We start from the raw sequence: 243,255 nt of genomic DNA, 5'->3' as shown, positions 1-243,255 counted from the left end.
GTCTGGACGCTCACAACCCTGCCAAGTGCAGGGCAGCCCCCAGGAGCCCCCGCCTCAGGTCGCCATGCCACTGTGGTGCTGAAATGCTTTGAGCACCTGGAAAGTTCCCAAAGGGTGGGGGTCAAGGCACTCAATTCAAAGGTGCCAACTTGGGAGCTGGCTTTTCTGGCAGTGGCTGGAGCCAGACGTGTCCTGGATCCTGGAAGTCTCAGCAACTCCTGCTCTGATAGGCTGCCGTTCTGTGCATCCACTGGCCACCTTTGCACAGCCGGTAGCTGGTTTTCAGGGCTTTCTTCTATGTATGGTCTCTTCCCAGGGGCTGCTGGGTCATAGACTGAATTGTGTCCCCACATTCAACTGTTGAAGTCCTAACCTCCGTATCTCAGAATGTGACTGTATTTGATAGACCTTTAAAGAGGTGATTAAGATGAATGATTTCACTATGAAAGTGAAAGTGTTAGTTGCTCAGTCATCTCTGACTCTTGGCAATCCAAGGGCTGTAGCCTGTCAGGCTCCTCTGTCCATGGGATTTCCCAGGCAAGAATACTGGCGTGGGTTGCCATTCCCCAAATGGGGATAGAACCCATGTCTCATGCATTGGCAAGTGGTTCTTTACTGATGAGCTACCTGGGAAGCCCAATGCAAGTTAACTAGATTTACTGTGGTGGTCATGACACAATATATACAAATACTATGTTATATACCTAAAACTAATATGTCAATTATATCGCAAATTTAAAAAAATTTAAATCTCTGCCCTAGAATTTATAAAACACATTTAAAATAATCTGAGTCTTCCTTCAAATAATATACTATTTCACAAGTATTGTAAGGATTTTATAATAGTATATTTTCAATTCTTCCCTCTCATCTCTGTGCCGTTGTTATCATAAATTATACTTTTACATATGCTACAAACACATATTTCATTGTTATTGTATTTGCTTTGAATAGTTATCTTTGGAGCAAATAAAAATAAAGGATTTTACTTAACCTTCATTTATTTATGATACTCTTTTGACCTTTATCATATTCTTTCTGCCTAAAGAACTTCCTTTCCACCACTCTTATGGCAGAAAGTGAAGAGGAACTAAAAAGCCTCTTGATGAAAGTGAAAGAGGACAGTGAAAAAATTGGCTTAAAGCTCAACATTCAGAAAAGAAGATTATGGAATCTGGTCCCATCACTTCATGGGAAATAGATGGGGAAACAGTGGAAACAGTGTCAGACTTTATTTTTGGGGGCTCCAAAATCACTGCAGATGGTGATTGCAGCCGTGAAATTAAAAGACACTTACTCCTTGGAAGGAAAGTTATGACCAACCTAGATAGCATTTTGAAAAGCAGAGACATTACTTTGCCAACAGAGGTCCATCTAGTCAAGGCTATGGTTTTTCCAGTGGTCATGTATGGGTGTGAGAGTTGGACTGTGAAGAAAGCTGAGCGCCGAAGAATTGATGCTTTTGAACTGTGGTGTTGGAGAAGACTCTTGAGAGTCCCTTGGACTGCAAGGAGATCCAACCAGTCCATCCTAAAGGAGATCAGTCCTGGGTGTTCATTGGAAGGACTGATGCTGAAGCTGAAACTCCAATACTTTGGCCACCTCATGCGAAGAGTTGACTCACTGGAAAAGACCCTGATGCTGGGAGGGATTGGGTGCAGGAGGAGAAGGGGATGACAGAGGGTGAGATGACTGGACGGCATCACTGACTCAATGGACATGAATCTGAGTGAACTCTGGGAGTTGGTGATGGACAGGGAGGCCTGGCGTTCTGCGATTCATGGGGTTGCAAAGAGTCGGACACGACTGAGCTACTGAACTGAACTGAACTGAAAGAATTCCTTTAACATTTATGGCAGGGTAGGTTTGCTGGCAATGAATTCCTCAATTTTCTGTCTGAGAAAGTTTTGAATTTCATTATCATTCATTTTTTAAGGCTATTTTAACTAGGTATAGAATTTTGTATTGTGAGATTTTTTTCTCCTAGAACTTTAAAGATCCTAATCCACTGTCTTCTGGCTGGCACGGTTTCTGACAAGAAGTTCTCTGTTGTGGTTCTTACCCTTGTCCTATATAAACTTACTTTTTTGACTGCCTTTAAGATTTTCCCTTTGTCTTTGGTTTGTAGTAGTTTGTATATGATACACTTAGGTATGTTTGTTTTTGGTACTTATCTTGTTTTTCTCTAATGTTCTTGGATCTGTGCTTTTGTGTCTGTTGTTAATTTTGGACAGTTCTCAGCCTTGTTTTCCCCCCAGGTTATATCTTCTGCCCATTTTCTCTTTTTTCTCCTGTGATTTCAATTATGCTTATGTTAGAACTGAATGATCTGTTCTTCTGCTTGCTTGTTTTCTCTCTTTTCCCCCTTTGGTTTCAATTTAGGTAATATCTATTGAATTTCTTCAAGTTCATTCCTTATTCAATTCAATAAGTTCTAATGAACCCATCAAAAGTGCTCTTCATCTCTGTTACTATGGGTTTGTGTGTGTGTTTAAAAAATTTTTAGCATCTCCATTTAGCAATCTCTACTGAGATTACCTATTTGGTATTGGATGCTATCTACTTTTTCCTTTGGGTCTTTTAAAATATTGATCACAATTAATGTCTGATCTTCACCTTGTGAGTCTGGTTCTCATGATTGCTTCATCTTTACAGACTATGTTTTTTCTTGCCTTTTTGGGTGCATATAATTTTTTATTAGAAATTGGAAATGCTGAATAAGACAATAGATATTAAGGTAAGTGTTTTGTTTTTTTTTGTTTTTTTTTTTTTTTGATATTCGAAGATAGACCTACTTTTCCTTTGCCTAAGGCTTTAGTATGGTGAGTTGTGTTAATCTAGTCAGGAAGTGGGCTGATTTGAAGTTTCTGTTTGATTTAGCTTCCTTCATTGCACTAGAGGCTTTAAGTCTTCTAGCTATATTTATGGTGTGGGTTAATTTGCCAGTGAGTTTTTCTGAATTCTTGTTCTCCATTTCGTTTTGGGTCTTCCTCTACTCCCCAGAGAGAAGCTATCTCAAGTAGCTTTCCCTACTGTTGTCGTGGTTCAGTAACCAAGTCCTGTCCGACTCTGCAACCCCGTGGACTGCAGCACAACAGGCTTGCCTGTCCCTCACCTGCCTGCTGTTCAGTTCCGTCGCTCAGTCATGTCTGACTCTTTGCAACCCCATGGACCACAGCATGCCAGGCCTCCCTGTCTAAACTCCTGGAGTTTACCCAAACTCATGTCCATTGAGTCAGTGATGCCATCCAACCATCTCATCCTCTGTCATCCCCTTCTCCTCCTGCCCTCAATCTTTCCCAGCATCAGGGTCTTTTCCAATGAGTCAGTTCTTCACATCAGGTGGCCAAAGTATTGGAGTTTCACCTTCAACATCAGTCCTTCCAATGAACACCCAGGACTGATCTCCTTTAGAATGGACTGGTTGGATCTCCTTGCAGTCCAAGGGACTCTCAAGAGTCTTCTCCAACACCACAGTTCAAAAGCATCAATTCTTCGACATTCAGCTTTCTTCACAGTCCAAGTCTCACATCCATACATGACTAACTGGAAAAACCATAGCCTTGACTAGATGGACCTTTGTTGGCAAAGTAATGTCTCTGCTTTTTAATATGCTATCTAGGTTGGTTACAACTTTCCTTCCAAGGAGTAAGCATCTTTTAATTTCATGGCTACAGTCACCATCTGCAATGATTTTTATTGTGCCATTATTTTTATTGGATGCTTGCTAGCATGTGTGATGCTTAAGAGGGTAGATGGCTCATTCTCTGATATTCTGATTAAGCCTCAGTCTTAGGAAACACTGTAAACCTGGGTCTCAGAGGTATAACCTTCACGAGTATTCCTGTCCCTCCTCCATGGGTAAAGGTTTTGTTTTCTGTTCTTCCCTAGCTGAAGCATGTTTCCACTAGTGATCTTAGGGTGCAGGTTTTGTCACACTTTCCTCTGCATATTAAGGCTTTTCTTCTCTAGGGAAGATTTGGGATGTGAGTCTGCCAAGTGTGTCAATGGCTAATGGTCCCCTCTCTCAGCCAGTAATATAGGAAAGTTTTCTCAGAAATATCTTCTAATCCTGTCTACCAGCACCTGGTGGAATTCCCAGGAGGAAATCCTGCAAGAGAAGCCTCTCTTATATTATCCTCCTCTCGGCTGTTAGCAATTTGTTAGGAATTTCTAGCTGAATCATCATATTGACCTATACACTGTTTAGTGCCTTCTGTTCTAGATAAACAAATGCTTGGGTCCTGTTCTCCCAGCAAACATCTGTCTCCAGATTTCAGGTAAATTGTTTGTCTTGCAACCTCAGTTCTCTCGTGGCTCCAAGATAAGTCATTAATTTGTAGTCTGCCATGGTATTTGCTTAATGTGATTGCAGTAACAACTCGATTCCAAGCTGTCTTGAAACTGAGCTGAAACTGGAGCCCTACTCTGGCATTTTAATGAACACAATACCCTGGGAAGAAAACAAGCAAATCTGATTTGTTTTTCCTGTTGCTTCCATGAATCAAAAGCCAGAAACTGGAAGAAAAAAAAGTTCTGTCCGAGTAAAAGCACCTCCAGGGCGTCCCTGCTGGCTGAGTGGTAAAGAATCCTCCTGCCAATGCAGGTTCAATTCCTAGGTCAGGAGGATCCCCTGGAGAAGGAAAGGGCAACCCACTCCAGTATTCTTGCCTGGGAAATCCCACGGACAGGGGAGCCTGGCCAGCAGCAGTCCATGGGGTCACAAAGAGTCAGACACGACTTAGTCACTAAACAACAGCAACAAAGGCATCTCAACATAGAGTTAATGCCTCCAAGATGGTTATTTTTCCATTTATATCTTCATTATGACTATGGTGTAGTGAATTGTTTTATCACAGCAAACAAGTGTCAGTCAGTAAGTTGTTAATACTGGAGGCGCTTTTCAGCCTCTTGTAAACATTCCTACCCTATGTCCTTAATCTACTGGGTTCTAACGGTATTTATGATTTGGTTGCTGGATAGTAGTGTCTTATTTACAACCCCTATGTTCTTAATTTCTCTCACTTGTACTTCCTTTGATTTAAAAAGACTTTTTATAAGATTGTGATGAGGAATGAATCAAAACCTGATTTTCTAAAGACCTTCTGGAAAACTGGGCTTTTTGTTGGGAAAAAAAAAATAAGCAAACAGCTGACCAGACTCCTGTTTCTGCATCTTCTCATGGCTTCCATGGTAAGTAATCCATTTTCAAGACCACATGCATTGTGATTACAGACAATGTAATTTAAGAATAAAAAGATTTTTGCTGTTTCTTTTCCCATTAACAAGACACCATTCCTCTTGATCATCCCCTTGCTTATACTCCTCCCCAACTACTCTAAGTTTCAATGTGACTTACAATACCCTTGTTATAATGTTTGCATTCACTTTGTAAATTAATTATATCTTTGGTGCTCCATGAGAAGTTGAGTCTAAAAATTGCAAACTAAGAAATAGCATTTGTAACATTTTAACTATGTATTAATCAATGTCAATCACTATGGGACCAAGTAGTACGATTGGAGAAATAAATATAATCCTCTGGGACTAAATCCATCTCTGCGATGTTCCCAGCATCAAAGCCATGTGAATTTTTTGTTGTTGTTGTTATACGCTAACAAATACTGAAAATCCTACTGTTATTTAGTTTGCAGTCTTATCCTGAAAATCCTATCATTAATCTTCAAGAAGTCTTGTTCCCTGCTCCTTTTTCAGATTAACCTATTCTAGTTTCATGGGGAAAACGTCACGCAGAGTTCCGAGACTTATATTTCTTTCTTTTTTAAATTAATTTTTATTGAAGTATAGTTGATGTGCAATATTATATAAACTATACTTCAATAAAAAATTAATTTAAAAAAGAAAGAAATATAAGTCTCAGAACTCTGTGTGACATTTTCCCCATGAAACCGTAACAGGTATACAGTATAATGATTCATAATTTTTAAAGGTTATACTTGATAATATAAAATTTATATTTTGAAGGCAAAACAAGAAAAAAATTGAACATTAAATTCTCTCCCCACAATGTGCAGAGTGTATCTGCATTATATGTTAACCAGAGCTCCCCAAAGATGGGTGTGCCTATTCAACCATAAAGACAATTTTTTGTTTTCTTTCTTCTGAGGCTAGAAATGTAACTTCTTAAAATAGCCTTTTTTCCCAACTCTGTAGGGGTTCATGGTGACTTGCTACTCACTTTATATGTGTTTATCTGGATTATGTATTGTCCGTGACCTTTATGTAAAGTATCAGTATATCATACTGATAAACAACTAAGCCTTTGACTTCTAACAGGCAGGAACAGTGCTCAGGGCTGTCTGAGAATCTGCTTTCCAGATTGTAATTCTCAGTTTGGCTCAAATTGAATTCTCTTTTTTCTTCTTAACTTGATAGTAATTGAGTTTTCATTGACATACTACATGTGCATGCGTGCTATATCGCTTCTGTTGTGTCTGACCCTTTTATGACCCCATGGACCATACCCCACCAGGCTCCTCTGTCCATAGGATTCTCCAGGCAAGAATACTAGAATGGGTTGCCATGCCCTCCTCCAGGGGATCTTGCCAACCCAGGGATCAAACCCACATCTCTTACGTCTCCTGCATTGGCAGGTGGGTTCTTTACCACTAATGCCACCTGGGAAGCCCATATTCTATTTATGGTGGTGGTTTAATCACTCAGTTGTGTCCAACTCTTGCTTCCCCATGGGCTGTAGCCCACCAGGCTCCTCTGTCCATGGGATTCTCCAGGCAAGAATACTGGAGTGGGTTGCCATTTCCTTCTCTGGGGGATCTTCCTGACCTGGGAATCGAACCTGAGTCTCCTGCATTGCAGGTGGATTCTTCACCAACTGAACAGCTATTATAAAAGATTGGCTGGCTTCCCCATGTTGTACAATGTATCCTTGTAGCTTAGTTTATACATGGCGGTCTGTAGGTTGCTCCCTGTATCTGTGAGTCTGCTTCTTTTTCGTTATATTCTTTGGTTTCTTGTGCTTTTTAGAGTCCACATTCAAGTGATATAATACAACATTTGTCTTTTTCTGACTTGTTTCACTTAGCACAATACCTCCAAGTCCATCCATGATGCTGCAAAGGAGAAATTTTCCTTATTCTTTTATGACTTGAGTAGTATTCCATCATCTATCTATCTATTTATATATATATATATATTTCACATGTTTTGTATCCATTCATCTTTTGATAGCTACTCAGGTTGCTCCCATATCCTGGCTATTATAAATAATGCTGCCATGAATGTTGCGATGCATGTATCGGTGTTTTATTTTCTTCAGAGATATACTCAGGAGTGCGACTGCTGTATCACACTGTAGTTCTGTTTTAGTTATTTCTCACAGTGGCTGCACCAATTTACATTCCCACCCACAGTGCACAAGGGTTCCCTTTTCTCCACATCTTCGCCAACATTTGTATGTGTATCCTTTTTGATGAAAGCCATTCTGACAGGTGCGAGGTGATATTCTAATTTTGATTTGCATTTCCCTGATGACGAGTGATGTTGATCATCTTTTCATGTGTCTTTTGGCCATCTGCATTTACTCTTTGGAAAAGTGTCTGATCAGTTCTTCTGCCCATTTTTTAATTGGGTTCTTTGCTTTTTGATGTTGAGTTGTATGAGGTGTTTGTATATGTTGGATATTAACCTCGAATTGGTCATATCATTAGAATGTTTTCTCCCAATCAGTAGGTTGTCTTTGTGTTTTGCTGAAGGTTTTCTTTGCTGTGCAAAAGCTTTTAAGTTTAATTAGATCTCATTTGTTTACTTCTTATTGTATTTAAACTTCAGGAGACAGATAAAAAAATATTGCTACAATATATATCAAAGAGTGTTCTGCCTGTTTTCCTTTAGGAGTTTTTCCGGTTTCTGGTGTTACATTTAGGTCTTTAATCCATTTTGAGTTTATTTTTGTATTTAAAAAATATACAAAATATACATTAGAGAGTGTTCTAATTTCATTTTTTTACATGTAGCTGTCCAGTTTTCCCAGCACCATTTATTGATAAGTCTGTCTTTTCTCCATTGTATCTCTCCTCCTTTGTGAGGCTAGCTGACCATAAGTGCATGGATTTATTGCAGGTTCTCTACTGTCTTCCACTGATCTACGTCCTGATCTATGTAGTTCCATTTCTTGAACTCTCTCCCCTTCCCCTGGGATCCATCCTCAGGTTCCTCATCTCGGTCCCCTTCTTTGAAGCTGCTGGCTTTCCTCAAAGCTATCTTGGGTGTCCATTGCATCTGTGGATGAAAACCGGACTGGTTGATCTAGGAGGATGTGCATTGTGGACACGTCTGTACATGCAAAACCCTTTCCTCCCCAAACTCTCCTCCCAGAACAGGAAGACCAAGTCCATGGACAGGGAGATTCAACTGATAGGTTCAATTTTAGGAAGCATGCTCAGGAAGCAGACGCTTGATCCCTCCCACCTGCACAAAGTCCTACACAAGGAGGACTTTCCTCAGGAGTGGGGTGCCAACATCCACACTGGGGCCTAACCCTAACCACCCCCCACCCCGACACACACACACACCACGTCATTCTCAGAGAGCAGCTCTGCTGACTTAGCCGGAATAATATCCGGAGTTGGAACTGTGAGGGGACTGCCCAGAGGGGCTGTAGTTCTTCAGAGACTTTTATAGAACTTACTTCTTGGAAGGAAAGCCAGTAGAGTATTAAAAAGCAGAGACATCACCTTGCCGAAAAAGGTCCATATAGTCAAAGCTATGGTTTTTCCCGTGGTCATGTATGGAGGTGAGAGTTGGACCATTAAGAAGGCTGAGCACTGAAGAATTCATGCTTTCAAGTGGTGGTGCCATAGAAGACTCTTGAAAGTCCCTTGGACTGCAAGGAAATCAAACCAGTCCATCCTAAAGGAAATCAGTCCTGAATATTCACTGGAAGGACTGATGCTGAAACTGAAGCTCCAGTACTTTGGCCACCTGATGTAAAGAGTTGACTCGTTGGAAAAGACCCTGATGCTACAAAAGATTGAAGGCAAAAGAAGGGGGAGGCCGAGGATGAGATGGTTGGATGTCATCAAGGACTCAATGGACATGAGTTTGAGCAAACTGGGAGATATTGAAGGACAAGGAAACCTGATGTGCTGCAGCCCATGGGGTCACAAAGAGTCGGACATGACTTAGCGACTGCACAGACAATAGAACCAGTTTAATTTCAGCCCCTCTTTTCACCGGTGTGGATTGTGTCTGTGAAATTGGAACCTCAACGTCTTTGGGAGCAAAGCTGAGGGCTCTGTTTCCAGGCCATTTTCTCTGATGCATCTTTTGAGCTGTGGCTCACTCTGCTGTGGGTAACTCAGTAGTGTCAGCTCATGCCCTCTCCACCTTCCAGAAGTATATCAAAATCTAATCTGCCACTGGGTACCACTCTCAGCTCTCTCATGGAATTATTCCATTTTCAATTCCAATTCATAACATTCTCAGTGGAACTGTGGGAAGGAGGCAACCCAGAAACCCTGAAGCCAGAAAGTACATTTTTCCACTGGATGAAATACACAAGGTCAATTTACCTTTGGCAAAATTTTAAACTAGATAATTCCTACAAATAGACAATATGGATAATCTTATAAAACAGAAATAGTTTTCCATTGGTTGAATATAAGACATAGTACTTCTTTTTTTATATAATTTTATTTATTTACTTTTTGCTGTTCTGGGTCTTTGTTGCTACATGGGCTTTTCTCTAGTTGCAGCAAGAGGGGACTACTCCTGCTTGCAGTGTGCAGGCTTCCTCTTATTGCAGAACACAGGCTCTAGGGTTGTGGGCTTCAGCAGTTGCGGCTCTCAGACTCCAGAGCACAGGCTCAGTAGTCGTGGTGCAAGGGACTAAGTTGCTCCGCAGCATGTGGGATCTTCCCAGATCAGGGATCGAAGCCATGTCTTCTGCATTGGCAGGTGGGTTTACCACTGAGCCAACTGGAATAGTACGTCTAAAAAGGAGATTTGCCAATTTGGAGAGGTCTCCAAGACAGAATTTTAACCTAGGTTAAAGAGTGATTCTTCATTTTCTAGGGGTGTTTGAAAGAATATTATTCATCCATTAGGTAGAACTGGTTTTTCCTCCCTTCCCTGTCTGTGGATATTATTGATCATTTTATGAGCCCGGAAAGCTGCAACTGAAGTCAACAGCCTCAGTGGCACTGAATAAGTGTCCCTTAAAAGGTGCTGAAGGGGTTAATCCCTTGACCTTCTGAGTTGGAGAAAACTAGGTTCAAGGGGCTGAACAGGATGCACAAAAATATAAGATGTGAGTCACTGGTTCCGGGAACTGTATGTTCTCAATGAAAATCCATCTGAGCAGCCACCTCTAATGAAGCATCTTTAGATGAATTGGATCGCTTCATAAATCCAAAGGATAAATTAAATAAATGAACTGTGTGAGGGCAGTTGATTTGTTGTTCACTTTTCTTCTGGAAAGGCTCGACTACAGATTTATGACTGCATTTCTGAAGCCACTTGATTTAGTGGTGACATCTTTTGGAGCTTTTGATATCTGCCACAATGATTGAGATGTTGGAAGGTATGCAAATGTGTTTTCCACAATATTTATTTATGTCCCCTGCTCAAAAACCATAAACATGTTGCCGAGAATGTTACTTAAAATAAGAAAGAAACCAAAGTTGTTGGTTTTTTTTTTCCTATAATGCACCACTTGGACTGCAAGGAGATGAAACCACTCAATCCTAAAGGAAAGCCCTGAATATTCATTGGAAGGACTTATCCAATATTTTGGATACGTGATATGAAGACGTGTATACCTGTGGCGGATTCATGTTGATATATGGCAAAACCAATACAATATTGTAAAGTCAAAAAATAAAATTAAATTAAAAAAAAAGAAAAAACTGACGCTGGGAAACATTGAGGGCAGGAGGAGAAGGGGATGACAGAGGGCATCACCAACTCAATGGACATGAGTTTGAGCAAGTTCCACGAGATAGTGAAGGACAGAAGAGCCTGGTGTGCTGCAGTCCATGGAGCTGCAGAGTCGGACACAACTTAGTGACCGAACAACAGAAACAATGCACCACTTAAAGAGCAGCTGTGAGCTATCACTGCTTGGCTTGCCCGTTTATTACTTTTGGGGCTGGTGTCATGAAAGGCAGGGACACACCCGGCTAGGAAACTGGTTTCAAAACTACCAAAGCATGTGTGTGTTCACTGGTTTGCGTTTCATAACAGTGTAAAGTGGACACAGTCTAACCTTTATTTCAGCCACTTTGAGGGAGAAAAGAACACCACGTCCTCCCGGAAGAGTGGATTTTATGTGTCAGTTTGATTGGATCACACAATGCCTGGTTAAATGTTATTTCTGGGCGTGTCTATGAAGATGTTTCCAGAAGAGATTCACATCTGTTTTGAAGACCTGACCCCTGGTTTGGGGAACGTGACAAGTTCTGTTCTGCTCTGCACTTAGCACAGCCCTGGACTGTAAATCTGGAATAAAGGGATGTTCTTTCCTGTAACCATGGTTGTAACTCTCCCGAGGGGATCCTTGAGTTACTCCAGAAGGGCCTCATGTATATGCACACGTGCTAAGTCTCTTCAGTCCTGTCTAACTCTTTGTGACCCATGGACTGTAGCCGGTCAGGCTCCTCTGTCCATGGGATTCTCCAGGCAAGAATACTGCAGTGGGCTGCCATGCCCTCCTCCAAGGGATCTTCCTAACCCAGGGATCAAACCTATGTCTCTTAAGTCTCTTCATTGGCAGGCAGGTTCTTTACCACCAGCGCCACCTGGGAAGCCCAGAAGGCCTCGTGCCAACATCTAAATCCCAAGGTCACTTCCTCGTCTCTCTGCCCAAGAAGTTCAGTCACTCCCGTGAAGAGGCGCTTTGCTGTATGCAACCAAGCCATAAATGGATACACAATATAAAAATACTACTAAATTAGAGCCCGTGCTCCAAAGACAATCCCAGGAGAGTATTGGCAAGCGCGGGGCTGTAGCAGCTGCGTATTTATCCAGGGTGGGGCTGAGGAAGGTCTCACTGAGGGGTCGGGCTTTTGGGACATGTTTGAAATGGGGCCAGAGAAAGGGAGGCTGCCATCGAGGAAACAAGCAGGTCCATTTCCTGGCATCCCTGGGAGCCTGGCATCTCTGAACGCCCTCCTGTCTCCTGAGTACACAGTTCTTAGCATCCAGGAGAGACTGGCCAGACTCCAGGGACCAGATGTTTCCAATACCAGCAACACTGGGATTTTCATTCTTTGGGGCTGGTTCCCAAGCCTCAGGAAGCTCATTTCATAATATCTTCTTTTGACAGATATTTTACTGATCATCCACCAGGAGCTGAGCACTGGTACACAGAGGGGTGGGGAGGGGGATACTCAGGGAGGGAGTCGGGTCCCGTGGCCTCTTGTGTGGTGACTCAATGTGACAAGTGCTGTGGGAAGATCCCCTGGAGGAGGGCATGGCAACCCACTCCAGTATTCTTGCCTGGAGAATCCCAAGGACAGAGGAGCCTGGAGGGCTACAGTCCATGAGGAGGCTAAGAGTCAGATGCAACAAGAGCCGGACACAACTGAAACCATACATTTACAAGTTACGTTTGGACCACCAGGAAAGCCCTCTGAAAAGCTTTTGTTTTAATCTATATGACATGGCCACCGTCCACATGCTGACAGCTTTGTCCCTGCATCCCAGGCCGCTGCTGTGGCCCCATCAACCTCCTCAGCATCTCTGGACTCCCAGTAGAGTCAGCACCTGCAGCTCTAGACCACATCCCTGCACAGATCTGCTCTTCCTGCTATCGTCCCTGAAAGACCGTGATATAGTAAGAAATAGGTGGATTTGGTCTTTGTACTGTTTCTGGCACAAGAGCTGCTGAAACCCTTGCAAGTTCCGGGTAGGGTAAGAGGAACCGCTATCGTTGTTCAGAACAAGCCCTACTTCAAAGCTCGTGCTGATAAAGTGACTCTTGGAGGTTTGGGGCTGGTTTGCCAGAGGAATGAACCTTGAGATTCAAGACTGGAGCTTTCAGGACTTCCCTAGTGGTCCAGTGGTTAAGACTCCGCAATTCCAATGCAGGGAATGGGGCGGCGCAAGTCCAATCCCTGGTTGGGTGAGGGAACTAACGTGCTGCCTGGGATGCAGCCAAAAAAAAAAAGATTGGAGCTTTCAACCTCATCCCCACACTGCCAGGGAGAGGAGGGTGTGGAGGTTGCATTCAGTCACCAATAGTCAGTGATTTAATCAAACATGGAATGTCCGTAAAACCCTAAGAACAGGTTTTGGAGGCTGTCAGGTTGGGGAACACACCAACGGAAGGGTGGGATTCAAGAGAAGGCAGGAGAGATCTGTGTGCCCCCTCCCATGCCTCCCCTCACCACTCTACATACACCCTTTCCAGGAATCTCTTCCATCTGGTTGTGAGTTGTATCCTTTATAGGAAACTGGCAAATATATGGAAACTGTTTCCCTGAGATCTGCGAGTCAGTCTAGCACTCTGTTGACCCTGAGGAGGCAGTCGTGGGAACCCCTGATTGATGGCTAGTACGTCGGAAGCGCAGCAGGCCTGTGACTGGTAACTGGAGTCTAGTTGGAGGCAGTCTTGAGGAGTTGAGCCCTGAACTTGAGGGCTGTGACTCTAGCTCCAGGGAGATAGTGATAGGATCGAAGTGAATTCTAGAATACCCAGACTGTGTCCAGAAAGTCGGAGCGTAGATTGCATGCTGCATGTTCAGTTGCTCAGTCGTGTCCAACTCTTTGCAACCCCATGGACTATAGCCCACCAGGCTCCTCTGTCCACGGGATTCTCCTGGACAGATTCTGGAGTAGGCTACCATTTCCTTCTACAGGGACTCTTCCCAGCCCAGGATCCCCCATCTCCTGTACTGGCAGGCAGATTCTTTACTCTGAGCCACTAGGAAGTCACTATGTTCATAGGCTGAGAATAACACGGATGACACCTTTCTGTGCATCTCTTCCATCTCTGCATTTAGAGATAGCAAGCTGGGAGCTTGAAGCTGGCCGTGATGGGAGTATTGACACCACAGAAATCAGGGACCTCTACACATCAGAGCTTTCAATAGCCCCAGAGAGCCAGTTGTTAGACACCTTCCGGCACATTGTGGAGAAAGAGGATGATGTCATCTTGGCAGACAGAAAGGAGGAAAGGACAGCAAACTCAGGTAGATTTGTGGGCTTCATGGTGAGACCATGAGGCTTTTTTTTTCCTGTTGACTTCCACTTTTCTCTGAAGTCAGCTGCTTGCATGAAGAAGCCGAACAGGACAGAAGCCTAGCGCCATGGATCCAAACCAGCTCGGCATAGAAACCGAAGTGCTGGGAGGTGCAGAGCAGAGCAAGGGGATGCAAGGCTCGCAGGGATGGATAAATAGGAACAGCTGAGAAGGCAGGGGAGGACGCATACCACCTGGGCAGGGCGGAAAGGTGCGGAGACGGATTTGCGCGTGGGCGTTCAGAGCGCTATGTTTTGACAGGATCTGATGCGCGGGCCCTGCGCTGCAGACCGTGGCGATGGAGATGGGCTTGGACCTTGTTGTCCTGCATTCTGGTGAGGAAGACAGGCGGGGTGGGGGGGGGGGGTGGGCGGTGGTGAGCGGCTAAGCGGGTAATGCGAGCAGATGAGGAGCGATGGAAAGGGACTGACAAGCCACAGACCAGGGGCTGGCGGCCCGGCTCTAGAGGAAATAAAAGGAAATGCTGGTGCCAGGTCACAGGGGGGTTACGAACTGGAAGCCTGTCCTATGGTGCTTTTGTTTTATTACCAGTCTGGATTCTTGGACTCTCCCTAAGTTTTAGTTGCTCAGTGGCGTCCGACTCTTTTGGGACCCCATGGACTGTAGGCCGCCAGACTCTTCTGTCCACGGGGAGTCTCCAGGCAAGAATACTGGACTGGGTTGCCATTCTCTTCTCCAGGGGATCTTCCCAACCCAGGAATTGAACCCAGTCTCCCACATTGCCTTAGATTCTTTAATCAATAGAAATGGATAAGTGGGCCCCTAGAGGAATTCAGGCAAGGCTTTATTGAGGCTCAGGGCTACAGTACAAGGTAGCAAAACAAGTAACAGGTGCCCTTGCTTGCTGCCTGAGTGGGGGTGGGCTGTCCCTTAAATGGGGTGCGCGTGGCTGTGGCTCAGTGGGTCCAGCTGGAGGGGTGGCTGAGAGGCTCTGCCCGCGCCCTGGGTGGTGCGGTGTGCAGGGGGGCATGCCCAGGATCCTGCTTTTGCTCAGAGTTGGCAGCTCGTTTGTGGCCTTTTTGTATCTTATGGTTCATAATTGCCCTGACTCTGCTAAGTTATTTTTAGTTCCTTATAGTTTCTTTGTATTCTGTTGCTCAAGGAAATGAGTGTTTGTCCAGGTGCAAACATTTCAATTAGGGCTTCTCCGGTGGCTCAGCATTAAAGAATCCACCTGCTAATGCCAGAGATGTGGATTTGATCCCTGGGTTGGGAAGATCCCCTGAAGAAGGAAATGGCAACCCACTCCAGTATTCTTGCCTGGAAAATCCCACGGACAGAGGAGCCTGGCAGCCTACAATGCATGGGGTTGCAGAGTCAGACACGACTGAGCGACTGATAACTTCACTTCAGAGAAAACAGCAGCAGAGCCAAGAGACCGCCAGCATCACCAACACTAGAGCCTCCAAGTAGGAAAGGCTGGGCAGGTGACCACATGGACTGGAGCCCACCGGGCTCCTCTGTCCATGGGATTTCCCAGGCAAGAATACTGGAGTGGGGTGCTGTTTCTTCAGGGGATCTTCCTGACCCAGGAATCAAACCCAGGTCTCCTGCATTGCAGGCAGATTCTTTACCACTGAGTCCCAGGGAAGCCCCAAGCAGTCAAAGCATTTCCATTTTATCTTTTTTTTTATAAATGGAATTTTGTTTTTAATTGTACAAGTTTTAAAAGAACACTTATTTGGCTGCGTTGGGTCTTAGTTGCAGTGCGTGGGATCGTCGTTGCCTCGTGCAGAATCTCCTGTTCCGACACATGCACTCTCTAGGTGCAACAGGCAGGCACAGTGGCTCTATGGAATGTGGGATCTCAGTTATCCGACCAGGGATCAATCCTGCATCTCCTGCATTGCGGAGTGGATTCTTAACCACTGGACCCCCAGGGAAGTCCCTGGAATTGTTTTAAAAGAGGGGAAGGGCAGGAAGGTGGGTGAGGACCACACACGGAAGGCGTCTCCTTGATTTTGGTGAGACTAGTCCAGCCGGTGTCAAGTCACAGCTGCCCACTGGGCACCTGCTGAAAGGGTAAAGCCAGGCCTGCAGGTCACACGTCCCTGCAGGCGACAGAGCTGGCGCTGGACACCAGCCCCGTCCTGTCCCGTTCCCATTCTTCACGTGGGCCTATTACTCTAATCATCTATTCATGTGTACCAGATGATCATTTTCTTCTAATTTGTTTATTACTTTTTTCTTGATTTACATAGTTGCATTAGAGTTTTGCACATGGGAGCCTGCAGGGGCATCTTTGTTTATTACTTTATAACCTAAAATGGAGGCAGAAAAGCTCTTAACCCAGTTTTATCTTAATGCTAAAATTTTATTATCTTCTAATTCTTGAGCTTTGAGCACCGTGGAAAAACAATCCTTGAGGAACAAGTGTTATAAATTATTAATAACTGTTAAATTAGCATGGAGTTCAGTTCTCCCTAAGCGTGTTTCATAACTGTGGGGCAGGGAGAGGCCCTCGTGGGTCTCCCTCTCATACAAAACTGAACAGCTCATTAACATAACAAAAGACACGACACCTTCAGTCTCAACACTCAGCTCTGTGCTCCCAGGGACAAGACCAATTATTTACTTCTTATAAATCACAATATGACACTTCCTTCCAGGATAGTGAGGATCCGATGAGTTAGTAGATGATTTGCACACATTGTAAGAGTGTTTAGTGGCCTTGTTGTAATGATTAGCTGTGCGAGTCTTGGTTTCCTCATCTGTGACTTAGAACTATTGTTATAAGTAGCAAATGAGATACTGAACGGCAAGCACTTTTGTTGTTGTTCAGTCACTAAATCGTGTCCTACTCTTTATGACCCCATGGACTGCAGCACACCAGGCTACTCTGTCCTCCACTATCTCCCGGAGTTTGCTCAGATTTATGTGCATTGAGTCAGTGATGCTATCTAACCATCTCATCCTCTGCCTACCCGCTTCTCCTTTTGCCCTCCATCTTTCCCAACATCAGGGTCTTTCCCAGTCTCTTGTTTGCATCAGGTGGCCAAAGTATTGGAGCTTCAGCTTCAACATCAGTCCTTCCAATGAGTATTCAGGACTGATTTCCTTTAGGATGGACTCCTTTGCTCTCCCTGAAGTCTAAGGGACTCTCAAGAGTCTTCTCTAGCACCACAATTCAAAAGCATCAATTCTTCAGCACTCAGCCTTCTTTATGGGCCAACTTTCACATTCTTACATAACTACTGGAAAAACCATAGCTTTGACCATACAGACCTGTGTCAGCCAAGTGAGGTCTCTGCTTTTTAATACACTGTCTAGGTTTGCCATAGCTTTCCTTCCAAGGAGCAGGCTTCTTTTCATTTCATGGCTGCAGTCATTGTCTGTAGTGATTTTGGAGCCCAGGAAAATAAAATCTGTCATTGCTTCCACTTTTTCCCCATCTCTTTGCCATGAAGTGATGGGACTGTGTGCCATGATCTTAGGTTTTTTGTGTTTGTTTTTAATGTTGAGTTTTAAGCCTTGGCATATAGTAAATGCTCAGCTACTGTTTATTGCTTTCCCTCTTCTTCTGTTTAAGGGAAGCTGGTAATTTAGCAACACCTCACTTGGCAGGAACATCTGCGGACATCCGTGTCCTTACCCATCTAAACACAACCAAGTGGCCAAAATAAGTACCAGCGAGGCCATGTTCTGAGGACTCTGGCTTCCTCCGTGATGACATTTTCCTTAGATCCTGTCCGCTCTCTTCTTCCCAAGCAACCTTCTGAGCTTTACCTCATTTAAGCCTCAAAACAACTCTTTGAAATAGATATTACCCCAATCTTAAGAAACGGGCTTAGAGAGGGTACCAAATGTGTCCAATATCACAGTGATGGTGACACAACCCTTCCTGAAACCCAGGTCTTTCTGACTCCTGAGCCTGGCTTTGAACAACTCTGCAGTTTCCAGAACCAGAGCCAATAGGAAATATCTGATTCCATGGAACTGTCTCAGGCAGGCACAGGGACAGGAAGGCAAGGAGACAGGAGATGGTGCCCAGCAGGATCTCAGGGGGCAAAGGATGCTTCAGAGAGGAGGGGGATCTTAGCATGGCTGGCTCCTCCCCCAGCCCCCCTCCCCACCCTACCCTCCCACCCTCCTCAGCCTTGTTCAGATGTTGTCTTTTTCTCTCCTCAGAACATTGCCAAGCTGTTTTTTTTTTTTTTTTAAGTACAGCTTTGTCAAGATGTGCTTCACATACAATATTGTGTATTAATGCATGTAGGTGAAATCTAGAAAAATTGTACGGTGAATGTAGTTCCAGGGCAGGAATAGAGACACAGATGTAGAGAATGGGTGTGTGGATACCCCCCTGGGGGAGGGGGAGGAGAGGATGGAATGAGTTGGGAGATTAGGATTGACATGCATACACTACCAGCTGTGAAATAGCTGCTAGTGGGAAGCTCGTGGGAGCACAGGGAGCTCAGCTCAGCGCTCTGGGATGACCTAGAGGGGTGGGGTAGCGGGGGAGGGAGGTCCAAGAGGGAGGGGACACATGTATACGTATAGCTATTTCACTTAGTTGTACAGCAGAAACGAACACAACATTGTAAAGCAATTATACTACAATATAAAATATAATTAGTTATTTCTTTCATCAGCATCTTATAGTTTTCAGAGTACAGGTTGTTTGTCTCCTTAGGTATATTTATTTTGATGTGATGGTAAATGGGATTGTTTCTTTAATTTCTCTTTCTGATCTTTCATTGTTAGTGTATAGAAATGCAAGAGATTTCTGTGTAGTAACTTTGTATCCTGTAAGTTTACCAGATTCATTGATGAGCTCTAATAGTTTCCTGGTAGCATCTTTAGGATTTTCTACGTATTAGGATTTTTCTGTGTATAGTATCATGTCATCTGCAAACAATGACATTTTTACTTGTTCTTTTCCCACTTGAATTCCTTTTATTTCTTTTTCATCTCCTATTGCTGTGGCTAGGACTTCCAAAACTATGTGTTTTTTAAAAAATATATTTCTTTATTTGGCTGTGTTGGGTCTTGGTTGCAGCATGCAGGATCTTTCATTGCAGCAAGTGGGCTCCAGAGTGCACAGGCTCAGTAATTGCTGCTCTGTGGACTTAGTTGCTCCGTGGCATGTGGGAATCTTAGCTTCCCAACCAGGGATCAAACCCACATCCTCTGATTGCAAGGTGGATTCTTAACCACTGGACCACCAGGGACGTTCCCAAAACTATGTTGAATAAAGGTGGAAAGCTTGTCATTAGTCTCCAGCAGACTCTTGGTGTGGTTGTACCGCAGACCCAGTCCCTCCTTCTCATAGCTTTTCCTGCCCTGAGCTCCTCTCCTGGCTCCTCCGGCCCCCAGGCCCTTGTCTTCCAGCTGCGCCCCCCAGCCTGGTTTTCTGTTTTTCCGGGCTGCTCTGTTTCTAGCTGATTACAGCTGGCATACAGCCAGAAGCCTCATCCGCTGAGGGCGGAAGTCGTCTAGAGCAAACGTGTTCCCCTTAGAGAATTTGAACCCACCCAGCATCTTGCCATTTGTATGGACCTTCCTCATTCTTAGTACAATACTATATTTGATCCCAGAGCTGACGAGTGCTTCCCATTCTCAGTGAAGTTCTCATCTCTGGAAACTACCTGGCCCACTCTCAGTTTTCTGAGCCCTGCATCCCAATTACAAAAGTTGGGAAATCATATATCGAGCCTCAGAGAAAGCTAGAACTCCTATACGTACCTACAACCCATCCATTCACAATCTATTGCTTTCAAATTGGAGTTGATCATTTGGGTCTGGAGCCAGATGGTGCAAGAATGATCTTTCGCCCAAGGGAGAGCCATTGTCAGTTACATCCTTTCAGAGGGTGATTAGTGATGTGTCTGCTGCTGCTGCTGCTGCTTCTCAATTGCTCAGTCACGTCTGGCTCTTTGTGACCCCAAGACTGTAGTCTTCCAGGCTCCTCTGTCCATGGGATTTTCCCAGCAAGAAGACTGGAGAACCACCAGGGGAGCCCAGTAATGTGTCAGGGCCTCTTAAAAGCCCTTAGAATTTTTCATTCCACTCCTAGGAATTTATCCTAAAGACATCAACAGATGTGCACCCAAATTTGTGTGCAAGAATATCATGCAGACTTTCTATACTGAAAATCTTGGAGACAGCCTACTTTTCCAAAAATAGGGCTAAATAAAATATGGTGCACCCAATAGTGAAATATTATGTAACTATTAAGTCATTTCTCACACAATATTTTTAAAATAAGAGAAATTCCAAAATTTTTAAGAATTTTTTAAAAATAAAAGTATACAAGTGAAAATTGGGCTATAACATTTTTTGTAATATTCCAGTTTTGTACAAAGAAATAAAAATGTTTGCATGTAGGCATGCTTATGAGAGAACCAAAAGTATTAACAGTATATATCTCTGGGTGGTGGTAGAATTACTGGTCATTTAAAAAATACATGTTTCTGTATTTTCTAAGTATCCAACAATCAATGTGTTACTTTCCTAATCAGAGAAACAATTAGTTCTTTTTATTCAAAGAAATTAAGCCACAAAAAGGCAAAAGCACTCAAAATCGCCAAAGTCTTTGCCTTTTTTTCTTAGCTGTTTCACCTCATCTATTCTCAGTAATATAGATAAAAGAGCGAGCTTTATATATATAGCTTTAATGGAGATAAAAGAGGAGCTAACATTTATCATGCTAAGAGTCTAACTTCACCCCTTATCTCTGGAAGGTATATATTTTTCCCATTTTAAAAGTAAGGAAACAAAGTTACGGTGAAAAAGGTGGGAAAACCAAGACGTGAGGGAATTTGTTTGGTCCAAAGGCAAGTTCTCCTCACTTCTGTGCAATTTCTTCTTGTGATAATTTAAAAAGAGTTTTTTTTTTGGCTTGCACCAAGTGGCGTGTGGGATTTTAGTTCCCTGACCAGGGACCAAACCCAGGCCCCCTCTACTGGAGGCACAGTCCTAACCGCTGGGCCGCCAGAAAAGTCCCTTCTTGTGATAATTTTAAGTTGCATCTTATTCTGTACCTTAGCAACCTGATTTTATCAGAATAAACTTCCCCTTTGGTTAACAAAGATATTCTGCTTTTCATAAATTCTTGTCCTAGTTAACTTTCTCTAGCTAAGATTTTGCATTGTGTGCTGTGCTGAGATGCTTCAGTCATGTCCGACTCTTTACGACCCCATGGCCTGTAGCCCGCCAGGCTCCTCTGTCTATGGGGATTCTCCAGGCAAGAACACGGGAGTGGGCTGCCGTGCCCTCCTCCAGGGGATCTTCCCGACCCAGGATCGAAGCCACGTCCCTTACATGTCCTGCATTGGCAGGTGGTTTCTCACCGCCAGCACCACCTGGGAAGCCCGAGATTTTGGCTAACTAGCATCAATTCTTTGAATACTCTTATTAGAAATTCAGCCTGATTGGTCTGAATAAAACAGGAAAGCTGTTCAAGCAGCCTGCCTGCAGCATTTTTGCACACTCCTTCTTGCTTTGGCAAGTCATCATCGTCAACAAATATCGACACACGAATCTCAGAGAAGTTACAGTGTCCTGTGATGAGGTTAAAGCAGATTGTCATCTCCCCAGTGTCTCATAGAAAATGCTTATGGCCGGCGGTGACAGTACCGTCCTGTCCGGGTAAAGGCCAGTTGACAGTTGTTGGAAGCCCCCTGGGGCACCGAGGGGTGGAGGGCTGATCAGGCTTCAAATGCTCTTAGGCGTGACCCACTGTTCACATGTTGTGAAAACTGCCTTTCACAAACTGTGGCACCTAAGTTTCAGATACGACTGGGAATTACGTCACATAAGTCATTTTGCCATTTGTCTGCACCTGTGCTTTCCCTGTCTCTCTGACACAATGACCACTGTGTCCTGCTCATCTGTTGTCATAAAACCAGGAGGGACTGAGCATACAGGTGCGAGCTGGGCAAAGTCCAACTACTCTCCTTCAGGCTTTATGATAAGGGAACAGGAAGCCCGAAACATTAAGCAATTTGCCCAAGGTCGGGCAGCTTTGAGTGCACCCTCCTGCCCAGGACTGTACTGTTGCATAAAGAGTTCCATGCTGCTGCACACGTGGCTTTTAAGCGCTTTTCCTGTGGCCAGTCCACACTGAAAGGTACCCTAAATGTGAGCTCCATCTTGAACTTCAAAGAGTTAATCTGAAAAAATAAAGCGAAATATCCCAGTCATAATTTTTCACACTGACTATATATTTAAAGGGACTTCCCAGGTGGTGCTAGTGGTAAAGAACCTGCCTCCTAATACAAGAAATGTAAGAAACACGGGTTCCCTCCCTGGGTTGGGAAGATCCCCTGGAGAAGGGCATGGCAACCCCCTCCAGTATTCTTGCCTGGGAAATTCCATGGACAGAGGAGCCTGGAGGGCTGATAGTCCATGGGGTTGCAAAGAGTTGGACACAACTGAAATGACTTAGCATGTGCATATTTAAATGAATTATTTTGGAGTTTTGAGTGAAATAAAATATATCATCAAAACTCATTTTACTTTTGTTTTTACCTTTTGAATACGTGCTTACTGGAAAAAAAATTATATTTTATGCTGTGGTGTAGTTGATTTACAATGTTGTGTTAGTTTCAGGTGTACAGTGAGATGACTTGGTTATACATACGTGTGTATTCATTCTTTTTGAGATTATTTTCCCATGTAGCTCATTACAGAGTAGGTCCTTGTTGTGGAAAATCTGAAGTTGCAAATGTGATGCACATTCTATTTTTAGGGATTCACGTTGGAGGAACCTGTTTCTTCATCTGTAAAATGCTATCAATCAGTTCAGTCACTCAGTCGTGTCTGACTCTTTGCGACCACATGGACTGCAGCACGCCAGGCTTCCCTGTCCATCACTACTATAAAGTGCTATAAGCAATGAAAACACATGTAACGTGCCCAAGTCAGAGAATGTTCTTGAAATGTTTGCTTTCCTCCCACTGAACCCCCCACCCCACGTTCTCCCACCAGAATACCCAGGTCTCCTGATCCCCACATGCACACATGTTCAGAAAAGCTAAAAGAACCACTGTTTCTCCACTTCCATCCAGACTCCTCTTTAGCAGAGGCAGTTTTAAAGTCATGTGTTATTAGAAATCTTATAATGTACAGCTTGTAAACAGCAAGTCAGAAATTGGAAGCTCAGGCCAGGATCCTGAGACTGCCTGTCCGACAGCAGAAGCATCAGAGAATGCACTCATTCATAAGCTCGCCAGAGACACGAGGTGGAAAAGAAACTGATGTATAGACAGGAAGTGCACACAAGGCTAATTCGTTGCCACTGAAGCTTGCTGAGCGTGGTCTGGCTGTGACGTCAATTATTCATGCATTCCCCATGGCACCCTTGTGTTGAAGGCTGATGTCAGGACAGGATCCCGACTTCCTGTTCTGCCCCCCCGGAGCTGAGCAGCGGTGTACAGGGTCGACACACCATCCATCCTAAAATCCACTCTGTCCTCCAAGGGGGCCCCCAGTGCAAGGCTGGCCACTGCAACTAGGCTTCCTTGTCCAACTGCCAGAGACAGATGGATTCATTCAGCAGCCAGCCCGATAGCCCCTGATAATGGTGATAATGTATGGAATTGATTTATGGCGCTCCTCTTGCCATGAGAACGCAGGGAGGCTGGACTGCATAAGTGGCCTTTTGTTGCAGGTACAGAATCATCCTCTAATTGTTCATCTAATGTTTCAGATGTCCTAGTCAGGAATAACAAATTCATGTGCTATAGGGGCCCAGAAGTCACAGTGGTAAAGAGTAAGATGAGAGATTTGCCTGGTGGTCCAGTGGTTAAGAATCTGCCTGCCAATGCAAGGGACATGGGTTCAATCCCTGGTCAGGGAAGATTCCACATGTCACAGAGCAACTAAGCCCATGTGCCACAGCTACTGAGCCCTCGTTCCTAGAGCCCATTCTCTACAACAAAAGAAGCCACCACCACGAGAAGCCTGTGCATCGCAATGAAGAGCCAGCACAGCCATAAGTAAATAAATTTTATTTTTTAAAAAGGAGTAAGATGATAGGGAGTGCTGGGGAATGTCCGAGAGGAGATTGCCTGTCCCATCCTTCCGGATGGCTCCTTGCAGACCAAGCACGGATTATTGCCCTCTGAGGACGCATGTCTTGGGTTATTGCATCTTCTGATTTTTCACAAGAAGCTGGATTCCCAGATTTTAATGTGGAAATCTCCCAGTTTTTAAATTTAAGTGCTGAATGAATCCTTCCATTGGTCCAGTTCAACTAGACCGTTTATAATCTCTGATCTTATTTGTTTCCCTATGTAAAGGTAGCCTTTCACAGGAAGGGACATCACTGTTTCTCCCATATTCTCTTTTGTCCTCTCTTACACCTCATCATTCTTTGCATAACGTGTAGCATTTATATCAATTATGATCTTCAACCTTAGTCACCAATTTACTGCTCTGGTATCCCAGACTCTGTGTTCCAGGTTCTTTTTCTTCTTCATTATTGCTTTCTGTGTCCTCTCCTCGTTTCTCAAAGGCCTCCAGACACCTAGAAAGGAAAGGCAGCGCGAACAGGAGTCAGTAATGACTGTCTACCGACCTCACGCCTTCATCTCTAAGACAGCATTTTCTCTCTTTCGAAGCCAGGTCGTTGCCAAGATGGCAGGAGTTTAGCGGAGAAAAAGGGAGGAATTCCAGGGTAGAGTCCAGAAGGCCTCTCCTTCAGTGTAAGGTGGCACTAAACAGTTAATGCACGTCTGACTCGCCTCCTAGCATCCTCCGCCCCTCCTGCTCCCAGGTCCCACCATCTGTGGGAACGTTCTCCCTTTTCTGGGATTTGTTCTGTGGTGGGGGCCCACTGCTCCCTCACGCTCTCCCCGACTCAGCCCAGTACTTTGTGTTTGATGACAGATCCCATGGGTCTGAAGAACCCTCAAGTAACCAGAAGCTTCAAGTAGAATTCAGTGACATCCCTGGCTCTTTTGAGTCTAACAGGCCATTTATTTTTTACTTATTTGTTTCTGTAGTATTGATAAAGTCACAAATTGACTTACTGTCCATAGAGAGCAGATCCAGACCATTTCTTTATTGACGAAGTCAACATTTTGAGAACTACAAGACAGCTGGAGAAGATACTGAAGCACTTGTAGGACTTCCCTGGTGGTCCAGGGGCAAAGACTCCACACTCCCAGTACAGGGGACCTGGGTTCGATCACTGGTCAGGAATCTACGTCCCGTATGGCACAACCACAAGTTCACAGGGCACAGCTAAAGATCCTGCGCGTCACAGCGAAGACTGAAGGTGCTGTGTGCTGCAGCTGAGACCAGTGCAGTCAGATGCATAAATATAAATACATATTTTTAAAAAGATACTAAAGCACTTTTTAAGGAACTGGAAGAAGACAGCTGTCTTTTCAGGAAATGAACTGAGAAACGCTGGGTGAAGCAACATTAGTGTCTACTCATGTGGAAACCCAGGCAGGCGGCAGCTTGTCCACCAGGTCTGTGCTCGCTGGGGTCGCACCAGGAGCACTGGTAACCGTGCTGATGGCAAGGATCAGACTGGGCTCTGCCACAGTGTGTCTACTGGTAGCAACACAGGAAGAACAATTTCCTGTAAAATACTCCTACTTGGTAGAAGAAACATGATACAAAGTGTAAAGTTACACTGCTGTCCACTGAGATCCAGCATGCACAGAATCTGTTGTTAAAGAGTTTTTCATATACATACAGCTGATTTTGCTTCCCAGGGGGCTCAGTGGTAAAGAACCCGCCTGCCAATGCCAGAGATGTGGGTCTGATTCCTGGGTTGGGAAGATCCCCTGGAGAAGGAAATGACAACCCAATCCAGTATTCTCTGGGAAATCCCCTGGACAGGAGAGCCTGGCGTCCTACAGTCCACGGGGTCACAAAGAGAAAGACACAACTTAGTCAATAACAGCATTAGGTCCTACTGTACAAGGAAGTATATTCAATATGATAAACCATAAAGGAAAATAATATAAAAATCAATTATGCATACATATAATGGAATCACTTTGCTATACAGTGGCAACCAACACAACATTGCAAATACATCAATAAAAATAAATGCCCTCATAATATAAGTTTTTAAAAAAGTTTTATCTACCCAGTCTTGAAGCCTGTGGGATTTTCTGAGATTTCTGCAGCTAATAATGCCAACATAAAGATTTCAAAATTCTCTGTAAGGAACAGAGGAGCAGCCGGATCCCCACTGTTGAGGATGCAGGACATTCAGAGACTGTGTCTCACGTCTGCAGGCACACATTTTTGCCTTCCTGTTCTGTGTTGAGCGACATACACTGGCTTGCCTTTGGTGTTTGGGGACACTTTTGCTGCCCCACTCTTTGTAACTGGGCTTCATCTCGCACTTGTTGAGTTCTGCCTTAGGGTGCACTGCATGATCCATGTGTTCTGATGCCAGGCATATCTTGACGTCTTGACATTTTGTTTCTGGGCACTCGTAGCTTCCCATGGTTTGAGGGTCAGTGTATAGCCTATGGTGTGTGATAGCCTCCTGTTTGAGGCATCCCAGGCTCTTTGTGGGTAAACCTCCAAGGGTACAGTGGCTGGGGGCTGTGGCTGCTGTTCTTCTAACTCTAGTCCCCAGAGAGGCTGCACTGGAGAGAGGGTCCTACAGAGCAACACAATCCTATACCTTGGTGTTTAATAAGAAAATCTAAATTCCCCTAAAGTGAATGTGGCCCCGTCACCAGGGGCTCCCTGTTCTTGCCCCTCACGCCCATCCTATCCCCACCATAACTCAGGAGCGGGTCTTTTCAAAACCTGCCTCCCAGCCGCCAACAAATGGACAGCAGTGGACACCCGGCCAGAGGGGAGTCATGACCCCTCCCTTTCTGGAATTTTGAAACTGGAAATCAGAAAGAATGAGTGTCTTTCCCAGTGGAGGAAATTGTAACCTAGGACTCTAGTTGGCGGCAGGTGTGTCGTTAGCAGGAAGACAGAGTTGCATTTGGGGAGATGAGGAGCCAGCAGGGAGGGCATCCTGGGGGTGTTTGTGTCTTGCTGTTTCTGAGGCTCATCTCCCACAGCTTGTGACCTAGCAGTCTCCCCGCAAACCCCCCTTTTTGCTAAATTTTCTTCTAATTGGGTTCTACCTGTTGCTGTGTTTAGTCGCTCAGTCATGTCCGACTCTTTGCAACCCTATGGACTGTAGCCCACCAGGCTCCTCTGTCCATGGGATTCTCCAGGCAAAAATACTGGAGTGGGTTGCCATGCCCTCCTCCAGGGGATCTTCCTAACCCAGGGATCGAACCCAGGTCTCCCGCATTGCAGGTAGATTCTTTACCATCTGAGCCACCAGGGAAGCTGGGTTCTATCACTTGCAATGAAATTGTCCTAATGATTATAGTGAAGTTGGGTCACATGCTGCCCATAGGAGCAAGGACAACAGAATTGCATTTGATGTTGGGAATGTGTTCCTAAAGACCTTTTATGATTTATACTGGATGGTATTTCCAGTTTCCAACCAAGATGGAACTGCAGAGTACCATTACTGTAAACAGAGTGTACAATTTCTTTGGCTCTACAGATTTTACTTATGTCAAAGTTTGCAGAATGTGTCCTCCTCCTTCCATCCCTTCCCTCCCTCCCTCCTTTCTTTCTTTCCTTCCTTCGTGTCTTCCTTCCTTCCTTTTTTAGTATTGAGAATTTAGGGGTGAGGAGGGGAATTTTGGGCCCTTACTGAAGACATTCAAAAATTCTTTCACATTTCTCCCTTCAAAAGATTTAAGACTTGGCTTTTTCTTTTTTGGATGATGTCAAACAGTTTTCCAAAGTATTGGTGTTAATTATCCCAGCAGTGTGGAGAGTATGGAGTAACTGGAGTTATTCCATATTTTCAGCAACATTTGATATTGTCAGTCTTATTCATTTCAGTCATTTTACACCATTATACAGTGAGTAGAGAGGGGCCTCTCATTATGGTCTTACTTTGCATCTTCCCAATGACCAAGGAGATTGAGCACCTTTGCATAAGTTTATGGCCATTTGGATATTGTATTTCATGAAGTGCCTGTTCAGGTCTTTAGCCCATTTTCTTCCTTTCTTTTTTACCCATTTTCCTGTTGGGCCATTCCTCTTGCTGACTGATGGATTGAGGTCCGTTGTATATCCTGAATATCAGGGCTAGTGCAAATATCTCCTCCCACACTTGGTTTTCCTGTTCAATCGCTCAGTATCTTTTGGTGAACAGGAGTTTTTAATTTTAATGAAAGTAAAATGAAAATAGAAATCTCTTGATTGTTTCCTTTAGGGCTAGTGCTTTTTATATTTTATTGAAGACATCTTTGCCCCCAAGGTCATGAAGTTATTCTCTTTATTTTGTCCTCTCACAGTTTTATTGTTTTATTGGCCCGGTCAGCTTGTGCAACCACTGCCTTTTTCTGTTCTAGGTACTATCTTGTGTGTCCACATCCACAGCACCCAATTGTCATTCTAACTAGAAACACACTGGGAGTCTGAGGGCAGGCAGTTCCCTAGTGAAATAAGCTGGTATCTGTGGGCTATTGAATTTGTAATAAAACAACAAAATTTAAAACCAGCAAGAACATAGCATTAAACAAAGCAGGGCACCATTTGCTGCACACTAGAATCATCTGAAAGCTTTAAAGTTGTTTTTTGTTTGCTTTAAACTGTATGCCTGGACTACACTGCATATCAGTTACATCAGAATCTTTTGAAGTGAGATCCAGGCAGCAATAATTTTTTAATCTCTGGTGAGTGCAAAGGGCAGCCCTTTGGGAACCACTGAATAGGGGTGGTTTATTGGGTTCATTTCTTTTAAATGATATAAAATCTGAAAATTCAAGCGAGATGTGGCAGCTTCACCAAGTACTTGGGACCCCAGGCTCCACCTTGCCTTCAGCTCTCCTATCTCTGTGGGTGAGGCCTATGTCCTCAGAGTCAAAAATAGCAAAAAATAAAGCTCCATTCCACACAACAGGAGGGAGGAAGAGTCAAAGGTAAAAGCCTTACCTGACGATTTCTGCTTGACTGTCAATGGCAGGAAACTCATCATATTGTCATCTGGTTTGTCAGGGAGATTGGGGAATGTATTCATTTAGTTGGGCACATCATCATTCCCAATAAAATTGAGGTCCCATTAGCAAAGCAGAATGGAGGACATAGAATAGGCAACTGTGTGTTTCTTCCCCAAGAGTTCTTGTTAAACAAAACAAGAACTGCTGCCCATTAGAGAGAATTCCTTCATTCCTAGGGTCCATTCAGTCTGTAGTGGGAGAAACCTCTATGCCATATAGTCTAATTATAAACCAAAGCATGCTTTCTAGAAAGATTCGGATATATTGTCTCATTTTTACATCTGTCTTATTGAAAAAGAGGTCTTCAACTTAAAGAGATATATTTTTGTTATCAAACCTGACTTGGGTCCATTTGCCCCGGTGGTAGTAAAGCCAATCTGCTGATATCAGGTTGTGATGAAGGAAAGTGACAGAGTTTATTGCAGGCGCCAAACAAGGAGTCCAGGCAGCTGGCGCTTGAAAGATCTGAACTCCCTGATGCTTTTAGAGAATAGATTTTAAAGACAGGGGTGGAGTTGACCAATACCAACCGATTGGTTGGTGATGAGATAACCAGTAGTTAACATTATCAACCTTCTGGTTCAACCGGTCTGGGGTGTATGTGCTTGTGGAATCATAGGGTTAACTTCCACCCTGTGGGGTTTTAGTATTTGCAAAACAGTTCAAAGGACATGGCTCAGAATATTATCTATAGTCCTTGAGGAGGAAACAAAGGTCCTTGACTTTGTTTAATGGCTAAACTACTACTGTTTCGTCTTGATTGTTTTCCTTTCTTTCTGCATTTTCTCACTTCTCTGATTAAGATTATTCTTCACAACTCTAGGAAGACCTGGGAGTCTAAAGTTTTCCTACAGACAAGAGGCAGACAGAGGACATTGGGGGTGAGGGAGGGGTCCAAGAAGACCCTATACGGCCCTGCTTGGTTACATTTTTTTTTTTTTTGAGACATTTTTACTGCATTAGATCCCTGTTAAACAATAAAAATTCAACTGAGTAAATTTAAAGATCAAGTTGGCTTTATTAAATAATTCACGAATTGGACAACATCCCACCTGGCAATATAGGAAGGCATTCAGGTGAGCTGTAGAAACGGGAAGTTTTTAAAGGCATAAATGGGGCATAAAAAGCAAATTATTAGCAAAGAATGCATTGTTTCAGGCAAGGTTTCCTAAGGAAAATGGAAGGGCCTTTCAGGTGGATTGCCTCACCAGTGCTGACCAGTTAAGTCCAAATGGATTGGTTAAAGTTTATATTCCTGAGTGGTTGACACTGCAGTTAGCCTGGGTGTTGAGTCTTATATTGTTGACTTGGGGTTTAGCGCAGTGACTCCATTTCGGGCCTGCTGTTTCCTTTTAACAATTCCCCTCTTTGGTTTCCCAGGTGGCCCAGTGACAAAGACAGCAGCTGCCAATGCAGGAGACAGAGTTTGGTCCCTGGGTTGGGAAGATGCCCTGGAGGAGGAAATGGCAACCCGCTCCAGTATTCTTGCCTGGAGAATTCCATGGACAGAGGAACCTGGTGGGCTACAGTCCATGGTGTCGCAAAAACAGTGGGACACGACTGAGTGGCTAAACAATGACCATCTTCTCTTTCTTTCAGACACTCAGCTTAGCTGAGTGATGGAATCAAAGTTTAAAGCTTCAGCAGCATTCTTGTCTGTTGCTTTATAGTTCTCACAGGTTTTGTTGATCCTCTGTGTGTATTCGTAGACCTGGCCCTTTTTCTTCTGAGTCCCTGTGATATTTACAGGCCATGGCTTCAGGTTTACATGTTGAAGCTGGTCACTGTCTTCGTTCATTTTCTGATGTTCCAGTCTTAGGGAGGTCACTGCTTGGTGCTTGGCAGCTGCAAACATGCATTTAAAGGTTTTGAGAGACTGGTGGACCAGAGGTTGCTATAGTTATTATAAGCAGAAGAATTTCCAGTGTCTGGAGTGCACTTCAGAGCCATGGTCCTTAAGACCCAAACTGATCAAAGTCACATAAGTCAAAGAAAGACTCGAATGAAAGTCACCTTTAAAGCCAAGGGGCTTGCTTGGTGATCTTATGTTGAGTTTCAACTCAGTTGAGTTTCAAGGTCCCCAGAAATGTTAATCCAGGTGGAGAAAGTGGTGTTGGTCATGCCAGGAGGAGTCAGGCATGGACAGAGAAGCCTGGCGGGCTATTGTCCAAAGGATCACAGAGAGTCAGACACGAGTGAAGCAACTTAGCACCACACATGGGGCACAGTTAGAGAACCTCAAGGTCATTGCCTGACCGTGCGCAGCGTCTGGACATTCATAGGTTCAAGGAGAGTGATAATCACCACACACAAGATAAATCCTGTCAGGGCACAAACCACTTCTGCTCAGGTGACACTGAATGCAGTCACCCAGGGATTATTGCATTTTCCCTTTCAAGTCACAGTTCAGTTTGGTTTTCTTCTGGCCTGAAATCAAACGTTGTTCTAACTTCTGGAGGTTCTGCCCCCCCCACTGGCAGTGGTCTGGGAGATACAGGTAGTGTTATCTTCCTAAGCCAATGCCAGTGTAAAGGGAGAAAAGAGAAGAATAAATGGTTTCACGTTTAAATAATGAAGTCTGGATTCAGCATCTTGGGAGGAAGCAGTCTACATGGGTGCCCGTTATTTCTCTTCCCCATCCATTTGATTCAGAGATCTCTAGGGTCTGCACAGACAGAAGTCAAAATGTGTATCCGAAGTTCAAATCCCTGAAGTTTGGCTGCAATCGGAATGAGGGGGACCTGGTCTAGTCTCTTCCAAGGAAAGCCATGGGCCATCTTTGTTCGTGTGTGTGCGTGCTAAGTCGCTTCAGTTGTGTCTGACTCTCTGTGACCCCATGGACTGTAACATGGCAGGCTCCTCTGTCCACGGAATTTTCCAGGGGTGGGTTGCTATACCCTTCTCTAGGGGAACTTCCCAACTCAGGGATCAAACCTGTGTCTCATATTTCCTGCATTGGCGGGTTCTTTACCACTAGCGCCACCTGGGAAGCCCATCTTTGTTCTTACTGATTCCAAATCAAGAGTGGGAGAAGACTGAAAAAGTTAATTTGGAGAGTCCTGGCTAGATATTTGAAGAAACTGGAATTTAGGATCCATTCCAATTTACAGGTATATATCAAAACCTCAAAGAAAGTTATCAGGCCTAGAATTTAATGTAGACAAAGGTACGAGTACAATTTTTCTCTTTACAATTACCCCCATTTCTTTATCAGAGATAATCACCATAAAACCAATTTGTTTGTGTTAAACTTGGTCTGAATACATAAGTGTGGCAAGAAAAGCGACTGGCCATATAGATTCTCTTTATGATTGCTTTCCCAGAACCTTGTATGCAAGGTATCAGGTCAGTTTTTCCAAGGGTTCTTATTAGCTCCATAAAGTCAATCTTAGTTTCTTAAAGGTCATATCTGAGTCTCTGTGTATCTTTCTCAAATATGACAGTTCTGTGAAAGCCTTGGTAATATAACCAGTATTTCCAATTGTGTCCTGTTACAAGGAGAACAGATTTTTTAATTGAATTTATGCAAATAATTATGTTGCCAGGAAAAGGATATTTAAGAGCTTCCAAATTCTGAAGGTGTCAGGGAGGGACGAAGGTAACTGTTTCAGCTTTGCTTACAAAGGTATGGGCTTCCCTGATGGCTGAGATGGTATAGAATCTGCCTACAATGCAGGAGACCCATGTTTGATCCCTGGGTTGGAAAGATCCCCTGGAGAAGGGAATGACTACACACTCCAGTATTCTTGCCTGGAGAATTCCATGGACAGGGGAGCCTGGTGGGCTACAGTCCATGGGATCGCAAAACGTTGAACATGACTGAGTGATTTTCACTTTACAAAGATATATTTTATCAAATTTTTGTAAATTATAGATAGCGTGAGAGAAGAACTTTCCTTAAATCCAGAAAAGCAAAACATTAAGGAACCAGTAATATATTAAAACAAAGAGTCATACAAGTTGTAGTCTATTCCTCAGTTCATTCAGTTCCATGTTACCAGTTTTTGTTCTGCTTGAATCCAGTTTGTCTATTAGTTCTGGAAATTCTTACCCAGTTCAGTTTTATGATCTTCCATTTATGAGAAACCTGTAGCTGTCAAAAAAGTTCTTACCATGAATCCTCATGAAGATGAAGCACTTTTGCAAAAACATCAGAGTAAAGCAATAACTCTTTATAAATGACTAAAGACTTCTTAAAAATGGCCATTGTTAAAGATTTGATGAAAGTTCATTGTAGTGGAATTGACAGGGAAAATTTGGTTATTTCTGTAGCACAGCATTTTAAGATAATAACTGGAATTATGACTAATAGCATTATACGAGGACATACCAGAATTTTAGAAATTTCATATAATTTCTGTAACATTTATATTAATAAAATCAGTTCAGTTCAGTCCAGTCGCTCAGTTGTGTCCGACTCTTTGCAACTCCATGAATTGCAGCACACCAGGCCTCCCTGTCCATCACCAACTCCCAGCGTTCACTCAGACTCATGTCCATTGAGTCGGTGATGCCATCCAGCTATCTCATCCTCTGTCGTCCCCTTCTCCTCCTGCCCCCAATCCCTCCCAGCATCAGGGTCTTTTCCAATGAGTCAACTCTTTGCATGAGGTGGCCAAAGTATTGGAGTTTCAGCTTCAGCATCATTCCTTCCAAAGAAATCCCAGGGCTGATCTCCTTTAGAATGGACTGGTTGGATCTCTTTGCAGTCCAAGGGACTCTCAAGAGTCTTCTCCAACACCACAGTTCAAAAGCATCAATTCTTCAGTGCTCAGCTTTCTTCACAGTCCAACTCTCACATCCATACATGACCACAGGAAAAACCATAGCCTTGACTAGATGGACCTTTGTTGGCAAAGTAATGTCTCTGCTTTTGAATATGCTATCTAGGTTGGTCATAACTTTCCTTCCAAGGAGTGATAGAAGCAAGGTCCAATGCTGTAAAGAGCAATATTGCATATGAACCTGGAATGTCAGGTCCATGAATCAAGGCAAATTGGAAGTGGTCAAACAAGAGATGGCAAGAGTGAATGTCGACATTCTAGGAATCAGCTAACTAAAATGGACTGGAATGGGTGAATTTAACTCAGATGACCATTATATCTACTACTGCGGGCAGGAATCCCTCAGAAGAAATGGAGTAGCCATCATGGTCAACAAAAGAGTCCGAAATGCAGTACTTGGATGCAATCTCAAAAACGACAGAATGATCTCTGTTCGTTTCCAAGGCAAACCATTCATTCAATATCACAGTAATCCAAGTCTATGCCCCAACCAGTAATACTGAAGAAGCTGAAGTTGAATGGTTCTATGAAGACCTACAAGACCTTTTAGAACTAACACCCAAAAAAGATGTCCTTTTCATTATAGGGGACTGGAATGCAAAAGTAGGAAGTCAAGAAACACCTGGAGTAACAGGTAAATTTGGCCTTGGAATACAGAATGAAGCAGGGCAAAGACTGATAGAGTTTTGCCAAGAAAATGCACTGGTCATAGCGAACACTCTCTTCCAACAACATGTGAAGACTCTACACATGGACATCACCAGATGGTCAACACCGAAATCAGATTGATTATATTTCTTTGCAGCCAAAGATGGAGGAGCTCTATACAGTCAGCAAAAACAAGACCAGGAGCTGACTGTGGCTCAGATCATGAACTCCTTATTGCCAAATTCAGGCTTAAATTGAAGAAAGTAGGGAAAACCACTAGACCATTCAGGTATGACCTAAATCAAATCCCTTATGATTATACAGTGGAAGTGAGAAATAGGTTTAAGGGCCTAGATCTGATAGATAGAGTGCCTGATGAACTATGGAATGAGGTTCGTGACATTGTACAGGAGACAGGGATCAAGACCATCCCCATGGAAAAGAAATGCAAAAAAGCAAAATGGCTGTCTGGGGGAGGCCTTACAAATAGTTGTGAAAAGAAGAGAAGCGAAAAGCAAAGGAGAAAAGGAAAGATATAAGCATCTGAATGCAGAATTCCAAAGACTAGCAAGAAGAGATAAGACAGCCTTCCTCAGCGATCAATGCAAAGAAATAGAGGAAAACAATAGAATGGGAAAGACTAGAGATCTCTTCAAGAAAATTAGAGATACCAAGAGAACATTTCATGCAAATAAAAAAGTAAACAATTTTAAACTGTTTCTGACCTTTAGCATTCTGACTTGGCAAATTCAGAAATAGTTTTTAAAATTTCTACAAATACATCTCTTCATAGTACAATTTTTATAGAACATGCTTACTAATAATCCCAAATGGCTTTAATTTTTCTATAAAAGGGAGCCAAAAATGAATAAACCTGTGTTCAGTAATTAATATTTCATTACTTTATCTTACTTGGAAATAATCCAAGTATTCAGTGAATTTCCATCATTTAACTCTGAAAACTCTAATGGTGTAAGTTACCAAAGAGATTTGGGAAATTATGTAAATAGACATATGAAACAATTATCACTAAAGAGTTCATCTAAAAACTTTTATGTCATCTATATCTATTGTTCTTAGCGAGCATACTTAGATTACTCATGAAATTTTCATGAGACTTTCAAGCAGTTAACCATCATTCCAAGTTATATGCATTTTTTTCTGAAAAATTTTGTAACAGAGATAACATGGGCTTATTTGACTTTTAGTAAACCTAGGTAGGCAGGAGGAAAGGGGGAAGACAGAGGATGAGATGGCTGGATGGCATCACTGACTCGATGGACATGAATTTGAGTGAACTCCAGGAGTTGGTGATGGAGAGGGAGGCCTGGCGTGCTGCCATTCATGGGGTCACAAAGAATCGGACATGACTGAGTGACTGAACTGAACTGAAACCTAGGTAGAATAAAATCATTATACTTAATGCTGATAACTCCAAAGACATGTCTGTATTAATTAAACCAACAAATATAAACTTGTTTTTATGTACTGAAAATCATACTGGATCATGTGAACTTGAAAAATATTTGGATTTGTTTCTATTATATTTTTGAAAGTTTTTATGAATCAGATCAGATCAGCCAATCAGTTGTGTCTGACTCTTTGTGACCCCATGAATCGCAGCACGCCAGGCCTCCCTCTCCATCACCAACTCCTGGAGTTCACTCAGACTCACGTCCATCGAGTCAGTGATGCCATCCAGCCATCTCATCCTCTGTCGTCCCCTTCTCCTCCTGCCTCCAATCCCTCCCAGCATCACAGTCTTTTCCAATGAGTCAACTCTTTGCATGAGGTGGCCAAAGTAGTGGAATTTCAGCTTCAGCATCATTCCTTCCAAAGAAATCCCAGGGCTGATCTCCTTCATAATGGACTGGTTGGATCTCCTTGCAGTCCAAGGGACTCTCAAGAGTCTTCTCCAACACCACAGTTCAAAAGCATCAATTCTTCGGCGCTCAGCCTTCTTCACAGTCCAACTCTCACATCCATACATGACCACAGGAAAAACCATAGCCTTGACTAGACGAACCTTTGTTGGCAAAGTAATGTCTCTGCTTTTGAATATGCTATCTAGGTTGGTCATAACTTTCCTTCCAAGGAGTAAGCGTCTTTGAATTTCATGGCTGCAATCACCACCTGCAGTGATTTTGGAGCCCAGAAAAATAAAGTCTGACAATGTTTCCACTGTTTCCCCATCTATTTCCCATGAAGTGATGGGACCGGATGCCATCATCTTCGTTTTCTGAATGTTGAGCTTTAAGCCAACTTTTTCACTCTCCACTTTCACCTTCATCAAGAGGCTTTTGAGTTCCTCTTCACTTTCTGCCATAAGGGTGGTGTCATCTGCATATCTGAGGTTATTGATATTTCTCCTGGCAATCTTAATTCCAGCTTGTGTTTCTTCCAGTCCAGCGTTTCTCATGATGTACTCTGCATATAAGTTAAATAAACAGGGTGACAATATACAGCCTTGACGAGCTCCTTTTCCTATTTGGAACCAGTCTGTTGTTCCATGTCCAGTTCTAACTGTTGCTTCCTGACCTGCATACAGGTTTCTCAAGAGGCAGATCAGATGTTCTGGTATTCCCATCTCTTGAAGAATTTTCCACAGTTTCTTGTGATCCACACAGTCAAAGGCTTTGGCATAGTCAATAAAGCAGAAATAGGTGTTTTTCTGGAACTCTCTTGCTTTTTCCATGATCCAGCACATGTTGGCAATTTGATCTCTGGTTCCTCTGCCTTTTCTAAAACCAGCTTGAACATCTGGAAGTTCACGGTTCACATATTGCTGAAGCCTGGCTTGGAGAATTTTGAGCACTACTTTATTAGCATGTGAGATGAGTGCAATTGTGTGGTAGTTTGAGCATTCTTTGGCATTGCCTTTCTTTGGGATTGGAATGAAAACTGACCTTTTCCAGTCCTGTGGCCACTGCTGAGTTTTCCAAATTTGCTGGCATGTTGAGTGCAGCACTTTCACAGCATCATCTTTCAGGATCTGGAATAGCTCAACTGGAATTCCATCACCTCCACTAGCTTTGTTCGTAGTGATGCTTTCTAAGGCCCACTTGACTTCACATTCCAGGATGTCTGGCTCTAGGTCAGTGATCACACCATCGTGATTATCTGGGTTGTGAAGATCTTTTTTGTACAGTTCTTCTGGGTATTCTTGCCACCTCTTCTTAATATCTTCTGCTTGTGTTAGGTCCATACCATTTCTGTCCTTTATCGAGCTCATCTTTGCATGAAATGTTCCTTTGGTATCTCTGATTTTCTTGAAGAGATCCCTAGTCTTTCCCATTCTGTTGTTTTCCTCTATTTCTTTGCATTGATCGCTGAGGAAGGCTGTCTTATCTCTCCTTGCTAGTCTTTGGAACTCTGCATTCAGATGTTTGTATCTTTCCTTTTCTCCTTTGCTTTTCGCTTCTCTTCTTTTCACAGCTATTTGTAAGGCCTCCCCAGACAGCCATTTTGCTTTCTTGCATTTCTTTTCCATGGGGATGGTCTTGATCCCTGTCTCCTGTACAATGTCACGAACCTCATTCCATAGTTCATCAGGCACTCTATCTATCAGATCTAGGCCCTTAAACCTATTTCTCACTTCCACTGTATAATCATAAGGGATTTGATTTAGGTCATACCTGAATGGTCTAGTGGTTTTCCCTACTTTCTTCAATTTAAGCCTGAATTTGGCAATAAGGAGTTCATGATCTGAGCCACAGTCAGCTCCTGGTCTTGTTTTTGCTGACTGTATAGAGCTTCTCCATCTTTGGCTGCAAAGAATATAATCAATCTGATTTCGGTGTTGACCATCTGGTGATGTCCATGTGTAGAGTCTTCTCTTGTGTTGTTGGAAGAGGGTGTTTGTTATGACCAGTGCATTTTCTTGGCAAAACTCTATTAGTCTTTGCCCTGCTTCATTGCGTATTCCAAGGCCAAATTTGCCTGTTACTCCAGGTGTTTCTTGACTTCCTACTTTTGCATTCCAGTCCCCTATAATGAAAAGGACATCTTTTTTGGGTGTTAGTTCTAAAAGGTCTTGTAGGTCTTCATAGAACCATTCAACTTCAGCTTCTTCAGTATTACTGGTTGGGGCATAGACTTGGATTACTGTGATATTGAATGAATGGTTTGCCTTGGAAACGAACAGAGATCATTCTGTCGTTTTTGAGATTGCATCCAAGTACTGCATTTCGGACTCTTTTGTTGACCATGATGGCTACTCCATTTCTTCTGAGGGATTCCTGCCGGCAGTAGTAGATATAATGATTATCTTAGTTAAATTCACCCATTCCAGTCCATTTCAGTTCGCTGATTCCTAGAATGTCGACATTCACATTGAAAATCATCCTGGATCATGTGAACTTGAAAAATATTTGGATTTGTTTCTATTATATTTTTGAAAGTTTTTATGAATAGTAAATTTATATAGGTGCTTGCTTGTTTAAGCCAATTAAGTAGAGCTCTTTTACAAATTAATTGTAGTAACCATTCAGAAGTAGAAAAATATCATATTGAAAACATTTGTTGTTACTCAGTTGCTAAGTTGTGACCAGCTCTTTGCAACCCTATGAACAGCTGCACGCCAAGGGTACCCTGTCCTTCACTATCTCCCAGAGTTTGCTCAGATTCATGTCCATTGAGTCTGTGATACTATTTAACCATCTCATCCACTGCTTCCCCCTTCTCCTTTTGCCTTCAATCTTTCCCAGCATCAGGTCTTTTCCAATGAGTCCCCTCTTTCACATCAGGTGGCCAGAGTATTGGAGTTTCAGCATCAGTCCTTCCAATAAATATTCAGGGCTCATTGCCTTTAGAACTGACTGGTTTGATCTCCTTGCAGTCAAAGGAACTCTCAAGAGTCTTCTCCAGCACCACAGTTTGAAAGAATCAGTTCTTCAGTGCTCAGCTTTCTTTATGGTCTGCATCTCACATCCGTACATGACTACTGGAAAAACCATTGAAAAACATACATCATAAATGTACAGAGATCTTATAATGCTCATGGCTCAAATTTTAGCCATGAATCAAGTATAACAATGAAAAAACTCACTGGTTTATAAATAGCAGTTGGAATCAGCTACGTTTATCCACTCAGATGGCTAACGTTTTTTGCTGTTTGTGGAGAAGACTTAAGATATCTGTTTGCTGTGGACAAGTCATCTTATGGAGGATGTGGCAAGGGAGCATTTACAGCAGTTGGTATTTTTAAAATGCCTCTTTCCCTTTTTATTTTTCCTTCAGGCTCCAGAGATCATGGACTGTGTTTACATTTCAAAGACATTATGAGATTTACAAGTTCAGGGAACAAAGAAAGAATGCAAGTTTTTTCCCTCAGAGTTTTGGAGTATATATATATATCATCAGAAATCTAGGATAATTTTAGTTAACATTTTTCTTCATTTTCATAAGTACAGAACTATTTTGTTTCCAATATCCTGATCTTTTATAATGTCTACGGTCATTTTGAGAAGAATAGATGAGGTTTGGTGGATTGTAAAGATAAATGGGCTGTGAATAGCTTCTAGAGTTGCATTTATGGTTTTGTAGAGCTTTGCAAGACAGTTGCTTCTAATGCCTCATGGAATTGGATTGTAACTTAAATGATACCATAAATGATCTACTGGCCTAATTACATTAACCCCAGTTAGTTTCTTTCCCTCTGGGTGGATTGTTTTATTTTAGCTTAGAAAAAGGCCTGAAAACAAAAATTCCTGTCAGGAATTTTTTAGTTTAATTTATTAGTTCAGCCAGCTCAGTGGCCTGCCTTCCATCTTACTGTATTTAAAAAAAATCTATCCATTAATCTCAGGAAGTAATCCATTTACAAATACTTTTAAAGATCCCGCCTGAGTTGAAGAAATTTTTAAACTCTGGCCCTTGGTTTGGCCTTTGACCAAGGAGTAAAAGATGAAGAAGAGAATGTTCTGTAGCTTCAGGTGGTGGTATTTTAAAGGGAGGGGACACGTGTACACATATGGCCGATTCATGTTGATGTTTGTCAAAAAACCACCACAATATTATAAAATAGTTATCCTCCAGTTAAAAAGTAAATAAAATTTAAACATAAATAAAGGTAACTCTTTAAATAGACAACTCCTGGTGGAAAGGCAGTTTAGACCAGGATTACTATGAATAGAATGAGTGTGAAAAGTAGGAGGCTAGCAGGGAACAGGAGAAATTACTTCAGTCTTACAGTCTTTCTTTTTAGGTGTCTCATATACCTTGAATTTATCAACAGCTTTTTTTTCCCCCGTAGAAATTAGGAACTGGGTTTTATTATTTATTTATTTTATTTTAAAACTTTTGGCGGTGCTGGGTCTCTAGTCAGTGTTCCCAACCAGGGATTGAACCTGCGTCCCCTGCACTGGAAGGGAGATTCTTTTTTGTTTTTAATTTTATTTATTTTGGGCTGTGCTGGGTCTTCACGGCTGCACACAGGCTTGCTCCAGTTGTGGAGAGTGGGGTCTACTCTCTGGCTGTGGTGGCAGGCTTTCATTGCAGTGACTTCTCTTGCTGTGGAGCCAGGGCTCTGGGCGCACAGGCCTCAGTAGTTGCCATACATGAGCTCAGTAGCAGCCTCGGGGCTCGAGCACAGACTCAGTAGTTGTGAAGCAAGGGGTGAGTGGTTCTGCAGCATGTGGGATCTTTGGAGACCAGGGATGAAACTCATGTCTCCTGCATTGGCAGGCAGATTCTTTATCACTGAGCCACCAGGGAAGTCCCATTCAGCCTTTTACAGTGAATCTCTCAGTGCAGCTATTTTGGAATCTTGAAGCCTTTTGGAAGCTTTTGGGTACCAATTAAAATAGGTAGCTCATTCTATTCATTTAATTCGGAATCTCTTACTTTTGAATGCACTTCTTAAATGATCTCACCTAATTGGCACATTCCTCCTGATGGCCATTGTAATTCTAGGGTGTAATTCCCCTGAGAGCTGGTAGTAGCTTCTTAGGACCCTTAGCCACAAATGGGGTGCGACCCACATCTCTGTCCGGTCATAATTTGGGGCCCCCAAACTGACAGTTACCAAGCTAAGTTCTCGACACAAAATTCTAGATTGTCTTTAGTAAGTGTGGGGCCATTTTTGAAGCTGTTTGTAGCTTCTGGAACTGTCGGGAGCCGCGTTAGGCAATACTGACAAAATGGAGGCACGGCCCCAGACCCCTCTCCTCGTTTCGCAGCGTCGGATCCTGGGATGAAGGAGTTAGGCCTTGTAATTCTGACTTGTCTTTTCCTCTCCTCAGCTGAGTTGACTGAAAAGGAATATTAAGGTGCTTATTGGTCTTGAGAAGAGCATGAGAAGGCACAAAGCATTCTGCAGCATTGCTCAGAAAATAATTCATAAAGTTAATCACTGACATTTGTTCAAGGACCTTTACAAAAGAGTGCTCCAGGATGAGCACATAGGCCGTAGCTTGAGGCCATGGGAGGGATTGATATCTGAAGCCTATTTGTGAGGAGAATGTTTATGGCAAAGGAGTTTACTGAATTTAGGGTTTAGAAATAATTAAAATAGTTAGAAGTTAAAGATTTAAGAAATGTTGTAAATAGCATATTTTACTATAGCTTATAGAAGTTAGGAATTTTTAGAGACACTATAGCTAGAAGCCTTGTTAAGAGATAGTGAGCTCAGGATGTTAGGGGCAAACAGGACTTAGGAAGATAAGTAGTAAACTGAGGAATGTAGCATGAGCTACAAAGTAATCACAAGTTAACTATAGGACACATTAGAGGAGGTAGATAATAGATGATAAGGCTGATTCCCAGAGAATCACTGAAGCAGGAACTCTGTTTGAAGAGCAACAGTGATTTATGGAGATAATAAATCCGGGACAGGGGGAACTGAAAAATGTCAAACCTCTGGCCTACTGTTTTTGTAACAGTATAAAAGAGAATCTTAAACTTGGAATAAACAGGCAGTCCATAGAGAAATGAGAGGCTGTCTCATTGGCCGACACCGTCATCTCTTCAGGTTGAATCAATCCCTGGTTGCTGGAGTGGGACTCCGGCATGGAACCACAGATTTTAGACATAAAATAAGAAGGAGTGCCAGAAGCGGGGGTGCCTGAGGATCCCATTAACTAAGTCTTTGGGTTATTCAGAGAGAAACTAATCCCTCAAAGGGCTGTGTGACCAGGGGATGGTGTGGTGTTTCACAGCACACACCATCACACACACACTTTCTTGAGGGTGGCAGGTGACCCAGTGTCTAACCTGTTCTGTGAACAGCCTATCCTGACACAGACGTCTTTGGGCTGCGTGTCAGACTCTCCAACAGCTTTGAAGTGTTTGATCCATGCCCATCGATGTTTGCAGCTTTCTGGCCTCTGAGATCCTTCTTAACACGACAAACTAGTGTTTACCTCAGAGGTAAAGAATTTGCCTGCAATGCAGGAGACACGGAAGATGTGGGTTTGATCCCTGTGTCAGGCAGATTCCCTGGAAAAGGAAATGGCAATCCACTCCAGGATTCTTGCCTGGGAAATCCCATGGATGGAGGAACCTGGCCGGCTACAGTGCATGGGGTCGCAAAGAGTTGGACACGACTGAGCACATGAACATGCGTTCTTATTAGTGATAGCCTTTATCTACACAAAACAAGACAAATGTGCACTTTAACACACCAGCAGTAACCACAAGATGTTACTACAGCCTGGCCAAGAGAAGGCCAGGCCCATCCCCAGTAATTCCCAGCGTGGACTAACCCAGGAGACTCTAGTAAGCAGGCTAGAGCTGGGGAAAGAGATGGCAAACGCATGGGGAATTGCAGACTGAACCACGGCTAGCAACTGGGTCCCAGATGGAACTCGCTGCTACCTCCAGCTGACCTGCTAAGCCCTGGGCTGGAAAACCAATTAGATAGGAGAGCTTGATGCAAAAGGAGCAGAGCTCAGAATGGAGAGGGAGGTTAACCGTGGCCCCGGAAACAGTGAGAGAGAGAGTGAACCCAGAAGGGGTGTGTTTCTCTCTGTGCTTCTTATTGTCCCCAAAGCCCTTGGAAATCTTCTTTGGTCCCGCTGCTGCCACCAGATCTGCTAAAGAACAGAACTTCAACGGAGTAAATTTAAATTTATCAAATTGGATTGGGTATATTTGGTGTGTGTGTACATGTACCTGTATGTATATAAATGCGGTACTGGGTCTTCATTGCAGCGTGCAGGCTTTCTGTGGTTGCAGAGCACAGGGTCTGGAGTGTCTGGCCTCAGTATTTGTGGCACATGGGCTTAGTTGCCCCACGGTGTGTGGGGATCTTCCTGGACCAGGGATTGAACCCTTGTTCCCTGCTTTGGAAGGTGGATTCTTAACCACTGGACCACCAGGGAAGTCCTTGGATTTTTAAATAATTTGTGCATCAGGCAGCATCCCATTTGAAAACAGAAAGGAACTCCATCAAACACTGGAAAAGGAAAGGTTTTCAAAGGTAGAAAGAGGGCAGAAAAAAGAAATCGTTATCGAAGAATGCATTGTTTCCGGCAAGGTCTGCATCCTTTGGGGACCAAAGAGCCTACTGGGCAGATTATCTCAGTAGTACTTATCAGGTAACTCCAGGTGGACTGGTTAAAGGTTATATTCCTAGGGGAGTTGAGACTGCAGTTAGTTATTAAGTTTGCTGACATGGGGCTTTGAACAAGTGACTCCATTTGGGGCCTGCTCTCTCTTGTTAACACCTCTTATGATTTAAAATCATAATTTTCTGAATAGTATGAGGAAGGAGAAGCAGGAATGCTCATGATATGTGTTTTTTAAAACAATATTTACTTTTTTACTTGACTGTTCCAGGCCTTCATTGCAGCATGTGGGACCTTTTGTTGTGGTGTGCGGGCTTCTCTCTAGCTGCGGTGCATGGGCTTGATATCCCTGAGCCATGTGTGATCTTAGCTCCCCAGCCAGGGATGGAACCCACATCCTCTGCATTGGAAGGCAGATTCTTAACCACTGCACTCCCAGGGAAGTCCCTGTTCATGGTGCTTTTGAGGGAAACTACCATGAGGTGATGCAGGTGAGGCAGGAGGCTGCAGATCGGGGGCCGGGGAGAGGGCCAGGTTGCGAATTTGGGGCTCACCCCTTCCAGTAGATGGAGCCCCCCACACGCCCTCCGCTCCCCAGGCCTCCTCTCCTATAAAGACTAATTCCTTATTTCTGGATGCACCTCGGTTTTCGGTTCTAGTTCTTGGTTTCAATCCCTCACAAAGCCCAGATATTGCCCTCTTTTTACATTTATGTTCGGTTGCAGAGGTTTCTGTAACGCTTTGCCAGAGGCTGAGGTCACCAGGGCTGGTCCTAATGAGGAGACAGGAGAAACGAGACAAAACACTTGGAGAGTTTGTGAAAGGCGGACAGATAGGAGTAGGCAGCAGACCCCAAGTGCAGGGGAGATATGGGGAGGGGGGAGGGACCATGGCTGAGTCTGAGATTCCAGCCTCAGGCCCTGGGAGCAGGAGGGTACCATCTCCTCCACAAGCCCCGCCATCAATGGAGACATAGGAGGAGGAGATGTATTTTGGAGAAAGATGATGAGCTCGGTTTGAGAAAGGCCAAGGACAGGAACCAGTTTGTAACACGTACAGAGAGCCCTGGTGTACAGTCAGGGGACAATCAGGTGAAGACACGGCCAGCTGGCCCAAGTCAGGGTCCCGGCTCACCAGGCGCTCTGCGGGGGACAGAAACACAGATGGAGGAGGCGCTGGCAGAAAGGCTGAGGGCGCTCAGGGAGGCGGGGAGGGGGCGGCCGAGGGCCGAGGACCAGACCTTGCATCCCTTGACATGACAGGGCAGGAGGAAGATATAGAGTCAAGAGGAGACAAGGAAGGGCGACAGGCTCAGAGGAGGAAAGGCGCAGAATCATGAGATGCTGTGCGGAGCGGAGGGTTTGCAAAGGGCCAGGCAGAGCTGAAGGCTGCTGAGAGGGACCGGAAATCACAGTGGCAAGACCTGTCAGACTTGGGAGTCTGTGGTCCTGGGGAAAACTGTCCATTCGGCAAACATAAAGATAAAAGTGGGAACATTCCCCTCCACACTTCAGTGTATTCCACAGAGGATGGTTTTCAGATTTGTGCACATATGTATACCCTTTCTTTCTTTTTTTTAAATAGAGCATTATATATGTGTGTGTGTATATACATATATATATGGACTTACCTGTTGGCTCAGACAGTAAAGGTCCACCTGCAATGTGGGAGACCTGGGTTCGATCCCTAGGTTGGGAAGATCCCCTGGAGGAAGGCATGGCAACCCACTCCAGGATTTTTGCCCTGAGAATCCCAAGGATGGAGGAGCCTGGTGAGCTACAGTCCATGGGGTCACAGAGAGTCAGACATGACTGAGTGACATAGTGCTATATATATATTTGTAATATATATAGAATACATAAAACATATCCTAATATGTAACATGCACATTATTAAAATATATACCACAAATTCATGTATAACACATATACTGAATGGAAACCCTAAGTCCAAAGAGCACATCCACTGGTTCACATCATGGCAATGGTGACCGAGAGGGTGTCACAGAGGTTGGAAGCCAAGGCCCACAAACCAGATGTGGCTAGAAAACGTGTCTTGTCTGGTCCTCCTGCTAGTTTAAAATAGGATCATTTACATGAGAATCAGAATTTCAGCTTCCTGTGAAAAGGTGAGTCCCCAGGAGACAACAAGTGACCAGATTGTGCGGTGACCGCCCCTTGAGACACCCTGGGTGCCCTCCTGTCTGCGCCGCCCCATCACTCGCCCCTGCCTCTCTGCATCAGGGACTGAGACCAGCTGTCACTCAGAATGGTGACTGAGCGGGAAGCGTTCTCAGCTCAGCTCCTGTCACTTGTTTTGATGCCTGTCTGGGTCCACAGACCTATGTTAGTCTTGGTGTAAGGCAGGGTCCTTGCTAGGATCATTCACTTTAAAAGAACAAACAAAAACTTTATTGAGGAATGATTGACAAGTATAATTGTATACATTTAAAGTGTATAGGGACTTCCCTGGCAGTCCAGTGGTTAAAGCTCTGAGCTTCCAGTGCCAGGGTCACAGGTTTGATCCCTGGTCAGGGAGCTAACAACCCACATGCTATGCAGCACGACCAAAAAACCTCCCAAATAAACAGTTTAAAAGAAAATCCAGTTTAAGCAAATATAAAAATACAATGTATAACATGATTTTACACATAGACATTGTAGAATGATTATCATTGTAGAATGATTGTAGAAGACCAAGATAACAAACAAAGGGAAAAATCTTAAACTGAGTGATATGCCATAACAAAGTACTAATCACCAAGAAAAGTATCTTTGTCCCCCAGTGTCCATAAAATCAAGCCCATATAAATAAGGGCCTATTCTATAGAGTCTTAAATTCAAGCTGGAAACAAATGACATTTTTGTAATGTGTTTCTTTTATATTTGTAAATGTGTTTTTTAAAATATTTTCTATCAGTCATTCTATAAGTCATTTAATTTAATTTAATTTAGTCATACAGAAGAGTGGCCTCAACATAGAACCCGTCTCCAAGCTGAATGCCAAAGATGATCTTGAGTAGTGATAACTTCTCCCTCTCCTGCCTCAGATTTGACATCACCCAAAAAGCTGGACCAGTTTGCGGAGAGGCCGTTATTTTGCAAAATGTGCTTTTTGTTTCTCAGTCTGTGGGTGGGGCCATTTAGGGAACAGCCATATTTGCACAGTCAGGTTTTGGGTGGAAAGCTGTTTTTGCAAGAGACACTCATTTCGTGTATTCGCAGTACTGCTTCCCTGTTGGCAGCAAGAGGAAATGCCATTAGAAGGTGAGAGTTAGCATCTGCAGCTCAGATACTCAGAGCCTCAATGTTGGAAAGAAGTAGACAAATCCTAAAGAGAACCAGGACCAACATGACACAGCTCAGGTCACGTGTTTTTGTGTGACTGTGTGTTTCTGTCCTGTTGGATCCAAGAGGATTCTGCAGAGGTTACTTTCTTGCTTCCCTGGTGGATCTAGAGGAGACCCATGAAATGACTTTTCCTGTGCATGTTTCTCCTCTGATTGTTCACTTATCTATAGATCAGTTAAATAATATTTATATTGAAGTATAATTGATTTACGAGGTATTGGTTTTTGAGGTACAGCAAAGCGATTCAGTTTTATCTGTGTATATTCTTTTTTTCATGGGCTTCCCTCGTGGCTCAGCAGTAAAGAATCCACCTGCCAATGCAGGAGACTTGGGTTCAATTCCTGGGTTGGGAAGATTCCCTCGAGAAGGAAATGGCAACCAACTCCAGTATTCTTGTCTGGAGAATCCCATGTACAGAGGAACCTGGTGGGCTACAGTCCATGGAGCCACAAAAGAGCTGGACACACTTAACAACTAAACAACAGCAATTCTTTCTCAGTGTAGTTTATGAGAAAATATTGATACAGTTCCCTGTGCTGTACAGTAGGTCCTTGTTGTATATTTAATATATAATAGTATGTATCTGTTAATCTCAACTCATCATCCCTCCCCCACTCCCTTTACCCTTTGGTAATCGTAAGTTTGATTTCTATGTGAGTCTATTTCTGTTTTATAAATAAGTTCATTTGTATCATATTTTAGATTCCACATATAAGTGATATCATAATGGTATTTGTCTTTGTCTGGGTTATTTCACTTCCTATGATAATCTCTAAGTCCATCCATGTTGCTGCAAATGGCATTATTTCATTCTTTTTTGTGCCTGAGTAATATTACATTGTATATGTGCACCACAGCTTCTTTATCCAATCATCTTTCAGTAAATGCTTAGGTTGCTTCCATGCCTAGGCTATTGTACATAGTACTACTGTGAACATAGAGGTGCATGTTTCATTAATTAACTAATTTAAAGTCGGTCTTAAAGCATTCATGTGCTGGGGCCTCACCAATCTGTGGGTGCAGATCGTGGGATCCAGAGGTAGGGAGTGGAAGTGGGACTGGGGGTGGGAGTTGGAAAGACAGCAAGAAAAGGAGTCAGGCCAAAGGGCTGAAAGGAACATGCAGACTTGAGGAAAGGCCTGCGTGGACAGGTCAGTACCCGCCACCCTCACTCTGAGCTGGGTTCTGGGGTGCAGATTTGCTGCACTACCTGCCACTTCCTCCTCTCTCACCGAACCCCTCTCCCCATCTCCCCCACTTAATCTCCTCTGGGTGCAATGGAAAGACTCAGAATATGGAGATCCAGTCCTATTTGGCCCTTAGCGGTATATGACCTCGACCCAGCTGCTCTGGATGGTGGTTTCTTTTTATGTACAAGTAAAAAGAATGATCAAAGGGGACTTGGGGCTCCTCCTAGTTCCAAGAGCCTTCAGTTCTGGGTTATAATATTGGTATATTTTTCAGTTTACCTACATAGCTGTTTGCCCCCAAACAAGTGGTGCCAAACTTAGCCTGTGTCATTTGCTAAGATAAACAAGATGACAAAATGTTTTCTACAGTTGTGTTTAGTTTTTGCAAAATTCCTAGGACTCCTTTAAGTGGTTTTGCAGTGGCTGGTGGAGGCCAGCATCATGATCAAGGGCGCAGATGCCTGCGGGTTGTCAGGACTGAATCCAGGCCCAGTTCCTTCCCATTGTTGTTGTTTAGTCGCTAAGTTGTGTCTGACTCTTTTGAACCCATGGACTGTAGCCCTCCAGGCTCCTCCGTCTATGGGATTTCCCAGGCAAGAATACTGGAGCAGGTTGCCATTCCTTTTCCAGGGTATCTTCCCAACCCAGGAATCAAGCATGTGTCTCCTGCATTGGCAGGTGGATTCTTTACCACTGAGTCACCAGGGAAGCCCCCTTACTTCCTAGTTTTGTGAATTTAAGCAACTTATTTAAAATCTCTTGCCTCAGTTTCCTCCTGTGTAAAGAAGTAAAATCAGGGTCTCAACCTTTTAGGGTCGTCATGAAGATTGAATTAATTAATATGTATGAATCTCTTTTTGGGATGCCTGACAGAACGTGAATGTTCCGGGAGTGCTAGCTATATTTACTATTATTTTAATCTTATTTGCAATTATAGAAAAATAGCAGAGGCCTGGAGAATGGTTTAAAGACACTGGGCCGGCAAATCCAGAAGGGGATCTTCAGTAGGAGGTAGCCTGTGATGGGGGGCGATCGTGGTTTACCATTTAGATCCCCTTCTTGCTCTCCAGATGTTTCTGATCTTAGAAATAAAACCAGAATTACTTCACACCATGCTGCAAAACACAATCCAGACTGTCTTCACTTCCTTACCACCCACTCATCCTTGGCAAATGGCCATGTCGCCTTTGCTGACGCCACTCCTCTAAAATGTCCCTTGTGAAGGCGGCTGGTAAACCCCAATAGCTTCTACTCACCCCTCATCCCTCCTGATCTTGCTGACGTCACCTGATCTTTCTCTTATATTCTAACATTTGTGTCCCCTTCCTGCCATAGAGCATGACCTCTGTGTCTCTTAACAAGTCCCATCCAGTAGGGTCAAATCATCTTCCTCCTAAATATCTCCTTCCCTGGGATCTCTGCTTTGGTTTGGAGAGCTGCTCTCAGCCTGATCTCTGACCTCAAAATCTCAGTGCAACTTTTGCCTTCCCCCACTCACCTCTCCCTGTGTGTGTATGCTAAGTTGCTTCAGTCGTGTCCGAATCTTTGTGACCCTGTGGACTGTAGCCCACCAGGCTCCTCAGTCCATGGGGTTCTCCAGGCAAGGATACTAGAGTGGGTTGCCACGCCCTCCTCCAGGGGATCTTCCCCACCCAGGGATCGAACCCAGGTCTCCTGCATTGCCAGCACATTCTTTTCCCATCTGAGCCACCAGGGAAGCCCCACCTGTCCCTGTAACAGCCTGAAATTGGGACCAATTAGTTCTCACTTGGAGGATCCACCCTCCGTCCCCTGCCACCCCCTGCCCTGGCTGCCACCAGGAAGATCTCCTGACCCTTAGCTCTGACCAGTCATTCTCAAAAATGTCCACATTATCTACTGAAATAAGTCCAAACTCCTTATTTAAAAATTTTTAAAAATGTTTTTAATTGGAAGATCATCGCTTTACAATGTTGTGTTGGTTTCTGTGGTACAACAGCTCAAGTCAACCATAAGTATTTATATAAATACCCTCTTGATCCTCCCTCCCACCCCCATCCTAAGCTCCTTATGCAAGCACTGAATCTCCCCCCCGGGATCCCCCTGCAAAAAAGGGGACCCCAAAGCACAGTCTTTCTATGCAGTTTCGTTTCTTGTTCTAGCCCCTCACCCCAGTTCAGTCTGGGCCACATGGTGCTTGGTGCCAGAACACAGTAAGCCCTCCGCAAATATTTGTCCAACAGGAAGGAAATACGATACATTGTCAGATAGCAGCTATGGCAAATGCCAAAATTCACGAGGAGGGAGCTTCCTAAATATTTGTTCTTTTCTGTTGAGGCCAAGATGATGATAACTTTTTCCCCTGGAGCTTGGAAGAGGAAGAAACTGGCACGTACTTTCCCCGCTAAGTTGAGGCTTTCACTTTAAAGGAGAAATTATTTCAGGTTTCTGGGCAGAAGCTACCTTCATAATTACAATAACATTTGACAGACACTCAAATGTAATGTGCCTTTATAGGAGGGCAATGAAATGGTGAATTATAAGGACCATTAGATGATGGGAAGGGAGTTTTTTTCCTCCCTCTTTATCAGATTTTTCTAATCAAGACTCAATTCTCATTTGAGGCAAATTCTTTTGGGCACTTTCCCAATACAATTCCAATTTATTTTTCCATTATCTGGGAGCAGTTCTTTGATTTTTTTTTTTCATTAGAAACCTGCAGTGCCACATCCTGCTAGAAGTGTCAGGGTTTCATTCTCCAACACTGCCGAGCGCCACTCTCCCTGGCTCTGTTGTTGCTGAATGGCAACGTAAATGTGGCCAGTGAGATAGGATTCAGGGTGGGAAATTAGGAAACTGATATATATATATATATATATATATATATATATATATATATATATGGAGTTCTATAAATGCTGAAATGCAAGAGGATTTATCCAGGTAATCTCATGTCCTGGGTTTGGGGAAGATTAACAGAATGGGGAAACTGTGATCATCATGATTAGAATAGGTCATTTTTGTCCTCTTTAAGATGGTTTAAGACATGTATACCTGTAAGTCACGCATTGATTGAAACTTTACCTTTTTTGCATCTTGGGCCACCTTGATGAGGTTTGGCATCTTGGTCTTTTTATCCCTTCAATCCATGCTCAATTGTCTTAAATTCAAGTTCCAAACTGAAAATAAGTATAACTACCTACTTTTTTTGGGCTTTCCTGGTGGCTCAGTGGTAAAGAATCCGCCTGCCACTTGAGGAGAAATGGGTTTGATCCCTGGGTTGGGAAGATCCCGTGGAAAGGGGAATGGCAACTGACTCCAATATTCTTGGCTGGAAAATCCCAGGGACAGTCCACGGGGTTGCAAAGAGTTGGACATGACTAAATGACTAACAACAGCTATCTACTCTTTTCAGCTAGTAGGTGACAGGAGTGTGGCACAATGGAGCAAGACACACTGTGGATAATCTAAAAAGCCTGTTTCTGTTTTTGATTCCAGAATGTTTTAGCTTTCCCCTTTGAATGGGCGTATGTCATTTTTTAAGAGCTCAGTTTCCTTCATGAAAACAATCGAGTCCTGGGGACTTCCCTGGCAGTACAGCAGTTAAGACTCTGCACTTTCACTGAAGGGGCATGGGTTCCATCCCTGATCGGGGAACTAGCTCCCTCATCCCTCACAGCAATGGCCACAAAACATTTAAAAAGTGACAACAACAATGGTCAAGTCCTATTTATGAAGACCTGAGCTGCCTTCGCCAAACGCCTGAGCCCTCTGCTCTGCCCTCTGTACAGAGTCACGTGATGGAAAGTTCTGAGAGCAGGGACTCAAGCCTGTAGCCTCATGGACAAGTCCAAGTCTGCCTGTCCCTGACCTGTCAGCAGCAGGCACCCTCCCCGCCGCAGCTGGGTCCCAAAGGCAGCGCCTGCCCCTGCCTCGGGCTCTGCTCCTCCCGCGCCTGCTGCTCTGACCCTTTTATGTTCTCCCTTCTGTTCTGTTGTTTAGTTGCTCAGTCATGTTCAACTCTTTGCAACCCCATGGATTGTAGCCCACCAGGCCCCTCTGTCCATGGGATTCTCCAGGCAAGAATACCGCAGTGGGTAGCCATTCCCTTCTCCAGGGGATCTTTCCCACCCAGAGATCGAAACTGTGTCTCCTGCATTGCAGGTGGTTGCTTTACCACTGAGCCACCTGGGAAGCCCGCACTTATGTTTACTTTTTATCTTTTGGCTGCTGCTTCCTCTCTGCTCATGGCTTCTGCCTACTTCCTCTCCTGTCTTTCCACTTCCGCCCTGACAGCAAATGAGACCACATGTCTTTCTTTCAAAGATGTTTGAAGAAGAGATTTGATGAGTCCCCTTGGTCTCAGCTCTGTTTAAGTCACGCCTACAGAGAGGTCCATGTGTCAGGGCCCTATATCCTGGGATATCGGCTAGTCTGTAAAACATCTGGACCATCTATTGCACTGTTATGAACCAGAACTTTTGATTTTTTGCCTACCCATATATCACCTGATTAATAATAGGATAATAAGTAAGCAATACTCATTTAGCTGGTTTGCTGTGTGGAAGCCTTGTTATTTAGTTGCTCAGCTGTGTCCAATTTTTTGCAATCCCATAGACTGTAGCCTGCGAGTCTCCTCTGCCCATGAGATTCTCCAGGCAAGAAGACCAGAGTGGGTAGCCAGTCCCTCCCCCAGGGATCTTGGCCAGTCAGGAAGCCAACGTGCATCTCTTGTATCTCCTGCATTGGCAGGCAGTTTCTTTACCACTGAGCCACCGGGGAGGCTTTAGATAAGCCAGAGTCTTTAGGAGGAAAACCAACAGGAACAGAAAATTCTCAACGATAAAAGGATGGGGCAAGTATTCAACTGGTGAAAGAAGTCAACATCTAGGGAAAGGAAGATGGTTCAAGGCTGTGAACCAGGCCTGCCCCGCCTCCCCACAACAAAAAGGAACAGGAACCCAACTGGCACAAGACTTGAGTTCCTTTAGAAGGAGGCCTCTATGTTTGTACTCATGCATGTTCAGGCACCTCTTTTTAAATTGTTCTCTTGTCCCTTAGCCTAGAAAAGACTTGCTTACTTCTCCATTACCTCCAGGATAAGATATATACTGCAGCCGCTCCGTGCCTTGCCATGCAGAACCAGAGGCGGGTCAGTCTTATGTGTCACTTCAATAAGCGCTTTTAAATTCACAAAGCAAATTGCCATCCAAAAGCGTTTTAGAGAGTTCTGACAAAATTAATTTTGTGAAACACTCTGTGGAGGTTGTCTTGGAATGTTTTATTGACATTTCCGTGCACCAGGATTTTCTATTCCAAGGACACTCCTGATTTCTTACGCCATTTCTACTTTCCCGAATGCCTTCTATAGAGACCAACTTGAACAAGGCTATTGAATGGAGTGTTCAGAATTCTGGAAGGTGCTTTTCCCTGAAGAGACACCTAAGCTCTCACTCTCTTACATTTCTGAAGTGATGAGACATTTTCAGTTGCATCTGAGACACTAAATTTAGCTTGTCCATTGATTGATCTGTTTCTCTACTCTCTATCTTATCTGAAGCTTTGTGATTTTAAAAATAATTTAAAATGTTTATTTACGTGTTTATGGCTGTGCTGGGTCTTCACTGCTGCATGTGGCCTTTGCTCTAGTTGGGGCGGGCAGGGGCTACTCTCCAGCGCGCAGGCTTCTCGTTGCAGTGGCGTCTCTCGTTGCGGAGCCCAGGCTGTAGCGCGCAGGCCTCAGTAGTCGTGGCGCATGGGTTTAGTTGCTCCATGGCATGTGGGAATTTTAGTTCCTGGACCAGGGATGGAACCCATGTCCCCTGCATTGGCAGGCAGATTCTTAACCACTGGACCCCCAGGGAAGTCCCAAGCCTTGTGATTTTGATTCTAGGCCAGTGTGAAACTTAAAATAGGAAGCAAAAACAAAGCAGTGAGCAAATATTTACTGGGAGCCTCTAGGGAAAGTATGTAGACAGGGCAGACAGTAGCAGCCCAGCAAATATTTGTTGGATGATCATAAGACACATTGTTTTCTCACTCAGGTAAAAATACCACAGCAACTTTGTAGCTGGGGCCAATGACATAGGATTGGCCTTGAGGATTCCTGTTACAACGTTGCCTTTATATTCTGCAATCTTCAGTGTCTTCCTGTCACCAAAGCCTGAGGTTCTATACAGTCTTCATCTCCTAGCCTTGTTTCCCATATCTCTGCTCACTCCCCCTGCCCAGGTGCCGTGCAGACTGGCACGTCGCCCTCTGTGTGTGTGTCCTCCTCTTTCTCATTGAATGCTTATTTCCTTTCCCCCCTTGTTGGTGGTGTTGTTCAGTCATCTTGTCCAGCTCTTTTGGACTGCAGCATGCCAGGCTTCCCTATCCCTCCCCATCTCCCGGAGTTTGCCCAGGTTCATGTCCATTGAGTTGGTGATGCCATCCAATCATCTCACCCTCTGCCCCCCTTCTCCTCCTGTTCTCAATCTTTCCCAGCATCAGGGTCTATTCCCATGAGTTGGCTCTTCTCATCAATATTGGCGCTTCAGCATTAATCCTTCCAATGAGTAGTCAGGGTTGATTCCCTTTAAGATTGGCTGGTTTGATCTCCTTTTCCCCTACATCTGCGCAAATCCCACACCCTTTCTCCAAGGCTCAGAGCAAGCACGTCGTCTCCCACAAAGTCCTCCTTCATTCTGTCAGAGAACGCTGCCAGTGGCTCCCATGTGCCTGCCACACAGTGATGAATCAGATGGTCCCCAACCTCGAGCGGTGTAGCAGCTGAATGAACGAGGCAGATAAGTCAGCAGATGATTATATCTGGTGCCGTCCAGCTTTTTTTTGTTTTTTTGTTTTTCTTTCACTAAATAGAACACAGAGATAATGATATTTGCCATGACTCTCAGGCTGCTTGTAACTGGAAGGTTCCAGCTGCCCAGATCTGAACCAAACACTTCAAAGGCTGAGAAGCACTGAAGCGTGCCCATCCTCTAACTAACACCAGCCTGGTAACTCAGGGTGATACTCCAGTGTGATAAACCCACCGGGAGGAGCAGGAACAGAGTACAGTGGGTCCCTCTCCCAGTCTTGGCAGAAAGGAAATCCTCCTGCAGAGTTGGCCTCAAGCTGAAATTTGAAGAATGTCAGCCGTATCTGCGACAACGTAGAGGGATAGGAGGGGTTTCAAGAGGAAGGGAACATGTGTCCACCTACGGCCGATTCATGTTGATGGATGGCAGAAACCAACACAACACTGTAAAGCAATTATCCTCCAATTAAAAATGAGTATATTACAAAAAAAAGAATGTTAGCCGTAGAGGGCGGTGTGGTAGGGCTGTGGAGTGAGTTGCTAGAAAAAACCAGGATACGGTGCAGGCAGAGAATGGTCCAGGATGGCGACACTGGGCTTGCAGGACAGAGGCTAGAACGTGGATCTTGTGGCAAGCAGGCATGAGATGAGGAGAGTTGTGTATGTTCCTTCAACCAGACTGTGAATTCCTAGAGGGTCGAGACCACATTTTACAAGTCTGTGTCTTTTAAACCCCTAATCACAGAAGGGCTCTATACAGCATCCCCGATTGATAGGAAAGTCTCCCGTTCCGAGTGACAATATCAAGATGGCTGCCACGAGACATGTGGACAGGTCTCTCAGAAGACTGTTGTGAACGTGGAAGGTGTTTTCTAGAGTTCCTAAGAGTCCCACTGGGGCGGAAAAACCTGACAGGCTCCATTCCCTCTTGTTTCCAGGACAAGCTCTGGTTTCGCTTTAAAGAATGCCTAAGGCGGTGTTTTATCCTGAAAACCCATTTGCTTGTTTACCCGTTGTCTTGAGCCTCCCGTGTTGCTGCCGTTCTATCCTCTGCTGTGTGATGCTGGGGCTGCCAGTGGGCAGGCTACAGTTGCTGGGCTTCCTGGAATGGGCTGTTAGTATAATAGCTGCCCATAGAAGGCAGTGGCTGGAGGTTAGAAGGCAGAGGAAGGAGAGAAGCTTCCTGCTTCTGCCTGCAACACTGTGGCAGCTGTTGAAAGTTGTTGCCAATAGCTGCAGAACAGTGGGTTGTGGAGTGATTCCTGTGTCCAGCACCTAGGCTAAGACAGCATCTTTCAGGGCTCCAGACCAAGAGCAACAGTTGTCCAATAATGCATCAGCAGACGCAAGCTCCAAGTGTCCACCCAGGGGCACTAGCTGCCTCTGATCCTTGGGTATCAGTCCTGCATTCTGTCCACTCTTTGTGACCCTTCTTTCTTCATTCAACCCTTCCAACACCTTTACAAGCAATTTCCTGTGTAATATTCCCTCCATCCCCCCCCCCCAAAAAACTAAAATACTTCCTGCCTTCCCTTTTTCCTTCCTTTCTTCCTTTCTTGTTCTTTCTTTCCTGTCTGGTCCATGGCTGATGACACTTTGCAGAGTTGTGTTCAGTTGCTACCGCTGCTGTTGTTTTTGTTCAGTCACCAAGTTGTGTCCGACTCTTTGTGACCCCATGGACTGCGGCATGCCAGGCCTCCCCGTCCCTCACCATCTCCCAGTTTGCCCAAGTTCATTTCCATTGAATCGGTGATCCCATCCAACCATCTCATCCTCTGCTGCCTTCTTCTCCTTCTGCCTTCAGTCTTTCCTAGTATCAGGGTCTTTTCCAATGAGTCGGCTGTTCACATCAGGTGACCAAAGTATTGGTGCTTCAGCTTCAGCAACAGTCCTTCCAGTAAATATTCAGAGTTGATTTCCTTTAGGAAATCAGGCACTAGATCTATGAAAAAGATGACATAGATTATGTTGTCCTGTTATCCAGAACTCCAAATGGCCTAATATTGGACAGTCATGGTCCTGAGTGTATAATTCAAGTAAAGGTTTTTATCCCGTTTGAAAGGTATTGATGGAGTAGCACAGTTGAGCTGCTCAAATTGGTTTCATGTATGAATGGATTTCAGATGCAGGGCTGTTGATCCAGGATCTTTTCCAAGTACCAAATTCACAGAGGAAGAGTGAGAAAAGAAAAAAATCCCCAAGGCTCTGCAATCCTCTGGCACACAATTATTTTCCATCCGACCTTTGGAATATACATCAAATATAATGAAACCAGTGAGTCAGTTTTAATAGTGTGGCCAAGTCACTTAGAAGGAAAGAGAGATCTCACTAAGCCTTCTAAACTTCCTGTCACATGGCATGCTGAGGGTACCAGTTCCCAGTAAGATGGTTGGATTCCCTTTTGTTTGGGGATTTTCTTGAAAAAACTGTTTTGCTGTGCCCTGTACACATATGTGAACACCACTGGCCACAACACTTCAGTACGGCTTGCGTGCGTGTTAAGTCGTTTCAGTTGTGTCTGACTCTCTGCGACCTTATGGACTGTAGCCTTCCAGGCTCCTCTGTCCATGGGATTCTCCAGGCAAGAAGACTGGAGTGAGTTGCCATGCCCTCTTCCAGGGGACCTTCCTTACCCAGGGATTGAACCCACATCTCTTAAGTCTCTTACATTGGCAGGTGGGTTCTTTACCACTAGGGCTACCTGGGAAGCCCGTTCAGTATGGCACAGGCTTATAATTCCACAATCCTATAGCCATACAGCCTGGCTTTTGTTGAATAACCTTATAGGTACATCTACCCTGAGGGGGTGAATGTGGACAAACAGGAAAGGGATCATTCAGGGGTTCTCTCACAAAGAGATGAGCAAAGGTGTGGGGAGAACATGTAGAAATGAAAAAAAATTTCTAAATCTATCTCTCTGCTCTCTTTCATCTGGATAAACCTTAATGACCACCTAGAGTTGAATATTAAATATGGTGGTTAGTTCAGTTTGAATTCTCCCATTAATTTATTGGACCTTATGTGCCCTGTTGATTACACAACAGAAATACTGCGTACACTCTGTCTGAAACACTCTGTGGCTAAGAAAGAGTTAATAAACTCTTACTGCCCAGCCGGGTCCTAGTTCCCCTACAGCTTCTAGACTAAAGGGATAAAACACACAATTTATGAAGAAAAATGGGAGGGCTCCTGCTACCTGTACTGTTGTTCAGTCGCTCAGTCATGTTTGATGCTTTGTGACCCCGTGGACTGCAGCACACCAGGCTTCCCTCTTCTTCACTATCTCCCGGAGCTTGCTCAAACTTGTCCATTGAGTCAGTGATGCCATCCAACCATCTTATCCTCTGTCGCCCCCTTCTTCTCCTGCCTTCAATGTTTCCCAGTATCAGGGTCTTTATAAAAGTAAAGACTATCAGAGTCTTTACACCTCTGCATGAGCCATTTACAAAAACGTCAAAACAAAACCAGGAAGGCCCTCCAATGTGATTCTCATGAAGGTTTTACAATTGCGAAAAGAAAAGAAAAAGATCCCATTTGAGCCAGTAGCCAAAAAACCAGAATCACAACATTCATCAACACTCATAAAATGCTGCAAGTTTTATTGTTCATGCATGGAGGGGACTGGAGCAGAAAAGAACTAAAGATCCTGTGTTTGATTTCTTAGAAGCGGATTGCTACAGGCACTGCCCCACCAAAAACTACTCACCATCAAAGTGATGAAAGATTAGCTTCCTGCGTGTACTCTGCTTTTGGTATCACCTCCAGGAAGCCTTCCCCGCCCTGAGAATCTGATAGAGGGCCCCGGTCTGTCTTCTGTCCCAGTAACCAGAGCTTCTGGCACTGCTTATGGTCTAATTCCTTCCGCACCTCTCTCACTAGTCTGGAAGCACCTATGGGTAGGCACCAGCTGCCTCCACGCCTCTGAGGAACTCAGAACAGCCACCACATCACAGTTTTGTTGGAGACAGAGTGTAGAATGGTGAAGTTACAGGCAGAACTTTAGCCTAGATACCTCCCCAGCTTCCACTGATTGTGTGGACTTAAAGGCCAGGAGAAGGCAAAAAGAGAAGCTGCAGAATAATGGAACTAGTGAAGTATCACAGGGACTTCGCTGGTGGTCCAGGGGATAAGACTCTGACCTCCAAAGCAGGGTGATCTGGTTTGATTGCTGGCCGGGGAACTAAGGTCCCACATGCCTCGGGGCCAAAAAACCAAAACGTACAATGGGAACAATATTGTACCAAATTCGGTAAAGACTTTAAAAATGGTCCACATAAAAAAATCTTAAAAAAAAAGAATCTTGCAGAAAAGATGAAGAAAAGAACTAGATGAGACTCAGTGGAGTTTGTGTGAAAGTGTTTTTTGCTCAGTCGTGTCTGACTCTTTGTGGCCCCATACACGGTAGCCCGCCAGGCTCCTCTGGCCATGGGATTTCCCCAGGCAAGAATACTGAAGTAGATTGCCTTTCTTTTCTCCAGGGGATCTTCCCAACCCAGGGACTGAACCCCGATCTCCCACATTGCAGCTGGGTTCTTTACCATCTGAACCACTCGGGACAGAAGTGATTGGAAAATCCAGGATCATGTACTCTGCAAAGTGAAGGTGAATGACAAATCCATTCTAACCCATACCTTGGCATATATCCTGTGATGTTCTCATTTCTTAGGACAACAAACTGAAATCCAGACTTTGTGGAGCTAAAAGTGATTGGTTTACGACAAGTTTAACTGTAACACCAGATTTCTCCTGAAACCCATTCTTCTGCTCCCAGATGGAGTAGCAATAAGCTATCAAGAAGGGCCCCAAAGGAAGGCAGTTCTGTTTGTCCTGCTTTTTGTCTTTTGATGTCAGTTCTCCACTAACCTTCATCTAGGGGGAATTCTGCTGTCTTCCTGGATAAGCCCATTGAGTCCATCGTTGAAGCTTGCCCTTTGCAGCTGTCCTTTCTCTCTGACATATGCCTCTGCTTCTAGAATGTTTCTGAATGCTTTCATTTCCTTCCTGAGAGAGAAAAAAAACTGGAGAAAGTGGAGTGAAATGTATCTTTTTAATAGTCATCTACTCAACAAGATTTTGTCAGCTGCTGAAGATATAAGCAGAGGGGTACAGGAATGCTGCAGGGACTCAAACCCAGTCAAACAGATCTGGGTTTGAATTCTGGTTGGATCACTTACTAGTGCCTACATCACTGTTTGTATCAGTTTGTATTGTGTTATTTATTTATTTATGCCTATGCTGGGTCTTCGTTGCTGACCACGGGCTTTCTCTAGTTGCGGTGCTGGGGCTTCTTATTGCAGTGTCTTCTCTTGTTACAGGCACAGGGCTCTAGACAAGTGGGCTTCAGTAGCTGCGGCACTGGGGCTCAGTAGTTTTGGTGCAGGGGCTTAGTTGCCCTGCGGCATGTGGGATCTTAGTTCCCAGATCAGGGATGGAACCTGTGTCCCTTGCATTGGCAGGTGGATTCTTAACCATTGGATCACCAGGGAAGTCCTGTATTGTATTATTATTTGTACTGTTGGCCTCCAGTTTCCTTCCCATAGAATGGGGAGCTCCCTGGGCAATTTAAGCTTTTGGCCAGTCTTGTGGACATGGCTTTGTTAAATGCTGGTGCTCTCTTCTGCATGGAAATTGCCTGTCATTGAGCATTGTACACCAAATGGAACGCTTTGGGCTTTCCATTCCCAAGACATATGTCAGCCAAGATATATCAATGTATCAAAGGTTGTATTGGAGTAGGTTTCAGCCTTTATTACTTACATCTGGTCATGAAATTTTTGCCAGCTTGCTACTAGGAATTGTCTTTATCTTAGACTATAGGAGGAGAAGGCAATGGCAACCCACTCTAGTACTCTTGCCTAGCAAATCCCATGGACGGAGAAGCCTGGTAGGCTGCAGTCCATGAGGTCGCTAGAGTCAGACACGACTGAGCGACTTCACTTTCACTTTTCACTTTCATGCATTGGAGAAGGAAATGGCAACCCACTCCAGTGTTCTTGCCTGGAGAATCCCAGGGACGGGGGAGTCTGGTGGGCTGCCGTCTATGGGGTCGCACAGAGTCGGACAGGACTGAAGCGACTTAGCAGCAGCAGCAGTAGACTATAGGAAATCTGGGCCTCAAGCCAGTTACTAACCCAAGTCCTAGTACCAAAGGATACTAAGAAAAACAGGCAGACCACTCAGATCTCTCAATAGATGATTATCTATTTGGTTCTCAAGTTAACCTCCAACTTTACAGAAATGGCGATAGATTAGGACATGGAGCTCGCGAGAAAGGGACAGGAGAGGGTGGTGTAGTGGAAAAATCAGAAGCTTTAGCATTCAAATGATCTGCATTTAAACCCTAGTTTATTTATCTTCTTGCTAAAGCTAGTCCTGGACTCTTGGTAGGTAAACTGAGGATAATAATGCCCATTAGTGGAGATGAGGCTCCTGGACCCTCGGAAGCTCTTGCTGGATTAGGGAGGGAGCTGACCCGGGACCGGTCACCGGGAATGCTGCCCAGGGGGGTGCGGCGGGTTGCGGACCGCAGTTGGGGGAAGGCGCTGAGGCCGCGGCAGCCCGGGTGGTCGGGTCGCGCGCCAGGCGGAGGCCGGGGGCTCCCCGGGGCCTTTTGTTGGGAGCCTGAGCTGCCTCCGCGCACACGCCCGAGAGGATTAAAGCCAGATGTGGCGGCCCGGCGCCGCCGAGCGCTTAGAGCCCGGGTCGGAGACGCCGCTCCAGACCCGGCGGTGACAGTGAGTGAAGCGGGGAGATCTCACGAGAACGGTACAGGCTGCAAGGCGGCGCCCCTAAATGACAACCGGGCGGGCCTCCGGCCGGCGGCTGGGCCGCGCGGGGGCGCCCGGGGGACGGCACAGGCGGCCAATGGCTGGCGGGGTCCCGGGCGGGGCCGGGCGCGGGGGCCGCGGCGCTCCGGCGGCGGGGCGGAGCCGCGCGGGGAGGCGGGGGCGCCCGGCGGCTGCTCGGTGGCGGCTCGTCGGCGGCCGCGGCAGGACTGGCAGCGCCGGCGGCGGGTGAGGGGTTCGCGGCGGCGGCGTGCGGGCAGCTTCGAGCAGGGGCGCAGGGCGGCTGCGCGGAGGGCGCGGGATGGAGGGGCGGCGCCGGGTCGCGGGAGATCCACCTGCTGGTAACGGAGCCGCGGGCGCCGCGGCCGGGCCCGGAGCTCGTGCGCCTCCGGCTGCTGCGGGGCCGTCTCGGGGCGCGGGCGGGCTGGGCCTCGGGGGCGGTCGCGGGCTGGGCCGCCCTGGGCGCGCCGTCAGCCCCGCTCCGCCGCCGCAGCCCCTCGTTGCCGCGCGCTCTTTCGGTGGCCCACCCGGCGCCTGGTGCGCTCTCGGCGCTCCGTGGCGCGGCGGTGTCGCCGACTTTGGGGCAAAGTGAAGGAAAGTGGGGGTTTGGGGGGTGAGGCAGAGTTGCTCGCGGGACTGCCCCAGGGCTCACGCCCGTCCCGGAGTCGGCGGCGTCCCGGGGCCGCGGGGCAGGTGGGGCGGGCGTGAGGCGGGCCGGGGTTGCTCCCGAGGCGTGCACCGTTCTGGCGAATTTTCCTACAAAGTCAAGACCTGCGGGTCCTATGTGTAAGCGCACCCCCATACCCAGGCCTCAGTTCCCCGCTATCGAGGAAGCTGCGAGTGGGATCCCCGGGTCGGGGCCAGGTGATTCCACTGAGGGTACCACCGGGTGACAGCGGGAAGGCGTGCTTTATGAGCTGGCAGTCAGACCACTCGCGCGCCCGCTTTTTATTTCTCGCAGCGAGTGTTTCTCTGGAGCCCGCTCATTGCTTACAATCCGGATTGCGAAATAGAAGCAGGCGCAGTGTCTGTTTTCAGCCCTCTCCATATATTTTGCTGTTGTGCTTTTGCTGTCGGACGACTTCTGGCCAAAGAAGATGGCAACGTCGTTCGTTTGAATTTAGAAGCTAAATTTAGAAGTGAATAATATGCGTTTAATGGTTTATCTTTCTTTTTCTGAATGTTAAAAAACACCACTGTCATTAACAGGTTATCCTAACAAAGGTTTCTTTAGCCCGCACCGTGTAAATCTGAAAACGCACAGGACGATGAAGTTATGTAAGCTGTATTAAGGAAAAATAGAAATCCTATTATAAATATAAAACCAATGAATTTTAATAAAACCGCGCTGAATAAAGTTACAGGGCTTACATCATGGTATTTATGAGGGTGCCTTTCCTTCAGGCACCCCTGTTCTGTCTGGAATGGCAGTGAAATCATATGTCAAGCATTTTTAGCAATGGAACATACTATTTCGGAGAACACTTTAAAATCAAAGGTTATGTATCTAATAATAACATAGGACTGCAGCCCTTAAAAGACTGTTAATAAAACAGGTTTTTCTCCAGCCTGAGATCTGGAGTTGAAAGTTGGAAACATCTTTGTCAGGATGGAGGAGATGACCAATAACTGTAGCCACTGCCTTTTTGTTGTTAAGGATTCCGATGTGTTAAGTGATAGTCTCAGAGAGCGTCAAGCTGTTAGATTGAAATTTTTGTTGAGTGTGGACGCTGACAACAAATATGGATCACTTCTCCTGCCTTAGGTAGTCAGTCAACCCAGAGGGCTCTTGGCTGTCTGAACTACCTCTCCTGGTTTGAGAGCATAGGGATCACTGGTTTTGCTCTTTTATGGTGCAACTAAACTTCATTAGTGTGGAAACCCTGATTAAAAATGTATGACAATATTCTGAGTAAAATGCCCTCGTATTTCTCTTGCTGAATTTCAGGTCCTGTTTGTTGGTAGAGTTCATTATTTGCATTTTCTTCAAACCAGATATGAATAACTTCCTGGATCCAATATTTAATATTCCTTATGTTTTTCATGTTACCAATACTGTGTATCTATAATCTACTTTCATTATAGAGTTCATTCACTTTTACTTGTCTCTCTACCCCTTTATACTGACTTTCATACAAATAAGTATTAAATAAAACTGTTTCAAAAATCTTTCATTTTCTACTTCTTCACTTCACCTTCCCTGTGATTACTGATTGAATGTTTATTCTAATAATCTGTATACTTCTGGATCTCTTATCAGGACAGTATCTTTTTTGAAGTAAAGGGCTCTGGTGGGGATATAGCAACAGAAAATTATATGCATCTACATATAATGCCATGAAAAAATTAAAATTCCAAGTTACATAATTCACTGAGTTAACCCTTCATTTTTTTATAATCAGAATCATTGAGTGCTTTAAAAAAAAAATTATCTGGCTGTGTTGAGTCTTAGTTACAGCATGTGGGATCTTGTTCCCGGACCTGGGATCAAACCCTGGCCCCCTGCATTGGGAGCACAGAGTCAGCCAATGGACCGCCAGGGAAGTCCTTTGAGTGCCTGTTGATATGTTAATAAGACAGTATATTAGGTACTTATGGAATTGAGTTGAAATTCTGGGATTTCACATGAAGACTGTTGACATGGATATGTTAGAGGAATAACTTTGGTTTTAGAAAATAATCATAATTTGAACGCTAGAGTATCTTTGGAAATTCTTGATTGCAGAGAGTAAGGGGAAGGGAGGAAGTAGAAAAGTTCAGTGCCTCTAGAATATTATATCAATACTACAGAGCTGCTGGTCAAGGAGGGTTCACAGGCTGCTTGGGTGTGAGTAGGGGAGAGGAGGGCCCAGCCCAGGGTACAGGAAGTGAGAAATTCATTCAGGTTTTAAGTTGAAACTTTGAAGTTGCCTGTGAATTTTGCAGTTTATTCCATAATAGATCCGTATTTGTTGTAGAGTCTAATTTTTTTTTTTTGTTAATTCACACTTTAAACTGCTGGGTAAAGATAACACCTCCAGAAGATTCTCCAGTGTAACCTGAGGCTTGGAGTGCCCCTGGAGCTTCTTTTCACAGGACTGAGGTGCAGAGGGGCAGAGGGTGGGGGATGAGAACTTGGACTTCAGAGTCATGCAAATTAGGGTTCCTTCTCTGGGTTCATTTCATTGTGTGTACAGTAGGGGAAGCGGAATTTGGAAGATTTAGAGCGCGTGAGGAAATGCTTAGTGAGTTGCAGTGTCTCATCATCGTTATTAATCCAGATGATCTTTTCTCACTAGTGGAGCTTTCTAGCCATGGTCAGTTTTACAAACCAGCTAAGATGATAATTTCTGAATTGCCTACAAATGGCTGCTTTAGCCAGAGAGAATTGTCTCTTGGGCTTCCCAGGCCTTTTTGGAGTTGCATTAACTCACCCTACTGGAGTGACGCGTAGTGGATTGCCAAGTGCATCTCGTGGTCCCTTGGGGCCACCAGGAATCAATGCATATCTTGTCTGGCCTGACATTCCCCGAGGGAATGAAATTGGTTCTTTGCAGAGAGGCCTGAACCAGTGACTGGCTGCAGGTTTTTGGTTTTATTTGTTTTTATTAATACAGTTGACATTTATTCAGAACCTAGAATTGTACTAGGTACTATGTACATAGTACTAGTACTATGCTTAAGTACTTCCAGGGACATGATTTCATTCTATTTTCTTTTTAAAAGATTTATTTATTTTTGGCTGTGCTGGGTTTCTGTTGCTTCGAGCAGGCTTTCTCTAGTTGTGGTCAGTGGGGGCTACTCTCTTTCGATGCAGCGTGTGGGCTTCTCGTTGAGGTGGCTTCTGTTGTTGGGGAGTATGGGCTCCCGGGTTTGTAGGCTTCAGTAGTTGGAGTTGTGGAGCATTGACTCAGTGGCTTTGCGGAACGTGGGATCTTCTCAGACCCGGGATCAAACCCCTGACCCAGATTCTCAACCACTAGACCACCTCATTCCGTTTTCTGAACAGGTTTGCTGGATGGGAGGTGATCTCCAGGTTTCCTGAGTTAAAGCAGTGCTCAGTGGTTAAGCCTGGGTCCGGTGGCATCCTGGTTGGGTCGCCATGTTTTCAAAATGCCAAAATAATCCCAGTTTGCACCTGAGGAGTAGGTTAATTGTTGGAAAAACTACATTTATCTTATGCTGATGATCAGTAGTGGTCATCGCTGTAACCTTTTTATTATTTATGAGAACAGGAGGAGCTGAGACAGTTAGCTTTCTCAGTTCCTGGATGAAACCACAAAGCCGAGATAATTGACATGCCTGAAGTCATGCAAGTAATGGCGGGGCTGGATCTAGGACCAGGGCTTTTGACCGTTGTAAGTTGTCTGTTTTCTTTAAACATTTTGAGCCATTAACTATTATTGTGCAATAGGAGGATTGTAGAGAGTGAAGAATGTTCCTCAGGAACCATTGGATGATCATTAGAGTTCTCCTGGGCCCCACCACTTCTTCCTTTACATAAGTAACCATGACTCTCTTTCCACAGACACAACAGAACCAACGAGCAGGGAGTATAGTTGAAAGCTTTTTTCCCCGGAGGAGAAGAACCATATCGCTCAAGGATATCACATGAGTCGTTTGGATGTGGGGGGTTATCTTTACAGATACAGTGTAGCCCAGCCAAGAATCTGTTTGCAACAGTGACTGATAAAGGAAGAAACAAATATTTTGCATCCTTGAGCAAGTTTTTCTTTTTCTTTTCCCCTTGAATAGGGAGAAAGAAGCATCCACCTATGAAGACCGCGCAGACAGTCCTGAATAGTAATCGTGAATGGTGTGGCTGCCAGACTAGTTCTGCTGAGCATCTGAAACGAACCTCTCCTATTGATTGTTTCAGTTGGCCCCGAGCCAGGAGTACTGGGTTTGCTTGACTTCAGGATAAAAAGAAACGGACTTGGTTATCATCATAAACATATGAACCAGTGTGATGGTGAAATGAGATGAGGCTCCGAAATGGAACTGTAGCCACTGTTTTAGCATTTGTCACCTCGTTCCTCACTTTATCTTGGTATACAACATGGCAAAATGGGAAAGGTAAGGAACACGTCTCCAAAAAACGTGCATGCAGTGTGGTTGGCTTTTTGCTTTGTCAACGGTGCATAAATGCTCTGAGTTGAACGCCCCTACAGTCTGCGTATTTCATGCTATCTGCTGGCGGCCTGCCAGTTTCTTTCTGACACCGAAATGAAACAGTATTCTTGGACGGAGGACACAAAATTTCTCATTTGAATGGGGTTTGCTTTGTTTCTTGATTTCTTGTAATTGCTCGTGTAGAAACATGCTCATCAGCGGTTTGTATTATAAATGACAGCCAAGTTGAGTAATGAAGACTTTCATTGTGGCATTTTATTTTTCATTATTAAACATCATCAATGTTTATTAAGCTTCCTTGTACCGGATGTTGTATGAAACACTTAGAAGGACACAGCGGCTTCATGAAATTTGTACGCTGATTATCCTGATGATTTGGTGCTGTGTAGTTAATGATTTAAACCGCATGTGTTGATAGGTTGCTCTTTAGGCAAAAGTATTTTTGAAGTGGGTGAGAAATTCCAGTCTGAAATTTTAAAAATTAATTCTGTTGAGACTACTGAACTGTGTTTTTAAGGAAGGTTATCTGTTTAGAGATTGGAACTGTATTGAAGGATAGTGCATTTCTTTGAAAATATTTACAGTAGATTCCTACCCCTATTTTTATTATTTGTGGACTTTTAAGTAAATAATTTACTTGTTTATGGCTGCCCTAGTTGCAGCCATATGGATTGCAGCCTGTGGGCTTTCTCTAGTTGCGGTGAGCAGGGGCTACTCTGGATGCAGTGCGTGGACTTCTCAGGCAGTGGCTCGTTGCAGTGTGGGCTGTAGGTGCACAGGCTTAGCTGTACCACAGTATATGGGATCTTCCCAGACCGGAGGTTGAACCCATGTCCCCTGCATTGGCAGGTGAATTCTTAACTACTGGACCACCAGGGAAGTCTCCTACCTCTTCTTTGTACATATCTCTTTTCCTCATATTAATCTAGGAAATATTAATGGCAAGAAGAATGGAGATTTGTTAGAGTCAGGGTAGAGTAGTAATCATCACTTGGTTATCAAAAGGTGCTATTGTTGGCATTATTGACTTGCATGAAGGTAACTTTATTCTCTATTAATTTTTCTCTGGTGTGTGTGTGCTGCTGCTAAGTCACTTCAGTCGTGTCCGACTCTGTGCGACCCCATAGACGGCAGCCCACCAGGCTGCCCCGTCCCTGGGATTCTCCAGGCAAGAACACCAGAGCGGGTTGTGCATGAAAGTGAAAAGTGAAAGTGAGGTCGCTCAGTGTGTGTAGATATGTATATATCTGTGTCAATGTGCATGTATTCATGAAATAAGCTGATATAAGCAAGCAAATGTACTCTGTGCTTTGAGCAAGTTTAGTATTGTTTTTCTCTTTCTCTGAGTTGGGCTCTAATTTTGGAAGGCATTCTTTGGGGGGAAAATGAATAAAACACTTACTGAAGATCTTTCTTCTTTGCAGACAAATACATACATTTTAGATTTCATTTTTTAATCATACCAAAAGGAGAGGACTTACTTAGGAAGAACTTAGTTAATCAAACTATTGGTTGGCCCTGACGTGAGTAGAACGTATGACTGGCTTTAGCGGTCAACTTAGAAAATAAGAGACTTAATCATAAGAGTATATGAAATTTTTTCTTATCAGGAAACTTATCTACCCAGAAAGTTATAGTAACAGAAACTTGACCCTTTTGACTGTGTCTTATTTAAAGCGTTAACACTTTTGAAGTCTCCATTCCATTTATCTTATTTCTTATGTAAAGCCATTAATAAGCACTATTTTTGTGTGTGTTAGGTTGTCTTTAGAATCAATATTAATTAAAAAGAATATACAGGTTTTGTCACCAGAATGGGAAAGAATGTGGTATTCGAGCCACACACACACAGTCTCTCTGTTTCGGGTGGCACTCTGAGCAGCTGTAATCCTCCTGTGCATATTTTTCTGCTCTGTTTTTCGGCTTGGTGTTTTGTCTGAACTCTTTCAGGTATCAACAGAGGTCTCCTGTCGTGCTTATGTAAAATCCCCTGTGCTTTAATGACATCGTTTATGTAACCACTCTAACTGCTGAGCATTTGGATTCTTTCTAGATGGTTCTGGCAGTCAGCCTGGATTTTCCAGAGCCGGCCTCATTTCAGATGTTTAATTCTTGTACACTCATAAACCACATGCTCTGCTTTTTATATTGAAAGCGTGGTTTCCGTAATCGCTGGATGTTGCTGGGCTCAGAGTTTTTATTTTTCATGCATGCATCACTCCCTTTCCTGTACCTACCTCGTGCCCATCTCTGTGTTATATGCTATAAATATGAAAAGGAAGGAGAAACTACTCACCTTTGGAAATCTCAAGAACCAGTAGGGGAAGGTGCAAGTACAAAAATGTGATACCATCTGATAGAGCAGTAACAGAGTGCATATTATAAGTTTTGAAACAATAACATAGTCTCATTTAATCCTCATAACAACCCTAGGAAGTATGATTACTCACTTTCTATAGATGAGGAAACCAAGGCTGAGTATAAGAAACTTGTCAAGGTCATACATTAAGTGGAAGAGTGAAGTTTAGACTCAGTCAGGCTGGTTCCAGAGATGATGCTCTTAGCTATTGGTCTGCTGCCCAGAAGATCAGAGACCAGGCAGATTAGGGGAGAGTGGGCATGGCAGGTAGAGGGAGCTGCCTTTACTTTCATGAAGCTCTGAGAGAGTGTGGAGTATTTGTGCTTTGGAATTGTAAGATATTCATTGTGGTTGGCAGATAGCATTCCAGGACTGTCCCAGGGCTTAGCTGGTAATCCCAGTGTGGTCCCTATCATATTTATCCTAGGTCTTCATTTACCACTCGAAAGAATAAATGAGCTGGTCCATGGGATTGGCATAATTTGGGGAAGATATCAGTAACTCCACTAGGAAAGCTGGCGTTCAGGCCAGGGTACAAGTTTCTGCAGGGTATACTGGATTCTCACATTAAAAAATGAGACAGAATTCCAAGTGTGTGGAAAGCACAGTGGGAAAGCTGTACGCAGGTGTGAGAGTGGGACAAGAATAATTGTGTGTCTTACTCGTGTGTGTGTGTGTGTGTTGAGGGGGGGTGGTTCTCCTGCTGAATTTCCTATTTTGGTCAGGCACAATCCAGAAGCTTGACATCTTAGACTCCTGTCCTTAGGGATACCTAACATTCATGTATGTGTTTCTGTGTGGACATGTATTTTCATTTCTCTTTATCTACAAGTAGAACTGCTGGGTCATGTGGAAACTCTATATTTAATCACTTGAGGAGCTGCCAGACTTTTTTCCCAAAGAAGCTGGACCCTTGTGCATTTCCTCCAACAGGATATGAGGGTTACAGTTTCTTTACATTCTTGATGATATGTGTTTCCTGGCTTTTGGGTTCTACTTGTCCTAGCGGTAGTGAAGTAGTATATCATTGTGGTTTTTATTTGTATTTCTAATAATATCTAGCATCTTTTTATGTACTTATTAGCCATTTGTGTATCTTCTTCAGAAAAAATGTCTATTCAGGGTCTTTGCCTATTTAAAAATTTAAACTTGAAGAATTCTTTATCTATTCTAAGGCAAAAATACAGTAAGGGTAGGGGATCAACCACCTGTATACCTAATATGAAGGTTAAAAGACAAAGCTAGTAAAATCATATAACTATCAATAAAAATATATACATACAATAATTACGGAGTGGACAAAGTAAAAATATATAAAAGATGAGATCAAAAATGTAAAATGAGGGGGTGGAATAAAAAAAAGTGTGCTATGTTATTTCAGTCATGTCCAACTCTTCATGACCCTATGGACTGTAGCCTGCCAGACTCCTCTGTCCATGGGGTACCCAACATAGGAACATCTAAATACATAAAGCAGTTATTAACAGACATAAAGGGAGTAATTAACAATATAGTGAGTAGGGAACTTTAACACCCCACTTAAATCAATGTGGATAGATCATCCAGACAGAGAATCAATAAGGAAACATTGGCATTAAATGGCACATTAGGTCAGATGGATTAAATATATATAGGCCTTTCAACTCCAAATGAGCAGAATGCTCATTGTTCTCAAGTGTGCATGTAATCTGTATTCTCCAGGATAGATCACCTGCTAGGCCACAAAGCAAGTCTCAGAAAATTTAAGACGATTTAAATCATATTAAGCACCTTTTCTGACCACTGCAGTATGAGACTAGGAATCAACTACTGGAAAAAAAAAATATGTGGAGTCTAAACAATATGCTATTAAACAATCAGTGGGTCATTGAAGATATCGAAGAGGAAATAAAAATATACTTTGAGACAAATGAAGATGGGAACACAGCATTCCAAGATTTATGGGACACAGAGAAGACTTCTCTAAGAGGGAAGTGTACAGCAATACAGGCTTACCTTGGGAAATAGTAACAATCTCAAACAATCAAACCTTACACATAAAGGAACTAGAAAAAGAATAACAAAGCCCCAAGGTAGTACAAGTAAGGAAATAATAAAGATCAGAGTGGGAGTAAATGAAATAGAGATGAAAAAAGCAGCAGCAAATATGAATGAAAGAAACTAACATCTGGTCCTTGGAAAAGATAAACAAAATCAGTAAACCTTTAGCTGGACTCCTCAACAATAAAAGAAGGCCCAAATAAAATTAAAAATGAAAGAGAAGTTACAAATGATACTACAAAAATATAAAACGTAAGAGATTACTATGAAAATTTGTATCTTAGCAAATGCACAACCTAGAAATAATGGATAAATTCCTAGAAACATACAGTCTTCCAAGATTGAATCAGGAAGAAATAAAAAATCTGAGCAAACTGATTACCTTAATGAAGTTAAATCAGTAATTAAAAAAAAAAAACCTCCAGAATAACAAATGTCCAGGATCAGATAGCTCCACAGGTGAGTTCTACCAAATGTTTAAAGAACATTTAAATACTTCTCAAAGTATTCCAGAAAGTTGAAGAGGAAGGAACATTTGCAAATTCAGTCTATGAGGCCAGTACTACCCTGGTACCCAAACCAGGCAAAAATATCACACACAAAAAATTATAGGCCAATATCCTGGATGAATATAGATATAAAAACTCTCAACAGATTATTAGCAAACTGAATCAACAATACATTAAAAATTTCATACATCATAATCAATCACGATACACTACATTAGAAACATTAAGGATAAAAGTCATATGATCATCTCAACAGATACAGAAAAACATTTTGATAAAGTTCAACATCCATTTATGATAAAAACTCTCAACAGAGTGGGCAAAGAGGGAACATACCTCAGTATAATAAAGGCTGTATATGACATAGAGCTAACATGATCAACAATGATACAAGCTTACAGTTAAGTCATAGGAATGTAACATAGCATAAGGAAAATAGTCAATAATACTGCACTGATTTTGTATGGTAATGTCATAGACTTGTCATGATTATTTCATAATGTATTTGATTGTCAGATCCCTATGTCATACATCTGGAACTAACACATTGTACATCAGCTATATTTCAGTATTTAAAAAGGGAAAAAAAGAAAAAGTCCTTTCTAGATACAAGTTCCTTGTGAGAAATGTGATTTGCAAATATTTCCTATCATTCTGTGAGTTGTCTCTTCATATTCTTGATGGTGTTCTGTGAAGTGCAGAAGTTTTAAATTCTGATGAAGTCCAGTCTGTTTTTTGTTGTTGTTTCTGCTTGTCCTTTTGGCATCATATTTAAGAATCCGCTGCCAAGTCTAAGATCATGAAGATTCTCCTATGTTTTGTTTTGCTCTTCAGTTCAGTTGCTTGTCGTGTCCGACTCTTTGCAACCCCATGCACTGCATGCTTTGCTCTTACATTAGGTCTTTAATCAATTCCAAGTTAATTTCTGTGTGTGGTGTAAAGGACCCACTCCATTCTTCTGCATGTGACTATCCACTTGCCCCATAACCATTTGTTGTATCTCCTGTAAATAACATATAGTTGGATCATGCTTTTTTAAAAATCCAGCCTAATAGTGTCTCCCTTTAGACTGGACTGTTACTCATCGACATTTATATGATACTGATGTAGTTTGATTTACGGATGCCATCTTACTCTTTAGTTTTCATATGTCTCATGTCTTTTTTGTTTCTGTATTCCCACTTTACTTTTTTTTGCATTGATTGAATATTTTCTAACGTAGCATTTTCATTTCGTTAGTGACACTTTTCACAATTTTTTGAGTATTTTTAGTGATTGTTCCAGAGTTCACTGTGTACATTTCAGCTTATTGGATTCAAATTCGAGTTTATACTAGTTAATTCTAGTAATATATAGAAAGTTACTCTTATTTAGCTCTGTTCCTTTTCTCCTTTGTTTTGTGGCACTGTTGTTACACACATTACATCTGTTAGTTATAAACCCAAGAATACATTGTTACAATGATTAATTATTATACCACCTGTTATTTTTTCCTTAGCACATAGCAGCTTTTTTCCCCTCTACCTTTTTTTGTGCTGTTTTTAGCAACTTTATTACATTCCCATGTATTACAGATTTAACAATGCATTATATGCATATCATTTTATGAAGTTTATAAATCAGTTGAGGGAAAGGAGAAAATGGGCATCAGCAATTATATAATTGCAGACTGTGTGGATTTGATCACTCGTATCAGTTGTTTTCAGGCTGGTGAAATTCTCTTAGTATTTCTTATGAGGCAAGACTGCTAGCAATGAATTCTTGTTAATTTTTGTTTATTTTGTACTGTGTGAATTTTATTTTCATTTTCTAAAAAAAATTGCTCTCCTGGATGTGGGAATCTTCATTGACAGGGTTTTTTTTTTTTTTTTTTTTTTTGCATGTGTGTGTGTGTGTGTATTTGTTTTTTAGTACTTTGTGTTATCCGCTGCCTCTAGCCTCTGTTATTTTTGCTGAGAGGTCAGCTTTTAATCTTATTGGGGTCCCCCTTGTAAGTGATAAATCATTTTTCTCTTGTTGCTTTCAAGATTCTCTTGTGTTTGACTTTCATCCTTTTTACCATGATGTATCTGTTTATGGGTCTTGCCTCCTAGGTGTGTGCAATTCAGCTCAGTCATGTCTGACTCTTTGCGACCCCATGAATTGCAGCACGCCAGGCCTCCCTGTCCATCACCAACTCCCCGAGTTCACCCAAACTCATGTCCATCAAGTCGGTGATGCCATCCAGCCATCTCATCCTCTGTCATCTCCTTCTCCTTCTGCCCCTAATCCCTCCCAGCATCAGGGCCTTTTCCAGTAAATCAACTCTTTGCATGAGGTGGCCAAAGTATTGGAGTTTCAGCTTCAGCATCAGTCTTTCCAAAGAACACCAGGGCTGATCTCCTTTAGGATGGACTGGTTGGATCTCCTTGAGGTCCAAGGGAATCTCCAGAGTCTTCTCCAGCACCACAGTTCAAAAGCATCAATTCTTCGGTGCTCAGCTTTCTTCACAGTCCAACTCTCACATCCATACATGACTACTGGAAAAACCATAGCCTTGACTAGATGGAACTTTCTTGGCAAAGTAATGTCTCTGCTTTTGAATATGCTGTCTAGGTTGGTCATAACTTTCCTTCCAAGGAGTAAGCGTCTTTGAATTTCATGGCTGCAGTCACCACCTGCAGTGATTTTGGAGCCCCCAAAAATAAAGTCTGACACTGTTTCCACTGTTTCCCCATCTATTTGCCATGAAGTGATGGGACCAGATGCCATGATCTTCGTTTTCTGAATGTTGAGCTTTAAGCCAACTTTTTCACTCTCCTCTTTCACTTTCATCAAGAGGCTTTTGAGTTCCTCTTCACTTTCTGCCATAAGGGTGGTGTCATCTGCATATCTGAGGTTATTGATATTTCTCCTGGCAGTCCTGATTCCAGCTTGTGCTTCTTGCAGCCCAGCGTTTCTCATGATGTACTCTGCATAGAAGTTAAATAAGCAGGGTGACAATATACAGCCTTGACGTACTCCTTTTCCTATTTGGAACCAGTCTGTTGTTCCATGTCCAGTTCTAACTGTTGCTTCCTGACCTGCATGTAGGTTTCTCAAGAGGCAGGTGAGTGGTCTGGTATTCCCATCTCTTTCAGAATTTTCCACAGTTTACTGTGATCCGCATAGTCAATAAAGCAGAAATAGATGTTTTTCTGGAACTCTCTTGCTTTTTCCATGATCCAGCAGATGTTGGCAATTTGATCTCTGGCTCCTCTGCCTTTTCTACAACCAGATTGAACATCTGGAAGTTCACGGTTCACATATTGCTGAAGCCTGGCTTGGAGAATTTTGAGCATTACTTTACTAGCATGTGAGATGAGTGCAATTGTGTGGTAGTTTGAGCATTCTTTGGCATTGCCTTTCTTTGGGATTGGAATGAAAACTGACCTTTTCCAGTCCTGTGGCCACTGCTGAGTTTTCCACATTTGCTGGCATATTGAGTGCCCCATTTTCACAGCATCATCTTTTAGGATTTGAAATTGCTCAACTCGAATTCCATCACCTCCACTAGCTTTGTTCGTAGTGATGCTTTTTAAGGCCCACTTGACTTCACATTCCAGGATGTCTGGCTCTAGGTGAGTGATCACACCATCGTGATTATTTGGGTCATGAAGATCTTTTTTGTACAGTTCTTCTGTGTATTCTTGCCATCTCTTCTTAATACCTTCTGCTTCTGTTAGGTCCATACCATTTCTGTCCTTTATCGAGCCCATCTTTGCATGGAATGTTCCCTTGGTATCTCTAATTTTCTTGAAGAGATCTTTAGTCTTTCCCATTCTGTTGTTTTCCTCTATTTCTTTGCATTGATCGCTGAGGAAGGCTTTCTTATCTCTTCTTGCTAGTCTTTGGAACTCTGCATTCAGATGCTTGTATCTTTCTTTTCTCCTTTGCTTTTCTCTTCTCTTCTTTTCACAGCTATTTGTAAGGCCTCCTCAGACAGCCATTTTGCTTTCTTGCATTTCTTTTCCATGGGGATGGTCTTGATCCCTGTCTCCTGTACAATGTCACGAACCCCCGTCCATAGTTCATCAGGCACTCTATCTATCAGGTCTAGGCCCTCAAATCTATTTCTCACTTCCACTGTATAATCATAAGGGATTTGATTTAGGTCATACCTGAATGGTCTAGTGGTTTTCCCTACTTTCTTCAATTTAAGCCTGAATTTGGCAATAAGGAGTTCATGATCTGATCCACAATCAGCTCCCGGTCTTGTTTTTGCTGACTGTATAGAGCTTCTCCATCTTTGGCTGCAAAGAATATAATCAATCTGATTTCGGTGTTGACCATCTGGTGATGTTCATGTGTAGAGTCTTCTCTTGTGTTGTTGGAAGAGGGTGTTTGCTATGACCAGTGCATTCTCTTGGCAAAACTCTATTAGCCTTTGCCCTGCTTCATTCTGTACTCCAAGGCCAAATTTGCCTGTTACTCCAGGTGTTTTCTTGACTTCCTACTTTTGCATTCCAGTCCCCTATAATGAAAAGGACATCTTTTTTGGGTGTTAGTTCTAAAAGGTCTTGTAGGTCCTCATAGAACTGTTCAGCTTCTTCAGCGTTACTGGTTGGGGCATAGTCTTGGATTACCATGATATTGAATGGTTTGCCTTGGAAACAAACAGAGATCATTCTGTCATTTTTGAGATTGCGTCCAAGTACTGCATTTCGGACTTTTTTGTTGACCATGATGGCCACTCCATTTCTTCTAAGGGATTCCTGCCCGCAATAGTGGATACAATGGTCATCTGAGTTAAATTCACTCATTCCAGTCCATTTTAGTTTGCTGATTCCTAGAATGTTGACATTCACTCTTGCCATCTCCTGTTTGACTACTTCCATTTTGCCTTGAATCGTGGATCTAACATTCCAGGTTCCTATGCAGTATTGCTCTTTACAGCATCAGACCTTGCTTCTATCACCAGTCATATCCACAGCTGGGTATTGTTTTTGCTTTGGCTCCATCCCTTCATTCTTTCTGGAGTTATTTCTCCACTGATCTCCAGTAGCATATTGGGCACCCACCGACCTGGGGAGTTCCTCTTTCAGTATCTTATCATTTTGCCTTTTCATACTGTTCATGGGGTTCTCAAGGCAAGAATACTGAAGTGGTTTGCCATTCCTTTCTCCAGTGGACCACATTCTGTCAGACCTCTCCACCATGACCCACCCGTCTTGGGTGGCCCCACGGGCATGGCTTAGTTCCATTGAGTTAAACAAGGCTGTGGTCCGTGTTATCAGATTGACTAGTTTTCTGTGATTATGGTTTCACTGTGTCTGCCCTCTGATGCCCTCTCGCAACACCTACTGTCTTACTTGGGTTTCTCTTACCTTGGACATGGGGTATCTCTTCATGGCTGCTCCAGCAAAGCACAGCCGCTGCTCCTTACCTTGGACGAGGTCGCCTCTCCTGACCTGGAACGTGGAGTAGCTCCTCTCAGGCCTCCTGTGTCCACACAGCCACCGCTTCTGAACGTGGCATTGCTCCTCTCCACCCTCCTGCACCCGCGCAGCCGCCGCTCCTTGGACGTGGCATTGCTCCTCTCGGCCGCCGCCCCTGGCCTCGGGCGTGGGGTAGCTCCTCTAGGCCGCTCCTGCGCCATCGCAGCCTGGCGCTCTCGGTTGTATACTTGAGCCTGCATACCAGTTCTAGCATAGCTATTCCAGATGACATTACTGAACAGGGAAATTGGTGGAAGCACTTGGTGGCAGGAGGGATAGCTGGCAGAGTTGCAAGGACGTGTGCGGCACCTTTTGACTGCTTGAAGGTCATGGTGCAGGATTGCTGCTTCCTCAGTGGCAGGTGACGTGGCCACGGGTCAAGCCACCGGGCCTAATGGAGAAAGCTTGTTTGTCATGCCCACCACCGATTCGGCCCACACAACCCTCCCATGCTTCTCCCGGAGCATCAGCAGCAACTTCTGTGTCCATATGCTTCCCTCAAAAGATTCATAGTTTACAGTGAGGGAAAATGAGATTGCTGGATGGATTTAAGCAGATGGTAAAAGAAGGAGGAATTCGTTCTCTTTGGCGAGGAAATGGTGTAAATGTTTTAAAAATTGCACCTGAGATGGCGCTCAAGAGACCTGTGAACAGGTTATAAAGACCAGACTGGCTGTAGGTAAAACTGGACAGTACTCAGGGATTATTGATTGTGGCAAGCAGCTTCTGAAGCGAGAAGGTGCTAGAGCCTTTTTCCAAGGTTATATTCCTAACTTGCCAGGAATTATACCTTATGCACGTATAGATCTTTGTGTTTATGAGCATTTGAAGAATCGTTGGCTAGAGCAACACGCAAGAGGCTTTCTAGACCCTGGAATAGTGATTTCCTGGGATGTAGTACTCTATCTCATGCCTGTGGTCAGATGGCCAGCGTCCCTCTGAACCTAGATGTGTACGTTATTGTTTTTTCAGTCATTTATTTCTTTGAATTTTTTTCAACCTTTCCCCTGCTTTTGGTATTCCCATTCCATTTAGGATGATATGTTTAATGGTGTTCAGTGTCTCTCTGAGGCTCTGTTCTTTTTTGTCCTCTTTCTTCAGCATAATGTCTATTGATCTGTCTTCAGGTTTGCTGGTTTTTCTTTTGCTGGTTCCAATCTGCTGAAGCCTTCCAGGGACTTTTTCCTTTCTGTCATTGGCCTTTTCAACTCCAGAATTTTCTTTTGTTTCTTTCTTTAAATTGCTGTTTCTTAATATTCTTTATTTGATGTAACATTGTCATACCTTCCTTTATTTCTTTAGTGGGGCTTTTTTTTTAGATCTCTGAGTATAATTGTAATGCCTGCTTTGAAGTACTTATCTGGAATCCTGTATCTAGCTGTGCTCACAGGCGGTTTTTGCAGCCCGCTTTTTTTCTGGTCTATGGATCCTGCTTTCCTATTTTTTGCACATCATAATTTTTTTTTTTGACACTGGACATTTTTTAGGTAATGTATTTTAGTAACACTGGGTACTTCCTCACCTCAGGGCTTGTTTATTAATATTTGTCTATTTGCTTAACGACTGGCTGGATTATTTCTGTGAAATCTGTCCTCCTCACTCCCTTTAAGGTTAAGTCTCTTGGTGCTTCCTTGGGGATGGGGGTGCATGATTTGGGTGCACCCACAGTCATCCTGGGATGACTCCTCCGGTGACCACTATACTAATTACTGTCTAATTGTTTATCACAATGCCCTGGAACATACATTCTGCTACAAATTAATCCAACTGTGGATCCCTTGGAGAAACTTCCTGAGTTCAGTGTTTGAGATTTGTTCTGACCACAGGAAGGCTCCTCCTAGCTGTCCCTTTCCTTGGTTCTCTTTAGCCAAGTAGCCACAGACGCCTGCAGCACAGGCTGCCTCTCCATGAAATCCATGATGCTCTCCATTCCTTTCACCCCAACCTCCGCTGTCTTTCAGAGGGCTCTTAGTTCCAGCAACTCAGTGCTCTGCTGCAAATGAAGCTGATTTCCTTGGGAACAATTAGGAGCTATTTGTTTTGTGGGCCACTTTTCCTCCTGGCAGAATTTCTGAGCCAGGGCTCCGGAGGTGGGGTGGGGACAAAAGACAGGCTTCTGTCCGGGTGGCACCCCCACTTTAGGAGCTGAGCCCTAGTGAAGGAGAAGGGGCCGGTAGCCTTGGGTCTGCCTCACCAGCTGGAGGAAGGTCTGTGGGGACCCCAGTGTTCTCAGCACACTGAACTGAAGGTGGAGCCTTGGAGCCTGAGAAGGTCAGAGGTCATATCTCATTTGCTGTATCTGGTGTCTGTGTTTTTATATCATTTTATTTAAAATTGTGATTCTCATTGGACACAAAACAGTGAACCAGAGCTTGTAGATTTTTTTTAGCTTTTCTTTATGGAATAGCAAAGTGAAAGTTGCTCAGTTGTATCTGACCCTTTGTGACCCCATGGATCATACAGTTCATTGAATTCTCCAGGCCAGAATACTGGAGTGGGTAGCCGTTCCCTTCTCCAGGGGATCTTCCTAACCCAGGAATCAAACTGGAGTCTCCTTCATTGCAGGCAGATTCTTCACCATCTGAGCTACCAGGGACGCCTGGAATAAGCAAAGCTTCTTTCAAGTAGAATATAAAGACAATTAATGGAAAATCTAGGATTTGGAGTACGCTTTCATGGTTCTGTGTGTGTTGTGTGTTAGTCTCTCAGTTGTGTCCAACGCTTTGCCACCCCATGGACTGTAGGCCCTCCAGGCTCCTCTGTCCATGGAATTCTCCAGGCAAGAATACTGGAGTGGGGGACTTCCCTGGTGGTCCAATGGCCAAGATTCTATGCTCAACACAGAGGTTTGGGGTTTGATTCCTGGTCAGGGAACTAGATCTCACATACTTCAACCAAGACCCTTTGCAGTCAAATAAATAAATTAAAAAAAAGAATATGGAGTGGGTTGCCATTTCCTTCTCCAGGGGATCTTCCCAACACAGGAATCAAACCTGGGTCTCCTGCATTGCAGGCAGATTCTTTACCGTCTGAGCCATCAGGGGAGCCCTTTCATGGTTCTGGCTCACCAAAATTGTGTAATTGTGCTTATTGAGTGCTTTCTGGCCTAGATCTGATAGATAGAGTGCCTGATGAACTATGGAATGAGGTTCGTGACATTGTACAGGAGACAGGGATCAAGACCATCCCCATGGAAAAGAAATGCAAGAAAGCAAAATGGCTGTCTGGGGAGGCCTTACAAATAGCTGTGAAAAGAAGAGAAGTGAAAAGCAGAGGAGAAAAGGAAAGATATAAACATCTGAATGCAGAGTTCCAAAGACTAGCAAGAAGAGATAAGAAAGCCTTCTTCAGCAATCAATGCAAAGAAATAGAGGAAAACAACAGAATGGGAAAGACTAGAGATCTCTTCAAGAAAATCAGAGATACCAAAGGAACATTCCATGCAAAGATGAGCTCGATAAAGGACAGAAATGGTATGGACCTAACAGAAGCAGAAGATATTAAGAAGAGATGGCAAGAATACACAGAAGAACTGTACGAAAAAGATCTTCATGACCCAGATAATCAGGATGGTGTGATCACTCACCTAGAGCCAGACATCCTGGAATGTGAAGTCAAGTGGGCCTTAGAAAGCATCACTACGAACAAAGCTAGTAGAGGCAATGGAATTCCAGTTGAGCTATTCCAAATCCTGAAAGATGATGCTATGAAAGTGCTGCACTCAATATACCAGCAAATTTGGGAAATTCAGCAGTGGCCACAGGACTGGAAAAGGTCAGTTTTCATTCCAATCCCAAAGAAAGGCAATGCCAAAGAATGCTCAAACTACCGCACAATTGCACTCATCTCACATGCTAGTAAAGTAATGCTCAAAATTCTCCAAGCCAGGCTTCAGCAATATGTGAACCGTGAACTTCCAGATGTTCAAGCTGGTTTTAGAAAAGGCAGAGGAACCAGAGATCAAATTGCCAACATGTGCTGGATCATGGAAAAAGCAAGAGAGTTCCAGAAAAACACCTAGTTCTGCTTTATTGACTATGCCAAAGCCTTCGACTGTGTGGATCACAATAAACTGTGGAAAATTCTGAAAGAGATGGGAATACCAAACCACCTGATCTGCCTCTTGAGAAATCTGTATGCAGGTCAGGAAGCAACAGTTAGAACTGGACATGGAACAACAGACTGGTTCCAAATAGGAAAAGGAGTACGTCAAGGCTGTATATTGTCACCCTGCTTATTTAACTTATATGCAGAGTACATCATGAGAAACGCTGGACTGGAAGAAACACAAACAGGAATCAAGATTGCTGGGAGAAATAACAATAACCTCAGATATGCAGATGACACCACCCTTATGGCAGAAAGTGAAGAGGAACTCAAAAGCCTCTTGATGAAAGTGAAAGTGGAGAGTGAAAAAGTTGGCTTAAAGCTCAACATTCAGAAAACGAAGATGATGGCATCCGGTCCCATCACTTCATGGCAAATAGATGGGGAAACAGTGGAAACAGTGTCTGACTTTATTTTTCTGGGCTCCAAAATCACTGCAGGTGGTGATTGCAGCCATGAAATTCAAAGACGCTTACTCCTTGGAAGGAAAGTTATGACCAACCTAGATAGCATATTCAAAAGCAGAGACATTACTTTGCCAACGAAGGTCCGTCTAGTCAAGGCTATGGTTTTTCCTGTGGTCATGTGAGAGTGGGACTGTGAAGAGGGCTGAGTGCCGAAGAATTGATGCTTTTGAACTGTGGTGTTGGAGAAGACTCTTGAGAGTCCCTTGGACTGCAAGGAGATCCAACCAGTCCATTCTGAAGGAGATCAGCCCTGGGATTTCTTTGGAAGGAATGATGCTAAAGCTGAAACTCCAGTACTTTGGGCACCTCATGCGAAGAGTTGACTCATTGGAAAAGACTCTGATGCTGGGAGGGATTGGGGGCAGGAGAAGGGGACGACAGAGGATGAGATGGCTGGATGGCATCACTGACTCGATGGACGTGAGTCTGAGTGAACTCGGGGAGTTGGTGATGGACAGGGAGGCCTGGCATGCTACGATTCATGGGGTCGCAAGGAGTCGGACACGACTGAGCAACTGATCTGATCTGATCTGATCTGTGTATCAGACATGGTTAGAAGTTTGGGTGACTTTAGTGAGTATATCAAAAATATTCCTGCTCTAGTGTAAGGGAGGAGAGGTGGTTGTTCAGTAGTTCAGTCATTTCCAACTCTTTGTGAACCCATGGACTGGGAGGAAAGGGAAGATAGCTAAAAAAAAAATAATAATGAACAATAAGCTAAAGAATAATGTGTTTTTTAAGCTTTCTTATTCCAAAATTTAGATTTTCCAAAAATTTGCATGGTAGTATGCAGAGTTCCCTTATGCCCTGTAATGTGAACAGCTTACATAAACACAGAGTACAATTTCCTAGCCAAAAAATTCACTTTGATACAAGGCTGTTAACTAATTTACAAAGCTCATTTTGATGTCACCAGTTTTTTCATGTTAATGTCCTTCTTCTGTTCTGAGATCCAGACTAGGACCCCACACTGCATTTACTTGTCATCTTCCTAGAAGCCTCCTCCTTCATGGAAAATTTCCTTATTTTGTCCTCAGCATTTTTGAAGTGATTGGTCAGTTACCTTGTAGAATGTTCCTTAATTGGAACTCGTCTGATTATTCCTCACGGTTAGACCGAGGTAACGCGTTTTTGGTGAGGATACCAGAGAAATGACATTGTGTTCTCCTTAGTGCCTTATTGGAGAAGGCAATGGCACCCTACTCCAGTACTCTTGCCTGGAAAATCCCACGGACGGAGGAGCCTGGAAGGCTGCAGTCCATGTGGTTCCTGAGGGTCGGACACGACTGAGCGACTTCACTTTCACTTTTCACTTTCATGCATTGGAGAAGGAAATGGCAACCCACTCCAGTGTTCTTGCCTGGAGAATCCCAGGGACAGGGGAGCCTGGTGGGCTGCCATCTAGTGGGTCGCACAGAGTCGGACATGACTGAAGTGACTTAGCAGCAGCAGCAGCAGTGCCTTATATCAAGGGGTGCCTGAAGTTGACAGGTCTTATGTTATGTTAACCCTGCTCAGGTGGTTCAAGTGCAGTCTGCCAAGCTTCTCCCCTGTAAAGCTGCTGTTTTTTCTTTGTAATTAATAAGTATTTTGTGAAAGCGTCTTTAAAACCAAGCAGACGTCCTGTTTTTCATCGTATGTTCGCTCAGAGCTGAACAAGTATTGATGGTTTTTGTCTGCGACAGTCACGACTGTGCTCTCTGCCAAATACGATTTTCTGTTTCCATCGCTCCTTCTGTGTTTATTAACTGGAACTTGACTGAAAGGAAGAGATGTCTATTCTCTCTCATTTATTTATTTCTTGTTATATGAGTGTGAACTCATGAGTATGTATTTTGTCCTATGGGTTATGATCCTTAACAGTCATTAATTATTTTATCATTAGATTGTCCAGAGGTAGCCATTGGGAGCTCTTTGAGTTGGCTTCTGTGACTTAAGCATTGCTTGTTTCAAATTTGTTGAGGTGAAATTCACATAACAAAATTAACCTTATTAAGTGAATAATTTAGTACATTCAAAATGTACAACCACCATCTTTAGTCTCCGTTCATTTTTTGAGCAATTTTTAATTTTCTATTGCCATAGTATGGTCCAGGATCACTTTGTATTTTCTCTGCCCCAGCCCTGGAAGTCATCATTTCTTCAAGGAACCTCTAGTTTCTTGAGGAATGGAGTCTTGGTGGACTCATTCCTTTGTGGTACCAGCACTTCTTGTTCCTCTTAGTGGACAGTGTAAGGCTAATTCTATATGCGTGTGTGCATGCTAAGTTGCTTCACTAGGGTCCAACTGTTCGTGAGCCCATGGACTGTAGCCTGCCAGGTTCCTCTGTCCATGAGATTCTCCAGGCAAGAATACTGGAGTAGGATGCTATGCCCTCCTCCAAGGGATCTTCCTGACCCAGGGATCGAACCTGAGTCTCCTGTGGCTCCTGCATTGCAGGCGTATTCTTTACCACTGAGCCACCAGGGAAACCTATGTATGTATATACAGAGAGGATATATATATATATATATATAAAACCACCCTGAGTTCATACTGGTCCCTCTGACTTTAATCCAGTCCTATAGTATTCATTCTTGTCTCCACAGTTCCCTGTATCCATAAAAAACATGGCTGTTAATATCTCAATATAGTAATTATTAGCTAAATTTCAGGGTGTGTGTAGTTTCAAGGACTTCCCGGGTAGATCAGCTGGCAAAGAATCTGCCCGCAATGCAGGGGACCCCAGTTCGATTCCTGGGTCGGGAAGATCTGCTGGAGAAGAGATAGGCTACGAATTCCAGTATTCTTGATTTCCCCCGGTGGCTCAGACGGTAAAGAATCTGTCAGCAATACAGGAGACCTGGGTTGGGAAGATCCCCTGGAGAAAGAAACAGCTACCCGCTTCAGTATTCTGGCCTGGAGAGTTTCATGAACAGAGGAGCCTGGCGGGCTACGGTCCATGAGGTCACAAAGAGTCGGAGACAATTGAGCATCTTACACTTTCTTTTCTTAGTAGAGTTTCAGAGTTGCTAACCCATACCCAAATGAAAAGTAACATTATTTGTACATGGTTCTTTTTGTATTTACTTTCGCAGTTATATAGTCAAATATTTTGCAGAGTTCCTTATTCCTTGTTTTAGTCATTTCCTCTTCGGTGTGGTTATGCTGTTTATTTATAACACACATAGGTCCATTTATTACTGTGAATATTCTATTTTGGATTTCCCCCATATCCTGTGTAATTGCAGTCATGTACATTTTGGATATGTGAAACATTTTCTTGGTTCTGAGACTCACCAGTTGAGGAAAAAAATGTGTCCTGAGAGAAATGTTCTCATTCCCTCTGCCCCATTTCCATCCTTTCCTTTTTTCTCCACTGCTGCCACCTGTCCTTTGCAGGTAAATAATCTCATTATTTTCTGGCTTTTTCCTTCCTATATTTCTTGGGGCACCCATGAGCAGATACACAGACATTTTCCACATCCTTTGCTTTCTTCCATGAGGGATAACACACCATAGATAATGTTTGGTTTTTCACTTAGCAGTGTATGCTGGAAATCATTCCCTGTCACTTCATTTCGTAGAAATAATCTTCATTGCTTTTTTTTTTTAAACAATTTCATAATACTCCATTGTGTGGATGAACCATAGTTTTCCAGCTACCCTCCTCTCCAGGGACATGTGCATATGGTTTTTATACATCTCCCATCCATGCAGTGTGTGTGTGTGTGTGTATACATGTTTTCTGCCAGGCATTGTGCAGAGCCTTGAATAGTGGAAATCTAGCTTATAGAAGCTTTTATTTGTTGGTTTAATTTTAGCCTTAATTTTTTATCCAAATCATGGGAAATCAAGATCTTAATTTTTTGGAAGAAAACTGGAGTTGTAATCTCTGTCGTAAACATGAAAGTCTGAGGGTAGAATAGTTTTGATTAACATTTAGATTTAAATACCTTATTCAGGCAGGAAAAGTTTTTTTTTTTTTTTTTTTTTTTGCTGAAGTATTTTTTGTTTGCCTATATAACTTAATATTTAGTTTTCAAAACCAGAAAACAGAAGGTAGACCAGTTTTTTAGAGGCTCTATTCCATACTTTTTCAACAGGAACCTGAAAGGTGACTTAACACGTTATTGACTGGAGACTTATCACAGCCACAGGCATTAATTTCTGCAAAATCCCCCAGTCAATTACATGTTAAAGCAAATTGCAATCATTGTTCATTTTTTAAAGTTTATGTCTGCAGTTTAAAAAGTAGTAAATAACCACATGAGACATTTTACTTTCTTCCCAGTTGAGATGATAAGATATTTTCTAGCCACGAGGAAGCAGAAGTGGCATGTATAGCCCATCTTCATTTCAGCAGATTTCAGTATTTATTGTCTTCAGAGCAGTTTCCTATCAAATAGGAGTTCGATAACAGGAGGACTGGATTCCCTGCAGTAGTGGAGAAGGTGGATGTTGGGTTGAACCAAGGTGTGTGCTGGTGGCAGAGAGGCCTTGGATGGCAGTAGCGTTTGACCTGCTGGATCAGAGGCCCAGATGCATAAAGGATGGAAGGCAAGCAGGAAGAGATGGAGGGAGTGGGAGAGTGGGGACTGGAAGCTTCTGACAGACCAGAAGCAGAGATGGTAAGAGCTGGTGCGGTAGCAGGAAAGGTGATGAGAGATCTGAAGGCCGGGAAGGAGTTCATGGTGAAGAGTATCCTGGTTCTATTACTTCCTCTAAATTTTACTTCCAGTAAAATATCCTATTTCTTTAGTGTGCTTGTGCTCAGTCACTTCAGTTGTGTCTGACTCTTTACGATCCCATGGACTGTAGCCCGCCAGGCTCCCCTGTCCATGGGATTTCCCAGGCAAGAATACTGGGGTGGGTTGCCATTTCCTTTTCCAGGGGATCTTCCTGGCCCAGGGATTGAACTTGCATTTCTTACACTGGTGGGCCTGCTTGCCTCTCTGAGGATGCTTTATTTACACCCGAGATGCTTATGAGCCTCTTGGGTATTTTTTGCAATGAAATATACTTTGTTAGGTTAATAAGGCCTTTTAAGCACCCTTTATTCATGGTGTTAGTTTTTTCCATGCTGGTATTTTCCCTCTGCAATAGGATTCTTGATTGTCCTCCTGGTAGACATGTTGTAAACTTAAGCATGTTTCATTAGCATCTTCTGATTATAAGGCCAGCTAGAGTTTTTTCCTCTGAGATGAGGGAATCTAGTCTAGAAGTGTGATCATTTTAGAACAAATCATTCTTGTCTTAATTTTTTGTGTGACCATTGTTCTGATCATCCCTTCCCCTCTCCCATTCTTGTTATACTACTTAACATTGATTGAAGACTCTTGGGCTTGCACAAAATCTCCCCCTGCTGCATTTCTTGATATACACAGATAGATACAAAATTATATACATACTTTATAAGGAGATATGCTTTTTTAGAAGCAGCACATACTCAGTTTTATTGACAGTCTCCTACTTATTTACATTAACAAAAAATTAACCATATATTCTTTCCCTCTTTTTCCATCATATCAACCTTTTTCTGAAGATTTTTCTTTTTTAGTACTATTTACAAAATGAGTTTACATCTACTTAATATTTTTTTTCCTTTTACTGTCACAACTTGTCTACTGAAGGTCCTTTTAAAAAGCTGTTGTCTTAAAACTTCCCTGGTGGTCCAGTGGTTAAGACTTGGCCTTCTAGTGCGGGGGGTGTGAGTTTGATCCCTGGTCAGGAAACTAAGATCCCACATGCCATGCAGCATGGCCAAAAGATTAAAAAAAGAAAGGAGAAGAGAAGAAGCTGATGTCTTTATCTCTTTAAAACTCTTTCTGACAACTTGGGAAGCATGCTTGCTTTCTTAATCCAATTTCCAGGCTTGCAGACAATCCTAATATTTTTCTGAAATAGAGAGTGTGGAATAAGTTGTGCCTTAAGAGTGCTAATTCCTTTCAGGAGGGATCATATTAAAGACCAATATTGGGTCTTCTTAGGACTTCATGAAGAAATGGCAACCCACTCCAGTATTCTTGCCTGGAAAATCCATGGACTGGGGAGCCTGTCAGGGTACAGGCTACTCCCTGTACCTGTACTCCCTGTACAGGTGCTCCCATGGTGAAGAAAAGTGTTGCTGTTGTTCTTAGGAGATGGTCATTGGTTGGTTTTCCAGTTTAATGCATCCTCTGCTTTCTTTATGAGGTTTTCTTGATCTTTAAGACTTTGTTCTATGTTCATGAACTCCACCTCTCAAAAGAGGCATTCTATAGGATTGGAGTTTTGTAGGGCAACCAGGCCACCTGGGACTTGTTACTTAAAGGAGAATGTGAAAAGTCATGTGTGGAATAGGAAAAGTGTGTGTGTGTGCTCAGTCACTTCAGTCCTGCCCGGCTCTCCTGTGGCCCCATGGACTGGAGCCTGCCAAGCTCCTCTGCCTCTCTTGTACCTCCTGCATTGGCAGGTGGGTTCTTTACCACTGCACCACCTGGGAAGCCCCCTTGCAAACGTTTGCATCCTGTCAATAGTTTATCTCTTTCATCATCTGGTGGTTATTTGAATTTACTTCTTTTTTAATCCTGGGCATCTTCAGTGTAAAGAAACTTCTGTTGATACCTTGATTACTATTTCAAAGTACTAAAAAAAAAAAAAAAAAAAAAAAACAAACAAACTTAGGGAAAAGTTTCTTCGCAAATCCTGTGTATGAGTTATGGAAAAAGAACCTAAATGTTCCAGGAAATATGATATCCCTAAACTGCATGTCTGGTGGCTTACAGCCATGATAGAGTTTTCCCTGGTACCTTGTGGTTGATTAATTAAGCCAGTGGAGGTTAAGTTTAAAAACCTGACCTTCAAGATTTGAAAGTAAACTTTACAACAAGATTTGTTGTAAAGTTTTTTTGTTGTTGTTGCCTCTCATAATTTGAATTTATCTCGGATTGTCTCATAACTGCAACATTCCTCCAGATCTTTTATCCATTCCTATTTTTCCCCCTTTAATCAAGTGGGCTTCCCTGATGGCTTAAATGGTAAAGAATCCACCTGCAATGCAGGAGACCTGGGTTCAGTTCCTGGGTCAGGAAGATCCACTAGAGAAGGGAATGGCTACCCACTCCAGTATTTTTGCCTGGAGAATCCCATGGACAGAAGAGCCTTGTGGGCTACAGTCCATGGGGTTGCAAAGAGTAGGACATGACTGAGCAACGAACACACACCCAAGGTTCTGTTAATTTGTAAGCAGTTTGCAGAGAGAGAATAATACTGATTAGACCTCTGTTGCTGCTATTTCCTGGGCTTTCCAGGTGGCTCAGTGATTAAGAATCCACCTGCAATGCAGGAGATATGGCTCTGATCCCTGGGTTGGAAGATCCCCTGGAGAAGGAAATGGCAACCTACTTTCTCTAGTCTTGCCTGGAAACTTCCATGGACAGAGGAACCTGGTGGGCTACAGTCCCTGGGGTTGCAAAAGAGTCAGACGTTACTTAATAGCTAAACAACAATTGCTATTTACTGCTGCTGTTTTAGGAGAAATAAGCCTGTAGTTTCAAAATTGAAGATAAGCATAGAATTGGCCTTTGGGAATGGTAAAGAATGCCATTTGATGGTCTCATTCAGTCCTCACCACAGCTCTAGGGAAATGAGTGAGTATGAAATCCATGTTTGACGTGAGGACACTCAGGCAGTTAGTAAATTACTTCGTCCCATACTGTTATGTGATTGGAGAATGATAGCATCTGAGCGCAGGTGGAGCTGATGCCGTGGCTCGTACCACCTGACGCCGACTGCCCACTGCTGCAGAGAACAGTCTCCACAGAGGAGCTTCTGGAAGTCCCATCTTGTTGGTCACCTAACATGGCTTCTGTCACATGGTTTTTCTAAAATAATACATTCTTTGATAGTATTTAATCATGTTCTAGCCCTGTTCATTTATGTTGCGATTTTCTTTTCGAGTATGAGATTTCGATTTTAAGAAATTTAGAAAAAACTCAAGTTTAATTTGATTGTTTTTCAGCTAAAAAGTCAGTTCACTCTGCCTTTACTTAAAGGGTACTTAGGTCATGCAGGTAATCTGTTGCAAATTCCCTTAGAATTGAAGTGTCTGTTATTGGTTGCTGAAGAAGTATGTGTTCATTTGACTGATGATGGTGAGGTTTTATTTTGGCACATTAAAGTCTTCCTAGCAACATGTTGTCATAGTTTAGGATAGTTATAACCTTTTCTTTTTCCCCAGATATAATTATACAGAATCGTAAACTTTCAAAGTTTAGGTTTATTGGTCTGATGCAGAGGACACATAAATCTGGGGAATTTTGATCAAAATAAAACACATAGTCAATGTGTCTTATCAAACATCAAATTTAGTATCTTTCCTTTTACTATGGACCTAAAAAGCAGGCTATTTCAGTTGTGCTAACCTGAAAGGACCTTGACATTGAGTAAATCACCGAGGGGAATGTCCTAGACTTGACTTATATAGTTTGGTTTATAACAGAGTTGATTAAGGTGAACCTGAGGCAGCTGGCAAAAAGATTTATAGGTATTTAGAAAATGTAAGTTTGCAGTGTGGAACTTGTTACTTTGAAACCATTTTTGGGGAGTGAGTTATAATGAAGGTCAGGTGTATCATGGAATGTGTGAAATTTTTGACTTGTAACAAATGTTTAAATATTTGGATTAACAGAAGGTCCAGAAAGAACTCTGGAGATGACAGATGACCAGCCTTCCTCTGGCAGAGTAGGACTTGATTCCTTTTTGGAAGTGAAAGGCAAGGTGAAAGTGGAGAATATTTAAAAAGTGTTACGAAGCCGTTGATAGTATTTTCTTTTCCTGAGGAATGATGGCAGTATTATCATTGGTAAAAACAAGAGCCTGGAGCCTTTGGTTCTCTTAGAGCTTGCTCTTGGATTTTGGAAAAGTCACGTTAGCTTTCTGGCTTTGTTTGGGGTTTGAGTTTTTGTTTTTCTTTTTGCCTTTCATTTTCCTGTTAACGTCATGGAGGAATTCTGAGGACCGGGTGAAGTGCTTGAAGGCAAAATGTAAGCAAACAGGTTTTTTGGGTTTTTTTCCCCCTCCAAGGACAAAAAGGTGGATCCTGTCAGTTATGGAACTTGCCATTTGGGGACATGTTAATTGAGTAGTTTCAGAGCATGAATATTTATAAGAAGAAGCAGTGACTGCTGGCAGCCAGCAAAAATCAACTAGGATTAAGTCTAGACAGTGAGCCTCGTACAGGACAGTGACCATGTCCCCACCCTACCTGACCCCAGTTTTAAAAATTTCAGAGTATAGAGAAAAAATATAATGAATGACACAGAAGTATCCCCCCCCAGATTTCCGTACTTACTTCCAGTCTTCTAACTGTTACTAAGTGAAGCGTGGCCTGCGTCTCTGACCTCTTTCACGCATTTTCTGCCTCTGCCCCCGCCTTGACCCTGGCAGACTATGCCATGTCTGTGTGCCCTTCTAGTCCAGTGTTTATACGTTAATTTATGCATGCTGATGCCCATAAATTATATGTATGTATAGACATAACCTTTTTGTGTTTTATAACATTTACACAAATTGTATAGTGATCTGTGTAACAGTGCTACCCAAGTATTATTCTACAGGTATAATAGCATCTGGTCTTTTTTTTTCAATCACATCATTTCAGTGTTTCTGAGGTCCGTAAACACCTGGAGCCCCCTACTCCGTCATTTTTGCAGATGTTACTCTACAGTCATCTTTTACACTGTTCTGTTCTTAGTAAGATTGGTCCAAGTTCTTCTGAACTAGCTGTATAACATTTTCATCCTTGTTCATTCAACAGCTTGCCTTGACTCTTTTGTCCCTGTATACATGGTAGTTAACGTTTAGCACATGATAACAAAACCTCTTGAATTATTAGTTTTATTGACGTCTTCAACATGCATATTGTAGTCCTCATTTCGGTGTTTGCGCACACTTTATTCTTGGTATTGAGTCATAGGAGTTTTATTGCTAGTTGATCTTCATTAAGGAGGTCAGAGTGTTCCAAGATTACGTATCAGTTGTTCAGCTGTAGATAATATTTTTAATGGGCATCATTTATTTCCGCAACAGTTAGGATGATCATATAATTTATTGTCCAAACTGATGAACTAGAGAGTAATTATTATTACTATTAACAGTTAGGCTGGGATAAGAGTTGCAACCCACCCCAGTATTCTTGCCTGGAGAAACCTGTGGACAAAGGAGCCTGGCGGGCTACAGTCCATAGGGTCACAGAGAGTCAGACAGGACTGAAGCGCCTGAGCACACAGAAAGAAAATGACTGGCCATGTTCGAGCAAAACAGGGAAACCGATTTGCTCGTGATGGGAAGTGAAGTTCTCAGTGGTTCTCAGAATCACTGTGAACCTGTGTACCTGAGAGAGAGTGTGATCCAGTGCACTCATTAAACACTGCATGGAACCGACCCAGGGTTGCAGTTAATTCCTAAAGAAGGAAATACAACCAGCAAGAAGGGGAAATTGTTCCCTGGGTGGTGGCAAGCTTGTGCTGACGCAGTCATGAAAGGAAGTTACTTTTTAGTGTGTTGATTGCAATTTAGAAGGTTAATCAACTCTCTTCTCAAGGGAAATAAGCTGTACCCTTTGTCACCTGATTGATAAAAAGAGTAAAGATCACTGGAGTTTCCTTAGCAGAAAACTTAAAGGTAAGGTAGAAATAGAACACTGCAGATGCCCTCGTCACCCTCTGTAAGGGATGTTTCTTCCGGCTTGTGAACTATGCCTCTTGTGTTCTTTTGATACACTGGCCAGAAGTTAATGTGCAAACTGTCGCTGAGTAATTGAACAATGCACCCATGAGTGTTTCAGCTTTCCCTGCTTGGTGATGAATTCAATCTTGAAGGCGATGTACTAACCCCAGTTATAGGATAATGGTGGTTTATTGCCACAGTGCTCTTTGGTTTGAAAGTGGCTTTCTTCAGATTGCTTGTTTTTGTCTCTTTAGCTCAGTTAATTTATTATTCACCTCGTGCTTGTTGAATGTTGAATGTTGAATGAACAGGACAAGGCACTGTTTCACCAGGTACTGGCAGTGTGGTGGTCAGCATCCTTGCTACCGTAGTGCCTGTGGATAATCGAGATGCTCAGTGGGGAGAGGTTGCACAGTCATAGCTGAGCAGCTGACCAGACTCGAGGACTTAACGCTGGCAGTGAGACACGCGAGTGGGGTGGACAGTGACAGAGGTGGGCCCGAGGGCCACCTGTTTACATGCAGGTGGTCAGACAAGGCCTCTCCGAGGAGGTGAATCGAGGCCTGAGTGATAAGAGGCCAGAGAAGTAGGCAGAGGGGAGTCCCAGCAGGAGAGTCAGGATGTGTACAAGTCAACAACGAGCTTCGTGTGTTGAAAGAGCATCAGGGCAAGTGAGCCCAGGTGAGGCACAGTGAGAGGATGGGGGCGTCGGGAGGAGGGTAGAGATGTCATTGTGAGTTCTGTGATAAACGCGAGGTGCTTAGGCCAGAGAGAGATAGAAATTTGGGTGTTACTGGCAGCTGCATGGTGTGGCCAAAAAGAAAAAAAATTTTTTCTGTATAGATACCAAGAGAGATGAGTTGGGAAAGTGAGACTGACACATATATGCTATCAATACCATGTATAAAACAGATAACTAGTGAGGACCTACCAGGGAACTCTACTCAGTGCTCTGTGGTGACCTGAATGGGAAGGAAATCCATGGAAGAGGGGATAAATGTGTGTATGCGTGTAGGACATCCCAGGTAGCGCTAGATGCAGGAGACACCAGAGACACAGATTTGATCCCTGGGTTGGGCAGATCCCCTGAAGGAGGAAATGGCAACCCACTCCAGTATTCCTGCCTGGAGAATCCCATGGATGGAGGAGCCTACAGACAGGCGGGCTGCAGTCCGTAGGGTTGCAAAGGGTTGGACACGACTGAAGCGGCTTAGCACACGCATGTATACCTATGGCTGGCTCACTTTTCTGTACAGCAGAAACTAACACAGCATTGTAAAGCGACTATGTTATGTGTGCTAAGCCATTTCAGTCGCGTCCAGCTCTTCGCAACCCCATGGACTGCGGCCCAGCAGGCACCTCTGTGTGATTCTCCAGGCAAGAATACTGGAGTGGGGTGCCATTTCCTCCTTCAGGGGATCTTCCCAACCTGTGTCTCTGGAGTCTCCTGCATTTGCAAGTGAGTTCAAGCGCCACCTGGGAAACCCTGTACAGCCATACGCCTATTTAAAAAAAAACACCAAAACCAATCAACTATACTCCTATACAAAAACTAAAAACAAAGAAGTGTCAGTGTTCCTGGCATGTAGACAAACTGAGAGTCCTGGGGTTGGACGAGAAAACTGAGAGGGTTGAGTCCTGGCACACTCCATCATTGAGGTCAAGGGGAGCAGGAAAAGCGGAGAAGCAGGCAGAATGTTGGGGAAGGAAATGGCAACCCACTCCAGTGTTCTTGCCTGGAGAATCCCAGGGATGGGGGAGCCTGGTGAGCTGCTGTCTATGGGGTCGCACAGAATCGGACACGACTGAAGTGACTTAGCAGCAGGCAGAATGTTAGGGGTTGTGGCGTGAAAGGTTGCCTTGAGGGGAGCGATTTCAGGTGGAGAGAAGTCATCAGCCACTTGGAATGCTGCTGAGAGGTTGTGTAAGATGAGGACCGACCCGTTTTCTGTGCAGTTTTGAGTTTCTCATCCTGACATGTCAGAGGTCTCCAGGATCTGTTCATCTTCATCTTCCATCCTGAGTACTTGATATTAACCCTGGCTTGTTGACCTTCTTTACTCCTGTGAATGTCCCTCCCCTAGCCCCCTTTGCCGCAGCTGTGTCTGCCCCGTAGGTTCTGGCTGCAGTGACTCAGCAGTAATCTCGGTGACAACCATCATCTCGGGCTGCCCACCCTCGTGGCACCTTCCAGCCGGTATGTCACCGCGTGGCCTGATCTTAGAAGCTGGTGCACAGATGCGCTCAGCCTCCCAGCAGCGCCTCCCAGGGCATGGCCTGCTGACCCTCCTCGTGCCCCTCTTCCCCACGGGCTCTGCTCCCGAGTTCTGCCATCTCATGACTTCCTCGGGGTTTCATTTCTTCTCATCCTCCTGTACTGCAGAGTGGCTCTTCCAGTCGTGGTTTCTAGGTCCTTCAGTGACAGTAGTATTATTGCTGCATGTTTGTGTGTTGTGTGCTTTCAAATTAAGTCAAAATTTTTATTAAAGTAAAACATTCCCATAGTTTAAAATTTTTTTTGATAACTCTGAAAGGTGATATTGGAAGACTAACATCCAGTTTCATTCCTTTTTAGTCTCAGTTTCCTAAATCTTAAAAGAACCTATTATATGTTCAGTTCTTTTGGCAGTTCCATATTTATAAATTATGTGTGTGTGTGTGTATACTACTTTCTTAATTTTTTTAGACATCTTTTAGATATCATCTGCTGCTAAGTCACTTGAGTCGTGTCCGACTCTGTGCGACCCCGTAGTCGGCAGCCCACTAGGCTCCCCCGTCCCTGGGATTCTCCAGGCAAGAACACTGGAGTGGGTTGCCATTTCCTTCTCCAATGCATGAAAGGGAAAAGTGAAAGTGAAGTCGCTCAGTCGTGTCTACTCTTAGCGACCCCATGGACTGCAGCCCACCAGGCTCCTCCGCCCATGAGATTCTCCAGGCAAGAGTACTGGAGTGGGGTGCCATTGCCTTCTCCTAGATATCATCTATGGACTTGCTATTATAGATGAAAATTTAGCTCTGATTTCCTCTTTCCTTCTCCTTCTTCCAGTGTAATCACGTCACAGTTTGTAGCTAAATCATGACACATATTTACATTATTGAGGCTGAATAAATATACCTTCTGAGCCGTGCATTGTCTCTGTACCTTTCCTTCAGTGTACAGCTTTTTGTTTCCCCGATATTAAACAGTTTTTATTCTGGTTTCATTTTCTGCGTGCCTGTTTTATTCCAGTTGGTTCTCTGGGCCATATGTCTGTCAGTAGTTCTCTCCAAATCTTTTCCCACACCAGATAACTCACCAGTTTTATTTTCTTCCCAGTTACTTCCTTCCTGAGACTCCCTGTCCTTCTCCAATCTGGACGGTCACACACCAGGCCTCTGCAGAGCTGTCTTTTGGCTTTGCAGTCACCGTTATCCCTTTGTCTCCCTCTTGGGAAGGGCTTCCCTTGTGGCTCAGTGGTCAAGAGTCTGCCTGCTGTCCAGGAGGCCTGGGTTCAATCCCTGGGTCAGGAAGATCCCCTGGAGAAGGAAATGGTAACCTGCTCCAGGATTCTTGCCTGGAGAATTCCATGGACAGAAGAGCCTGGTGGGCTATAGTCTGCAGGGTTGCAAAAGGGTTGGACACGATTGGGGGACTAAAGCATCACCAGCTCCACCCTCTGGGGAGTGTTTTCCAGATCGTGAGTGTTTCTTTTTCTTGGCTTTTTTCCTTTGCATGTTCTCCAGCAGCTTCCTGAATAGGTCCGTGTTTGAATATTTTAAAATCCTAGTTTCACACTTCATTGATGACTGGGTAAAGAGTTTTAAGTTGAAAATTATGTTTTTTCTGAATTAAAAGAAAAATGCTCTTACTATCTTCTAGCAGCCAGTAAGGCTATGGAGTCCTATATTCTTGGTATATTACCTGTTGCCTTTATCCCTTTAGAAACCTTTAAAATGTATTTTATCTTCCTTTTTCTCTTTCTTCCTTCCCCTCTCCCCCAACCCTCCCTTTTTCTGTGTTGTAGTGGTTAGACAATCCAGTGCAACATTGAATAAAACTGGCGTGTTCCCATTAAATATGATGTGAATTATAGTTTTTTAAAATCATAAGTGTTGAATTTTTTTAAAAAATATTTTATTTTTCTGTGCTGGATCTTAGTTGCAACATGCAGGGTCTTTAGGTGCAGCATGCAAACTGTTTACTCTTAGCTGTGGCAAGTTGGATCTAGTTCCCCAACCAGGGATTGAACCCCCAGCTTCCCTGATTTGGGAGTGTGGGAGTCTTAGCCACTGGGCCACAAGGGAAGTACCGATTGTTAAGTTTTGTCAATTGCTTTTTAATGCATCTATTGAAAATCATGTTCTTTTATCTTTTATTCTATTAATGTGCTGTATTAATTGATTTATGATATTGAACCAACCGTGCATTCATTACCATCTGAGCCTGGGTTTTTTTCCTTTGGGAGGATTTTTACCAAAGAACTAACTTCTGGCTTTATTGATTTTTCTTTGTAGATTAAGTTGGGGAGAACAGACATCTTACTGTATAGATTAAATTTGGAAGAACTGATATCAAGAAATACCAATTTAGATCTCCTTTGATTTCTTTCAGCAAAGTTTTGTAGTTCTCTGGGTAGAGATCATGGACATAATTTGTTAGATTTATTTATTTGGGGGGCTGCTAATGTACATGGTACTGTGTTTTGAATTTCAAATTCCAATTGTTGATGGTCTGTAAGAATGCAGTTGGTTTTTGTATATTAGCCTTGTATCCTGAAACCTCGCTATAACTGCTTATTATTTCCAGGAGTTTTTTTGTTGATGTTTGCGATTTTCTACATAGACAGTTGTCCTCTGCAAACAAAGCCACTTTTCCTTCTTTCTTCTCAATTTGTACAATTACCTTTATTTATTTAAAAAAAATACTCATTTCTGTTTATTTGGCCGTGCCAAGTCTCAGTTGCAGTGTGTGAGGTCTTGGAGCCTCGTTGTGGCATGCGGTCTCTTAGCTGTGACATGCAGGATCTAGTTCCCTGAATGGAGACTGAACCCAGGCTCCCTGCATTGGCAGCGTGGAGTCTTGGCCACTGGACCACCAGAGAAGTCCTTGTACATGTGCTTTCAATTTCCTTTTCCTGCTTTATTCCAATATGATGTTGGGTAGGAGTCGTGAGAGCAGACATCCTCCCCTTTCTCCTGATCATGGTGGTAAAGCGTCTAGTTGATCACTGAACATTCCGTGCAGTGTTAGCTGTAGAATTTTTGTAGATGTTCTTTCTCAAGGTGAGGAAGTCCCCGTGTTCCTTAGTTTGTGGGACAGCCATTGATTTTTCCACATATTTTCTCTCTTCATCTGGGTGTACTTGGTGATATCTCATATTATAAGGCTTTCTTCAGTTTTCTTTAATCTTTTTTTCCTCTCTGTTCTTCAGATTGGTTAATTTCTCCTGCTCTAGCTTCAAATTCACTCTTTCTTTTGCCACCAGAAATCTGCTGTTGAGGCCCTACCACGAATTTTTCATCTTAGTTACTGTTCAACTCCAGAATTTCCATTTTGTTCTATAATTTCTTCCTCTCTGTTTTCTCTATTCATAGCATCAATTTCATCACACTTCCCTTTAATCCTTCAGATGTGGTTTTGTTCAGTTCTTTGATAGTAGCGGTTTTGAAATCTTCATCTGCTAAATCCAACATCTGGGAACACTCAGACATTGCCATTGACTGCTGTTTAACCCAGGCTTCCATGGTGGCTCAGACAGTAAAAAAAAAAATCTGCTGGCAATGCAGGAGACCCAAGTTTGACCCGCGAGTCGGAAAGATCCCCTAGAGAAGGGAATGGCTCCTCACGCCAGTATTCTTGCCTAGAATTCCATGGACAGAGGAGCCTGACAGGCTGCAGTCCATAGGGTTGCAAAGAGTCCGATAAGGCTGAGCAACTAACACTTTTCACTTTCACTATGGGTCACCCTTCCTTTCTTCTTTGCTTGTCTTCCATGTATTTGTTGACTACTGTGTATTTTACTTGGGCTTCCCAGATGGCTCAGTAGTAAATTATCTACCTGCCAGTGTGGGAGACACAGGAGTTGTGGATTTGGTCCCTGGGTCGTCCGAAAGATCCCCTGAAGGAGGAAATGGCAACCCACTCCAGTATTCTTGCCTGGGAAATCTCATGGACAGAGGAGCCTGGCGGGCTACAGTCCATGGGGTCACAAAAGAGTCGGACACAACCGAGCAACTGAGCGTGCATGCGTGCTTTTTTTTTTTTAAGTATATTGATGCAGCTCTAGATTCTTACTTTTCACCTTTGACAGTGGCGGTAGCAGTTTTGTTCGCTCATTTGTTCAGTACCTTGACTGGACTAAATCTCTTGAGTCTGTCTCTCCACAGTGTGACTACTGATGCTCTCCACTTTAGTCTTGGTGTGTTTTTATTTTTAAGCCTGGTTTCCTTGCGGGATTGCACGTATGTCTGCATAGTACTGTGCCCAGCCTCAGGCAGCTCAGAGGCTGTGATCAAGCGCTCGGAGCAGTAAGGCTCCCTACCCTGCTGGCGGTGCATGTGGATGGCGGGGCAGTCAGACTTGAGGCTCTCCTCTCCTCCTCCGGCCTCTTTCTGTTCCTCTGTGTGCAGGTGTGTATGGGTGCCCAGGCCCCTTTCTGGTCTCTGCTGTGCATGCTTACAGTTCTCTGTCAACCTGGGAGATGGGAAGAGCCTTGTAAGCCCCCATAGCTGTCTCAGTGCCCAGAGCTCCTGCCCCATCTCTGGCTGGTCTGCAGTGTCCAGGTCCAGTGCTCTCCCCAAACAGAACAGCATCTCAGGCTTGCACGGCCTCTGGCCGTCCCTGAACATCTGCCTCTAGATGACACTTTGACCAACAACACTGAATCTGATGAGTCGCTATCCCACACCCACCGCCGCGCCCCAGGGAACTGGCACGTGTCCAGACCTAAGTCTGCCCTGTTGAACCTCTGAAGTTGTATAGCTGGGGAGGCAAGAGAGCAGCTGCTGCCAAGACAGTCACAGACTTAGCCTGTTCTTCCCCCGAAGTGCCGTCATCTTCATGAATAAACTCTTCTCAGTCTGCTGTGTCTTTGGTTGATTTCCCATAGCGCTGAAATGGTGGGATTCCCCCCCACCCCTTGTAGCTTTATAGTTGCTTTTTGGAGAAAGCATTGAATTTGTGGGCTCCCTCAGTCTTTTAAGCCATAAGTTAAAATCCCCTGAGCATTTAAGAAAAAAATTTTTTTAACTTTAATTTTTTTTTTTTACTTTTTGGCTATACCGAGTAGTGTGTAGGAGCTTAGTTCCCTGACCAGGGGTTAAACCTGGGCCCCCTGCAATAGAAGCAGAGTCTTAGCCACTTGGCCACGAGAGAAGTTTCACCCCGAGCATTTGTTAAATGTTCCCTCAGGTGATTCTGATAGTCAGCCAGCGTAGAGAACCACCATACCTGCGATTCTCCAAGTTCTAAATTGTTGCTGTCGTTTAGTCGCTTAGTTGTGTCCAACTCCTTTGCAAACCCTTGGTTTGTAGCCCACTGGGCCCCTCTGTCCGTCCATGGGATTCTCCAGGCAAGAATACTGGAGCAGGTTGCCATTTCCTTCTCTAGGGGATCTTCCCAACCCAGGGATGGAACCTGTGTCTCCTACATTGCAGGTGAATTCTTGACTCTCTGAGCCAGCAGGGAAGCCCTCAAGCTCCAAATACATACACATAAAATCACAGCATAGCAAAGTTTTTTACCATATTGAACTTCTTTTTTTAAAAAAAAGTCTTCAACATCTGAGATTTTCTAAATAAGGACCTAATTTTAAAATAGGAACTGAAGAGGGCCACAGTGTAGACCCATTTTCTGCCTAGTTGGCCGGTAGCCTCTCTCGTTTCTATATTAACGTTGGCACATTTGGCCCTTGGACTCGCCTGGGGTATTTATTCTATGTTCAGCTCAGTTGGCCAGCATCCATTTCCTAAAACAGTTTCCTAATCTAATTTTTCCAGGTTGGAAAGCAGGAAATGTATTCTGCTCAGAGGTTGTCTGGAATCTGTGCTTGAGGTGTTCTTAACTCCGAAAGGATATTATATTATTCACGGCTGACATATTAGCGGAGACTAAATTGAGAGCATTGGGTTATTACAGAACATTAGCTAACTGACTTTTTTGCGTGTGTGTGCTGCTTTAGAAATACTGCCAGTCAGACTTCAAGGATGTGAGTAATTGTCCAGCTCCAGACTTGATTGTTTAATGAAGTACACAGATAAAGGTGCCCTGGGCCCTTTAGCCAGTAGTGGAAAAGAATAGCTTTAAAAAAAGGAGATTAATAGATCAGTCTTACTTAATAGAATGTAACCGCATGAAAATCTTAAATAAACTGCTAATCAATGGAATCTAGCAGTTAGAGCAATGTTAACTTTTGGGGTACATAAGCTTTCATGTTTCTGGATTAGTGGTTCTCAAAGTTTGGTTCAAGGACCCATGAGGATTCCTGAGACCCTTTCAGGAGATTTATGAAGTTAAGACTGTTTTTCTAATAACACTGATATGTTATTTGGTTATATCCCTTTTTCACTCTCATAAGAAATAGCAGAAACAGATACAAGAATTCAGCTGTATTTTAAGCCAAATATTAAAGAGATTTGAGCAGATTTCACTCTACCAAATTTTTTATTTTGGAAAATATAGTTATTTTTGATATAGTGTTTTTTATGTTAACATGCAATGGGTTATAATTCGTATGAACAAAAGGTCTTTAGGGGCTTCCCTGGTGGCTCAACAATAAAGAATCCACCTGCCAGTGTAGGAGATGTGGGTTTGATCCCTGGGCTGGGAAGATTCCTTGGAGAAGGAAATGGCAACCCATTTAAGTATTCTTGCCTAGGAAATCCCATGGACAGAGGAGCCTGGTAGGCTACAGTTCATGGGGTCACAAAGAGTTGCACATGACTTAGCGACTAAACAATGACAATAACCTGTTGAGCTTACAGACTGTAAGTCTCTCTTACTCTTGCCCAAAATCATATATTGTGTCAACGATCTCATACTGCCTAGAGTTCTCTAAACACACTAAGAGTTTTATCTCTTATAGCTCAGGCTTAACAGACCCACCCTACTCTTTCTTCATTTGATAAAATTCCATTCATCCTTCAAAATACCCTTTGTTATCTTCTCCTTGAAGCTCTCTCCAACTCTTTAGCAATCCCCTGGGCTGTAGCCCACCAGGCTTCTCTGTCCATAAGATTCAGGGATCAAGACCATCCCCATGGAAAAGAAATGCAAAAAAGCAAAATGGCTGTCTGAGAAGGCCTTACAAATAGCTGTGAAAAGAAGAGACGCGAAAAGCAAAGGAGAAAAGGAAAGATATAAGCATGTGAATGCAGAATTCCAAAGAATAGCAAGGAGAGATAAGAAAGCCTTCCTCACCGATCAATGCAAAGAAATAGAGGAAAACAACAGAATGGGAAAGACTAGAGATCTCTTCAAGAAAATTAGAGATACCAAGGGGACATTTCATGCAAAGATGGGCTCAATAAAGGACAGAAATGGTATGGACGTAACAGAAGCAGAAGATATTAAGAAGAGGTGGCAAGAATACGCAGAAGAACTGTACAAAAAAGATCTTCACGACCCAGATAATCATGATGGTGTGATCACTCACCTAGAGCCAGATATCCTGGAATGTGAAGTCAAGTGGGCCTTAGAAAGTATCACTATGAACAAAGCTAGTGGAGGTGATGGAATTCCAGTGGAGCTATTCCAAATCCTGAAAGATGATGTTGTGAAAGTGCTGCACTCATATGCCAGCAAATTTGGACAACTCAGCAGTGGCCTCAGGACTGGAAAAGGTCCGTTTTCATTCCAATCCCAAAGAAAGGCAATGCCAAAGAATGCTCAAACTACCACACAGTTGCACTCATCTCACATGCTAGTAAAGTAATGCTCAAAATTCTCCAAGCCAGGCTTCAGCAATACATGAACTGTGAACTTCCTGATGTTCAAGCTGGTTTTAGAAAAGGCAGAAGAATCAGAGATCAAATTGCCAACATCCGCTGGATCATGGAAAAAGCAAGAGAGTTCCAGAAAAACATCTATTTGGCTTTATTGACTATGCCAAAGCCTTTGACTGTGTGGATCACAATAAACTGTGGAAAATTCTTCAAGAGATGGGAATACCAGACCACCTGACCTGCCTCTTGAGAAATCTGTATGCAGGTCAGGAAGCAACAGTTAGAACTGGACATGAAACAACAGACTGCTTCCAAACAGGAAAAGGAATACTTCAAGGCTGTATATTGTCACCCTGTTTATTTAACTTACATGTAGAGTACATCATGAGAAATGCTGGACTGGAAGAAACACAAGCTGGAATCAAGATTGCCAGGAGAAATATCAATAACCTCAGATATGCAGATGACACCACTGTATGGCAGAAAGTGAAGAGGAACTCAAAAGCCTCTTGATGAAAGTGAAAGTGGAGAGTGAAAAAGTTGGCTTAAAGCTCAACATTCAGAAAACGAAGATCATGGCATCTGGTCCCATCACTTCATGGGAAATAGATGGGGAAACAGTGGAAACAGTGTCAGACTTTATTTTTCTGGGCTCCAAAATCACTGCAAATGGTGACTGCAGCCATGAAATTAAAAGATGCTTACTCCTTGGAAGGAAGGTTATGACCAACCTAGATAGCGTATTCAAAAGCAGAGACATTACTTTGCCAACAAAGGTCCGTCTAGTCAAGGTTCTGGTTTTTCCTGTGGTCATGTATGGATGTGAGAGTTGGACTGTGAAGAAGACTGAGCGCCGAAGAATTGATGCTTTTGAACTGTGGTGTTGGAGAAGACTCGTGAGAGTCCCTTGGACTGCAAGGAGATCCAACCAGTCCATTCTGAAGGAGATCAGCCCTGGGATTTCTTTGGAAGGAATGATGCTAAAGCGGAAACTCCAGTACTTTGGCCACCTCATGCAAAGAGTTGACTCATTGGAAAAGACTCTGATGCTGGGAGGGATTGCGGGCAGGAGGAGAAGGGGATGACAGAGGATGAGATGGCTGGATGGCATCACTGACTCGATGGAAGTTGAGTCTGAGTGAACTCTAGGAGTTGGTGATGGACAGGGAGGCCTGGCATGCTGCGATTCATGGGGTCGCAGAGAGTCGGACACGACTAGCGACTGAAATGTAGAGAGACTGTTGGAGAGTTAAGCAGAGAGATATTTAAGGGTTTTCAGTTTAGAAAATATGCTGTGTGATAGTCCAGGGATTCAAGAAGGCATGGGAAACAGTTCTGATCCAGGTGGGAGATAAGATGAGGGCTTACAATGGCATCTGGGTGACGATGAGGATGGGTACTTACCTTACACTAAGGTAAGCAAAGGTGATGAAATTTCAGAGCCTATGAAAAGCTTCAGCATTCAGAAGGGTGGATGAGTGGGGCCCAAGGAATTTTTGAGAGGTATTTTCAGCCTATAAGTGAGAACTTCAGGATGTGGGTGTTTTTCTTAGGAACTGCAGCCTCTGCTATTTCTAAGAGGATGAGTGTCCCCTCCGTCCCCTTTACCTGGCCAGATGTTGGAGTTGGCACACTGGCTTCACCATGTGGCTGACCTTGTAGGAACTATCAGAGTGGGTGGGACCGTGAGAAACTTGGTGAACTCACTGGTCCTTTCTGTGTTGTCCAGTGTGATTCTGAGGACTAGACCCCCCATCCACTGAGGTTTGCTCTAGATAACGTGGGCAGAGTTGAACTGTGAATGGAGGGAAGTGCTCATTTCCTTAAACCTGGTTTAAAAGTCCTCATTCTACCAGGAAAAATAGACATCAGTGTTTACCCAGACATCTGAGTCCTGTGGACATCTTTACTTTTATTGGAAGTGATTTTATAAATAATACATACATAAGAATAGAAGGACAGTGAAAAACAACTCTGTTGTAAATTTTAACAAGAAATTAAACATGGCAAAGCCACATTTTTATTCTCCTGTTTCTACTTTGCTAGGTGTATAAACTAAAATGGACGATATCCTTTGAATACAGGATGTGACCCTGGTACACGTCTTGCTAGTAAATTCTAATTCCAGATTTCAGATACACATCTAATGGGTTCTAGTCCATCATTAGTTGCTTCTAGTTCTTCTGCACCTCTATTATCAAAACACAAAAATTTTGAAAGCATTTGCAGCTCACTGTTTCATTGAAGAGAGTATGTCCATCTTCTTTGCACCTTGATTGTAAACGTTTTCATTATTAAATTTAGAATGCTTAGTCCAGTGAAGTTTTTTCATGCCAAAATCCTTTTGGATCACTCTAGTATGCCCACAAGCCTTTATCATTTATCTGCTTGTGAGCCTGTTCAGTAAATCCCATTGTACAATCCCATCATAGACAAAAGAATGCTGTTACCCATCCTTCTAGCAAAACAGGATGTTCTGGGTTCTTCTGGTTCATTGTGCTGGCAGTCGTCTCAGATGAATGACTAACTTGATGAAAATGCTGTGCTTCCTTTTAGTCTTCAGAAGTGATTATTCACTCATGGATTCTTTTTTGTTTTGCTTTTAAAAAACTATTTAAAAGAATTATAGAAATGCAGGCAGCTGTGAAGAAGCTGAGAACAGTTCAGAGAGATGCAAGGTAACTTTGACCCATTTTCCTCAAATGGTTACTTCTTGTGACGGTTCTGTAGAATAATGTACAGATTCAAAATCAGGAGGTTGCCATTGGTACTACAGGTGTGTATAATTCTATGTCGCATTATCACACGTGCACATTCCTACAACCAGTGCTGCTGACTCGGTGAACGGCAGTTTCATCATCACAAAGATCTCCCTTTGTGCCGCCTTTATAGGCGCACCTGCTCCTCCATCCCCCACCACCACTGACTCTTGGCAACAAGTAATCTGTTATCTACCACTATTATTTTGTCATTTTGTAAATGTTGTATAAATAGAGGCATGCCGTATGCAACCTGTTGAAAGTGACATTTTTCACTCAGGAAAATTGAGGTCCATCCAAGCTGTTGGCTATTTCAGTAGTTCATTCCTTTTTATTGTTGACTATGATTCCATGCTGTGGATGTCAGCTTTGTAGACAGCATGTAGTGGGATCGTGTATTTTAATTCACTATTCCAGTCCCTCTTTTTATTGGTATATGTAGAATATTTACATTCTGTGTGATTAGGAATGTCAGGCTTAAAGGCTGTCATTTTATTTTGTTCACTGTTTTTCCTCTCTGTTTTTGTTGTCTTTTTCCTGACTTCTTATGGGCTACTTGAACATTTTTTAAAAATCCCATTAATATTTTTTATAGTGTCTCTGAATGTGTCCCTTTTGTACAGATGTTTTACTGGTTGCTTTAGGTATACAGTGCGCAGAGATGACATCACAGTCTACGGCCACTGGCATTCTATCAGTTTATGTGAAATGTAGAGACCTTATCTCCTTTAAAACTCCTTTTCCCTCCCCAGTTTATAATTGGTTTAACAATTTCTTCCACATTGAGAGCCAAATCAGAAGTTTCTGCTTTCAGTCATCAAACATAATTAAGAAAAACTCAAAAACAGAAGAAACATCAATTGTGTTTCCCTGTATTTTTGCTCTTTTTGGTCCTTCTTTCTTCTTGATATTCCAAGATTCCTTTTGTCATTTACTTTCTCTTTCAAGAACTTTCTCTAGCAGTCATGTCAGGGTAGGTTTGCTGATGACAGATTACACTAGTTTTTCTTTGTCTGAGAGTATCTTGATTTCTCCTTCATTCCTTAAGGATAATTTTTCCAGATACGGAAATTGGAGTTGATATTCTTTTTTTTTTTTTCCCAGTAAAGATGGTCCCCAACTTATGATGGTTCTACTTCATGATTTGTTGATGTTGTTCTTGTTCAGTGGCCCAGTCATGTCTGACTCTTTTCGACCCCATGGACTGTAGCTGGCCAGGTCTCCCTGTCCCTCACTGTCTCTGAACTTTGCCCAAATTCATGTCTGTTGTATCAGTGATGCCATCCAGCCATCTCATCCTCTGATGCCGCCTTCTCCTTCTGTCCTCCGTCTTTCTCAGCATCAGGGACTTTTACAATGAGTTGGCTATTAGCATCAGATGACCAAAATACTGAAACTTCAGCTTCAGCATCAGTCCTTCCAACAAGTATTCAGGGTTGATTTCCCTTAAGATTGACTGGTTTGATCTCCTGTCCAAGGGACTTTCAGGAGTCTTCTTTTGGATGTTATGATGGTGCAAATGCTATACGCATTCAGTAGAAGTCATACTTTGAATTTTCATCTTTCCTGGGCTAGGAATAGGCAGTATATTACTTTCACATGATACTGGGCAGTGCCAGAAGAGTGAGCCACAGCTCCCAGTCAGCCACTGGATCATGAGGGTAAATAACCAATATACCTACAACCATGCTGTATCCATACAAACATCCTGTTTTTCACTTTTAGTACAACATTCAACAAATTACCTGAAATATTCAACACTGTTAAAAAATAGGCTTGTGTTAGATGATTTTGTCCAGTTGTAGGCTAATGTGTTTTGAGCACATTTAAGGTAGGCTAGACAAAGCTATGATCTTCAGTAGGTTAGGTGTATTAAATGCATTTTCTACTAATAATGTTTTCAGCTTACACTGGCTTTATTGGGATGTAATTCCATTACAATTCGAGGAAGATCTGTGCTTGAAAATGTAGTGCCACTTCCTTCTGGCTGCCATGGTTTTTGATGAGAAATCTGCAGTCATTCAAAAAAAATTTTTTTTTTCTAGTAGATAATGTGTTGTTTCTCTCTGACTGCTTTCAAAATGTTTTTGTTCCTAGCTTTTTGATGTTTATTTGTGGCATTTTTTTGACATGGGTTTCTTTGGCTTTATCCTGTTTTGGATCTTCTCAGCTTTTTGAATCTTTATGAAGGTTTGTCTCTTGCCAAATTTGGGAAATTCTAACCATCATTTCTTCTAATATTTTTCCCACTCTGCCCTCTCTCTTTTCCTTCTGGGACTCTGATGATACGAATGTTAGATTTTAGATCTTTTGTTTTAGTTCCAAAGGTTTCCGAGCCTCTGTTAATTTTTTTTTTTTTCCAGTCTGTTTTCTCTTTGTTGTTCAGATTGGGTTATACTGATTATTTTTCTCAAGATTCACCAATATTTTTTTGGGCCCTCTCTGTTCTTCTATTGAGCTCATCCATTAAGATTTTTGTTTCAACAATTGTATTTTCTGTTCTAAAATTTTCACTTGTTTTTATAATTTATGTCTTCCGTTTCTCTGCTTAAGGTTTATATTTTTTCCATTTATTTAGTTTGCCTGTTGAAGCATTTTTGTCATGGCTGCTTCAAGATCCTTATCAGATAATTCCAACATCTGTGTCATCCTCAGTGTTGGCATGTATTGATTGTCCTTTTTCATTCAAGTTGAGCTTTGTCTGTTTATTAACATGATAAGTGACTTCAGTTGTATCCAGGGCATTTGGGGTATTATGAGAATCTGGGTCTTATTTAATTTGTCCATCTTCACTGACCCCCTTCTGACACCATTCTGGGAGGGAAAAAGGGAATGTTACCTCATTACCACCAGGTGAGGATAGAAGTCCAGTCTTCTTACTTGGCCTCTTCTGATTCCACTCTAGCTGGCAGTGGGAGAGGTCCCACTAAGACCTCAAATGGGTATTCATTACTGCTGCAGGTTAAATGAAAGTCCTGGCCTCTCACTCAGTCCTGTGTGTGTGTGTGTGTGTGTGTCTGTGTCTGTGTCTGTGTCCTTGTTACAGTTAGGCGGGGGTAGACGTCTAGGCTCCCTTCATGGCTTTTGCCTATAGAGCAGAGATGGGACCTTTTTTTTTTTTTTAATAGTCTTTGACTGAAATAGAACAGTTATTGTAGAACATTTTTTCTATCTTACTAGGCCATCCTTGGACTTTGGTAGACAGAGTGAGACTTTCTTGGGGCATTTTTGTGCCCTCTTGTTGGTGTTTCCAGGATGCTGGCTTCTCTGATACCAGTCTGGAATGTAAGAAGCAGAAAGAAAACTCATGGCACTCACTGTTATGTAATTCCTTGGGTCCCAAGATCTCTTCTGTCTGCTGTCTTCTTCCTGCTGTGTAGAGTTTTCTGTATGCTTAATATATAATGTGCAGGGTTTTCATTGTACTTAGTGTAAAGGAGCAGGAAATGGCAACCCACTCCAGTGTTCTTGCCTAGAGAATCCCAGGGACAGGGGAGCCTGGTGGGCTTCCGTCTATGGGGTCGCACAGAGTAGGACATGACTGAAGCGACTTAGCAGCAGCAGCAGCAGTGTGAAGGATAGGGAGAAATGTGTCTGCTCTGTTTTGGTCTGTAATTGGAAAGCCTGATCTTGAACCTGAGAAAAGTCATTTAGGATATTGTCATCTGAAGACTTGTAGTATGAGATTTCACTTTTATGATTGAATTGACCAACATTGTTAAGAGTTTACAGTTCCACATTCATGTTCTGATTTATCTTGATCATTATGAAACATTTTCCTCTGGCAGTTTTCTTCTCTTTGCCATGATGAATACAAGAAGGAAAAATCCTAAATTTTCATTTGTATTCATTAAAGATTACAAAAGACTACAAAGTTAGAGTCTCCAGGCAAGTGGCCTATTTACGTCAATTGGAGAATAAAGTGCTTGGTAATTAGAAACAGACAGCAGAGAAAGATACTGTGGAGTGGATGAGGGGGAAAAATATGTGAAAGAAGAAGTGAGAGGTGTGAAGTTTGTGGCTGAAAATGAAAAGTCCGAAAAGACATAAAGAAGAAGAATTTGAAAAGAGTTTTACAGAAGAATAGGAGGGGGAAAAGGTGGAAAATGAGGAAAAGAGGAAAGTGAGGACATGGAAGAAAGAACCATGAAATTGGTCATAAAAGGAGCAGTCATGTCCGGCTAGCATGTTCGTTAGTAGAGCCAGTCCACTGGATAGAATTGATTAATTACCAGTATTATTATTTTTAAGTAAAGATGATTCTGATGAATAAAATGCTCTGTCTTGAAAGATTCTTCATAGAAAAATATATACCATTATATATTTCACTCAGTTGTGTCTGACTCTGCGAATTCTCCAGGCCAGAATACTGTTGTGGGTAGCCTATCCCTTCTCCAGAGGATCTTCCAAACCCAGGAATCAAATTGGGGTCTCCTACATTGCAGGTGGATTTTTTACCAACTGAGCTATCAGGGAAGCCCCTATATTTTAGAATACAAATTTTTTTTTTTTTTTTTCCTTTTGGGAGCAAAGCGACACCTTTATGGAAAATGTCTGCCAATAAGTTTAAGTTCTTAAGGAAAATAGTTAATAACCATCTGGTGATTTTTATCCTGAGTTCCTTATAGCTTATTGAATTTGACAAAATCAGGTTGCTTAAAATCATTTATATTTTTTAGAAGTAAAGAACGGTTGTTATGGCTAAGTACCTTTATCCTAGGTTATGCAAATTATTGTTTTTCTTCTCATTTCACAATGATAATGGACTTTGGGACTTGATAGTAAAATTCCTAAAAAGAGACTACCCTGTCTTGAAGGGAAATCAAGGGAAGTGATTGCAACTATTTAGATGAAGATAATATTTGTAAGAAAGTGTGGGTTATAGATATATGCAACATCATTTTATATCTTAAGGTTTTGCACTTTACAAGGTCAGTGGATAGATTTTTACCTGTTAAACCTCTACTTGGAAGTTTGTTTTGTTTTGAATGACATCATTAATAATTATATTACTTTAGGGGACAACTTACAAATAGTGATCATGTTCCAGAAGACTCTTCAACCATAGCATATCTGTTATTCACTACTTAGGGTCCTGTTGTATAAGCATAGTGAAAATATCATGTAAGGGAACAAATTGAATTATATTCTTTGTTTTAATGTAAATAAAATATATGGTTCTCTATATCTGTGAGCCCTGTTTTCCCTTCTGAGTTTAGAAGGGTACAAGTTCTCTTCACAGTTCATGTTTATGTCATGGGTTCTGACTGAAAGACTCCAAAAGTAGGCTGTGATCTTGTTCATTCCTGTAACTCTTAAACGAGACCTTGGAAATAGGTGTTGGCTGAACATTTCAAAATCCTTTCTGTCCCCAGGTGTAACTTGGGAATTTTTTTTAGAGCGGTGTATGTATTTAGCTGCGTCAGTCTTGGTCGCAGCACATGGGATCTTCGTTGCGGCCCGTGGGCTCTTTAAGCTGTGGTGCTCAGGCTCTTTAGTTGCAGTGCATGGGGTTAGTTGCTCCCTGGCATGGGGCATCTTAGTTCCCTGACCAGGGATCAAACCTGCGTCCCCTGCATTGCAAGGTGAATTCTTTACCACTGGACCACCAGGGAAGTCCCTGAATTGAGGATTATGAACCTAAAATTTTTGATGAACCCCTCTTCTCCTCGGAGCTCTTAACATCTCATCTCTTGAGAGATGAGAGAAGAGATCTTGGGACCCCAGGAATTACATAACAGTGAGTGCGCCGAGTTTTCTTTTTGCTTCTTACATGAGGAGAGAAGGGGGTAGGGGGCAGAACAGCATTAATTTGCAGGCTGCTGGAGTCTAGACCTACGTTGAGGACAGTATTGGGTCCGTCAGTGCTACTCACCCAGTGCTTCAGCATCAACTTGGAGCTTGTTAGAAATTCTCAGGCCCTGTGTCAGACTGGAGAAGGAAATAGCAACCCACTCCAGTACTCTTGCCTGGAAAATCTCATGGACCGAGGAGCCTGGTGGGCTACAGTTCATAGCATCACAAAGAGGCGGACACAACTGAGCATACACATGTCAGACCTACTGAATCAGAATCTTTGGAGGATGGGGCCTGAATTTTATGTTTGACAGGCTCTTTCTGGTGGTTCTGATGCACCAAAAGGTTAGAGAAACAGTGAGATACCACATCTTGTTTGTAATTTTTAGCTATCCATTCTCCTTAGAAATGTCTTCAGATTCTGTTTTTATAGCCTGTTTCATTCGGTCTCCTGTCTCTGACTTTTCTAGGCGTTTACTCCTAAACTATCTTCTGAATCCAGTTCTTTCATTTTTTTCTTTAAGAGATCTGTTCATGGGAAAGTGTCCATAATTTCATGTAGGCCTTCTCCTTTCTGCTTAAAAATGGTTGTATAAGAATGGTGAATGTGGAATAAAATGTTGTCAAAAGCAGTGACTTCCTGAAGTGTGCAGCTTGTTAAATTTTAGAATCTGTTACAGGGAGTTTTTCATATATTTAAGAAAAATTTTTTCTGTATGAAATAGTTCAGTGTAGTTACCAAAGAACAGAGGGATGGATCAGATGTTTGTCAGCCTTCTTTCCAGTGCCAGAATTTTATTATTTAATAAATACTAAAATAATTTAAAAGTACATTTAATTTTTGATAATTTTAATTTCAACATAAAAAGCCAGTTTTTAAATGTTAGCTCATAGAATTAAGTAGTACCACCCAACATCTTGCTGATAACAATGAAAAAAATGTTTTCTGTTTGACTTTTATGTACTACATATTGGATATTAGTTATTAGTGCTTCTTTATGTTTTCATCTGTAGATTTATAGATTTATTATTTATTTATAGATTTTTAAATTAAATAGTCTGAAGCTATTATTGTTGAACTGTATGAAATTACCATTTTTTTTGGTCGAAAATGTTCAAACAATTTTATACGGTTCAGCTAGTAATTCTTTGAAAACCTAAAGGTACTCTCTTCATTGGACAACTGACTTGATTACTGATTTGAAGAAATGAAAGTGGTTTCTTTAGAAATTTTGTATGTTTCAGATTCTTAGGTTCACAGAAGGTGATTTATACTTTTAATGTCTAATGTGGGTATGTGCTTTTCTACAGTTAAGAAAAAAGAAGCTAGATTCAGTCTTCAATAAAAACAAACCAGTGACTGAAACCAGGGACTTTCAGTAAGGTGTAAAAGTTCCCTCCTGGCTTCCTGCCGGCTTCTCCCATAGAAACCGATTGACATGATTCATAGAAATACAAAAATAAAAATTTGTCAGTAACATTGAAAACAGGACATCGTTAAACACATATCACTAATTTGATGGAGTTTTTTCTCTATTATGATAGAGTTTGAACTTTTTCTGAGAGCTGGTAAGCCACTCTCCCCAAGAGAGTAAGGTGGTACTATGGAAAATACGCATGGAGAAAATTCTGGAAGTCACTAGTAATGCTGTGTTCGGGTGGACAGTGGAGGATACGCTGGGAGGGATGGTTGTAAGAAAACCATGTGTGACTGTTCCCTGATTACAAGAGTCAGTGGTGTCCCTTGGAATTACAAGCAGGACTAGCTGAGAGCTTTACTGCACAAAGTCTTAAGTTAGGTAGTGTAGACTTGCTCTGATGTCATGGAGAGAGCACTTTTTAAAATTTATTTTATTAAAGTGTACTTGATTTACAGTGTTGTGTTAGTTTCAGGTGTACAGCAAACTGATTTAGTTATACATATATATACACACATTCCTGTTTAGTATTATTTTTCATTATGGTTTATCACAGGGTATGGAATAGAAGTCCCTCTGCCCTACGGTAGGACCTTATTGTTTATCCGTTCTCTATAATAGTTTGTATCGGCTAATCCCAAACTCCCAAGAGAGAACACTTTTAATATGAAAGGGTGGAGTTAGAAGCAAAGAACAGACAGGAGATGACCTATTTTGAGCACTTTGATAGCTATATGCTGTGGAGTAAGAGTAGCCGTAGCGTCTGAATCTGAAAGAAAATATGTGTGACTCTCAACCCAAGACATCTTTTCAAAAGCATGGCTTTTGAAAGCCAAAGTAGGGGGTGCAGATTGGAGTTTGGAGTGGGGGTTTTTCCTCTGCTGGCACTGGCTGGTCTCCCTGCTTGGTGAGGCTGGCCTCTGGGAAGGTAGTTTGCAAAAGTACCAAGACGTGCATGAGGGCAGAGAGCGGCCTCAGGTCCACATCCCTCCTTCCACAAAAGAGCTGCTGAAAGACCGAACCTGTATGCCATCCCATCCTCCTGCTGACTTTTAAAAAACTTCTTATTTTTAAAAAAGTTTCAACTAAGATGAAGTTATAACTTCTCTATGCATTTTATGTGTTGTGAACATGTTGCCTCTTATTGTTTTATCTATCTGTAGAAACTTGTTTCTTTTCAGAACCAGGTGAAAGTTCATTACAGAAATCATGCCTTTTTACTCCTGAATAATTTTATTTCCTAAGAACAGGGAATTCTCTTACGACAGTCAGGTGTCGAGTCTTAAAAATTTATGCACCATGTTGCATACTCTGTAGTCTTCTTTTTTAAAAAAAAATCTTTTCGCCACACCATGACGCATGTGGTATCTTAGTTCCCTGACCAGGGATGGAACCTGTGTCCCCTGCATTGGAAGGTGAAGTCTTAATCCTTGGACTGCTGGGGAAGTCCCTGTCATCTGTCTTCTATTGGTTTGTCCCCATAGTGTTCTTTATAGCATTTTTTTTTTTTTTTTCTGTTCCGGATCCCATCCAGGACTGTCATTTGTATTTAGTTGTATCCCACAGTGTTTGTCTTTCTCTGTCTTGCATCCATGTTTGATTCTCACTCAAATCTGTTATTGCTTGGACAGTTGCAAAGGGGTGATTTTCTAACATTCATCCTTTTTTCATAATTTATAAGCTGGCATTCCACTGTAAGAAACACTTTTCCGTCATCTGTTAATTGTTATTTAGTAAAATGGACGCACAGATTCTTACTTTATTTAGTAAGTTAAAAGTCATTACCATCAATATTTGTTTTGATACTTAAATTGCCCTGAATTTGGCCAGTGAAAGCCCCTCGGGGAGCTTCCTGTGTCCTTTTGACATATCCTGTCTTGTTTTTTAAGCTGAAGTATGTTCTTTCTTTCTTTCTTTGGCCATGCTGCAGAGCATGTGAGATCTTAGTTCCCTAGCCGAGGATCAAACCCCCTGCATTGAAAGTGCAGAGTCTTAACCACTGGACCACCGTGAATCCCCTTGGCCTGCTTTTCTTTTTTAAATAACATTTTCTTACTTGACCCAAGTGTGCTCCAAGTTTATCTTAAAGTTATTTCTTCAAAGGGTTCTAATCCTTTGTTAGTGGCAGGTGTCTAGAAGCCGCTGTCTTGGCACCTTGTAGGTGGTAAGAGGTAAAGAGGGAAGAACTCAAGGATAGTTCACTGTGCTAATTTTGGACACAGTCTGCTTGGTGTGGTCAGCCTTTTCCCCACTGTCTGCACCTGGCAGTCAGCATGGTTTTCATTTCTAGCCATAGAGTGCATTCTGATCTCAGATACGTTCCCTGTTGCTGCTTCTAGATTTTTTTGACCTTTTAAAAACATTCTTCTACATGAATTTTAGAACGACATGTCAAAATTGAAGTTCCAAATTTTTTTGCTATTTTGAAAGGTGTTGCATTTATTATTTAGCTTAGGGTAGGGTTTATCTTTCAAGATTGGGTTTCCCACTCAGAATTAATAACTGAGTTAATTTTTTTTTCTTCCATTACAGGCTCTAGGAAAAGGCTTATAGATTTTTTTAATTTAATTTTTTAGGCATATAGTTTTTTATCACATAACTCTTGAGTGCCTCTTACAGTATAATTGTTAATAGTTTTGTGTTTGTGAATAGTACTTGTATAACATTTCTTTTGTTGTAAGTGTACATGTATGGAAAAGTACCTAGACCATGAATGTATAGTAATGAATTTTAGATAACCACTAGCCAGACCAGTGACTAGAACCGTGTTGGCACCTTGAGACTCCCCGTATACCCTTTCCTAGTCACAACTCCTGCCTCCTTCCTTCCCTCCTATAGCCAGCAAATTAAGAAACTAAAGCTGTTTACATTGTTCAATACAAGGAAACATGACAGTTAAGCAGGAAGACCTTATTTGCCACAAAATTCTTACGTGATATCTACTGTGTGGTCTTTTATGTGAGGGACAAGGAATAAAGCAATTGACTGTTTTTAAGACTTTAGCTTTATGAAACAGGCAGATTTCTGTTCCTTAATTCTGTTTCTTACTGAGTCCATCCTTAAGTAAAACTGAGATTACAATATGAATTAAAAGTCTTTCCAAGATTTGTTTCATTTAGATGTCAAATTAGTAGTAGCCTTAGATTATCTAGCTTGATAGAGATGCCAAAACCGTTCTGATTTCTCTTGTTTAAGGAGGTTGTGGAAATTGCTTCACCAGCCTCAGCTTCCTTTCAGCGCTGCTGATCAAGATAAATGAATGGTTTCTTTTCTGCGATCTCTCAGATTTTGGTGTCCGTTCTGTCCTGGGGCTGTTATACACAGTGTACTTCATATTGAGCTGTCTTGTTCTGTTTTTTCAGTGTCTACATTTACCCCCTTGTATTTCCCAGAGTAGGCTTTCTTGGCGTGCGACTGTCTCAAATTCAAGTAACTGACTTTTAAAAAAATTGTATTTATGTTTTTGGCTACGCCTCTTAGTTGCAGCATGTGGGATCTAGTTCCCTGACCAGGGATCAAACCCAGGCCCCCTGCATTAGGAGAGCGGAGTCTTAGCCACTGATCACAGGGAAGTCCCTGAAATAATGGACTGTTGTCGTCTTACATCCACCTGAGTCATTTGTTAGGCATTAGGAATTTGACCCCAGTCTGGCCTGGGGAAATTTTTACAGAATGGAAAGTACAGAAGAAACAGCCTATGGAAATGGATGGTTATGCTATAAATGTTATATTCATTATATTATTAGATATATTATCATCAGTTTCAATGATCCGTCTCTACTTTGATACAAATAGGGTCTTTACGGTTGTCTCTACCTTTTAAGAAATGATGTTGGTATCATGCTTGAAGTGTTAGTTCCAAAAATGTTGTCTTTTTCTCCCTATCTTTAACTTTCCAAAGTGCTGATTAGAAAGTGCTCGCATTCTTACAGATATTGATAGCACTGGGGTACTGGTGGCTTTGTCACTACTTTGTTAGTTCAGACTCTTTTTTATTTTCAGTTCTGTCTCAGTGAATTCAAAAATGAGTGTTTCTGAAAAGTGCAGCTTTAAAATTTCTGCTGTTACAGTTCAGATTTGATTATACTGGTGTTTTTATGTTTTTTTAAGAAATGCACTAATAACGTCTAGTTTTGTTTTTAGAAAAAGTGATTGCTTATCAACGAGAATTTCTTGCTCTGAAAGAACGTCTCCGAATAGCTGAACATCGAATCTCTCAGCGCTCTTCTGAGCTCAGTGCCATTGTACAGCAATTCAAGCGTGTAGAAGCAGAAACAAACAGAAGTAAGGATCCAGTGAATAAATTTTCAGGTACAGGCACTGTTTTTTGTTTAATGGAAAGATTATATTTTCAGAGAGTCATGTCAACTATTCTCTTTGAAAGCTGTCTACGGTTGCTTATCAGCCAGCATTTGTTAACCTCTACAGAGAGAAAAATCACCATGCAAAACTCTTTCTGTTGTTGTTAATGATAAAACAATTTTATTAATTGCTAAATTTGATTTAAAGAGAGTAATATTAAGTTAAATTTTCAGTTATATACGTTTCATTGACAATAGTGAAGAAACAGCCTCTTTTTTAAAAACATACAATATGAGGCTAAAATTTAACTCGGTGTTTATGATCCTTTCTGTTGTGACTTGTATGGACTTCAGATGAACTCTGGGGAATCTTTGAGCTATTTGAAACAAGTAGTGCTCTTAAATATGACTTACAAGAAATAAAAAAGACATAGTTTTACAATGGGTACTTTGAATTCATAAAAGTTAAATTCCTAAAAGGGAAATTAATGAACAATAATAAATATTTTATTGGATAAAATGTTTTCGGGTTTTTTATGCTGTTCTGAAAAGCTGAAACATTTATTATATTATCACCACAATTTAATATATTATATAATCTGCTAATTTAATTTGAAGGTGAATATTGTTGTCTTGTAATTTGTAGTTGTTGCTTTAACATAAGATTAAACTTGAATTTCATGTATGATAGTCCTTTTGCATTTCTTCTGTGAAATTTTGGTTCTGAATTTTTGGACTGTTTTAATGGAGTTTTCATATTGTTCTATATGAAATTGTTGTCGAGGCTACCAGTCCTTACTGCTTACTTTCTTATGTCAAAAGTTAAGTTCTAGTTCAGTGGAATTTTAAAACAATATTCCTTATCCTATCAAGGTTTTATTTTTACATTAAATGGTTCATTGGTTCCTCTCATAAAAACTGAAAAATGATTTAAAAGTTATGAACAGTACCAAAGATTCTCAACTTGTGCTGTTTAAATTATTGTACTTGAATTAAAAGAAGAATCTTCCATGTGAAATTTTGGGCAAATGTAGTCGCATAAAAAAGTGGAAGCTACTGGTGGTTGTATTTATTATTATTACATTTTATGAATAGGTCACTTGTTTAAAGTCTGTCCCCTTGGGCTCGAGTTCTGACATATTACAAAGATGAGGAGTTCATGTCCCACCTTTTCATAGTACTTTAACTCACATTTTTAGCTTTATTTAGACTATTCTCAATATCATGACTCTGTGAGACTCTGGTTGCAAGTGTCCATGGAAATCTGATTCACCACAGCATGAGAGAAAAATTTAGGAGAGAAAATTCTTTTAGTTTTCATATATTTTTACTGCTGTCTTGGTAGCATCCATAACATCTAAAAGTAAGATATTAGCATGGAATGATTATACTTCTGTGTTTCAGATGATACCCTAAAGATATTAAAGGAGTTAACAAGCAAAAAGTCTCTTCAAGTGCCAAGTATTTATTATCATTTGCCTCATTTATTGCAAAATGAAGGAAGCCTTCAACCTGCCGTGCAGATTGGAAATGGACGAACAGGAGGTATGTTTATTTTGTTTCCTGTTGTAGCTGCGTTGCTGGTCAGAATTGTGTCTTGGGGTATTATGTGGTATTAACTTTACTGAGGCTTTCAATGGCTAAGTCAAATATCTCTTTATAAATGTCACATTGCACTTGAAAATATGCAGGTTATTTTCAAATATCTTTTGATACTGATTTCTAACATTAATCCACAGTGAGAAGAACACACTCTGTATGATTTCAGTACCTTTAGACCATAAAATTGTTTTTTATCCCTGGATATATTCCAGTGTCTCCTAGTTTATAGTCTATGGGAACTTGAATTTGTATCCTACTGTTGTGTGAAAATTGTATAAATCTTAATTATGTTCAGTTGGTTCGTGGTGCTTTTCAGGTCTACTATATCCTTCTGCATTTCTGTCTCTTCATTCTATTAATTTTTGAGAGTTTGATATTGCAACTGCAACTAAAATCTTAATTTTCTAATTAAAAATAATTTAAAAATAAGAGGAAAAAAGAAAAATGCACATTACTACTCTTAGTTGAATAGTCCCCATTTAAATAGTTACAAGCAAATTAAGTATTTGTATATTATATAAATAAAATTAATTTATACCAGCATTCTCGTGCAAAAGAGCCATTTGTGAATCTTGTAGCATTCAATATGCTTACTAATAAAATGTTAAGGTTATTTAAAAAAAAATCACCATCTGGGTAAGATGCCATAGCCATTTCAAGCATTTGTTGTTTTAGACTATTTATTTATTAATAAGAATCAAATCAAAAGAAAGTAGAAGTGTTTTTAAAGTTATTTAAAACCTCTAAGGTCTCTTATAGGTTCTTTTATAGTCAGTTCTTCTTGTTTCACGAATGTGACATTCTCTCTCTTTTTTGAAGTTGCTTTTTCTATCCCATTTGTTAAAGATTTTTTCATCATAAATATAATAAAATCTTAGTCAACCAGCCTCTCAGTAGTTAACATTCTTATTAAGCTGAAACTGTTTTCTAAAGATAGAAAAAGCAGACAACTTGGGGGAAAACAACCAAGAGAACGTGCCGATTTTCTTTAAAAGTCTTCCTTCCTAAATCTTTAGGCAGTAGTTCTTAATATTTTTAAAGTAATACAACCCTTTAGTTATGTTAGGAAAGCTATTAACCTTCTACTTAGAAACATGCTCCTAGAAAAGTAATTTTATATGTAATTTCTGGGGTTTTGTGGAGCCCTGAAACCTATCTAGGCACTATACATGAAGAACTTCAGTTTATTTATTTTAATTATTTTTTTGTGGACTCCCCAGTGAGCCTTTTTTTTAATTTTTAAATTTTTTGGCCACACCATTTGGCGTATGGGACCGAACCTCCTCCCCATGCGTTGAAAGCACAAAGTCTTAACCACTAGACTGCCAGAGAAGTTGCCAGGAGCTTCAGTTGTTTCAGATCAAAGAAAACTGCTTTTTGCTTACAATTCTGTTCTTCCGAGGTCAGGCTGATTAAGGAACACTACTCAGACCAGCATATTCTCCTAAGGGTAAGGAGGGAGACGATGGTCAGGGCAGCCACTGACCTCCTCAGGAAACGGATTCTCACATCCACCCATCCTCCCGCAGATTTAGATCTGCAATAAACAGGCACAGCGAGCACAGATGGATCAAAGGCCATCTTGTATAACGAGGGTTCCCAGATAGTTAAGAAAACCAACATCATGAATGATTAATGACTCACAGAGCAAGCAGATTATAATATTAAGACATATTTTCAGAGGGATTAGAGGTGACAGCTCATAAGTGACTATTTATAAAAGGATCGGTTAGACGTCTTTGTGTTTTTATTTTGATATTTGTATTTTAAGTTTGCATATTGTAAGGATAGATATAGCTGAAGATCAAATTAGTGATCAGAAAGATTGAGCTGACTGTGGAGTTCTTCTGGAATGCAACATAAAGGATACAAAGAGTTCAGACCAACATTCTGACATTTATCTAAAAGGAATATGAGAAAGAGAACAAAGAGAGTGAGGGGGAGAAATAGTCAAATAAATAGTAGAAGAAAATTTCTTTGATTGAAGAAACACATGTGTCTTCAGATGAAGGACTCACTGCTGGGCAAGGTGGTTGAAAAAAGACCCTCCACAGGTTACCTATCAGAATGGCATTACTGATTGGTAGAGGACAGTGGGTAATTCTTTAAATATTTGCTGAAGTTAAAAGAAACAATGGGGAGACTCCTCTGGTGGTCCAGTGGCTCAGACTCTGTGCTCCCAATGCAGGCGGCCCGGGTTAGAGCTAGATCCCACATGCCTCAACTAAGACTTAACATGCCATTCCTAAAGGTTGTGGCAACTGCAGGCTGCAGCCAAGACCCAGAGCAGCCAAAGAAAATCCATGCGCTTGTGTGAGTTTTGTTACACAAAATCAGATGTGATTCCTAGTCTTGTGATCCTCCTCCTACTACAGGAAGAATGCTTTAGTCAAATAATCAATTATATAAACAGTTGTGCAGTTAAACAATGTTAATGATGTGAAGGATGATTTGAGAATGACTAGAAAGAGTATTAACGAGTTTAGTCATGAAAAATACATTTGACCTGAGATCAGAGGAGTAGGTCGTTTACTGGTAAAGATGGGTGAATTAGTTTCCTGTTGCTGTGTGGCACCTTACCATAAGCTTGGTGACTTGAGACCACACAAATTTATTATCTTATAGTTCGGGAGGTCAGAAGTCCTAAAATCAGTGTGGCAACAGGAGCGTGTTTCCTTTGGAAGCTCTGGAGGAAAGTCAATTTCTTTGCCTGTTCCAGCTTCTAGAGACACCTTCGTTTTTTAGTCTGTGGGCCCTTTTATCTTCGGAGCATAGCATCTTCAGATTTCCCCCTGAATCTGACCCTTTAGCTTCATTGCTACACCTTAGAGCAGTACAGATCACTGGGGCATGCCAATACCTAAGGTAAAAACTGTTAGGGTTTTCATAGTTTACTTGGCACCTTGGTCGTGTAATCTTTTCCCACAGATCTAACAGGTAGTTCTGTGAGTAAAGGAAACCACACAGTTGCTCTATGATCTGTTTCCAATGAGTCATTTGGTTTTTAACAAAGATAAACTGAGTAATTGAAGAAATGCCAAATTAAGGTTGTTCTTGATTTTTAAAGGAAATAAGTACTCGATTGAAAACTTGCTGGAAAATTGAAGAAAACTGATACAACTGTTGATATCTCTGTCAGTTTATAAACTCCATGAGGCAGTGGCCTTAGCTATCTTATGACTGTATTTTATTTTATTTTTTTAGATGTTTTATTTTGTATTTCAGCTCAGTTCAGTTCAGTCGCTCAGTCGTGCCCGACTCTGTGACCCCATGGACTGCAGCATGCCAGGCCTCTCTATCCATCACCAACTCCCGGAGTTTACTCAAACTCATGTCCATCAAGTCGGTGATGCCATCCAACCATCTCATCCTCTGTCATCCCCTTTTCCGCCTGCCTTCAATCTTTCCCAGCATCACGGCCTTTTCCAATGAGTCAGCTCTTCATATCAGGTGGCCAAAGTATTGGAGTTTCAGCTTCAACATCAGTCCTTCCAATGACCACCCAGGACTGATCTCCTTTAGGATGGACTGGTTGGATCTCCTTGCAATCCAAGGGACTCTCAAGAGTCTTCTCCAACACCATAGTTTAACAGAATCAATTCTTCGGCACTCAGCTTTCTTTATGATCCAACTCTCACATCCATACATGACTACTGGAAAAACCATAGCCTTGACTAGATGGACCTTTCTTGGCAAAGTAATGTCTCTGCTTTTTAATATGCTGTCTAGGTTGGTCATAACTTTTCTCCCAAGGAGTAAGCGTCTTTTAATTTCATGACTGCAGTCACAATCTGCAGTGATTTTGGAGCCCCCCAAAATAAAGTCTTCCACTGTTTCCACTGTTTCTCCATCTGTTTGCCATGAAGTGATGGGACTGAATGCCATGATTTTTGTTTTCTGAATGTTGAGCTTTAAGCCAGCTTTTTCACTCTCCACTTTCACTTTCATCAAGAGGCTCTTTAGTTCTTCTTTACTTTCTGCCATAAGGGTGGTGTCATCTGCATATCTGAGGTTATTGATATTTCTCCTGGCAATCTTGATTCCAGCTTGTGCTTCATCCAGCCCAGTGTTTCTCATGATGTACTCTGCATATAAGTTAAATAAGCAGGGTGACAATATACAGCCTTGACGTACTCCTTCTCCTATTTGGAACCAGTCTGTTGTTCCATGTCCAGTTCTAACTGTTGCTTCCTGACCTGCATACAGATTTCTCAAGAGGCAGGTCAGGTGGTCTGGTATTCCCATATCTTGAAGAATTTTCCAGAGTTTGTTGTGATCCACACAGTCAAAAGGCTTTGGCATAGTCAATAAAGCAGAAATAGATGTTTTTCTGGAACTCTCTTGCTTTTTCCATGATCCAGCGCATGTTGGCAATTTGATCTCTGGTTCCTCTGCCTTTCCTAAAACCAGCTTGAACATCTGGAAGTTCACAGTTCACGTATTGCTGAAGCCTGGCTTGGAGAATTTTGAGCATTACTTTGCTAGTGTGTGAGATGAGTGCAATTGTGCGGTAGTTTGAGCATTCTTTGGCATTGCCTTTCTTTGGGATTGGAATGAAAACTGACCTTTTCCAGTCCTGTGGCCACTACTGAGTTTTCCAGATTTGCTGGCATACTGAGTGTAGCACTTTCAGAGCATCATCTTTTAGGATTGGAAATAGCTCAACTGAAATTCCATCGTCTCCACTAGCTTTGTTCATAGTGATGTTTCCTAAAGCCCACTTGACTTCACATTCCAGGATGTCTGGCTCTAGGTGAGCGATCACCCCATTGTGATTATGTGGGTCGTGAAGATCTTTTTTTTACAGTTCTTCTGTGTATTCTTGCCACCTCTTAATATCTTCTGCTTCTGGTAGGTCCATACCATTTCTGTCCTTTATCAAGCCCATCTTTGCATGAAATGTTCCCTTGGTATCTCTGATTTTCTTGAAAAGATCTCTAGTCTTTACCATTCTGTTGTTTTCTTCGATTTCTTTGATCGCTGAGGAAGGCTTTCTTATCTCTCCTTGCTATTCTTTGAAACTCTGCATTCAAGTAGGTATGTCTTTCCTTTTCTCCTTTGCTTTTCACTTCTCTTCTTTTCCCAGCTATATGTAAGGCCTCCTCAGACAGCCATTTTGCTTTTTTGCATTTCTTTTTCTTCTGGATGGTTTTGCTCCCTGTCTCCTGTACAATGTCACGAACTTCCATCCATAGTTCATCAAGCACTCTGTCAGATCTAGTCCCTTAAATCTATTTCTCACTTCCACTGTATAATCGTAAGGGATTTCGTTTAGGTCATACCTGAATGGTCTAGTGGTTTTCCCTACTTTCTTCAAATAAGTCTGAATTGGGCAATAAGGAGTTCATGATCTGAGCCACAGTCAGCTCCTGGTCTTGTTTTTGCTGACTGTATAGAGCTTCTCCATCTTTGGCTGCAAAGAATATATAATCAGTCTGACTTTGGTGTTGACCATCTGGTGATGTCCATGTATAGAGTCTTCTCTTGTGTTGTTGGAAGAGGATGTTTGCTATGACCAGTGTGTTCTCTTGGCAAAACTCTATTAGCCTTTGCCCTGCTTCATTCCGTACTCCAAGGCCAAATTTGCCTGTTACTCCAGGTGTTTCTTGACTTCCTACTTTTGCATTCCAGTCCCCTATAATGAAAAGGACATCTTTTTTGGGTGTCAGTTCTAGAAGACCTCGTAGGTCTTCATAGAATCATTCAACTTCAGCTTCTTCAGTATTACTGGTTGGGGCATAGACTTGGATTACCATGATATTGAATATTTTGCCTTGGAAATGAACAGAGATCATTCTGTCATTTTTGAGATTACATCCAAGTACTGCATTTTGGACTCTTTTGTGATGACTACTCCATTTCTTCTAAGGGATTCTTGCCCATAGTAGTAGATACAATGGTCAGTGTTATGTGGCAACCTGGATGGGAGGGGAGTTTGGGGGAAAATGGATACATATGTATGTATCGCTGAGTCCCTTTGCTGTTCACTTGAGAAGATCACAACATTGTTAATTGGCTACACCCAAATACAAAATACTGTTCATGGGGTTCTCAAGGCAAGAATACTGAAGTAGTTAAATGTACCCATTCCAGTCCATTTTAAGTTGCTGATTCCTAGAATGTCAACGTTCACTCTTGCCATCTCCTGTTTGACCACTTCCAATTTGTCTTGATTCACGTACCTAACATTCCAGGTTCCTATGCAATATTGCTCTTTAACAGCATTGGACCTTGCTTCCACACCATTCACATCCACAACTGGGTGTTTTTTTTTGCTTTGACTCCGTCTTTGGCTCAGCCTTGTTTAACTCAATGAAACTTTGAGCCATGCCATGTAGGGCCACCCAAGATGGACAGGTCATGGTGGAGAGTTCTGACAAAATGTGGTCCACTGGAGAAGGGAACAGCAAACCACTTGAGTATTATTACCTTGAGAACCCATGAACAGTATTTTGTATTTAGGTATAGTCAATTAACAATGTTGTGATGGTTTCAGGTGAACAGCGAAGGGACTCAGTGATACATACATGTGTATCCGTTTTCCCCCAAACTCTCCTCCCATCCAGGCTGCCACATAACACTGAGCAGGGTTCCCTGTGCTATTCAGTAGGTCCTTGTTGCTTAGCCATTTTAAATATCGCAGTGTGTGTGAGTCCATCCCAAACTCCCTCTCTCCTCTTCCCATCCTTCTCCCCAGCAACCATGAGTTCCTTCTCTAAGGCTGAGAGTTTCTATGTTGTAAGTTGCAGGTGTGGTTTTAGATTGTCTGGTACATTACAGACCAGACAGATGTATTACAGATGCACAATTCATACTTGAATGGGGAATATTGGACAGTGAATCAGTGGAACAGAGTACCTAATCCAGCCCTTGGGCTCTATTTCTGTTTGGCTACTCGACTCACCTTGCTCCTCACGTCAGGATGACGTGTGTGCCTAGTTGCTCAGTTGCGTCTGACTCCTTGTGACTCCACGGACTATAGCCCACCAGGCTCCTCTTGTCCACGGGAGTCTCCAGGCAAGAATGCTGGAGTGGGTAGCCATTCCCTTCTCCAGGAGATCTTTCCATCCCAGGGATTGAAACCAAGTCTCCTGAGTCACAGGAGGATTCTTTACCATCTGAGCCATGAGGGAAGCCCCCACTGGGAGGATGATACGGCCTTATTCTTGATGTTCCTGAAGTTTTTCTTCCGAACTCTGACCCTTTAGAATACTTTCATTTTCTACCTTGTAAACCATAGAAGAAGAATTGTAGCAAACAGGACAAGCTGGGTTATGCAGTGGTAACTAACAACTCCCCAGATTTAATAAATTGAAGGTTTATTTATTTCTGCTCAAAGTACATGTTCATTAGGGTTAGCAGGGGACTTCATGCATCACTGACCACTCAGGATCCAGGCTGATGGAGCGGTTGCCATGTTAGATGTTACTGGCTGCTCTGCTGAGCAGGAAAGATTTCACACTACAGTTCCAGGTACTCAGGACCTGAGTTACACGTGGTGGTGACTCATTGTTACTAGTCGTGTCCTCTCCCCCCAGGTTCCCCAGCCACTCAGGTGGTGCTGGTGGTGAAGAGCCCTCCTGCCAATGCAAGAGAAATAAGAGGCATGGAGTGGATCCTTGGGTTGGGAAGAGCCCCTGGAGGAGGGTATGATACTCCAGTATTCTTGCCTGGAGAATCCCATGGACAGAGAAGCCTGGTGGGCTACAGTCCGTGGGGTCACAAAGAGTTGGACATGACTGAAGCGACTTAGCACACAGCATGCACCAAGAGGACTTTACCACATCTCCAGAGGGCAGGAAAGAGCTGTCCTTTTTTTATGGTATTTTGTGAATTACCGCTGGCATGGATACTCTTAATTCTATAGATTTAGCTGAAATTAGTACTTTCCTTTTTAGTGCTTTTAGAGACCTTGAGTGCCTTGATTTAAACTAAAGAATATCTATTTCAGGTCCAAAACAGTCTATTGGGGAAAAATGGCTTCTTCTCTAAACATGCCATTTAAACTTTTGTTTCTATTCTCCACAAAGTTTGGTAACCTTTTAAAATTGCAAATGGATTACTGTCACTTCCCCACTTTCCACCTTACAATGGCTTTCCCTTGCACAAAACTAAAACTAAATTTAAGGTTGTATGTGATCTGATCCTGAACTGATTCCTCTGAATCTGATCTCATTCTGCTTTGGATACATTCTGTTCTTGCTCTTGCATAACTAGCTTAAGACCACTCTCTCTTCAGCACCCAGCTGTTTCCTTATCTTCTTCATCTTCTCTCTCTCATCGTTAATTACCAGCTCAGTTGATATTAGAGAGTCTGTTCGTGACTGTAGTATCTGTAGAGGTACCTTTCCTTCCCCTGTCCTCTGCACGTTCTTTTTAATATTGCCACGTTTTAAGATTATTGTTGTTGTTGTTGAGCTGCTAAGTCATGTCCGAATCTTTGTGACCCCATGGACTGAAGCACAACAGTCTCCCCTGTTCTCCACTATCTCCCGGTATTTGCTTAGATTCCTGTCCATTGAGTTGGTGATGCTGTCTAACCACCTGATCCTCTGCCGCCCCCTTCTCCTTTTGCCTTCATTCTTTCCCAGCATCAGGGTCTTTTCCAATGAATTGGCTCTTCACATCAAGATTATTAAAAATTATTTATCTTTTTCCATCCTCTAGAATGTGTTCAGTAAGAAAGGTCCCATGAAGGCAAGGACCTTATCTATGTTGGCCACTCTTATAGCCCTAACACCTAGAATAATGCCTTGTGTTTAATGTGGTCAATATGTATGTTCAAAACAAATATAGCACTTCTTTTTTTGAGTCCTTAAAAACTCTTCAGCCCAGAATGAGAGAGAGGATTATGATATTCACACTTGGGGGTTTCCCTTAAGCTATTTGGACCTTAGTGTTGTGAACTGCACGATCCTGGTAGTAAAATCATGGACCCATAATCTTTAAGCCTCCTTCTAGCTTTAGAAGTCTATGACCTCTAAGTACTGGGTTGGCCAGAAAGTTCATTTGGATAATGGGAAAAGCTGATATTTTGTAGTACAGTATCTCCAATAAATTGTTACATTATTAAAACTTCATTTAAAATTTTGCAAGCTACTTCTCCACTGATACATAACACTTAGGATACTAAGACTTTGAAAGATGTTATTTTTAAAAACATTGTGAAATACTGTAATATATGTGTTCCTAAATATTACTGTGCTATGCAGAATTGTGTCATAAAATGCTAAAAATGGGGTTAGGATCACAACACTCAAAAACACTGTCAGTTGCACACAAAGAAAAGATAAGCTAATAAAAGCAGTGGCACGATGTCGCACATATTCAGTGACAGAGAAGTGCATAAACACTACAAGAAATACCATATTCCATCAATACCTTGTGAAAAAGACTTGAGGTTTGCTTGTTGAAGTGGGCTTCAGAGGGACTGCAGCCTGGAAGGTTTTTGTGAAGTGGTGCAAAGTGGGTGGACTGAAACCTGGTGGAAAGTTGTAGCACCAGAAATAGACGGGTGTGGTTCTCAGCATGCAGTGAAGTGAGACAGCTGTGCATTATTTTTACCCGGCTTGGTTCACTTTTCTGAACTCAGTCCAAATGGGTACAGTTTTCTGTGCTCACCTAGTAAGTGTTTGTCCCAGGGGGAAATTGCATAAAAGCCAACATAAAATCCACATCATGCCCAGTTGTTCTCTAGTGTGTTCATCATGTCGGAGGAATGCTTTAAAACAAGCATTATGGTAGACCTGACTGTAATTTTAAGACTTTAAGTTGCACAAACAGAACACAATTTCTGCATTACCTCACTTAGTTTCTGTAAATATTCACACCTTATGTAGCTGTTGTATAATGATCAAAACCAGGAAATTAGCATTAATGCTGTTAACCTTGGCTCTTACTCAGGTTCTGTCATTTTATTACTGTTGTTGCTGTTATTCTGTTCCAGGATGTAACTCAGGATCCCGTATTTCATGTACTTGTCAGGTCCCCTTAGTCTTCTCCAGTCAAGGACAGTTCCTCATCCTTTCTTTCCTGGTCTTGGTGGAGTATCCCCTGAGTTTGTATTTGTCTGACGTTTCTTCATGGTTAGATTGGGGTTATGAATTTGGAAAAAAGCCACAGAAGGGCTGTTGTGTCCTCCTTAGGGCGCCTCATACATAACATGTGAGACATTAATTTTTAGGATGTGTTTAATATTTCTAAGTTTCAGTTGTATAATAAAATCTGTTGTTGATACTTTACTGTCCATTTTTCCTGTGTGGTTTAATGTCTTTCATCTTTATCAGTTCTTTGACATTATTGCTTTCCTTACGAAGAAGCCATATGGAAAAGAATTACTGTGTAATAGGTATATTATATCTTTGATTATTTTTCTTTCTGAAATGTAGTATATTTTGATCACCCAATTCTTTCTATCAATTTTAGAGGGTATAATTTTGAAATAGTGGAGTTTTTCTGCATTGTCTCTGTGACATCTTTTAATATAATTACTATCATTTTTTTGTTTCAGTTTCAATAGTAATGGGAATTCCTACAGTGAAGAGAGAAGTTAAATCTTACCTCATAGAAACTCTTCATTCCCTTATTGATAATCTGTATCCTGAAGAGAAGTTGGACTGTGTTATAGTAGTCTTCATAGGAGAGGTAATTATTTGTTATATATATATATTTTTACCATGTATAATCTGTAAGAATTGAGACCATATTTTGAATATGCTCTTATAAACTTTTTGTGTAAAATGTGATGAGCAGCAGCAAAGGTTAGGTGGTCTATTCCATCTGACAGTTAAATATAAATTAACTTGTAATCTTTGCATTCATTTCCTTTCTGTATTCACAATCCAGGAATGGTAATATCTGTTGTCAGTTGGATGATATTATATATATAGATCCTTTACGAACGAGTCTCCATTTTTAGCTCCAGGACCTGAACTTGGAGATTTGCATTGATGTCTTTTGGGAGCTTTGAAACCTGAGAAAGGTTTAGCCTCGGCTGGGGTTTCTGTCATTTCTATCCTCTCTACCCCTTCTCTGTGCTCCCAAGGTGCAGCCACACGGTTGTAAACCTATGGCTGATTCATGGTGGTGTTCGGTAGACGCCACCACAGCACTGTAGAGCCATTGTCCTTCATTTAAAAACAAATACATTTTAAAAAGTCAAAAAATGAAAAATCATCCTGTTAATGATAAATACTAAATTTGTTTTATTTTAGTCTCCTCAAAAGATATGGGGAAAGAGTAAATCCAGAGCAAGTTTTTTTAATGAGGAAGAAGCACCCTGGAATAAATATTTCCTTAATTATTATATAGAATTTCAGAACATAAGAAGGTTTTATAACCTCATCTGATGATTCTGGCCCACTGATTCCCAACTTTTCAGTGTTTCCTGTCTCTTTTTAAATGAAAATGTTCTTGTTTATATATAAAGAATAAACACATGTATATTGTTCAAAACATTACAGAAATATATGTTGAAAAATTGCCTGTAATTCCTCCATATACGTATAACTACTGTCACTATTTTGAAATACATATATCTTGAGGTATGAAATATGAAATACATGTATCTTAAGAAATTTTTCCCCTGGCTGTATACATATATGTAAATGGAATTGTTCTCTATATTTCTTAGTATCATGGACATTTTCCCAAGCTAAAACAGATAGCTATCACACCATCATTGTTATGGCATCATAACATTCCACTGTATGGTTTTTAACATTCTTGATTTAATTTCTGATTGACAGATTTAGACTGTTTCACACCTTTGCTGTTTTCACAGTGCACTGAACATGAGAATAAATGAATGGCTGTGCACTTGGCTGGTACTGATGCAGGATCAGTTCCTAACTATCAATTCCTAACTAACATGGAATTACTGGTAGAGTCCACATACATTAAATTTTCACACCTGGGCAAGATGCCGTGCAGAAGTTGAGCTGCTCATGTCCCTTTTCAGCAGTCTGGGAGAGAGCTTGGTACCCTGTCCCCAGGCTCTGTGAAATAATGTTATTATTCTTTAAGTTTATTTTGGCTAATTCGATAGGTAATGATAATACATTGCTTTTGTTTAATTTGGATTTGTCGATTGAATGGGTTTACATGGTTTATATATATTTGGGCCATTTGTATTTATAATATTATTATTATTTAACTCATTTATTTTAATTGGAAGCTAGTTGCAATATTGTGGTGGTTTTTGCCATACATTGACATGAATCAGCCACGGGTGTACATGTGTCATGGCACCCCACTCCAGTACTCTTGTCTGGGAAATCCCATGGACGGAGGAGCCTGGTGGGCTGCAGTCCATGGGGTTGCTAAGAGTTGGACATGACTGAGTGACTTCACTTTTCACTTTCCTGCACTGGAGAAGGAAATGGCAACCCACTCCAGTGTTCTTGCCTGGAGAATCCCAGGGACAGGGGAGCCTGGTGGGCTGCTGTCTATAGGGTCGCACAGAGTCGGACACGACTGAAGCAACTTAGCAGCAGCAGTACATGTGTCCCCCTGTCCTGAACCCCCCTCCCACCTCCCTCCTCCTCGGGTTGTCCTCTGGGTTGTCCCTGCACCGGCTTTGAGTGGCCTGCTTCATTCATTGAACTTGGACTGGTCATCTATTTCACATATGGTAATATATGTGCTTCAATGCTATTCTCTCAAATCATCCCACCCTTGCCTTCTCCCACAGAGTCCAAAGTCTGTTTTTTACATCTGTGTCTCTTTTGCTATCTTGTATATAGGGTCATCATTACCATCTTTCTAAATTCCGTATATATGCGTTAATATACTGTATTGGTGTTTTTCTTTCTGACTTTCTTTCTTACTCTGTATAATAGACTCCAGTTTCATCCACCTCATTAGAACTGACTCAAATGTGTTCTTTTGTATGGCTGAGTAATATTCCATTGCATATGTGTACCTCAGCTTTCTTATCCATTCATCTACCAGTGGACATCTAGGTTGCTTCCATGTCCTAGCTGTTGTAGACAGCACTGCGATGAACATTGGGGTACATGTGTCTCTTTCATTTCTGGTTTCCTGGGTGTGTACACCCAGCAGTGAGATTGCTGGGTTGCATTCTATTTCTAGTTTTTTAAGGATTCTCCACACTGTTCTCCGTAGTGGCTGTGCTAGTTTGCATTCCCACCAACAGTGTAAGACGGTTCCCTTTTGTCCACACCGTCTCCAGCATTTATTGTTTGTAGACTTTTCAATAGCAGCCACGCTGACAGATGTGAGATGGTTCCTCATTGTGGGTTTGATTTGCAGTTCTCTGATAATGAGTGATGTTGAGTAGCCTTTGCTCATTTTCATTTGTAAGTGTTGCTTTATAAGAAATTTTCATATGAATGAACTCTGACTGTTTAACTCTTGTCCAGTTTGTTTTTTTCATGAGCTTTGTTTATGATGTTTTTGTCTGTTATAGAAATTTTACATTTTAATTAATCAGATTTGTCAATCACACATTGTGTATCAGTAGAAATTGGTGCAGCCTCTTTAGAAAGCAGTTTGTCAGTCGCTGTTAAATGTCAGGTCTCCTCTGTGAGCAAACATCCTGCTTCTAAAAATTGATCCAGTAGAAACATTTTTGAGTATTTAAGTATATTCCAGCACATGACACATTCATACAGCTCTTAAAGTGCATTGACAAATGAATGGAGAAAATGGTCTTGTGAAATAGACTGGGAACCATTTTTAAAATTAATTCTTATTGAAGTCTCACTGCTTTACAATGTTGTGTTAGTTTCTGCTGTGCAGTAAAGTGAGTCAGTTTTATATATGTGTATATGTTTATATATATATATCCCCTCTTTTTTAGACTTTCTTAGTAGCAGATATCTTGAGAACGGGGATTATGGGAAGATACCACTTTATATTGCATTTAGTTTTGTAAAATTAAAACTGAAAAAATTGCTATCTCTTTATTTTTGACTGTGCTGGGTCTTTGTTACTGTGTGGGAGCTTTCTCGAGTTGTGGTGCCGGGCTTCTCATTGCAGTAGCTTTTCTTGTTGGGGAGCATGGGCTCTGGGATATGTGGGCTCAATAGTTTGAGGCACGGCTTAGTTGCTCTATGGCATGTGGGATCTTCCTGGACCAAGGATCAAGTCTGTGTCCCCGGCATTGGCAGGTGGATTCTCATGCACTGTACCACCAGGGAAGACCTAAGATTAGAACTTTTTTGCAATGAACTTGTATTGATTTTTATCAGGAAAAAAGCCTTAAAATTTAAAAACTATAGAATAAAAAACTATCCTTATTCATTTGAAAAATTGTACTCAGCTTATAGACAGAGATAAACCCTTGCTATTGTTCAGTTGCTCAGTCGTGTCCAACTCTTTGTGACCCCATGGACTGCAGCACACCAGGCTTTCCTGTCCTTCACTGTCTCCCGGAATTTGCTCAAGTTCATATTCATAGAGTTGGTGATGCCATCCAGCCATCTCATCCTCTGTCTCCCCATCTCCTGCCTCAATCTTTCCCAGCACCAGGCTCTTTTCCAGTGAGTCAGCTCTTTGCATCAAGTGACTAAAATATTGGAGCTTCAGCTTCAGAATCAGTTCTTCCAATGAATATTCAGGGTTGAGTTCCTTTAGGATTGACTGGTTTGATCTCCTTGCAGTCCAAGGGACTCTCAAGAGTCTTCTCCAGCACCACAGTTCGAAAGCATCAATACTTTGGCACTCAGCCTTCTTTCTGGTCCACCTTTCATATGGGTACATGACTACTAGAAAAAACATAGCTTTGACTGTATGAACCTTTGTTGGCAAAATGATGTCTCTGCTTTTTAATGTGCTGTCTAGGTTTGTTATAGCTTTTGAACACTAGGAAGATTCAGGCCCTCTTGCTGTAGCTGTTTCTCTGATCACTAAGATATAATAATGCTGGGTTTGGAGTCACATGACCTGTGTTCAGGGTCTGGATTCTGCCATTGGAGCAGATAGTCTTTTGGTCAGCCTCAGTTTCTTCATCTTTAAAAGGAGAATAATGCCTTTGAGGTCAACGCTGTTGCAGGGAGGTGCAATGAGATCACACTGAGGAAAGTCCCAGTATAAAATTATTAATCCCCACATTTGGTTCAACATTGATTAAGAGTTTTCACTTAAGTGTCTGGTAGCCTGGGACTCATTTAATACTATTCCCAAATGTGTGTTCTATGACTGTGACCATGATCTTCGTGTAAGGTGGTTCCTAATCTAGATCTCTGGCTTCTTCTTGAGTCTCTACTTTCAACTGCTGACTTGATAACATTATTTGAAGTATTTTATGGGCAACTCTTAATCTGTCCCTAACTAAATTAATCTGGTTTCTCCAAACTGCCTCTCTTCCAGGTTTCTGGTCTGTTTATTAAAGGTTCTTTACATCATAGTGTGGGCTTCCCTTGTGGCTCAGCTGGTAAAGAATCCACCTGCAATGCAGGAGACCTGGGTTCGATCCCTGGGTTGGGAAGATCCCCTGGAGAAGGGAAAGGCTACCCACTCTGGTATTCTGGCCTGGAGAATTCCATGGACTGTATAGTCCATGGGGTCGCAAAGAGTCGGACACAACTGAGCGACTTTCACTCTCACTTGACATCATGGTGTTAGTAGGTCTGGGCTTTGGTCATTCTGCTGTCAGTTTATTACATAGACCTTGGATGGTCTTGATTCCCTTTGTGTTATTCCTCACCCTAAACGTTGCTTCTTCCTTTTTCTTTCTTATTCCTCCTTCAGCTCCCAGCTCATCCCTCTTATGAAAGTTTCCCCTACTCTCCCATTTGAAATTAACCTAGAGTGAATTGGCCAAAGTAAATTTGGCTAACCTTTTCAGCTTTTATAAAAGTATGAATTACCATGAGTCTACTTTAACATGTGAGGAGAAAATTAGAAATGAAAAAACTAGACAAGAATACACGTAGGCAGTGAAGGAAGTCATAGTCTCTTCATCCTTGTTCGACTTTCTGTTCTTTGTGTTTTTTCCTTGAAGTGGGGGACCGTAAGATGCCCCTTGGGGAAGAAAGGAGAGTCAGAAAAGTAATCGTTTGCTGTGTTTCTATTTCTTTGTTCCTCTCTGATGATTTTTCCTTAAATATCCATTGGTTTAACTTGATGAGACATTTACAGAAAATTCAGAGTTTTGAACAGTTGGCTGTTGGTGCATTACTGAGAGTTCAGTAACTGCATTCTGAAATTGCAGGAGGAGTAGAGAGGAATGAATGCCACGTGCTCTGAAGGATCTGTGATACCAACCAAGGGTGGTATTCCTATTTGAAGATTGCATCATTCTTGTGTTTCCTTACACTTAGAACATAATTCTTATTTTTGTATCCCAATGATCCTCGGTTGTCTTATTTTTATGTATATATTTTACTATTAATTTATAATATTTCTTATTTCAGAATCATTTCTATAATATTATTTCTGTCACCATCATTTCTGGCAGAATATTTTCCTACAGTATACTCTGAATTTTAGCAAAAATTATTTTTTTACGTTCCTTTCTTATCTTTGGAGAATTCCCCATTTAATGAATCTTGTTGAAAGAAAGTGTCTTCCTCCCACTGTGGAAACTAAAAAATGCCAGATATTTGCTTGACTCGTTCAGTCATGTGACCTAAGCTCAGCTATGTGGCTGTTCCTTTCCCGGACTTTGCATGGAGCTTCAATTTTTTCAGATGACATGGAAAACCCCTCCAAAACAGGCAGATTGCTTTGAGTAAGAGGGGAATTTATTAAGGTGGCTGGATACAGGATCAGTTTATACTTCTAAATGCCAATAGCAAAAAATTGGAAAATATATTTAGCAGTATTTTTCTAAAGAAGCAGAGATCATGGACAGTGCATTCTGGTGGTGGACAGTGGTGGTATTGTGGTCTCCAGGGACTACAGGGGCAGAGTCCAGAGCACCGACTATTGATGGATGGTGAGGACTTGAAAGCTATGGCATTGTGACCATTCTGTGATTTTTGGCTCTGGCCCCGCTTTATTTCTGCTGCCTTCCTAGCCTGGTTCCTCAGCCTCACTGGAGGTTCTGTGAATTCTAACCAGTAGTCTTCAGTAAATTGTTTTTCTAACTATTCTACCTGAGTCAATTTCTGTTGGTTCCAGCTAAGATCCTGTTTGCCTAGAAACAATTTGAAAGCCATATGTAATTATTTTTAAGTTCCTAAACAATAGATTTCAAGTTGTGATCCTACAACGAAATAACAAATTCATCATGTTGGAAAAATACCTAAAAGTAGTCTCTGAAAAGTTGAGTTTAGAGACTTTCTGGCTCTTTGGAGTGTTTTAATATTTGGCGTGAGACAGTTTTGCTTTTTCTTCGGTTTCCAGTTTTACTGCTGCACACGTCCTAGTTTGAGTTTTGCGGTGAGAGTGCCAGAGACCTTTCGTATGCTTTCTTTAAATTCTTTGATTTAAATTGAGTCAGTAGTGCTAGTTGGTTAGCAGGCCTGTGGGCAGGATTTGCAGAGCAGGTAAATTTGTAAATGAAAACAAATTGAATAATAACCAGAGAGAATTGATCCAGTTGCTGTGGATTTTTTTATTTTTTGTTCTATATTTTATTTGCAAAGGAAAATTATTTGCTACTTAGTTAATTTTTTGGTCAGGTAATAGGATCATATGGTTTAAAAACTATAAATGTGTGTTATATACCTCAAAAAGTCTCTCCTGTAAGGCTGTTCCCCTTGCCTGTTGTTGTTGGATTTTTTTTTTTAAGCTTTTATATTGGACAATAGCCCATTAACAATGTTGTGATAGTTTCAGGTGGACTGCAAAGGGGCTCAGCCATGCATATACATGTGTCCATTCTCCCCCAAACTCCTCTCCCATCCAGGCTGCCACATAACACTGAGCAGAGTTCCCTGTGCTTACAGTAGGTCCTTGCTGGTGATCCACTTTAAACACAGCCATGTGTGTGTGTCCCTCCCAAACTCCGTGACTATCCCTTCCCGCCTCCATCCCCCCTACCCCACCCCTGGCAACGGTAAGTTCATTCTCTTAAGTCTGTGAGTGTGTTTCTGTTTTGCAAATACATCCGTTTACATCATTTCTCTTTAGATTCCACATGTAAGGGGTGGCGTGTGATGCGTGCCCTTCTCTGCCTGCCTTCACTCAGCACGGCGCTCTGTACGGCCCCCTCGCCTGTTATGGTTGTCTCCCCATTCAGAGATGCTTCACGAGTGTAGGCGTGGATGTGTTATTTTTCTCCCCATTTCTACATAGATGATAAAATACTAACAGACTTTCATATTAGAACAGTTAAGAGCTACCTAGGTTTCTTGTCAGTTTTGATAAAATGCCTTCCTAGAAAGGGGTTCATTTTATAAAAGTTTGAAAATTTGCTTCATATAGAGTGGAGCAAAGTACTTGTTCTTTTTGTGATGATTTCGCCGTAATCTGTTTGTTCGTGTGTGTGTGTATGCCCTTCCCCTTTGATGGGTTAGCCAGTGGGTCTGGTTTTATTATCCTCTAAACCATCTTTTAGGTTCATTATTTCTCTTTTTTGTTTTCTAATTTATTAATGTCTGCTTTTAACACTATTAATTTTTCTGTTTTTGTTGGTCCCATTTTATACTTTGCAAACATCTTGACCCAGATGCTACACTGATTTATTATATGCTATTTATTTTTTCCTTTTGCTAATATAAGAACTGATATAAATTTTCTTTTGAGTACTGTGTTAGCTGTATCCCATAGGTTCTAATGTGAAATGTTTCAATTCTTATTAGTCCATGATTTGTTAAATTGAAGTATAGTTTATTTATAGTGTTACAGTTTCAGGTGTACAACATGGTGATTCAGTGTTTCTGCAGATTATCGTCCATTTAAAGTCATTATAAATGGCTATTTTTTTGTATCTATTAATTTCCTACCCCTACCCTGCACCATCTGTGATTTTGGTTTGTGTTTCCTCTTTGACCAAGGAGATGACCAAGAGTGTTCTTCAAGTTTCTTGTTGGTAGGGGCTTTTTGTTTTTTGCATTGGTTATTTTGGGGGGGAAGTTTCACATTTCATTTTTAAAAACTATTTTGAAATAATCTTCAACTTGTAGGAAATTTGCAGAAGTTATACTGAGTTCCCAGATACCCTGTAGCCGATCTCCCCAAATGTCAGCATCTTACATGGCCATAGTGTACATCTGTGTACATCCTGTGTGTGTCTGTTGGTAGGTACAGCCCAATACCACAGGGTTTATTCTGGCCTCCGAGCTCATTCCTTAGTTTTATCTCTTTTTCTCCAACGATGAGAAGTTAGGTCCTCATGCTTCATAGTGTAGCTACTTACTTGGTGTGTGTGCTCAATTGTGTCCGACTTGCAGCCCCAGCGACTGTAGCCCGCCAGGCTTCTCTGTCCATGGACCTTTTCAAACAGTACTGCAGCAGGTTGCCATTTCCTACTCCAGGGGATCTTTCCAACCTGGGGATTGAACCCGTGTCCCTTACATCTTCTGCATTGGCAGACGGGTTCTTCGCCACTAGCTCCACCTGGGAACCCCATCTACTTACTTGCTTAACCTACTTAAATCTGTTGATTGAAGTTCATTTTCTTGTTTTCCTCAAGAAAGGTTCATGTGAGGAATTTCTTTTTTTTTCCTTAAGAGGTTAGGGGAGTAGTATAGTGCTGTTGCTGAAACTAGACAGATGTTATTCCAGCTTTCTTATTTTTTGCTACAAGTAATCCATATTTAGTCTGATTGCCCAAAAGATTCTTTTTCAGTTTTAAAGCCTGCTAATTTTGCTATAATATGTCTTGATTTTAACAACTATGTGTGGATCATTTTCCCTGGCACACGATATATTCTTTAGGTATATAGAGTCAAGTCTTCTTTAATTTCAAGAAAGAACTTTTGAATGGTACCTTTTATTATGAAAACTTTTAAGACATACAACAAAATTGATAGAATTTTACAGTAAATACCTATTTACATACTACCTGAATTCTACTAATGTTTTAGTGTTTGTGTTTATTACATCTCTATCTATCATTATTTGAACCTTGCCCATTAAAAATTTGGATGGTAGTGTTGAGTTTTTCAGAGTTCTTTGTATATAATGGATGCCATTGCTTTGTCAAATACGTGATTTTGTGAATGTTTCCCCCAATCTGTGGAAGTCTGTGCATCTTTTTGCCTTGTCTTAGTGAGCACAACCTTTTCATTTTGATGAAGTTTAATTTGTCAATGTTTATGACTTTGTCAACAGTTATGACTGTTGCTCTACATGACTTAAGGAACCCTTACTTCCCCCTAAATCATAAAGATTTTCTTCCCTGAAAAATTCACACTTCAACTCCTGCTTTAGGTCTACAGTCCATCTAGTGGTAATTTTTTGGTCATGTTAAAGTTCACTGTTTTTATATGGATGTCATTTACTCTTGTACCAGGTACTGAAACATGTTCCTTTCCCCATTGGATTTCTTTGGTGCTTTGGTTGAAAATCCAGTGATCCTATAAGTGTGGGTCTTTTTTTTGTTTTATTCCATTGATCTGTAGGTTGATCCTTATACAAACTCCTCACTGTCTTAATGACTATAACTTTAAAGTATTGAAGTCAGGTAAGATTAAGTCCTCCAGTTCTCTTCTTTTCAAGATTATTTTAGATACTTTAGGTCTTTTGCATTTCTGTGTATATTTTAGAATCATTCCAATCATTTCTACTATCTGCAGTTGCTTCACAACAGCTCCAACTGAGTGTATTTTTCTTTTAAATTAATGAAGAAGTATTTGGTCCTTATTTCTCACCTGTTTTGTGGCTATTGACATAGTTATTTTTGTTCACAGGTTTTGTTGAAGCCCTTTTTTATTTCTTGTATTTTTCCGTAGTTGCTGTGTTGGTTCCTTCTTTGTGAATCATCATTGAAGGAAATGGCTTTTTTCTCTAGACTCCTGATTTATAGGAGGAGGCGGCACAGGCTAGTTGGTGATTTGTTTTTTTTTTTTTTTATCAAAGACCATGCCTTTGTAACTGCCACAGAGTCTGGCTGCTTCCTGCAAATATAGCTAGTCTTCACGATTCTGCATGTGACCTTGGATTACTGGAATCAAACTGGGTTCCTTTTGAGTGTGAGAATTTTGGTTATTAATTTTGGCTTTACCAAAAGTGGAGTTTGCAGTCGTAGCTGTTTCTCAGCGGTGAGCATGTGTGATGTCAGCGCGGTGTTCCTGGGTGAACTCTGTGTGAGCACTTTAGTCTTTGTTGGTTAGACAGTCACTGTGCGTTCAGCCGGGAGTTCTGACCTGAAGGCTTCGGGACTTGCTTCCACCCCACAGCACCTGACAAGTGCAGTTTCCTCAGAAACAGTGGCCAATTTAACGTTTTCTCAAACTCGCATCATTACCTGTTTGTCATCTTTTTTAATAGAGGCAAAAGAATAGATTTCATTCTAAGTATGCTTTTACTCATTGAACTAGTATTTATTGAAGCACTAAAATGAGGAAGGTACTGGAGGAGATTAAAAAAAAATCCATTAGACAATAGATTGTGCCCTTAACTTGTATTCTGGAATTACACAAGAATAATTTTTTCTGTACACTTTTCTTTTTTTGAAGAATTTGTGTTAGTTATATATGCACAAAGCTAAGTGCATATAAGTTATATATGCACAAGAGTCCAATAGAATGAAAACAGCAGTCTCCTATCTTCATTCTTCCTACCCCACCCCATTTCCTTTCCTTTCTGTTCCCCATTTCCTCCCGCTCTGAGATCTCCAGCTCACTGGCCATCAGGGAAAGTAGAAATACTTCTTGTGATGCTGTTCAGCTGATTATCATTTTTGATCTTTTCAAAGAACTGACTCTTAGTTTTATTGCCTTTATCATTTCTATATTTTCATTTTATTTTTATTTATTTGATTAGTTTTTATTGAACTATAGTTGAATTATGTTAATGACTGCTATACAGCAAAGTGACTCAATGATACATATATATATATGTTCTTTTTCACAATCTTTTCCATTATTGAATATAGTGTTCATGCCTTTTGCAGACTTGCTGATGATCTGTCTAGTTATTAGTTGTTTCTATTCTTGAATTTAAATCACAGGTAACTGTCTTGGTGCTTCAGAAGTATTTTTGACCTGTAATTTTTTTAGCAGCTAGATTTTAAGATGCTGGGCTTCCCAGGTAGCTCAAACAGTAAAGAATCTGCCTGCAATGTGGGAGACCTGGGTTTGATCTTTGGGTCGGGAAGTTCCCCTGGAGAAGGGCATGGCATCCCACTCCATTATTCTTGCCTGGAGAATTCCATGGACAGAGGAGCCTGTTGGGCTAAGTCCATGGGGTCGCAAAGGGTTGGACACTACTGAGTGATTAACACACACACACACACACACACACACACTTATGCGTTGATTATAAATCACACAAATGCTGATCAGGAAGTGTGTGTGTGTGTGTATCTATATGTGCTATAAAAGTTGCTTGTAGTTATTTACTGAACCGTGGTGTTAGACATATCGTTGAATGAAACAAAGCCTCTTCCCAATGAAACTTACATTGTCAAGAAGGACAGATAAAAAAGCCAGTATATATCAATAATATGTTAGATGGTAGTGAATAATATGTTAGATGGTAGTGGAGAATAAATCAGAGTGAATAATAAAGGAAGTACCAGGTTGTCAAAGGATGGTTTATTTGAGTGATCAGGACCTTTGGGCAAAGACCTTAAGGATGCAGCAGCTGAACAGTCCAAGTGGACTCACAGTGTGTGCAAAGGCCCTGAGGTGAGAGCACTGCTTGGCGCGTTTTGTGAACCAGCAAGGAGAGGCCTGTGTGACCGGAGCAGAGAAGGTAAGGGGCTCAGCAGTGGGCAGCAGGTGGAGGAGTGGGTTGGCCCAGATCGCTTAGGACTCTCCAGGCCATCACAAGAATGTGACTTTCACCCTCAGTCAGAGAACTGACAAAAAGTTTTTATTGTTGGTAAATAGCCACATGACAAACGTTTTAGCTTTGCAGGACATTCAGTTTCTATTGCAACTGCTCAACTCTGCTGTTGTAGCCCCCCAAACAGCCAGAAACAATATGTAAATAAAAGGGTGGGGTTGTGTTCCAGTAAAGTTTTTAGTTTATGAAAACAAAGAGTGGGTCTGTTTTGCAAACTGCTGATGTAGAAAGTCATTTGAGAGCTTCAAGTAGAAAAGATGCCCGACTGGCTTTTTTTTCTTTGAAGGCACTTTTGTTGTTGTTCAGTTGCTCAGTCGTGTCCGACTCTTTGCCACCCCATGGACTGCAGCACGCCAGGCTTCCCTGTCCTTTACCATCTCCCAGAGTTTGCTCAAACTCATATCTATTGAGTCAGTGATGCCATCCAACCATCTCATCCTCTGTCACCCCTCTTCTCCTCTTGCCCTCAATCTTTCCCAGCACCAGGGTCTTTTCCAATAAGTCACTTTAAAATACTTTATTTGGAAATAATTTTAGAATTACAGAAAAGTTGGAAAAGTGATGCAGAATATCCCCTTCACTGCACTGACTCTAATGTTAATAACTTATGTAGCCACATTTGAATGATTAAGACCAGGAAATTAACCTTGACATAATGCTATTAGCCAAACTGTAGACATGATTCAGATTCCATGTTTTTCCATCTAAGGTCATTTGTCTGTCCAGTGAAGCCAAAGTATCACATTGCATTTAGTTGTTTTATTTCCTTAATTTCCTCCTATCTATGACAGTTCTTCAGTCTTTTCTCGTGTTTCATGAACTCGGAGACTTTTCATGAGTTGTTCAGTTGTGTCCAACTCTTTGTGACCCCATATACTGTAGCACGCCAAGTTGCTTGGTCCTCCACTATTTCCCAGAGTTTGCTCAAATTCATGTCCGTTGAGTCAGTGATGCTACCTAACCATCTTATCCTCTGCCACCACCTTCTCCTTCAATCTTTCCCAGCATCAGGATCTTTTCCAGTGAGTCAGCTCTTCGCATCAGCTGGCCAAAGTATTGGAGCTTCAGCTTCAGCAACAGTCCTTCCAATGAGTATTCAGGGCTGATTTCCTTTAGGTTGATAGCTTGACTATTTCAGAAACTACACGCTAACTGTGGTACTTGTTACCTTCATTGGCTGCTGCTGCTGCTGCTAAGTCGCTTCAGTCGTGTCCGACTCTGTGTGACCCCATAGACGGAAGCCCACCGGGCTCCCCCACCCCTGGGATTCTCCAGGCAAGAACACTGGAGTGGGTTGCCATTTCCTTCTCCAATGCATGAAAGTGAAAAGGAAGTCGCTCAGTCGTGTCTGACTCTTAGCGACCCCATGGACTACAGCCTACCAGGCTCCTCCATCCATGGGATTTTCCAGGCAAGAGTACTGGAGTGGGGTGCCATTGCCTTCTCTGGTAGGTTCTACCTTCATTGGTAGGTCTGCAATTTATTATGAGCTGCCAACCGCATTGTGGCACATGCCTGTCATTTTAATCCTTTTGTCATGTGTACACGCTATCTTTCTGGAATTCTCACTGGGTCCCCACCCAGCATGCACTCAAGGGCACAGTCATTTTCTGTGCAGCAGTCAGTCTCCTTTTGGCAAGTCTGTTCTGCACTCTCCAGCTGCTGTCTTCAGATTTCCCTTCCTGCAGTGTGATCTGGAAATGTCTCCAGGCGAAAGTTGGGACAGTCGTGATGCTCAGTTCTCTCTCGGAGAATCCCATCCTGCACAGCCTGCTGTCCACTGTCTGAGAACAGCTGGATCATATATTTTGCCCAGCTTTTTAGTTGTTTATTGTTGTTGTTCAGTCACTAAGTTGTGTCCAACTCTTTATGACCCCATGGATTGCAGCACGCCAGGCTTCCCTGTCCTTCACTATCTCCCGGAGTTTGCTCAAACTCCTGTTCGTTGAGTCAGTGATACTATCCAGCATCTCATCCTCTGTTGCCCTCTTCTCCTTTTGCATTCAATCTCTCCCAGAATCAGGGTCTTTTCTAATGAGTCAGCTCTTCATATCAGGTGGCCAAAGCATTGGAGCTTCGGTATCAATCCTTCCAATGAATATTCAGGGTTGATTTCCCTTAAGATTCACTGGTTTGATTTCCCAGATTTCCCAGGCAAGAATACTGGAGTGGGTTGCCAGTTCCTTCTTCAGCTGATCTTCCCAACCCAGGGATTGAAGCTGCATCTTCTGCATTGGCAGGCAGATTTTTTTTTTTTTTTTTACTACTTAGCCACCGGGGAAGCCCTGTCCATTTGTGATGTCCAGTATCAAATAAGAATTTATTATTGTTATCCTGCATGCCAAGGAGCCAAAAAAAGTGACCTATAACTGGAAGAAAATGTAGCCACTAGGAGCAAGGACAGAGGACTTCAGCAAAGCTGTCAATGGAATAATGGAGAGCTGTCAGGAAGCATTTAACAGGAGGCTTCCTGTGTGCTGTTTTGGATCTGTCAGGAATTCTCTGTTCCTTATTAATTCCTGAATATTGAGGAATTAAGAGGAGAGGCAAGCCTCTCCCCGGGGCTGAGGAATCCAGGCATTTCCTTCATTAGTTTTTCTATATGGTGATAAGTACCCTCTTCCTTTTTATGAACCATATGGTAAAAGTGATTATTTACAACCCTCTCTCTTTCATATGGATGACCTCATGTTTCCTTGATAACTTGTAAGTTTTGATTTTATCTCTGCTGAAAATAGCTACCTTGTAAGACAGTATAAATACCCACACAATGTTGAATAAAACACCTTTGCTCCATCAGAGCTTTGGTGCCCATGTCTTGCTTTCTTTGTCTCTCTTTCTCTCTCTCTCTCTCTCTCTCTCACTCAGGCTATTTCCTTGGAGCGCAGAGGTCCTCTGGGTTCACTTTCCTGCCCGGGCTTCTAAGACCCTCTGGAGAAGGCGCTGTGTGCCTTCACCCTATCTAGAGGGCGCCTGAGGCCTTCGTGAACAGAGCAAGCCCCGTGCAGCAGCTTTATTGGCTTTCTGCATAAACCAAGGAATATCAGCCTTTTTCTTTCTCCTTTACTATCTTATCAGTGGACTCCGGACCACCAGGTTCTGGTCCATTAAAGGACCTCAAGAAGTGGCACCCAAACAGGGACTTGAGGCCGTCCAGCCCCTGTGCTATGTAAGCCAGGCTCTGGTCCCCCACCTTGTCGCAGAAGGACACGTCCAGCCCTGAGAGGTGCAGGCTGCCTATGGCCAGATGCATGATGCCCGTGTCCCTGATGTTGTCGCATGAGCGCAGGTTGAGGCTGCACTGGCTGCCCGTGTGTGACGGGTGCAGGAGGCCGGTGTCCGAGATGCCCCCACAGAAGCTGAGGTTGAGGAGCCTCAGGCCCGTCAGTCCCTGGGAGATGCGCTTCAGGGACAGGTCCGTGAGCTTCTGGCAGTCCTGCAGCGTGAGCTGCTCCAGGCCCAGGCAGCCCTCGGCCCTCCTGCGCATCATGCCTGCCAGGTGCCTGATGCCCACGTCCGAGAGATGGCAGCAGCTGTGGAGATTGAGGCTCTTGAAGTGCTGCAGGGCCCAGGCAATGAGCAGGAGGCCGGTGCTGGTGATGTTGCTGCAGCTGCCCAGCTCCAGCACCTCCAGGCCCTTGAGGTACTGGGCGATGCGGCCCAGGCTGCTGTCAGTGATCTGCTTGCAGAGGTTCAGGTTGAGCGCGTGCAGCGAGCCGATCTCCTGCACGAAATGTGTGGCCCAGCCCGTTGTCGGGGAGGTTGTAGCAGCCGCTCATGTTGAGGCTCTCGATGTTGGCCATACCCTGGATCACGTAGCTGAGGCTGAGGTGCAAGCTCAGGATCTGCACCCAGTGGATGCCCCGAGCCTGCAGGCTGTGCCGCGTGCCCCTTGTCGCGCACGTCCAGGTAGCTGAAGATCATGGCCAGCAGCTCGGGAAACAGGCATGAGATGTGTGTCTCCATCTTCCTCCCCGCGGTGCCGGGGAGGGCGCCCCCGAGGCCCGGTCCTTGCTGGGCTCAGCCCCGCCGCCACCGCCGCGCCTCCGGCCACATCCTCTGGCACCGCGGGGCCGGGCTGCGCGCTCTTTACTTTCTTATCAGTTGACTCCGGACCACCAGGTTCCAGTCCATTAAAGGACCTCAACAGAGAGCCAGCAGGGGTTATTTAGAAGGTAACCGTAAAAGGTGGCCGATAGCATCCTTATTTCTGTGGCCTATTTCCATTACCACCTGGTGGCTTGTTTGGCTAGTTCAACCTTCCTATCTCACCAGGACTCACCCAGTATAGCATTGCGAGCCCAGCCTTCCTGCTCAGCATCTCATTGATCCCATACTCCCAGCCTGTACACGTGTATACTAATAGTAGTATATTATATCCTCTAAAATATATCCAAAATAGAAAAATTTACACTGTGACGTATTCCAGTGGATTATCTTACACATACCCTGTCTAAGGGTTTCCCTTGTGGCTCAGAATCTTCCTGTAATGCAGGAGACCTGGGTTTGATCCCTGGGTAGGAAGATCCCCTGGAGAAGGGAATGGCTACCTACTCCAGTATTCTTGCCTGGAGAATCCCATGGACAGAGGAGCTTGGTGGGCTACAGTCTATGGTATTGCAAAGAGTCAGACACAACTTAGCAACTGAACATGCATGCACTCAGAGTTTGATGATATGGATATAGTGTGGATATAAATATCCCTGCTTATGGTGTAGACACTAAGTAAATATTTGTGGAATGAAATGAGTAGAAAGAAGATAGTAAATTTACTTATGTGTGTGTGTGAGTGTACTAAGTTGTTTTAGTCGTGTCCAGCTCTTTGCAACCTGATGGACCGTAGCCTGCCAGGCCCCTCTGTCCATATATAAAGGACACTTTAAAAATGTTCTTTAAACATAGAATCAGTTTTTTAAAGACAGTTTTTACCTTCAAGTGATTTAAAATTCAGTCTTTTTAATTATATGTTCTTTTTGATCTACTGCCTAAAATTTCTTCTTTTCATCGAAGTGACTGTTTTACAGCTGGTATCTGTTAAAATTCTCTGACATTTGCAACATTTATTTTTCATAGGAGGTTGCCTCTAACGTTCTGTTTTATTCTTTGGACCATTAGAAATAAGTTTCTATAATTTATTTGTAGAAGTATCTTTTTACTCAGATTGCTGTTTCACATATTTGTTCTTTGCAGTATTACAGAACATAACAGCTATAGCATATTCAAAAGTGATATGGTATTTTATATATTAATTGAGTTTAATCAAAAGTTTGTGGAAATATTTTGATTCTGTTGCAATTTCCTGACTGCCATGACATTTAAATTACTGATTTAAGATAAAGATTGGAATTTGCTTTCATTTCATCTAATTTATACACTACTGGCAAAATTGATTCTTAAGCCAAGCATACACGTTGATGCATGGTTACATATGTGTGACTTTACAGTGGTGACTTATTGAACCTGCTTCTATGCTTCTTAAACTTTTCCTTATATATCCCTAAGAGAAGCTGACCCACAGTTTGGTATGCATAGTCTGAAATCCTTCTTTTTCTATGTTTAACTTTTTTATTGGTTTTATGTTTTTGATTTTTATTTGGAATTCACATAACATACAGTTCACCTATTTAAAGTCAGAGTTCTATAGCCATCATCTCAATCAATTTCAGAAGATTTTTTTATCATCTAAAAAAGAAATTTTGCACCCCTTAGCCATTACTCATCAATACTGCTTACCTCTAGGCTTAGACACTACTTAGTAGATCACTAATCTACTTTCTGTCTCTGTCTCTGAGACTTTCTGTCTCAGATTTTTTTTTAAATTCTGGACAGTTTTTAAAAGTACAGTTATGAACTGTACGTGGTCCTTTGTGACTGGCTTCTCTCACGTAGCCTAGTGTCTTCAGGGTTCATCTGTGTTTCAGTATGTATTTATACATCTTTTGGTTTTAATTAAAAAATAATTTTGCTTAACCATAAAAAAGACTTGATATTCCAAGGGGGGGAAATGCTCTTTCTTCTTTTCAATGTATGTCTACTCTTTTCCCCCACCTATCTCAATCATATCATATCATTTACATACCCTTGGAATAAATATTTCAGTCATAGATTCAGAGATACATTCTGATAATTGGGTAACAGTATTACCTTTTAAAAGCCTTCATGTAGGACTTCCCTGGTAGTGTTGTGGTTAAGACTTTACCTTCCAGTGTAGGAGGTGTGGGTTCGATCCCTGGTCAAGGAGCTAGCCTCTCAACTTAAAATAAAACACCAAAACAGAAGCTGTATGTAACCCACAAAGCCTCTCATCTTAAAACACCAAAACAGAAGCTGTATGTAACAAATTCAATAAAGACTTTAAAATGGTCCACATAAAAAAAAAAATTAAAAAAAAAATCTCCACAGACCTTTATAAAAATGATTTCAGGAAAAAGGTTCTTTAAATTTAAAGCGATGAAGCCTTCAAAATCTCAAAGGCTGTATAGTCCTTTAAATGAATCTTTTGCTACTTAATGTCAGTTAATGTGCAACATAAGGGTTGTGTGTACTGTTAGGTATGGATCACTTGCATTTTAGGTTTTATTATACATTACATGATAGATCTGTGTTCACATAAGACTATTCTTAGACAGCCTCCTGGGATAGGGAGCTGCTCTTCTTTGTCTTGTATTCCCATTTCCTTGGGTAGGCAATCACTGGCTCTTAATAAATGCTTATCAAATTGAATTTCAGGTATTAGTACACTCACTAAAGGTTACACAAACCAGAATTGATTGTGTTCTCCAAAATCATAGCCTGATGAGTGGTGAGATGTGTTTGGGTTTGTGTAGGGGAAGGATGGAGGGTTTTGAGTTGTGTGTTAATTGTATTCCCATAACTTTGTTAGGAATTTGAAGGCTACATTCTTAATAAGTTGCCTCACTCTTACGTCTTTAACAGTAAAATAGGAGTTACTTTCAATGAACAGAAATTACAGTTGAAATACTTTTTTAAAAAGACTTCCGCTAAAACAATTTTTAAAAAAAATTCAGTGGTTTTGTAATATCCAGACTTAAAGCTTTATCTTTTTTGGTGAGTTTTGTTTTCCTCAAGTATGAAGTGTTTTGGCAGTCTTTGTAACATAGATCATATTATATATATCATTGATTCCTTTTAACAATTGAGCATTTTAAGCTATCACTGTAGTTAAAATTGTTTGGGAGTATTGGCTGTCCACCTGTATATACTTTAGAAGTTGACAGGTTTGTTAAACTTTTTTTTCTGATTTGTTAACACGCTCTTGACTTGGATTCTCATTATCAGCCTAAAAATAAAATAATAAAAGTAATAAAGAATAACACAGCTTTTTATTACATAGCTTTTTTATTTAATGTCAGTCTCTGAGATATTATCTCCTCCACCCTTTTTTCTTTTAAATAGGATAGGAAACTGAGGCTCAGCATAGTGATTTTAGATTACACAGACCAGTAGCTCGGGAGACAAATCTTGAACCTAGATTTTATGATTCCAAGTGGAAATTCTTTCCCTATTGTATGCTGTGTCTGGTATTTATTCACTACTTATGGTTTGGATGTTGCAGAAGTAGAAATAGTTTCTGTGCTCACTTTTTTCTGCTGAATTGAATGGAGACAGAGACAATTGAAAGCAATAAAAACTTAAGAATCTGCTTATTGTATTGGTAAATACTCAGTGACATATGGCAGGGTCATAGAGTACAACTTATGCAAATCCCATAAGTTATCTGAAAATTTCATGTTTCCAATGAATGTTTTAATCATTTATTTAAGTTCAGATTTAAAAGTTAAATATGAAATAAAGATATAAAAACATAGAAACATGAATGTTGGTATAATTTTTTTTTTCTCTCCCAGACAGATACTGATTATGTAAATGGTGTTGTAGCCAACCTGGAGAAAGAGTAAGTTCTTAATTATGGAATTGAAAATATTTTAGTTACTATGATCTCTTGCCTTTTGTGAAAAGAAAATACCTCCTTTTATAGTTTATTTTTCTGTGGAGTTCAGTGTTCATTAGATCACCTACCACTGGTCTTTTATATGTAAATTATCATAAAGTATACATATGTATATCGGGTTACTTGATGGGATACATTGATGTATTTCATTATAGAAAAGACTTGAATGTCATATATAACACTATCAAATAACAGTCTTTAACCTCGAAGACAGTGAGTAGAGAGAGAGGCAACATTAAAAAAAAAAAAAAAAAACTAAGATCATGGCACTTGGTCCTACCACTTTATGGCAAATAGAAGGGGAAAAAGTGGAAGTAGTGACAGATTTTATTTTTTTGGCTCCAGAATTGCTGCAGATGGTGACTGCAGCCATGAAATTAAAAGACACTTGCTCCTTGGAAGAAAAGCTATGACAAACCTAGGCAGCATATTAGAAAGCTGAGACATCACTTTGCTGACAAAGGTCCATCTAGTCAAAGCTGTGGTTTTCCCAGTAGTCATGTATGGATGTGAGAGTTGGACCATAAAGAAGGCTGAGTGCCACGGAATTCATGCCTTGAAACTGTGGTGTTGGAGAAGACTCTTGAGAGTCCCTTGGACTGCAAGAAAATCAAACCAGTCAATCCTAAAAGAAATCAACCCCAAATATTCATTGGAAGGACTGTTGCTGAAGCTCCAGTACTTTGGCCACCTAATGCAAAGAGCCAGCTTATTGGAAAAGACCCTGATGCTGGAAAAGCTGAAAGGCAAAAGGAGAAGGAGGTGGCAGAGGATGAGATGGTTAAATAGCATCACAGACTTAATGCACATGAACTTCGGGAGATAATGGAGGACAGAGGAGCCTGATGTGCTACAGTCCATGGGGTCACAAAGAGTTGGACACGACTTAGAGACTGAATAACAATGACACTAAATGAGATCACTTAAATCTTTCACGCTCTGTTTACTAAGAGAAAAATTTACTGCTGTCAGGGCAGCTAGTCAGGGAGCAGTTTCAAACCTCAATGCCAAATAATGTCTAAAAATATGCAAAGGTGTATTAATAATTTGTTGTGAGTGGAGCACGTAGCAGGTAATAGGTGGACAGCTTAGTAAGCTGCAGATACCGTTGTTGTTCTTGTTCAGTCGCTAAGTCATGTCTGACTCTTGGCAACTCCATGGACTGCAGCACACCAGGCTTCCCTGGTCCTCCACTCTCTCCCTGAGTTTACTCAAAGTCCTGTCCATTGAGTCAGTGATGCTATCCGACTCATCATCGCTGATACCATTAGTTTTTATAACACTGCCCTTGTGGATTTCATAGTGATATCATAAAATTAGTCCTGCTATGGGTTTCTTGATTGAAATGTATCTGTTGTCGCCCCCAAAAGACGTATTTTTATGTGAATTAGACAAGACAAAAGAGGAGCCAAAGAGTTTGCCATCTCTAGGATAATATGGCTCTATCTTTGTCTATCAGTATGCTAAAACCAGAAATTTTTACAAATATATGCATAGTTCAGGATTAAATTGTGCATTTGTTAGATTTTCCCTCAATTGCTCACTTTCTTGGCAGCCTTTATACAAGCACAAATTGGTGTAGAATCCTTAAATATAGGTACCAGGCAATCATTGGTCCCCCTTCCCACAGAGCACATGGGCAGGTCTGAGGGGCTTATACAAGGATTCTGTTGGTTCCTTCTTGCTCGGTGTGCAAGAAAACCAAGCCCAGGAAAAAGGGCAGTGAAGCACCAGGAAACTGTGTAAAGGCAAGTAGTTGTGTTTTGTGGAGATTTGCAAACCTGAAGTAAGGAAGAAGGCAGATGCAAAGCAAATTACATTTGAATCAGTGAAGATGGATTTTAAAACTTTAGGACAAATTTTCCTATCTTGCACAACCTGCAGACATCGAGACATAGTTTGATGTACCCTCACAGGACAAGATCACCCCCAGGTGAGAAATACTATTTTAAAGTGACATACAGTCTGTATCCCACAGCTAAGCCTTCCTGAAAATGAAAACACTGGTTTTGCTAACATATGTGTATATTGGTATACATACACATGCATTAGGCTGTGTTTCTTTCTTATTTTCTGCGGCACCTTGATTGCTTTTTAAGAATTCTGATTTTTTGGGGACGTCAGTCCCTGCAGTTGGCCTAGAATTTCAACGAATGGGTGATGAGCTGCTTCACTTTCCACATTGTGACTGTAGCAGATACTTTGCTGGTGTGTTTTTCTGTTAAATACCTAGGTTGATCATTAAGATATAAAATCCCACAGAACTTCTATAACTCAGCCCACCTTTCTCATGACAGATTTTCTAAAGAAATCAGTTCTGGCTTGGTGGAAATAATATCACCTCCTGAAAGCTATTATCCTGACCTGACAAACTTAAAGGAGACATTTGGAGATTCTAAAGAAAGAGTAAGGTGAGCCTGTGGTGTTTAAAATCTCCCACCTTTGTGAGTATAAAATGTAATAACTGTCATCCTTGTTTTTCAAAACTTGACTCATTTTGAAAGTGAAAGTCACTCAATTGTGTCCAGACTCTTTGTGACCCCATGGACTGTAACCTGGCTCCTTTATCCTTGGAATTCTCCAGGCCAGAATACTGGAGTGGGTAGCCAGCGATTCCTTCTCCAGAGGATCTTCCCAATCCAGGGATCGAGCCCAGGCCGCCCACATTGCCGGCAGATTCTTGGCCGTCTGAGCCACCAGGGAAGCCCTCATTTTAGGGTTGAACTAATTAGTGAGAGCTAATGCCTTTTTGATTATTTGGTTGGAAATTCTGTGGAGTTCCTGATGAGAGGTTGAATTTGGTCAACCTAGTAAATTTTATAACCATGCTGCTCTGTGCTGTTATAACTTTTCTTAAGAGTATATTCAATATAACTCAAAGTTAGTCCAGATAGAAATCTCATGTCTGTATGAAACATAAATGAGAACTGATTCAATAAAAGTCATAAAAACAATAATAATCTTCTGCAGAATCATGCTGCAATAAAACAGTCCATTAATTTATTTATCTCTAAATCTCTAACACTGAAGGAGTTAGAAGCTTTCCTTGTGTTGTTGTTAAAGACAAAGTAATCTAAGAGATGTTAGCATCATTTTTGGATTGTCTGTAACCAGAAAAAAGGACAAAAATAGTGTTTTGGGAAGAGATTTATTGTATTTCTTGAGTTGTTAATTTGTCACAAAGACAGATATGTCTCTATAATTGGTTAATTGTCTCTCAATGAATATGTTACTTAAAACATTTAGGATTGAGTTTGTTTTTAAAAAAAAAAAAAACCCAATGAATAGACTCATTAAATTCAGAACAGCTTATAAGGTATTTTCTGGAGAAGTTTACTTAGTAGTTCAGAGCTTTAGTTCTATTGTGTGTGTGTGTGTGTGTTTTAACTGGCTTTTAAAAAACCACTTTTCTATATTCAGCACTGGTCAGTGTGTTTCTGTAGGCTACCAAGAATTCATCAAAAGGACCTAATATTGTAAATTTTAATACAATGTTTAAAATTAAAAAAAAAAAAAACTTTTACCTATATATGAAGCACTAGTTCATGGAGACATTAAGATATTACTGAAAAGGGGGCCTGTACTCAAGAAAATTTGGAAAATATTGAATTAAAAACTTTTTTCAACAGATGCTACTTACTGCTGAATGTTTCAATGCTTCTAATATATTAATGTGTCTCTAGAAAAGAAATATATGTCCTTCCCAAACTTACTAGACATTAGACTCCTTTTTCCCTCAGGACATCTTGAGGATTAGTGTTTTTGAGAATGTATTTTGATAAAGCCTTCTTAAAGAAAAGTGAATTCTCTTGCACTCTTTCCTAAGTGGATACACCGTGTATGTGTGGTTCCATCCATTTATTTATCTGTCTACGTATCTATCTAATGTATGACTGTTGTTGTTCAGTTGCTAAGTCATGTCTGACTCTGTGACCCTATGGAGCCCTCCAGGCTGCTCTGTCCATGGGATTCTCCAGGCAAGAATACTGGAGCGGGTTGCTGTTTCCTTCTCCAAGGGATCTTCCTAATCCAGGCATCAAACCCATGTCTCCTGCATTGCCAAGCAGATTCTCTACCACTGAGCCACCAGGGAAACCAATATATAACTGTACATTTTGTATAATATCATATTATCATATATACAATATATGTGATATTATATATAGTGCATATATTATAACATTGTTATATATTATAAAATATACATCTAACCTTCTTTTGCTAACTTTGAGTCTGATTCCTAACTTATTTTTGAACATTTTTATTTCAGATGGAGAACAAAGCAAAACCTAGATTATTGTTTTCTAATGATGTATGCTCAGGAAAAAGGCACATACTACATCCAGGTAAGTTTTTCCTTTAGTTTTTTTTTTTCCCACACTTTTTTAGAGAAAAAGTAATATCGAGGGTATATTTTCATTAAAATGGAGTTTCAAAAGCATGAGCACTCTAAAATATTTAAGATGATAACAGTGTAGCAGAGCAGAAGGGTCAGTCACATCACTAAGAGCGTGGGCTCTGCAGCTGCACTCCCTGGTTTCTCTCTTAATGATTTAGTGGTCTTAAGGCAGACAGTTGTTTTGTGCACATTTGCATTTGAGTTCAGGATTATAAAGCCAGCATCTATTGTCATGTTCTTGGCTGTAGAATCCTGTGGACAGCGGGGCCTGGCGGGCTACAGTCCATGGGGCCACAAAGAGTCAGACACGACTGAGTAACTAATGCAGACATACACACACACGCACACAGCTGTGACTTTCAGTAGCACGGCTGAAACAGTAAGTCCATCGTGATGCAGAGTTTAAGTGAGCCAGGTGGGCAACAGCTTAAGTAATTCTAGGAAGCTCTTATTTTTTCCAAGTGTTCTTCCGTTAATACTTAAGCTTAAATTTCTGCATTGGGATTTCACTTCTTCAATCAGGTATCTTTATCCCTGTTCAAAATGCAGATACCCCTGAGAGGTATATAGCACATGAAGTGTGTCAGGTTTTTTTTTTTTTTTCAGTATAAAAAGTTTATTAGGTGCTGGGAGGATGTGTGGATAAGAGTGGCAAGAAGCAGCCCTGAGTCTCTGAATTAGGAAGGAAATGGTTAGGTGGCTGCTGGCAGGGACTGGGGAGGGAAAGAAAGATGGAAGGAAAGGGGCTGGCATCCCATGGAAAAGCGGACTTCTTGAGGGCAGACTTTTGTCTCATGATGCTGTACCTTGGGCCAGCTGTATTCAAGTGGGCATGAACCCTTCCTCGAGTCACAGGATGAAAAATAGAAATGGTGATAGGGCATGACATGTCTATTACAGGATACAACAGCTGTGTGTATAAAAACACAGTACCCTAGATATAGGTAGTGGGTTTCCTCCAAATGCTTCAGAGAAGTCTGATTTTTAAAATAATAATAATAATTTTGAAGCATTTTAACATACCCCCAATATTATTGTGGGCTTCCCTGGTGGCTCAGACAGTAAAGAATCTGCCTGCAATGTGGATAACCCGGATTCAGTCTCTGGGCGGGAAGATCCCCGGGAGAAGGAAATGGCAACCCCCTCCAGTAATCTTGTCTGGGGGAAATCCCATGGACAGAGGAGCCTGAAGAGCTATGGGCCACGGGGTCGCAAAGAGTAGGACACGACTGAGCAACTAACACACACACACACACACACACACAATATTATTGTGGTTGAACCTTGCTGTTTGTTCCAGGCCCAGTATATAAATATTTACATTATGGTCAAGAACTTTATACACAGCATTAAAAAGTGCAGCTGTATTACTTTTGAAATTTGTTTTCAGTTTTCTTCCAGGGGAACAATTAATGGAACCAATAAAGCTCTTGGGAGGGAATGTAGGAAAAGTTCAAGAAATTGAGGAAAGGACAGGGTTAAGAAAGAGGGTGGTTAGGAAAATTTCCCCTAAGCAAGGTCAATATATGAGATACTGCAGTATTATATGAGATATTAAAACAACAGCTGCTATAAACTAACATTTATTGCACACTTATCCTGTCCAGCATTATTTTTTACACTTTATGCTTTCCACACATTAACTCATTTAATATGACCCTTTTTATAACAGGAATGTGCTGTACATACTGTATCAAAGTGTGTTTTGCTGTAACTTAACGTACAGTTGTTGTTTAGTCGCTCAGTCAGGTCTGACTCTTTTGTGGCCCTGTGGATCGTAGCCCACTGACTGGCTGCTCTGTCCATGGATTTTCCAGGCTGGCGTGGGTTGCCATTTCCTTCTCCAGGGGATCTTCCCGACCCAGGTATCCAACCTGTGTCTTCTGCATTGGCAGGCAGATTCTTGACCTCTGAGCCACCAGGGAAGTTAACATGCTATAGTCACCTTTTCCGAGGCATAATTTTTGGACAAATAGGGTAATTTTAAGAATGTCCAGTGGGTCTATCTTAGACTCAGTGGTTACTCTGTGGTCATCACAGGTGTACATCTAAAGGGAAAAGAAAACGCCACCTGCCTTACTGCTTTGCTTGTGGCTTGTGACGAAGTTTTCCATGACAGCCGCAAACCCGGATTCATAAAGTGCTCTATTGCAAGTGACTTGGACTTGAAGACAGTCTTCTGGAAAACTATTTGGTGATGCAGACACTTCATGGGTGGTACTGCCTCGTTCTTCCTGTATCACACCATGATGCACGCTGAGTCAGCTTGCCCCACTTTTAGGGATGCTGAGATTTAATCCATGGGTGTAGGGGTGTCAGTCTCATCTCTCCTTCATTAAAAAGCTACCCAGAAGCCATTTCTTGCATGGTTTGAGCTTCTGTAATTATTTTCCCCCAGATTGCTTTTTTTGTTAGAGGTTGCCAACTGGTAATTTTCTAATTCTATAAATTGTAATGTTCTTATAAATAGAGCTCTTCTGTAAAAGGACTCTCCTTTCTTAACTGTTTGGTGATGTTGAAAAATAGTTTACAAAGGAAAAGAAGATTAAGTGCTCGATTCTTTCTCTTTATTAATTTTTAAGTTGACACCTTAGCAGTCTGCAGTGGTGACCATTTTCAGAGTATTGTTGTGAACTCACGGATTTTTAAAACTAGATTTGGTTTGCCTCAGTCTTTCAATCATTATTTCTAAATGTTCATTTATTTATTTATTTGGTTCCACCGGTCTTAGCTGTGGCACATGACAGCTTTTAGTTGTGGGCATGCAGGATCTAGTTTCCTGACCAGAGGTCAGACCCGAGCCCCCTGCATTGAGATCACAAGGTCTTAGCCACTGCACCACCAGGGAAGTCTCTGCAATCATTATTGATATTGACGCTTGAATTGGCCCTTCCTAAGCCAGTGAGAATTTCTTCAAATGGGCTCTTGTATTCTTTTCATGTAAGCCTGGTAATCACCCAGATCACTTCCTTATTGACTGGCATGTCTTGCGCATTTCCTGACCCGGACGTAGAACCAGCCATTTCTTTAAGGAGTCCTGTTTGTTTTAGCAGTATACAGTATTTAGAACCACACTGTGCGCTGGAGATGCTCATGGCTACTGTCTTTGCTTCTACGTATTTTAGTAAGGAAAGGAACATCTTATTTCTCAGAGGACAAAAAATCACATGTATATTGATAATCCCAATTCAAGTGTAAGATTATAATATTTTTGTTTAACTTTTTTGAATTTTATGTATATTCTTTTCTCTTACATTCAAAGCCTTGGTTTTAGTAAAATTATCCAAATAACATAATTCTTTTATTCTATAGTAGACCTAGAATGGGCTTTTCTGGTGGCTCTGTGGTAAAGAACCTACCTGCAATGCAGGAGACATGGGTTCAATCCCTGGGTCATGAAGATCTCCTGGAGAGGGAAATGCAACCCACACCAGTATTCTTGCCTGGGAAAGCCCATGGATAGAGGAGCCTGGCGGGCTACAGTCCAAGGGGTCACAGGGTCGGATACAACTTACTGACTAAACAACAACAGTAATACCTAGAATAGTTTCAAAATAACAGGATCAATCAAACTACTAAATGCAATTAAAAATCTTTTATTCTTGTTTCCCTCCCGAAGAGTATATCCTGATATGGATATATAGTCAAAATTCCATATTTGAAAGTCAGTTGATACAGTTCTTCATATTATGTGACCACATTAATAACAACCTGATATGAAAGTAGGTTCATTTATTTCCATTTGTATTCAGTGATTAGCAATTTTTTTCTTTTTTAGTTGTAAAAAGTATAATATTCCCAAATCAAAACTTATATAAAACAAGATATGTTTACAGAGGTCTCCTTTTTATCCCTGTTTGTCTTCCCATGTCTCCTCCCTCCCCCATGGGCAACCACCATGAGTTTTTGGTTTCTCCTTGTACATTTTAAAAATTGGAACAAAAATGTAATATTCCACCTCTTTCAGACTCTGCAGGTACATAGTGCAAAAGCATAGTGAAAAACCTTGTATTTTCACTTCCCTGTATAAACTAGTGATCACTAATGAGGTATATGTTAGATTTTCCAAGAGTGGGTCTTGCTGTGATGAAACATTGATGTCAGAGAAGCACATATGTTCCCTGAAAGACCTATACATGAAGGTTCATAGCAGCCTCATTCATAATAGCAAAACCTGGAAACAGCCCATATGTTCTTTGGCCGGTGACTGGTTATAACAACAAACTGGTCCCTCCATACTATGGACTGTCAAATAATGAAAAGAGAGGAACTGTGATACACGGCTTTTTGGATCTCAGGGGAATTTAGCTCAGTTTAAAAACCCAGTTTTGGGACTTCCCCAGTGGCTTGGTGGTAAAGAATCTGCCTGCCAGTGCAGGATACACAAGTTCGATCCCTGATCTGGGAGGACCCCACCTACTGCAGAGCAACTAAGCCCGCGTGCCACAACTGCTGAGCCTGCACTCTAGAGCCGGCGAGCCGCTGCTCCTGAGCCGGCGTGCCACCAGTCCTGAAGCCCGTGCTCTGCTGCAGGAGAAGCCACTGCAGTGAGAGACCCGTGCACCACAATAGAGAGGAGTCCCACAACTGGAGAAGAGCTCGCGCAGCAGCGAAGACCCAGCACAGCCAGAAAGAAGTAAAGTAATAAGAACCCAGTCTTTATAAAAAAATTTAGTTATTTGAAAAAATACGTTTGGCTGCACCCTGTGGGATGTGGGATCTTTGTTCCTCAAGCAGGAATCAAACCCACACCCCCTGCATTGGAAGGTGGAGTCGTAGTCACTGAACCACCAGGGAAGTCCTTATATAGCTTTCTTGAAATGACAAAATTACGGAGATGGAGAACAGACCCTTGGTTTCCAGAGGCTTGGAAGGAGGGAAAGGAGGGGAGGCGGCTGTGAATATAAAGAGCAGCGTGAGAATCCCTGTGATGGAACTGTCCTGTATCTCAGCTCTAGTGGTGCTCCGGCAGACGGACACACACATGTTCAGATTGCATGGGACTAAACACAGACACACAAACCACACCCACACACAACTAAGTCTGTGTAAAACTGGTGAGATGTGAATAAGGTGGATGAGTTGTGTCAGAGCCAATTTACTGATGGTGATATCATGCTGTAGTTTTATCAGAAGATGTATATTGGGACTGTTTGGGGTCTCTCTCTATTTTTTTTTCATAGCTGTATATGATATACAATTATCTTTAAAAGTCTTTTTAGAAAGCACAGTTGTTTGCTGAGAGTGGAACAAAGCAATATTTCTAATTTAATATAAAAGTGATTTTTGTGTGTGATAGCCAAGTTTAGTGTACTAAATTTAAATAGGCATTTAATTGTTTCATCTACACTTCTGTATATGTCAGTCAGTACCAAGCTTGTTTTCTAATCTGCTTGTTGGGAAAACGTGGGATTGCCTGGTATCTGGGGTCATCTTTTCTTTGGGCATCCACAGTCAGCGTTTGGTGTGAACGTGGGCATCTCTGGGAGAGCAAGGTTAAGTGCTAGTGGGAACTCTGTGCTCCGGTTTTCCCCCAGGCTTCTCTACAAGCTCTGAGTGTATAAAACTTGTGTTTTTGTTTACTGATGAGTTCCCAGGCTTTAGGATTGTGTCTGGAACATAATCAAAGCCCTGTAGATACTGGTGAGTCAAAATTGTATGCGTGCATGCCGAGTCACTTCAGTCATGTCCAGGCTCCTCTGTTCGTGGGATTCTCCAGGCATGAATACCGGAGTCAATTGCCATGCCCTCCTCCAGGGATCTTCGTGACCCAGAGATGGAACCCACATCTCTTACATCTCCTGCATTGGCAGGCAGGTTCTTTACCACTGTGCCACCTGGGAAGCCCCAGTCAAAATCATGCCTTTCCAAATACGGCTACTGTTTCTTCACAGACAGGAAGAAAGCTTATAGGGCTCAAATCTGCGAAAAACCCAAATACTGAAATAAGTAAAAATTACTTAGCAGATAACTGAAAATGATAATGTGTCATTAGAAAAAGGAAGAGTTTTCCTGGGATAATTAAAATCATCAGTGGTAAAGAATATTTGTAAAAGAATGTATGCGTAGGTAAAAAAGAAATCATCTTGTGACTTTAAAATTCTCTGAACATTTGGGGGAAGAAGTCTTTGCAGACACTCAGGAGCCTCGATCTCTGTCCACTCCCTGTTGAACTGATGAACTTGCCAGTAACACACGCGGTGATGGCAGAGCACATGGGTTAACGGCTACACTGAGTTGCTACAGCTACTTCATTATTTCGAGGATACCTTTTAAAATATAAAAAGAGAACTTTTAGGAGCCAATCCTACAGAAATGAATAGCACTGATGTGAAACGTAAGCACTGTTTGCATTGACAAAGAGTGAGAAACAGCCTAGGTGTCTGCCTGTGAACAAACAGATGATTTGTCCATGCATCCCTGGGGATAGTGTAAATCTATTGAAGAGACTGCTTTAAATATATACTTATTAACCTGGAAAGATACTCATGATATATTAGGAGGAAAAAGTCCAGTTTAATAAAAGTCTAAAGTGGTGGGAACCTTAAGGTAGGTTTACCTGTCTTGTCTCCCCATGTTGTATGTAGATTCTAAAGGTGTCCAGTGGGTGCACACCCAACCTTGAACTTTAGTCGCCTCCACTAGAAGGGTGGAGGGTAAAGAAGGAAAACTAGGTGTTTTGTTTTGTTTTTAATGACTTGTTACATGTATTATGTAAAAAGGAAAAAAAAATTTTTTTTAAAGGCCTGTAAAATTCTTTTCCTTTGAAAAGAAAATAGGTTAGTGTGAAATCCTATTGGGAGCCATAAAAGGGCCAAGATGAGTAATTCATGGACTGTTTTGTAATTTCTCATAGTGAGAGAGTGGTTTTATTGATTTGCTGTGTGCATCTGCCATTTTATTTTCTACATTTCCCTTTAATAAAATTTATTTTTATTTTTTAGTTTTTTCCTTTTAATTTTATTATTTTTAAAAAATTATTATTATTTTTTTGGGCCACATTACGAGGCATGTGGGATCTTCCCCGACCAGGAATGTAACCTGGGCCCCCTGAATTGGAAACTCAGAGTCTTAACCATTGGACTGCCAGGGAAGTCCTAAAATTTATTTTTATTTTCATCATTTTTGACCATTGTTTTCTTGATTGTCATTATAAAAGTGTGCTTGAGATTTTCCAAAGAGTGTCCCATCTAAATCTTCCCTTCTCTTTCTGATTTATTAATATGATTATTGAACTTTCTTTAGCTTGAAGATGATATTATTGTCAAACAGAATTACTTTAACACCATAAAGAATTTTGCACTTCAACTTTCTTCTGAGGAATGGATGATACTTGAGTTCTCCCAGCTGGGATTCATTGGTAAGAAAAGTGGCAGATTCATTTACTTTTCAGAAATAACTGTGACTCTTAGAATCTTGGACTGTTTTTTCACCTTAAAAAGGTTGTCTCTTTTTTTCTCTGGAAAGGGATTGCTTTTAAAGAAATTTACTAATAACTTAAGTAGTTATGATAACTACCTAATAAGTTAGGTAGACTTCCATGTATAAAATGTTGAAGTCAGCTCAGAGTAGTATTTGGAGAGGTCTCACATGGTAGTATTTACTCTGGAGTTCTGCAAGGCAGCCTTGCTGACTTTCCATGCTGATAGAACCAGCCGTGGTCTTTGGGAGTACGTCTGGTTCCTTCTCTGATGCCTCTAGTTCCTGTTTTAAAGCCCAGAGCTTTTGCAAGATTGAGGTCCTTTTAAAAAGAATGCTGCATTAATGGCTTTTTAATAGGAATTCCTGGTATTCAGTGTGGTACATGAAGTTCTTGTTCAGTCATTAATTTGTATTCATGGGTGCTTTCATGGGCTAGTCAGGGTGCTTATTTTAAAAGTTTTTTTTTTTTTCCATTAAAATTCCTAAATCATCCAACTAAAGAGAATATGTTTAAAGTTGAAGATTGAAGGAAATTTATGGGTTTTTAGAAAACACCCCGGAGAATAATATTTCACTTCCTATAATGCTTTAAATCTGTAAATATTAGAGGCTGAGGCTTTGACCTTGTTGATCATTTATGTCAAAATTCAAGACTCAGAACTCAAAAAATATTTGTGAAGGCTTCAGTGAAGACAGAATTAGGAGTCCTTATGTTTTGCTTTTATTAATTCAGTTAAAATTTTGTTTAAACTTAAGTTCCTTTTTTATGAGAAGCAGTTTAATGAGACATGAAGGAAACATGTCCAATCTCTTCTTGAATCCTTTGGGCTGGTGGTGGTATGATAGATTCTGTAGTAGAGAAAATCAAGAGTTCCCTTTATATCAGGTTGACCACTAAACTTAGCTAGAGCAAATTTGTTTTTGACAAGAGAGATGGGACAATTATTCATAACGATTTATAGTTGAAAGCACAAGCGTCAGTGTATTTGTTGCATGGACTTCACTCACTGAAGTCATTTTGATGGTTGGCTTCTTTTACAGTTACTGACTGGGTGTATCTTTTCAGGTAAAATGTTTCAAGCACCCGACCTCACTCTGATTGTGGAATTCATATTTATGTTCTATAAGGAGAAGCCCATCGACTGGCTCTTGGACCATATTCTGTGGGTCAAAGTCTGCAACCCGGAAAAAGATGCAGTAAGTCTTATCTCTTAGGAGAATGGAACAGGCTTATTTTATGTATTTAGTGAAAGTGATGACCCTAGGGAACCAGATTTTGTAAAGGAACAGTTAAATAGGTAGCTGAAAACAGTGTTTGTAAGCTATTGTTGCATTCTCTCTCTTTAAAAAAAAAAAAAAAACCAACTTTCTTGGAGCAATTCATAGAATGTAGCAAAATAGCAGAGTGCCTACTTTCCAACAATGACTGAACATAGAAATTGATTCAATCAACTCATTTTTATGATGTAAGCCCTTACCTGTATTTTCCTTGTGGATTTACAGGAATTTTTACTGTAGGACACAGAACCGTTAATGTCATCTTCACATTCATACAATATACTTGCATTTAACTGCTTCCGTGCAGTGTTATCTAATATGTGGTTAGGTTCTCAAATGAGCTTGTGAGATAGAAGTCTCTGAAAATAAAAATTAAAACCATGAGGACCCATTCTCTGACTCTTCTTTCTGTGGCCCGTAGCATGTCAGTTGCTTCCACTAGGATGTCAAGGAAACTGTCGCCATGCACTTGCCTGCTCCAGAATCAGTCCCTTTGAGGGTGGTCTAGGAGACTCTTCCAAGCGTTACGCTTATTTCACTAAGGATAATACGCTCAAGGGCCATCCTTGTTGCAAATGAAGAGATTTCATCGTTTATATGTCTGAGTAGTATTCCATTTGTCTGTGTGTATACACAGCACATCTTTACCCATTCATCCACTGATGGGTACTCAGGTTACTTCTGTATCACGCCTATTGTAAATAATGTGATGAGCATAGGGCTGCCTCTGCTTTTGCTGATGAGTGTTTTTGTGTTCTTTGGATAAATACCCAGAAATGGGATAGCTGGGTCACATTGTTAATTTTTTGAGCATCTCCATACTGTTTCCATAATTGGTGTACCAATTTACATTCCCACCAATAGTACCAAATAAAAGCATGTTGATACAGAAAAGAGAGTAGTTGTTACCAGAGGGGCAAGGGCAGGGGGTAAGGGGAGGTGAAGTAGTGGAAATATAATGTTCACACATGGAACTTATATTGTAAACTAGTGTTACCGTAAAAAAGAGATAAAAATAATTCACACATTCTTCCCAAGGTTTATGGACCTGCTCTGACTCTTCAGGCCCAAATGTGTTACTGTTTGCCTGTGTGTTGAGTGATGGGGTTGGCCTCAGACCCTGCTCCCTCAGCCCGCCCCCACCATCCCTCCTCTCCCCGCTCCTCCCCTGGCCTCGCCTCCGTCCCTTCCCTTTCCTCTCCTTCCTCGTGACTGTTGTGTTTGTGTAAAAAAAAATGTTTAATGTTTGTGTAAATACAATTTATTTCTAAAATTTTAAAATAAAATTTTATTAATTTTAATCAACAATAAAATTTATTTATTTTTATTAAATATATAAAATTTAATAATAATTTATAAAATTAAAATATGTAAGTAAAAATTTATAAAATTTTATCTTACAAAATGTTTGTATATATAAAATTTCACCTGTATTCTCCCGTTAGCAATAATGCTAATGAAGTAAAGCTCTTGAGAAAAATTAGTCATTTTAACACCCGGAAAATTATCGGAGGTTTTTCAAAACAAAATGCCTTATACATTTGTCTTCTTCATTATGTTCTTGACCCAAAACTTACAAAAGTCATTGAAAACGGAAACAGTTTATGAAATTCTTCAGGACATACCGAGCTAGTGAACACACGGGAGCCCAGCCAGCGCTGCGGGTCCGCCAGGTGTGATCACCATGACAGCAGCTTGTAATCTGAAGACTGGGCCACGGGACACTTGGAGCTGAAATGTAGATGTCCCTCAGCTGTGTCGAGATGGATTCGTCTGTTTTAACTCTGTTTCCTTGCTTGTAGTCTACTTACTGCCTCCCGTTTTCACATTGCTTTGATGCAACAAAATTGGCCTTATCTTCAGATTCTTCGTTGTATTCTTTTGTGTAGCTCTTTTGTGTATTTGAACCAAGCCTCTAGGGTTGGTGCATTTTAATATTAAAAGTCAAATTGATATTGACACTTTGTAAAAGGTGGTTGAAATTAAATCCTTATCTCTTCCCTTAGAAGTGCTTATGTTAAATTTCTCTTTCATGTCTATTTATTAAGTTGGTAGAAAATCTATTAACTTCTCCAAAAGGACCCTAAAAAAAAACACATGACTTGGAATTATGAGATGCAATTGGATTTTCTTTTTAATATTTACTCTTCTAAAGGATGTCTCAGCTTTCAGAGGAGGACAAGATGTCACTTTCTAATGTAACACTAACATTCCTCTTTAATATTTAGAAACACTGTGATCGACAGAAGGCAAATCTGCGAATTCGCTTCAGACCGTCCCTTTTCCAACACGTTGGTCTGCATTCTTCACTCACAGGAAAAATTCAGAAACTCACGGTGAGTGATTTAATTTTATTTTTCTCATGCACAGACAATTTGCTATTTAATGTATAATCATTGTTCTTCTTAAATATAAATAAGCCGTGTGTTATAGCTGATTCTCTTTTGTACAGCAGGAACTAACACACATTGTAAAGCAGTTATACTCCAATTAAAAAAAAACAACAACAAAGCAGATAACTAATAAGGACCTGCTGTATGGCATCGGGAGCTCTATCCAATATTCTGTAATGGCTTAGATAGAAAAAGAATCTCAAAAGAAGTGGATATATGTATATGCATAAGTGACATTACTTTGCCAACAAAGGTTCGTCTAGTCAAGGCTATGGTTTTTCCTGTGGTCATGTGTGGATGTGAGAGTTGGACTGTGAGGAAGGCTGAGCGCCGAAGAATTGATGCTTTTGAACTGTGGTGTTGGAGAAGACTCTTGAGAGTCCCTTGGACTGCAAGGAGATCCAACCAGTCCATTCTGAAGGAGATCAGCCCTGGGATTTCTTTGGAAGGAATGATGCTAAAGCTGAAACTCCAGTACTTTGGCCACCTCATGCGAAGAGTTGACTCATTGGAAAAGACTCTGATGCTGGGGGGGATTGGGGGCAGGAGGAGAAGGGGACGACAGAGGATGAGATGGCTGGATGGCATCACTGACTCGATGGACATGAGTCTCAGTGAACTCCGGGAGTTGGTGATGGACAGGGAGGCCTGGCGTGCTGTGATTCATGGGGTCGCAAAGAGTCGGACACGACTGAGTGGCTGATCTGATCTGATAAGTGATTTACTTTGCTGTACACCTGAAACTAACACAACATTGTAAATCAGCTGTTCTCCAATAAAAGTTAATAAAAAGAAGCTATTCTGAACAAATAAAAAAATAAGCTGTATGTTGTTTAATAGCATATATGTCTTTCCTCCTAGGATAAAGATTACATGAAACCATTACTGCTCAAAATCCATGTAAACCCCCCTGCAGAGGTATCTACTTCTTTGAAGGTCTACCAAGGTCATACACTGGAGAAAACTTACATGGGTGAGGACTTCTTCTGGGCTATAACCCCAGTAGCTGGAGACTACATCCTATTTAAATTCGACAAGCCAGTCAATGTGGAAAGGTAGGTCCTTATTGAAATAAAATTTGGTCTTAAAATTTAGACCTTTTCTTCACAATGTGATTTATGGTAGAATTTTTTTTTTATATGTAACACATATAAGGAATCAATGAGTCCTAAATGTTAGATTATAAAATATGTGGGGTTTCCCAGGTGGCGAAGTTAGTAATTCTCCTGCCAAGGCGGGAGATGTAAAAGATGAAGATTTGATCCCTGGGTCAGGAAGATCCCCTGTAGAAGGAAATGCCACCCACTCCAGTATTCTTGCCTGGAGAATTCCATGGCCAGAGGAGCCTGGCTGGCTGCAGTCCGTGGGTCCGCAGAGAGTAGAACATGACTAAGTGACTGAGCACTCAGGCACACACATAAAATACATTTCCTACAACTCAGTAATATCATGGGTGGGTTGCTTCCGGATAGAACACCGGCATTTAGTATGTTAGATAAATTCTATTGGTATTTCTGAAAGTATATTTAGTATGGATTTTTAAAAATATACTTGTTTTTATTTATAACTTACTTGGTCACACCGGGTCTTAGTTGCAACATGCAGGATCTTTTAGCTGTGGCCTGTAGAATTGTAGGGAGCATGCAGTCTTAACTGTGGACCACCAGGAAAGTCCCTAGTAGAGATTTCTAATACTTTTATGTGGAACTCTTCCTCAGAATCTCCAATTAGTTTTCCTGCCCTTACCTTAGAATATCCCTTAAGATTTGACTGTGAGCTGGTGGATGGCCCAGCAATCGGCTGAAATGATAAAATTTATCAGAGTATGACTGTTCCTAGGTAGTGATTTTGCAAGTGCTGGATGACTTTTAGTATATGCCATGGAGGAATTTACAACCCTTTTCTTTTTCTTTTTTTAAAATTAGAAGATAATTACATTACAATATGGTAATAGTTTTTGCCATACGTCAGCATGAATGAGCATTAGGTATATACATGTCCCCTCCCTCTTGAACACCCCTCTCCCCACCCCACCCCTCGAGGCTGTTGCAGAGCACTGGCTTTGGGCTCCCTGCATCATACACTGAACCCCCACTGGCTGGCTGCTTTACACATGGTAATGTATATGCTTCAGTGCTGTTTCTCTCATTTCATCCCACTCTCTCCTTCCCCCACCGTGTCCAAAATGTCTGTGTCTCCTTTGCTGGCTTGCAAGTAGGATTGTCAGTACTATCGTTTTAGATTCATATGTATGTATTAATATACGATATTTGTCTTTTACTTTCTGACTTATTTCACTGTGTATAGCAGGCTCTGCCTCATTAGAACGGACTCAAATGCGTTCCTTTTTATGGCTGAGTAATACTCCATCGTGTATATGTACCACAGCGGACATCTAGGTTGCTACCACGTCCTACCTGTTGTAAATTGTGCCGTGGTGAACATTGGGGCACACGTGTCTTACAACCCTTTTCTGTGATTTGGCGTTTATGTTCACTTTGAAAACGTTGGGGCTTTTTCTTTCCCATTTTTCACCTAACAGTCACAATTCCTTCAATCTTTCCCCTGTTTTGGGTATGTTCCCCAGACTGTCTGTGGCATACTTACATAAAATCCCCAGAATAGAATATAATTTCCTAGCCTGTGGCATATGGTGTTATGTGTTTTCCTGTGAAGGCCATTTGATTTTTAGAATTTGTCAAATATTTAACCACCTTAATAATTCTTTTTAAGGTGGTCAGTAACAGTGCATAGCTACATGTAATGCTATTAGTTTTCTTTTCTTACTCTATGCTGATTCTAAAGAGGAATTTAAGCATAAAAATGTTATAAGCAATGGGAAGATCACTGGCAAAACATATTAAACTTATGAGTAATATTTTTCACTTATATGAGTATTTAATATTGGTTTTATTGTTATTTAATGTTCATTTTATACTGTATAGTGGAACTCTGCCCTGAGAGGTATTGTTCACCACATTTTCATGAGTCATCCTAGAATTAGAAACAACAGTTTTCACTTCAACAAGAATAGCCGGAAACCAATTTAGGGGTTTATTTTTAGCGCATAAAAACAGTTCCATCAAAGAATCTGCTAAAGAGCTCATATATTGGAGATCAAACTTAGTAACAACAAATATATTTACAGTAAACCTCTGTGAAGTAATATTTACAATGACTATTGCGGGCACTTTTCTAGTGAAACACAAGTCTTCTGAAATAACAGTATATAAGAAATATCTTGACCTTCCTAGGACAGAAAAAAGGGATTACTTGATTTTTGCTTGCTGAGAGGGGAAGTAGCAAATTTATTAACACAGAAATGAAGTGTTAAAAATATTCTATCACATATGTGTGCATTATACAAAAATTTTAAAGTGTAAAAATGAGGAAAGGGACTTCCCTGGTGGCCTAGTGGTTAAGATTTTGCTTTGTAATGCAGGGGATGTGGGTTGGATTCCTGATCAGGAAGCTAAGATCCCACAAGCCCTATGACCAAAAACATAAAACAGAGGCAATATTGTAACAAACTCAATAAAGACTAAAAATGATTCACATAAAAAAATCTTAAAAAGTACTGAGGAAAAGATCATAACCCCAAGGAAACCATTATGACCATATTGGCACCTTTTTTTCTTTGTAATTCTGCATATTTTCGACCTTAAGACCATGGTCTACATGCAGTTTTGTATCTTACATTTTCCATTATACTCTGTTGTGACTCACAAGTATTGAGTTGGTCCAAACGTCTATTCAGGTTTTCCCATAGCATCTTACAGGAGAACCCAAACGAACTTTTGGGCCAGTCGAGTATTTTGATGACCGCACAATGATGTCTCATTGCATGGTTCTACCATCGTGTACATCTTCCAATGTTAAACTTTTTAGGTGCTATGGAGGTTTTCACTATAAATTACATAGTGAACACCTCTGAATCAGTCTGTCTTAACTCCAGGTTTTATCCATGGGCTCTCTTCTAAAAAGTGGCTTCCCCGTCCCATGATTTGGCATCTATAGCTGAGTTATTGAGTGGCCTGTGGTTATATGACATTCTGAGTCAAAGATGCCTTTAAAAAAATGTATCTCATCTGGAAACTCTGGGAGTTAGTTTTGGTATATTTAGCTTAGAAGCAGCTTCTTCTTAGGGTTCCCTGGTCTGTGTGACATTTGAAAACCAAATTCTCGCCCACAAATACCATACTGCAAGGGTATCGTAACTATTCTGTGACTGTTACTCACTATTTTTAACATAGAAGGTAGTTTTAGTTAATTCTCAGGAACTTTCTGGTATAACTGTGTGACATAGATGGAAATAGCTGATTGTATTGAGGAAACACGGGCTCAGAAAGCTTAACAAAACTTGCACAAGATGAGAATTCTAGGAAATGAGAGATCCAGGGAGGAGCCTCTAACTCCTTAGCATGAGCTTTTAACCACTGAACTTCACTAAACTCAAGTTTTAGGTTTAGGCTTAGGTATGCTTTGCACCCTATCCAGCTTCCACCCTCTCTCACACACTTTGGACGTACACACTAGTTTTCAAAGTATCAAAACACTAGAACATTATACCCAGAGAGTATTTGAAGTGGTTGGATGGTATCATCAACTCAACGGACATGAGTTTGAACAAACTCCAGGAGATACTGCAGGGCAGGGAAACCTGCCATGCTGCAGTCCATGAGGTTGTAAACAGGTCTTAGCAATTGAACAACAATATCATGATATCCAAAGATTTGTTAATGTTGACAAATGGAGTGATTCTGATATTTGGAATTGGTTAATTCACTTTATCTGTTCATACCAAAATTATTTATATTGGCTAAAACTAGTCTCTGAACTTGCCACAACCCCTTGCTGTCCTAGTGAACATTTTGTCTGATACAAGATCCAGTAGTGGGACTTCCTGGTGGTCCAGTGGTTTAAGAGTTCGTCTCGCAAGGCAGGGGGCACAGGTTCAAACCCTGGTCAGGGAACTAAGATCCCACGTGCTGGGGGGGCAGCTAAGCCTGCGTACCACAGCTACTGAGGCCGCGTGCCGCTGTGAAATGGAGCTGCAGCTCCATGCTGCAGCTAAGGCCCAATGCAGCCAAATAAATAACAAATAAATGTAGGAAAAAAAGATACAGTAGTGTTCTATAGTGGCTACAATTGTCATTTCCATCAAGAAGTTTATATATTTAAAGCAGTGTAAACAGCAACAAAAAACTGTCATCATGTTTTTTTTCTTTTGGTCTGTTGAGTGCATTATTAGCAGCAAGCATGCCCCTCTGACAGAGGAGTTGACGTATCTGCTTAGCTTTCTAATATCCATGCAGCTATTCAGAACACACAATGTGTAGTTACAAACTCTAGTGTCGACCTTATGCTAAGGTCAAGGCCATCTTCCCAAATCTTTGTCAAGTCTGATTCATATTCTTATTTTTGTTTGTCTTTCCAGTTATTTGTTCCATAGTGGCAATCAGGAACATCCAGGGGATATTCTGCTCAACACAACGGTGGAAGTTTTGCCTTTGAAGGTATGACTTATGTTTCCCCCTCAGTTTCCTTTGAGAACTAATACTAATAGACTTGATTTGAGGCTCTTCTTGCTTATGAAAGAAAATTCTCGTGATTGCAGGACCTTGGTGGTGAGTCATACTGACTCTTTTTGGAACCATGAAACACCCAGTATATTGTCCTATTTGCCTTATTCATAGAAAGAGCCTTTATTTTGTTTCCTATTGGAAGATGACTTGGACATTTGTACTGGGAAAATAAATGAATCGTTATTTGATGTTAATGCTTACTTGCTGTTTGTATTTTGAATCCCAAAATACCATGTAGTTTCAGTGCTTGTTGAATAATACCGAAGATTATTGGTCTTCTAGGAGTGCTTTGGAGAAGGAGATGGCAATCCACTCCAGTAGTCCTGCCTGGAGAATCCCATGAACAGAGAAGCCTGGCGGGCTACCAGTCCATGGGGTCACAAAGTCGGACACGACTGAGTGACTTTCACAGGGGATGCTTAATATCTTTCTAGTTAACACACAGTTCTTTACTTCTGTCTGTTTTTAATAGAAAACTGCATTCTATTAAATTGATCTAAGTTGGGAAATGATTAAAATTTAAAATTCCTAGCCAACAGTATATTATATACAGAGTCAGATGATGGTTTAAGAAAAGAGCACTTAACATTACTGAGCCTTTTGAGGCTCAGGACTGAAGTGGCATTTTCTTTCCAGAGGCAGCTATGCCGCAGATGTCACTTTATAAAATGGATTAATGACTTAGATTTATTTTAAATAAAAGTAATTATTCATGTTTTTGTTCTGTTTTAGAGTGAAGGTTTGGAAATCAGCAAAGAAACCAAAGACAAACGATTAGAAGATGGCTATTTCAGAATAGGTAAGACTCACTTTACACCAGGAAAATGTCCTTTCCTTTTCTGAACCTAGTTCTAAAGTAATTTTACGTTCTTTTCAGATGTTGAGCAGCTTTAGGATTATATATGCCAGTGTACTTTTTTATTGTTCTCATGTTCTACTACGTTGTTTTATTATTATCTTGACCCAACTAGGATTTCAGAGCAATGGTTCATTTCCTGGTTCCTCTTTCTCTCTCTCTGCTGTTTCATTGTTGTCACTGGCAGATAATCCATCTTCAGCCGCCTTCTGCAGTCTCATACTGGATGGGACGCCCTTAGCAGGCTCCTTTCGTGGACACAACAATACCTGAGGGCCAGAATTCATGTCTTTAGTCCTGCCTTCCTCCTGAGCTTTCAGGCTCTACTGAGATACCCATTGAAAAGCTTCCTGGAGGCCACGTGGCCATCTACCCTGGACATCTGTAGTAGGGACATTTCTTTATTGATCACCGTGGTTTGTGCCGTTAATGTTCATCTAGCTGCCTGGTCTAACCTGGGGAGACACCCTGAAATCCCACACCCCTTTAGTGTCCATTAGCATAAAATATCTGCATTAAGTCCCCTACATGTGCATGAGTTCTGTTCTGAGAGTGCGTTCATAAGTCCAATTTGTTCGTTAAGTCCAACAAAGTTAGCCTAGGTGCCTAACACAATCAGCTATATACTTGTTGTTGTTCAGTTGCTAAGTTATGTCCAACTCTTGCGACCCCATGGACTGTAGCCTGCCAGGCTCTTCTGTCCATGAGATCTCCTAGGCAAGAATACTGGAGTGGGTAGCCATTTCTTCTCCAGTGGATCTTCCCCATCCAGAGATCGAACCCAGGTCTCCTGCATTGCAGGCAGATTCTTTATCACCTGAGCTACCAGGTGTATAATAATAGAGCCCATCCCTTGATAGACATCAACTCAGTGAATGATTAGATATTTTCTTTTACTTAAATTAATGCTTTTCCTAGTGGTATGCAGAAGAGACTGTATTGGTCAATTACTATTGTAGCTTTACAGAACCAGATACATTCTTATAACTCTCTCCAGCAGTTTTGTTTTGCTAAAATAATTTTTTTTTATTTAGTTTTGGCTCTCTGGGTCTTTGCTGCTGTGTGGGCTTTTCTCTAGCTGTAGAGAGTGGGGGCTACTCTCCAGTTGCAGTGTGCGGGCTTCTCACTGTGGGGGCTTCTCTTGTTGTGGAACATGGGCTCTAGGGTGCACGGGCTTGGTAGTTGCAGTTACCGGGCTCGAGAGCACAGGCTCAGTGGTTGTGGTACACGGGCTTAGTTGCTCTGGGGCACGTGGGATCTTCCTGGACCAGGGATCAAACCCTCATCTCCTGCACTGACAGGTGGATTCTTTACCACTGAGCCACCAGGGAAGCCCTCCAGCAGCTTTATGTTCAGTGAATATCACTCAGTTTTTGCTACAAGGCTTGTGCAATAACCCTGACTAATTTCTGTGTCATTTTAATGGATTGATGAGTTTAATTATTTTTATATTTGGATTATATTTTAGCCCACTTTAGAAATGTTCATAAAATTAGCTGCGTATGGGAGACATTTATTAACCCTATTACCTGTCAGTTATTTAATTTCTGAGAATGTTCTAGGTTATGAAAGTAGCATAGAAAATAGAGACATTTATGATTAAATGTCTCTGCAGTAATTTGAAGGTAATGGCCATCTAAAACATCAACTCATACATATTTAGAACCAGAAGAGAACTGTTGGGCAATGAGACCTAGGAACTTGTGGAACAAAAGCATGCATCAGAAGCAAAAGCAACTGATTTTTTCTCAACCGAATAAAAAAAAATCTACGCCCTTAAGAAGCATGCTTAGTGGAATAATGTGTGAAGGGCTTCACAGACCTTCTCTTAGTGACTCTGCCATAACTGGTAACAGTTATTTTTCATAAAAGCACAGCATATGGGGAACCATTTACTTATATCATCTGAATTTCAGTAAAAACATTAAGAGTCTGTGACATTAGAGGGACGTCCCTGGTGTTCCAGCAGTTAAGACATCACCTTCCATTGCAGGGGAATACAGGTTCGATCCTTGGTCAGGAAGCTAGGATTCCACATGCCTTTTGGCTAAAAAATGGAAACATAAAACAGAAGCAGTATTGTTAGAGATTTCAATAAAGACTTTATTTTTAAAATGGTCCACATCAAAAAATTAAAAAAAAAATAGTTTCTGGCATTGGAGCTCTGACCATTGCCTACTCTGGCCAAGCTCAGTGACACAGAAGCTCCTCTCTGCTTGTCCAGCCATGATTGCTGAGTCCGCCTCCTGCCAGTTCCTGCTCCAGGGCGAAGGCATCTCACTAGGAAAGGCAGGCCACCAGCACCTGCATCTCCCCATGCCCAACCCCAGCTCCCTGTTGCAGAAGCTCTATCCAGACCCTTGGAGACCTGAGGCTCCCTTGCTCCACCCCACCTCCATTCCTAGGGCAAAGTTTCGCTGCAGGCCTGGCAGAACATGAATTCTTGGTCCCCCTTGGCTCTCCCTGCCCACTGGTCCCCTCATGCTGGGAGAAGTCAGCAGGACATGAAGGGCTACTGCTACCGCCTTGAACAGCAGGAGTGTCACTTTCCCCCAGCTGCTGTCCTTGCCAGGGATCCTGAGCAGCGGTGCAGAGGTGTGCTCCAGGGGAGAGGCAGCCCATCAGAACACGGAGCTCTGTAGCTCGCCCTAAGGGGACTGACTTGGAACAGAGCTTGGGGAAGTTCATGCCCAAGGGTGCTGTGGGATATGATGGAGATTTATGATAAACAGTTGGGAGGAAACTGGTAGCCTCATTCAAGCTAAACTGTAGCCCATACAGTAGCCCATGGCAGAGAGAACCAAAGAAAGAGGTAGGCAATAAGAATCCTCTTGGGACTTTCCTGGCCATCCAGTGGTTAAAACTCTGCCTTCCAGTGCAGTGGGAACAGGTTCGTTCCCTGGCCAGGGAACTAAGATCCATATACTCGTAGGGTACAGCCAGAAAGTTAAAAGGGAAAAAAAAAGTAACTACTATCCTAAATTTTGTGGTTACTGTTTCCATCTGTGCTTTTAATACACATGTAATATACCCCTGAATAATGCATAGTCTTATTTTGTTTATTTTAAAGTATAAATGATTGTCATTCTCTAATCTACAGTTTTTTGTCTCTCACCATTGTGAGATTCAACCATGTGGATCTGTATATCTATGGATCATTCATTTTCACTGTTGGGTAGATCTCCAGAGATGATTACATTACTGTCTGTTCTTCTCTTTGGTCATAAAGTTTGTCTTCATCTTTTTGCTTGTCTAAAAACTTATGCACATGTACTAGAGTTTCTCTCCAGTGTATGCTTAGAAATGGAAGTAACTCACAACTGCATTATCTACAACTTTACTTCCTTCTCTTTATTCTTCCTTCATTCTTTTAATTGGCTGCCTAATATTCCCTTATATTAGCATGTCCTAATTTAATTAGTCCACTAATCATTGCCACTAAAATCATTTGCAATTTTTGCTGCAGTCTGTATATGCTTTCTGCACATGCAGGAGTATTTCTTGAGCATAAAATTGCTGGATGAGAGGGTTTTAATGACGCCAGTCTTTTCAATTACTAATTATTGTTCTAATTAAATGAGCTCATCAAGTGAGCTCAGATATCTCATAAGTTAAAATGTTTCAAGTTCCACAGTATTTTTCATCCCTGAATCCACATCCTAACTAAATATTAAATAGTACTATTTTTGTAGCACACACTCCCTATCCCAGTCCAAATATGGACATACCTTTATGAAACAAGTATTAATAATTTTTTAATAAAAGCATTACTTAGGAAGTTCATATGTTGAATATTTTCTGTGCAAATGATATATGTAAATGTGTAGTTGAATCACTATGCTCTACACCTGAACACTGTAAATCAGCTATTCTTGTGTGCTAAGTTGCTTCAGTCGTGTCCGACTCTTTGTGACCCTGTGGACTATAGCCCGCCAGGCTCCTCTGTCCATGGAATTCTCCAGGCAAGAATACTGGAGTGGATTGCCATGCTCTCCTCCAGGGGATCTTCCTAGCCCAGGGGTCAAACCCTCATCTTTTACATCTCCTGCATTGGTGGGTGGGTTCTTTACCACTAGCGCCACCTGGGAAACCCAAAAACTATACTCCAATATAAGATAAAAATTAAATTAAAAACAAGAATAGCCATGATTATTCAAGAAAATGAGTATAAACTTTACTAGTATGGGTTTCAACTTGTGTGTGTCTTATCTTATTTTGAGCCTGGTCATTATGTTTTAAGACTTTAGAATTGATACATCATGTAATAGCACAAGGGTTAGCTGCTTGTTTGAATGGCCTGTGAGCAAAGAATGTTGAAATTTTTTTCATTATTTTCGTTGTTAAGTGGTTGAAAAAAATAAGAATAGTAGTGCTGCTGCTGCTGCTGCTGCTAAGTCGCTTCAGTCATGTCCAGCTCTGTGTGACCCCACAGACGGCAGCCCACCAGGCTCCCCCATCCCTGGGATTCTCCAGGCAAGAACACTGGAGTGGGTTGCCATTTCCTTCTCCAGTGCTTGAAAGCGGAAAGTGAAAGTGAAGTCGCTCAGTCCTGTCCGACTCTAGTGACCCCACGGACTGCAGCCTACCAGGCTTCCTCCGTCCATGGGATTCTCCAAGCAGAAGTACTGGAGTGGGGTGCCATTGCCTTCTATGTCATGATATGTAAAAATTAGAAAGTATCCCCATTTCCGTGCCCGTGAATAGTTTGTTTGGAACATGGCCATGCTCGTTTGTTTCTGGGTTGTCTGTGTGTGTCTTTCTGCTACAGCTGCAGAGAGAAGCGAGCAGTTGCCAAAGAGATGGAGGTGGTGCTCCCGTTGCTTTGAACTGCTGCTCAGTGTACTACCAGTAACGCTGCTGCGTTACGGTTTGGCAGTGTTGCATGTGCCACACACATCACTCTATTGTGACATTTAAAAAAAAATTACCAGTGATTACCCTTCAGGTAAAAACGAGAAGAGAGTGGACTTTGAATGTTGTGCTTTTTAACACAGTGGAATCTGGGTTCTTCTACAAAGTTAGATGGCAGGTCATCGTGCTGACTGTGTAAAGGAACTGTACTGAAGAATATGTTACCAAATCAGCCACTCACAACAGTATTCCCAGCTCACAGGAAAGCAATGGGCAGAAAAACTAGAAAATGTAACATATATCGCCTCACTGAGAGTTTCTTCGCAAAAATAAAAGATTCTAATGGGGCTGTAACCAAAGTGGCTCACATGTTAGAAAGCAAGAAAACCATCACCAGTGTTTAGCTGTAACAGCCAGAGATACGTGTACAGAGAAAAATCTTATTTCAGACCATTAGACTTTCAGTAGTAACTTTTGATTGAGAAGTTGGGGACCTTGAGAGCAATGTCAGTAATCAAAAGGCAAGCAAATTATTTGAGTAGTTTTTTTTGGCTTGAGTTGACAGATACTACTGCCTTATCTGTTAACAACCGCGGCCTCGTTATTTGGAGTCAATGCCAGGTTTGAAGCGACTGAACAATTGGCCTCTGTGCATAGTCTGTAGAGAACAAGTGCAGGCAAGAGTGTTTTCAAACAAGTTGAGAAGACACAGAATTTGTACATCCTGAAGTGGAGTCTGCTAGGATATGTTACAGTGAATGGTGGCGAAAATACTTGTGTAGGAGAAGGGTTTGATGGACAGAGTTACAAAGCTTGTAAAACCGTTTACTGCTGTATTTAAAATGGATAACCAACAAGGACCCACTGTACTGTATATGGAACTCTGCTCAGTGTTACGCGGCAACCTGGATGGGAGGGGAGTTTGGGAGAGAATGGATACATGTCTATGTATGGCTGAGTTGTTCTGCTGTGCACCTGAAACCATCACAGCATGGTTAATCAGCTATACTCCAATGTAAAATAAAAAGTTTTAAAAAGCCGTAAGGTATTCCAGTGTTCTTGCCTGGAGAATTCCAGGGACAGAGGAGCCTGGTAGGAGGCCGTCTGTGGGGTCGCACAGAGTTGGACATGACTGAAGCGACTTAGCAGCAGCAGCAGCAAGGTATTTCAAGCCTATGGTTATCTTATTATGCGTCAATAGATGCTTTACAGAGTGCTTGAATCTGTCATGTATGATTAATTTATTGAACTAGAAGTATTGCCAGTGAATTTTATTCACTCTCGTTGACTTCATCAACATCAGTTCTGTGAATTTTTGTCAGAAATAAGACCTGAATATTCTGACTTGCCCTACCAAACAGCAGTTCTGGGGCTTAGCAGTGATAAAATTTTATTTATTTATTTTTAAGCTCTGGAATAAGAATTGAAAATTTTCCAAGTGAGAAAGTTTTTGAGTGCCTTCGACTACTGTTATCTTTTTGAAAATAGTTTTTGCTTCAGACCTGATAATGTTTCTTAGTGAATTCAACCTAAAATTATTAAAATAAAACAGTTCTTATGTGCAAAACTTATATTGCATTCAAGTCACTTTGGTGACACCAAACTACAAGAAATATCAAGCTAATTGAGGAGGTTCCACATAACCTTTGATTGGACGTGATTCATCTGTAATGTTATGATAAGGTAAAAGACTCTTAATAGAATTTGACGCAGATACCTTCCAAGTCATGGATATGCTCCATTAAATCTTGTGCTTATGGGTTAGTAACATTATTTGGCAGTATCTTATCTAGGCTGTGTGAAAGGAAACCTTCAAGATATATCAAAATCTCATATGTTATGTGGCAGTTTGGAGGGGAGGAGTGTCTAATACTTAGTTGAAATTTTGAATTTCATCAATAAAAATTTTATGGAAATTAGTTTTTCTCTTTTCCTATACGAGTACCTGTGTGATATTCCCAAATGCTCTCTTGACCCACAAAGCCTAAAATATTTACTATCTGCTATTTTTAGGAAGTTTGCCAATCTCTGGCTTAGAGCAGTGTGATTCAGAACAACCATTTTTCTGACACTTTTTCAACAGTGTTTTTGTTTTGTTTCCTTGCTGTTTCCTCACGGCAAGAAAAGTAGAGTAGAAAGCTTATTATCTTTTCTAGGTCTTGGTCCTTATCCTTACAGGAGAGCTTTATGAGCTTGTCATTTATAATGGAGTTTTATATTAGACCTGCCTTGAGGATGTATCATATCTTAATTCCTCTTAGATTTGACCTTGGAAATCACTCAAGGCCAACTCTCGTGTGTGTGTGTCTAATTAAGCAGTGAAATCTGTTACTATTGACTCAGTCCTCAAAGTAGACTGAGAGATGGTAAGGAGTATGTTTTGTAAGGCTTGTAAGTCATATTTTACTAAAAACTTGTGTTAGTTGATGTCAGAATAAATATATTTACTTTTTAAAAATGTGCAATAAAATGTATTGCTCTGCCTGTTAAATAGGTTGCTGCTCGTTTTAAAGCATGTACTACTTTGTGAAAAATTTAAACCTGGAATAAAGGTAGTAGGAAGAAAACAAATTCACCCATCCTTTGTGTAAAAACATCTACTGGAAATACTTTTTTGGTGTTTTCCTTCCCCGCTTTAAGTTAGTGATAGTTTATGCGTGCTTGTTTCGGTCTTACCCCAGCAAGTGTTGATTTTTCCTCTGCAGGGAAATTTGAAAATGGTGTTGCGGAAGGGATGGTGGATCCCAACCTAAACCCCATTTCGGCCTTCCGACTTTCAGTTATTCAGAATTCTGCTGTTTGGGCCATTCTTAATGAGGTAAGACAATACATTAAATCAGTGGAACAGATTAGATTCTACTTTTTTTTTTTTTTTTTTTACAACATTTGGATTTCATACTTAAGATCTTTTTCGAATTGAAAATTGATTGCCATATCATGCTGTTCACTATCTTGTATTTCAGATCCATATTAAAAAAGTCACAAACTGACCATCTCTACTAAGAAACCAACACATTTTTTCCCTGTGAATTTGTTGATTAAAGACAGCTGAGCACGTACCTTTTTTTGGTAACTTGAATTCTACCTCTCGCGAAATCTACTGTAGATAAAATGATTGTCATATTTCCACTTGGAAAATGAATCTCCCACGGATAATTGTATTCATTTGAATCTAAGCTGTCCTCCAGTTTTAACTCAACTCAAACGTTTTACAGTTATGACAGCCTGTTAATATGACTTGTACTATTTTGGTATTATACTAATACATAAGAGTTGTACATATTGTTACATTCATTAAATTTGGGAAAAATTAATGTTAAATACATTTTATGAAGGGGGTACTTTTGAAGTTCATTTATTTTAGTATTATAGACCCTCTTTTATAGATGATCAGGGATTATATATATATAAATATATAAATATACATAAAATGTTATGGAGTTAATTTATTAGAAATACTTAAGAAGTACATATTTTTGTGCAGTAAATTTTTGAATCAATACTTTTTTTGAAAACCAGTTACCTTGCTTTTTTAAGTTCTTTCTATATTTTTCTTTGGAAATGCAAACATTACGAGTTAATGCCATTTTTCAAATGCACTGCCATTTAAGAATGATTCTAGATTGATTTCCTAACTGAAGTACTTTTATAATCACAATGATTCTGAGCAAAATATTTTCAAAGCCGTTTGTCATTCCTTAAAGCCAGGATTTTAAAGACCAATGTCCTTCTTGAGGGTTATTTTACTATACTGTGTATGGTGTATAGCCACAAAAATCAGTCTGATAAATTTTAATGTGCAAGGGTGATGCATTTCAACCCAAATTACCATAAACTGAAGTCATTACATTTCCTCTGATATGCAAAATGACAAACTCTTCTTTCTGTATTAATCTTCGTCTAAAATCCACGAATTAGATGCATTTTCTCTTGAGGCTTTTATACCTGCACTCATTCTGAGTTCTGACAAAATGTTTTCTAGGTAATGCTGTTGTACAAGTCACAACTGGTTTAGTTTTAAAGAAAAATGTAATTGTAATGGTGGGTTTTTGGCGAAAGGTATTGTAACAGGTGTATGTTTTTCAAAGTAATTTATTCTGTTGCAGTATGAACTGTAAGTAAATTCACATCCAGAGAGTATTTATTACTCTTAAACTTGCAATTCCACATGATGTCACTACTGTAGACAAAAATATTATCAGCTTTAGCAGTCAGTGATCTTAACGGAAGTCTTTTACAAAATTACGAATTATCAACATCAGTTCCCAGCCACCGCGGTGTCCTCAGGTGGGTTGCAGGCAGCTACAGGTGTGCAGAGCTTAAACCCTCTGGGCTTTCCGAATAGCCCATGGCCGAGGCCTTGGGCGCTGGAGGTTCTAGCTGGTTGCCTTTAGCCTGGAGAAGTGTCACCTATACCCAGCAGGCTGAACAAATAGCTTTCAAACAGCTTATTTTCTGTACAGGGTCATGCAGTGAAAAAGGATGGAAAACACAGATAGGGTACAATTTTTTTCCATTACTTGAATGGTTCTTGATTTAAAAGTTACACGTTGCCAACCACGATTATTTTTATGTCAAAGTCTAGTTAAACATTTTCCTCAAGGTTTTTAAAATTTACTTCGTATTTTCTTTAATTTACCTTTTCTTCCCAACTCTCCTTGGCCCAGTGCCTGGCAAGGAAATTTCACTGGAAAAGCATAGCCTCTCATTATAAAACATTGGAACCAGCTTCACATACTAAATTGCTGCTCTAACAACCAAGTGGCAGGAGGTAAAAATCTGGGGGTGGGTTTAGAACCCCCTTGTTCCTCTGCTTCCCGAGTAGCCGACTGTGACTTGAGGAAGAAAGGCCATGCTCTGAGAGTCCAAGGAGTGGCAGTAAGTGCAGCTCCTGGCCCTTTGTTAGGGTGCATGTCTTGCGACTGAGCCTTATCCAGGCAGCTCTGCAGAGCTGAGGGTGAAAACTTACTAGCTCATCCCTCCTGTTCCTAAGAAGAGTTTTAGCCACGTTTTGTCTTTCAAGGACTCCCTTGTGCACCCCTTCCTTCCTGTGAATTTGTTACCAGTGCCTCATTGAGCCCAGAACACTGCCTGACACACGGCAGGTACCCAGGCAGGGTCTGCGGGAGGGGACCAGCTCTTCCAGCCCACACTCCTCTTCCTTTTCCTGAACTCTCTTCCGCTGCTGTCCTTGCCACACACTTGCACGCGCGTGCACACACACATGGTCTCAACTGTCAGTTTCTGTTTGTGGGGTGTGTGTGCACAGACATGTACTCACTCTGACCAAATGTCAAGCTCCCGTGGGCAAGCGTGTATGTCATGCTTCCTGCCCATCCCCTGCTGTACAGGTGTCCATGGAGCCTCTTGTCTGCTGAGCGCTCCTCCCCTGATTTCCACTAGACAATTAGAAGCTTGCCAAGAACAGGCAATTCTAGTGGTTGCCCTTAAGAATCATGTTAGGGACTGAAGTATTGGGACAGAAGATTAGGGAACTTGGAACAGAGAGAAAGTAAATACTTGACCTTGAATGGATGCTGAACCACTTTTGCCCAAAGAGTGAGTGGGGAAAAACTGTGTCAAATGTGGGACTAATTTTACTTTTCTGTGTGTCTGTGGCATGATGTCGCTGGAGCTCTGCTGTCCTCTACAGTAGCCACTGGACAACCGGGCAGCTACTTAATAAAACACTCAGCTCTGTAGTCACACTGGCCCTCCCTATGGCTAGTGGCCACTGGATCGAACAGCACAGATATAGAACATCTCCATCATCCCAGAAAATTCTTTAGGACAGCACTGTGTCAAGAGTGCTAATATGAACATTTTAAAATTCAGAATAATGAGTTGCAATCATGAAGCTACAAGCAGACATGCAGAATATGTCATAGTGTAAATGATGATGAGTATTTGCAGAGAGAAGAGAAAGTTGAGGACCTATTTCTAGGTTTCTGACATCCAGTTCTAAATTCCTTGCTCTCAGTCTCATGCGTTCTTTACGGCATTCACTGTCTCTGCTATTGGAGTCCAGTTAAGATCTACAACTTGAAGTTGAGGTTCCAAAGCTTGTGATTGACAAACTTTGGAAAACACGAATGCACGTGGATTCTTGAGCACGCAGGCTCTAGACATGTATGTATAGGTTAATTCAACTGTTGGAGGTGTCTTTTATAGCTTTTTTAGATCAACAACTGCATCAGTAAATAATTAGAAAAACGTCAGCGGTGCTGTGAAGTCTTCTCTTAAATGTGTCCTGGTAATAAAAACATTGTCTGCTAACAGTGCTGTCTGCGGAGCCAAGTGTGATTATATGCAAACAGCATGTTTGGAAAGATTGCTCTAATTCATGGCAGTGTGTATTTGTAGCAGCCAGACTTCTGTGGATGACCCCCAGTGACTTCGTAGATTTTGAGTGTATGTGAAACCTGTGAGTATGACCCATAATTATGTTGTACAGCAAAAGGGAGATTATCTGGGAACAGCTAACCAAATCATGTGGGCCCTGAGTTTTCTCAGGCTGTCAGCAGAAGTCAGAGATTCAAAGCAGGAGGACTTGAGACACCATGGCTGGTTTTAGATGGGGGCAGCCACATGAGGAGAAATGCCTCTTAAGGAGCTGAGAGGCCCTAGCCGGCAGCCAAGGGAATGGAAACTGTAGTCCTGCAGCCGCAGGAACTGAACTCAACCAGCAATCTGAAGGAGTCTGCAGATGGACGCTGCTTCAGCAGCCAAGAGCCTGGTCCCCGCCAGCACCTGGATTCCAGCCTTCTGAGACCTTGAGCAGAGAGCGCAGTCCTATCTGCCTGGACTTCTGGCCTACAGACCTGTAAGATAATAGATGGGTATTGTCTTAAGCTTTTAAATTTGCCATGATTTAATGCAGCAGTAGAAAATGAATATGATATTTAAAAGAGGTGAAGCAGAAAAGTCTTCCTACTTGATTCCTTCTGGTGTGTTATTTTTATTTTTTAAATTGGAGGATAACTGCTTTACAATATTGTGTTGGTTTCTGCCATACATCAGCATGAATCAGCCACAGGTATACCTATGTCCCCTCCCTTCTGAAACCCCTCCCACTCTACCCCACCCCACTAGGTGGTCACAGAGCACTGGCTTGAGTTTCCTGAGTCATACAGCAAATTCTCACTTGCTGTTTTACGTATGGTAATGTACGTTTCCATGCTGTTCTCTCAATCCGTCCCACCTCTCCTTCCCCAGCTGTGTCCACAGATCTGTTCTCTGTCTGCATCTCCATTGCTGCCCTGCAAATAGGATCATCAGTACCATCTTTCTAGATTCTATATGCATGCGTTAATATACAATATCTGTCTTTCTCTTTTTGACTTACTTCACTCTGTATAATAGACTCTAGGTTCATCCATCTCTAGGACCGACTCAGATGTACACTTTTTTATCTAATAGTTGAGTAGTATTCCACTGTATATATGTACCACAATTTCTTTATCCATTCATCTGTTGATGGACATCTAAGTTGCTTCCATGTCCTAGCTATTGTAAAAAGTACTGCAATGAACATTGGGATTACATGTGTCTCTTTCATTTATGGTTTTCTCAGGCTATATGCCCAGTAGTGGGATTGTTGGGTCATGTGGTAGTTCTGTTCCTAGTTTTTCAAGGAATTGTCATACTAGCTGCATCAGTTTACATTCCCACCAACAGTGCGAGAGCGTTCCCTTTTCCCCAGATCTTCTCCAGCATTCATGGTTTGTAGGTTTTTTACTGAAGACCATTCTGACTGGCATGAGGTGATACTTCCTTGTAGTTCTGATTTGCATTAATAATGAGCTATGTTGAGCATCTTTTCATGTTTGTTGGCCATCTGTATGTTTTCTGAGAAATGTCTGTTTAGGTCATCCGTCCATTTTTTGATTGGGTTTTCTGTTTTTGAGCTGCACGAGCTGCTTGTATATCTTGGAGATTAATCCTTTGTCAGTTGTTTTGTTTGCCTATTGTGTTTTTTCTCCCATTCTGAGGGTTGTCTTTTAATCTTATTATTTCCTTTGCCGTGCAAAAGCTTTTCATTAAGTCCCATTTGTTTACTTTTATTTCTATTACTCTAGGAGGTGGGTCACGGAGAAGCTTGCTGTGATGTATGTCAAAGAGTGCACCACATGTTTTCCTGTAAAAGCTTTATGGTTTCTGGCCTTACATTTAAATCTTTAATCCATTTTGAGTTTATTTCTTGTGTTAGTGTTCTAGTTTCATTTTTTTATACATAGTTGGGTTATTTCTTGATAAACACATGAATAAAGTCTTGTCCTACCAGATTATATATCCAAGTCTCATCTGGGAGTCTCTCCCGAAGACCTCAGTTAATTTTCATTGGAAGGTTGTTGGCAAAAACTTGCAGCAGCTTAGCAGCGCATTTCATAAAGGAACTGCTAGCATGACATCACAGGAGCAGGATCCAGTAAGGCGTATTTTTCCTGGAATCAGCGTCACCTGATGTTGATTTTGATTGTTCTGAGCCTGTCAGTTGTTACTAAGAATGAATAATGCTATTTTAAATAAGCTATTAAGAGGAAAAAAAGTATGCCTTTGTGTAGAGATCAAATAATCTACTCTGTATTACTTTATAATCTAAGCACAGATCAAATCCTGTATGTGCTAAACAAAGTTTTGTAATTCACATTTATTTTCCAAAATACTTTTGCTCCCAAACTGTTAATTGCTGAAGTTTAATTTTGGTTTATCCATATTTTTTGTGCTTCTTTGACTATATTGCCATAGCCCTGATATAAGTTGAAAAGAAAGAAAATGAGAGGCTAAAGTTATCAAAAAGTCAAAGATTTGAGTCATAATCGTATCTGAAGTCCTAAAGAAAAGGAAACATTTCCAAGCTATGGAGCAGTGTTTATAGTGTGTGAGATTTAGTTTGAGAATTGTATATCTTTAATTATTAATCTTAACATATATATGGCATAACTAATATGCTTCATTTCTTCAATGCATGTGAACCTATAGTGTTGAAGAGACCACTACAAGAGTATTACTAAAAAAAAAAACCAGGCATTTTTTATATTTATATACCCATATCATCAATATCTATAGAGAAACTTGACTCTTCTTACCTGAAACACTCGCTTCACCTGTTAGGGTGCTAGCTAGAGCATTTCCAGAGGAACAAACCAGAAAGGGCTGGAGCTTCAGAGTATGAGTGGGCAATTTAGATGTCATTCAAAAAATGTAAACTGAGTGTTGGACTGGAAACGCTTGTGTGGAAAAACGTTAGGAACTGTGGTGCTAAAACTGTTCTAGAATAAGGATTGTCTGCTGTGGGGAACATTCCATATTCTTGGACTGGAGGAAGGCTGTTTAATTCAGAGCATTAGTCATTAGCAAATTGCCCTGGAATCAAAGATTTGGTACTTGAGTTTGATAAGCATTCCATTATTTGTTCAAAATGCTCAGTCTGCTGAAATTTGGGTGAAAATGCCTTTTGAAGACACAGTCCCTGAGCCTTAATGATGGCCGGTGTGGACAGTGGTGTGAGATGCACGGCCAGCGGATCTGGCGTTCTCAGTGTCGTCGGTCGTGTTTTCTAAGAAAGATTTTAGAGATTAGCTGATTATATGTAACCATTGTTTCATTTATGGGGTCAAAGGCTAAAGCATTTCTCCTTGAGAACAAACTTCATTTGGAAAGGCTGTCTGCGATTGGGGTGTTTCTGGAAGCACCCCTGGGAGAAGCTGCCTGAAGAACTGCTTTTCCAGGTTGTACCAATGTTTTTTTTTTCCCCTGAAATATACTGTACATATTTCCCGTATAACATCTTCATTGATTGGATTGGTAATAACTGTAGTAATATCTTAGGTCCTGTTGGATTTTCAAAGGCAGATTATTTATTTTCTAATTTGCTGCTAAAACTGAAAACCTGACAAGTGGTCCCGTTGACCGTGCCTTCATCACTGTTTCTCTGTGCCACAACCGTTCATGTGTATTTGAAATAAAGAAGTTTAAAAAGCCATGTTGAATTCAAGACTCCTTCTAATAAAAAACAGGTAAAACTTCATGAGTACCAAGCTTTTTTATTATTCTAGTTTTGTTTAACATTGATATATAATAATAGCTTACCGAGACTATTTTCACTTAGAAAACAATAGTAGATTTGTGTGTTTTGGAAAGTCTTTAAAAAAAAAAAAAAAAGCCTTAGTTGTTAAGACCATGATTATCAGCATTATACAGAGGTTCACTCATACCTTACGTGTGTTATACAGTTCCCAGAGTAAGAATAGCTTCTGGGGGACTCTTCATCTACTACATTTTGTTGGTTGGGTATTTTTTTTTTTTTTGCATAAATAATGGCTATTAGTGACATTTACAGCCTGTAGTTCAGTGATTCCTAAAGAGACTTTTAAAGCTTAAATTAGGGCCCTTGTGGCTTATATAAAAGTTTAAAATGTGGCCTGTAAGAAATGGGGGTGACTCTGTACCTTGTCAGTAACAGTTGGGGAGGGGATGGGACACATATGACTATTATGTGGATACGTGTTCAAAAATAATTTGTTAAAAAGTTTTACCTTTTTATTTTCTTCATAGCCTTAGTACTTTGCATATCATTCTGTGTGCAAATATTTATGAATAAAAGATAACACTTTAGTTTAAAAAATATTTATTGTAGAAATGTACATTTAATCAGTTTTAAGGAATGTACTAAGTATTAACATTTATAGTTCTTCAAATCTGCAAACTTTATACCTTTAAGATATCTACAATGATAGTTTATTTACAGGTTTCACAAGAAATCACCACCTCACCAATACTGCTGCTCAGATGTAAGGGGCGCCCTGGCTCACTTCACTCTGTACTTGTAGAAGGAGCAGAGCGTGTGGGTGAAGTTCCAGCCCAGTGCTAGTGACAGCCCGTAGAGCAGGATGAGAGGTGCAAACGGGTAGAGAAGGATCACCGTGTTTTTCAAAAATGGCAGTGCTGGAAAAGGACCAGGATTCAGGTTAAGGGTGAGAGTCAACATCGCCAGTTATTAATGGAGGAAGTGGTGAATTTAAACCTGTGATGCTTCAGAAGCTTCCCATCTTAATGTACCAGCAGAGATGGATGATGTTATAGGAAAAAACCAACTTTCAGCTGTTTTGAGATTTCCCGACCGAGGGAGTGTTACACCTCCACTTCGAGAAGGTGAGCTCTCAACTAGGATCCCAGACTTTAGGAAAGAAATGAAGCTCTCAAATATAGAACCCACCCCCAGATATCTGTGTTTCTTTCTTTCTCACTTGTCACTTCCTGTTAGTGGGTCCATACCCCATGCATTCAAATCTAAGTATTTCTCATACAAGTAGTCCCCAAACTGAAACTGAGCTGTGCCCAAAGAATCTTCTAAATTGTAGGAGTTACCAGGACAGTGATCCAAAATCCACTTCCATCTCCCCCAAACGAGAGACAGGACCTCCCCAATGCCCAAAATGAGGTGTTACAATTTGGAGGTGGGGGGGGCAAGTGGTTCCTGACAAAGTCAAGGGGACTCTCTGACCAGTGGAATCAGTCACATGTGAGTCCAAGTGACTTAGGTTTACAGTAAGATCCTAAACATCTAGAGGGACAATAAAGGAAAGGGCTACAATACATAACACTAACAAGTCATAAGATCTCTAAATTTAACTCCTAATAGCAGTCATTTTTTAACATACATGAAGAAAAATAAATATGGTTCTCATTCATACTATGAAAGATGAACTGAGAGCAGGATTGAATAATGAATTTATAAACATATCCTGAGTTCAGCAGAAGCTAGGCTTGATCATCTGTGATCATCCACAGTACCTCTCACCCCTAGGCTTCTCCAGTCCAGCAGGTGGCCTGGGACCAACACAGATGTTTACAAAATGAAAAATATTTCAGAATCATCCCCCAATCATAAAACAGAAAATACGGCAAAGGTTTTAAACATGCCCAGACACTGGACCCAACCCTTTCCTCATCTGACTGACTGCTGGTAACCCAGAACCCAAAAGCCTGGGAGAAAAAAAACTCGTCATGGGTTCCTGCAAGAAACCTGGAGAGCATCAGTATGGTTTAACATGGTTCCTTGAAATTATAAAGTTTGTTATGCACCATCTATGCCACTTTGGAGCTACGGGACCATGGATAAATTACTTAATCTCTCTGGGCTTGACTCCTCATTTGAAAAATGGGGAATAGTAAACCTGTATCATGTAACTAAAGACTAACTGGGAGAATTTATGTAAAACACCATGGTCAGTGCCAGCTCCATAAAGCTCACTGTATTACTGTTACAACTTCTCCCCTCCCCGTAGTGTTGTCAACCAAAAAAATCAATTACTTACCACTGTATCCTAAGAAAGTTACATAGATATAGTAGCCAACAGCAACCAACCATAAGGTATTTCCGACTAAATATCCAATAAATGTGTCTGTTAGGATGACATCTGCCGAAGAGACACGGACAATGAATCTTTTTTCAGTGGGTACAATGAAGACTTTCTGATGGCAAGTTTAGAAGAAACTGCTACTTACGGTTGATGAAAAAAAGCTGTATAAAATGCAGAATGACCAGGAGAGGATAAAAAGCATTCAGATGCACGTCGAAGGCATAGCCCCACTCCACATCATAGTCTCTGCTCTGCCGTTTCACTAAATACTTATTGGAGATAAACCTGAAAAAAAGGGTAACATTTCTTTCATGATACAATAAAATTAACCCCATGCGTATTTACTATCTTCTATAGCTCAAGCATTATTCCAGACACTGGAGATATGGTGGTAAACAAATTTCTGCCTTCAATCTAGTGGGAGTGGACTGACAATACAGTCAGATGGCCCTATGGAGAAAGACTAAGCAGGACAGAAGGGCAGAGGCTACCAAGGTGAAATGTTAACTATGACAAGAGTCATGAGAGAGCGACATCTGGGCAAAGAACCAGGGGCAGTGATGGGAACCCCTGGGGCAGAGCCTGCCAAGCAGAGAGGAGTCTTGAGCACAGAGTGGGGGAGGGGCTCAGAGTGCCTGCAGCTGGTGAGAAGACAGCAGGGAATGAAATGGGACAAGAAAAAGGAGCATCTCATAGACCCTGTGGCCAATGTCAGACGTTTGGCTCTTCCTCTTGGTGGAATAAGAACTCACTGAGGAGTTCCCAAAAGGACCTTTGGCTTACAGTTTTGACGGGGTTCCTCTGGCTGCAGTCTGAGAACAGACCCTGGGGACAATGGAAGCAAAGAGGCAGGAGGGAGGTCACTGTGAGGAGGAGAGGAGAGGGTGGCGGCAGCGGGGGCACTGGCCCGGGGGCGACTACAGCTGGGAGGCCCAAACGACGAGAGTGGAGTACTAGACAGTGGGTGCCAGAGGAAAAGGTTAGTCAAGGACAACTGAGAGACTCCTGCCTTAAAACCAGTGAAAGATGGAGGTGCCACTGAGGCAGGAGTGGCTGCACCAAGAGTGATTTGGGTGCAGGAAGGGGGCCCTCTTATGGTGAAGAAGAAATACAGAAAGAAGGTCTAGAAGCTTAGAGGAGCAGTCCACACAGGGGATATACAGATTCATGTGTGCAGATGCTATTAAAAGCCATGAACTTGAATGAGATCACCCAGAGTGAACACAACTAGGGAACAGGTCTGCGGCCTAAGACTGGGGTCACATACACCCCACCAACCCCCGCCCCGCTGCGGAAAGTTCAGGGAATCTGGAGGAACCAGTAAGGAAAGAGTGGCCAGCGACATCTCCAGCCACAGGAACGGTCACTCAAGCTCGTGCCTCTGTTCCACAACATGGTCTCATGGTTCCTTTAAATGATGAATAAATGAAAAGGCAGACATCCAGGTAACAGAAAGGTCTTCAAAGGAAAAGAACAAAAAGGACTGTAAACAGTTATGGAAATTCGATGGTTGCTTCTACATGTGATTTCAAGGATACTGTTAAGAAAAATGCTATCCCTACAGTGGAAATAAAAATAGAAAAAAAAACGAGAGGTGTTATAGTACTAATAAAATAGTCCTATACTCAATTGTCTGAAAATGTCAAGATCCGAGTGCTTTGCTAGAACAAACTGGAACTTACCAAAACACCTTCCACATGAGCCAAGGCTGTGCTATAAAATGAATGGAGTAAGAAGTGTTTAGCTCACCATCCAAGGGCTCCCATTCAATGGTCCTGCTGCCGCCCCCACCCCTCTGCTCAGCCCTTAAACAGGTGCTTCCCAGGCTTCTGGCCTTCATCCAGGTCTCACCTCTAGAACACTGACACTCCTCCCGGGAGAGCTCAGGACAGATGAGTCCTCCCCTCCCACCTTCAGATTAAGAATGCCAGTCACATCCTCATTTTGGCCAGACTGCTGCAGCCTCCAAGTTCCCTCCCCCAGTGTCTGCTGCTGCTGCTAAGTCGCTTCAGTCGTGTCCGACTCTGTGCGACCCCATAGACGGCAGCCCATTAGGCTCCCCTATCACTGGGATTCTCCAGGCAAGAACACTGGAGGGGGTTGCCATTTCCTTCTCCAATGCATGAAAGTGAAAGTGAAGTTGCTCAGTCATGTCCGACTCTTAGCGACCCCATGGACTGCAGCCCACCAGGCTCCTCCATCCATGGGATTTTCCAGGCAAGAGTACTGGAGTGCGGTGCCATTGCCTTCTCCGCTGCCAGTGTCTAATGAACCTTTATTTCATTATCAACAAGTCTCCTGAACTCAGCATGTCCCATATGGAATGCACCGGCACCCGAAGCCCACATGGGCACTCAGAAGCCCACAGCCTGCAGGCCCCCCTAGAGGCCCTGGGCTCCCCCTCTTCCCTGCCATCCTCCACTTCTGGAATCACCTCACTAGTCTGGGCTTCCTCTGCTCAAACACAGACCACACAATTGCACCCAGCCTCACCACTCTCTCCAGCTCCTCCTCCTCCACAGTCAGAAGATTTTTCATTAGTTCAGTTCAGTTCAGTTGCTCAGTTGTGTCCAGGCCTCCCTGTCCATCACAAACTCCCGGAGCCTACCCAAACTCACGTCCATTGAGTTGGTGATGCCATCCAACCATCTCATCCTCTGTCATCCCCTCCTCCTCCTGCCCCCAATCCCTCCCAGTATCAGGGTCTTTTCCAATGAGCCAGTTCTTTGCATCAGGTGGCCAAAGTATTGGAGTTTCAGCTTCAACATCAGTCCTTCCAATGAACACCCAGGACTGATCTCCTTTAGGATGGACTGGTTGGATTTCCTTGTTGTCCAAGGGACTCTCAAGAGTCTTCTCCCAACACCACAGTTCAAAGGCATCTTCTTCGGTGCTCTTTATAGTCCAACTCGCACATCCATTCATTACTACTGGAAAAACCATAGCCTTGACTAGATGGACCTTTCTTGGCAAAGTAATGTCTCTGCTTTTTAATATGCTGTCTAGGTTGGTCATAACTTTCCTTCCAAGGAATAAGCGTCTTTTAATTTCATGGCTACAATCACCATCTGCAGTGATTTTGGAGCCCCCAAAATAAAGTCAGCCACTGTTTCCACATCTATTTGTCATCTTAGTTAGCAGTATCCTTTTTAGGCCAGATTTTAGAATTTAAGGGGCTTCCCTTGTGGCTCAGGTGGTAAAGAATCCACCTGCAATGCAGGAGACCTGGGTTCGATCCCTGGGTTGGGAAGATCCCCTGGAGAAGGAAAAGGCTACCCACCCCTGTATTCTGGCCTGGAGAATTCCACAGACTATGGGATCTATGGGGTCACAAAGAAGCAGACATGACTGAGCAACTTTCACTTAGAATTTTAGATTACTGGTGCGTTGCATTTTTTGACTACCCAGCACATATAAAACCTACTGGACTGGTCAGGAGTTAACAAAGCAAAGTAACAGGCTTGTATCATCAGAGGTCAGCTTGCTCAAAATGTTAACAGCTACCATTTATTGAGCACAGACTGTATGCCAGGTGCTTTTCATAGTACAAGCTTTTCAAATACCTCACAAATAGATAATTAACTTCCATCTTCCAAGAAGGACAGGGTAAATGGCCGAGCTGGCACTTGAACCCAGGTCTCTCTGCAACTCAGGTTCCAGTGTTTTCTCTGATACACAACAGCAACCACCAGCCCCTTGCTGAGCTCACCCGCCTGTCCACCCCTCCCGCCAACCACACAAGAGCACCCATCAAAACATCAAATGCCAAATTGATACTCAGCACACTATTACTGGTACAGCAAACCCAGAGAGAGTCAGATTGAGAACAGTCAACTTCAGCAGAATTGGCTGTGAAACATTTTTGCAAAATCAGGGATTTTGTTAATACGACATAATCATGACTTCAATTCACTTATTTGGTGCAGTTTGACAAAGCAGACCATCCCCTGAAGAGTATTTTCTGCTCTAGGTGCCAACACAGGAGAATGAGTTATGGTAATCCTGGCGGACAAAATCAGTGCTTTCAGTTCATATAGTTTCCATTTCCATCAGCTACTCTCTGAAGCAAACAGAGGGAGGCTCTACAGTAGCATCTGAAAAACCAAAGCTTCCGTACTTACCACATTAAGGTTGATATGAGAAGACCGACGCCTACGCAGTCTATGAATACCACCCAAAGGAGCAGCTTTATCGTCTCAAAAAACCCCATGTCCAGCACAAAGCCAAATCCTATTGTGGACACTGCAAGAAAGATTTACAAGATGCATTCAGGCACTTTGCTAGATTCTAAGCTTACAGGTCCGTTTCTGCCTTTCAGATGCCCACTCCAGAATGGGATGCAGGTATGTAAAATAAGCTATCTTAGTAATAGATGTAATTGATTAAGAAATGCAGATCGCCCTGGAACACACAACTACCACTGAGATACCTGACGTTTACTGAGGAGGCCCCTGTGTATCTGTGATTCACCAGGGTAGCCCCAGCATTCAGAATATGACCACTACTGAGAAAGCACTCACATGTTTAAACCCAGTTAAAGGTGGGCTTCCCTGGTGGCTTAGATTGTAAAGAATCTGCCTGCAATGCAGGAGACCCAGGTTTGACTCCTGGCTCAGGAAGATCCTCTGGAGAAGGAAATGGCTACCAACTCCCGTATTCTTGCCTGGTGAATTTCACGGACAGAGGAGACTGGAAGGCTACAGTCCAAGGGGTCACAAAAAGTCAGACATGATTGAGACACTAAAAGTGGTTCAGACCCTTTCACTGCACTATTGGAGAACTTAAAGCAGTTTCTCAAGATCATATTAGTACTTTCCGAACCCTCACTCTGGATGGACCCGATGCAAGTGAGAAGTGAAAGTGTTAGTCCCTCAGTCATGTCTGACTCTTTGCGACCCCATGGACGGCAGCCCACCAGGCTCTTCTGTCCATGGCATTCTCCAGGCAAGAATACTGGAGTAGGTTGCCATTCCCTTCTCCAGGGGATCTTCCTGACCCAGGGATCGAACATGGGTCTCCTGCACTGCAGGCAGGTTATTTACCAACTGAGTCACCAGGGAAGCCCTGGATCAGCCTGAGGGTGAAATGTAATTTCCAATCTCAGTAGTCCTTTTTCACAGTAAGTTTGCATCTGGGTATCAGTGAATTTATGAAAAATGTGAAAGTGTTAATTGCTTGGTTGTATCTGATTCTTTTGCGACCCTATGGACTGTAGTCATAGGAAATGGGTAGCCATTTCCTTCTGCAGGGGATCTTCCTGACCCAGGGATCGAACTCAGGTCTCCAGCACTGCAGGCAGATTCTTCACCATCTGAAGCACCAGGGAAGCCCTACGTATTTATCACGGCAGTTGAAAGACATGGAGTGACTCTGTCCTGTGCTTTTCAAAGTTCCGAGGAACCAGTTTCCTTTGGCATCTGCTTGGGACCTTTAAAGTCAGGAAGAATACCACTCTCTTTCCTGTGAGGAGATTTTGGAGACTTCAGAAAGGAAGACAACGGCTTCAGAGAACCCCAAATTATGATCCATAACACGCTGACAACAGGATTCTCCAATTGACAAGTCCAACCTGAAACACTCAATTGATTTCTCAACTCTCCTGCAGATAAACACTTACCACAGAGCCAGATACTTAACAGGACCAAGAAAGCCGGGTCATCCCTGGCCCACTGATCTTTCGTCTGCTTCCTATAGTGAAAGTTTCTATAAACTCTCTGTGGGGAAGTGAACAGGTAGAGCATCTGCCAGGCAGCAAACTCAAAGTCCATCTGCCGGAAACGGAAAAGCCTCCTCAGGTATTTGTAGCGTTTTGCTCCCGCTGTGTGTCTGGCTGCATCCCTGGAACTCAACACTCCGTTCCCCTGCACTGGGGAATTCACCGAAGTACTTGGTAACATCTTCCTAGATAAGAGGGAGGAAAAATTATATTATTAATACAAATCATCAGAAGAAACTGCCAGCCTCTAGCACCCCTCTTGTGAATTATTTAGGAGAGCAGTCACCTTACATTTTGGCCCCGATCCCTGAGAAGAGGCAGGACTCAAAAGAGAGTAAATTTGGTTCTGAGGCTGATTTGGGAGCTGGAGAACTGCCCATTGCACTTCAGGAAAGGGCTGCCCCGTGGCCTTCTGAACCTTCATAATAACGCTTTTACAAGGTCCACCCATTCTCTGTACTTCATTTCTGTCAATCCTCAGACATGCTCCACCTCTCCCCACCTCCTCCCACCCCTTCTCCAGAAGCAGAGATAGCGATGGAGCCAAAATTTGAACTCAGGCAGTCTGAATCAAAAGTCCACCTGTCATCTGTGCTAACAATCAAGACTTTAAGGAAAAGCCTTTGCTGAAGCCAAACAGAAACGATGTTCCCGACGAGGTAAAGTAAATGGCTTATCACACAAGTCCATCAGCGCCTCACCAACAAACAACTCGTTCATTAGCATGGGATGTAAAAACAAGGCAAAACTCAAACGCATAATGTTTTACTTCCTGAATAGTTCATCATGGGAACGACAGCGTGGGGGTCCAGTCCAACCAATCTGAAGCCAGGGAGGCGCCGGTCATCGTCCGGCCTCCATGTCCCGCCCCGGCAGCCCAGTGTCGGGCTCCAATCCCCAGGCCTCCAGGACGCTGCTCCCCGCCGGCTCGGGGCCTCCGGTAAGGCGGCCAGATTGAGCATAAAAACACATGACGTCCAGTTACAACTGCATCGCAGATACAACAGTAATTTGTAATATAAGCAGGTCCGAAACACTGCATGAGACCCACAGCTATGCAGACATCATTCGCTGTTATCTGAAATTCGGCTGTAACCAGCCTCTGCGATGGTATCTGGCAGCCCCACCGCAGGCCGAGCAGCCGGACCCGGGCGCGGTCACTCCAGGGCCGGGTGATGTGGGGCCGCAAGTTGCCGGAGGAAAAGGCTGACCAGCGAGCCCGAGTCGCGCGCAGACCGGGCCGTCAGCAGGCCTCACCTGGAGCCCGGCGGCGGCGTCCACCGGCTTCACATACAACCGCCACCACCGCCGAGCAGCCGACCCAGCAGCCGCTGGGCCAACTCGCCTCCCCGCTACGTCAACCACGTAGGGGGCGCGTCGCGTCACGTGACCCACAAACGCCGCGCGCGCTACCTCCCGCGTTACGTCTCTCGCCGCGCGCCCACCGGAAGTGGTTGCTACCGCTCTTTTTCCGGTTCCGCCCGCCGCGGCGTCACTGGCGTCCTGAGGAGTCTGGGCCATCTCGGAAGGAGAGGGTGGAGGCCGCGGCCAGCTGGAGGCGCAGTCATGCCCCGGTATTACGAGGACAAGCCTGAGGGCGGCGCGTGCGCGGGCGTGAAGGAGGATCTGGGCTTGTGTCTGTTGCAGTCTGACTGCGTGCTCAAGGTAGCGCGGCCTGGCGCTCGGATGACCGAGTCCCGAAGCGGGGAGGCGAGGCTGGTGGAGGGTCCCTGGCGGGCCCCAGTGGTGGCTGAGTCGTGCCTCCGAGTTCGCGGTCCTAGGTGTCCACCACCTTAATGAACTTGGGCGAGTCCACTGTTGGAACCTGACTTCCCAATGGTGAAATTGGAGAAAATGGTGCTGCCCCTTTGGGTTTTTGTAAAGTTTAAACCATCTCGAGTCCTGAAACACGAAATGCTGCTGCTGTGCTGGGTTCTGGTGGCATATGGGAGAGTATCAGGTTTCTGGAGCCCTGGAAAATGAGAACCAGTAAATTAGCAGATAATTACATGAACCTGGCATACTGTGTTGCTTCGTGAAACCTCCTTGCTCAGTTCAGTTGTGGCTGAATAGATGCTGTATTTACTTTGTGCTGGTCTGAACTTGTTGCTGAGTTCTGTGTATTCCAGGATAAGCTGTGGAAGAGGCAGCTTTTTAATTTTCACCACTTTGTATCTTGCGCCCCCTACCGTTGAACTTGTGGTTTTAGGTGCTGTGATGGGAGACAGGAATTTGCTATCTTTCCTTCAGTACAGCCACAGGTCTTCTCTGGAGCCAATCGGATATCATGCGTGCCTTAAGTCGTTTCCTACTTTTTGCGACCCCGTAGACCCTACCCCTCTAGGCTCCTCTGTCCATGGGATGGTCCAGGCAAGAATACTGGAGTGGGTTGTCGTGCCCGCCTCCAGGGGATCTTCCCGACCTGGGATCGAACCCGTGTCTTTTGTGTCTCCTGCTTTGGCAAGTGAGTTCTTTACCACTAGCGCCACCTGGGAAGCCCAGTGAGGGTCAAAGTCGACTGGCAAACCTGGATTCTGCCGTTCAGTTCAGTTCAGTCGCTCAGTCGTGTCCGACTCTTTGCAACCCCACGGAGTGAAGCACTCCAGGCTTCCCTGTCTATCACCAGCTCCCGGAGTTTACTCAAACTCATGTCCATTGAGTCAGTGATGCCATCCAACCATCTCAACCACTGTCGTCCCCTTCTCCTGCCTTCAGTCATTCCCAGCATCAGGGTCTTGTCCAGTGAGCCAGTTCTTCGCATCAGGTGGCCGAAGTATTGGATTATCAGCTTCAGTATCAGTCCCTCCAATGAATATTCAGGACTGATTTCCTTCAGGATAGACTGGTTGGATCTCGTTGCTGTCCAAAGGGCTCTCAAGAGTCTTCTCCAACACCACAGTTCAAAAGCATCAATTCTTTGGTGCTCAGCTTTCTTTATAGTCCAGCTCTCACATCCATGCATGACTACTGAAAAAACCAAAACTATTACTAGATGGACCTTTAGTTACCATTACCAAAGTAATGTTTGTGCTTTTTAATATCCTGTCTAGGTTGGTCATAACTTTTCTCCTAAAGAGCAAGCATCTTTTAATTTCATGGCTGCAGTCACCATCTGCAGTGATTTTGGAGCCCCCAAACTAAAATCTGTCACTGTTTCCATTGTTTCCCCATCTATTTGCCATGAAGTGATGGGACCAGATGCCATGATCTTCGTTTTCTGAATGTTGAGCTTTAAGCCAACTTTTTCAGTCTCCTCTTTCACTTTCTTCAAGACACTCTTTGGTTCTTTGCTTTCTTCCATAAGTGTGGTGTCATCTGCATATCTAAGGTTATTTGCTGTTTTTCCCCGAAATCCTGATTCCAGCTTGTGCTTCATCCAGTCCAGCATTTCTCATGATGTACTGTGCATATAAGTTAAATAAGCAGGATGACAATAAACAGCCTTGATGTACTCCTTTTTTGATTTGGAACCAGTCTGTTGTTCCAAGGCCAGTTCTAACTTGTTCTTGACCTGCATACAGGTTTCTCAGGAGGCAGGTCAGATGGTCTGGTGTTCCCATCTCTTTAGAATTTTCCAGCTTATTGTGATCCACACAGTCAAAGGCTTTGGCATAGTCAATAAAGCAGAAGTAGATGTTTGTCTGGAACTCTCATTTTTCCATGATCAAACAGATGTTGGCAGCTTGATCTCTGCATTTTCTAAATCCAGCTTGAACATAAGAAAGTTCACGGTTCACGTAGTATTGAAGCCTGGCTTGGAGAATTTTGAGCATTACTTTGCTAGCGTGTGAGATGAGTATAATTGTGCAGTAATTTCAGCATTCTTTGGCATTGCCTTTTTTTGGGATTGGAATGAAATCTGACTTTTTCCAGTCCTATGGCCACTGTTGAGTTTTCCAAATTTGCTGGTGTATTGAGTGCAGCACTTTCATAGCATCATCTTTTAGGATTTGAAATAGCTCAACTGGAATTCCATCCCCTCCACTAACTTTGTTTGTAGTGATGCTTCCTAAGGCCCACTTGACTTCACATTTTAGGATGTCTAGCTCTAGGTGACGGCAATGGCACCCCACTCCAGTACTCTTGCCTGGAAAATCCCATGGATGGAGGAGCCTAGTAGGCTGCAGTCCATGGTGTCACTAAGAGTTGGACACGACTGAAGTGACTTAGCAGCAGCAGCAGCAGCAGCAGCAGCTCTAGGTGAGGGATCACACCATCGTGATTATCTGGGTCGTGAAGATCTTTTTTGTATAGTTCTTCTGTGTATTTTTGCCACCTCTTCTTAATATTTTCTGCTTCTGTTAGATCCATACCATTTCTGTCCTTTATTGAGTCCATCTTTGCATGAAATGTTCCCTTGGTATCCCTAACTTTCTTGAAGAGATCTCTAGTCTTTCCCATTCTATTGTTTTCCTCTATTTCTTTGCATTGATCACTGAGGAAAGCTTTCTTATCGCTCCTTGATATTCTTTGGAACTCTGCATTCAAATGGATATGTCTTTCCTTTTCTCCTTTGCCCTTTGCTTCTCTTCTCTTCACAGCTATTTTTAAGGCCTCCTCCGACAACCATTTTGCCTTTTTGCATTTCTTTTTCTTGGGGATGGTCTTGATCACTGCATCCTGTACAATGTCACAAACCTCCGTCCATAGTTCTTCAGGCACCCTATCAGATTGAATCCTTTGAATCTATATGTCGCTTCCACTGTATAATCGTTAGGGATTTGATTTAGGTCATACCTGAATGGTCTAGTGGTTTTCCCTACTTTCTTCAATTTAAGTCTGAATTGGGCAATAAGGAATTCATGATCTGAGCCACAGTCAGCTCCCAGTCTTGTTTTTGCTGACTTGCTAGAGTCAGAAGTCTTGTTAGAGCTTCTCCATCTTTGGCTTCAAAGAATATAATCAGTCTGATTTTGGTGTTGACCATCTGGTGATGTCCATGTGTAGAATCTTCTCTTGTGTTGTTGGAAGAGGATGTTTGCTATGACCAGTGCATTCTCTTGGCAAAACTCTATTAGCCTTTGCCCTGCTTCATTCCATACTCCAAGGCCAAATTTGCCTGTTACTCCAGGTGTTTCTTGACTTCCTACTTTTGCATTCCAATCCCCTTTAATGAAAAGGACATCTTTTTTGGGTGTTAGTTATAGAAAGTCTTGTATGTCTTCATAGAACTGCTCAACTTCAGCTTCTTCAGCATTACTCATTGGGGCATAGGCTTGGATTACTGTGATATTGAATGGTTTGCCTTGGAAACAGAGATCATTCTGTCGTTTTTGAGATTGCACCCAAGTACTGCATTTCGGACTCTTGTTGACTGTGATGGCTACTCCATTTCTTCCAAGGGATTCTTGCCCACAGTAGTAGACATAATGGTCATCTGAGTTAAATTCACCCATTCCAGTCCATTTTAGTTTGCTGATTCCTAGAATGTCGATGTTCACTCTTGCCATCTCCTGTTTAACCACTTGCAGTTTGCCTTGATTCATGGACCTAACATTCCGGTTCCTGCACAGTATTGCTCTTTACAGCATCGAACCTTGCTTCTATCGCTAGTCACATCCACAACTGGGTGTTTTTGCTTTGGCTCTGTCTCTTCATTCTTTCTGGAGTTAGTTCTCCACTGATCTCCAGTAGCATATTAGGCACCTACCGACCTGGAAGTTCATCTTTCAGTGTCCTATCTTTTTGCCTTTTCATACTGTTCATGGAGTTCTCAAGGCAAGAATACTGAAGTCGTTTGCCAGTCTCTTCTCCAGTGGACCACATTTTGTCAGAACTCTCCACCATGACCCGTCCGTCTTAGGTGGCCCTACATGGCATGGCTCATAGTTTCATTGAGTGAGACAAAGCTGTGGTCCATGTGATCATATTGGTTCATTTTCTGTGATTGTGGTTTTCATTCTGTCTGCCGTCTGATGGAGAAGGATAAGAGGCTTATGGGAGCTTCCTGATGGGAGAGACTGACTGAGGGGGAAACTGGGTCTTGTTCTGATGGGCGGCACCGTGCTCAATAAGTCTTTAATCCAGTTTTCTGTTGATAATCGGGTCTGTGTTCATGTCATTTGACCTGAGGCCAAACTATGGTGGAGGTAATGAAGATAATGGCGACCTCCTTTGTACAAAGGTCCCATGTACACACTGCTGCACTCAAGTGCTGCCAACCCTGCAGCAAGTTGCTTGTGGTTATTCTTGCATCTGGAGATGTAATTTCAGAAAGTTGCCCTTATTTCAAAGGCAAGACAACTACCCAAATATGGACATCAATGATATTGGCGATATTGGTGTTTCTGCTGATTCATGATTTACATTTGGTTCACTGGTGTTGGCAGGGGCTGTGTGAAGTGAAAGTCGCTGAGTCGTGTCTGACTCTTTGCGACCCCATGGACTGTACAGTCCATGGAATTCTCCAGGCCAGATTACTGGAGCCTTTCCCTTCTCCAGGGGATATTCCCAACCCAGGGATCAAACCCAGGTCTCCCACGTTGCAGGCAGATTCTTACAGGCTGAGCTACAAGGGAAGGACTGTGTAAGCTTTGGTAAATACTTGTTTAATGAGTAGAGGAGCAAAGTGCCTTGGGTGCCCAAGGGAGAGCAGCTTTATTTTGCTTGAGAGTTTGGAAACTTCTCACCAGAGGAGGTGACCTTTGCTCTGAGTCTTAAAGGTTGAGTAGTAGTTGATGACAGAGAAGGCAGTGGCAACCCACTCCAGTGTTCTTGCCTGGAGAACCCCAGGGACGGGGGAACCTGTCTATGGTTCCCCAGAGACGGTGGGCTGCCATCTATGGGGTCGCACAGAGTCGGACACGACTGAAGTGACTTAGCAGCAGCAGCAGCAGCAGCAGTTGATAAAGGAGGGGAGGCTCTGGTGGTTGTGGGAAGACTCTGAAAGAACAGCATGTACATAAAAATCAGGGAGATGTGGGAGGGCCACCCGAAAGCTGGGCTGGAGGAGGAAAGAAAGGTTGCCATGGACGATGGCCCTGGTGTGTCAGAGTGAGGGGCTTGGGCTCAGAGTAGGACTGAGGAAAGAAACTTTGGAAGTGAAAGAGGACACTGGTGATAAGGAGAACCCTGAATTGGTTTTTTTGCAGTGATGGGTTGATTTAGCAAACAGTTGAGTGCCAAGTCTGATTGCAGGACACAGATAAATGATCTCTGGGAAGCTGGAAAGCTGTAGGCAGAGAGAATGACTGGGATGTGAGGCACAGACGTTCCTTGCCCCCATTGAGTACACGGCCTTTTTGTTGCTGAATGTGGTCAACTAGGAGAACATGTTATTATATTTAGAAACAGTCTCTTAAATGGAAGTGCATTTGTAGTTTGTGTTAAATTCATCCTGAACGGTCACTTCAGCGGGACTGGAAAGGGGCAATAGTGAGGCGAAACACTGAGTCATGCACACCCAGCAGGTTGCCCTCCCTTCCCCTGGCGTCACTGCAGCTCCAGCCCTCCCCATGGGCACTCAGACCAAGGGAAATGCCTGCTCTCTGTGGCAGCCACATTCGTGATAAGGTTCTTGATTTCTCTGCTCCTTGAGTAAGGAAGTTAACCCAGTCTTTTGACAGACAGTGAGCCCCACCTGAAAAGCTTCTGGACCTCACTTTAGGGAAGAATTCAACATAAAATATTTAGTTTTGGGGCTGCAGTGAGAGAGAGTCAAGCAACTGTAGGGGCTCAGAGAAATGCCGGGTAATGATGATAAGGATGTAAACTCCAGTGGGGCTGGAGAAGAGACACAAGGAAAAAGCAGATTCAAAAGGCATCTTTCAGATAAACTTCTTAGGATTTTATGATTCTTGGGAGATCAAAAAGGTTGAAAACTGTGCCCAGGAAACTCAACTACAAGTTATCTCCCTTGTGTCTCTGTTAACAGCTTCCTGATTGCTGGCTTTTTACCAGAATCACCTGGCGTTGGGGATGGAGCCCTTAAAAGTACAGATTCCACTGCTTATAAATTAAAAGTGTCCCAGCTTGGCTTTTGGACACAGTGTTTGGGAGTCACCAATCTTGACCTCAGAAGGCAAATAAGCGTGGGAGTGTATTAATTAGTTTATAGATTCAAGTAAATGTTACAGAGACAGGAATAACATTGGCTTAAAATACCATAGAGAGTTCTCTTTTTTGCTCTTGTGCCTGTAATTGGGGTCTAGTTTGATCCTGCCTTTCATGGATCTAAACACTGTTGATCTGTTGGGTGCTGTGATGAGAGATAGGATGTTACTCTTACACTTATGGTCTGAGAATGCCATGCTGCCCCGTCGTCAAACCTGGTGACATGGTGGAGTGAGTGGGAGAGTGGGCAAGCCACTTTCCCTTAAGGACCAACCCGGAAGTTTGACTTTCCAGTGCCCTACATATTCTGTTGGCTAGAACTTAGTCCCATGACGCTGCCCAGCTGCAAAATGGCTGGTTAATCCAGCTCAGCCATAAAAGAGTGATTGTTAAGGGGTTGGAGGAAGATGAAGTAACATTTCTCTTCTAGGTGTTTTAGCTAGATGGATCTTCCCACTAGGCAGTTGGCAGTATGGGTTGAAAGCTTGTGAAAAAGATGGCATCTTAAATACATTTTAAGGAAGCGTCCCTTTATAGATTACAGTCTTTTGTATAATTGTAGTCCTTTCTCTCTCTGCACATTTTTCGTGTTTGCAGCCTCATTACAGAGTCTGAAGGAGGAACAGTGCAGAGAAGCCTACTGCTCTGTTCTGGTTCACTTTTGAGGTTCACTGTGGTATTTATTGAGTTGGCCAAGAGCTTGGTCCAGGTTTTTCCATACCATTCTATTACAAAACCTGAATGGACTTTTTGGACAACCCAGTAAATGACCATTCAAATCTAGGGCCCAAGCAGCCATGAAGACTGGAATGTGGCCAAAATTCTTGGGATCGGGAATGCCATAGATGTATCCTGTAGCTTTTTTCACAGAGAAAACTAGGAGGGGGACTGGCACTTGCAAAATAAAGGTTTTGGGGAGTGACTGTAGTGGTGGGGTTGTGTCAAAATCTGCTTGAGGGGAAATCCCTGATGATGGAGGCGCAGGCAGAATTTAAACACCAGGTGTTTCTACTGAAGTAGTACTCCAGCCAGCCTTATTAACATTTTCTGAAGTGTTGAGAACTGGCACTAAAGCTGTTCAGTTTTTAGAGCACCTAATTGTAGCTGTTTGGGCTTTTAAAGTTAACATCGAACAGAATCATTTTTATTCTCAGACATATGTGCTTGATTCATTTTGCATTGGAGCTCTCTTTGATGAGGAAGATTCCGTGATCTTCCTGTATATTGTCAAGTAATTCATGAAGCTAATGTTTATAAGCAGTACATGTTTTATTTACTTGTTATTTTTTTAATAGTAATAAGATGTTAGGTTTTGAATTTTTTCCCCTCATGAATTGACAGTTTAATGTCATTAAACCTCATGTGATTCAGAATATCCAAGTTCAGTCTCCTTTTTCCAGGTGGTGTTGCATACATCATGCTCCCAGGAAATGGAGCCCCCTCAGCACCGCCCCTGCCCCCCTCAGCACCGCCCCCTGCTCCCCTCAGCACCGCCCCCTGCTCCCCTCAGCACCGCCCCCTGCCCCCCTCAGCACCGCCCCTGCCGCCCTCAGCACCGCCCCCTGCCCCCCTCAGCACCGCCCCTGCTGCCCTCAGCACCGCCCCCTGCCGCCCTCAGCACCGCCCCCTGCCGCCCTCAGCACCGCCCCCTGCCGCCCTCAGCACCGCCCCCTGCCCCCCTCAGCACCGCCCCTGCCCCCCTCAGCACCGCCCCTGCCCCCCTCAGCACCGCCCCTCTCCCCTCAGCACCGCCCCTGCTCCCCTCAGCACCGCCCCTGCTCCCCTCAGCACCGCCCCTGCTGCCCTCAGCACTGCCCCTCTCCCCTCAGCACCGCCCCCTGCTCCCCTCAGCACCGCCCCCTGCTCCCCTCAGCACCGCCCCCTGCTCCCCTCAGCACCGCCCCCTGCTCCCCTCAGCACCGCCCCTTCTCCCCTCAGCACCGCCCCCTGCTCCCCTCTGTCACCACCCCACCATGCTGTGTGGCTTGCTCACAGTGCAGGGAGCACTAGCATGGGTACACCTCCTACCTGCTATTGGAGGCTCCTGTAGACAGGAATATCTTTTTTAAAAATAATTGTATTTATTTATTTTTGGCTGTGCTGAGTCTTCGTTGCTATGTGGGCTTTTCTCTAGTTGTGGCGAGCAGGGACTACTCTCTAGATGCACTAGCTTTAGACTGGTTGGGCTTCAGAAGTTGTGACATGTGGGCTCTGGGACATGGACTTCAGTAGTTGTGCACAGCTTAGTTGCTTCTCAGCATGTGGGGTCTTCCCGGACCAGGGATGGAACCCTTGTCTCCTACATTGGCACCAGGGAAACCCTGGCAGGAATATCTTGTATTTACTTTTAACCTCCTGCTAAACTGATCTGGGGCAGTTCTGAATTTTTTTTTTTTTTTAATAGAGTAGTCCTTATGGGTGTTTAGTTACTAGAAAAATTAAAGGGTATGGCATTCAAAAAGAAATTTTAAAGTAGTGAGATTTTAGTCTTGCCTCTCTAAATTGTAAAATATACTTTCTGTTGGTGCTTCCATGTGTCCCATATGTTTAAGTGCCTTTGTGTTAAGTTCAATTTATGGCTGAATATTTGTTCAAAATATTTTAAGATAATGAACATGTTTTATTAGAATTTATATCCCACATTTGTTGTTGTTCAATCACTGAGTCCTTTCTGACCCCATGGATTGCAGCATGCCAGGCTCTACTCTCTTCCCCTATCTTGCAGATTTTGCTTAGATTCATGTCCATTGAGTTGGTGATGCCATCCAACCATCTCATCCTCTGCCACCCACTTCTCCTATTGCCTTCAGTCTTTCCCAGCATCAGAGTCCTTTCCGGTGAATTGGCTGTTCACATCAGGTGGTCAAAGTATTAGAGCTTCAGCTTCAGCACCAGTCCTTCCAATGACTATTCAGGGTTGATTTCCTTTAGGATTGACTGTTTGATCTTGCAGTCCAGGGGCTCTCAAGAGTCTTCTCTAGCATCACAGTTTGAAAGGATCAATTCTTCCGTGCTCAGCCTTCTATGGTCCAACTTGCACATCTGTACATTACTAGAAAAACCACAGCTTTGGCTATATGGACCTTTGTCGGCAAAGTGATGTCTCTGCTTTTTAATATGCTATCTAGGTTCGTCATAGCTTTTCTTCCAAGGAGCAAGCATCTTCATGGCTGCAGTCACTGTCCACAGTGATTTTGGAGCCCAAGAAAATAAAGTCTATCACTGCTTCCACTTTTCCCCAATCTATTTGCCTTAAAGTAATAAAAACAACAGAATGGGAAAGACTAGAGATCTCTTCAAGAAAATTAGAGATACCAAGGGAACATTTCATCCAACGATGGGCTCAATAAAGGACAGAAATGGTATGGATCTAACAGAAGCGGAAGATATTAAGAAGAGGTGGCAAGAATACACAGAAGAACTGTACAAAAAAGATCTTCACAACCCAGATAATCACGATGGTGTGATCACTGACCTAGAGCCAGACATCCTGCAAAGTGAAGTCAAGTGGGCCTTAGAAAGCATCACTACGAACAAAGCTAGTGGAGGTGATGGAATTCCAGTTGAGCTATTCCAAATCCTGAAAGATGATGCTGTGAAAGTGCTGCACTCAATATGCCAGCAAATTTGGAAAACTCAGTAGTGGCCACAGAACTGGAAAAGGTCCGTTTTCATTCCAGTCCCAAAGAAAGGCAATGCCAAAGAATGCTCAAACTACCGCACAGTTGCACTCATCTCACATACTAGTAAAGTAATGCTCAAAATTCTCCAAGCCAGGTTTCAGCAATATGTGAACCGTGAACTTCGAGATGTTCAAGCTGGTTTTAGGAAAGGCAGAGGAACCAGAGATCAAATTGCCAACATCCGCTGGATCATGGAAAAAGCAAGAGAGTTCCAGAGAAACACCTATTTCTGCTTTATTGACTATGCCAAAGCCTTTGACTGTGTGGATCACAATAAACTGTGGAAAATTCCTCAAGAGATGGGAATACCAGACCACCTGACCTGCCTCTTGAGAAATCTGTATGCAGGTCAGGAAGCAACAGTTAGAACTGGACATGGAACAACAGACTGGTTCCAAATAGGAAAAGGAGTACGTCAAGGCTGTATATTATCACCCTGCTTATTTAACTTATATGCAGAGTACATCATGAGAAACGCTGGGCTGGAAGAAGCACAAGCTGGAATCAAGATTGCCGGGAGAAATATCAATAACCTCAGATATGCAGATGACACCACCCTTATGGCAGAAAGTGAAGAGGAACTAAAAAGCCTCTTGGTGAAAGTGGAGAGTGAAAAAGTTGGCTTAAAGCTCAACATTCAGAAAACGAAGATCATGGCATCCGGTCCCACCACTTCATGGCAAATAGATGTGGAAACAGTGTCAGACTTTATTTTTCTGGGCTCCAAAATCACTACAGATGGTGACTGCAGCCATGAAATCAAAAGATGCTTACTCCTTGGAAGGAAAGTTATGACCAACCTAGATAGCATATTCAAAAGCAGAGACATTACTTTGCCAACAAAGGTCCATTTAGTCAAGGCTATGGTTTTTCCTGTGGTCATGTATGGATGTGAGAGTTGGACTGTGAAGAAGGCTGAGCGCCAAAGAATTGATGCTTTTGAACTGTGGTGCTGGAGAAGACTCTTGAGAGTCCCTTGGATTGCAAGGATATCCAACCAGTCCATTCTGAAGGAGATCAGCCCTGGGATTTCTTTGGAGGGAATGATGCTGAAGCTGAAACTCCAGTACTTTGGCCACCTCATGGGAAGAGTTGACTCATTGGAAAAGACTCTGATGCTGGGAGGGATTGGGGGCAGGAGGAGAAGGGGACAACAGGATGAGATGGCTGGATGGCATCACTGACTCGATGGATGTGAGTCTCAGTGAACTCCGGGAGTTGGTGAAGGACAGGGAGGCCTGGTGTGCTGTGATTCATGGGATCGCAAAGAGTCGGACGCAACTGAACTGAACTGAACTGAATGGGGCTGGATGCCATGATCTTAGTTTTTTGAATGTTGAGTTTTAAGCCAGCTTTTTCATTCTCCTCTTTCACCCTCATCAAGAGGCTCTTTAGTTCCTCTTCATTTTCTCCCATTAGAGTGGTATCATCTGTATATCTGAAATTGTTGATATTTCTTCTAGCAATCTTGATTCCATCTTGTGCTTCATTCAGCCTGACATTTTGTATGATGTTCTATGCATAGAAGTTAAATAAGCAGAGTGACAGTATACAGCCTTGTTGTATTCCTTAACCAATTTTGAACCAGTGTGTTGTCCGGTTCTGTTTTGTTTTTTTTGTTTTTAATTTATTTTTTAATTGAAGTATAATTGCTTTACAAAATTTTGTTGTTTTCTGCCAAATAGCAACATGAATCAGCCATAGGTATACATATGTTCCCTCCCTCTTGAACCTTCCTCCCATTTCCTTCCCCATCCCACCCCTCTAGGCTGTTACAGAATCCCTATTTGAGTTCCCTGAGTCATATAGCAAATTACCGTTGGCATTCTATTGTACATATGGTAATGTAAGTTTCCATGTTACTCTCTCCATACATCTCACCCTCTCCTTCCTCTCCCCACGCCTTGTGTCCATAAGTCTGTTCTCTATGTCTGTTTTTCCATTGCTGCCCTGTAAATAAGTTAATCGGTATCATCTTTCTAGATTCCATATATATGCCTTCAGTTCAGTTCAGTCACTCAGTCGTGTCTGACTCTTTGCGACCCCATGAATCGCAGCACGCCAGGCCTCCCTGTCCATCACCAACTCCCGGAGTTCACTCAAACTCACGTCCATCGAGTCAGTGATGCCATCCAGCCATCTCATCCTCTGTCGTCCCCTTCTCCTCCTGCCCCCAATCCCTCCCAGCATCAGAGTCTTTTCCAGTGAGTCAACTCTTCGCATGAGGTGGCCAAAGTACTGGAGTTTCAGCTTTAGCATCGTTCCTTCCAAAGAAATCCCAGGGCTGATCTCCTTCAGAATGGACTGGTTGGATCTCCTTGCAGTCCAAGGGACTCTCAAGAGTCTTCTCCAGCACCACAGTTCAAAAGCATCAATTCTTCGGCGCTCAGCTTTCTTCACAGTCCAACTCTCACATCCATACATGACCACAGGAAAAGCCATAGCCTTGTGTTTCTGACTTAACTTCACTGTGTATAATAGGCCCTAGTTTCATCCACCTCAGAACTGACTCAGATGTGTTCGTTTTTATGGCTAATATTCCGTTGTGTATATGTACCGCAGCTTCTTTACCCAGTCACCTGTCTGTGGACATCTAGGTTGCTTCCATGTTCTAGTCATTGTAAATAGTGCTGCAGGGAACACTGGGACACACACACGTTGGTGTCTTTTTCAGTTTTGGTTTCCTCAGAGTATATGCCTAGTAGTGGGATTGCTGGGTCATACGTTGGTTCTATTCCTTGTTTTTTAAGGACTGTCTATACCATCTTCAATAGTGGCTGTATCAGTTTACACTCCCACCAGCAGTGCATGAGGGTTCCCTTTTCTCCACACCCTTTCCAGAATTTATTGTTCATAGACTTTTGGATGGTGACCGTTCTGACTAGTATGAGGTGATACCTCATTGTGGTTTTAACTTGCATTTCTCTAATAATGAGTGATGTTGAGCATCTTTTAATGTGTTTGTTAGCCATCTGTATGTCTTTGGAGAAATGTGTGTTTAGGTCTTTCCCCCACTTTTTGATTGGGTTGTTTGTTTTTCTGGCATTGAGTTGTATGAGCTGCTTGTATATTTTGGAAATTAATCCTTTATCAGTTGTTTGATTTGCTATTGTTTTCTCCCTTTCTAAGGGTTGTCTTTTCACCTGTTTATATTTTCCTTTGCTGTGAAAAAGCTTTTAAGTTTAATTAGATCCCACTTGTTTTGGTTTTTATTTCCATTACTCTAGGAGGTGGGTCAGAGGATCTTGTTTTGGTTTATGTCATCGAGTGTTCTGCCTATGTTTTCCTCTAAGAGTTGTATAGATTCTGGTCTTACATTTGGGTCTTTAATCCATTTTGAGTTTATCTTTGTGTTTGGTGTTAGGAAGTGTTCTAATTTCATTCTTTTACATGTAGCTGTCCAGTTTTCCCAGCACCATTTATTGAGGAAGCTGTCTTTGCCCCATTGTATATTCTTGCCTCCTTTGTGAAAAATAAGGTGCCCATAAGGTGCATGGGTTTAATCTCTGGGCTCTCTATCTTGTTTCATTGGTCTATACTTCTGTTTTTGTGCCAGTACCATACTGTCTTAGCTTTGTAGTATATTCTGAAGTGCAGAAGGTTGATTCCTCCAGGTCCTTTCATCTTTCTTAAGACTGCCTTGGCTATTCGGGGTCTTTTGTGTTTCCATATGAATTGTGAAATTTTTTGTTCTAGTTCTGTGAAAAATACCATTGGTGTTTTGATAGGGATCATGTTGAATCTGTAGATTGCATTTGGTAGTGTAGTCATTTTCACAGTATTGATTCTTCCAACCCAGGAACATGGACTATCTCTCCATCTGTTTATGTCATCTCATTTCTTTCATCAGTGTCTTATAATTTTCCATACACAGTTCTTTTGTCTCCTTACTGCTGCTGCTGCTGCTAAGTCGCTTCAGTCGTGTCCGACTCTGTGTGACCCCATAGACGGCAGCCCACCAGGCTCCTCTGTCCCTGGGATTCTCCAGGCAAGAACACTGGAGTGGGTTGCCATTTCCTTCTCCATTTGTCTCCTTAGGTAGGTTTATTCCTAGATATTTTATTCTTTTTGTTGTAGTGGTGAATGAGATTGATTCCTTAATTTCTCTGTCTGATTTTTTGTTGTTGTTGTTAGTATGGGGAAAGCAAGTGATTTCTGTGTATTGATTTTTTATCCTGCGACTTTGCTAAATTCACTGATTAGCTCTAGTAATTTTCTGATAGTATCTTCAGGGCTTTCTACATATACTGTCATGTCATCTGCAAACAGTGAGTTTTATTTCTTCTCTTCCGATCTGGATTCCCTTTATTTCTTTTTTTTCTCTGATTGTCATAGATAGGACTTCTAAAACTATGTTGAATAATAGTGGTAAGAGTGGAACCCCTTGTTTTATTACTGATCTTGGAATGCTTTCTGTGTTTCACCATTGAGAATAATGTTTGCTATGGGCTTATCATATATGGCCTTTACTAAGTTGAGGTAGGTTCTTCTCTGCCCATTTTTTTAAGAGTTTTTATCATAAATGGGTGCTGAATTTTTATCAAAGGCCTTTTCTGCATCTGTTGAGATTATCATATGGTTTTTATCTTTCAGTTTGTTAATATGGTGTATCACATTGATTGATTTGCATATATTGAAGAATCTTTGCATCCCTGGAATAAATCCGACTTGATCATGGTGTATGAGCTTTTTAATGTGTTACTGAATTCTGTTTCCTAGAGATTTGTTGAGGAGTGTTGCATTTATGTTCATCAGTTATATTGGCCTATAATCTTCTTTTTTTATGTTGTCTTTGCCTGGTTTTAGTATCAGGGTGATGGTGGCCTCGTAGAATGTTTTTGGATATGTTTCTTCCTCTGCAGTTTTTTGAAAGAGTTTTAGAAGGATAGGCATTAGCTGTTGTCTAAATGTTTGATAGAATTCACCTGTGAAAGCATCTGGCTGTGGGCTTTTGTTTTTTGAGAGGTTTTTGATCACAATTTTGATTTCAGTGCTTGTAATTGGGTGGTTCATAATTTGTATTTCTTCCTGGTTCAATCTTGTAAGATTAAACTTTTCTAAAAACCTGTCCATTTCATCCAGGTTGTCCATTTTATTGCCATATAGTTACTCATAATAGTGTTTTATAATCCTTTGTATTTCTGCATTGTCTGTTGTAACCTCTCCTTTTCTAATTTTGTTGATTTGATTCCTCTTTTTTTCTTGATGAGTCTGGCTGAAGGTTTGTCAATTTTGTTTATCTTCTCGAAGAACCAGCTTTTAGTTTTATTCATCTTTACTATTTTTTCTTAAATTTCTTCTTCTTTTATTTCTGCTCTGATCTTTATGATTGCTTTCCTTCTGCTAATTTTGGTTTTTGTTGTTCTTCTTTTTCTTTTCCAGTTTTAAGTGTAAAGTTAAGTTGTCTGTTCAGTGTTTTTCTTGTTTCTTGAGGTAGGGATGTATTGTATAAATAAACTTCCCACTTAGAACTGCTTTTGCTGCATCCCATAGGTTTTGAGTTACCATGTTTTTATTGTCATTTGTTTATAGGAGTTTTTTTATTCCCCTTTTGATTTCTTCAGTAACCTGTTCATTATTCAGAAATGTGTTGTTTAATCTCCATGTGTTTGTGTTTTTAGTTATTTTCTTGTAATTGATAGCTAGTCTTAAATTTACTGAGGCTTGACTTGTGACCCAAGATGTGGTCTATCCTGGAGAATGTTCCATGTGCACTTGAGAAGAAAGTGTATTCTTCTGCATTTGAATGAATGTCCTGAAGATATCAATGAGATCCACCTGGTCTAATATGTCATTTAAGGCTTGTGTTTCCTTATTAATTTTCTGGTTTAATGATCTGTCCATTGGTGTAAGTGGGGTGTTAAAGTCTCTTACTATTATGTGTTACTGCCAATTTCTCCTTTTATGTCTATTTGTGTTTGTCTTATGTATTGAGGTGCTCCTATATTGGGTGCATAGATATTTACAATTTTTATGTCTTCCTTTTGGATTGATACCTTGATCATTATGTAGTGTCCTTTCTTATCTCTTGTAATAGTCTTTACTTTTAGGTCTGTTTTGTCTGATATGAGGATTGCTTCCCTAGCTTTCTTTTGATTTCCATTTGCATGGAGTATATTTTTCGATCCTCTTCCTTTCAGTGTGTATGTGTGTTTGGGTCTGAAGTGGGTTTCTTGTAGGCAGCATATATATGATCTTGAGTGTATCCATTCAGCCAGTCTGTGTCTTTTGCTAGGAGCATTTAATCCATTTATGTTCCAGTTATTGATATATACATTCTAACTGCCATTTTCTTAATTGTTTGGGGTTTGTTTTTGTAGATCTTTTTCTTCTCTTGTACTTCTGTCTATATAAGTCCTTTTAACATTTGTTGTAATGTTGGTTTGGTGGTACTAAATTATCTTAACTTTTCCTTGTCTGTAAGGTTTTTGATTTTGCTATCAATTTTGAATGAGATCCTTGTTGGGTAGAGTAATCTTGGTTGTAGATTTTTCCCTTTCAGTACTTTAAATATATCACTTTTGGACTGCAGATTTTCTGCTGAAAGATCAGCTGTTAAAGGTGTGGGATTTCCTTTGTATGTTACTTGTTGCTTTTCCCTTGCTGCTTTAAACATTCTTTGTGTTTAATCTTTGTTAGTTTGATTAGTATGTGTCTTGGCGTGTTTCTCCTTTTATCCTGTATGGAACTCTTTGCATTTCTTGGACTTGATTGATTATTTTGTTTTCCATGTTGGGGAAATTTTCAACTAGACTCTCTTCAAAAATTTTCTCATACCCTTCCTTTTTCTTTTCTTCTTCTGGAATCCCTATAATTTGAATGTTGGTGTGTTTAATATTGTCCCAGAGGTCTCTGAGACTATCCTCAATTATTTTCATTCCTTTTACTTTATTCTGCTCTTTGGCAGTTATTTCCACCATTCTATCTTCCAGATCACTTGGCTGTCTTTCTGGCTCAGGTATTCTGCTATTGATTCCTTCTGGAGTATTTTTAATTTCAGTTAATTGTGTCATTTGTTTCTGTATGTTGATTCTTTATTTCTTCTAGGTCTTTGTTAATTGATTCTTGAATTTTCTCTATTCTACTTTTGAGGTTTTGGATCATCTTTACTGTCATTATCCTGAATTCTTTTTCAGGTAGTTTGCCTACTTCCTGTTCATTTATTTGGACTTGTGTGTTTCTAGGTTGTTTTTTCATTTGCACAGTATTTCTCTTTTTATTTTTCTTTCTTTTTTTTTTTTTTTAAACTTACTGTGTCTGAGGTATCTGTTTCTGAGACTTCAAGGTTGAATTCTTTCTTCCTTTTGGTTTCTGCCCTCCTGAGGTCGGTCCTGTGGTTCGTATACGTTTTGTGCAGGGTGTGGCATGTGCTTGTGTTCTGGTAGAGGGAGTGAGTTGTCCCCCCTACCCCCGCGGCAGGGCTGAGTGAGATGATAGTTCTGTCTGCTGATGATTGGGTTTGTGTTTTTGTCTTGTTTGTTGTTTGGATGAGGTGTCCTGCCCGGGGTTCTGTTGGCAGTTGGGTGATGCTGGGTCTTGTATACACGTGGTGGCTTTGTGGAAGTTCTCATTATTTGATACTCCCTAGGGTCATGAGTTCTCTGGTAGTCTAGGGTCTTGGAGTCAGCGCTCCCACTCCAAAGGCTCAGGGCTTGATCACTTGATGGGAATGGAGATTCCACAGGTAGTTTGTTATGACATTAAATGAGATTAAAACAAATAACACAAAAACGAGAAACAAAAGACACACCACAGACAAATGTCAGTTACATAATCAGGCAGTTGATAACTAAAATAATGGAATATACGTACATGAACATACACCCATAAGCAAAGCCAAACAGTCCAAAAAAAATAATGTACAATGGATTGACCCGTGAACAGAGGAAAACAAAAATAATATCCATCAGTTAAGAACAAAACTAACCTAAAGCACAAACTGGAAAACAAAACTAAAGCAGGGTGCCAACTGGGGAATAAAGCAACAAAAACAAAACAAACTAACACATACAGTGAGAAAAAGAAAGAGAATAGAAATGCAGGGTTAAATAGAGGTAGACGAAGAAGACATATTAAAGATTAACTGCAGTGGGAAAAGAACAGTAGGAAAAGCAAAGGAATACGTGTAGGAAAAAATAGTAATATTTTAAAATTTAAAAGCTCAAAGTAAAGGAAGGAAAAGGATAGGAAGTAAAAGAAGAAAAAAGAAAACCCCACAGAACCATGAAAGGTCAATGTAGAGGCAGAAATATGTAACAGAAATAAAAAGTGTGATTTAAAAAAGTTTATAAAGCTAAATAGATTTAATAGTGCTAATAAAGTCAAAAGATACAACAGCAGATGAAAAAGAAAAAAAAATCCAGAAGCAACCACAGAACAGTCAAAATATAAGAATAATAAATGTCTTTCTTGAGTCTCTGCCGTCAGCATCCTTTCCCTCGTTGGGAGTCCCAGTCCACCTTGCCTCCCTAGAATGCGCTCCAGCACTGGGCTGGTGTCTGGGTCTGCTGACTCGAATCTGGTCCTACTCCTGTGTGTTCTTGCCTCCAATGGCCACAGCTGTCAGAACGCACATGCATTTTCTTTTGTGAGAGTTCTCAAAGTCCTTTTATATATTCCATAGATACAGAGTCTGCGTAGTTGATTGTATGGATTTAATCCACAGTTTGTACAGCTAGTGGGAAGGTTTTGGGTCCTCTTCCTTAGCCATGGTGCCCTGGTTTCAGTTGGGTTTTATCTCCACCTCTGCATGTGGGCCATCTTAGAGGGCTCCCTGGCTTGGGTCCTTTTCTGTAGCTCCTCAAGTCAGGCACGTAAAGGGATTCCCCTGGCACATAAAGGGACTTCCCTCCCTTGTTTCCCGAGCCAAGAGCTTAAAGGGCCAGTGTCTCTATTCAGCTACTGGTGTTGGCATGTGGCGAGAGAGATGCTTTGGTGATGGCTCCATCTCCTGCACATGACTGAGCTTATTGCGTTCCCTCAGTGGTTGGTTTTCCTCCACAGGCTTTTCTCACCACAATCTCCTCCCCTCCCCTCGGGCTGTCTCCCCACAGTCAACAGAAATCCTCACCCTGGGATTGCTCTACAATCCCTGCGCTCCAGCTCCCAGCCACTGTGCCTTCTAGGAGACCTGTCTGGGGTGTGTATGGCTGCAGCAAGGATTGTCTGTGCGATTCTCATTCCATTTAGACTGTCACAGATCAGTTGCTTCACTCTCAGCATCAAATGTTTCTCCTCTGACCCAAAGAGTTGCCCCGTGTGGGGATCAGACCCTTGCTTTGGTTCCCCCACCCACCGAGGGCAGGTCCAGTCCTGCTAACTCTCCTAACTCTCCTGTTCCCCCTCCTTCCTTCGTCCCGCCAAGTTTTGCGTGGTTCTGTGTATCTTTCCCACTGGCGGGCACTCCTGCCCACTCTCAGCTGGTGCTCTGCACACGCTTCTGTGTCTGAAGGTGCGTTCCTGATGTGTCCATGGAGAGAGATGCACTCCACGTCCACCTCTGCCTCCGCCATCTTTTTCTCCCCTTGGCTGGTTCTAGCTGTTGCTTCCTGACCTGCATACAGGTTTCTTAGGAGACAACAGAAGACAGGTAAGGGGATTTGGTATTCCCATCGCTTTAATAATTTTCCACAGTTTGTTGTGATCCACACAGTCAAAGGTTTATCACAGTCAATGAAACAGAAGTAGATGTTTTTCTGGAATCCCCTTGCTTTATGATCCAATGAATGTTGGCAATTTGATCTCTGGTTCCTTTTCTAAACCCAGCTTGTACATCTTGAAGTTCTCGGTACATGTAGTGCTGAAGCCTAGCTTGAAGGATTTTGAGCATAACCTTACTAGCTAGTGAATTGAGTGCAATTGCTTGGTAGTTTGAACATTTTTTGTCATTGCCTTTCTTTGGGATTGGAATGAAAACGGATCTTTCCCAGTCCTTTGCCCATTGCTGAGTTTTCCAAGTTTGCTGACATATTGAGTGCAGCACTTTAATAGCATCATCTTTTAAGATTTTAAATAGCTCAGCTGGAATTCCATCACCTCCTCTAGCTTTTGTTTGTTTGTTCTTTGCTTATGTTTTTATTTTTAAAAAATTAATTTAATTGGAGGATAATTACAGTATTGTGATGGTTTTTGCCATACATCAACATGAATTGGCCATAGACATACATGTGTCCGCCCCATCCTGAATCCCCTTCCCACCTCCCTCCCCACCCTGTCCCTCTAGGTGTCCCAGAGCGCCAGCTTTGGGTGCTCTGCTTCGTGCATCAAACTTGCACTAGTCCTCTGTTTTACATATGGTGATATGTATGTTTCAATGCTATTCTCTCAAGTCATCCCATCCTCGCCTTCTCCCACTGAGTTCAAAAGTCTGTTCTTTACATCTGTCTCCTTTGTTGCCCTGCAGGTAGGATTGTTGGTACCATCTTTCTAAATGCCATATATATGTGTTAATATATAGTATTTGTCTTTCTGATATACTTCACTCTGTATGATCGACTCCAACTTCATCCACCTCATTAGAACTGACTCAAATGCATTAGTTTTTATAACTGAGTAATATTCCATTGTGTATATGTACTACAACTTCCTTATCCATTCATCTGCCAATGGACATCTAGGTTGCTTCCATGGCTTAGCTATTGTAAATAGTGCTGCAGTGAACACTGGGGTACTTGTGTCTCTTTCAGTTCTGGTTTCCTTGGGGTTTATGCCCAGCAGTGAGATTGCTGGGTTGCATGGCAATTCTATTCTTGGTTTTTGAGGAATCTCCACACTGTTCTCCACCAACAGTGTAAGAAGGTTCCCTTTTCTCCATATCCTCTATAGCATTTATTGTTTGTAGACTTTTTGATGATGGCCATTCTGACCTGTGTGAGATAATACCTCATTGTGTTTTTGATTTGCAGTTCTCTAATAATGAGAAATGTCAAGCATCTTTCCATGTGTTTACTAGCCATCTGTATGTCTTCTTGGAGAAACGTCTGTTTAGGCCTTCTGCCCACTTTCTGATTGGGTTGTTCATTTTTCTCATATTGAGCTGCTAAATATATTTTGGAGAGTAGTCCTGTGTCAGTTGTTTCATTTGCTGTTGCTTTCTCCCATTCTGAGGGCTGTCTTTTTACCTTGTTCATAGTCTCCTTCATTGTGCAAAAGGTTTTGTTTGTTTATTTTTTTATTTCTGTTACTCTGGGAGGTGAGTCAGAGAGTGTTCTGTTTTTGTCTAAGAGTTGTATAGTTTCCGGTCTTGCATCTAGGTCTTCAGTCCATCTTGAGTTTATTTTTGTGTGAGGTGGTAGCACCCGTCCTAGTGTCATTCTTCTAAGCACAGCTGATCAGTTTTCCCAGCACCACTGGTTGAAGAGACTGTCTTTTCTCCATTGTATATTTTTGTTTCCTTTGTCAAAGATAAGGTGTCCATAGGTGTGGATTTATCTCTGAACTTTATATTTTGTTCCGTTGATCTGTATTTCTGTCTTTGGGCCAGTACTGTCTTGATTGATGACTGTAGCTTTGTAGTATAGTCTGAAGTTGGGAAAGTTGATTCCGGTTCCATTCTTCTTTCTCAAGATTGCTTTGGCTATTTTGGATCTTTTGTAGCTCATACAAATTGTGAAATTATTGGTTTTAATTTTGTGGAGAAAACCATTGGTAGTTTGATAGGGATTGCATTGAATCTATAGATTGCTTTGAGTAGTATATTCATTTTCACTATATTGATTCTTCCAATCCAAGAACATGGTATTTCTCCATCTATTTGTGTTTATCTTTGATTTTTTTCATCAGTGTTTACAGTGTCTATATGTCTAAATATTTTATTCTTTTCATTGCAGTGGTGAATGGGATTGTTTCCTTAATTTTTCTTTCTGTTTTCATTGTTGGTGTATAGGAATGCAAGGGATTTCTGTGTATTCGTTTTATATCTTTTGAATTTACTACATTCATTGATTAGCTCTAGTTATTTCCTCCTGGCATCTTTAGGGTTTTCTATGTAGAGAATCACGTCATCTGCACAGTGTGAGAGATTTACTTCTACTTTTCCATCCTGGATTCCTTTTACTTCTTTTTCTTCTCTGATTGCTGTGGCTAGGATTTCCAAAGCTATGTTGAGTAGCAGTAGTGAGAGTGGGCACCCTTGTCTTGTTCCTGATTTTTGAGGAAATGCTTTCAAGTTTTAGCCATTGAAGATAATGTTTGCTGTGGGTTTGTCATATGTGGCTTTTATTATCTTGAGGTATGTCCCTTCTGTGCCTACTTTCTGGAGAATTTTTTTTATCATAAATGAGTTTTGAATTTTGTAAAAGGCTTTCTCTGCATCTGTGGAAATAATATGGTTTTTATCTTTCAATTTGTTGATATGGTGTATCACATCAATTGATTTGTGAATATTGAAGAGTTCTTACATCCTTGGACTAAAGCCCACTTGATCATGATGTATTATCTTTTTAATATGTATTGGATTCTGTTTGCCAGAATTTGCTGAGGATTTTTGCATCTGTGTTCATCAGTGATACTGGCCTGTAGTTTACTTTTTGTGCGTGTGGCATCTTCATCTGATTTTGCTATCAAGAGTGATTCATGTGGCCTTGTAGGATGAGTTTGGAAGTTTTCCTTCCTCTGCGATTTTCTGGAAGAGTTTGAGTAGGATAGGTATTAGCTCTTCTTGAAATTTTTGGTAGAATTCACCCGTGAAACCATCTGGTCCTGGGCTTTTATTTGTTGGAAGATTTTTGATTATAGTTCTGTTTTCCATGCTTGTGAATTTCTGTTTCTTCCTGGTTGAGTTTTGGAAGGTTATACTTTTCTAAGAATTTGTCCATTTCTTCCAAGTTGTCCATTTTATTGGCATACAGTTGCTCATAGTAGTTTATGTTTGTTTGTATCTGTGTGTTGTCTATTGTAATTTCTCCATTTTCATTTCTAATTTTATTGGTTTGAGTCATCTCCCTCTTTTGTATCTTGATGAGTTTGGCTAACAGTTTGTCTGTTTGGTTTATCTTCTCAATATATTTTTCATTTGTTTCTGCTGATTTTTATGATTTCTTTCCTTCTGCTGACTTTGGATTTTTATTTTTTTTTTTTCTAGTTGCTTTAGGTATAAGGTTAGGTGGTTTGTTTGATTTTCTCTTGTTTCTTGAGGCAGGCTTGTATTGCTGTGAACCTCCCTCTTAGCACTGCTTTACTGAGTCCATAGGCTTTGGGTTGCTGTGTTTTCATTGTCATTTGTTCCTTTGCATATTTTGACTTCCTTTTTCATTTCTTCAGTGATCTGTTGGTTACTCAGAAGCATGTTGTTTAGCCTCCATATGTTTGTGTTTTCTTACAGTTTTCTTTTCCTGTAGTTGATATCTAATCTTACAGTATTGTGATCAGAAAAAGTTCTTGAAATGATTTCAGTTTTTTAATACTCACCAAGGCTTGATTTGTGGCCCAAGATGTGATCTGTCCTGGAGAATGTTCCATGCACATTTGAGAAAAAAGTGGAATCCATTGTTTTGGGGTGAAATGCCCTGCAGATATCAGTTAGGTCTGTGTGGTCCAATGTATCATTTAAAGCTTGTTAATTTTCTGTCTGGATGATCTGTCCGTTGGTGTGAGTGGGATATTAAAGTCCCCCAATATTTTTGTGTTACTGTCAGTTTCCCCTTTAATAGTTGTTAGAATTTGCCTTATGTATTGAGATGTTCGTATGTTGGGTGCATATATATTTATAATTGTTACATCTTTTTTCTTGACTTAACCCCTTGATCATTATGTAGTATCCTTTTTTGTCTCTCATAACAGTTTTTATTTTGAAGTATTTTATCTGATATGAGTATTGCTACTCCAGCTTTCTTTTGGGTCTCCATTTGCATGAGATATCTTTTCCATCCCCTCACTTTCAGTTTGTATGTGTCCCTTGGTTTGAGGTGGGTCTCTTGTAGGCAGCGTTATATAGGGGTCTTGTTTTTGTATCCATTCGGTCAGTCTTTGCCTATGGTTGGAGCATTTAACCTACTTACGTTTAAGGTAATTATTGATAAGCATGATCCCATTACCATTTACTTTATTGTTTTATAAACCTTTTCCATGTTTCCTGTCAAGAGAAAATCTTTTAGCATTTGTTGAAGTGCTGATTTGGTGGTGCTGAATTCTGTTAGCTTTTGCTTGTCTGTAAAGCTTTTGATTTCTTGTTTAAATCTGACTGAGATCTTTGTTGGGTCGAGTAATCTTGGTTGCTTTTTCCTTTCATCACTTAAATATATCCTGCCATTTGTTTCTGGCCTGCAGAGTTCCTGTTGAAAGATCGATTGCTATCCTTATGAGGATCCCCTTGTGTGTTATTTGTTGCTTTTCCCTTGCTGCTTTTAACATTTATTCTTTGTGTTTAATTTTTGTTAGTTTGATTACTGTGTGTCTTGGTGTGTTTCTCCTTGGGTTTATCCTGTATGAGACTCTGTTCTTGGACTTGGGTGGCTATTTCCTTCCCCATTTTAGGTAAGTTTTCGACTGTTACCTCCAGTACTTTATCATGTCCTTTCCTTTTATTGTCTTCTGGAATGCCTGTGATTCGAATGTTGGGGCACTTAGCATTGTCCCAGAGATCTCTGCGGCTGTCCTCATTTCTTTCTAGTCTTTATTCTTTTTTTGCGCTGTTTCATTCATTTATACCATTCTATCTGCCAGCTCACTTATCCTTTCTTCTGCCTCAATTACTTTACTGTTGGTTCCCTCCAGAGTATTTTTCATCTCAGTTATTACATTGTTCATTACTGATCGGCTGTTCTTTATTCCTTCTAGGTGCTTGTTAAACATTTCTTACGTCTTCTCAATCTGTGTCTCTAGTCTGTTTATCTGTATCTCCATTTTGTTTTCAAGATTTTGTATCATCTTTACTATCATCATTCTGAATTCTTTTTCAGGTAGACTCCCTATTTCTTCATCTTTGGTTTGGTTTGGTGGTTTTTTTCATATTCTTTGACCTGCTGGGTATTTCTTTGCCTTTTCATTTTATTTAGTGTGCTGTGTTTATGGTCTGCTTTCTGCAGGCTGGAGGGTCATAGTTCCTCTTAATTGTGGAGTCTGCTGCCTGTGGGTTGGGTTGGCCCAGTGGCTTGTGAAGGTCTCCTGGTTGGGGAACTTGTGTCTGTTTCCTGGTGAATGGAGCTGGATGTTGTCTCTCTGGAGGGCAGTGCAGTGTTCAGTAGTGAGTTTATGGGTTTGGTATACCTTTGGGCAGCCTTTTCTTTCTTTTTAATGTTCAGTGCCATTTTCCTGCTTTGCTGGAGGATTAGTGTGGGGTGTCTTGCACTGGAGGTTGCTGGCTCTTGGGTGGATCTTGATCTCAGTGTAGTATGGAGGTTTTGGGATAGGCCCTTATCTATTAATGTTCCCTGGGGTCAGGAGTTTTGTTATGGTCCAAAGTTCTGGAGTTGAGCCTCCTGCCTCTGGGTTTCGGTCCCCACCTTTTACAGTAGCATCAAGACTCCAACCACACAGCACGGAAGATAAACCACTAGGTTAATGGTGAAACAACCCTCCACAGCCGGAAACAAAGAGATTCACAGAGTTATACAGAAAAGAGAAGAGGGAGAAAGCAGATAGAGGTGATCAGGAGAAAAGGGAGAGTCAAAAGGGAAGGGACCAATCAAGCCAGTAATGAAATCCCTAAGTGAAAATGGATACTGAAAATCAGACTCTTAAAGATACAAAATTAGTAACAAAAGCTCAAAAAGCAAAAGTTAAAAAACTAAAGTAAAAATTAGACTCTCAAAAGTACAATATCCAAAAAGCCAGAGTCAAACATAAAAATAAAGAATGTGGGATTTATTTAAAAAGTAAGTTTTTTTAAAGAAAGATATAAGTAGGCTATTAAAAAGTTAAAGGAGTACTAAAGAAGCATATTAGGACAATATGAGGGAAAAAAGCAAAGGAAGGGGAAAAAAGAGGGAAAAAATAATAACAAAAGGAATTTAAAAACTAATACAAACTTTAAAAATAATAACAAGCAAAACATATCTAGAAATGTCTCTGGAGCTGTTGTGGGTAGTGTGGGGTCAGTTCAGTGTCAGATAATCCCTTGTTCCAGCTCGTGCTTGTTCTCAAAGTCTGTGGTTGCCCCTCAAATGTTCTGTCGCAGCTTAACTGCAGGATTTTGCTCTGTTGCACCTGCCCGTTCTGGAGCGGTCCCCCCTCCTTTTCATTGCTTAGGTTGGCCTCCTGTTTGCAGGTCTCTCTTCAGTGTCTGATTTCTGCCCTGACATGAGAGGGTGAAAATGCCCACTAATTTGGGCGCACTTGCTCAGCTGTGCTTTGGAGGGGGAGGGGCACTGCTAACAAAACACTCATGTGCGGGGAGCACTTGCAGTGGATGGACCACACGGGGGCTGCCACAGTGCAAGGCAGCATGCTCCTCGCAAGTCCAAGCTGCTCAGGCTCCCGGGTGCACTGCGAGGGCAGTCCCAGTGGGCTGTGCATTTCCTCAGGGGAGCTGGTCTCAGGCTGTGACAGATGTGAACTGATGGCAGATGTGATCCATCCAGGATCCCAGGAAGACGTGGTTAGCGGTTGGCAGCCTGCTCGGTGCTTGCTGGGAAACATGGCCCCTGGGGCTGAGATTGCAGTGGTCCTTTGCCTTTCGCCTCTGGCTGTCCTGCACCTGTCTCTCGGCCTCCAGGGAGAGCCACAAACAGCAGCTCCCCTTTGATATTTGCAAGGGTGCGACCCTTTGCTCTGTGAGTGCACCAGGGGTCATGGTGCGGCATTAGGGCCTTCCCTAGGGAAAGGGCCTTTGCTTTTCTTTGTTTCTCTGGCCTTCCCACGGTTTGGGTTTTCCCCATTCTGTCTGTGCTGTGTCACATTGGTCCCCTCATTGAGTCCTCGTGGCATTGAACCCTGGTCTTTTCCCTAAGGACCGACTGCAGCACGCACCTCTGCACCCACTGTGGGCGGTTGCAAGCCTGGGAGCTGCTTCTTGGCTGGTAATTGCCTTTCAGCAGGATTTCTGTGGTGATTTTTTATGCTGCCTCTGAGATTCCAAAGCTCCCCACTGATCCCACCTAGGAGAGGGTTTCCTGTTGTGTGGAAACTTCTTCTTGACTCCCTCCCCAGGACGAGTCTCCGTCTAAAAATCCTTGCTCTCCCTTTTTGTCTTTATCCTTTGTGCTACATAATTTCGGAGAAATTGGTATCTGGGGTCCTCTGCCAACGTTCAGAAGTTATTTAGTGGAAGTTGCTCCACACGCAGATGATATTTTGATGTATTTGTAGGGGAGAAAGTGGTCTCCCCCTCCTATTCCTCTGCCATCTTGGAACTGCTCCCCTCTAGCTTTGTTTGTAGGCCGATTTGACTTCACACTCCTGGATATCTGGCTCTAAGTGAGTGACTACACCATCATGGTTTTCTGGGTCATTAACACCTTGTTGGTGCAGTTCTCCTGTGTATGCTTGCTACCTCCTCTTAATCTCTTCTGCTTCTGTTAGGTCTTTAGCATTTCTGTCCTTTATTGTGCCCATCCTTGCATGAAATGTGCTCTTGATATCTCCGATTTTATTGATGAGATCCCTAGTCTTTCCCATTCTGTTATTTTCCTCTCTTTCTTTGCATTGTTCATTTAAGAATCTAGTAGGCAGATCTAATCCCCTGAATTATTTGTCACCTCCACTGTATAATCATAAGGGATTTGATTTAGGTAATACCTGAATGGTCTAGTGTTTTTCCCTACTTTCTTCAGTTTAAGCCTGAATCTTCCAGTAAGGAGCTTATGATGTGAGCTAGGTAAGAGCTAAAATTTAGTACTATTTCAGTAGGTAAACATTCTGTTATCTCCATTAACTTTGTTCATAGTAATGCTTCTTAAGACCCACTTGACTTCACACTCCAAGATGTCTGGCTCTAAGTGAGTGACCACATCACTGTGGTTATCTGGGTCATAAAGAACTTTTCTGTATAGTTCTTCCATATGTTCTTTCCACCCTTTCTTAATCTCTTCTGCTTCTGTTAAGTTGTTACTATAACATTTTATAGGAGGCAGTGACCAAAACTATCCAAAAGAAAAAATAATGCCAAAAAGGAAAAGTTCAGTTCAGTCGCTCAGTTGTGTCCGACTCTTTGCAACCCCATGGACCGCAGCATGCCAGGTCTCCCTGTCCATCATCGATTCTTTGCAACCCCATGGACTGCAGCATGCCAGGTCTCCCTGTCCATCACCAACTCCCAGAGTTTACCCAAACTCATGTCCATTGAGTCAGTGATGCCATCCAGCCGTCTCATCCTCTGTCGTCCCCTTCTCCTCCTGCCCCCAATCCCTCCCAGCATCAGAGTCTTTTCCAATGAGTCAACTCTTCGCATGAGGTGGCCAAAGTACTGGAGTTTCAGCTTTAGCATCATGCCTTCCAAAGAAATCCCAGGGCTGATCTCCTTCAGAATGGACTGGTTGGATCTCCTTGCAATCCAAGGGACTCTCAAGAGTCTTCTCCAACACCACAGTTCAAAAGCATCAATTCTTTGGCGCTCAGCTTTCTTTATAGTCCAACTCTCACATCCATACATAACCACAGGAAAAACCATAGCCTTGACTAGATGGACCTTTGTTGGCAAAGTAATGTCTCTGCTTTTCAATATGCTGTCTAGGTTGGTCATAACTTTTCTTCCAAGGAGTAAGCGTCTTTTAATTTCATGGCTACAGTCACCATCTGCAGTGATTTTGGAGCCCCCAAAAATAAAGTCAGCCACTATTTCCCCATCTATTTGCCATAAAGTGATGGGACTGGATGCCATGATCTTAGTTTTCTGAATGTTGAGCTTTAAGCCAACTTTTTCACTGTCCTCTCACTTTCATCAAGAGGCTCTTTAGTTCTTCTTCACTTTCTGCCATAAGGGTGGTGTCATCTGCGTATCTGAAGTTATTGATATTTCTCCCGGCAATCTTGATTCCAGCTTCTGCTTCTTCCAGTCCAGTGTTTCTCATGATGTACTCTGCATATAAGTTAAATAAGCAGGGTGACAATATACAGCCTTGACGTACTCCTTTTCCGATTTGGAACCAGTCTGTTGTTCCATGTCTAGTTCTAACTGTTGCTTCCTGACCTGCATACAGATTTCTCAAGAGGCAGGTCAGGTGGTCTGGTATTCCCATCTCTTTCAGAATTTTCCAGAGTTTATTGTGATCCACACAGTCAAAGGCTTTGGCATAGTCAATAAAGCAGAAATAGATATTTTTCTGGAACACTCTTTTTTGATGATCCAGCGGATATTGGCAATTTGATCTCTGGTTCTTCTGCCTTTCCTAAAACCAGCTGGAACATCTGGAATTTCACGGTTCACGTATTGCTGAAACCTGGCTTGGAGAATTTTGAGCATTACTTTACTAGCGTGTGAGGATAAGTGCAATTGTGTGGTAGTTTGAGCATTCTTTGGCATTGCCTTTCTTCAATTTAAGTCTGAATTTGGCAATAAGGAGTTCATGACCTGAGCCACCGTCAGCTCTGTTTTGGGTGGTACTACATGGCATGGCTTAGTTTCATTGAGGTAGACAAGACTGTGGTCCATGTGATCAGACTGGCTAGTTGTCTGTGATTGTGGTTTCAGTCTGTCTGTCCTCTGATGCCCTCTCTCAGCGTCTGCCGTCTTACTGGGGTTTCTCTTACCTTGGATGTGGGGTAGCTCCTCTCAGCCACTCCAGCGCCACGCAGCCACCGCTTGCTGCAAGTAGGTGTCTGAAAAACCAGTGGTTGTCTGGGATCTACCTACTAAAATACTACTAAATTTTAGCTCTTAACTACTTTCACAGTTACTTTATCAAGTGTGATTTTTAAAGTCTTATTATTTTGTTAAGATCAGAAATAGCACTAATCTTATAGCAGTACCTGCTACTGAACTTCAACAATATCCTGTGTTTTTGGCAGAAAGGGAATGGTTCAATCCAATTTTCTTAAGCTCTTATGAGCTTTCACTGCTTAAAGACAAGTTAATTACACATTGAGCCCAGGAAGATCTTCCCTCACCAGTATATATAAATTTTGTTTAAAATTTCACTTTCCTTTTCCAGTTCTTACTCAGTGAGCTTCTCAGAATAGAGAACTTGACTGTGAAAGTAAGGGGTGGGAAAATGCAAAGATGTGCTCCAGGTAGACTTGCTTGTATAAAAAGATACTGTGATTGGAGACTTTAAAGCGACTTGATCCTGGCTTCCAGGACAGACGCCTCCTCTTTGCTCCCACAGTGTTGCTGAACGCTCACCTGTGTGCTCTCCCGCCTCTGCTGCTGTGTCACACACACTGTCCTCCCTGTCTTCAGGGCTCCTTGAGGGTCTAAGTTCGGAAAACACTGAAGAAACCCCATTACTACTTTCACCTCCACTCTCTTCCTTTCTTACACAGAAGGAGCTAGGGATGTCAGTTTCTAGATTTTTATACAAACATTTTAAATAAAAGTGTCTCATGGAAACCAGTGTTTTCAAGAATTCAAGGGTATCCTTAAAGTGCCCCCACATTATTTTACACATTTCTTATTTTATCCTTTTCTCCTTAGGTACCAACAGTTAAAATGATTTATGAATTATTTCTTATATAAATTACTGTTTTCTCCTTTTGCTTAGCTTAAAAAAAAACAAAAAAAAAAAACACTGGACAGTTACTTTGTACTTTGTGAGAAAATTTCCCTTGTATTTATATTGTTTTTGTGTCATAGGAAGGAAAATCCCCTCGGCAGTGTCTGAAGGAAGGAAACTGCAAAGCTTTGCAATACTCATTTTTTGAGTGTAAAAGATCAATGGTAAGTGGCTAAAGATTTTTAAAAAGCTTATGCTCAAAATTAGCTCTGTAGAGTTAAATATGTGAGTGACTTATAATTATAAACAGGCTGCAGTGGTGTCACTTGGAAAAAAGGATGTGTTTTTTTCTCACCCAGTGAATTAATGTGAGGTTCATGGAAACCCACAGCTGGTTGTTCAATTATGCTGACCACAGTAGCTGAACTTCATGAATTTCTAAAAAAGAGTTAAGACCATGGTCTTGGCGAGTATAAATGGAAAAGAGTTGATGCTGGTCACTGTATTTGGGTCATTTGGCGATTGCACAGCCGTAATGCGGGATCTAAAGGGTGTGCACTGCGCCTTACATGTTGATGTCATTGGAAGAAATGTTGGTATCTGTGTTTGAATCTGTAGTGATGAACTGTGGAGAGACAGCCTGAAGGACATTACAAATCTCATGATTTCTACTCTAGTGTTCTTTGATTCAAAGATTCACAAAGGTCTTTGGAATAGAAACCAGGATCTTGTGTTTGTGAAAAGAAAATAAGAAATCGCAAAAATGAACACCCCTTTAAAAACAGCAGTAACTTTAACTTGAACATGCTCTCGATTGGTCAGCAGCACTTAAATCCCTTTCCTTTTGTTGATAGGAGAAGCAGAGCGTATAGGATATTATGATCTGGGAGGCCAGAGAAAAACTTTGCTAACTAATCAGATCCAGGGAGGTGTAAAGTGAGATTAAAATTGGCAATGCTTTCTCAAGTGACACAGTTCTTTGCCATATTTTCCTGTCATTTAATGTAGGAAAAGGGGATTTTCTTGCCTTCTCCCACACAGTTTTGTTACCTTGTAAAATGTAAGCCTTTAGACCTTTCAAAGAATGTTAAATCATGTTTATATAATTGAGAAGTCATAAAGAAGTTAGTGTAGGAGGCAATGAGGTGTCCTTATTAATCACAAGGACTGGATTTGTAATAAACTCCCTGTTAATTCCCATCCTGAAACTCAGGCTTTGATCTCCAAAGAACATTAAGAAATCAGAACATATAAAACTTTTCCACAGTTTTATCTACCTTCTGCAGACATTTGTAATAATCTTGAGTAAAAAAAAGTTAACATGCTTCTGACCATTTCTAAATATCAGTACGAGGCAGAACTTCACTCACACTTTGATTCTAGAAAGAGCAGTATTGGGAACTTTATAGCAGATTTAAGAGATCCTTGCAACCTTTCTTCAAGACTAGGACACACCGTTAGTCCTCCAGTGTGAGGAACTAACTGTTGCAACTTCAATTGGCCAACACCTGAAATAAAATGATTTAAATTGTGCTGGTAATTTTGTTTAATATTTCAAACAATGCGTATGTAACTCAGAGTGAAGGTAAAATGGTCAGTTTGAATCGGCTGTGCCCTCCTAATAATAGCATCTCATATCCTGATCATGACTCCCGTTTGAAGATTACTTGCTTTTTGAAAGTGTGGCTCTTAGCTACTGTATCTGATGCTCGGATGAAGAGATAGTGGTCTGTCCCATGCTGGCTGTGTTGTCCTCATTAACAGGGTTTAGCTCTAAACTAATTCATTCCTCTGGGATTTCTGTGGAATGGTATTGACTGCAGTTCTGCCTTCTGTACTGATTAGGACCCTCCATCCTGTGGCCTCACTTAAGAAGTGGCCGTACTGGGAGGCTTAAGTCAAAGAATATGCAGTTGACCTATGAGTGGTAATTTAAGGGTTTATAATCTCAAAATGGCTGTGTGTTACATATATTTCAAGGCTCTTTTCTCAGTTACTAACCCAAATAAAGCTTAATTAGAAAGTCAGCTTTGTTAGAAGAATAATGTATATTGAGTGTACTCCAGAAAAAAAGATGAATGTAAGTTGGACTTAAGAATTCTTACTGTGACCATGAATGGAACTTTTGTTTTTAACGCCTTCTTTCCCTCTTTGTTTTTTTCCTCCCCCGAGCTGGGACAGTTGCCTTTTTGATTATGCTGGAAGCTGGTTTACTCCTCTCATGTAGTGACACCTGTTACCAAAACTGTGTTTGATTATGGTGTCCAAAATATGATTTACTTGTGTATTTATTTTCAGTTGGATGCCAGATCAAGATTCAGGGGAAGAAAAGGATATTGATACTACTATGTTGAAACCAAGATGGATACAACAAAGGACTCTGGTCATTAATCCAGAGAAGCCAAAATAAGAAACATACTTTTTGTTACATCTGTTCAGGTGGACCAGTTTTTTCCTCCATGAAACAAGAAAATGGATGAGTTCTGGTTTTCAGTAGGTATAAATGATTCCCTTGCTCTAAGTTATTCTTAGAATAAAAATTTAATTGAATAGTTATGAGCCGAGAACATAATAGATGTGTTTTAAGAATTGTTCTGAAGCACAGGGAATGGAAAGATTGTCAGTTTCCAACTTGACTTCTCTACTAGATGATACAAATTTGTGCATCCTTTGTCAATACTCTGGAGGCCAGGGATGGGACTGTGAAAGTCAACATGCAGCCTGAGGAGAAAATATCTGTCTGGAAAGTTTAGGGTAAAACTTTCTTTTATTCAGATTGTACTGTTTAGTTCTAAAATAAATTGTGTTTGACCGCTTGGTGAAGAAATGCTTCCCTTGCACTGATTCATTCAGTAACAACCTCAAAACGTTAATGCCACTCGTTAGGCAAAGCTGGATCCAAATCTGGGACTATGCTGCCAGGGCTTCTGGCCTCCTCTCCTGAGTGTTTTTCTGTTTCCTGACCTCATTTTTAGGCTGGCCCTCTCTCCATAATGGGGAAGAGGCCAGTGTCCCCCCAAAGCACACATCCTTAAAGTCTGTGATCCCAAAAGAAGAAAGATAACCTCCTTTTCTGGGGTCCAGTAATCAGATTCCACAAAAGGACTGTTGTCTTCTCTGGAACAACTGCCTTTGAATTGGACCAGTCCCTGTGGGAAAAGGGACAGGACCCCATGATCTTGGCCAGGGCTGGGTCTTAGGCACTGTATTTGGTAATTCATGTCAGAATCACCTTGGTTGAGTGGTGGGCCTTTATCCTAAAAGGAAAGGATTCAGAGCAAACTGAAACAGCAGGTGTTGACGTTAGAAGGCAAGACTGAAAATTATGAAATACTTGAAAAAGTTTACAATCACAGTGATTTTATTCCAGTCACATAATACAGTAGAGCCAGATATGAATCCAAGTTTCCAGTTTTATTTTCAGGATTGAAGAATGACGGAAGAGCCGTTGCTTCTTCATAGATCTGCAGTTCACTGGAGTTAGAACAATCAAGGTATTCTGTAGCTCTTTGCTTTCTTAAAAGTTCACCTAAAGTGAAAATTCTGTTATCAGCACTGGTCCTTGCTGCAGAACATCACTGAGATCTTTTATATATTATTCATTGGTAAAGAGAAAGTGATAGATTTTTTTCAATGAATTTTTGTATATATCTGTTTAAGTGCCACAACTTTTATTAAAGGTTAAGTTTGTTAAGAAACTCAAATTATGTTATAGAGCCCTGTCTTTTCTTAGCTACAGCTTTTTTGAGAGCTTCACTGGGAGAAATTCAAATACCTTAAAATTCACTCTTAAAGTAAAGATTCAGCTTTTTTTTCTCTTAGTAGTCACAGAGTCATGAAGCCATCACCACTGTCCAATTCCAGAGCATTTACACCGCTCCAGAGAGAAGCCCTGTCTCCATTAGCGGGCACTCCCTTCTCTCCTTGGGTACCCCAGTCCTAGCAACCGCTTACACATTTTCTGTGTGTAGATTCACTTCTTCTGGGCATTTCATAAACTTAGAATTATGTAACATGTGACCTTTTGTGACTGGATTCTTTCTTCATGTTTTCAAGGTTCATCTATATGTAGCATCCATCTGTACTTCATTTCTTTTTATTGCTGAATAATATTCCATAATATAAATATACCACATTTCATTTAACCATTTATCAGTTGATGAATATTTGGGTTGTTTGTACTTTGGGGCTATTATGACTAATGATATGAACATTCATGAATGAATTTTATGTGGACATGTTTTATTTCTGTGTCATATGATAATTCCAGCTTTAAATGATGAACTGCCAAACTTTTCCACAATGGCTATATCATTTATATCCCCACCAGCAATGTATGAGGATTGCAGCTTCTCCATATCACCAACAGTTGTTATTTTTCATATTTTTGTTTGTTTTTTATATGATAACTATTTTTAAGTCATTTTTATTTTTTGAAAATTTTATTGGAGTATAGTTGATTTACAGTGTGGTGTTAGTTTCACGTGTACAATAAAATGACTCAGTTGTGAGTGTGTGTGTATATTTCCCTTTTGTAGGTTTCTTTTTCCATATGTGCCATTACAGAGTATTGAGTTCCTGTGCTGTAGAGTAGGTCCTTATTATCTGTTTTATATATAGTGTGTGTATGTCCATCCTAATCTCCCAGTGTATTCCCTCCCCCCGTACTCCCTGGTAACCATAAATTTGTTTTCTACAACTTTCTTTTTTTAAAGCTAAGCTCATTTGTGTCATTTAAGGTTCCGCATATAAGTGCTATTTGTTATTCTGCTATAGTGTTCTTTGTCTGCCTCACTTCATTCAGTATGACAGTTCCTAGGACCATTCATGTTGCTGCAAATGGCCTAGCTCTGTTCTTTTTCTTTGGCCAAGTAATATTCTATTGTATATACGTATCTCATCTTCTTTGTCCACTCCTCTGTTGATGGACACTTAGGACACTCCCACATCTTGCCTATTGTAAATAGCACTGCAATGAATATTGGGGTGCATGTGCGTTTTTGAATTATGATTTTCTCCAGGTACATGCCCAGGAGTGGGACTGCTAGGTCATATGGCTGCTGGTGGTGGTTTAGTTGCTAAGTCGTGTCAGACTCTTGCTTCCCCTCTGTCCATGGGATTCTCCAGGCAAGAAAACCGGAATGGGTTGCCATTTCCTTCTCCAGGGGTTCTTCCTGACCCAGGAATCGAACCCAGGTCTCCTTCATTGCAGGCAGATTCTTTACCAACTGAGCCCTGCTAGGTCATATGGTAGCTCTATTTTCAGTTTTTTAAGGAATCTTCATAGTAGCTGTACCAATTTACTTTTCCATCAACAGAGTAGGAGGGTTCCCTTTTCTTCACACCTCCTCCAGCATTTGTTTCTGGATGGCCATTTTAACTGGTATGAGGTGATAACCTCATTGCAGTTTTGATTTCATTTCTCTAATAATTAGTGATGTGTTGAGCATCTTTTCATATGCTTGTTAGCCATCTGTCTTCTTTAAAGAAATGTTTTTTTGGATCTGTGTGTGTTTTTTTTTTTTTTTAACTGAGTTGCTTGCTTTTTTGATATTGAGCTATTTGTACATTTTGGAGATTAATCTCTTAATTGATTCCTTCATTTGCAAATATTTTCTTCCATTTTGAGGATTATCTTTTCATTTTGTTTATGGTTTCATTTGCTATACAAAAGCTTTTAATTAAGTCCCTTTTCTTTATTTTTATTTTCATTACTCTAGGAGGTGGACTGAAAAATATCTTACTGTAATGTCAGAGTGTTCTGCCTATGTTTTCCTCTAGGAGTTTTTAGTATCTGGCCTTGCATTTAGGTCTTTAACTCATTTTGAGTATTTTTGTCTGTGGTGTTCATTCTTTTACATTTGCTGTCCGGTTTGCCCAGAACCACTTAGTGAAGAGACTGTCTTTTCTCCATTGTATATTCTTGCCTCCTTTGTCATGGATTAGGTAGCCATAGGTATAAGGGTTTATCTCTGGACTTTGTACCTGTTCCATTGATCTGTATTCCTGTTTTTGTGCCAGTACCATACTATTTTGACTGCTCTAGCTTTGTAGTCTGAAGTCAGGGGGCCTGATTCCTCCAGCTCCATTTTTCTTTCTCAAGATTTGGTTATTCATGGTCTTTCATGTTTCCATACAAATTGTAAAATTTTTTGTTCTAATTCTCTAGAAAATGCCATTGTTAATATGATAGGGTTTGCATGGAATCTGTAGATTGCTTTGGGTGGTGTCATCATTTTTAGAATATTGATTCCTCCAGTCCAAGAACATAGTATATCTCTCCATCTGTGTGTATCATCTTTTATTTCTTTCATCAGTATCTTACAGTTTTCTGAGTACAGATCTTCTGCCTCCTTAGGTAGGTGCTTTATTCTTTTTGATGTGGTGGTAAATGGGACTGTTTCCTTGATTTCTCTTTCTGATCTTGTTATTAGTGTATGGGAATGCAAGATATTTCTGTTAATTAATTTTGTATCCTGCCAGTTTATCAAATTCACTGAAGAGCTGTAGTTTTCTGGTAGCATCTTTAGGATTTTCTGTGTATAGTATCATGTTATCTGGAAAGAGTGAGTTTTACTTCTTTTCCAATTTGGATTCCTTTTATTTCTTTTTCTTCTCTGATTGCCATGGCTAGGACTTCCAAAATTATGTTGAATATAAGTGGTGAGCATGGACATCCTTGTCTTGTTCCTGATCATAGAAGAGATGTTTTCAGTTTTTCACCATTGAGAATGATGTTTGCTATGGGTTTGTTGTATATGGCCTTTATTATTTGAGGTAGGTTCCCTCTATGCCCCCTTTCTGGAGAATTTTTATCATAAATGGGTGTTGAATTGTGTCAAAAGCTTTTTCTGAACCTATTGAGATGATCACATGGTTTTTATTCTTCAATTTCTTGATGTGTATATCTCACAACATTGTATTTATACAACAGTGTTGTATATCTGGATCGATTTCCAGATACTGAAAACTCTGCATCACTGGTATAAATTCCACTTGATCATAGTGTATGATCCTTTTAATGTGTTTTTAGATTCAATATGATCATACTCTGTTGAGAACTTTTGCTTCTATGTTCAGCAGTGATATTGGCCTGTAATTTTTTTTGTGATATCTTGGTCTGATTTTGGTTTCAGTATGACGGTGGCCTTGTATTGGTAGAATGAGCTTGGGAATGTTCCTTTCTCTGAAATTTTTTTGGAAGAGTTTCAGAAGGGTAGCTGTTAACTCTTCTCTACATGTTTGATAGAATTCGCCTGTGAAGTCACCTGATCCTGGATTATTTGTTTGTTGGAAGATTTTTAATCAGTTTCAGTACTTGCAATTGGTCTGTTTGTATTTTCTAATTTTTCCTGGGTTTAGTCTTCACAGGTTGTAACTTTCTAAGAATTTGTCCATTTCTTCTAGGTTGTCAATTTTATTGGCATGTAGTTGCTTGTATTATCTCTTAAAATGCTTTTGTCTTTATGTGGTATCTATTGTAACTTCTTTTTCATTTCTAATTTTATTGATTTGAATCCTCTCCTTTTATTCTTGGTGAGTCTTGCTGTTATTGTTCAGTTGCTAGGTTGTGTCTCTCTTCGACCCCATGGACTGCAGCACGCCAGGCTCCCCTGTCCACTGTCTCCTGGAATTTGCTCAGATTCATGTCCATCAAGTCAGTGATGGTATCTAACCAACACATCCTTTGCTGTCTCCTTCTCCTTTTGCCTTCTCTTTTCCAGCATCAGGGTCTTTTCCAGTGAGTCAGCTCTTCATATCTGGTGACCAAAGTATTAGAGCTTCAGCCTCAGTCCTTTCAATGAATATTCAGGGTGGTTTCCTTTAGGATTGATTGTTTTGATCTCCTTGCAGTCCAGGGGATTCTCAATAGTCTTCTCCAACTCCACAATTCGAAAGCACCAATTTTTTAGCACTCAGGCTTCTTTATGGTCCAACTCTCACATCTGTACGTGTCTACTGGAAAAACCATAGCTTTGACTATACGGATCTTTGTTGGCAAAGTGATGTCTCTGGTTTTTAATACACCTTCATGGTTTATCATAGCTTTCCTTCCAAGGAACAAGCATCTTTTCTTTTTTAAAGTGTCTTTTAGTTTCATGGCTGCAGTCACCATCCAGGGATTTTGGAGCCCAAGAAAATAAAAGTCTGTCACAGTTTCCACTTTTTCCTCTTCTGTTTGCCCTGAAGTGATGAGACCTGATGCCATTATCTTATTAGCTTTTTGAATGTTGAGTTTGAAGCCAACTTTTTTACTCTCCTCTTTCACCCTCATCAAGAAGCTCTTTAGTTGCTCTTCACTTTCTGCCACTACAGTGGTATCATCTGCATATCTAAGATTGTTGATATTTCTCCTGGCAGTCTTGATTCCATCTTCTGCTTCTTCCAGCCTGGCATTTTGCATGATGTACTATGCATGTAAGTTAAATAAGCAGGGTGACAACTCCTTTCCCAGTTTTGATCCAGTCTGTTGTTCCATGTCTGGTTCTAATTGTTGTTTCTAGACTTGCATACAGGTTTCTCAGGAGACAGGTAAGGTAGTCTAGTATTCCCATCTCTTTAAGAATTTTCCACAGTTTGTTGTGATCCACACAGTAAAAGTCCATGAAGCAAAGGTAGATGTCTTTCTGGAATTTTTTGTGTGTGATCCAACAGTGTGTGCCAACAGTGGGTGTTGGCAATTTGATCTCTAGTTCCTCTGCCTTTTCTAAACCCAGCTGAAGGTTTATCAGTTTTCTGGCTGAAGGTTTAATTTCATCTTCTCAGAGAACTAGCTCTTAGTCTCATTGACCTTTACTGTTTTGTCTCTATTTCATTTATTTCTGCTCTGGTCTTCATGATTTCTTTCCTTCTGCTAATTTGGGGTTTTGTTTGTTCTTTCTCTGGTTGCTTTAGGTGTAAGTTTAGGTTGTTTATTTGAGATTTTACTTGTTTCCTGAGTAACATTGTATTGCTGTAAACTCTCAAACTTGCTTTTGCTATGTCCTCTGGGTTTTGGATCGCAGTGTTTTGTTGTCACTTGTCTCTACGTTCTTGATTCCCTCTTGGACGTCTTCAGTGATCCATTGCTTATTTGGTTTAGCCTCCATGCCTTTGTGTTTTTTTTTTTCCCTGTAATTGATTCCTAATCTCATAGCGTTGTGGTCAGAAAAGATGCCTGATACAATTTCAGTTTCTTTAAATGTACCAAGACTTTGATTTGTGACCCAAGATGTGATCTGTCCTGGAGAATGTTCTGCGTGCACCTGAGAAGAAAGTGTATTCTGCTGCTTTCAGATGGAATGTCCCATAAGATATCAATTAAGTCTCTCTGGTCTAGTGTGTCATTTAAGGGTTGCATTTTTTATTAATGTTCTAGCTGGATGATCTGTCCATTGGTATAAGTGGGGTGTTCAAGTCTCCCACTATTAATGTGTTACTGTTGATTTCACCTTTTATGGCTGTTAGCATTTGCGTTATATATTGAGGTGCTCCTATGTTGAGTGCAAGAAAAAAACCCGTATGTATGCTGTCTACAAGAGACCCACTTTAGACCTAGGGACACATATAGACTGAAACTGAAGGGATAGAGAAAGATACTGCTTGCAAATGGAAATCAGAAGAAAGCTGGAGTAGCAGTGCTCACATGAGACAAAATAGACTTTAAAATAAAGACTGGTGGCTCAGACTCTGGTAAGGAGTTTGCCTGCAATGCAGGAGACCTGGGTTCGATCCCTGGGACAAGAAGATCCCCTGGAGAAGGGCATGGCAGTCCACTCTAGTATTCTTGCCTGGAGAATTCCATAAACAGAGGAGCCTGGTGGGCTGCAGTCCATGGGGCCACAGAGTTGGACACAGCTGAGTGACTAACACACGAGAGATAAGGACATTACGTAATGATCAGGGGATCAATCCAGCAAGAAGAAATAACAGTTGTAAATATATACATGCACTCAACATAGGAGCACCTCACTGTACTTTTCACCCTTTCGATTGTGGTCATTCTACTAGATATGAAGTGGTATCTAACTGGGATTCTGACCACTATTTCCCAAATGGTTAATGATATTCACATGTTTTTGTGTGCTTATTGGCCATTTGTATGTCTTTGGGAAAATGTCTGTTCGAATCCTTTGCCCATTTTTCAAGTGAGTCTTTTTATTGTTGAGTTGTAAGAGGTTATTTTATACATTATGTATACAAGCTACTTAAAGACAAATGACTGGCCTTTGAAAAACACATGTTTTCTCCCAGTTTGTGGTTTATCTTTTTTAATGCTGTCTTTTGGAGCACAGTTGTTAATTTTGATGAATTCCAGTTTTTCTTTTTGGTGTATCTAAAGGAAGCCTCTGCCTATTCCAGGTTTGTGAAAATTTATTCCTGTTTTCATCTGAGTGCTTCATGGTTTTGGCTTACCTATGGGTCTATGATGCATTTAAATAATACCTAGTACCTATATTTTAAATTTCTAGTTGTGGTAAAACGTACATGATGGAAAATTTACCATCTTAATCTCTTTTTTAACAGTTGTATTTCTTTCTGGCTGTCCAGGGTCTTCGTTGCTGCTGGGCTTTTCTTTGGTGGCAAGCACGGTCTGCTGTCTAGCCGTGGTACGTGGCTTCTCATTGCAGTGGCTTTCATTGTGGAGCGCAGGCTCTAGGGTGCGTGGGCTTCGGTTGTTGCAGCTCCCAGGCTCTAGAGCACAGGGTCAGTAAGTGTGGCGCGCTGGCTTAGGTTCCCGAGGCACGCGGGGTCTTCCCTGACCAGGGATCAAACTCAAGTCTCCTGCTTTGGCACTCAGATTCCCCACCACCGAGCCACTAGGGGAGCCCTCAGGCATGTTTTAGATTCTAGTTTTTTACACACATATCTAGTGACAGAGGCCAGGATCAAGAGGCCTGGGAGCCGGGAGCCCTCAGCCACAGTTCTGGCTCTGCCGTCAAAAGCTCTGGGGCCTCTAGCAAGTGCCTCCTGCTGCCTCAGTGGTGTCCAACTCTTGTGACTCCATGGACTGTAGCCCACCAGGCTCTTCTGTCCATGGGATTTCCCAGGCAAGAACACTAGAGTGGACTGCCATTTCCTTCTCCAAACCATTTTTAAGGATACAGTTCAGTAGTGTTAAGTAATTCACCTTGTTATACAACCAGTCACCAGAACTCTTCTCATCTTGGAAAACAGAAACTCTTTACCAATTAAACAATTCCGCATTTCCCTGTCCTCCAAGTCTACTGATGTGGAGCACTGTTTTGTCATTTCAAGTGTTTGTTAGCTGTTTGTAGATCTTCTCTGGAGGAATGTCTATTAAGGTCCTTGCCTTTTATATAAAAAGTGTTGCTTGATCTTTTTTTTAATTAAATTCTAGTTCTTTTCATTTTCTAGATATTAACTCCTTATCACATATATGATTTGAATATATTTTTTCCCACTTTGTTTCACTCTGTTGGTTGTGTTCTTTTGATGTGTAGTTTTTTGATATAGACCAGTTTATCTGTTTAATACTTTTGTTGCCTGTGCTGAGAAATAATTCCAGTCCAAGAAAGCTCTTCCCCTAAGTTTTCTCCTAGGAGTTGTATCATCTTCTTATGTTTAGGTCTCTGTTCCCGTTTGAGCTGGTATGTGTAAGGTTAGGGTCCAGTCTCAGCCTTTTGCACGTGGATGTCCAGTTTTCCACGTTGACAAGATTGTTGTTTCCTCTTTGAATGGTCTTCTTCCTTGTGGAAAGTTATTTGCCCATCAGCGCTAGGGTTTATTTCTGGGTCTTTATTCCTTTGCACTATGTGTCTGTCTTTATGCCATTGCCACACTGATTTGATTATTGTAGGTTTCTGTTAAGTTTTGAAATCAGGAAGTACAAGGCCTCCAACTTTGTTATTTGTCAAGACTGTTTTGGCTGTTCAGAGTCCCTTGAGATTCCATGTGTATTTTAGAATGGACTTTTCTATTTCTTAATGAATTCCAATGGGATTTTGATGGGGAATATTTTGAATCTCTACACTTTGAATAGTATTGGTGTCTTAACAATACAGAGTTTTCCAATCCATTCATATAGGATGTCTTCTCATTTATTTCTGTCTTTAATTTCAGCAACATTTTGTAGTTTTCAGAGTATACGACTTTTATGTCTTTGGTTAGGTTTATTCCTAATTATTTTACTCTTTTTGAGGCTATTGTAAGTGGAATTTAAAAAATTTTTCAGTTTTCATTAAACGATGGATTAACAGGTAATTTTTACTGTTAAATATATCAGAAAAGTCAATAAGATGTTGATTTCTTCACTAAGGTATAGTTGATTCACAATGTTTTATAAGTTTCAAGTGTTCAACACAGGGATCACAATTTTTATAGATTATAACCCATTAAAGTTTTTATAAAATATTGGCTCTGTTCTCGGTGCTGGACAGTATATCCTTGTAGTGTATTTATTTTATACATAGTAGTTTGTACTTTTTAATCCACTACCCGTCTTGCTCCTCCTCCTCCTGTTGCCCCAGGGATAACCACTAGTTTGTTCTCTATTATATCTGTAAGTTTGGTTGTTTTATTAATTCATTTTGTTTTTTAGATTCCACATATAAATTATACAGTATTTATCTTTGTCTTATTTCACTAAGATTAATACCCTCCTGGTTCATCTACCTTGTTACAGATAGCAAAGTTTCATTGTTTTTTTATGGCTGAGTAGTATCGTGTATATATATCATGTCTTTATCTATCTGTTGATGAACACTTAGGTTGCTTCCATAGTTTGGCTATTGTAAATAATGCTGCTAAGAACATTAGGGTACATGTATCTCTTCAGATTAGTGTTTTCATTTTCTTTGGATATATACTCAGCGGTGGAATTGCTGAGTTATATGGTAGTTCTACTTTTAGTTTTTAAAGCAGTCGCCACAGTTTTCCATTGTGACTGCACCAATTTACATTCCCACCACAGTGCACAGGAGCTCCCTTTTTCCCACATCCTCACCAACATTTGTTACTTGTGTTCTTTCTATAGATGCCAATTCTGTCTTAAGGTTTGATCTGCCTTTCTCTGATGATTGCTGATACTGAGCATATTTTCATGTGCCCGTTGGCCATCTGTATGTTGTCTTTGGAAAAATATCTATTCAGGTTTTCTGCCCATTTTTAAAGCAGGTTATTTGTTTGTTTGATGCTGAGTTGTAGGAGCTGTTTATATATTTTGGATATCAACCCCTGCTTGGTCATATCATTGTCAAGTATTTTCTCTTGTTCAGAAAGTTGTCTTTTCATTTTGTCGATACTTTCCTTTGCTCTGCAAAAGTTTAATTGGGTCCCATTTGTTTATTCTTGTATTTGTTTCCTTTGCTTTAAAAGGCTGATCTAGAAAAGTATTGCTAGTTTGTCAAAGAGTGTTCTATGTTCTAGGATTTCTTTTTTTTATGGTTTCCGGTCTTACACTTAGGTCTTTAATCCATTTTGATTTTATTTTCGTATGCAGTGAGAGGAAGTCTGCCGATTTCGTTCTCTTACATGAAGCTGTCTGGTGTTGCCTTTTGCCCATTGTGTATCTTCCTCCTCTGTCATGGGCTAAGTGACCGCATGTGTGGGGTTATTGCTGGCCTCTTTTCAGCTCCACTGTGCTGTGTATGTTTTGTGCCATCATGTTTTGATGACTGAATCCTTGTAGTATAGTCTGAAGTCAGGGAGTATAACTCCAGCTCTGTTACTCTTTCTCAAGATTGGTTTGGCTATTTGGGGTCTTTTGTTTCCCTACAAAGTTTAGCATTAATTGTCCTGGTTCGTGAAAAATGCCATTGGTACTTGGATAAGGCATGCTCTGAGTGTGTGACTGCCTTGGGTAGTGTGATCACTTTCGCAGTATTCTTCCAGTCCATGAGCACAGTGTACTGTTCCATCTGTTCGTGTCTTCAGGTCTTTCCTCACTGTCTCACAGTTTTCTGAGTAATGGCCTCTATCTCCTTCCTTGGATTTATTGCTAGGTATCGCACTCTTGTTGATGCAGTGGTAAATGGAATTCTTAAGTTCTCATTCTGAAAGTTCATTGTTAGTGTAGAGAAATATAGTTCTGTATGTTTTTGTCTTGCAGCTTTACTGAATTCATTGGTAAGCTCGGGTAGTTTTTTGGTGGTGTCTTTAGAATTTTCTATATATAGTGTCATGTCATCTGCAAACAGGGATAGTTTTACTTCTTCCTTTCCAATTTAATCTCTTTTTATTTTCTGTTTCTTGTCTGGTTGCTGTGGGTAAGACTTTGAATACTATTTTGAATAATAGTCGTGCATTTTTCTATTCCTGATCTTAGAGGAAATACTTTTAGCTTTTCCCTGTCAAGTGTGATGTTAGCTATAAGCTTATTATATATGGCCTGTATTACACTGAGGTTATTCCCTCTGTGGCTACTTTCCAGAGAGTATGATGAATGGTGTTGAATTTTGTTAAAAGCTTTTTCTGCGTGTATTGAGATGATCATGATTTTTTTGTTTTTTGGCCATGTAATTTTTATTTTTCAGTTTGCTAATGGGGTATGTTATGTTACATTGAGTAATTTGCAGATAGTGGACCATCCTTGCCTCCCAGAGATAAACTCCATATGATCATGGTGTGTGATCTTTTTAATGTGTTGTTGAATTCAGTTTGCTGTTTTGTTGAGGATTTTTACATCTGTTTTCATCAGTGATTTTGACCTGTAATTTTCATTTTTGTGATATCTTTGTCTACCTTTGGTATCAGGGTGATGCTGCTGGCTAGAATGATTCTGGAAGCATTCATTCCTCTGCAATTTTTTGGAACGGTTTGAGAAAGATGGGTGTTAACACTCTTCTAAATGTTTAGTAGAATTCACCTGTGAAGCCATTTGGTCCTGAACTTTTGTTTTTGGGAGTTTTTATTACTGATTCAACTTAATTACTGGGAATTGGTCTATTCATACTTTTTATTTCTTCCTGGTTCAGTCTTGGGAGATTGTACATTTCTAGGAAATTTTCCATTTCTTTTAGGTTGTCCATTTTATCGGGGTATACTTGGTGGTATAGTCTTATGACCCTATGTATTTCTGTGGTAAGTTGTAATGTCTTTTTTCTCTTACAATTTTATTGATTTGGGTCTTCTGTCCAGATGAATCTGGCTAAAGGCTTATCAATTTTGTCTTCAAAGAACCAGATCTTAATTTTATTGATAATTTCTATTTTTTTTCTTAGTCTCAATTTCATGTATTTCTTCTCTGATCTTTATGATTTCTTTCCTTCTATCAACTTTGGGTTTTGTTTTTTCTCTGGTTCCTTTAGGTGTAAGGATAGATTGCTTATTTCAGATTTTTCTTATTTCCTGAGATAAGCTATTGCTATAAACGTGCCTCTTTAGAGCTCCTTTTGCAGTAGCCCATAGATTTTGGATCACTGTGCCTTTTGTTTTCCGTTTATGTTTTGATTTCCTCTGTGGTTTCTTTGGTGAGCCACTGCTTGTACAGCAGCATGTAGTTTTGCCTCTCCGTGTCTGTGTTTTTTTGCAGTCTTCTTCTTGTAGTTGACTTCTAGTCTCATAGAATTGTGGTCAGAAAAGATGTTTAGGGGTTTTAATTTTCTTAAATTTGCCAAGGCTTGCTTTATTGCCTAGCCATGTCATCTGTCCTGAAAAATGTTCCATGTTCTCTTGAAAAGAATGCATTCTCCTTCTCTTGGCTAGACTGTTCCAAATATATTAAGTCCATCTGGTTTAATGTCATTTAAGGCCAGTGTTTCCTTATTGATTTTCTTTCTGGATGATCTATTGATGGCGTTGAGATATAAAAGTCCTACTGTTACGTTACTGATGATGATTTGTACCTTTTTGTTAGATACTATCTCGGGTGAAAGTGAAAGTGTTAGTCACTCAGTTGTGTCCAACTCTTTGTGATTCCATGGACTGTAGGCCACCAGACTCCTGTCCATGAGATTCTCCAGGCAAGAATACTGGAGTAGTGGGTTGCCATTCCCTTCTCCAGGGGATCTTCCCAACCCAGGGATCGAACCTGGGTCTCCCGCATTGCAAGCAGATTCTTTACCATCTGAGCCACCAGGGAAGCCCCTCTTATCTTGGGTGCATATATAACAATTGTTATATCTTCTTGGTCTCTTTGTCATTATAAATGTCCTTCTTTGTCTCTTGTTAGTCTTCATTTTAAAGGTTTGTGGGAGCCTGGCATAAGTATTGCTACCCCCTCTTTGTTTTGATTACCACTTGCATGAAATACCTTTTCCCATTTCCTTTCTGTCTGTGTGTGTCTGTAGTCAGAAGTGTGTATCTTATAGGCAATGTATATATATTGGGTCTTGTTTTTCTATTACTCAGCCACTCTTGTCCTTTGAAATTGGAGGATAATTGCTTTACCATGTTGGTTTCTCCTATAGCAGTTAAGAATCAGCCATAAGTATACATATGTCCCCTCCTGTGAAACCGCCCTCCCACCCTCCACCCCACCTCACCGCTGCTGGTTGTCACAGAGCACCAGGCTGAGCTCCCTGAGCT

At 41.7% G+C, this 243,255-nt stretch overlaps 3 protein-coding genes and 1 pseudogene across 7 annotated transcripts; 2 read left to right on the top strand and 2 right to left on the bottom strand.

Moving 5' to 3' along the window:
- The first annotated feature begins 14,413 nt into the window (after positions 1–14,413).
- On the top strand, positions 14,414–186,430 carry MGAT4A (alpha-1,3-mannosyl-glycoprotein 4-beta-N-acetylglucosaminyltransferase A). 5 transcript variants are annotated; one of them, XM_055539416.1, is made up of 17 exons: positions 14,414–14,556; positions 59,982–60,105; positions 67,023–67,343; positions 117,066–117,233; positions 118,628–118,768; positions 129,336–129,469; positions 149,560–149,606; positions 151,961–152,074; positions 153,934–154,009; positions 161,308–161,422; positions 162,551–162,681; positions 164,991–165,098; positions 166,017–166,210; positions 170,593–170,671; positions 171,473–171,539; positions 179,153–179,265; positions 179,411–186,430. In XM_055539416.1, the coding sequence occupies exons 3-17, from the start codon at positions 67,250–67,252 to the stop codon at positions 179,435–179,437; spliced, it is 1,608 nt and encodes a 535-aa protein (XP_055395391.1). In that variant the 5' UTR covers positions 14,414–14,556; positions 59,982–60,105; positions 67,023–67,249; the 3' UTR covers positions 179,438–186,430. The 5 variants fall into 5 exon arrangements, with proteins under 5 accessions (XP_055395391.1, XP_055395393.1, XP_055395394.1 ...); XM_055539418.1 differs by lacking the exon at positions 59,982–60,105 and having other exon boundaries at positions 14,417–14,556; XM_055539419.1 differs by lacking the exons at positions 14,414–14,556; positions 59,982–60,105 and adding an exon at positions 62,152–62,268.
- LOC129622320 (F-box/LRR-repeat protein 14-like) lies at positions 144,735–145,776 on the bottom strand (annotated as a pseudogene).
- A 630-nt stretch (positions 186,431–187,060) lies between the features above and the next one.
- Positions 187,061–195,925, bottom strand: UNC50 (unc-50 inner nuclear membrane RNA binding protein). The gene is made up of 6 exons (XM_055539421.1): positions 195,786–195,925; positions 194,430–194,713; positions 192,934–193,054; positions 188,958–189,097; positions 188,768–188,869; positions 187,061–187,394 (listed from the first exon to the last, which is right to left on the bottom strand). The coding sequence occupies exons 2-6, from the start codon at positions 194,707–194,709 to the stop codon at positions 187,258–187,260; spliced, it is 780 nt and encodes a 259-aa protein (XP_055395396.1). The 5' UTR covers positions 194,710–194,713; positions 195,786–195,925; the 3' UTR covers positions 187,061–187,257.
- Positions 195,926–195,965: 40 nt separating this feature from the next.
- Positions 195,966–231,299, top strand: LOC129622775 (cytochrome c oxidase assembly factor 5). Its single transcript, XM_055539423.1, has 3 exons — positions 195,966–196,193; positions 226,929–227,012; positions 229,087–231,299. Exons 1-3 carry the CDS (start codon positions 196,095–196,097, stop codon positions 229,126–229,128), a joined length of 225 nt encoding a protein of 74 aa, XP_055395398.1. The 5' UTR covers positions 195,966–196,094; the 3' UTR covers positions 229,129–231,299.
- Positions 231,300–243,255: the final 11,956 nt, after the last annotated feature.

This window comes from Bubalus kerabau, chromosome 11, assembly GCF_029407905.1.
Source record: "Bubalus kerabau isolate K-KA32 ecotype Philippines breed swamp buffalo chromosome 11, PCC_UOA_SB_1v2, whole genome shotgun sequence".
In the NCBI taxonomy this organism is placed as follows: domain Eukaryota; kingdom Metazoa; phylum Chordata; class Mammalia; order Artiodactyla; family Bovidae; genus Bubalus; species Bubalus kerabau.
This window is presented reverse-complemented; position numbering and strand designations above follow the sequence as displayed.

Excerpts from the sequence above, each read along its gene's own strand:
- MGAT4A (XM_055539416.1), top strand. The coding sequence starts at position 67,250 with ATGAGGCTCCGAAATGGAACTGTAGCCACTGTTTTAGCATTTGTCACC. Across the intron at positions 154,010-161,307 it reads AAGGCACATACTACATCCAG|CTTGAAGATGATATTATTGT; the intron begins GTAAGTTTTTCC and ends AACTTTCTTTAG. Across the intron at positions 170,672-171,472 it reads TGGAAGTTTTGCCTTTGAAG|AGTGAAGGTTTGGAAATCAG; the intron begins GTATGACTTATG and ends GTTCTGTTTTAG.
- LOC129622775 (XM_055539423.1), top strand. The coding sequence starts at position 196,095 with ATGCCCCGGTATTACGAGGACAAGCCTGAGGGCGGCGCGTGCGCGGGC. Across the intron at positions 196,194-226,928 it reads AGTCTGACTGCGTGCTCAAG|GAAGGAAAATCCCCTCGGCA; the intron begins GTAGCGCGGCCT and ends TTTGTGTCATAG. Across the intron at positions 227,013-229,086 it reads TTGAGTGTAAAAGATCAATG|TTGGATGCCAGATCAAGATT; the intron begins GTAAGTGGCTAA and ends ATTTATTTTCAG.
- UNC50 (XM_055539421.1), bottom strand. The coding sequence starts at position 194,709 with ATGTTACCAAGTACTTCGGTGAATTCCCCAGTGCAGGGGAACGGAGTG. Across the intron at positions 189,098-192,933 it reads CTCATATCAACCTTAATGTG|GTTTATCTCCAATAAGTATT; the intron begins GTAAGTACGGAA and ends CCTTTTTTTCAG. Across the intron at positions 187,395-188,767 it reads AACTTTCTTAGGATACAGTG|CACTGCCATTTTTGAAAAAC; the intron begins GTAAGTAATTGA and ends GTCCTTTTCCAG.